Source organism: Martes martes (genome assembly GCF_963455335.1).
Source record: "Martes martes genome assembly, chromosome: 1".
In the NCBI taxonomy this organism is placed as follows: Eukaryota; Metazoa; Chordata; class Mammalia; order Carnivora; family Mustelidae; genus Martes; species Martes martes.
Window position 1 is genome coordinate 163,268,110 of NC_137888.1, and position 286,567 is coordinate 163,554,676.

At 44.8% G+C, this 286,567-nt stretch overlaps 6 protein-coding genes and 2 pseudogenes across 22 annotated transcripts in view; 3 read left to right on the forward strand and 5 right to left on the reverse strand.

The window, feature by feature from the left end:
- The window catches only part of FGD5 (FYVE, RhoGEF and PH domain containing 5), a 120,669-nt gene extending 43,096 nt beyond the window's left edge, over positions 1–77,573 (forward strand). The window contains exons 3-21 of the mRNA XM_080815599.1: positions 6,068–6,200; positions 23,230–23,288; positions 23,401–23,431; positions 42,429–42,589; positions 42,863–43,019; positions 43,649–43,736; positions 45,481–45,531; positions 46,131–46,189; positions 51,753–51,824; positions 52,883–52,951; positions 57,345–57,428; positions 58,520–58,599; positions 60,712–60,811; positions 61,150–61,287; positions 61,744–61,873; positions 62,676–62,806; positions 69,614–69,742; positions 74,474–74,628; positions 75,020–77,573. Coding sequence (XP_080671725.1) covers positions 6,068–6,200; positions 23,230–23,288; positions 23,401–23,431; positions 42,429–42,589; positions 42,863–43,019; positions 43,649–43,736; positions 45,481–45,531; positions 46,131–46,189; positions 51,753–51,824; positions 52,883–52,951; positions 57,345–57,428; positions 58,520–58,599; positions 60,712–60,811; positions 61,150–61,287; positions 61,744–61,873; positions 62,676–62,806; positions 69,614–69,742; positions 74,474–74,628; positions 75,020–75,056 — 1,864 coding nt within the window. The 3' untranslated portion in view covers positions 75,057–77,573. The remainder of the gene's footprint in view (positions 1–6,067; positions 6,201–23,229; positions 23,289–23,400; positions 23,432–42,428; positions 42,590–42,862; positions 43,020–43,648; positions 43,737–45,480; positions 45,532–46,130; positions 46,190–51,752; positions 51,825–52,882; positions 52,952–57,344; positions 57,429–58,519; positions 58,600–60,711; positions 60,812–61,149; positions 61,288–61,743; positions 61,874–62,675; positions 62,807–69,613; positions 69,743–74,473; positions 74,629–75,019) is intronic.
- LOC308350397 (large ribosomal subunit protein eL42-like) lies at positions 25,090–26,283 on the forward strand (annotated as a pseudogene). The gene has a single exon. The product of its transcript is annotated as a large ribosomal subunit protein eL42-like (transcript).
- A 26,126-nt stretch (positions 77,574–103,699) lies between the features above and the next one.
- On the forward strand, positions 103,700–178,501 carry NR2C2 (nuclear receptor subfamily 2 group C member 2; the record flags this gene model as incomplete). 2 transcript variants are annotated; one of them, XM_080797516.1, is made up of 14 exons in its annotated part: positions 103,700–103,759; positions 133,028–133,138; positions 154,707–154,907; positions 156,847–156,949; positions 159,369–159,548; positions 160,473–160,620; positions 161,366–161,459; positions 164,780–164,913; positions 165,904–166,081; positions 167,234–167,355; positions 168,194–168,333; positions 172,164–172,301; positions 173,459–173,564; positions 176,305–177,838. In XM_080797516.1, 14 exons carry the CDS (start codon positions 103,700–103,702, stop codon positions 176,477–176,479), a joined length of 1,890 nt encoding a protein of 629 aa, XP_080653642.1. In that variant the 3' UTR covers positions 176,480–177,838. The 2 variants fall into 2 exon arrangements, 1 of the variants encoding a protein (XP_080653642.1); XR_013966458.1 differs by lacking the exons at positions 103,700–103,759; positions 133,028–133,138; positions 154,707–154,907 and adding an exon at positions 177,914–178,501 and having other exon boundaries at positions 156,853–156,949; positions 176,305–176,561.
- On the reverse strand, positions 114,882–120,339 carry LOC308351299 (cytochrome c oxidase subunit 7C, mitochondrial-like; annotated as a pseudogene). Its single transcript has 2 exons — positions 120,322–120,339; positions 114,882–115,060 (listed from the first exon to the last, which is right to left on the reverse strand). The product of its transcript is annotated as a cytochrome c oxidase subunit 7C, mitochondrial-like (transcript).
- Positions 176,015–184,750, reverse strand: LOC308339116 (uncharacterized protein). 12 transcript variants are annotated; one of them, XR_013966461.1, is made up of 5 exons: positions 183,037–183,358; positions 182,442–182,500; positions 181,102–181,217; positions 179,885–180,036; positions 176,015–178,900 (listed from the first exon to the last, which is right to left on the reverse strand). XR_013966461.1 is itself a non-coding variant. In XM_080797541.1 (3 exons), exons 1-3 carry the CDS (start codon positions 184,608–184,610, stop codon positions 178,835–178,837), a joined length of 354 nt encoding a protein of 117 aa, XP_080653667.1. In that variant the 5' UTR covers positions 184,611–184,750; the 3' UTR covers positions 178,424–178,834. The 12 variants fall into 12 exon arrangements, 1 of the variants encoding a protein (XP_080653667.1); XR_013966463.1 differs by lacking the exon at positions 183,037–183,358 and adding an exon at positions 179,098–179,188 and having other exon boundaries at positions 178,424–178,900; positions 182,442–182,544; XR_013966464.1 differs by lacking the exons at positions 182,442–182,500; positions 183,037–183,358 and adding an exon at positions 179,098–179,188 and having other exon boundaries at positions 178,424–178,900; positions 179,885–180,000; positions 181,102–181,841.
- Positions 184,751–184,979: 229 nt separating this feature from the next.
- On the reverse strand, positions 184,980–198,082 carry MRPS25 (mitochondrial ribosomal protein S25). Its single transcript, XM_080797527.1, has 4 exons — positions 197,809–198,082; positions 192,642–192,748; positions 186,039–186,126; positions 184,980–185,338 (listed from the first exon to the last, which is right to left on the reverse strand). The coding sequence occupies exons 1-4, from the start codon at positions 197,940–197,942 to the stop codon at positions 185,146–185,148; spliced, it is 522 nt and encodes a 173-aa protein (XP_080653653.1). The 5' UTR covers positions 197,943–198,082; the 3' UTR covers positions 184,980–185,145.
- Positions 198,083–203,661: 5,579 nt separating this feature from the next.
- Positions 203,662–231,942, reverse strand: RBSN (rabenosyn, RAB effector). Of its 3 annotated transcripts, XM_080797601.1 has the most exons (13): positions 231,760–231,879; positions 229,285–229,605; positions 226,188–226,289; positions 225,168–225,308; positions 220,319–220,419; positions 219,335–219,380; positions 219,059–219,220; positions 216,964–217,205; positions 214,607–214,677; positions 210,775–210,861; positions 209,554–209,656; positions 208,215–208,319; positions 203,662–207,560 (listed from the first exon to the last, which is right to left on the reverse strand). In XM_080797601.1, exons 4-13 carry the CDS (start codon positions 225,187–225,189, stop codon positions 206,418–206,420), a joined length of 2,082 nt encoding a protein of 693 aa, XP_080653727.1. In that variant the 5' UTR covers positions 225,190–225,308; positions 226,188–226,289; positions 229,285–229,605; positions 231,760–231,879; the 3' UTR covers positions 203,662–206,417. The 3 variants fall into 3 exon arrangements, with proteins under 3 accessions (XP_080653727.1, XP_080653725.1, XP_080653726.1); XM_080797599.1 differs by lacking the exon at positions 226,188–226,289 and having other exon boundaries at positions 231,760–231,942; XM_080797600.1 differs by lacking the exons at positions 226,188–226,289; positions 229,285–229,605 and having other exon boundaries at positions 231,760–231,881.
- A 40,602-nt stretch (positions 231,943–272,544) lies between these two features.
- TRH (thyrotropin releasing hormone) lies at positions 272,545–275,708 on the reverse strand. The gene is made up of 3 exons (XM_080810537.1): positions 275,595–275,708; positions 274,386–274,607; positions 272,545–273,717 (listed from the first exon to the last, which is right to left on the reverse strand). The coding sequence occupies exons 2-3, from the start codon at positions 274,597–274,599 to the stop codon at positions 273,197–273,199; spliced, it is 735 nt and encodes a 244-aa protein (XP_080666663.1). The 5' UTR covers positions 274,600–274,607; positions 275,595–275,708; the 3' UTR covers positions 272,545–273,196.
- Between the last annotated feature and the right edge of the window lie 10,859 nt (positions 275,709–286,567).

Below are 286,567 nucleotides of genomic sequence, written 5' to 3' on the forward strand. Positions count from 1 at the left end.
AATGATGGTTGCACAATTCTGTGGATACACTAAAAAGCACTGAATTGTACACTTTAAAAGGGCAAAATTTTAGGATGTGTGAATTATATCTCAATAGAGCTATTATTACAAGAAAATAAATTCTTACAAAACCACTGATGCTGTATTTCAAGAAGAGGGGTGGAGATGTCATAGGATAGAGAGCAAGGATGTACTTCTGTTTTTACTTAGCAAAAAATGGAAATTAAATTTTAAAAAAGCCTCTCCTTCAATCATGTTTCTGGGAACCATTACAAGCGCTATCCCTTGGCTGACCCTGGGTGCAGGATGCATTCCCTCCAAGAGGGAACAAAGCAGAGATTCACTCCAGTGGTGTGGAGACAGACAGGCAGCTGCTTTTAGGCTGCGGGATGCATGCTATCTGGTTTCAGTACATGGTTTCACATGCCTGGGGGTCTTGTTCTCCACCTGCATTTTACAGGTGTGGAAACTGAGGCCCATCTTGACAATCCTGTAGCCCAGATAGTGCATTGGGTTAGTGGTGAATTCAGGACTCCCAGGTCTCTGACCCCCATCTTAAGCAATTTCCACTGTATTAGATGGAAGGTTCCCAGTTACAGTGCAGATGATGGGTATATCTGTGAAAGTCTTAATGTCCCTTTGAGGAAGGGGAACATGGGAGGGGTCAATTCTGAGTGACAAGGAAGTCTCAGAGCAGAAAGTGCAACCTGGGGAAGGTCTGGAGGGATCAAGTGAACTGTGAAGGTGCCTGGGGGTGAGGGAGTGGGGGGGAAGTAGGCAGGGACAGGACTGAATGTCTGGGGGTTTGGAAATCCCTGGTTGTGCAGCCAGCCCTTCCCTCTGTCCACTTTTAAGCTCTTCCAGCTGTTCTGCTAATTAGGGTAGTCATCTTGTCTCCATCTCCAACTTTCCAGCTCCCAGAGAGCAGTCCTGAAGCCCCCTGCCCCTCCTGGCTGAGCTGGCAAACTTCAGAAAGGTCCCAGCCTATGTCAGAGGAGCCAAAGGATGTTACATCTGCATTCTGGCCTCCTTCGCACATATCATTGTACCAGCAAGGATGGAGTCTGGGGCCAGAGTGCCCGCCGACAGATTGTCGGTGAGGCAAGCGTTCCTTTTTCATGAGTTGTTAAGCCATTTTGGCTGTGCTTAGGGTTATGGCTCCCAGTGAGTGTTACTAGGATGGGATTTAATGGGCAGAGCTGGACAGCCCTGGGCCGGGTTAGAAACTATTCGTCCCCCCACGTGGATGCACATGTCCTTTTACGACTCTAGGCTGCTGGAGAGGACTGTGCTCATTTGGAGGGTCATTTAAGGTAATGAGCTCTGGGCAGCTCTAATTTATGTTCCTTTTAAAACACAGATCAACTCAGAGGGAGGATACAGCTCTGTGGAGACTAGTCTAGGGGTTTAGAACTTGGCCCTTTTGTGGTCTGGCCAGAAAGGACCTACTGCGTGCCAGCCAGTGACCACTTTCCCCATTATGTTCTCATTTAATCCCTCAGTGAATCTACATAGTCATCCCCACTTTACAGATGGGAAACAGAGAAATTGGGTGACTTGCCTAAAGTCACACAGTGACTCTCCTCTGACCTGATGCCAGATTTCCAGGCCACTTGGTCTCTAAACTTACAGTCCTAACTGCCTAACCCTTTTGCTGATTTTTCCTGGCATGTGTCATTGCCCTTGATTTATAGATTTAAAAACAAACACACAAAAAAATGAAAGCATGGGAAGGTTAAGAACTTGCTTGAAGTGACAGAGTTGGGATTCAAACCAATACAGCTTGATTTCTGAGCCCACCCTCTTAACCAGTACTTTGCACTGTACTTTCTTGGAGACAAGATGACTACCCTACTACACTGTACTTTCTACGAATCAGAGAGAGTACTTTAGTCATCTTTAACTTCTCCATGTTTGAGCTCCTTGATGTACATGCTAATCCCTGTTTGTTGAATAAGTAAGTGAGGGATAGAAGGATGGCAGGGTGGGCAGGTGGATGGATGGCTAAGTGGATAGGTGATTGGAGAGATGAATGGGTGGGTGGATGAAAGAATATGTAGTTGGGTAAGTGGGTGGGTTAGAAGGCTTTTTCATATGTAATATATCGTTATGGTCAAATAAGCTATCTGGAGACAGCATCTCAGTTGTTATTCCAATGGGCATTATCCATAATGTCTATTTGTTCACCCATGGCCTACCAGCACCTGTAGTGCAGAATCTAAAACACAAAGGATTCCTAATAGGCATTTTTTTTGAATGACTGAAAAACAAAACAGACAGGAACCATGGCTAAAAATACAGAGCATGGAAGCCCTTGCAAAGGACCCGTCTGGGAGATTCATGTTGACAGACTGGTGAGATGGATGGGATATGTCACGGTTCCGGGTCTGACTCCCCAAGGGAAGGAGTGGTTACACAGGACACAAGTTCTACTAGAGCCTGTTGGAGCATTTGGGTGGAAGTTGTCAAAAACATTTCTCAGAGTTGTTTTCTTCCCTGTCTTTGACGATCAGCCTGGTAGCAAATATGAAGGCTCGGTAGGGGCAGCTGTGTTGACACTTGTGGTCTTAGAATATTTTCTTTGCTTATTAAATGAATGACTTCTATACAAAATCAGGTCTGTTGCTACAACTTCCATTGAATCTGCAAAGGCATTGGATTATACTTACTCTTTTATATTGTGAAAGCATATTTTTAATGGCAGTTTATCTCCATTTGTTGTGTTCACAGTCCCTAAATAGGACAGTGAAATAAATGAATCAGAAATATAATCATAAGACCCAAACCTTTGTCTCCTGACTTCCATTCTAGATCTTTCTTGAAAACTGAAGTCAGAGGAGGAAGTAGAATGAAAGATCATGAGCCAGTTCCTGGCCATGGCTGAGCTTGGTTGCGGGTGGATGGTCGGTGGTTCAGAGTTAACTGTGTTTGCGTCTGTGAGGCCTGTGGGTCTCTGATGGTGAGCAACATAATGTTAGTCAAACTGTTATAGATTAATAATTATGTGAAGTCACACACTGTGACTTCATGGGTGTTATCACTTGGGATGACGTCATAGTGTTCGCACATGTTAAAAATGGGTTGACTTAAAGACAATAGTAGGTAAATAGTAGAACAGCTGTATGCAGCTAAAGCTGAGCTGCTAATGAGAGAGCTCCCAGTTAGTGAGTTAGGCATTAGACATGGCTCTAAGTGTTTTACATTATGTAACTCATTGAATCCTCCCAATACCTCAGTGAATTAGGCACCCCTGAGGCTTGGTGAAGTTAAACATGGCTGGTACTGGGCTGAGAAGAATTTGAATGCAGGCAGTCTGACTCGAGAGTGTGAGCTCTAATCTCTGCACATTACCACCTCTCAAACAGAAAATAAAATAATAGCACAGATGATAAAAAATGAACCACCTTTTGCCTGGCAACCTGAGACCCAGCTCCACACACTGGGAGAGGTGGTAATGCTGAGATTTCCAGCTTGTTGTCTGGGATGATGCTGATACCTTCACTTGTGGGACGCTTGGATGGGAATCCTGTGCTCCTTCACAGGGCATTTTAGAAAGGCCTGGCATCTATCTTCTTTCCCTTGATATGGAGGGAGAACCGTCCAAGGGCACAGTTAACTGCTTCATCCCTCACCACTACTGGCTGTCCTCCACAGAGCATAATGGGCTCCTGCTGGGGCCTAATGTGGCCATCCCTCTTGCAGGGGAGAAGGGCTCCACTCACTGTCTGAGGACACACACAGTGCAAATTGATGTAGGAAGCTCCACAGGGAAGGGATCTAGGGCTCCTCCCTAAGACTGGTCCACACAGTCACTTTCTTGAAGGAGGTTCTGAGCTCTCTAAAGCAAGTGTGGTGTTCCTCTGACCTCCAGTGGCCCCTGGGGGTGTAGTGAAGGGGCAGTGAAGGAAATGTAGGGTGGTCCTAGGAGGGGAGGTGCTTACATGCCTTTTTATACCACAATGGTATAGGGCTTGCTGCAGAATCCACTGTTTGCTCTCCTAGTTTGAAAGAAAAGGACAACAAAGTCAATTCTGACAAAGAAGCAAGAGGTCTGGTCAGAAGGGTAGCCAGTTAGATGGCAGAGTGAATTATGGCTCACCCCGGGTCAGCACTTAGTTTGTATATCTGCACACAAGAGCAGAACTAGTTGCTACCACACACACATTTTGTCCACAGAAGCCCAGGCAAAAATAGGCCACCTTGTCCCTGATCTGCCTGACCTCATGGCCTCAATGTGGACCAGGAGATGCCTCTTCTGCTCTTGACTCAGCTCCTTGCTTCTTGGGTTCCAGGTGTTCTGGAGATAGGTATCCTTGGTTCTGGCTGCTGCAGTAGTTGAAAAAGAGCTCCAAGGTGGCCCCTAGTGCCACTGTAGGCTAAGGCTCAGTTTTTCTGGTCCTGATGTCTCCCACCCTGGCCATGCTTCTCTGCCTGGCCCAGGGCCGGAGGTAAGAACAGTGTCCTTGCCCACATGAGGCCTGGGCTAGCATTGGCCCAGCCATTTCAGCAAGTGAATGCTCCCTCCTCTCCTTCAGTCTGTCCATCCATCTGTCCATCCATCCATCCATTATTCTAGTGCCACATTGTGGCATTCCCAGAGGGCAGAAATAAGTATTTGATTAGAATTTAATAAGACCAGGAGTGTCTGGGTGGCCAGTTGGTTGAATATCTGACTTGGTTTCAGCTCAGGTCATGATCTTGGGGTCCTGAGACTGAGCCCCGCATCAGGTTCCATGCTGAGCATGGAGTCTGCTTGAGATTCTCTCTTCCTCTCCCTCTGTTCCTCTTGCTCGTGCTTGCTCTCTCTCTCAAATAAATAAATAGATTTTTTAAAAAGACTTTAATAAGACCAAATTTTGTGAGAAGTTGTCTGGAACCACATTGCCCATGGCAGGAGAGAGCTACTGTAAGTTTCCAAATAGGAGGGGGACATGGCCTGATCCCTGTTGTAGACAACCACTCTGCTGGGTGGAGAGAGAGGCCCAGAGCAGGGAGCAGAGCAAGGCGGTGGTTGTAATGGCGTTAGAGCCTCTTCTGTGGGGATAGTTGTGAATTCAGAGAAAAGGAGGATTCTTCTACTACAGGTTGGTTTGTTTTATGCTGCTTCTCCTGGAAGTTTGCTCATGCTATCACAGAGCTCCTGCTCCTGCTCACAGCCTCAGAGCAGCCTTCCCTGACCTGTCCAAACAGTTCCCCCTTGTTATTCCCTATGAAAGCACTTTTTTCTTCTCCTTCACTTATCATAATTTACGGTCATATATTCATGGTTCCTCTTTTGAAACAAGGACCATATCTGCTTTATTTGCCACTGTGTTACCCTCTGCCTAGCTCCGTGCCTGGCATAAAGCAGGCAATCAATAAACATTTATTGATTGAATGAATGAATGAATAAATAAATAAATAAATAAATATGGGCAATGCCTATGTCATAGTCATAGTCATATGAGTTTGTTATCTCACCTGTGCAAGCATTGATCATCACAGCGCCAGCAAGAAAATAAAACAGAAATCATTATCCACCTAGGTGGAAACTGATACTCCGAGTGGTGTCTTGTCCATGATCTAGCTGATGATAAGGCAGGCACCAAGGTCCAGAATGCACATCCTGAACCGTCCTGCATCACTGCATCCCTCATTCAGGCCCAGAGGAACATGGCCACCTTGGGAACAGATCCTGCTGCCTGACCAGGCCAGTCCAGACTGTCGGACCAATCAGACTGAACATCTCTTGCCCTCACAGTAATTATTTGTACCCTCCAGGATCACAGTCTGACTTATATCTAACAGAGAGACAAGTCTGTCTTAGCATGTACAAGGGCGCTTAGGCAGCAAAGAGCATGGCAATTTCAGGGAACTACCGGGAGGCCAAGATGGCTGGAGTGGGAGCACACAGGGACTTTTGGGCTTGTGTCTTATCTAGTTCTAGGTCCCCATGTAGGGCAGGCATGGAGCTTTGCACACAGAATGCTCGTTAATGGCTTATGACATTAATAGGCCTCCTGGTGTATTCACTTTGCCTTTGCTGGACAGGGAGTCTAACCCTCTCTTTCCTCTGCTCTGACCCCAGCGCCTACACAGAACCCTATAAGGTCTGTCCCATCTCGGCGGCCACCCCTAAAGAGGACCTGTCATCAGATGAAGAGCAGGGAAGCTCGGAGGAGGAGGACAGTGCTCCAAGAGACCCCAGCCTCACCCACAAGGTAGGATGCCCCACCCTGGGCAAGGGGTCAGTGGGTTGTGGGAAGTCAGAGATGTAAAGGCCGAGAAAAGACGGTGAAAAGATCCACTGTACTGGACCCCTTCTTAGTGAGGAGGGAGCTGTTTGCAAGTAGCTGGCCCCAAGTTGGATACAGAGGCTGAGTCACTGTACAGTTGGGACTGCAGCGTTTAGACACATGAGGAGACACAGGGTCCTGCATTGATGATACCGGGGTGACTGCTCCTGCTGACTTCTTGGGTCTGAGGCAGTTTGGGTCTTCCCAGAGCCCTTGTGGCTGAAGAGAAGTAGAGCTGCGTGATTTGAATCAAGACAGACCTGGATTCTAATGACCTTAGGCCTGTGGGCCTCAGTTTCCTCATCTGTAAAGTGGGAATCATGAGGATAAGTTAAGGGAAGTGTGTGAGCTTCATTAACTGAAGACAGTTTTGGAATGAGAGTTGGTTTCCCATACCCTGCAGCATTGCTTAGATGGGGTATGGCTGAGAGGAGAGCTGTCACTTGTTTGGAGGCAGACAGTGGGTCCCTGTCTGATGTAGGGACCAAGTGGTGGCCCAGACCTCTCAGTGGGCATCGGGACATGGTGGTGATTACATGTGCTCGCTCAGGTGCACGGAAGCCCGTGTTCACCTCCACTCGCTGGCTGATTGTAGTCCTTCCACACACTGCTTCTTGGAGCTCAGGTATGTCTCGAAACAGAGAAGTGAAGAACTCGCCCAGAATCACTCGGCTGTTTATTCCACGTCAACCAGCAAACACCATGAGGGGCCAGGGGCCACAAATTTAGGCCAAGAGGGACACCCCCACTGCAGGAAGACAGGCTAGGAAGGTTGAGACCAGCTTGACATTTCTCCCACCCCATCTCCTGGGCTTGTCTACAGAGGAGTAGCTGGGGAGGCCAAGGAGCATCATCTCCTTCCAACTAGCCTCCTTCAGGCACCTCATCTGGTGTCTGTCCCCCACTCTTTGTCATCCTGTCCTTCCACGGCTGGGGTAGGCCTATCCTGTTCATTAACGGCTACTCCTGTGGAAGCATTCAGCAGAAGTGCCTGGCCCTTACCAAGCTTTGTATAGATGGTCATGTCTTTCATTTTGTTTTCATATCCTTGATATCAGTTCATTTATCTCTCTGCTCAGGGTCTTCATAAATTTGCCTCCCCAGGGCTGTGGGAATGCAGGGGCGGGGGGGTCGTTTTTCCACCTGGCTCCTCTTCAGTCCTTCCCCTGGTGGCTCCTGACCCTTGCTCTCCCTCTCTGAATAGAGTGTGTTGTCTTCCACAATCCATGCCCCTTTACTCCTTACAACAAGTTCAAGGTCAGTACCACCACCCCTGTGGTATAGTGGAGGACACAGAAATTAAGTGACTTGCTCAAGGCCAATCTGCTAGTGATTGAAGGGGTTGGACTCAAAATGAGGTCTGGCTGGCTCCAAGGCCAGTGTTTGTTTGTTTTCCCCCCAAAGCCCTGGAAGCCTTCTCTTACCTCTCCACTTCTTCCCCTCTTCCCAGAAAGAACTGTTGCATCCTTGAGGGCAGGGAGAGGAGCTTTGAGTTAGTGGTGCCAGTTAGAGTTAGAAATGGTTGTGGCTTTTCTGGGCATCCCCCGGGGTTGTGGAGCTTGGGAGCAGATAGTTGTTATTTGGGATTTGGTCCCCACTCTGAAGCTGGGAGTTGGATCTGGTTACCAGGCCAAGAAGAGTTGAAGGGCTGACAGAGCAGTGGGGCATCCCCTGTGCAACTTTCTGTACCTCAGGGTCCCCCACCTAGTGATGGTTCCCCACCATAGCACTGGGTTCTCTGTCAAACTTTCCTCTGGGACCACTTGTGTCTCCTCTTCCAGCTGTGTTACTGTGGGCCAGTCATTCCCCATTGCAGGATCTCAGCTTCCCCATCTGTAAAATGAGAACATTAATAGTAACTGGGCTGTGGGAGGGTTGAATGAGAGCACAGATGTAAAAGTGCTAGCCACGTAGTAGGGGCATAATAACTATCTGGAAGGCAGAAGGGGAGACAGAGAAGGGAGGGTCCTTTTTGCTCAGGACCACTGTAGAGACATGAAGTCCCAGGGTCCTGGACATGGTGGTCATCTGGGTCAGCTCCCCAGCCTTGTGGCCTCCAGACCACTGCATGGACACCCCTAGGAGCTTGCAAGAGGTGGGGTAGCATAAGGAACGAGGGGTTCAAACTCAACTTTGACACTTGCTAGCTGAGTCACTAGGAAATGGGTGATTTCTTAACCATTCTGTTCCTCTGTGTCCTCTTCTGTAAAACGGGAAAAACGATAATGGTGCCTACTTCACAGTAGTCTTGAGAGTAAATCTGAGGAGACAAGTGTCTGGCGCACAGTAAAAGAACACATGGCGGTCAGAGTGGGTGGGACCGTGGGTAGGACAGGGAAGCAACCTACGCAAGGTCCATTTGAGCTCAGTGACAATGGCAGGGTGGCAGAACTGAAGCAGCTCCTACCTGGGACAGGGACCTTTCCTGTGTCCTGGAGCCAGAGCCATGTAGAACCAATGACCAGCCAAAGGCAGGGCCCACCCTCATCCTGGCATTCTGAGAGCGCAGAGAGAGAAGGGTGCGTCTAGACTCCTTGCAGCAGGTCGGTTCACCCTCAGGAGCCCGGCCTTCTCACCTACCAACTGTGCTGAGCATTGCTCCCCTTCTGCCCTCGAGGCTTTCATAATGCACCACAGTGGCAATCGCCTTTAAAATCAGGTTTTCATTGCATGAAGTGTGCTCTACTGGATTCTCCTCATAAAGTATGAAGTCATTACGGGTGGGGTTAGATGCCCTGGGGTACTCATTCCTAGTCCCTGTGTCCCCATGGAGGTAGCTGTGGTGTGCAGTTTGGTGTGTATCTTTCCAGAACCTTTTCCCTGTATTCACCTATGTGTATCATTCATTATATTTGGTAAATAGGTTATATTGTTTGTGGAATTGTTGTTTTCATATATTAAATCTTATCAAACTCTAAGAAACCTGGCATAACTTGGTTGCGTTCACTCATTGGTATCTTATAGAGACTTCTGCACATTGGTACATAGCGTCCTAAATTTTTTTCTTACTGCTGTATGGTATTCCAATTTATGGATATGCTGTCCTTTGTTTTGCTCTCCCCCTGCTGAGGGACCTTTACAGTGTTTCTAATTTTTATGCTCCCAACAGTATTGCAGTGCACTTGTTCCCACACCTCCTTATGCACTAGCTTTTTTCCAGGGTAGATCTCAGAAGGGGATTGGTGGGTCAGAGAGGTGCATTTTCAGTCTGTGTACCTGCCACCACAGTGACCCCCCCCAAGAGGTCATGACTGTGCACTCCACCCCCCAGCAGCCATCAGTGTGGGAGGGTTTTCCAACTGTTGGACGTGTGCAGCTGTGAAGGGAGATTTCTGGAGGGAGCTATCTTTCTTGGCTCCTTCTTGCTGTAGAAGTTTTGGTGGTCTAGTAGCATTTACTCCTCATTCTTTCATCTTCCACCATCTCTGAAACTTCTCCTTCCCCAAAAGGCAAAGACCTCTCCCCTCTGTGCCTCCGTCACATTGAGGGTGCGGGAGGATCCGGATTTCCCATCTCCAGCCACCTCCAAGGAGCAGACCTAGGGAAAGTGTGACTGATAGTGGAATTGCTTTTCTGGGGCCTCAGGAGGCATGTTTGGGGTGAGCCCCACCCTTCCTAGAGTTGGACGTAAAAACAACTGTAAGGTGGTGGGCTCGGGCTCCACTCTTCCAGATCTTTTGAGGTGGCCACATTGGAAGGAGAGAGACTTGGAGCAGGACAGGAAGCTGAGCCCAGCTGTCCACCCTCCTGCCTGTCTGACTTCTCCCTCTCTTTCACTCAGAGATATTTGGGGGTGTGGGTTGGAGGAAAGGGGGCAAAAAAAGAAAAAGAAAGAAGGACATAAAAATAGATCCAGCTGTGAAAGGAGACAAAGGCTGCCTGGCATGTCACTCTTCCCTGAGAGCAAGCCCAGTGTTCAGACTAACTGAGACCTTTCAAGCTAAATACCAGCTCTCTGGAGACTAATCCGGGAGTTGGTGGCCTCTCCAAGTGACCTCCTCCCTCCACCTCCTCCTCTCTTTGTCTGAGTCCTGGTGTCACCACGTTTCCCTAACAGGTCCACCCTAGAGCCTGGGCAGAATTTTGCTCTGTCCTCTGGAACAGGCCTGTCTTGCGGTGATGCCCTCCCTGGCCCTGCCCAGACAGGTCATCTTTTCCCTGGCTGCACCCGTGGTCCAGGTGGCCTGGTCTGGGCCTTATTGCCAGCCTCATGCCCCTGGCCTTGCACCTACCACCTTGCTCTAACCACCTGCTTGAACCCCGGTTATTTCTACTAGGCCAGTCCCCACCTGGCTAAAATTCCTGCAAGTGCTTTCTCCATGCCAGTCTTCCCAACCCATAGTGCAGCCCTGAACATTGGCTCTATGGCACGTGCTCACTCCTCCTAGCCCCTGGGAGGCCCTTTTACACCTGCAGAGGCTTCCTCGGGCTGCAGCCTGTTCTCCTTCCCAGAAAACAGCCTGGTCCCTTGGTGAACATGAACTCCCTCCCATCTGCATCTTCTCTCTGTATCCTCACCCAGTTTCTCCCCGTCCCTCCTCTTCAGCAGAAATTTATTTACAAGTACTCAACGGAGCACCTACTATGTGCCAGGCACCCTTCCAAGGGCTTAAGACACAGCAGCCACAGACAGACCAGGTGCCTCCCTGCCCTGGTGGAGTTTCTACTCCAGTGAAGGAGATGAACCATCAGTTAGAAGGCTCCTAGGGTGGGTTTAGGCAGTGAAAGTGGTGTAACATCAAACACAGAACAGACCTTGGTGGTGGGAGCAGGGCGCCAGGGGTGGGGCAAGGGGGGAAATTTAGGCAGAGAGGCTAGAGAAGGCTTTTTTTCCAATTAAAAAAAATGTGTTAAAATATATGTAGCATAAAAAATCCACCATCTTAACTATTTTTAAGTGTGCAGTTGAGTGGCATTAAGTACAGTCACCCTGTCGTACAACAACCTCCACCATCCATCCACGGGACTCTTCATTTCCCCAAACTGAAACTTTGTCCCCATGAAACACTAACTGCCCACCTCCTTCCCCAGCCCCAGGCAGCCACTGTGCTATTCTCTGCTTCTACGGTTTTGACTGCTCTGAGGACATCATGGAAGTGAGATGGGGTCACGTGGAATTTGTCCTTCTGTGACTAGTTTATTTCACTGAGCATAATGTCCTTGAGGCACATCCATGCTGTAGCCTGTGTCAGAGTTTTCTTCCTTTTTAAGGCTGAAGAATATTCTACTTGTATGTACACATCGCATTTTGTTTGTCATTCATCTGTCAATGGGGGCTTGGGTTGCTTCCACTTTTTGGCTATTGTGAGTAATACTGCTATGAACATGGTACACAGATGTCTCTTCAGGACATTGCTTTCAGTTCTTTTGTGTCCCCAGAAGTGGAGTTGCTAAATCATATAATTCTATTTTTAATTTTTTGAGGAACCGCCATACCATTTTCCGCAGTGGCTGCCCCCTTTTACATTCGGACCAGCAGTGGGGAAGGGTTCCAGTTTCTTAGAGAAGACCTTTATGATGGGGAGGAAACCTTTCAGCAGGGACCTGAATAGTGTGAGCCAGCAAGAACTGGCAGGGTCTGGAGACAGAGCATTCTGGGCAGGGGACAGCAGCACAGAGTCAGGAAGGCGGGAATGGTCCTTGAGAGCTAGACCAGGTCAGTAGAGGAGAGGGAGGTGGGCCTCAGAGATTCTTTAGGACTTCCCTCAGTCCACGGACATATTCAAGTCTTCCCCACTCCCCCACCTCCCTTACTGACAGTCTTCCCTGACCTCCATGAGCCAGGGTCTCCATGCTGTCCACCAAGACCCTGACCCTCAGCTCTGGTGGTCTCTTGCCCTGGGAGCTCCCTCTTCCCCTGGTTTTCACTGGCTGCCTTCTGTCCTGGTTCTCTTCCCACCTCTCTGACTGTCCAACTCTGTGCCTCCCCACCAGGCACTTATTTCCCAAGCCTGAGCTCTCCCATCCCCATCCATCTGTCATCCTGTGTTCTGCTCAGGCAGCCTATTCCAGGCCAGCAGCCAGCCCTACTCAGGTCGTATTCCTAGAGCTGACTTCCTGGTCTGACCCCTCTCTGCATCCCACACTCCAGCCTCCAGCTAACCTTTTGGTCCCTTCTTGGAAGCCCCACAGATACCGTCATCCCTCCTTATTCACAGTTTTGCTTTCTGTAGTTTCAGTTACCCATGATGACCTTGATCTAGAAGCAAGTGATGCTCCTTCTGACATATATTCAGAAGGCCTGTGGTTACCTAACACCATGTCACAGCGCCCACATCATTTGTATCACTTTATATCATCATGTGGGCATTTTATCATCTTACATTATCACAAGAACCAGGGTGTGTACAGTACAGTAATGTACTGTATAACTTATTTTTAGAGAGACCACATTCACATAACTTTTATTGTAATCTATTATTATAATTGTCCTATTTTATTACTAGTTACTGTTGGTCTCTTACTGTGCCTACTTAATTTTTTTAAAAGATTTTATTTATTTATTTATTTATTTATTTATTTGAGAGAGAGTGGGTGCCCATGCATGGGCAGGGGGAGAGGCAGAGGGAGAAGCAGACTCCCCGCCGAGCAGGAAACCCAATACGGGCTCGATCCCAGGACCCCGGGATCATGACCTGAGCTGAAGGCAGACACTTAACCCACTAAGCCACGCGGGTGTCCCCTGTACCTACTTTATAAACTGAACTTTATCATAGACGTATGTGTAGGAGAAAACATACTATCTCTAGGCATACCGCGTTTTATTGCACTCCACTGTGTTGTACTTCACAGATACTGCATTCTTCACAAATTGAAGGTTTGTGACAACCCTGCACCAAGCAAGTCTGTTGGCACCATTTTTCCAGCAGTATTTACTCACTTCATGTCTTTGTGTCTCATTTTGGTAATTCTCACAGTGTTTCAAACTTTTCATCATTATTATATTTGTTGAGGTGATCTGTGGTCAGTGATTACAACTCAGCATTTTGTAGCAAAGTATTTTTCATTATGGCACATACATTGTTTTTTAGAGTAATGCTATTCATACTTAATATAGTATGGTGTAAACATAATTTTTAAGCATAAATTTTATGCAAAAAATTTACTTGAATTGCTTTACTGCGATATTTGCTGTATTTTAATGGTCTGGAAAGACCCACAATATCTCCAGGGTCATGTGGGGTTTGACACAATCCGTGGTTTCAGATATCCACTGGGAGTCTTTAGACATACTCCCTGAAAGGTAAGGAGGGTCTGCTGTACCTCTGACTCAGTGCGTCCCAGACCGAACTCAGCATCTTCCCACCCCGTCGGCCTGCTTCTCCTCTAGTGTCTGCCTTTCTGGGTGTTGGCACCGGATTCTAAAGATTCGAAATCCCTGGCATTTCATCTTCTATTGTCATGTGTTAATGACAGATCAAATGAAATTTAACAAACTCCAAGGCCTTTGGCCAGGCATCATGAAGGATTCAAAAACAAGTTCTGTCCACTCTTCAAACCCACCTCAGGGTCTTTTCACTTGCAGTAACCTCCCCCTGAAGCACTCATCTCACCCTTTGCACAGCTGGCTAAGGGTTTCACATTAAATGTCACCTCAAAGAGGTCTCCCCTGCTCATTCTGCAGTGCTGGCTTGCAGCATTCCTGTCTACTTCCTTCCTCATATTTATCTCAAGCTGTGATTATGTCTTTCTTTTTCTGCTTACTTGCATACCATTTGCCTTTCCCTGTAAGAATAGCTCCAAGAGGGCAGGACCACATTTCTTTTCTCCTTTTTTTTTTTTTTTAAGATTTTATTTATTTATTTGAGAGAGAGCGAGCACGCGCACAGGCTTACACTCACGAGTAGTGGGGGTAGGGGCAGAGGGAGAGGGAAAAGCAGACTCCCCACTTAGCAGGAGCTCAATTCAGGACTTGATCTCAGGACCCCGACCGAGATCATGACCTGAGCCAAAGGCAGATGCTTCACCAGCTGAGCCACCCAGGCGCCCCTAGTGCCATACTTCTTTTTACATTTGAGTCCTTACTGCCTGGCACACAAAATAGTACTCAGTAAATATTCTTGAAAAAACTAATAAATAAATGAATACATTAGACTCAGTTCCTGCAGTCAAGTAAGGGAAACAAACTTAGATGCATGACAGTTTAATAAAATGAAAACCCTTGTTTGGTCCTGTATAATTTACTTTGCACAGTGAGGGGCAGAGCTGGGAGCCAGCCTGGCTTCTCACCAGCTCCCCAGTAACGATGCAGAGGGTGTGACGGTTCAGCAGAGTAAACAATGAACCTCTCAAGGCAGGGTGAGCAGAGGAGGGTGAGGGATACAGACTCTCAGAGACCAGAGGCTCAGGTCTGGAGGCAGCCAGGACACCGGGTTGTCCCACACCCCTTGTTCAGAGTCCTGGAGGGCTTGGGGGCTGTCTGGAGCCAACAGGCTGGGTGTGGAGACAGTTAGGATGCCCTGACCCTCAGAGAGCTTGTTCTGTGGCTGATAATCCTCTCCGCTATGTCTAGATGTGCCCATGGCCCCAGCGTGGTATTGGGGCCACCATTACATTTGCCCTCCCTTTCTCCTTCCTTGCTTCATGGCAGCTACTCTGTATACCTAGTCTACAGCCCTGCTGCCCCGAGTTGGCCGTGGAGACCTGCAGTACCCCAGGCAACCCCCAGACTCAACGCATCAGGATCCCCAGCAGCATGTGTCTGCTCCCTGAAGTTGAACTCCAGCCTGTGTACGTCAGCTGGCCAGTCTGTATGGAGCCCCCACAGGGCCCTCAGCCCTCTGACATGCCAGGAAAGAAGCCAGTGGGGCGCCTAACCATGGAGTGAAAAAGCTGTTGACACATAGTCTCTATACCTTACATTTATGTTTTATCCTCTTCTCTGAATGTCATATCTCATGAGTTAAAAACAACAGTTGCCTATGAGATAGAACAGTTATGCGGCAGCCCCAGCATCCTCTGCTGTGTGAGCTAAGCTCTGAACAGGGCAAGGGGCTGAAGTCTTAAGAGTCAGGGCAATCAGGGAGGCTTCCAGGAGGAGGTGAGGCCTTAGTGTTCCACAAAGGAGAGTAGGATGTAGTTAGATGGAAAGGACAAGGAGGGTACATAGAAGGCACAAACAGACAGCGTGGAATCTAGCCATTGACTGAGTTCTTGAGGTCATGGCTGGTCCTTTCTCGGCCTGAAGGGAGATGGTGAGGACAGGAAGACCAAACATCTTATGAGCCATGTACTGGCCTTGTCAAATAGTGAGAACTTGCCAATCATGTTACGACTACTCTCTTAGGATTCGAGAAGCTAAGAGAGCTGACAGGGGCATTTTGATATCACTTTGTTTTGTTTTGCTTTTTATTGTGGTAAGAACACTTCACATGAAATCTACCCTCTTACTGTCCATTGATGGACGAATGGGTAAACAAAGTGTGGTCTGTTCATACAATGGAATATTATTCGGCCTTAAAAAGAAAGGAAATCCCGTCACATGATACAGCATGGATGAACCTCGAGGACATTGTGCTAATTGAAGTAAGCCAGTCACAGAGGACCAATGCTGCATGATTCCATTTTCATGAGGAACCTAAAACGTTGAAGCAGAGAGTAGAATGATGGTTGCCAGGGGCCGAGTTGAGAGTTGCTATTCAGGGATATAGTGTCCCAGTTATGCAGGAGATTGTTTTGTCTTACAGAAGGAAAACTAAAGCTCATTGAGAAGTCGTCGCCTGCTATGGGTTATCAGCAGGTTCGAGGTGAAGTCCACAGTAAAAATCAGGTTTCCTGATCTCTCATTCTGGGCCTTCCCAGATAACATGCTGCTTCTGTGAATGTATTACAAACTGCCTCCAGAACCAAAGATTCCTTCCAAAACTAAAAGTTATTTAAAGCATCCAGGCCAAAGCCAGACTCACAGCAGCCTGGCTTCAGGAGTTAGAATAAGACAGGTGTCAGCGTGAACTGGAGGCAGCCACTGGGTCTTAGGGGCGCCAGGGAACTTCTGTATGGTCCCACCTTCTCCCCGCCCTCCTCCTGGCTGGTGTTGCTCTCTTTCACCATCTTTATCCCTTCTCTGCCTCCTGTGGAAGTACAGCTGACAGCTAGGTTAAAAATGAGCCATGTCTCCCTGAGCTCCTCTCTCTGAATTTCCCAGTGGCCACTAAAGGCTGTGCTGGAAACCCCAACCTGAATTCCCAGGGGAAAGACAATGTCTGTGATGGTAGTGCCTAGAGGAACTTCAGAGAGAGTGCTGTCCAAGAGTCTGGTGCCACTTGTGGGTCCTGAGCACTCTCCCTTCTCTAGATAGGACCTCAGAACACTCCAGCAAGCCCCCTCACTGGGACCCTTGCAGGATTTCCCCAGGACTTGAAACAGCCTTAGAAGGCAGCCCCTCCTCACTTCTGCGTGGATTTTTCTTTCAATGGGCTGTGTGGCTGAGGAGGCTGGCAAGTCTGGAGCAGCAGGATGCCTGCCTTGGTGCTCTGCACTCCCCTCAGGTTTAGTGTGTGATGGAGAGACACCTATGGAGATTATAAGGAAGTTTGGGCGCAGGGACCTTCAGGAACTGAAAAGGCCCAGAGGTAGAGAAAAACAAGGTGTAAAATTGAGTTCCATGGTGCATGGAGGAATGCAGGAGAGGTATCCGGAAATGGTCTCTAGGCTGAGTCACAGGCAAAGGGTAGGACTTAACCTTAAGGCAAGTCCTTAACTGAGGACTTTGCCTCAGTTTCCTCATCTGCAAAATGGAAGTAGTAAGAATATTACCTTGCTCATAGGTTGTTGCAAGGATTCAGGGAGAATACATGTAAAAAGCTAGAGCCATTCTTCGCACATACTAAGTGTTCAATGAATGCTAACTTTTCTCTTATTAAGTAGTAGTAGTAGTTGTTATTGTTGTTACTGCTGTGTTACAGGTGAGGCTCAGAGAAGAGAAATCACTTGTATAAGGACATATGTGTAGGAAGGGGTGGAGCCTGGGATTTGAACCCAGGTCTTCTGACACCAGAGCATAGTCTTTCAGCATCATTCAGGATGATGAGTTCTTTCTGCAAGTGCTAGGGAACCACAGGAGCCACTTGGAGTTGTAAGTGACAACAGAAGGTGGCCACCATGACCTAGGATGGATTGGAGTAAGTGAAAGACTGGAGCTCCCCAAGGGCTAAGAGACAAGTTGAGTTGAGGGTGGAGGGATGCTAGGAGCTCTGGTCCAAGATGGGGACCAGAAAGCTCATCACTTCTGAGGTAGGGCAGTTCTGAGTATGGATAAGGTCCAGGCTAGGTGGAGTGGATGTACATGTGGCCAGAGTCTTCAGAGAAGAAGGTGTCGAGGAGCTGAGAGGCAGAGGGTCCTGGTGTGGAGAGTGGTGTGCCCCGGCAACCACAGATAGGGAGAAGTGAGCCAAGACCCAAGACCTAGGACATGGGGCTTGGCTAGGGGTTGGCAGAGACAAGCATGGAAAAAAACAGGTGGCTGTTTAAAGGCAGAGCAGATGTGAACCCAGGAGCCCTGTAAGTTGGGAAGGTAGTGAGAAACCAGGAGCTTGGAGGATGGTTTCTTCCTCTTCTGCAAAGCAGGACATTGTGGAGAAGGCCCGTGTGGCTCCTGGGCCTACTTGGGACCATCCTGAGGGCCAGGCCATAAAGCCAGGGGTTTGTTAGCCTGCTTTTCATAACAATAATAATTATTACTGTGATTGTTGCACAGTGATAACGATGCCTCCCTCTGTGGCTCTTCACTGAGAAGAGATTTTCTACTTACAATCCTGTATGTGCTTTGCAACAGCCTCTAAAACAATAGTTGTCAAAACCTTTTGGTCTCACACCTCTCTCTCCTCTTAAAAATGACTGAGGACCCCAAAGAGTTTTAGTTTCTATGAGTTTTATCAGTCAGTATTTGCCACATGAAAAGGTAACACTGAGAAAAATTTTAAACATCTTTTCATTCATTTAAGAATAACAGTAATAGGTCTACCACATGTTAACATAAATGGCATTTTTTATGAAGAATAACTTTTCAAAAAAACTTAGTGAGGAGCATAACATTGGTTTTTCATTTTTGCAAATATTCATGTCTAACTTCCTAGAAGATAGCTGGATTCTCCCGGCTGCCTCTGTGCTCAGTCTGTTGGAATTGTTGTTTGGACCAACTTCACAGATAAGTAATCAGAAAAGGGAGACAGAACCCCAGAGGTTCTCAGGCCATGGTTGGAACACTGCTCTTCTAGAAAGAGGCTAAACAGCCACAAGTAATAGCTGGAGAAACTGAGGCATGACAGAGGACTAGGACTCCTAGCTGTTTCTGGGACTGCTACCAAGAGGGTCCCTAAAGGAAGACTAGTCCTCCCAACCTGGTCCCAGAAGAGCCAGGGTTGACCGGCTGGTTTGCCTGGGGCCTGGGGAGGAAATGCAGGACTGGGCGGCCCTGGGGAACTGGGAAGATAAGCGGCCTTGGCCTTGGGCAGAGGGGCGGGCAGTGGTCTGATAGAACACCCACAGCGTCAGCCTGAGAAACGCGATAGCACGGGCCCTGGCGCCCCCAGCCCCCACACTCCTGGGAGGAACCCTGTTCCCAGAAGTCTGTCCCTGGACACTGCCGTCAACCTCGGAGTTCATTTCCTGGTTAAACAAACATCTATATTAAATGGCCCAGTTGGGCAACGCCCAGTAGCAGCTTCTGAGGAGAGCCTCGGGCATATGGCCTGCTAGGCCCCCTTCTTGTCCGGCTGGTGAAGACACATCCATCATCAGCAGAGTCACTAAGGCAGCACGGCCCCGTGCGTCCCACCCAGAGTCTGCCCGTCTGGCAGGAGGGGTTGGGAAGGACGTGCAGAGTGGCCCGTGCCCCAGCCCTACCAGAAGTCTGCCCCCGACAGCTTTGAGATTGAAACAATGGTCATGGTGACAACTCTGAAAGTTGGGGTGGGCCTGAGCACTCCCAGCCATCATCTCTTCATCTCGTCCTGGCAGGGTGGGAGTGCTGACCCCGTCTTCAGGATGAGGACAGAGAGGCATCTGTGGAGGACTTGCCCTCACTGCTCAGCCACTCGTGGCCTGGCTGGGATGTGGGTCCAGTAATCCTGACTTCCAGCATAGTTCTCTTTCCTGTGTAGCATGGTAGGCACTGCTCCAAGGGTCAGAGATCAGAGAGAACCGACTAAGAGAACTAACCTGGGCTTCTGCTAGAGTGCCAGACTCCTACCACCTTTCCAGCACAGGTAAAGAATAGGTGTTTCCCAATTTGAAAAACCCTGCCATCTGTAATGAGCAGAGATGCCATTTACTACCGAGTGCTTACTGTGTGCCAGACACACTGCTAAGTGCTTAGTTGTTAAAGCCAGACTGCCTGGTTTTGAATTTTGGTTCTGCCACTTATTAGCACCGACTTTGGGTAAAGGTTAGAACTTATTTGTGCCTCAGTTTCCTCATCTGCAAAATGGAGGTAATAAGAATAGTACCTTACTCATAGGTTGTTGGGAGGATTCAGTGAGAATACACGTAAAAAGCTTAGAGCCATTCTTAGCACATACTAAGTGTTCGGTGAATGCTAGCTGTTCTGTTATTAAGTAGGTATTATTAATAATAATATTATTATTACCACCACTGTGTTACAGGTGGGGCTAAGAGAAGAGAAATGACCTATTCAGGGGCATAGGTGTAGGAAGGGGTGGAGCGCAGAATTTGATCCCAGGTCTTCTGACATCAGAACATGAGTTCTCAGGCATCATGCTGGATGACAAGTGAGAATTGAGTCACAGGCCCCTGGGAGATAGGAAGTCATCTTGTCTTCATTTTATAGGGGAAGAACCTAAGCTTGAGATCTCCTGACCCCTGTCCTTTCTCTACAAAGTCATTCTCTTGATGGAAGCTTGACCACAGGGTTTCCTAGCTGTTAAGACTTGTCCTGGCAGAATATATTTTCCATTACAAGAGTTTTGTTTACAAAGCCTATTTACATGTGGGACTCTGCAGGAGCCCCTGCTGGGGAGGAGTGAGCTACACTTGTCCACAGAGCCCTACACTAGCCCTGCAGATGCGGAAGGCAGACAGTGAGTCACTGATTCGGTGCCTGAGGGAAGGCAGGAGGCCAGGTGAGACTGGAGGCCTCTGCAGGCCTCGCTGTTTCCCCTCCTGCTCCACAGATGGTATGACAGCCCACCAAGAGTCAGCAGTGAGATGCAGAGGGGAGACTGACCAAGGGCCCAAGTTCTGCCCTATTCAGGGGACCTTGGAGAAAATGAAATCTCCAAAAATACTGTGCTGCTTAGCCAAGCAACATTGAGGGATGGAATAGCTAGAGAAGGGAACTCATTTATTGGATGCCTACTGTGTACCAGGCACTGTATCTCGTTTCATTCATTTATTCAATTGTTGACTGAACATCTCCTGTGTGCAAGGATAGTATCAGGTAGTGTGGCTGCTGGTATAAAGAAGAGCATAGCAAGATGAAAGCTTCTAACAAGTGGCTCTCACCCAGGGGTGAGATTTTGCCCCCACCCCAGGACATTTGGCAATGTCTAGAAACGTTTTTGGTTGTCACAACTTGGGGTGGGGGCTGCTTCTGTCATCCAGTGGGTAGAAGCCACGGATGCTCCTAATGATCCTACGGTACATAGGCCTTCCTTTGCAACCAAAGCTGCCTGGCCTAAAATGTTGGTAGTGCCAAAGCTGAGAAACCCTGGGGTGGAGAATGATTTGGGGTGATCTTTAGGTCAGGTAGTCATGGATGGCCACACTGAGGATGACTTACCCTGAAAAAGTCAGAGAATAAGAATGAGATCTGGGAAAGTCTATCACATGCAGAGAGAACAGCAAGTATAAAGGCCTTGAGTCAGGAATCTATCATCAAGAAGACCAGTGCACGAGGGGCGCCTGGGTGACTCAGTGTTGAGTGTCTGCTCAGGTCATGATCCCAGGGTCTTGGGATTGAGCCCTGTATCAGGGTCCCTGCTCAGCGAGGAACCTGCTTCTACCTCTCCCCCGCCCCTGTTTGTGCTCTCTCTCACTATCTCTACCTCTCTCAAATAAATAAATAAAATCTTAAAAAAAAAAAAAAACACAAAAAAACAGACCAGTGCACAAGATCAGGCTGATTACTCTTCACCATATTTCAGATGAAAAAACTGAGTCTCAGAGGAAATAGTTTGCCAGCTGCCATACAATTACACAACACAGGAGCTGGGATTTGAACTTGGATATGCTTCATTCCAGAGTCCCTTTGCTCTCCACAGCCTCAACTGCTACCCTCAGAGGAGCAGCAATCAGCCTTCGTTGTGTAGTTCAGACCGCTCCCCTACCTGACCCTGTCAATTATTTTTTTCTTAGTCCATCCCTGAGCACTTGGTACCATCCCTGGTTTCCACCTCAATAACAAAAACCACAAAGATAATGATAGCCATTGTTTCTGCTGTGCTGCCCATGCACCAGGCATTAGTCCACGTGAGAGAAGCCTATATAGATACAGACACAGAGATAGAGAGATACCTGTCTGTATATACACTCATTCAGTCTGCACAATATGCAGGTGTTAGGTACCCTTATTCTGTTGTGCCCATTTTACAGATAGGAAAATTGAGGTATAGAGAAAGGCTAAATGACTTTTTCAACTAGAAGGCAGAAGTAGGATTTGAGCTCAAACTACCTAGTTTCAGAGTCTCTGCTCTTAACCAAAACACTGTTGCTCCCTCAACAGGTCATGAGCGTCTGGTCGTAGATCATTCACTCAACCAGTAGTAGCTCCTCGAGTTTAGGTACATGTAAGTTCAGCATAGAAGGGAATTTAGAGGTCAGTTCATTCACACATGGGAAGACTGAGGCCCAGCCTCAGAAAGTGACATGTGCACGTTGTACCAGGAGGCAATGGTAGAGCTGGAACCAGAAGCCAGGTGTCTAATCCGAATGCCCTCTGATCTGCTGTGGGCCATCCCACCCCAGCCTTGCCTGCACATTGCTGGCAGCTGCCGTCTGTTCAGGCTGCCCCATAGTGTCTTTGTCCTTCTGGATCCCAGCCAGCAGTGTCTGATATCTGTCAGGTTCGGGGCCACAGAGGAGGCGTCTGCTTGTGGCTGAAGGCCCAGGCATCTGTCTCAGCCCCCGCCCATCCTTCCTGTTTATAGACATAATCTCAGTTAATCCCAAATCCTCCAGATGCAGAAGTTGGGCCTCAGTGGGTTAAATGGCTCCCCTCCTGAGGTCAACCAGGGTAGTTAGTGCTTCCCAGGTGGGATGAACATTTACATTTATTCATCCTTTCATTCACTCATTAATTTCTTTCAGTCAACAAAAGCAAGCCTACTGTATGTGAGGCACTGGTCGTGCAGGGGTGAAATTTAGGTTCCTGCCTTCTAGAAGAGACATAATTTGTATTCTGAGAGGAGGATGCCCCAGAAAGGATATCTGATCCAGCTGGTTCAGGCAGGGGATCAAAAAAGGCCCCTTGGAGGAGGTGATGGATACCATGGCTAAGTCTTAAAGGATAACTGGGAATTAACTGGGCAGAGAAGGGGAAAATGATACCAAGAGGACAAAGCACATGCAAACGCAAGAAGTAAGAGCCCTCTCTGTGTGCAGAGAAATGCAGGTGGTTCAAGGTTGGTAGACCTGTGGGTGGATGCCAAGATCACATAGTCATGGTAGCGGCTACCTGGTGAGCACTTACTGTGTGTTGGGCAGAGTGGTGAGCATTAGCTTGACAACCTTCCAAGTTAGAGGCCTTCAATATCCACATTTGTAGATAAGTAAACAAGTTAGAGGCCTTCAATATCCACATTTGCAGATAAGGAAACTGAGGTACGTGAGGTGTGAGATCATAGGTCGTGAGTGTCAAGGAACGGGCTGAGAAGTACATGGAGTTTGCCTCCAGCAGTTTGCAGGTCCTTCTGTAAACCCAAGGCTTGTGGAGGTGGGGTCTCCCTTCCCTTCTCTGAATTGGTGCTCTCCCTCCTGATCACTCTGTTCCCTCTTACAGATGGAAGGACAGTCTAGAGCCCATGTCATCGCACAGGAACTGCTGTCTTCGGAGAAAGCGTGAGTCCCCAGTCAGCTGCCGGTGGCCTTGAGCTTGTTAACAGAACATCACCCCTCCCTGGCTTAAACAGGATGGGAATTAATGCAAACTCAACCCTCTTTCCCTCTGCAGATATGTGGAGATGCTCCAGCACTTACATCTGGTGAGTTAATCATTTCTGTTGTCCAAAACTTGTTGCCCTTTTACAAGGCTATGATATAAGAGGCAGAAAAGCAGCAAGGAGACAGGGGTGATTTCGATGAACAGAGGCTTGGCAGCAGACAGATATCCACCAAGGCTTTTTGTGGATGTCTGTCTCCTGGTTCATGTACTTCAGGGGGTGAATAGCACTGTGCTTTCCATGGGTATGTCTCTCTGCCTGGACTGGGGGTCTATTAGGGGCTGTGCTAAGGTTTCTGGAAGGATGTTTGCAGTTTCCTCAGCCCTCTTGTTGAGGAAGGTGGGAGGAGGACAGATGTAGTTCAGGGTCATTGCTATGTGTGCGAGTTTAGGTGAGTGTGTGATTATACATGTGTGGGTGCATGCATGTATGTGGGGGTATATATATGTGTATGTATGTTTAGATCTGTCTGGAGAAGGTATGTTCGCACAATGACAGAAACAGCTGGGGTATAGAGAGGCTTTCTCAGTCATCTCAGCACTGAGGCAGTTAACACCTGAGCCATTGGAGAGGAAATCCTGTGGACTTTCTGAGGAAAGGAGGCCAGACGTGGAGACTGCCTGGGTATCAGGCACTGCCACCCCTTCCAACCCGCAAAACTGCCTGGAAGGTCTCCCTTTGCAGTCAATTCAGTTCACTTCAACAAACATTTTTTTATGAATTCTGAGCTCTCGTGTGGTAAGAGCTGGGAAACAGAAAGTCAGATCAGACAGGTCCTTTCCCAGGAGCTCTCCGGCCAGCAAAGAAGACAGATTAGTAAATGAGAAATTATCTGGAACACAGGGGGGAAGGACTGACAACCTGCAGGAGTCATTCCCTGAGGTGGTGACTTTTGGGATGAGTCATAAGGAGGAATGAGAGAAGAGGGTACAACAGAGATATGGGAAGTGAGGGAGCATCAAGAGCACTTGCTCCCTGAGGTCTCTAAGCCATTTGCAGTCCCCTAGTAGTTTAGCATCTGATGCCACACTGTTCTGCATTGTTCACCACGTCTATCCAAGAACATCAGAGCTAGGAATGTCCACCCTGGACATATTGTCTGTGGTGACATAGAGGCCCAGAGAGAGTGACTGAGCCAGGGTGAACACCTATACTCCCAGTGCACTGTCATGTGTTAATCCTGCATCTCCCAACTGCCTTCAGAGCTCTCTGTGGCAAGGACCTCTCTGGATGCAGCAGAGCCCCAGCACCAATCCAGGCCTCCTGCAGAATCCAACTGAGGTCCCTGTCAGTGACATCACCCTAGTGTCGCATTGCTATGTGAGCAGGGGCCCCCAGATCCCCAGAAGCAGGACAGAGCACTACTCTGGTCTGTGCACCCAGCCCCTCCTTTTTGCCCTTTAGGATGAAAGGTTTGTGTTCATTATTAAACCCAAAAGCCCTCAGGTGTGAAGTGTACCACCCTCTTAACACCTAGAAGATCTCTTTAGGAAGGGCAGGAAGAGTCACTCTCCTGTTTTTGTTTTTGTTTTTTTCCTCTCTCACTTGCCTCTGAGCTGGCAGCATGGGAGAGAGGCTGGGCTTTTTGTTTTCTGACTTTGTTAAGAGGGTTTTAACTGGGAAACTTCCATCTGTGTTTGCACTGCTTCCTGCCGGTTGGAAAGATGCTGAAACCACTGGTAATCCATAATAATATCCTGAGGAGGAAAAGAAAAAGAACCCATAAAAGTCACAGCTCTTAAGCTAGTTTCGGGAAATTGTGGTCCAGAGCTCCTTTTATGACGTCAGTGTGTATGGGGACAGAAGTGGAAGAAAAGCCCCAGTGTTACTCCTAGTCCTAGCCAGGGACATGAGTCCAAAGGAGACCCGTAAACTTCGAGACATTCTCCACCACTCCCAGGCTGGATCCATCTCTGAGTGCTAAGATTGTCAGGTTTTCTCTCAGAATTCCTCCTTATAGATTTGATGGTATTGAAATCCCAACGCTGCCCAGAGATGAGAAGGGCTGATCATGCATTCTGAAACTCCCCAGCTAGAAGGTCCCTGGCTCCATTATGCTGTTTTGAGGGGGAATGGGGTGGCCTGTGGCCTTCTATGTTTGTGATTCAACCCTGTACTTGTGAACTGGTAAACAGAACTAACTCAGGGATTACTAAAAGTTCTGGTCATCAGGAATTGAATCCTAATAGGCTAGATCCCATTTTTGCATAGCCTATTAACTAAAATGGATTTTATATATTAATTTATTTATTTAAGATTTTATTTATTTATTTAGGGAGGCTGAGTGGGAGAGGGAAAAGCAGACTCCCTGCTGAGCAGGGAGCCTGACTCAAGGGGCTCCATCCCAGAACTCCGAGATCATGACCTAAGCTGAGGTTAGCCACTCAACCAGATGAGCCACCTAGGCACCCCTATGTGTTTTAAATGTTTGTGAAAAAAGGCAAAGAAGTTGCATCAACTGTACTTCAAAAAAAAAAAAAGATGTAAGAGTTTTCCATATATTATAGATACTAGACCCTTGTCAAATATATAATTTGAAAAAAAAAAAAAAAAGAGGTGAGCTTTCCGTGGTGATAGCACTCTCAGGAACATGGTGAATGTTCCTAAACGGACTTTCTGCAAGAAGTGTGGCAAGCACCAACCCCACAAAATGACATGGTACAAGAAAGGCAAAGACTCTCTTTATGCCCAGGCAAAGCGACAGGCAAAGTGGCTATGGTGGGCAGACTAAGCCGATTTTCCAGAAAAAGTCTAAAACTACAAAGAAGATTGTGCTGAGGCTTGAATGTGTTGAGCGCAATTGCAGATCTAAGAGAATGCCAGCTATTAAGAGATGCAAGCATTTTGAACTGGGAGGAGGTAAGAAGAGAAAGGGCCAAGTGAGTCAGTTCTAAGCTTCATATTTTGTTATATTATGAGGATAATAAAATCTTGAGGTTATGTTCACTTCATTTGGTTGCTGTTGGTCTTTTAAGAGGGAAATAAACTAGGGCCATCAATAAAATTCTTCTCGTGGGGCAGTTTATGCTTGAAAAAAGAAAAAAGAGGTGAAGAATATATGACTGAGACTGTATGTGATCCACAAGCCTTAAATATTTATGGTGTGGCCCTTTACAGAAAGGCTTTGCTGACTTCTGGTTTAAAGACTTCTTTCTGTCCTTCCAGGAACCCAGTCATAAATGTATTCATCCCCCGCCCATCTATTTGTATAATCAGATTCTCGCCCAATCATGTAACCAGCTTTTCAACCACTCATCTGTCCTTTAATCTATCTATGCCCCCTTATGCCACATCTGTGTTCCCGTTCATACCCTCCTTCAGTTCTTCCACTATTCAGAGGTCTACCCATCCTTCCAGCCATCCACCCATCCTCCCGTCCACCCATCTACTCACCTATCCATCCAGCCATCCATCCACCTGGCTTATTCCTCTTGAATCAGACATCACAGGATTTTTACAGTGCCTGTGGCACTGAGATGGGCTTTCGAGCCCCAAAGATAAATAAGGCCTAGAATCTGCCCTTGAATAGGTGTCTCTTATTTGTGGGGGAAAGGGTGGAGTGGGGAGGAGAAATAGGTGGACAGTTATGCTACTCTACAGTAAGTATAATTTGCACAATTAGAGTTTTGTGCAAAATCTGCAGGAGCATGGGGAAGGGAGAGACTTATTCCCCTTTGGGGTATCTAAGAAGACTGGCAAAAGCAGTGCCCCTAAGATAGACTTTGAAGGAACCTGATGGAGGAGGGCACGTAAGGCAGGTGGTCAGCATGGAAATCCTCACAGACCTGAAGGTACATGATATGTCTGGAGAATGGTGCATCGTCACACATGGTTAGAACATGGATAAGTTTGGAAAGGCAGATTGGAGGTGGAATTGGGGGTTGAATGGTCCAAAAACCAAGTACCTGAAATGCCAGGCCATGGGGTTTATGCTATTTCTTGTATGTAGTGAGTCATTATAGACCTTGAACAGTTACGTCCTGTGGATATCGTCAGTGCTGTGTTTTCTTATATTAAAAAAAAAAAAATCCCTCCCTAGCAAGAGCTGAAAATTCCTACCATGGGTTCCTCCTTTGGCCTAAGGCATTGAAGCCCTTTTCAGAAGCCAGTCTGCCAACAGGGAGAGGTAATCCTGGGAGTTATCACCATCTGATTCCCCAAGAGAGGCCCCCTCCCCTAAGAGGCCCATCAGACATGATCTGATCCCTCCCCACCTACCTCTCTGGCACTGCCTCCTACCACTTTTATTGGCTTCAGCAACCCCTGAGCCTTCCCACTCTTCTTCACATACTACAGATGCATTTCCATTGCATGACTTTTCACGTGCTTTTCTGCCGCTGGAATGTCCTACCCCTGATCTTCTCATAACCAGTTCCTCCTTCTCATTCTGCTGTCAGCTCAAAGAAGTGGTGCCCATAACTTCGTGGCAGAACAACCATGTTATTATGCTTGCAAATTCTCTGGGCCAGAAGTTTGGACCAGGCAAGGTTGGGAGAGTGTGTCTCTGCTCCCCAGTGTCTGGGGAGGACTTCAAGACCAAGGCCAGAGGTTAGAATCACCCCAAGTGTCATCTTTCATGGCTGGTGGTTAGTGCTGGCTATTGTCTGGGACCTCATTTGGGCTGTTGACCAGAACACTTACTTGTGGCCTCTCCATTGTAGTCTCTGTGCTTGGGCAAGTTTGGGCTTCCTCATAGCATGGTGGCTGCATTCCAAGACTTGTTGTCCCAAGAGAGAGCCAGGAGGAAGTGCATGGCATTTTTATGTTCCAGGCTTAAGTCATGTAGCACCACTTATATCATACTCTATTAGTGGAGACCGTCACATATGTCTACCCAAGTTCAAGGGGAGGGGATAGTTTCCAGTATCAATGGGAGAAATACCAAGCTTACATTGCATAATGACCATGTGAGATAGGAGATATTGTTATGAGCCATTTGGGGAAAATATAGTCTGGGTCAACTGGAAATCAGTTGGTCAAAGCTCGGTTCAACTCAGTGACTGTGCTTCTTATATGTTCATTCTGGGACCCAGGCTAAAGGGACAGCAGGCAACCAGGGAAGGCCCTTCCCATGGTGATGGCAGGGAACAAGCAGAAACACCAGAGGGCTTCTGAAATTCAGTCTCATGACTGGGCTATCATCACTTCTGCCCACATCCCATTGGCCAAAGGAAATGCCATGCCCTTGCCCAAAGATGGGGGATAGTGATCTGCTCTCCCTATGAAGAGGCCATGGCAAGGGTGTGGATGCTGGGGGAGGGTAAGGAACCACAGCTGTGCTTCCTCTTCTGCACCATCTCATACTTCATTTTATTTTCTTCACGGAACCTTTCATATCTAAAATCATCTAATTTATGTATTTGTTTACTTATGTCGTATTTTCATTTTTGTTCAGGTCCAAATACTTTTTAATTCCCCTTGTGATTTCTTCTTTGACCCATGAGTTATTTAAAATTATGTTGTTCCATTTCCAACTATTTGTGAATTTCCCAAATTTTCTCTTACTGCTGATTTTTAATTCTGTCCTGGTTGGAGAATATGCTTTGTGTGGTTTTAAATTTATTGAGATTTGTTTTTGGCCTGCCATATAGTATATCCTGGAGAATGTTCCATGTGTGCTTGAAAAATGTGTGTTTTCTGCTCTAGCTGGTGGGTGTCCTATAGATGTCACTTAGGTCAGGCTGATCGATGGTGCTGTTTGAGTCCTCTATACCCTTGCTGGCTTTCTGTCTCATCCTTCTGTCCCTTACTGGGAGTGGGGTATTGATTACTGAGTTGTCTCTCTCTCGCTTCCATTCTGTCCACTTTGCTTCATTTATTTTGGGGCTGTTCTCAGGGGCTTATTTACTGTCTTATCTCCCTCACTAAACTCAGAGCTCGTTGAGGGCAAAGAGGTTGACTAGTCCCATTGCCAGTGTCTTGTGAGGGCTGGTACACCATCAGGGCTCAGTAAATATCTGATGAATGAGTGATGGTGGGGTTAATCCTTCCAGCAGTCTTACCACTTTTTCAGTCAGAAATCTTTCCCAAGCACCTCTAATGTGCTGGGTACTGGGTCCTTGCCCTTCAGGAACTGACAGTCAAGGAAGGAGACAAGCACAAAAGGGACAATATTAGTACAATGATAGGGGTGTACTGAGCCTGAGAAGTTCAGAGGAGGCCCCTGTCCGAGTCTTCTGGAGGCTGGAGAAGGATTCCCAGAGGAAACATGTGTAAGCTGAGACCTGAAGGAGCAGTTGGCCAGGTGAGGAAGCTTGTACCTGGCAAGAGGATTTGCATGTGCAAAGGTCTGGAATCCAGTTAGAAACTGGAATCTTTGGGAGCTGAAAGAAGTGTTGCATGGCTGTGGTGTGTGCATGAGTGACAGAGTGGTGAGACGTGAGGGGCAGAGTGGGCAGGGCCCCATGAGTTGTGTTGGGGGTTGGGTTTGATCCACTGAATGTCTGTGGGGAGGCCATTGGGTGATTCCAGCAGAAGGTGACACTGGACTGGAGTACTGTGGGCAGATTGGAGGGTGATGTGCTTGGTGATTGCTGGCTGTAGGGGGCAGGAGAGGCAGAGAGGGGTCCAGGCTGACCTCAGATATCTGACTTGCTAACTCACCAGAGCAGCAAATGTTGGAAGGGGTCAGTCTAGACACAGGGGTAATGAGGAGTTTAGTGTGGGTTCTGTGAAGCGTGAGGGGTGGGGGAAGGACATCCCAGTGATCTGCTGGGCACAGGATGTGCACCAGAAGTGATTAAGTGTGGAGATATCAACTGAAGGCCCGGAAGTGGCCTGGAATTCCCTGAGGGAATGTGTGGGATGGGGAGGGGGCTTTCAAGCACCGGGGGGCCGGGCAGGTTTTTGGTTTTAGGGTTTTTTTTGTTTGTTTTTTGTTTTTAATTTATTTGAGAGAGAAAGAGAGCGTGCAAGAATGGGTGGAGGGGCAGAGGGAGAGGAACAAGCAGGCTCCCCACTGAGCAAGGAGCCCAAGGACAGAGGGAGGATGATGATGACAACAAGGCAGGGCTCAATCCCAGGCCCTGCGCTCCATCCCAAGATGCTGAGATCATGACCTGTGCTGAAGTCAAACGCTTAACAAACCAGCCACCCAGGTGACCCGCCTGGCAGGTTTTTGTGAAAGGGTCAGATGGACTAAGGGAGGAGTATTAGGAGAACACAGTGCAGAAAGGCAGATGAGAAGCTTCTCAGATCCTCCCTGAATCTCTCCCCTGATAGCACCTCCCGCACCCACCTTGCTCTGTGGTGGTAGCCACCTGAAAGGGCATCAGGAGTGCCCAGGACAGAGCCAGATTTCTCAGACTGCTTGGAGGAACAGGACAGCCCTCCCTTAGCACTACATGCATGTTTAATTCAACCGTGGCCTTGGCACTGACAGAACAGAGGCAAGTGCAGGATCTAGAGGGACTCAGTGTCAAATTTATGAGTTTATCTGAATTGGTGCTATTAGTTTGCCTCAGATTGCTGTCCACTCTTTCCTCTCCAAGACAGCTCTGGCTTCTCAGCACAGCCAGTGTCCAGTGTACCTGTCCAGTGTACCTGGACACTGGTGCCATAGAGGAGGGCAACATGGGCATCTGTTGACCTTCTGTTGTATGCTTGACAGTTCACATACGTTATGTCATTTAACTACACACACTCTGTACTCAGTAAAGAGTTCTCAGATGGTTGAATGAGTCCAAAACTGAGTCTCAGAGAAAATGAGTGACTTGCCCAAGGTCACACAGGCCAGTAAGAAGTAGGGCCAGGGCCATATGACTCCAGAGCCCTGAGAAGGGGAGGAAACAAACAGAAGTAGAACAGTCTGTTTAGGTGTAGGGAGCATTAGGAGGGGGGAATCAGTGTGAACAGAAGGAAGGAAGTCAGGGAAGGCTTCCTGGAAGAGAGGATGTTGAGATGGCATTGATGGACAGGAAGTAGGAACAGGCCTTCCGGGGGATAGGAGCAGCAGGAACAAGTGGACAGAGTGGAGGGTTTGGGGGTGTGGGGTTTACAGGAAGTGTGACTGGAGAGCTGGTCTTCAGGGAAAGCCTGAATATCATGCCCCAGGGCCTTTCAAAAGGGAGGTAGAAGAATTTGGGAGCCCTGAGGACTTGAGCTGGGCAGATGCAGTGAAGGAGTTTGGGGGAAGGTTGGTCTGGTGGGTTGGATGGGAGGGGGTGATGCTGGGGGACCAAGAGGTTAACCCAGGCCAAACTCCTAGGTGGCCTCAAGCTGGGGAAGTTGTGTGGCTCTAGGAAGATTGTGTGTCTGTCTCTTACTTTTATCTTTGCGCCCGTGTCCACAGACAACATTAAGAAGTAAGTTTTAATTGAGTGGGGAGGGCCCTGTTTCTGAGTTCTTGTGGGCTCTCCCAGGACACAATGAACTCATTGATCTTTGTGGACCCAGAGAGAGATGGATTTCGGTTCAGTGTGAGAAGATGTGCTTTCTTTCCATCTGAACTGCCAGGGAGGGGGGTGAGCTCTCCGTACTGGGAAGTGTGAATGTAGTAGCTATTGGGGAGTTCTCAGGAAAAGGGTTCCTACCCCAGGTGTGTGGGGTTCAAGAAATTCAGTTCAAGAAAAGGAATTGCTGTGTAGCCCTGGAAAGTCTCTCTTCCTTTTAATCCTTCACCCTGAGGTGGCCAGTGGGACTCAGACATTTTTAGCCGTGGAAGCTTGTCTTCAAATGGAATTTTACCTGGAACCCCGATATGAAGACTAGCTAAAAGGAGAGATGCTTTGGTTCAAAGGTGGGTGGAGGCCAGAGTTTGGGCCCTGCCTCTACCTCCCTTAAGGTACCTCTGCCTGCCTCCCTCCTGGGGCTCCATGGAGCACAGTGTAAGAAATAGTCGACCAAGAAAGTGGTTTTCCCAATGTAGTCCCCGAACCCGTGGCACCAGCATTACCAGGGAACTTAAAAGAAATGCATATTCTTGAGCCCCACCCCACAGCTGTGAGATCAGAAACTCTGGGGGTAGGGCCTGGCCATCTGTGTTTTAATGAACCCTCCAAGTGATGCTGATGGGCAGTACCATTTGAGGGCCACAAACAGATGATCCTGTAAGGTCCCTTCAGCACGAGTTCTTTGTAATTCCCTGCCCCTCCAAGACAAGCATCCTCTAGAACACTGGTCCCCAACCCTGGTTGTGCAGATAGCCAGAAGCTTTAAAATAGATGGTTTAAAAACATTCATTCAGCACAGTTATGAACAAAGCTCTGTTGATCTAAGGGTGAAACTTAAGTGAATGAGACAGTCTGCTCTCCGCGTAATTAGAGAGAAGATAACAAACATACAGAGTAAGTACATAGCCTGACAATGCAATTTTGCAAAGCCATTGCTTTTCAGGCTGGGATACACATAACCCTGCCTGAGGAATGTAGTAGGTGTCCAACAGGACACATTTTCTAAGAGATTCTGCTTTGCTTTAGATATATATTTTTAAGTAAATTAAATCACACATGGATATATTTTAGAGAATAATGTAAAACATGCCTTAATTCTTAAGCTAAAATATGAGACTTCAGAGACTTTCTGAGATCAGGGTGGTTCCCTTCAGACTGTGACCCCAGAGTTCTGGAGGCTGTAGACTGACTGCTGAAGTAGCCCAGGAGAGCTTCATGATAGAGGTGGCATTTGAAGCAGCTTTAAATGATGAACAAGATATGGATTAGATTTCAGAAGCACAGAACAAAGACACAGAGGCTGGAAAAGAGGATTCCTGTAAAGCAATGGTGCTCAAAGTGTGATCCCATGACCAGCAGCAGCAGCATTACCTGGGACCATGGGAGTAATAAAAATTATCCAGCCCCATCCCCAGCCTCCCAAATGGAAGCTCTGGAGGCAGGCCCAGCAATGGGGGTTTGAGTAAGTCCCACAGATGATTGTGAAGCATGCTTATCTTGGAGATGTCCTGGTATGCAGAGTGAGCAGGTGTGGAGGTAGGTTGGACCATGAACTTCAGGCCCAAGAGTTTAACTTTAAATGAAGGGCTTGGAAGAGACACGAGGCAGTGGGGGAAAGCAGCCCTTGTCTTCCCTCACCCAGGACCTCAGAGAGCAGCTTTCTTTTTTAAAAAATGTTTTGTAACTTACATACAGTTACATGCACAGATCTTAAGGGCAGGGCTTAAATTTTTCGTGTGTGTGTGTATGCATGTGCATGTACTTGTAACTACTACTCAGAATATTTTCATCATCCCAGAAGATGCCTCTGTGCCCCTCTCCAGTCCATGTCACCCACCAGAGGTTACCACTATTTTGCTCTCCACCACATTTGATTGGTTTAGCCTGTTGTTGGACCTCATACGAATGGAATCGTGAATTATGTATTCTTTTGTGTCTGGCTTCCTTAGCACAACGCAGTACATGAGATTCATCCAAGTATTCTTCTGTGTGGATATACCACCGTTGGTGTATCCATCCCCTTAATGTTAATGATCATTCAGCTCGTTTCCAGCTCGGGCTATTATAAAGCTGCTGTGAATGTTCTCACACATATCTTGAGGGAACATGAGCAATCATTTCTCCTCAGAATCTACCTAGAATGGAATTATTGGTCATAGAGTAAGCACAGATCCAGCTTTTATTAGGAACTGCCAAATAGGTTTTCAAAGTGGTTGAAGCAATACATACTTCCACCCCCAACATCTGGGAGTAATGTTCCTCATGCTGCGAGTACACTGGTATTGTCAGTCTTCTTATTGGTGGCCGCTCGTGGTGGTTTCTCATTGTGGGTTTAGCTTGCATTTCCCTGATGGTTGATGAAATTGAGTATCTTTTCTGTTTATTAGCCATTTGGAAATCCACATTTGAAGTCTTTTGCTTATTTTTTAATTGGGCTGTCTGTCTTTTTCTTACAGATCTGTAGGGAATTCCTTAAATATTCTGGACACAAGTCTATTTTCAGATATGCACACTGTGAATATTCTCCCAATCTGTGGCTTCCGTATTTCCATTTTGTTTCGTATTTCCATTTTTTAATAGTTTAGTTGAGATATAAATCTCATTCCGTACAATTCAACCATTTGAAGTGTAAAATGCAATGGTTTTTAGCATGTTTGGAGCTGTGTAATCATCACGACAGTCAATTTTGGCACATTCTCATCACCTCAGAAAGAAAGTGCAGTCGCACAAGCTGTCGCTCCCCATCAGCCCACCTCAGCCCTAGGCACCCAGCTGCCTAGTTCTGTCTTTGTAGATTTTCCTGTTCTTGATATTTCACATAAACTGTACCCTTTTGTCATCGGTGTCTTTTACTAGTATAATGTATTCGAGGTCATCCACATTGTCGTATGTCTCAGTACTTCATCCCTTTCTGTGGCTAACATTCCATTGTGTGGATAGACCACATTTTGTCCACCCATTCATCAGCTGATAGACATTTGAGTGCTTCCCACTTTTTGACTATTCTGAAAATGCTTCTGTGAACATTCATGGACAAATTCTTGTAATGAACATATGTTTTCCATTCTCTTGGGAATATACCTTTAAGTGCAATTGCTGGATCATACGGTAACTTTTTAACCTTTTGAGGAACCGCCAGCTGTTTTCCAAAGTAGCTGCACCATTTTAGTGTGTGAGTGTTCCAATTTCCAATTTCTCCCACCTCCTTGCAGGACTTGTTTTTATCTGTCTTTTTTGTTATAGCCATCCTTGTGGGTACAAAGTAGGATCTCATTGTGGTTTTGACTTTGCATTTCCCTAATGACTAATGATGTCAGACATCTTTTCATGTGCTTCTTGGTCATCTCTATATTTTCTTTGGAGAAATGCCTTCAAAACCATTGCCCATTTTTTAATGGGTTATCTTTCCATTGTAATTCTGCATACAAGTCCCTTATCAGATCTGTGATTTGCAAATATTTCCTCTCATTCTGTGGGTTGTCTTTTCACTCTCTCAAGAGTATCCTTTGAAGCATAGAAGTTTTTAATTTTGGTGTAATCTAATTTGTTTTCTTTTGTTGCTTGTGCTTTTGGTGTCACATCTAAGAAAGCTTTTCTAGTCCCAAATCACAAAGATATACTCCCATATTTTCTTTAAAGAGTTTTATAGTTTTAGGTCTTACATGTAAGTATTTGATTCTGGGTTAATTTTTATAGATGGTATAAAGAAGGAGTCCAGATTCATCCTTTTGAATATGGATATCCAAATATCTCAGCATCATTTGTTGAAAAGGCTTTTTTCCCACTGAATTTGCTTAGCACCCTTGTTAAAAATCACCATAAACATTTCTGGATTTATTTCTGGGTTCTTAATTCTATTCCATTGATCTTTATCTCTGTCCTATGCCAATAGCACGTAGTCTTTTTTTTTTTTTTAAGATTTATTTATTTATTTATTTATTTGAGCTAGAGAGAGAGCGAGCCGGGGTGGGGGGGGGGGTCCAGAGGGAGAGAATCTTCAAGCTGACTCCCCACTGAGCAGGGAGCCCAACATGTGGCTCAGTCTCATGACCCATGAGATCCTGACCTGAGCTGAAACCAAGAGCCAGACAGTTAATCAACAGCTACCCAGGCACCCTGATACCATACAACCTTGATTCCTGTAACCCTCTAGTAAGTTTTGAAATAAGGAAATGTGAGTCTTCCCACTTTGTTCCTCTTTTTTTTTTCAAGATAGTTTTGGCTGTTCTGGGTCCCTTGTATCTCCATGTGAATTTTAGAATCAGCTTATCAGTTTATCCTTAAAAAAAAAAAAAAAAAAGGCAACTGAGATTTTGATGGGGGTTAAGATGAATCTGTATATCACCTTGGAAAATATTGCCCTATTAACAGTATTAAGTTGTGAATATGAGACATCTTTCCATTTATATAGGTTTTCTTTAATTCATTTTTTTTAGAGAGGGGGTAGGGGCAGAGGGAGAGAGAATCTTAAATAGGCAGCACGCACTGCGAAGCCCTATGTGGGGCTGGATCTCACAAGCCTGAGATCATGACCTGAGCAAAAATCAAGAGTCAGGTGCTTAACTGACTGGGCCACCCATTCTTTAATGTCTTTAATTTCTTTCAGTGATGTTCAGTGATGCCCATTCTTTAATTTCTTTCAGTGATGTTTTGTTGTTTCCAGAGTACAGGTTGTATGCTTTTGTTAAATTTATTCCTAAGCATTTTATTATTTTTCATCTTACTTTTTCAATGATTTTAAACTTCTATCTATCTATATATCTATCTATTTTTAAGATTTATTTATTTTAGTGAGAGAGTGAGCACAAGTAGGAGGAGCAGAGGGAGAAGGAGAGAGAATTTCAAGCAGACCCCACACTGAGTGTGGAGCACGGAGCCCAGCACAGGGCTCAATCTCACCACCCTGAGATCATGATTTGAAATTCGGTCCCTCAACTGTGCACCCAGGTGCCCCTGAACTTCTGTTTAAAAATAAATTCAATTTTGGGGCACCTGGGTGGCTCAGTGGGTTAAGCCTCTGCCTTCGGCTCAGGTCATGATCTCAGGGTCCTGGGATCGAGCCCCACATCGAGCTCTCTGCTCAGCAGGGAGTCTGCTTCCTCCTCTCTTTGCCTGCCTCTCTGCCTACTTGTGATCTCTGTCTGTCAAGTAAATGAATAAAATCTTTTAAAAAGTAAAAAAAAATAAATTCAATTTTACAGTAAAGTGATAAGAATAGTAGTAGTACATAGAACAACCAAAGTCCCTTTTTCCATATTCAATCTGTTAACATGAAGTCCAATTTATTTCTTTTTCTGTATGGCTCATACTTTTTATATACAGTTTAAGAAGTCTAGGGACCCCTAGGTAGCTCAGGTGTTTAAGCTTCCAACTCTTGATTTCAACTCAGGTCATGATCTTGTGGTCATGAGATTGAGCACCACATTGGGCTCTGAGCTGGGCGTGGAGCCTGCTTAAGATTTTCTCTCCCTCCCCTTCTGCCCCCTCTTCCTCTTCCTCCCTCTCTTAAGGAAAAAAAAAAAAAGTCTTTGTGTGCTCCCACACAGAATTGTTTTCAGGGTTCCAAAGTACCCTCCAGTGACTGACCAGGCCAGGTGAAGCCATGTTTCCTGGATAGCTCATGGCCTGCCAGTGCATGTTTGTGATACATGTGGGTCTTGGTTGAGTTTGATATGTGTTTGGCCAGATGGGATCCCAGTGAGTGCACTTGACTTTTAGCAGCAACATCAGTGGTTTGACATTCTGTCTACCCACCAATTGTTTAATCCAGAGAATGGAGATGCTCTGCTGCCCAGAAAACTCAGTAGTAGGTTTGGAAAAGAGAAAAAGGGGCCAAGGAACTAAGCCTTGCATAGGAGGTCCCTACTTCCACCACCCCACCCACAAGCCCAGGACAGGGTTCTGAGAACCTGTGAACTCCAGGAAACTTGTCTGGGCTCCAGAGGCAGAGAGTCAGTCCTCACACTCAGGTCTCTCCACCAGGCTGTCCTATGGTCTCTACGGTTGGATAGGAGCCCTGGCCATCACTCTGGAGAACTGGGTTCTCCACCTCCTTGACCTGAGCAAGTCACTTCCCTGTCTGGGCCCATCTGTAAATGTGGAATTGGCATGGAACAAGGGAAAGAGCTGAGACTTTGGAATCAGGTTGACTTTGGCTTGAATCTTGCCATCTTAGTGGCTTTGGGCAATTTATTTAACCCCTCTGGACATGATTATTTTATTGGCAAATGGAAATAATACTGCCAAAGTGAAAGGGTTGTTCTGAGGACTAGATGGGAAAGTGACTGTACAGTATTGAGCTCAGATGGCGTGAATGTTCAGTATGTTGGCTGTTGTGTTGCTCACTTTCCCTGGCCTGGGTGCTGGGGTTACAGCACCTCAATCTAGGGGAGAAGGAAAGCATAAAAACGAATCATCCTAAAACATAACAGAAGACAATGTGCACAAACTCTGTGAAGAAGGTATTTGTATCCCCATTTAGCAAAGGAGGAAATTGAGGTCCATAGAGATGAAGGGACTTGCCCAAGGTCACACATATGCAACTGTCCAGGTAGACAAGGACTCATTTGTGTTCTCTAGGTGTTGTCTTGGAGCCTAGAATCTCTAAGGCTGGAACAGGAGCTCCACAGGGATCTGGGAAGTGAACATGGTGAGAAGGTGGACTAGATGAGGAAATCCTTGAGCCCAGAGTGGGTTTGGACTGGACCCTGCAGGCACTGGGCCATTCAGTTCTTCTTCCTTAGTATCTCTCATCCGTCCCCTCTCTCCATCCCCATGGCCACCATTGGGTCTGGGCCTCTCTCCTGGATGACTAGGACAGCCTTCTCACTTGTCTTGCCCTCATTCTGGCCACCTCCAGTTTGTTCTCCCAACAAAGTAAATTTTCTAAGATAAAAATTTGATCCAGTAGTTCCCGGTCACCCCAGAATGAAACCCAAGTGCCTTTAAAAGCCTGCAGAGCCCTGTGGGATGGGTTCTCTGTCTGATCCTCCAGTGCCATCATATTCTAATCCTGTACATTTCCTGCAAGGTGCACACACATACTGTACCCAAGACATACTCAAGTTACTTCCTTCTCCACCTCAGGGCCTTTGCACATGCTGTCCCTCTGCCTGAAACACTCCCCTCTTATCTCAGTGGAGGTGTTGCCTTTCTGGCATGCTTTCTGAGAGGTAAGCCGGGTCTCCCTTTTGGCCAGCTGTGGCTCCTATGCTTTTCTCCATCACAGCACTTACACCTCTGAGTAGAAATTGTGGTTTTACTCCTCTTCTTCTCTAGACTGCAAACTCTTTGAGGGCAGAATAGCATTTCCTGCTTTCACTCTTTCCTCAGGGCTTCGTGCAGAACAGGCAGTCAGAATATATGTTGAATGGATAAGGGGATAAATGCCGGGTATCTCCTACCTCCTTTCTTCTTCCATCTGAGAGACCCTGGGTGCAGTAATGGCCAGAACTATTGAGTCAGCAGAAACCTTTCAGGGAGTGATGGATGGTGTGGCTGGCACTTGGCACTGCCAGCCGATGCATGAGTTTTAAGAACGGATGTTTGTGGCAAGTCCAATTATGCTCTGGTTTTTGAAATGAGTCATGTTGATGATGGCCATACTGCCTGTTGGGACTGAGTCAATTTAGTGAGAATTAATTACAGATGAGAAACTAGCTTGCAGAGCAGTTAATATTTCAGTTCCCTGGGGTCCAATGCACATGCTGCCATCAGTCTTGTCTTTGCTTGTCCTTCCTTCTCTCCCTCGCCTTCACCCTCTTTCCCTTTATGTGCTGGTCTGGGCGGCAGAGTGACCGAATTATGATCTTGGCTTCCCTGTGGCTCACTCTCCTTTTCCGTTAATTAAGTTCTTTCAGTCAGTCAGTAGTCAGTGAGTACTATAATACTCCTCTGTGTCACATGCTCTGTTGGACTTTAGAAACACAGCAGGAAACAAAACAGATGTGACCCTGCTCTGAAGATGTCATAACTACAATATAATCACAACTGCCATGGGGACAGCACTTCACAGTTTACAAAGCAGTTTTAAACGTCAGGATGAGCCTCTCAGCAGCCTCGTGCTGTACTTAGTGGTACTGTTATCCCCATTTTACAGGTGAGGAAACGGAGGCTCATATAGGTGACAGCTTATCCACAGTCATCAACTGCTCTTCTGGTATATCTGAGCTTGAACCTGGCGCAGAGCCAATAACAATGTGTTGACAAAGTCCCCTGTCAACCAGATGCCCAATCAAGAGGGATTACTGTCTACATCAGGATGTTTTCTTTCTTTCTCTGGGATGCCAAGGCTGAGAAGACCCTGCAGGGCTGGAGGCTGGGTCCTAACCAGGCAGACTATAAGGAAGAGTGGGAGGGTCCTCCTGCCCTGTGTCAGCAGAGAAACCCCCACTCCAGGTTCAGAACAATCCCAGTGTCCCAGAGCCAGCTGTGGGCAGAAATAAGAACTAAACACCACCTCCCCCTACTTGCCTCTCACTTGCAGATGACACTTTCTCCACCCTCTGAAACATGCTTTCAGGAAAGGCTCTGATAGCTTAGGTGCAATGGGATTTGGTTTCTAAGTATAGCTCTAGTATGTGGCATCCACTTAAGGACACACGTACCTTTAGCCAGAGAGTCTCTTCATTAGTTCAAGACTCAGCCCCAAGTTTCTGACCTCAGTGATGGGACTAGAGGTGTCCTGAGACCTTCAAATTGCACTTGACTGGGGCTGATGAGGGCCGGCCTCAGGAAAAGCCAGCTCATCCTCCCTCCTTGGGACCACAGGCCAGGGTGAGCCGCCTTCTCCTAATCCTTCCCCCCAATTCCCGGCAGAGCAGGTTGCAGCAGCAGGAGGTCAGCTCCAGACAGGATGAGGTGTTCAGGAAGTAGAGACCTTTGTAACCCCCACATCTGCTGTCCTCTGACAGCAGCCTCATTACAGATACTGGAGGAGGGGAGGGCTCAGGAGAATGTGCTGCCTCTCCCATTCTGTGTCCTGCTCTCTCCGTCAGTCCCTCCTTCCCTCCTCCCCTCCATCTCTCCCCTCCATCGTTCTCTCTCTCTCTCTCTGCTTTCTCATTTTTCTTTCTCTCTTCCCTTGTCCCTCTCTCTGACCCTGACCTACCTCCCCGCCTTTTTTTTCCTAGCCCTCCCCTTCTCCTGCATTCCTTTACTGTGAGAAAACATCAGAAGGACTTCCTGGAGGAGGGGCTGCTCATCCTCTCTGGCATTTTCCCCTTTCAGATCTCAATGTAAAGAGACCATTCTAGCAATGAAAACTGTTCAGCAGTGGAATTAACTGTCTTGCTCAGCAGTGAGTTCTCCATCAGGGAGGCAATCAAACAAGGCAGTGTGGTCAGCTTTCCTAAATATTATAAAGATGATTTGACCTTTATTTGGACTGGACCACATGACCTCTGATGCTAAAGTTTTTCCTGATGTGCACTGCTCCACAATTTGAGGTGATTTCAGTATATTCCATATATTTAAAACTACAGAGCTCTGGTTCATGCAAGAACAGGTATATTTGAAGATAAAAAATTTTCTTTGTGAGAAAAATGTTTTGCATTTGTTATCATTTTTTTAAAGATTTTTTAAAAATTTATTTGACAGACCACAAACAGGCAGAGAGGCAGGCAGAGAGAGAGGAGGAAGCAGGCTCCCTGCTGAGCAGAGAGCCCAATGCGGCCTGATCCCAGGACCCTGAGATCATGACCTGAGCCAAAGGCAGAGGCTTAACCCACTGAGCCACCCAGGCACCCCCATTTGTTATCATTTTAATGTTCATTCAATTTAGTTGAATTTTTAAGTAATTAATCATAATACAGAAATTTTAGAAAACAGAGAAGAAAAAAATCATTCCTAATCTTAGAGCCCTGATACAACTACTATTTATATTTTGATTCATTTCCTTTTAGCTTTTTCCTTTGTTTCTGTTTTACAGGACTGTGTTAAGGTAGAAAGACAACTTTGTATCCCTTCTTGATTCCTGGCTCTAGGACATGAATATCTGTACATAGTCACCATCTGTATCATTTTCAGTGACTCCTTAACACACCATGGAGGGGTTGCCTGTGATTTCTTTAGCCTTTGTTTTACTTTTATTTATTTATTTTTAAGATTTTTATTTATTTATTTGACAGAGATCACAAGTAGGCAGAGAGACAGGCAGAGAGAGAGGAAGGGAAGCAGGCTCCCTGCTGAGCAGAGAGTCCGATGTGGGGCTCGATCCCAGGACCCTGGGATCATGACCTGAGAGGAAGGCAGAGGCTTTTAACCCACTGAGCCACCTGGGCGTCCCTAGCCTTTGTTTTAAAGCAATACAGTGCATGAACCTTTTCAAAGATGGATAATGGTAGAGTACTTTATATTACTTCAAAGGGCAGATTACCCAAAGAGCATGACCCAAGTTCAGGAATGAACATGCTTAACACCCTCCACTGTAACAGGAGTTGTACTGGGTGCTTTTGGGGCACCAGTTATCTGTGATCACCAGGTGTATGTTATCACCCCTGTTTTACAGGTGAGAATGCTGGGGTCTGAAATGCTGGCCAAAAGTCCTATACTATCTGTGTAGGTCAAGGCTTCAAAGCCGTGAGGGGAGCTCCCAGGGAGGACTTGTGCTCAGTCCTGTGAGCTGTGGTAACAGGCATTTGGTGTTTCAGGATTTCCACGGAGCTGTCATGAGGGCCTTGGATGAAATAGACCAGGAGGGCAAAGACACATTGGCCAGGGAGGAGCTGAGGCGCGGCCTGAGTGAACTCCCAGCCATCCGAGACCTTCATCAGGGGATCCTGGAGGAGCTGGGGGAGAGGCTGTTGCACTGGTGAGCTGTCCATAGACTCCTGCCCCTACTTCCTTCCATTGCACTGGGCAGGGGAAGGGGGTGCTTTTAAAACCCAGCATGTGAAATGGCATCTCCATTTGACCGATGCAGAAGCCGAGACACAGGTGTTCAGTCACTTGCCTAAAGTAAAACAAGCACAAGAGGGTCAAGCTGGGGTTGCCACCCAGTAATGTGACTCCACCGCTCACCAGTGAACACTGTGCTGGTCAAAAGGCTGAGTTCTCACTGTCCCGTCCCCCTCCCCGGCTGCAGGGAGGGCCAGCAGAAGGTGGCTGACGTCTTCCTGGCCCGGGAGCAGGATTTTGACCACCATGCCACTCACATCCTGCAGTTCGACAGGTATCTGAGCCTGCTCAGTGAGAACTGCCTGCATTCTCCCCGGCTGGCAGCTGCTGTCCGTGAGTTCGAGGTGGGTCCCTTGGTCCTCTAAGAACCTGCCCTAAGGATATGGGGTGGGGTGGGCATGGAAGGCCTTATTGTAAATCAGTTGGGCTTCTTGGTAGGTCTGAGGCCAGAGGGGAAGACCTGGCTGGGGGAGGAGAGGATGACCCAGTAGGAGGGAAGACCTAGAATCAAGAACATTCCCTCATGGATGATTGATGGCAACTCTATGAGCCCCCACGATGGTGAGGGTTTTAGTGACCATTCTCCTGTCCCAGTAGAAAAGCATAAAGCAAGGTAGGGCCCCAGCCATTGGAGTGACCAACAATGGACCAACAAACTGGGTATCCAGTTACTAGACAGAAAAATGGGGCTTTTCCCCTTTTACTAACATTAGATGCAAAGCAGGGACTAGTACATCCATGTTACTGAATGTAGCACTGACTGTGAGCCTGAAGGAAGGAACTGTCACAGCAGGGTGGTGCTAATCTGGGAGGCCTTCCTGGAGGAGGGGATCCTAGTTTTATAGATTGGGGAGAAGCTCAGTATGACATGGAAAATGTGTGGATGGAACAGTGTATGAAGGATGCCGTGAGCCTGGTGCCTTGAGACAGAGGTCTCTGATGGAGTTTTGTTCTTCTTGTCTCTTGGGAGCAGCAGAGTCAGCAAGGAGGTGGCCAGAATGTGAAGCACCGGCTGCTGCGGGTGGTTCAGCGCCTCTTCCAGTACCAAGTGCTCCTCACAGGTGGGCCCCACAGGAGGTCAGGGTGCACTGAGGTGATGTTGGGGGGGAGGCACCCGAGGAGGGGTGCTGGTGATGGCGGCCAACTGTGTGATGACAATCTCCCCTCCTACCGTGGTGGGAATGGGTAGGGGGAGGACTACTCTCAGTTCCTGGCACCTGCTTCTCCAGACATGCTAGACTCTGCCCTCACCTTCCCTCCAGCTGAGCTTTGGACCCCCTGCTGCCAACATGGAAACCTCACTTCAGTGGCCACCTTCTGTGTCTTACTTCAGCCTCCCCCATCCTAAAACACAGAAACTCGTCCATTCCCCCATTCTGCATTTCTTTGGTGGGTATCTTATTTCCCTAAAGCTGTTCTTATCACCAAGCCCTTCTTATGGCCAAATCAGTGGACATTTTCCACTTTGAACCTGCTGTGGCCATCTCTGTGGCTTAACCACTGACCACTTTCTACTTTTCAGCCCTCTCATTCTGAGGCTTCTGTGATATACTTACTCTTTCCCCCTGCCTCCCTGAGACCTCTCTACTACCCTTCTCCATCTGTGTGACAACCTCCCTATGTCCACTCTCATCTATATCAGTGTTTCTTGGGGCTCAGTGCTAGGTCCTCTTTCCTTCCTTCCTGTATTACAAACTCTCCACAGGGAGTCATCCCCTCCCTCCCTCCACCTGCCAGAAACACCACACCTCTCTCCTGAGCTCCAGCCTCATTTACGCAGCTGACTCCCAATTGGACAAAGACACCACTCCTGGGGAACTGCTGTCCCAGTAAGGGAGATGGACACCCACACATAGAGATAAGCGTGTAATTCCAGGTGGTGACCAAGGCCATAAGGAAAGTATATTAGGGCCAACGGACATGGAATTTGTTCATCTAATTCAGCGAATGTTTATTGAGCGTCTACTGTGTACAAGGTCCTGTGCTAGATGCTAGAGATACAGCAGTGAATTAAACAGCCAAAACTCTGTGACACTGTGGAATTTAACAAACTAACAAGGAAATAAAGATATGTCAGTGATAAGAGCTCTGAAGAAAATAAAGTGGGCTGAGGGGATGGGGGTAATAGGGCTCTGAATTAGATACAGCACGCAGGAAGGACCTCTCTGAGGAGGTAACACTCCATAGAGATCTCAGCCAAGTGAGGACACAAACCCTATGAAGATCTGGAGAAAGAGAGTACCGGTAGAGGGAGAAGTGAGTGCAAGGGCCTGGGGGTATTAACAGGCTTGGCGTGTTCAAGCAATAGTAAGAGTGCCGGGATTGCCAGAATGAGCGAGTGACATGGAGAGGTCACTGGAGAGAGGCCAGCCCAATGTAGGGCTTGTGGGTATAAATGTGTTAAATGTTTAATATATCACACTCCACTGTGTTGATGATCACATCTGTTCCCCCAGTAGACAGTGTGCTTCTCAAGAAGCAGGGATTCACCTTGTCTGTGTCCATATGCCAAAGGCATAGCACTGTGCCCGGCACACAGCAAGCACTCAATGGAGACTTGTTGAATGAGTGAATGACTAGCAGTGCTGGCAGTGATGCTGGTGATGGTTCAGGAGGCTGTTTTGTTCTAGTGTGGTGGTATGGCGGGCTAACAGGGGTGAGAAGGTGGATACCCCATTCTTCTGGCACTTTTCCTCCAAGTCTGGAAGGGGGGCTCCTGCTGTGGACAGGAGGGACTGGCCTCCTAGGGGCAAACTGACCCTGGCTCTTGTTCTCCTTGCAGACTATTTTTTTTTCCCCTTGCAGACTATTTAAACAACCTTTGTCCGGACTCAGCTGAATACGATAACACACAAGGTAAGTGCAGCATGAATCTGGAGGATGAGGACATGTTCCTCTTTAGGTCCCTGTTCTCCCAGCTCTGGTGCAGGATATAGCCCCCTCCCTGGCAGCTGGATATGCAGTGGGCAGGAAACCTCTGGGGCTTCTGAGATGATTCCCCCTCACCTCAGGCACAGGCATCCCTGGGATGGGCTGTCATCCAATCAAAGAAGAGGGTAGTAATCGGAATTTGGTGCTAGGAGGTGGTGTCAGGTCTCAAAAAGTCACCATAGTGTCCCTATTTCCTCCCAGTTCTATGTGACTGTCCATGCATATGAACTACCAGGGCAGTCCCTATTTTAACATACTCAGTTTACAGCCAAGGGAACTAAGGCATAAAGTGGTCAGATCACTGTCAAGGACACTTAGGCAGTAGTAGCACAACAAGGGTTGGGCCTGTAACCTGATCCAGCTGTGGGAAAACTTGGTGCCATCCACAGACAAGCCCCTGCAACTGCGGTGATCTTGGGGAGTGGGTGGGAGAGAGGGGAGGACAGAAAAGAGGCGAGGATGGTGGCTCCTGGACTGGCCCTCCTCTACAGAAGGACTTCTATCTTCTCTGCTTCCCCCCACAGGTGCACTGACTCTCATCTCCAAAGTCACAGACCGTGCCAACGACAGCATGGAGCAGGGGGTAAGTCTGTTTCCTGGGCTCCTTCTCTGGGATTCAGGTCTAGGACTCCCTCTAGCCTACCCAGGTCTGCCTCGTGATACTCCGCTGCTGGGGGTGCTACACACAACCATCTGCTGGGACCTGGCAAAGAGTTCTTGGCCCTCGGGTTCTGGCCCTGACACTTGCTGTGTGACCTCAGGTACTGTGTATTCCTGTCTGGGTCTCTGGTTCACCATTATGGTAGTGAGGGGGCTACAGACTTGTACAGATCTGGTGAGTAATGTCCTGATTGTGGTCTGAGACCATCTGCTTCAGCACCTGGAGTGCCTTGTAAGTTACAGATTCCTAGGCACCCCTTAGAATATCTGGGGGGCAGGTCCAGGGATATACATTTTTAACAAATACCCCAGGTAGATATTTTGCTCACAGAAGTTTGAAAACCACTTGTCCACAAGAAAATGTGAGCTCTAAGTGCATGCCTGGTTCTGCCAGAGTGTAGTTGGTATTTAGTAAATAGTTTTCTGCCAAGGATGGCCAACTTTATCCCACGTCCCAACTCTATTCGAGTGGTACGTTGATTACTTGTGTCCCATATTTTCTGCTCCACTAAGATGAGACTAGAGCTTTGTGTTGAGAAGTATTCTGAGGCTGAGTCCTAGCTCAGGGGGAAGGAGTTTGGTGGTCAATTAGTGATATGTTCCACGGGCAGAGGTGGGAGCTGTGCCTGCCGAGTACTTGCTCAGCTCCGCTATGGCAAATACACAGAGCGTCATTTTAGTGAGTCATCCACAGGTAGAAGAAGAGGAGGAGAGTCACATCTATGGGACACCTACTCCATGTCCGTCTTGTGTTGGGGACTGGAGATACAGAGTTAAGACATGAATCCCAGCACAGAGGATATCACAGTGTATGGAGGAGTAAACATGTGGACATGATAAGCATCATAAGGGAGAGAGAAAATGCTACATGGTTCAGAGAAGGAAGCCATCCCTCCCAGCCGGGGCTGTGAGAAGAGTTGATGTGGGAGGTGCCCCCATAGGGAGGACACATGCCTCAAAAGCAGAGAGAGGAAAGGTGTGCCAGGAAAGGGGGCTAGCCTGGGCAGAGGCATGGAGAGTGAGAAGCATAGGTCACATCAGAGATCAGAGAGCAACCCAGCATAGGTGGAAGATAGGAGCAGGGTAGGTGAGGTTAGGACAAGGGTCTGAAGAGATGGTATGCTGAGTGTGGAGGCGAAAGCCAGCTGGACGTGAAAATCGGTACATCAGACATGTCGTCATCATCGGGTCGTCTGCCCTCCAGCTCTGGGGTCCATGAGCTCCTTGGTGCGTGTTGTTTTGGCATCCTGTACATACAGTAAGATTTCCTTCAGTGTAGCCACAGACGGGAATGCTTTGGCGTCCCTTGCCCCGTTGTGACGTAGCAGCAGATGGGCCAAAAAGGAAGACTGGGCCAGAAAGGGCCTTGTCTTCCCTCCTGCAGGTGGCGCCCTCCTGCAGAAGGAACTGGAGGAGCTGCAGCCAGAGCCCCAGAGTGCCTTCCCCCAGCTTTCTTGAAGACTGGGGTTAGGTGCTGTGCCTGGCACAGGCTGGCTTCTGTCTCTCCAGCTGCCTGGGGATACTACTCTGGGCCTGCTCTGGATTAGTAGCCCCTACTGCACACTTCCTGGGATCAGGCTAGGACTTTGCCTGGGCCATGGACAGGTGGGTCCTGCCCAATGCCAGGGCAGAGCTCAGTGGCTTGAGAGGCTAAAGGATAGGCTGGGGCTCTGCCTCTCCCTCCCCATGGCCACTACCCACCTCAGGTCTCATCACCTCCCAACCCTGCCATTCCATTCAGAATGATCCTGTTAAAATATGTCTGATGGTGCCATTGCCCATTTTATAAAGCCTTCTGCGTCTCCACATTGCCTTTAGTAGTATCTGGGAAGTACTTATTGGTTGTGAGAATCAGAGAAGGTTTCCTGGAGGCAGTAGCATTCACGTGGGTTTTATGGTCACATCAAACCATTGCTGTAACTCCCCACAAAGGTAGCTAAGTTGGAGATATGTTTTCTAGGACAAGCCACATCCCACCACCCTAAAATGGGGCCCACGTACCCACCTGACACCAGGTCTGAAATGCCACTAATAAGCTCACTAGGATAGAGTACTGACAGCCAAGCCAAACTATAAATCCATTTAGCAGCCTGTTAACAGAAAACTGTTAGGTGATGGGAGAGGCTTTGGGAAGTGTGACTCTAAGAGCAGTGGCCCAGGTGACGCCTCCCCTGCTGCGATCCTCATATTGTGATGGAGGACAAGGGAACAGTGGGAGCAGTGAGGAAGACGGGATGGGGCAGTCTTAGAAGGGGGAGAAGTCATTCTCTCCAGCTTTTCAGGAAAGGCTGGGGCAGATTCCTGTGTAGCATCCTTCTCCTGGTGACCACAGCTGCCTCTGTTGAGCAGGGGATCGTGCCCTATGTTCTCTAAGCCTCAGGGGAACTATTATCAGCCCAGTGTCATAAGCAAGGAAACTGAGGCCTGGAGAGACAGGTTGCTTCACCCACGGTCCCTCAGGTCTCAGCGTGGGAGCTAGGTTTGAACGGGAGCCTTTCTTAGCCACCAGCCCGACATGCCTGCATACGTCACTTACAGGTTCAGACCTGCAGCCTCACACATATTCTTGCATGAAAACATATCCACCTGTCCATGCACATGGCCCTGCTCCTCTCCCACTGACACACAGAGATGTACACAAGGACTGTTCCTCTCTTTCCCACATCGGGTCTGTCTTTTCTTCACCCAGCCCTGAGGAATGTCATGAAATGTAGGCCTGGAGGTTTAGGAGTTGGCACCAGGTTTGTGAGCACTGGGAACTCCTTCAGGAACTGGTCACAGGTTGCATCAGAGAGTGGAGGCACCTTGCTTCTAACTGCAGTCACTCAGACCAAGCCTCAGATTCCCAGAAGGAAAATCCCACATCTGCTTGCAAGGTCAGGCTTTTGAGGTTTTAGATCAAATTAGCCATTGACTGTCCTCTTCCCCATAGCATGAAAGTAAACTGTCTCCCTCTAGAACAGAGTGAGGGGACAGGTGTATGTCTGGGCTCTCTGATTTTGAGTGTCATTTTTTTAAGTAGACTTTTAAAAAATTTTGTATTGAAGTACAATACACGTAACATAAAATGGACCATCTTAGCCATTTCTTTTTTTTTTTTAAGATTTTATTTATTTATTTGACAGATAGAGACCACAAGTAGGCAGAGAGGCAGGCAGAGAGAGGAGGAAGCAGGCTTCTTGCTGAGCAGAGACCCCAATGCGGGGCTCGATCCCAGGACCCTGGGATCATGACCCGAGCCGAAGGCAGAGGCTTTAACCCACTGAGCCACCCAGGCGCCCCATAAAATGGACTGACTTAGCCATTTCTAAGTGCACTGTTCATCAGCATGAAGCACATTGACATTGTTGTGTGACCACCACCACCATCTGCCTTTAGAACTTCTGCACCGTCTCCAACTGAAACTGTCCCGACTAAACACTGAGTCCCAGCCCCTGGCAACCACTATCCTACTCTCTGAACAGATTTTATTTCTTAGAACAATCGCCATTACTCTTAAGTCCCTGTCTGATGGTTCTAACATTTGTGTCACCTTTCCTTCTTGTTTTGTTGAATGCTTTATTTCTTGAAAACGAGTTGGGGTTCATTCTTGCTTTTTGTGTTTCTCACAATGTTTGATCGAATGCCGACATTATGTGTTGGAAGAATTGTGGACTGGGGGAGTATCTACCCCAGCAGTGGGAGTGCCTGTGTTTTGATCATGCCATTCACGTAAGGGGTGGGAGTTGGGTTTGGGTTCTGTTACTGCTCTGTCACCTTCAGAGCCCCACAGACGTCACACTCATCCAGAGGGGGCTGCTATTACCTGGCACTATTTGTGGGGTCTGAGATGCCAGAGAGCTTTTCTTACTTTTCTTCTCCACCTGTAGCTTTTAGCAACCCCTGTACCACAGAAGGGGCCTCTCTCCATGCTCTTGCCCCTTCTCAGAGGGAGACTGCTGTTTCCTGTTATGCGGCACTGCGCTCCCAAGTCTCTGCTCTCTGGGACAAGCCTCGGTCTTAGGCAGGGCCTGCTAGCCAGGCTTTCTCTGCCGTGCTGCCCCTCCTCTGCATGGTAGCCAAACATGGCTATGGCTGTGGCAGGGCTTGGATGGGTTTCTGCTTTGTATTCGTGCACAATCCTGGGCCCAAGGGGGTACCTCCCTTCTCCTCAGGGAAGATGGCTGTTACTTCTGCCCTTTCCCCAGGAGCCGTGAGTGCCACTTGACCTGTCCTCTGGGAGTGGATTTCTTGGGCTCTCCCAGGGGCTGAGGGTTTTGTACAAAAGAGGGGGCTGGGATTTTGTGCCAGTCCCCCCGTGGCAGCCTGCATGCCTTCACCACCAAGGGGGCTTCTTTCTGGCCCCCTGCCCTGCCCCTAGTCTTCCTTGTGAGCACCTGGCGGGAACTGCTAGAAAAGAGCTCACAAGTGACTGCAGATGTGCCTGGGGCTCTCTGTTATTCTAAACTGTCCCACCAGCCCACACCTGACCTTTCAGAATCCATTAACATTTTAGCTGCTTTCTTCTCATCCTCCTTTATGCTGGCCGCCTCTTCCTCCTGTGTGTTGGCAACAGTGCATGTGTCTCACGTCGCTGTGAAGGGGCTTGTCAATCTTCGAGATTCAGGTCCGTTGGTGGCCTTGGGACTTCAGCTCTCTAGCAGATGTAAGATGATCCAGGGCTGTGTAGATTAGCCTTTTCTTATTATCAGGCTAGGGACACTGTTCTCTTGCAGCATTCTACATCACGAGTGGAACAACTGCTACACATTTCTAATGTGCAGAATTTTGTGCCCAAAACTATGGGCAGGGTAAAAGGCTCTTCAAGGCAATTTTCCTACATACAATTTTCACCTTGTTAATTGACATGCAGCCTGACCCTGCATAAGGCTCAGGGGGCACCCACCCCATGGGTTAGACACTTGTTATTTCTAGTATAATGGGGTGCTGTACAGAGGGAAGGGAGGCATGTCCCTGCATATTGTGGGTAACCCAGTGAGGGCCAGCAGTTCCCAGACACACTTATTTTTCTCCAAGGACCACAGATGTGTTTCTTTCCCTGGTGGAACGTTTTCTTGATTACTCTCCCTCAGAGGCCCCACCCTAGGCTGTAAGCCCAGAGAGACAGTCTGGTCTGGAGTCTGGATGCTCCAGGCCTTATGGGGCATGCAGATGTAGAGTAGGAGCCATGGCCTGGATATACATATCGGTATCAGATAGCACAGCAAGGGCAAGGGACTTTTTGCCCATGGCCTGCAGAAGATGGCAACATCAGATCCAGGCCCAGAGGGGCTAGCCTGAGGATAGGCAGGCCACGTGCCGGGCATCCTGCAGACCCACGCCCAGTTCCTGAACCTGCCACTGATAGGAGGTCAGATTTTGGGCAAGGCCCTTCTGGGTTCCATTTTCCTCCTCTGAAGTAGAAGCAATGCCACTCCCAACAGAGGGAATAAGACCCCTTGAAGGGGTCCTGACCATTGTCTCCCTTGCTCTCCTCCCACCCATAGGAAAACCTGCAGAAGTTGGTCCACATTGAGCACAGTGTTCGGGGCCAAGGGGATCTCCTCCAGCCAGGAAGGGTGAGTGCCACCGCCGCCATGGGCAGGGACAGAGGGCGGCCTGGTAGGCAGGCCAGCGGGTGAGGCTCTGATAAGACCCATTGTTCAACTGGGCTGGTCCCAGACAGGCCTGGCTGCAGGTGCTGTTTACCCGGAGGGAGGGAGGGAGGGAGGGCAGGTTCGGGGCTCTGCTGGGCTCACAAGGCCCATGGGCTGCCTCCCACCCCCACCCCCACCCCCCGGGGTTTTCCACTTTCAGGACCTTTAAAGAAACAGTGCCATTTGGGTTCAGTGTCCCCTGTGGTTCTTTTCACCTCTGAGAAGAAGAGACACAGAGTATTTTTAGTTTAGCCCAGCATTGCTGGGAAATCAGGAAAACCATCTCTCAAGAGCCCCAACAAAGCATCTTAAAATAATAACATTTTTCAAGAGACAAGTTTACCCACTTCTAAGCTTCCAAATTGAAAACATAAAACTCAGCTCAAAAATAATAAAAAGTGTGTTGGTTACCTGCTATGGTCCATGAAGGACAAGAGAAAGAAATGGGAGGCTGTGCTCAGGATAATTTGCTCAGAATTAGCAGGCATAACACTGGTCTGAGATTGTGTAAAATCACATTTGGTGTTTTGGCCCTGGGTCATCAGGTTAGTAAGTATTTGTTAAACATCTATTTTATTTATTTTTAAGTAACACCCTCCAGAATCACGGAGCCTGTAGCAACTGTTCACAGGTCCTCAGCTGTTTTAGCAAACCTTGAGAGGCTCCATTCTGAAGGTCTCCTTGTGGCAGCAAATCAGGGAGAGTCCCTGTCTGGATCACTTGGAAGCCAGCACAGTGTCTGGGGCTTGGGATAAGTCAAGGTGGGGTGCTCCTAAGAAGCAGAGCTGCCTGTCTGTCTCCAGTGCTGTTGGGGCAAACACGGGCATCTCCCTAATGCTGGGAATTCACTCAGGAGCCATTCTGTGGCACTTTGGGAAGTATCGCAACTTGGGTTTCCCACTCAGGGCCTTTCCCCCACCCTTCCTTAGGATGGCAGCAGGCATTAGCCTGACTCCCCAGGTCTGCTTCTCTCCCCACAGGAGTTTCTGAAGGAGGGGACCCTGATGAAAGTAACGGGGAAAAGCAGACGCCCTCGGCACCTGTTCCTGGTAAGTACCTGGCCCCCAGCCCAGCCCCCCCGACTGTCCAATTCTGTGACGCTTTCTAGGGTCCTTACTCAGAGACCACTGGAAGGGTGGGGTGGATGCTAGAACAGAGCCGAATACTGAGGGTGAGGAGCGTTCTACAGAGGTGAGCTTTCCAGGGAGCTGAGGGCTTAACTCCTCCCAAGCATAACCCTTTGAGTGATTTTAAATGGAATTTTGCCGAAACTGAATTACCTGTGTCCCCGTCTGACACATCCTACCACTGGGAAGTTCTTACCCTGGAAATAACTGTTTAGCTGCCTTCTCTAACGCTTGAGAAAACTGAGATCCAGAAGGGGAGTTTCCTTGGCTGTGTCTCCCAGTAGGTTGGTGGCAGAGGCCCAGAAGGGAACCAGGGTTGTGACCCCAGTCTAGCATCCCCACTGTGCACGAGACAGAGTACAGTGTAACATTTCTGATACTCTACAGCCACATTCTAGAGTACCAGGGAATGTCCAGGCCTGTCGCTTGGTAACATCAGCCTCTGTGGCTGTGGAGCTACAAGCAGGAATTTGCCCCAGGCCTACGCCTCCAAGTTGTTTCGCCTTTTAAGTTCTTCTACCTGCTGTGTATAATTTTCTCTCTGTTTATCACTATTTTAGCTTTCATTTTTTAAAAAATTACTGTCAGTCATGGCTGCCCCAACAGTCTCCTTACACTTTGTTAGAATTGTGTGCAAAGTAACAGTAAACAGGCTCCAAGTGTCTAAGAACCTGTTTTAGATATTTAGTGAGCACCTCTGGTGTGCTGTACCCTGGAAACAAAGAGATAAAAGCCTCATGCTGTACCCTCAACCTTCAGTGTCTAATGTAGATTCGAGTTATGAGAAGAGTGTGGACGGAATCTCAGGGCCCCAGGAGCAAAGAGGAAGAGCAAAGAGAGTCAGGGGGAAGCTGTCCTTTGTTCCATAGTCTAAAAATTTGTCTAAAATTTTGAAAACTCGAGGCGCCTGGGTGGTTCAGTGGGTTAAGCCTCTGCCTTCAGCTCAGGTCATGATCTCAGGGTCCTGGGATTGAGCCCCGCATCAGGCTCTCTGCTCAGCAGGGAGCCTGCTTTCCCCTCTCTCCCTCTGCCTGCCTCTCTGCCTACTTGTGATCTCTGTCTGTCAAGTAAATAAATAAAATCTTAAAAAAATAAATAAATAAAAATTTGAAAACTCTCTTCTATTGACAAGAACTCATACCCTTGAATTTACCTATATCTATGTGGTCATGAGCCAGTGAGCAGGTTAGATCCTAACCCAATTCTTAGCCCCTCTGTCACCCTTAGACAAGTCACAGACGTGTCTGAGCCTCTGGTTTCCCAGGAGGAAACAGAAATACTGGGATCTTTGGAGAGTTAAATGAGGCACAAAGAAGCAGCTTATCTGGTAACAGTGTCCTCCCTTCCCTCTGACAATTGCCCCATGGGACACAGGTCTTCCATCTGCACCAGCACAGCCCTGGGGGCAGATGGAGCCCATGACTGTGTCCTTTGAGGATGGAAAAACGGAGGTCTGGGATGGTGACAAAGGAGCGTGAGCTTTGCAGTCAGATAGACTGGATTCACATCCCAGTTCTAACACTGGCTCTGAGGCCCATGGCACGTCTGTCATTGCCCTTCTCTTTACAGTGGGGTACTAGTCCCTCCTGCCAATGAGGGAAGGGAATGAAGCAGCAGCTGGAATAGAGGGAGCTCCATGCCGGTCCCCTAGCCATTCCCCATGGGCCACCTCTGCCCAGGCTCTGCTTGTGCCTGTGCCTCTCACAGGGACCCTGACTGTCAGCGTCCTGATCTTACTGAGTCTGTCTTCCTCCCCAACCCACCCTTCCCCTTGCTCTGTCCTTCTCTCCTCCTCCCCTCCTTCACCTGCCCTCCAGCATCCGACTGGCCTTTCTTCATAGCCTCTCCCTCATGCATCTCGCATGCTTCTCGATGGTAGGCCTGGGTCTCTCTTATTCCCTTGTTATTATTAGGCCATAGCTCCCTGCAGGCTGAACCTGGGTCCCATTCTTTGCTCTGTCTTAGCACAGGACCTTCATAAATATCTCTGGAGAGAGAGATGGGAGGAAGGTTCTTGAGCCAGGAAGAGCCACGATGAACACACTTAAGAATTTTTCTTCCCTGTAAGGTGCCAGTGTCATAAAATACTTGTAACCGTAGAACAAAGGGCATCTGCCCACCAGCACAGGGGTTGTGGTAATGTTACAGAGAGGTTCCCACCATGGCCTGGTGGTCAGTGGGGCTTCCCACTGGTGGCTCATTATTGTGAGAGATTCCCCTTCTCTCCTCCACGAAGAATTCCTCCATCTTCCTCCAAATCAGGCTGTAAGACACCCACTTGGAAGAGGCTAGAACTCTGGGCCAGGGGAGGCAGCCTGATCGTGACCACTCATAAAACCGCAGGGTACTAATGGCAGTTGCCATGGCAGCAGGTGCTTGAGGGGCAGCCACACAAAGGCTGGAACTGCTCTAATGAGTGACAAGCCAGCTCCCCACGGTGGGCGGGCTTATGAGCCAGGCTCTGTGCCCATGTTTGGTCACTGTTCCCAGATGGGGCCAGGACTCACCGTGTGGCCACCTCCAACACACCACACCTGAACATGCTGGAGGTGCATTCATTTACGTATGATCCTGCCTCTGCCACTTACAGGCATTTTAACTTTGGGCAGGGTGTCAGTGCTCTCTGTGCCTCAGTTTCTCCCTCTGGGAAATGAGGATGATAATGGTAGAGCCAGCCTGGGGGACTGTTGGGGGCTGAATTGAGGTCAGGGTGCTTGGCTCAGCACCTGGCACAAGAGTGAGTCTTGTCATTATTAGAAGGGCAGAGCTGGAAGGGGCTTTGAAGGTTCCTCTAACCTGGGGGTCATCCTGCCACCTGTTCTTGTTAATAAAGTTCTGTTGGAACAGTCTCATGCATTTGTTCATGGATGGTATGAGTGCTTTTGGACTGCAGTGACTGAGTTGAATAGTTGTGACAGAGACTCTCTGACCCACAAAGACTTAAGTACTTACTATCTAGGCCTTTAAAGTTCTCTGGTTCCTGTTCTACTCCAACTCTGGTTAGAGACAGTGAGGTCCAGAGAGAGGAAGGTTTTGCCTGAGCTCACCCAGCAGCTCTGTGTCCAGGCCAGTTCTCCTACACTGCTCTGGCTGCAATGTTGGGATCCTAAGAGCTGGTGGCAGGAAGCCTCATCTGTCTGTTCCCTCAGGAGACTCTCTGTAGGGGGAGGAAGTGCTAATCCTGAGTTCTTGCTCTGTTTCAGCCCCTTAGAGGCCTTGTCCTGTTCAGTCCTCACAACACCCCTAGTTTATGCTGGCTCCCATGTATGGTGGGTTCACTGGGGGCCATTCTTTCTCAGCATCCATAATGAGGTGGGTATGGCAGTGCCTCCCTGCTTTGTAGGGAGGAAGCTGAGGCGCAGAGAGGGAGCCAGCTTGCCCACGGTCACATAGCTGCTACAGAACAGGGTGAGAATTGATGTCTTTTCAGACTATAAACCTTTTAGCTAAACAGAAACACGCTCCCCTATGGAGGTGAGGCGACTTCCACAGTTTTTCCTCTCTGCCCTGGATGGGGACAAGGAGCTTCAATTGTTCGTTCAGCAAATATTGAGATACACCAGTGACCAGGACCCACCAGCTCGCTCTCCTCAAGGAGCTTCCCCCTCCCCTCTTCTCTCCCTTAACTGTACTTTATGACAGCTTCATTTGTAGAGTAAAACATATCAGTCTTAAGGGTACGTACCTGCCTATTGACTAATATGTGCCATTGTGTAACTACCACCTGGGTCAAGATATAGCATATTTCTAGACACCCCCCAAAAAGTTGCCCTGTGCCCCTTAGCACTCACTTCCCCCATCCCCTTCCCCAAGCAGCCACTGGCCTAATTTCCATCACTACAGATTAGTGTTGCCCGGTCTGGATCTTTACAGAAATGTTATGAAGCAGTGTGTACCCCCTGTGTCTGACTTGTTTCACTTAACATGTTTTTGAGATTCATCATGCTACAAGGAGCTACACAGCTCCTTTTGGTTGCTGTGTAGTTCTCTGCGGTATGGATGTACCGTAGTTCATTTATCCATTTACCTGTTGATTAGACATTTGGGGTGTTTCCACTGTTTGACTGTTACAAATAAAGCCTCTGTGAACATTCCTATACTTGACTTTTTGTGGACAACTGCATTTTTTCCTCTTAACTCTTCACGTAGGAGTGGAATTTAAGGAAAGGGACTCATATGTTTGCTGTGGGTGGTTTTGCTCTCCTGTGAGGGTCACTGGCGAAGGCAGGATGCCTCTGCTCTCCAGAGTTCAGTGATCTGCCAGGGCAGACACCCTACACAGCCTTCATGTCTGATTGGGTTCCCTTCTTTCCAGATGAGTGATGTGCTCCTGTACACGTATCCACAGAAGGATGGGAAATACCGACTAAAGAACACATTGTCAGTGGCCAGTATGAAGGTAAATGCCTGGTGCTAGGGACCCTGGGGTGGGTGAGGAAAGGAGACCTCAGGGGAAGAAAGACAGCATCCCTGCTTCTAGGAGCATATCGACCAGCAGGAGGAGGCAGCCCCAAGGAAACAGCATTACATTGTGGGTTATAGCAGGATTGTGCTGTAGGTAGTCCAGAGAGAGGAGAGAGGGAAGGAGGACTTCCTGGAGGAGGGGAGCTGCATCCTTTAGGGTAGATAATATTTGGACAGATGGGGAAGTAGAAAGGGATGAACATCCTAAAAAGAGGAAAACACATAAACATTTGGAGGGAGGGAACAAGTGGGTATTCAGTAAAGTTTTTTAAACTGGTAAAATATACATAACATAAATTTACCATGTTAACCATTTCTAAGTATACAGTTCAGCAACATTAAGTATATTCACACTGTTGTGCAACCATCACCACCATTCATTTCTAGAACTTTTATCATCTCCAGATGAAACTCCAGCCTCATTCCTAACCTCCCCATTCCTCCAGCCCCCAACCCGTGGCATCCACCATCCTACTTTTTGCCTCTAGGAATTTGCTCTCGATAATTCATGTAAATAGAATCATCTAGTATTTGTCTTTTTGTGACTAGCCTTTTTCAGTTAGCAGGATGTCCTCAAGGGGTATCCATGTTGCAACCTGTGTCAGAATGTCCTCCCTTTTTATGGCTTAATGATATTCCATTGTACATATAGACCATATTTTATTTTTCCATTTGTTCTTGGATAGACATTAAGCTCCTTTCACCTTTTGGCTACTGTGAATAATGCTGCTATGAACAGGTATACAGATACCTGTACAGAGCCTGCTTTCAGTCCTTTAGGGTACATGCCCACCTTCCTAGGGGTAACCACAGAGTTGGAGCCGGCACTCCCCCCAGCACACACACACACACACACAGAGACTCACACACACACAGACACACACAGCATCTACCACCAATTGAAGGTTCACCCTTTGCGGATAAGGAAACTCAGGCTCAGAGAGGGATGGTGGCAGGACCAGAAGAGTCGAGTCTGTGATTGCCCCTTCCTGCCCCCACCCTGACATTCTGCTGTTGGTTTTCCAGGTCAGTCGCCCTGTGATGGAGAAAGTGCCATATGCTCTAAAGATCGAGACTTCCCAGTCCTGCCTGACTCTATCTGCGAGGTATGGGGTGGTGGGTAGAGGGAGGGTCTGGGGGAGAGAGGGGCAGGATGTTACAGGTGTGGTTAAAGGTTGGATTAACAAATTGGATGTGTCATTTCTATTTTAGTATTATAATATAAGTCAAGGGACTTATTTTCTAGAGCCTATCATTTAACTGTAACAATAATATCTCATGTTTTAAAAGTTTACAGATTATTGGGTCTTTACAGCAATGCAAGAAGTTAAGGCGAGTAAGAAATGCATTGTACACTTCAGTTCATGAAGTGGTCTGCTTTTAGGCTTTCTTATCCGAAGAGTGAGAGAAAAACATAATGAATGAGCATTCAAGGTTTGCCTTTCCCTGGTTTGGGGGTGTGGCCTTTCCATCAGCAGTGTCTGTGTTTTCTCCAGGCCTTCGTCTACCCAGGGATCCTGCCTCACTCACTCGAGGCAGCAAAAGAGCTTCCCCCTCTCCCTCTTTCAGGGCAGGGCCAACTCGAGTCTCTGGGCTCAGAAACCAGGCAGATGTGGCCCCTACTGGGGCCACTGTGGGGGCTGAGACACAGTGTCCAAGGCAAGGGTGTCTCCCCTCTCAGCCAGGGCATGACCCTGGGGGTGGCTGCAGTGCCCTTTGGGTGGGGTAGTGATTCCAGGATGCACGCACACTGATACGTTCTCATGCATTGCATTTACTCCTTCAGCATTTAGTAGCCACTCCTCAGTGCCAGGTCCTGTGCTGAGGACACAAGAGTTCAACCGAGCTTGCTTGGGGGAGGCCTGCATGAAGGGCAGGAGAGTTATGTACAGGTCATGATAGAGAGCATAACTGCTGTAATAGTTAAAAGTGTCGATGACAAGAGTAACATGCATTGGGCACCTGCTGGGTCTCAGGCCCCTCCTCTGACCCCACTGCCACTCTCAGCTGTGGGGCTTGAGCCTTCTCCCATGCATAGGGAATTAGGGCATTGAGAGGGATCACATGGCCATGTGAGGGGGAACTGGGGCTCAAATGCAGGACTGTGTGACCCAGATCTCTTATCCACTACTGTCTACTGCCCGAGTGGGTAGAAGAAACCTTGAAAATTCAAAGGAGTAACCACCCATCTGGGGAAGTGAGGGAAGGCTTCCTGGAGGAGGTGATGCCTAGATGGGGTTCCATGGCATCTTTTCTCCTCATCTCTAGGTAAAGTTAGGGGCCTGAGAAGGCCAGAGTATGGTTTCTATTTGTTCAGCTGTGAGGTGTGGGTGGGGACAGGCCACAATCAGCCCTTCAGGTGAGGCTGCCCATCTCTGTTAGGCAGGGGCACTGCCCCTTGGCCAGTGGCCTCCAGGAGCCACTGTCACTGACCAACTGGTCACCTTCCTGCATGCCCAGGTACTTCATGCTGAAGCTTCCAGGAGACAGGCAGACCCATACATGTTCCTTCAGGGACATGGCATCTGGTTGTCCATTCCTCCCACCTCCCTTCCAGACCAACCTGGTCCTGGCTCCTGGCTTTCCTGGGGCAGGCCACACTCTTACTCAGGGTGGGAGTGCCACCTAGTGGGCTCTGGGAGAATTTTTGCCCTGCTGCCTTCTAGGACAACGCTCACCATTCAGAAAATCCTGAATGGGTTTTGGGAATTGTGAAGTTGGGTGAGGGTGTGTCTGGGAAGCTATGTGGGAAAATGAGGAGGATGATGGGGTGACAGGGATGTTAAACTTTTCCATTTTTGCCTACCCCTCCTTCTCTCGTGTACACAGCCCTCTGCACCCTGCTCCCATCCCTCCTAAGGGTCGTACCTACTGTGCCTCCCTCGTGCCCTTTGCTTCTGCTCAGTGCTTTGCCATTAACAAGCCCACATGTCATTTCTTCCCCACAGCAGCTCTGGGAGTTAGGGATAGTGGTGACAGTCCTGAGTTGCAGGGAAACAAGCATGCCCAGAGAATAGCTTCCTTGCCCTGGCTGCCCTGCTCGTAGAGGTACCCAGATACAATCTAGGCCGGTCTGGCAGACGGCCCGTGCTTGGCAGGACCTCAGGCACCGAGAGGCATGGCCAAGGGAAAGGTGGGGGGACTTGATCTACACCAAGAAGCAAGGCCGAGCCACTGTGCATGCTGCATGCCCTGCTCACGCCGCTTTGTGCCCACAGCTCCTGCGCAGAACGGGACGAGTGGCACAGCTGTCTGAGCAGAGCCCTCCCTGAGGATTATAAGGCCCAGGCTCTGGCTGCCTTTCACCACAGTGTGGAGGTGAGTGGGGGTCCAGAGACCCACCTGACACCAGCCTTACAGCCCTGAGTTTCGGGGGCTGCCCCCACACCCAGAAGGACTGTCAGCTCCTTCCATTGGGCTCCTCCTCCCACCCCTTGCACCAACTCCACCATGGTCAGGCAGTCACTGTGCAGGCCAGGTGCAGCACCTCCAGCTGGCTGTTTCTCACCCAAGGTTAGCATGCTGGAGGATGCAGTGGGGTGGGGTGAGGGGTTGTAGAATTAGAATCCTCCCACACATACACACCCTGTACAGGCGAAAGGGCACCCATCTAACCATCTCCTGACCACGCCGCTCACCCCATTCCATTGTTGCAGATACGGGAGAGGCTGGGGGTCAGCCTGGGGGAGAGGCCCCCCACTCTGGTGCCTGTCACACATGTTATGATGTGCATGAACTGTGGCTGCGACTTCTCCCTCACCCTGAGGCGTCATCATTGCCATGCCTGTGGCAAGGTGAGTCCCCTTATCTGGGTGTGTGTGAGCATAGGGTCATGTGGGGTGGGTACTCAGGGGCACCCAGCAGTACTGCTGGGCCAAGAGCAGGGTGTTTTCACACTAACCCTTTGAGGTAGCGATTGTGAAGCCCCATTTGACTGATAGCCTCAAACCAGGGCTCCAAATCCCATTTCATTACACCACTCCATTCCCAAAAGAAAGTCATGGCACATACAGTTACTGTCTTTGGAGGAAAAGTATCATGTCCTGGCTAAGGGCTCATCAGAAAAGCTGATAGACCCTTGCACAGAAACTCTGAGTCTCCACGATGGGAGAGCAGGGGGACCTGGCATGGTCCTGTGCTCAGAACAGTCCCTGGAGAGACAGGGAGTGAGTCAGCAGAGGGGAGAGGATGCTGGTCCTGTGCACATGCACACGCACTATTCCAATGTGTGTCCCCACCCGGGCTCGCAGATTGTATGCCGGAACTGTTCAAGAAACAAGTACCCTCTGAAGTACCTCAAGGACCGGATGGCCAAGGTCTGTGACGGCTGCTATGGGGAGCTGAAGAAGAGGGGCGGGGATGTCCCAGGCCTGCTGAGAGGTAACCTGGGGACCACTGTTCTTCCGGGTGGCTTCTCACTGGCCATGGTTGGCGCCTGAAACCACTCTTCCTGGGGACGCTCAAAACAAAACCAGCCCTGGAGGAGGAAATGGGTTTAAACCCACACCCGCAGCACTGTTTCCCGAAATGCTGGCTCCATGGGATATCAATAGGCATGCCCAGAAGAAGGGTCTCTGGGCAGCTAAGCCTGGGAAATGCTGGGCCGGTGCCTCTCTGTGAAGGGGACGGCAGGTGTGGTTCTTTGGGTTTCCTTTGCCATGGTGATCCTCTGTTCAAGAATGTTCTATAGGCATGTGTTCTGTGGGAACTTTCCAGGATAAGGATTTTGAGACAGCCAAGGAGTTGCGGATCGGGGAAGGGCTTGAGGGCTCCTTGAGTGATAGAGAAGGCTGACGAAGCCAAGCTAGCCCCTGAGAGGCTGTGCTCAGGGTACAGGCTTTGCCCAGGCAGGGTTGGGCCAGAGGGACAGCAAGTGTATACTGCGCCTGAAACCAAAGACTTCCCTCTGGGGCCACCGGAGGCTATAACAGAGAACAGCCCAGGTGAAGAAGGTATAGCCAGCACCCAGATAAAGCTTTCCCTCTTGGCCTTCATGCCCTTTGTGTCAGCAGAGGGAGTGTGCCTGCCTTTCTGGTCACACCTAAATCCCATAATGAGGCCGATTCCCGTCTCAGGAGGGACCCAGAGCTCTAATTTTATGGGAACTGGCGTTCCAAAGCAAGCTGCATCCCTGTCTATATGGACACTCACCTCCCTTCCCTGTGTCTTGTCTTGGTTTCAGAGCGGCCCGTGAGCATGAGCTTCCCCCTGTCCTCCCCCCGCTTCTCGAGCAGTGCCTTCTCGTCCGTCTTCCACAGCATCAACCCCTCGACCTTCAAGAAGCAGAAGAAGGTCCCTTCGGCCCTGACCGAGGTAAGGCAGGTGGACTGCCTGTGTGGGAGGCAAGGGATTTAGAAGACTCATGGTCCTCCTCAGTGGACAGGGTCAGACCTCCCTGCACAACTCCCCCGCCCCCAACCCTGGCTTAGCTCTTCAGGACAAAGAGAATTCCCAATGGGAGACACTAGTGACAGGCCCAGCTCACCACTAACATGCCCTGCCTCCTGGGCGTGACTGAGAACATGCCTGCTTGGTGCCAGAAGGCAGGACCCTAACTATCGATGGTGCTAGAAGTCTTTCCCATACCTCTCTCCCCTCCGAGTCTTTCTTTTCTTCTCCTTACTTTCTCTCCTGTCCCATGGCTTAGACTTGGTCCCCAAGGGTAGTGTAAAGATCACTGGGGTTCTTCTAACTAAAACAGCCATAGTCCTGGTTTAGCACCCCCTAGCAGGCCCTCGGAGCTGTGCTGTCCGCTTAGCCTCCAGGTCCCAAAAGGCCTCAGGTGCTGAGGCTCCTGGACAGTGTGGGACTGCCTGCAGGAAGTCTCAGAATTGCTTAAACTCTAGTCCATCCTGTAAGGAGGGCCAGATTATATGTCTATATTCTGGTCACAATCAGAAACAAATGTGTGCGCGTGAAGATACAAGTTGTCAAAAGAAGTGTGATCAGCTGTTTCCAAGTTTTTGCATTAATATTCATTATTGAGTAGCAGGTGGCAAGGGTTTAAAAAAGTGTTAGAGTATGGAAAATTTAAAGGGGTACAGTTCTACTCATTCACCTAGTTCCTTTGCATATTAAAAATCTTGGGAATGAACACGTACATGGTAAAAAAAATTTTTTTCAAAACAACACAAAAGAATACCTGCTGAAACATGAGTTTCTCTCCCTCTCTGAACTCCTCCACTCCCACCTACCCCCAGAGGTAACCACCAGCAAGCTTCTTATGGATCCTCCCAGAAATTGTAATGCATATACATAATAAAGATGTATATTCATTGGTCCTCTTTTTTAACTGGAAAGATAACAAATTATACTGAATCTTCTATACACCCTTCACACTTAATTTCTCTTAGCTATCATTCCACATTTGCTCACACCTATAAATCTCATACTGTTTACATTGTAGGTTGTAGCTTCATTTATTTAACTAATAACCCTTTCCACCAACTGAGAAAAGATCACCTTTTCATTCCTGCTGGGGTAGTGGCTTACAGAACCCGAGTGTTCCGTGAGCACAGAGTTTGAGAACCATTGCTCTTAGCCTTCTAGAGTCCAGCTGCTTTGATGCTGGTGTCCTAGCTAGCCCTTTGGTAACTTTTGCTCAAAGTAACAACCTTTTTATTATCCAGCAAAGACTGCGCTTAGTAGGATTTGCAGCAGCCCCAGAAGAAATGTGTCCCACCCTGTTACCTGCTGCCCTGTCCCCTTTCCCCCGGAGCTCCACCTTTGCAATAAGTCCTGCTCCCCATGAGAAAACCTGTGAAAATACTGCCTCCCCAAGCACCTGCCAGAAAGAGAGGTCAGAATTGCTTTCCACTAACATACTCTGCCCACTCTGCCTTTCTCCCTTGCAGGGTAAGTGCAGGGAGAGAAAGCCAGTGTCTGGTGCTGGGAGTCCTGGAACCTGTGGCAGACACAGGCTCCTTTCCTGGTACTTCTTTTTTTTTTTTTTTTTAAGATTTTTATTTATTTATTTGACAGAGAGAGATCACAAGTAGACAGAGAGGCAGGCAGAGAGAGGGAGGGAAGCAGGCTCCCCGCTGAGCAGAGAGCCCGATGCGGGACTCGATCCCAGGACCCTGAGATCATGACCTGAGCCGAAGGCAGCAGCTTAACCCACTGAGCCACCCAGGTGCCCCTCCTGGTACTTCTTAAAACAGTCCAGGCTGGGTATCTGGGGTGGCTTAGTCAGTTGAGTGTCTGCCTTCAGCTCAGGTCATGATCTTGGGGTATTGAGATCAAGTCCCGAGTCAGGCTCCCTGCTAAGCAGGGAATCTACTGCTCCCCTCTGTCTGCCCCTCTCCCCACTCATTGTCTCTCTCCCTCCCTCTCTCTCTCTTTCTCTCATTCATGAATAAGTAAAATCTTAAAAAAAAAAATCCCAGGCTGGTGGTGGCCTCCTTTTCCTGCAGTGAAGCTCACTGACCTTCAGAGTATTTGCCAAGAGATCCAAGTTCTTACCCTCTCTTCAACTAATTAGGGACTTGACCATTCCTCTAGGCCTGTTTCCCCATCTGTAAAATGGGACAGTCAGATGAGATTATTTCCAAACCTGGCCTTCTTGCTCCAATAGTAAGATTAGTATTTATGAGCAGTTCCATGGGTCAGACACCTGTCAGGTACCTGTCTTATGTCATTTAATTCCAGTTTTGCTAGTAGGGAAACTAGACTTAGAAGTAGTAAATTGCTCACATTGCCCATCAAATAACTGGGAGAACCTGGGCTGGAACCCCATACTGGTATTGCTCTAAACCTGTGTTATATTCTGAACCCCACAAAAAGACGGTACAGCAGACAAATACTACTTCTACTAATAACAACAGGAATTAAAACTCCCCATTAGGAAGATTATAAGATCTTTTAAGTAAACATCATAAAGAAGATCCATCCTTAAATATAAGAGATGAGCTTAAAAGTGTAAGAATCAAGGGCGCCTGGGTGGCTCAGTGGGTTGAGCCTCTACCTTTGGCTCAGGTCATGGTCTCAAGGTCCTGGGATCAAGCCCCGCATCGGGCTCTCTGCTCAGTGGGGAGCCTGCTTCCTCCTCTCTCTCTGCCTGCCTCTCTGCCTACTTGTGATCTCTTTCTCTGTCAAATAATAAATAAAATCTTTAGAAAAAAAAAAAAGAATCAGGGGTGCCTAGGTAGCTCAGTCAGCTGAGCATCTGACTCGGTTTCGGCTCAGGTCACCATCTCAGGATTGTGAAATCGAGCCCCATGTTGAGCCCACATTGGGCTCCACACTCAGCACAGAGTCTGCTTGAGATTCTTTCCCTCTGCCCCTCCCCCCAGCTGTGTTCATGCATGCTGTCTCTCTAAAATAAATAAATAAAATCTTTTTTAAAAATTTCAAGTGTAAAAATCAAATTTATTTTTTTGAGCATGTATGTGTGGGGTGTTTTTTTTCAAGTTTTTATTTAAATTTCAGTTAGTTAACATATAGTATTTATTAGTTGCAGGTGTGCAATATAGTGATTCAACATTTCCATACAACCCGTGGTGCTCATCACAAGTATCCTTCTTTATCCCCATCACCTAGTTTACCCATCCCCCATCCTCCCCTCTGCTAACCATCAGTGCGTTCTCTATTTTTTTTTTAAGATTTTTATTTATTTATTTGACAGAGAGAGACACAGCAAGACAGAGGGCACAAGCAGGGGGAGTGGGAGAGGGAGAAGCAGTTTTCCTGCTGATCAGGGAGCCTGATGTGGGACTTGAACCCTGGACTCTGGGATCATGACCTGAGCCGAAGGCAGACGCTTAATGACTGAACCACCCAGGCACCCCATCAGTGTGTTCTCTAGAGTTAAGAGTCTGTTTCTTGGTTTACTCTCTTTTTTTTTCCTTTGCTCATTTGTTTTGTTTCTTAAATCCCACATATGAGTAAAATCATATGGTATTTGTTGTTCTTTGTGTGACTTATTTCACTTAGCATAATACTCTCTAGTTCTATCCCTGTCATTGCAAATGGCAAGATTTCATTCTTTTTCATGGCTGAGTAATATTCCAGTGTATGTATTTACTACATCTTCTTTATCCAGTCATCAATTTGTGGACACCTGGGCTGCTTCTGTATCTTGGGAATTGCCAATAATGCTGCTGTAAACATTGCATGCATGTATCCCTGTGAATTAGTGTTTCAGTATTTTGGGGGTAAATACCCAGTAGTGTGATTGCTAGATCTAGATGGTAGAATGGTTATTTTAACTTTTTGAGGAGACTCCATATTATTTTTCACACTGGTTTTACCAGTTTGCATTTCCACCAACAGTACAAAAGGGTTCCCCTTTCTCCACATCCTCACCAACACCTGTTGTTTCTTGTGTTGTTGATTTTAGCCATTCTGACAGGTGTGAAGTGGTAATTCATTGTAGTTTTGATTGGCATTTCCCTGATGGTAAGTGATGACAAATGTATTTTCATGTATCTGTTGGCCATCTTTATTCTTCTTTGGGAAAAAAAAAAAAAAAAACCTGTTCAGTTTTCTGCCCACTTTTTAATGGATTATTTGTTTTTTGGGTATTGAGTTTTATAAGTACTTTATGTATTTTTTTAAAGATTTATTTATTTATTTGACAGACAGAGAGAGAGATTACAAGTAGGCAGAGGCAGGCAGAGAGAGAGATGGGGAAACAGGCTCCCTGCTGAGCAGAGAGCCCGATGTGGTGCTCGATCCCAGGACCCTGGGATCATGACCTGAGCCGAAGGCAGAAGCTTTAACCCACTGAGCCACTCAGGTGCCCCAGGTTTATGTATTTTATATACTAACCCCTCATCAGATATGTCATTGGTAATTACCTTCTCCTATTCCAAAGGTTGCCGTTTAGCTTTGTTGATTATTTCCTTTGCTGTGCAGAAGGTTTTTATTTTGATTAAGTCCCAATAGTTTATTTTTGCATTTGTTTCTCTCAGGAGACATATTTAGAAAAAAGTTGTTACAGCTGGTGTCAAAGAAGTTACTATCTGTTCTCTTCTGGGATTTTTATGGTTTCAGGTCTCAATCCATTTTTAATTTATTTTTGTGTAGCATTTAAGAAAGTGGTCTCGTTTCATTCTTCTGCATGTTGCTTTCCAGTTCTCCCAACACCATTTGTTGAAGAGACAATCTTTTCCTATTGGAAATTCTTTCCTGCTTTGTCCAGATTAATTGACGATATAGTTGCAGATCCAGTTCTGGGTTTTCTATTCTGTTCCATTGATCTCTGTATCTGGTTTTGTGCCAGTACCATACTGTTTTAATGACTGCAGCTTTGTAATATAACTTGAAGTCCAGAACTGTGATACCTCCAGCTTTGCTTTTTCCTTTTCCGGCTTGCTTTGGCTATTTGGGGACTTCGGTGATTCCACACAAATTTTAGGATTGTTTCTTTCTAGCTCTGTGAAAAATGCTAGTGATATTTTGATAGGGACTGCATTCAATATGTAGGTTGCTTTAGGTAGCGCAGCTATTTTAACAATATTTGTTTTTCCAGTCCATGAGCATGGAATATTTTTCCATCTGTTAGTGCCATCTTCAGTTTCTTTCATCAGTGTTTTATAGTTTTCATAGTTCAGCAGAGTATAACCTCTTTGGTTAGGTTTATTCCTAGGTATCTTACTGTTTTTGGTGCAGTTGTAAATGGGATCGATTCCTTAATTTCTCCTGCTGCTTCATTATTGGTGTATAGAAATACAACAGATTTCTGTACATTGATTTCGTATCCTGTGAATATACTGAATTTGTTTATTAGTTCTAGCAGTTTTTTGGTGGTCTTTGGGTTTTCTGTATATAGTATCAGGTCATTTTCAAATAGTGAAAATTTTACTTCTTCCTTCCCATTGGAGATGTCTTTTTTTTTTTTTTTTTTTAAAGTAATGTCTGGGGCGCCTGGGTGTCTCAGTGGGTTAAGCCTCTGCCTTCGGCTCAGGTCATGATCTCAGGGTCCTGGGATCGAGCCCTGCGTCTGGCTCTCTGCTCAGCAGGGAGCCTGCTTCCCTCTCTCTCTGCCTGCTTCTCTGCCTACTTGTGATCTCTCTCTCTGTGAAATAAATAAATAAAACCTTTAAAAAAAAAATAAAGTAATGTCTGCACCCAACATGGGGCTCAAACTCATGACCAAGAGATCAAGAGTCACATGCCCCACCGACTAAGCCAGCCAGGCATCCCCGATTTGGATGCCTCTTATTTCTTTTTGTTGTCTGATTGCTGTTGCTAGAACTTCCCATGTTATGTTGAATAAAAGTGATGAGAGTGAACATCCCCGTCTTATTCCTGACTATAGAGGAAAATCTCTCAGTTTTTCTGCATTTAGGACAATATTAGCTGTCCATTTTTTAATATATGGCCTTTATTATGTTGAGGTGTGTTCCCTATAAACCTACTTTATTGAATGGAAACCTACTTTCATGAATGGATGTTGGACTTCATCAAATGCTTTTTTTACATTTTTGCAATGACCATATGGTTCTTATCCTTGCTTTTGTTAATGTTATGTATCACATTGATTGATTTGCAAATATTGAACCACCCTTGCATCCCAGGAATAAATCCCATTTGATAGTGGTGAATTATTTTTTTAATGTATTGTTGGATTCAGTTTGCTAGTATTTTGTTGAGGATTTTTGCATCTATGTTCATCAGAGATATTTAGCTTGTGGTTCTCTTTTTTGGTGGCTCCTTTATCTGGTTTTGGTATCAAGGTAATGCTGGCCTCATAGAATGAATTTGGAAGGTTCCTTCCTTTTCTATTTTTTTTTAAACAGTTTGATAAGAACAGGTATTAACTCTGGTAGGAATCAGTTTTAGAAGGAAGAGCCTTTCCCCCAGATATCTGCAGCTTCATATTATGAGTCCTTGGGGGTTGGGGAGTGGGAGCCAAGAATCTGAAACCCCACTCAGGGCAGCACTCCTGAAGGTGGTTTTTGACTCTTGTGTCTCCTGGGTCCACTCAGTAAGTACTATCTTAATCCCTGGTACTGTTTTGCTGCTTTTGAGGTGCTGGACATATCCTAAGACCTCATCCACATCTCAGATTTCAAAGCAGGATAAACGCTCTGCCAGCTGGTTTGCAGTGTCATTTTCGCTCTGTCTGAACCGTGCTCACCACCTGGTGCCCTGACTGCTCTGCTTCTCTTCTGTTAGGTGGCTGCCTCTGGAGAGGGCTCCGCCATCAGTGGCTATCTCAGCCGGTGCAAGAAAGGCAAGAGGCACTGGAAGAAGCTCTGGTTTGTCATCAAAGGCAAAGTGCTCTACACCTACATGGCCAGTGAGGTAGTGGCGGCTCGTGCTTTCTCTCTTCTCACCTCCGAAGGCCCTTTGGTTAAGCTCCTGCGTCAGAATGTCCTTCTGGGCATGCACAACACCCCGTCCCCTGTAGGGCGGTGTCAGACTGGATCCGGTTTCTAGTTCCACGCCCCTCCAGTCTGTGTTGCACAGTACCCTGTGCTGAGTGTTGCTGTGGATACACAACCATGTATAGGTTTCAAGTTGTCAGAATTTACCATTTCTCTGTGGAGATGAGGTGGGACGGCATGCTGGCCTGTGCACCCAAGTGTTTGCAGGTCACAGGCCCAGCATCCAGCACAAGCCAGGCTCTCCATGAGAGCAGGCTGCTTTCTGCTCTCCACCTCCGCTGTTTGGGACAGACAGAATTCAATGGCTTGGAGGAAGCTACCACGCTTTCTTACTCTGTGCATTTCTTTTATCAGGGAACTACATTGTCTCATGGTAATGTTTTTACTAAATAAAGCTTAAGTTGATACTTTTTACAGAGCATCTTACTTTACATTAACATTTAGGAGGGCCTTGGGGCACCTGGGTGTCTCAGTCAGTTAAACGTCTGCCTTCCGCTCAGGTCATGATCCCAGAGTCCTGGGATCAAGTCCCGCATTGGGCTCCCTGCTCCGCAGGGAGTCTGCTTCTCCCTCTGCCTGCCTCCCCAACTCATGCCCTCTCTCTCAAATAAATAAATAAAATCTTAAAAAAAAAAAAAAAAGTAGGAGGGCCTTGGAAATCAAGCCTGCTTCCGGAGTAGCCAGGTGTGGGCTATGGTTATACAGCAGGGTGCTGTCTGGTCCTGCCCCAGGCTGGACCTGGAGGATAGTTTGAAAGATTTCCATGTCTAGGTCCCACCATCTGGTGGCTTCCACGGGCTAAACCCACTTTGAAAATGGGACTTCAGTGCCCAGCCGCAGAGGGTGTGTGCTTTACCCCAGGAGGATATTCACATCAGCACAGGGCTGACCCTTCTACCCTGACCCCAGATGCTGGCAAAGGTGCAAAAGACAATTTCTTTTGGGGGCATAAAGCTTAACAAAAGACCTGCAGCTGTGATGGTAGCAGCCTGCCCCTCCCTCAGGGAATCCCAGAGGCCAGCAGGGACACAGAGAGGGACTGGCAGTGGACCTGACTGACTCCAGTGCTGTGTGAGCCGAGCCCTCGCTGATATGCCCACAGAGGAGCTGAGGAGAATTTCGATCTTGCCAGAACAAACTGAAATGTGACGTTGCCCACCTGCAGCCCAGGGCAGCATCTTCCAAAGTAGGTATTATACAGGATGCTCACAGGGTTTCTCTAAATGCTGGGTTCTGAGGGGACCCTGAGTAAGCAGTTAGTGGGAGTATTTCTCAGAATCTGTAATGTACCCAGGTGTGTTGTGGATCTCTGACATGAGATTTCCCAAGCTGGCCCAACCACAGGCCCTTGTGGAGTGTCTCATGAACTATCCCATTCCATGGACCACTCTTTGGGAAGAAATTCTGGCTTAGACAGGTGAATGAAGGTTAGTGATAATTAAATAACCACCAAAGATATGAATCCTGTCTGAGAATGGAAAACCCATTCTCAGTGTCCGTTTTCTTGGCACTGAGCAACGGTTGTCATTGGAAGTGACACCCTAAACTGATTAAAAAGGTGGGTTTTAAGTACACTTCCAAAGTAGAACTAATACAATTTCTTATTAAGACCATGCCAGTGATAGGACTAAACTGTCAAATTCCATCAAAGGAAAAAGGTTTGATAAAATGGATAGCCAGTTTTGATGTGTGTACTACCGTGAACCCCTGTCACTTACCTGTGTATCCCCACCTTATTCCATTGTCTCCAGAGGCAGCACACCATTCTGAATTTTTTCTACCACAGATTAGTTTTACCTCTTTTAGAATCTTCATGTAAATAGAACCACATATAAATGTGACTTCTTCCACTCAGCAGGAGGCATTTTAGACTCATCCGTGGTTTTGAAAACAGCAGTAGGTCATTACATTTTATGGCTGAGTCGTTTTCCATGTTGTGAATGTACCACCATGGGTTTATCCCATTTATCAGTTGAAGGACATTTGGGTTGTTTCTAGGTTTTGCTGATTATGAATAAAGCCACTTTAAACTTTTGTATACAGGTTTTTATATGAAAATGGGTTTTTGTTTCACTTGGGTAGACACCTAGGATTGGAATTTCTAGATCACAGGAGGGTATATATTTGGTTTATCAGAAATTACAGACCTTTTACAAAGTGGTCTACCATTTTATATTCCCCTCAACAATGTATGTAAGAGTGAGAGTTATGGTTGCTCCACATCTTAGTTAACATTTGGCATTGTCAGTCATTAATTTACTAGTATCTTAGTGTGGTTTTAATTAATTTACTTATTTATTTTCAAGATTTTATTTATTCTTTTGACAAGAGAGCTAGAGAGAGCACAAGTAGACAGAGTGGCAGGCAGAGGGAGAGGGAGTAGGCTCTCCCCGCTGAGCAGGGAGCATGACAACGCACAGCTCAATCGCAGGACCCTGGGGTCATGACCCGAGCTGAAGGCAGACGCTTAATGACTGACCCACCCAGGCATTCCAAGTGTGGTTTTAATTTCGATTTCCATAGTGACTAATGATGTTTTTGATGTGCTTATTGGCTATTTCTGTATTTCCCCTTGAGAAGTGTCTGTTCAGACACTTCTCATGTCTTGCACATTTTTAAAAATAAGTTGTCTTATTGAGTTACAGGAATTCTTTACATATCTTGGATACTAGTCTTTTGTCAGATAAATGTTTTGTGAATATTCTCTCCCTGTCTGTGGCTTGTCTGTGCGTTTTCTTAATGAATTTGTTCTGGTCCTTTGGTGAACAGAAGTTTTTCTTAAATGAAACCTAATTTATTAGTGTTTTCCTTTATGGCTACTTCTTTTCATATCATAAGAAACTTTGTCTACTGTAAGTCACAAAGTTGTTCCCCTGTATTTGCTTCTGAACACTTGAATGTTTTACCTTTTACATTCAGATCTATCTGAAATTAATTTTGAGTATGGTGTGAGACAGGGGTTGGGGCTCATTTTTTCCCACATAGATATTGTTATTCCACCACCACTTGTTTAAAAACAAGAGTTTCCTTTCCCTATAGAATTATTTTGGTGCCTTCATTAAGTAGCAAATGACTCATGAGATCATGACCTGAGCCAAAGTCACCGGTCTGATGCTTAACTGACTGAATGACCCAGGCGCCCCTCCAACATTGTTCTTTTTAAAGATTGTATGGGGTATTCTAGGTCTTTTGTGTTTCCATATACACTTGTCAATTTCTACCCCAAAGCCTGAGATTATGGCAGGGATTGTTGAATCAATTCAGGGAGAGTTGTCATCTTAACAATACTGAATCTTAAGATCTATGAAGATGGTACAAATCTTCATTTATTTAGTTCTTTAGTTTTTCTTTTAATGATTTGTATAGAGATCTCATACTTCTTGCATTTCTGTTAACTTTATTCCTATTTTATTTTTTGCATGCTATTTTGAATGGAGTTTATTTTCTAGTTGTTTGCTGTAAACAGATAATTAAAAAATTGGTTATCCCGTGACCTTGCTAAATTGATTATTGGTTCTAGTAGTTATTTTGTAATTAAAAAAAAAAGTCCTTTGCAAGCACAGATAGTTTAATTTCTTCTTTTGCTGAACTTTTTCTTCTTCTTGCCTTATTGCAATGGCTAGGACTGCCAGTACAATTTTGAGTTTAACTGGTGGGAGTGAGCACCCTCTTGCTGTGTTCCCAATCTTACAGGAAAAGCATTCAGTATTTCACTATTAAGTAGGATGTTAGCTGTTGGTATTTTACAGATGCCCTCAGCTTAAGGATGTTCCCTTCTAGTTTGCTGAGGGTTTTTTTTAATCATGAATTAATACTGAGTTTTGTCAGATGCTTTTCCTGATCCAGCAGTCTTTGAAAATTGTGTTTATACACAACCTCAACTCCTCCTCCTCCCACAGCCTTCTTAACTACTTATATCTTAACTAATTCCTTAACTAATTATATCTTTGTCTATGTGTGGTTTCATAAAGTTGTATTTTATGAGTATGTATTTTCACATAAATATATGTGTAAATATATCCTTTATATACAAAAATCCTTTCCAGTGAATATTGTGATTTTAAGATCCATTTATGTTCTCTGTGTACGTCTCATCACATTATTAGCAACTTTATAGCACAGATGCCCTAAGTGCCTCCATATTGAGACGTTGTGGATGAGGGCATGGGGGAATAAGTATAGGGTATGTTATCTGGAGTAATTCTGGAAAGTAGAGTCTCTGACTAATCAGGTCAGTAGAAAGAATGCAGTGTTAAAAGGTGGTCGTGAGTCCAAGTTCTGGCTCTGCCCCTTACTCAACTGTGCGATCTTAGGGAGTTATTTACCTTCTCCATCTCTGAGCCTCAGTGACTTCTTAGAACAAGAGTGACACCTTCTATGATTGTTGTAAAGATTCAACAAGGTAATATAAAGATGAAAATGCCTCGACCCTAATAGGCTGTGACAGAATGTTAAGTTTCTCTCCTCATGACTGGTCCTGGTGGGAAGAGGGGGTGAAGAGTATGTGTGTGGTTATTACTCCACTGTTGCCAAAGCATGCCTCACATAGAAGGGCTTGTCACACATCTGAAATCGGAGGGAACAGTAAATGCTGAGCAGTTGACTGTAGTGCCATGTTTAATATCGTTTTCCCTTTTGCCCTCTGTAGGACACAGTGGCCATGGAGAGCATGCCCCTGCTCGGTTTCACCATCGCCCCAGAGAAGGAAGAGGGCAGCAGTGAAGTAGGACCAATTTTTCACCTCTACCACAAGAAAACCCTATTTTATAGTTTTAAAGCAGAGGATAACAATTCAGCTCAAAGGTACCCAAATAACTAGGCCTGTATCTCCTTGCCTCTCCCTCTAGAAGGAAACAAGTTGCTACCCAGGGCTTTGGCATCTCTCTGCTCCAGCCATCCTGTGCCATCAAATCCCTTTGGGCTACAGCGGCCCAAAGAACAGTGGAACTACCTGTTCCTGGTTGTGAGATTTTTTAAAGATTATCATGATTCGTTCATATAGGCATGCTTTGATTCAACAAACCTTTGCTCTGTGTTCCAGACCTTTTGCTAAATGCTAGGGAAACAAATATGAATATGACATGGTCCTCGACATCAGACTAATAGTCACCAAGTCCGCCTGGTCACTTGTAGGTTCTCTGACCAGAGTCTCAGAGCTGTGACTCTTAACTGTCTCCTCTCTCCTGTTTTACAGGTGGATTGAGGCCATGGAAGACGCAAGTGTGTTATAGCAGTTACCAAGCGTGTGGACTCAGAATAAAGTCTTCGGTTGAATGTGGACCCTTCCAGAAGCCAATCTGTGTCTCCACTCATCGGGACTGACATCTGGATTCGGCATGGGGCCTCATCCTTTTTGCCGTAACCCCCTCTCTAACCGTCACACGTGGAACCCTTAAGGAATATTTATGAACCGCTCCTTTTCTGTTCTCGTGTTTTCCCCCTGCCCAACCCCAAGCCACCCCAGCATAAACTATTTCCTTACCCAGTAGTGAGATCATGTTTAGTAGCGTAAAGATGTGGAAACAACAAGAAAAAAGTACATTTTAGAAATGCAGCCTTTTTAGTGGAAACAAGCTTTTACAATTTTTACTAGTGGTAAACATTATCACCTTTCATAGCATTGATATCAGTGCCTCAGGTGAAACAAGAAACAACTGATAAATAACAGCTACCCTCATCGAAAGCACTTTATTGATTTACTGAGCTACAACCTCCAGTTCTATGTTTTCCAAGTGATTTACTTAAGTAAGGAGCAGACAGAGTCTTGTGGACTAATTTGCCGCCAGTTCTCAATAAGGGTGTACGTACAAATGATTTGTGCAAACATAACTGGGCCTTGCCAAGTGGCCAAGTGAGTGGCGCTCAGAGGGGAGGGTCTTCCTTGCGGAGGGCGCACTGCACTGGATAAGAAGGCAAGGATTTTCTCCTCCACTGATCATGAGACCTGCACACTGACCTGACTTAATGAAGGAAGGACGCCCCCTTCCTGGGGTGGTCCTCACACTACCCCAGTGCTGGATGCTCGGCTGCTGGCAGACCCAGCCCCACCCTGGAGGTCACTGCCAACACTCTGAAGAGACAGGGCGTGCTTTAATTTATTGTGTGCCTTCCTGTGTTTACCCAACATGAGCTGACAAGTGTTATGTGAAAAAGAACCTGGGCTTGTTTTCAACATGGTTATCCTTCGGCTGTATTACCAAAGCCTCAAAAGAGATGCGAAGAGAGAAAAGATACAATCAAAAGGTGAATTAGGGGTCTTGGCCAAGGGCTGTGGACACAGTGAGGGAGCACAGAAGTAGTGACTTGAAGATATTCTCTGGGCACCTGGGGCCCAGCCGCCTCCCTTTGATGACCGCTGCTCATCATGCTGGACAAATTTCTACACAGAGAAGAATGGGGGTAGGGCAGGTGGGATTCCTTGTTACTCTCATTGAAATAGAAAACAATCACATCATTTCCTGATGTCCTGTCCCCTAAACAAAATGGCATTTGCTGACAAACCTTTTGTAAAAATCACCATCTCAAGGAGTAATTTACATTAAATATTTTCAGGGGAATTTTTTTTTCTAGTTTGCAATTTCTTTTAAAATGTTTGCATTAAACATTTAATTAATGATTCAAACTAAGTGATCAGAAAGATCTTTTTATTAATTTTTGAGGGATCAATTCCAATGCAACCACTTCATCATTAGACATGTTTAAGTGGGACGTCTAGAGCCTCCGAGTCTTTAAAAGCACAGCAAGACTTCGGTACCAGGTAGTGGGATTTTCCCCAATCTGCTGTGTGCCACTGGTCATTGTCAGTTTCTGGGCTCCAGGTGGAATTACACATCTGGAAGTCATCTGAAGGCCTCTTGTACCATATAACATTCTATTTCTGATACTCCGAAAAGAGGTAATGGGGCTTTTATTTTTCAGTGAGTACGTGCCTCATAAAAACCACCTGGGTTATAGATGAAACCTACTGGATCAGTTTTATAAATGGAAGTGGCATGGGCCACTAAGATCCTCCACAGCTCCTATGTGACTGGGCAGGGACCCATCTGTAACTCATTCTTACCTGTCCTTCCCATGGTTCTTCAATTTCAGCCAGTTTCTAGCTGATTTTGCTGTTCCTTCCCAGACCTTCTCTTCGTCCAGCCCATTTTACAGGTTCATGGGGCCTGCTTGGAATAACTCAGGTGAAGATAACCTACTTGGCGTAAGGGTGCTCCTTTCCACTGCACCCTGAGAAATGGCAGCTTTGATGCCACAACCACGCTTCCTGAGGCCCCCGTGGTATCTGCTTTGCCCACCTGCTCCCTGGTCACAGAGCAGCCCCTCTGCTGTGTGCCTTCCACAAAGGCTGTGTTTCTAGGGAGGAAGCAGTTCTGTGCCAAGCTGTAGCCCAGAAATGAGAGTACACAGGTCCTGGGCAAAGTCACTCACTTCATTAGCTCAAGCCCGAGTGTTTTCACCAATCACATGGAGGCCATTTCAGCTTCCCAAAGAGTTCAGGGGTAAAGCACAAACTGAACATTCAAGAAAGTAGACTGGAAACCATAATACCATGGTGACGGGCTTGCATTGTACAAAGGGAAAATAAGTAATGGGCCCTGCTCTATGACAATAGAAGATGAAGACAATATGCAAAGAAGACCTTCTTTCTTATGCATGGAAATGGCAAGAAAGAAACCAGGCCCAAAGAGGGCCCGGCAGGGGCAGACTGAGCTCCTCTGGTCATCAGGTCTTTCCCCCCAGTTTTGAATGACCTCTTCTTGAGCTCTTCACACGTAGTTCAAGAAAACACAGACTTCTGCAGGTTTGGCCTCTGCCTGCTTCTCAGAATCTGTAAAATTTAATTAAACTGGAGTTGCACTGAAAGCAAGAACGCACTTTCTAGTGGCTTCACACCTTCCCTGCAATGTATTTCCAGCCTGGATTGGTCTTAGTACATAGGAAGAATTCCACTCATGATTACTAATATAAAGCACACTAGAAACAAAGTATCTGGGGATATCGGTCGAGTTCCTGGCTCCCGGTAATTCTTGCACATACCAGAAATAGGCTTTGAGTTGTGGTCAGGCCGACAGACAAGCTGACCACATATTCTCCCTTGGATGCAGCCTGGTCCCATGTGTGGGTGTGGACTGAGGCTGGATCATTGGGTATATGTCATGCGGACCGGTGCCCAGGTCACCAACAGCCCTGCTACCACCACTGAAGGGTAATGAGGTCAGAGTCTTTTCTTCATCCAGCCCAACCTTTCGTTTGGCTGACAGTATAAATATCATCGCTGAACACTGAAGCTCTAAATGGGGACTGAGGTCACCTGGGCTAGGAGTGGTAGGACTAAGTTAGAGTCTGAGTTCTGCTACAGTCAGAATCAGCAACTAGAATAGTCTGTTAACTGATTCAACCGTGTTTTGTGGCTTCTGTAATCGTGGGAGTTTTTGTGCTTCCACACACACGGTAGGTTGAAAGGAAAGAGGTGTCCAGGCTAAGAAGTCTGCTTTCAATAGCAAGTAAGAGGAAACTAACATCAAATTGGTTTAAACAAGAGATTAGCTTTACAAGAGGAGGTCCAAAAACAGGGCAGTTTCAGACTTGGACAGCACCTCTAAGAACCAAGGTTTCTCTCATTTGCTGTCCAGTGTCAGTTTGATTCCAGGGCTGGTTCTCCAGAGACTGATGAGTGACTGCCACTGGTGGCTGGGCTGCAAGCTTCCCTGGTCACAGGCACCAGGGAGGGGGAACTTATCCTCCTGTTTAGCTTTTCCTTAGAAGCACCCAGCAGGCCTTCCATGATGCTCTAGGGCCACACTTACTTATGCCTGCCCTTTCTTAAGCTACTTACAGGCTGAGGGGAGGAGAGCTGCTGAGGATCCACCCCCAGAGTCTACTCTTAGGATCACATCTTTTGGAAAGAGGACTACGGTTTGGATTTGCATAATGCAGGGCTATGAGGGCCATGGAGGAAGTTCCCTAGGTGACCTCAGTTTCTTCCTTGCACAGATAATCTGGTGCTGCTGTACAGGAAGGGGCATCCTGTGTTGACAGAACAGATCGCCAACAGGCTGAATTTGCTTGATAGTCCTTCACAGGTACTGTTGTAATAGAGCAAGTATAGAAAGGCAGCACGTCTACAAGAGTGAAAGAGAGGCTTATACAAAGTAAAATCCATGTTAAGAAAGCAGAGAGAGAGAGAACAGAGAAAGAAACAAAAGACACCGTGAATAAGGTTTTTAGCCTTGTTTTTTAAACTCTAGGACTGAGATGCAGTGGGTCACAACCAGCTGCAGCCCCCAGCCCCACCCTACCCACTTGCTGTGGACAGCCCAGCAGAACCCAGCAGGGTGGACCTCGCCTCCTCACAGACTATTTTATGACCTTTTTGGTTTCAATCGTGTGTGTGCGTATACATGATATTACTGCTTGTAAAATATATTTATACTTCTAGATTATGGTCAAAACTTTTCTTTTTTTAAAAAAGATTTTATTTATTTATTTGACAGAGATCAAAAGTAGGCAGAGAGGCAGGCAGAGAGAGAGGAAGGGAAGCAGGCTCCCCAGTGAGCAGCCCAATGTGGGGCTCGATCCCAGGACCCTGGGATCATGACCTGAGCCGAAGGCAGAGGCTTTAACCCACGGAGCCACCCAGGTGTCCCCAAAACTTATTTTCAAAAAAATTTTAAGCCACTAGTTTAAGAGTGTCAGGTAAGAAAAAAATGAGCACAAAGTTGCAGTTAGACATATAGTAAGCCAAAACAAAAGACTTTACTAAAGACATATATTCAAATGTAAGGACATTGCCAGTTTCATTTTTTGAATGCTTCAAACATATAACAAGGACAGAAAAGGTATAAAATTCATGGTAAAGCTACAGATATAGTTTCGATCAGGAAATAGATACAGTAGCAATTAAGGTACCAGATTCCTATAAGCAAAGTAACAAACACCTGTTACTGGTATATGTAAATTATAAATCATAACAATTACCCAGGAGCTAAGACTTGCAAATATGATAGAACTTTAGAATAACAACATGTTTTATGCCAGGGGCTTCCAAAGCTTATTTTCAACAGTGACCATTACTCTGGTTTATTATATAAAGACTTCCCCACTCAAGGAACAACTGCCCTAAATGACCTCAAGTTCTCTTCAAAATTAGGATTTCACCTTCAAAAGTGCAGTTCACATTCTCTCCAAAGGTAGACTCAGAGGGAAAAGAAGGAAGGATCTGGCTCAGTGTCTAATGTGTTCACCAACAAGCTGTATCCAGAAGTCTGTCTTGTGGTCAGGTATAGGCAATAAGTCTGTATGTTCCTAAGAACTCCTTTTAAAGTAACAAATACAAGAAGCAGATGAAGATTTAAAAGAATTGCCATCTCCAGTAAATCTGTGGCCCATCAAATCCAGTGGCCTGTATTTAACAACTCCTAACAATACCACACTAGAATCCATGAATGTGTAATGGAGCTGCCCTGCTGTGAGCAACGTACATGAGAAAATAAATTACTTCTTGATCGCTACAGTAATTGGCTATACCCCAAAGCATGAGACTTGATTATTCCAACATGTATAATTATGGAAGTTATTATAGGCATAAAATTAGACAGCTCTTTTAAAAATACAGCTATAACACCACTCAGTGTGACCCTGAATCTTATTTTATGGGGCAGGGTGGAAAATGACCATTAGCTTTCACTGTGCCAATTTGACTAATTTCTCTTAAATCTCAACCTTTCACCCAACAAAGATCTTCCATTTTTACAATTATGAAGATATCACTGGCTCATCCTATGAGTCCATCCCTTGGTATACAGGATCAGAAACATCCCCTCCTAGGGGCGCCTGGGTGGCTCAGTGGGTTAAGCCTCTGCCTTCAGCTCAGTTCATGATCCCACCGTCCTGGGATTGAACCCCGCATCGGGCTCTCTGCTTAGCCAGGAGCCTGCTTCTCTCCCCCATGCCTACTTGTGATCTCTGTCAAATAAATAAATTTTTAAAAATCTTAAAAAAAAAAAAAAAAAGAAAGAAACATCCCCTCCTAACAAAAAGATGTGAAAAAATGGCCTTAAAAAAAAATTTATTTGAGAGAACATACGTTTGAGCAGGAGGAGGGGCAGAGGGAGAGGAAGACAGATTCTCAAGAAGAGTCCCAGCTAAGCATGGAGCCTGACTCAGGGGCCATCCTATGACCCTGAGACCATAACCTGAGCTGAAATCAGGAGTCAGACACTCAACCAACTAAGCCAGCCAGGCACCCCAAAAATGGCCCTTTAAATAGTATTTTTCCTTGCCTCTTTTTTTTTTTTTTTTAAGATTTTATTTATTTATTTGACAGAGATAGAGCACAGGTAGGCAGAGGGGCAGGCAGAGGGAGAGGGAGAAGCAGGCTCTCCATCAAGCAGGGAGCGTGATGTGGGGCTCGATCCCATATGACCTTAGGATCATGACCTGAGCCGAAGGCAGCCACCTAACTGGATGAGCCACCCAGGCTCCCCTTAAATCACATTTCTTAGAAAGCTTTGCTTTTCTGCTCAATAATGTCTCTTGACATTTCTTTGTGAAAATTTTTAAGGGAACAGTCTCTTTCTTCTTCGTTTAAGAAAGCTATAGGGATAAAACTTTTAATGCAACATAGTGTTCCTTGACAAGTCCTCTCTTTGGGGAAGAAAATAACAATAAATACAACATTTGCTAAATACCACATCTCAAAATTTTAAATAAATTTAACAAAGTCCATTCAACATTCAAAGTTTCTTGTCTACATAATTTAGGGGTTTTAGTTCAGGGCTTCCGTCAAGAGTTTTGAGCCTTGCAGTCAAGAGTTTTGAACTTTGAGGTTCAGCAGCCTTCATGAATGCCTCAATTTACCACTTGAAAGAGTGCTTCCACATTCTTCCTTCCACACTCCCCCCATCCTCTGTAGGTGGTGGGGCCTCACCTGACCTAGGAGCCAACAGACTCACAGAGTTGGATCTCCTCTAAAGCCCCACAATCCTTTAATGGCAAATCTGAAATATGCTGAGACATCCAGGGTACTCTGTACCCTGCCACCACCATCATCCTCAGCTGAAAGATGATTAATTTTCAGTTTTTCTGAAAACTGACTCTGCTGATTGAAATTCTGATACACAGTTGACTAATAAATATTGACTCCTAATACAGAGAAATGTTGATTACCTAAGTCATAAATGAACATCTATGAACAAATCAAATTTGTTCAACAAACCTCGAGCCTCAAGAATACATGATATTTCCTTCCAGGATTAATTAGCTGGAAAGAAAGGTTAATATGATCGGAGTTGTGCTTCCTGGTGCTAGAAATTTTCAGTTGACTGCTGGAAGAAGAGGGAGAGGAAGGGCTGAATGTTGTGCACCTAAGCCTAGGAGAATGCTAAGGGACTCTGGAACACTGCAATACTCAGGTGCTATTTTAACAGTGACAGCAGACTTAGCACAGTACTGAGCACTAAAGACATGGTTCTTAACTTGCAGGAGTTCACTCCCTGAGAAGTCAGGTACAAACACTCTCTACCGTAGAGGATGAGAAGAGGCTTTGGGAGAACCGGTAACGGTGAATGGATTGTGCCTGAGGCAGATTAGGAAATCTCTGGGTGGAGGTATCACTTGACCTCTGAAGAGGGTTTGCCTTAAGGAGAAAAGGGGTTGGATAAGTCCCTGGATGTAGAGAGCAGGAGGAGTAAGGCGTGAGAATGAGTAGGATACCATGTGACATATTCAGGAAATGGGGTAGTTCAGAGTCATCAAAGTACAGGGAAGAAGACACAAAAACAGATGAGACAAGAAAGGCCAGGTCATTCAGAGCCACTGCCCTTATCCCATAGTTTCTAGGGGATGTGGGGCAATGAGATGGGGGGGGGTCCTCCAGATGCCTTAAAATAGGAGAGAAAACATCTGTTTTAGAAAGACCACTCTGGTCTTCCATTTAAAGACAAAAACACATGTGAGATGGAGTCTATTCTATCAGCGATGGCTGCCCTAACAGATGTGCTCCTGCACATTCTCCCTACAGTTGGACTTAGATACTCTTCCCATCAAGTGGTGGAGTATGCATCCCCTCGCCTTGAACCTGGACAGACCTATGTGATGGCTCAAGGAGTAGCAGAGGAAGTGACTTAGGTAAAAATGCCACTTTGCTTTCTTGTGTCCTCCTGGAATGTGTCCAAGATGCTATGAGGAAGCCCAGGCCACATGGAGAGGTCACATGGCATGATTCATACTGCCAACCAGCATCAGTTACTAGACAGACTAGGAAGCCTTTCAGATGACTCTAGCTCCAGCCACTTTCTAACTGCAACCACAAGAGATCTCCAGAGACAGTCTCCTATCTGAGCCCCCTAGAACTACAAGATGATAATTTTAAAAAGTGTTTTTTAAGCCAGAGAGTTTGGATGTAATTAGTTTTGCAGTGATAACCAGGAAACACACATTTCTCGGCTTCTTTCCCAAAACCTACTACAAAAGGCAGTAAATGAATAAAAAGATATAACCTAAAGGACAAAGAAAATGCAAGAAAAGGCATAAGGTATCAAAATGGTCAATTCATATTTGGAGGATATACGTACAGACAGTGGCAGCTGACTTAGCAGAGAAAACTAACCAAATTGCCTGTAGGAAGGGATTCCAGTGAGAACAAGGACCAGCCCTTGCTCTCAAAAGGCTTGGAGATTTGGAGGCACAGGTGTCTGGAAAGACTAACAAGAGGATCAGTCGAGAGTCACTGTAAGTAGTCATGAGACCCTCAGATCCCCTGACCCCACTCTATAGAGACAAGTGACTGCCCTTCCCCACCCTGGCAGGAGACAGTAAATTTATGCTCCGGAAAAATGAGAACTACAAGAGGAACTTGCTGCCACCCACAACGCACGCACGCACACACACACATACACAGACTGCATACAACCTATAGGCATGGGCTCCTGTCTCCTGCCTGCCAAGTTCCCTTTACATGACAGGTCAACATGTATGTTCAATAGAAGGAATCAAAATTCCGAGTTCAAGTGTTTTTACTGTAATACTACCATTAAATGATGCTCTAATCTGACAGGGTCTGGAAAGACCCACTGTGAAGGACTTTCAGTGGCTGTGGCTCAGTTTAGATTTCATCTGATTGGTCAAAGATCCCAAACTAGTTGAGACCCAGGACCATGTTTAAGAAATGATGCTTGTCCTGCACAGTTAAAAAGCCACTTATAAATTGCCAACATTTCAAAGTCAAGAGAGTTCATTTACAAATCTGGATTTCTGGCTTCTCTTGAAAAATCCATTTCTGGCTGCATTCCAGGTGACTGAAGGGCTGCTCCTTTAAGTCTAGTGAGCTCTCCAGGTGTCACTATGACCGTTTAACACACTAATAGTGTTCATCTCAGCTTACTGACCTCCTTTAGAATACCTGCCAGACCCCCCCCCCCCCGTCCCCACTTCAGGCATATTTTTCACTTCAGTCCTAAGCAGTACAGAGCCATTAAAGAACTTTATTAATAGAAGGAGCTCGTAAAGGCTGTTTCAGAACACTCAGGCAGTGGGAGGGGAAAGGGAGAGGGTGGTGGGTGGGGAGGGGACAACTGGTAGGGACTGGTTTGGAAGGTTAGGAAACCATGACAATTGGCCAGAGAGAACCTAAACTAGAGAAGAGTGTGGGAGGGGCCAAACTGGAGGGCAGAACCAAGAGATTTATTGTGTAGACACAGTATGACAGCGTAACCAGAGCCTCCCCAAGGCCAGAAGCTTCAGGACAGCATCCTAGCTCTCCCCAAGATGAAGTACGGGATCCAAACAAAGCACAGAAAAGAAAGCCTTTCCCAAGAGACTTTTGGCTTCGAGGTGCATTTCCTGGCCTGTAGTGAACAGGCTGTGGGGCTGAAATAATCTCTTTAAGAAACGCAGGGAGTGCCACTATCTATATTTCGAGAGTAAAAGGCCAGCAGGCCTCAGTGATTAACTCTTGTGGTGGCACTGGGCTAATAAAGAACTCCAACCTCAAGATTGAGAGTTCCTAATTAGGCGAACTGCATTCTAAAACAAGGGACCAAGAGCAGGTACATTTTTCTGAGAAGATAATCTGATTTTCCACATGCTCCAAGATACTTGAGCCAAATACAACTTTGAATTAATATCTTTTTGAGGCCCAGGAAGCCTCAGGTCAGGAACTCCCAGCAAAAGCCATCCTGGAGGGGACTCAGAAACTCACTCTCACAGTGTCCCTGCATTGTGCATTCCCACCAGGCTACCACAGGCTCAGTCTCTTTTCTCTTCCTGGGAAAAGCAAGGACCAAGTATATAGAATCTGAAACCTCTCCAAGTAGCCTTCTATTGTGACAGAGCTTGACTTCGACAGAATCATGGAGGTGGGAAGACGGTTTTCTTTTCAAAGTCCTCGAGGACAGAAGAGGAGAAATAAGCAGAAATAACTATGAATAAATGTTCCACCTGCCAGCCATGTGACTTTGGAGAAGTTATGCTCCCGTTTAAGGCCTCAGCCACTTCAGCTATAAAAACAAGATAATACCATCCACTTCACAAAGTTATTGTGAAGATTTAACAGGATAATGTGAGTATAAGGAACATGCAATCTGGTCTCATTGATTACATCTGTGTAGATTCCACGTTCTTAAAAATTAAGGCTAAAAAGAATTATAGGAGGTTTAACAGTTTATTTTATAAACAGTCAATTATATAAATGATACAAACAAGTTTCATAAATTACTATACATAACAATGAAGCATAAGCTACTACAGAAAAGTTGCTACAGAGATATACATAAAAACTTAAAGGTAATTATTAAGCCTCCCCAGTCTACAAAATTAAGGAAAATCATCATTTCTGCTACCACAAAAGCAGTATCTTTACAAGTTTAAAAAAAAAAAAAATCTTTGCTTAATAATAGTAATTTGAAAATTTTAGCACAACTGCAACTATTTGACCAAAATTTGGTCTTCATGGACGTTTATTATTTAAATAACCCTGGATGGCAAAAAACATGTTTACTCTGTGCTATGCACAAAACGAAACTATACATTGTTCCTGCTCTTAAGGAGCTCACAGACATGTTAATCACTGACTGAAGTTAGTTAGTGTTAACTAGTTAGACTAGTTAAGTGTTGTGATAAAAAAGGACCTGCCCAGAGAACAAAGGGGGAAGAGAAAGGAACTCCTGGGTCTCAGAACACCTGGGTCACATCCACAGAGCACTGGGCAAGGAGTGAACAGCCCCAGGCTCACATCCTGGCTCAAGGAAGCCACCAAACTTTGCTTTCACTGAATTCATCTTAAAAGGGGGATGATGGGGCACCTGGGTGGCTCAGTGGGTTAAAGCCTCTGTCTTCAGCTCAGGTCATGATCCCAGGGTCCTGGGATGGAGCCCCACGCCAGGCTCTCTGCTCGGCGGTGAGCCTGCTTCCCCCTCTCTCTCTGCCTACTTGTGATCTCTGTCAAATAAATAAATAAAATCTTAAAAAAAATTTTTTAAAGGGTGGGGATGATAATTTGAATATTATTTACCATATACTATTGCTGGGGAAAGCACTGTTTCAGTAAATACCCATCTTTACTAGGTACTGTGGTAAGGGCTGAAATAGAGAGGGACAAGGCATTTTGAGACAGAGCTCACAGTCTGGGTAGGTGCCAAGAAGATGTACACACAACAGCTGGACACTGCCAGATAGATCATCACTCCTATCAAGACCCCATCCCTGTGAATGAATAATCTTCAGTAGTGGTCAGTTTGAAAAAACAGCAATTGCATTTCAAAAACCAAAACAAAGTTTTGTCTTATTTTTCTTTTGCCACACATTTTTGGAATTAGATCAGCGGTTCAGGCCAGTAGTGTACATCAGAATTCCCTGTGATGCTCAGAAGTGCTGATGGAAGGCCCCACCCAAAGCCTATTGCTCCACAACCACTGGGGCCTGGCAGTTCTTTACTCTACTATCCTCCCAGTCAAGAACCCTTTCATTTAAAGGCAGATAAAACAATGTTAAAAGCACTATTGATACAAATGTGGATACTTACTAACAGACAGCTTAAAAAAAAAAAAGCATAGCTAGTATACTACAACTTGAATATTTTTTGTGATTAAAGCCACTAAAACACTGTCACTAAAAAGACTTATAGTGAGGGGCGCCTGGGTGACTCTTGATTTCTGACTCTTTATCAGGTCATGACCTGAGGGTCGTGGACTGAGCCCCAATACAGGCTTCACACAGAGAGTGGAAGTCTGCTTACGATTCTCTCTCTGACCCCTGCACCTCATATGCACACTCTCTTGCTAAAATAAATAATTTCTTAAAAAGATGTCTAGAAAAAACACAACGAAGCAAAAAAATGGCACCATGGCAGCACTGATCTCAGCTTGCAAAGGGCTGTTACCTGCTGATATTGTTTACAATCTGTCTCTGTACCTGTGCATCTGTTTTCAAGGGAAGAAAAGCTGCTCAAGATTATGAACCTTTCTACACTACTTTTCTTTTTTTTTTTTTTAACTGAATTTATTTGAGAGAGATCAGAGAGCCCAAGCGGGGCAGGGCGGGGGGGGGGTGTGGGAAGGGGAAGGACGCTGAGCAGGAAGCCTATGCAGGACTCAATCCCAGGATTCTGGGATTCTGACTTGAGCTGAAGGCACATACTTAACCCACTGAGCGCCCAGGCAGCTCTCTACATTACTTTTAACATTAAACAACTAACCTTTAAGTGAACATCTACTGATTGCTATTACCAGCAGGCCACTGATAACAGCGTGGTTTTATAGCATAAACCTTGAGGTCAAAAGGACTAGGTCACTGGGTTCCCTTATTGCACCTGTAACATTATGCCGGTTGCTTACTTTACCCAGGCCTCAGATCCTACACCTCAGTAAAATGAAATAACTGTGCCTTGTTCACAGTGCTAATGATAAGCCATCAGAGAAACATTAATGACTGTTTAGTATTTACTTCAAAATTTGTGTAATTGTACTGTTTAAAAAAAGAAAAACCTAAAACTCATTGATGCATGAATTTTTACATTGTATCTGGAAGCATTATTTAACATTAAAAAGTAACTTCTGAATAAGAGTACAATTGTAAAAACAGTCCATGTTTACAAGGATTTACCATCAAAATATTGTCTAACCATAGGCACACATCACTTGACCTTTCTTGTTCTCACCCACCTCTCCTGTAAAATCTCCCTGCCAGAAGAGGACTGGACCATATCATTTTTTGAGTCCCCTTCCAGGTACAGGATCTGTGTGGTTCACCAAGACATTACAAATTTAAGTCTCTTCCCCACTTACTTCTTTTCGAGGTGAGAACATGGGAAAAGAAAAAAATGGTATGTTTAAAGCATTTAAAGCATTTCCTATCAGATAGAATTATAATATATAGAACAAAATACTCAAAGTTGGGGTCAGCCTGATCAAAGGACAACTGTTTAAGAAAAAAGGTTAACCCATCCATCTTGGGATCAGTATTTATCCATAACAAACAAGAAAAATGCAAGAAAAAAAAATCAATTAGCAAAGAATCTTCCTTCTACAAAGCATGATGATCACGAAGAGTCTAGCAGAAACATTTCAGGGCATCTAAGATAAGTAAGTGATCCACACCTCCCAAGCAAGTCAAAACCAAGACTTAAAAAAAGAAATATCTAAAGAAAACCTACAGCCCCAAATTCCTAAGACCGAGAGAAACGATTTTCTTTATGTATTTAAGCAATTTTGAAGAGTCGTTTCACACACACTTATTTCCTGTTCCAAATAACGGGGAAAGAAGGACTTAAGATTTGGGTCACGTGTTCACTAGAAGCCCATAAATAACAGATTTTGGACGATTTCAATACTTTACCTAATACTGCCGGAACCTGACGGCCTTTAAAACCTAATTTTAAAACATCCGTAAAGAGTAGGGCACAAACAATTCAATACCCACCAATAAACCACCCACTCAACCTACAGGCTGTCTGCTCTGAGACTGCTTCTTCAATCAACAAACACAGAGGCTTCAGCTCAGCGGGAGGCCGGGATGGAGGCTATCACCGGGAGAACACAGTAACCTCCTAGCCTGGAGAAGCTCGCAGGCTTGCACCCGAATAACGGTGCCCCGCGTTCCCAAAATTTTAAGACGACCAACCGGCCCTTTGCCCTGAAAACAGACGCGTCCGCGGCACTGAAATTTCATTTTCGCCCGGCGTCTGCGCGGGCTACGCCAGCCCAGTCCGGGGCGGAGGCTCCCCGGGCCGCAGCGCCGACACAAGCTCCCGCCCGCTCGCCGCCGGGCCCGCGGGCCGCCGAGGGGCCGGATGGACCAGCGCCGGCCGCGGCGTTCCGGTGCGCGCGCGCGCCTCAGCCAATCGCGTGCTCGCCCGCCCCCCGCGGCCGCGGCGAGGCTGGCGCTGGGAAGAGGAAGAAGAACATTCGCCCTCCTCCTACCAGCGCGCGGGCGGCGGCGGCGGCGGCACCGGGGTCACGAACTCTGACCTTTCACTGACAAAAACAATAACAAACCCCCCTTCCCCGCGACCCCGGCGGCGCCCCCGGGCCCGCCCCCGCCGCCCCCGCTCCCACCTCGGCGTCTAGTCTCTCGCCTGCTGCCCCGCGAGCCCGCGGCCCCGGGGCTCCCGCCATCCGCCAACGCCGGGAGCCCGGCCTCCCCGCGCCCTGCCCTCCGCGTCGGGGGCCGCCCGCCGCAGACACGGGACCTGCTTCGAGGCCGCTTTGGCGCCAAATCCTGAGGTAAAATTGAAAAGGGGCCGGGGCGGGCTCGGGCCGGCGGCGGAGGGGGCGGGCCTGGCGCGCGGACATGGAGCCGCCGCGACGGCGGCTGAACCCGACCCTTTTACCTTTGCCACGGGGCGGCGGCGGCGGCGGCGGCGCCGGACGCTTTGCATAGTGGGCCGGGCCGCTCCCCTCCCCTCCCCGCCCGCGGCCGGGCGAAGCGAGCGGGCTCCCCCTGACCGGCCCGGCCGCCGCGAGGGTGGGGGCGGAGGGGGAATGGCCGCGGCCCCGCCTCACAGTTGGCCCTCCGCCAGCGCCGCCATTTTGTTCTCGATGGAGATGGCTCCGGCTGGGCTGGGCTCCCCTCCTCCTCCCTTTCATCCTCCTCCTCCCTGCAGTCCCTCCTTCCCTAGTTCCCCGGCTCCTCGCCCCTTCGCTTCCCGCCCGCCGTTGGAGACCGCCGCGGCCCAACCGCCGTTTTTTCCTGAAGGGAGGGTGGAGGAAAAGGAGGGAGGCGGGTGCGGGGCGCGACTTCGTGAGCGACGGCTGGCGCGACCAATTGGTGCCCAGATAGGAGGGCGGGTGCCTCTGGCTCCACCCCCTGAGGCTCTATTGATTGGCTCGAGCCGGAGGGGGCGGTCCCCGCGGGGCGCGGGAGCCCTGGCAGGGCGGGAGCAGAGGCCGCGGTGCGGCGTGAGGCCGGGGCGATGGGGGCGGGGCCGGGGGCGGGGCGCGCGGGGGCGCGGCCTGGGTTAAGAGTCTGGGGCGCGCGGGGACGCGGCAAGGGGCCTGGCGGCTTCCCTCTGCCTGGAGCGCGTCCAGAATGAGTACGGTAGAACAATAGTAATAAAGGTGATGAAGCATCTTGAATCCACGGCGCTGGCTCGTGGGAAGGGCGTTTCGGAACCTGGACACCCTTCGGGCTCCTGCGGGTGTTTTCGGCGTGGCCGCGGGCGAATCCCTTCCGAGGCTCAATTTCCTGGACTGTAAAATGGGGAGAGAGGTGGTTCTTGCCATGCTGGACCTCCCTTCTCAAGATGGTTTTAGGGGCTCTGCTCAGAAAATGGAGTCCAGGCTACTTTATGAATCTCAATGTAGAAATGGTGTTCCTGTAGAAAATGGGGTGTAGAGCCACCAGGAGTGGAAAGCTTAAGGATATTGAGGGCTTGACAAAACCGAGGTAAATCTGAGGTAATTCTCATTCGTTGATTAAATGTATATTTACCTAGTTTGGGGCACTGGAGGATACATCCAGGGAACCACCTAGACAAAGCCCTTGCCCTTCCCTTCTAGGGAAGTGGGAGTTGGGGTGAATAGATATTAAAGAGATGATTAAAGATTAAAGATGATTTTCATTTTCATGAAAGAAAGGAAATGAAACTAAGTGATGTGTTAAAGAAGGCCTGAGGAGACTAATTTAGATTGGATGTTCCGGGAAGGTCTCCATGAGGTGGTGACGTTTGAACGCAGGAACCCAAGGAAGGAATAGTGTTCTGGAAAGAGAAAACAGCAAGTGTAAAGGCCCAGGAGGGAAAGTGTCTGGAGTGATTGAGAACAGGCCAGTTGTGGCTGGAGAGTGGTTGGAACTAGTTCATTGTCCTTTTTCCATAATCCCACTCTATCTCCAGGCTAAAGTCTGTGAAGTATGACAAAGGTAGTGGAGAATAAATCTTCAAATTTAACAAAAAAGTAGACAAGGAAAATACAGCCATCAAATGAGTTGCTGATGGGTACATGAGGTACATGGGTACATGAGGGAAAGCCTCAGAAAATCAGTTTACTTCTAGATTCAAGTCTTTTGTTAGTCCCTTATATCCATCTTTAGTTCATAAAGTATTTGCCAAACCCCACTACTACCCCAGGCACTGGGTGACTAAGACACTGATCCGTGTCCTCAATACTGTGAATGTGGTTTTTTTATACAGGTGAGTTTTGTTCTCTGACCACCCCCGTATGTACAGACACACACGTAAAATATTTTAAGCTGCAGCTGAGTGGTGTTGTGGTTAACAGTGTCAACATTTACCAGCTATATGACTTGAAATAATTTTCTTGACTTTTTTGAGCCCTGTGTTTTCATCTGGACAGTAATAGAGCCTTTTTTCTAGAATTGAGCATTAAATGAGTTAATGTAAATAAAGAGCTTAGAAAATTGCCTGACACATACTCATAATTGGAGTTGTCATTATGAAGCACTAGCTGTCTGGTAAAGACATTGGACTAGTTAACTGATATGAACACTGACATTTTTAGGCAGTGTGATATAGGGGCAAAACACTGGATTAGAACACTAAGGTTCTAGTTTTAGCTCTTCTGCTTTTGGCTTGTCACTTGGCATCCAGGCCAGAAGTTTATTTAGAAGACAAAGTAGTGGAAGTGAATACTACTAATGGAAGTAAAGGTGCTTTACAGTATACGAAGTTCCTTTACAGGCATTATATTGTTCAACCCCTACTAGAATCCCTGTAATAGTAGAGGCCATTTGCCTGCTTCCTATTTTAAGACCTTTCTAAAACTACCATTTTCTTATCCTTGTACTCCTAGTTCCCTGTGCTCTAAACACAGTGGTACCCTTACCCCAGGCCCTTTCATGTGCTCTTTACCTCAAATCTCATATGCCTGCCCACATATTTCTCCAACAACCCCCACCCCCGGCCACCCCACTCCAGTCCTGGAGCTCTCTCAGCTCAAGCATCACTTCCTCAGGGAAGCCCTTTCTGATGCCCACGGTTTGTCTAGATAAGATTCTTTTACTTTACATTGTGTTCTTTTTCCTTGTAAGCTTTATTTCACTTTTAAAAAAAAATTATAATTGCTTTATTTATTTATTTATTTGACAGGGAGAGAGAGAGAGAGAGAGATCACAAATAGGCAGAGAGGCAGTCAGAGAGAGGAGGGAAAGCAGGCTCCCCGCTGAGCAGAGAGCCAGATGCAGGGCTTGATCCCAGGACCCTGAGATCATGACCAGAGCCGAAGGCAGAGGCTTAACCCACTGAGCCACCCAGGTGCCCCTTTATTTCATTTTTTAATTACACTCCATTATATGGTTGATTGATATCTGTTCCTCTTACCATAGTGTAAGCTTTGTGAGCAGGAATCATTTAACTCACCATTGTATTTCCAGCACTTCGCAGAGTGTCTGGTACTGTTTGTTGAGTGAATAACTTTTGATATCACTGATAACTAAGTTGCTGCTCTTTAATGGTTCCTTTTTATGTGGGCTTGCTTGGCAATTCAGATAGCACTTCCACCAATAAAATGTCTGTTCCAGTATTTGGATGAATTTGGGAATTGGTCCCTCACAGATGTGGCTCTGCCTGCAGAGGTAAATAGGAATAAAAGAACCCAGATTAATCACTTTTTAGCCATTTATATGTTGATTTATGGGTTTTTTAATACAAGAAATAGATAATTTAATAGTTGGTTGAATTGTAAGTTAAATCTAGTTCATATGGAACTCATTAATAAATAGCCCAAATATTATCACATCATTTCTTTTAAGTGAGGAAACAAAGCATCCGTGTGATTTTCTTGAAATTAAAAATGATAGTCTTTGTTTCTCTATCACAGAGGATCAAAGAACAAAAAAGAAGACTGGTGGGTTTGCAGAGAGTTGGGAGTTGAAAGTCTCAGTAGCCATTAATTTCAAATATTTATCTTCTCAACAATAATTTGATTCATGCAGTGGAGTTACTGGAAATCACCTTTTAATTGCTTTACCAAGGTTAAGCAGATTTTTGCGAACTATGTGTCAAGTTTCTACTGGAAAGTCTGGTAAATAGGACACTCTAGTAACATTTTTATTTAGTTCTTTATTTTTGGGTGTTCCTTTTCTATCCCGTTCAAGGATTTTTTGGTATCACTTATTCAATTCAACACTTTTGATTCCTTGAACTAATTACTCAGGGTAGCCAGAGAGCTGATAGTTTAATGAAAAAGCTATATGTTGTTTTAATCATTAAATTACTTATTTATTGCCTTCAACAGTTGTATTAATGGTGATCTTGAAGTTTTGTTGGAACATGCCTTTATAGGAAGAAGAAAAACCCTGTGTAATAACCTTACTTTACAAGGACTTGTGGGAAGTTTTAAGATTTGTTTCCAAGGAGTCAAGAGACAGTACAGCATCTGTGTCTGGAACCTTGAGTGGGTAGCCTGTTAGAGTCTTACACATTCCCGACTTGTCATGAAGGGAGGGCTGAGCCAACACTGAGATCAGGGCCAGGAGTAGAGGCCAGTTGTCCAAATGACTTAGAGAACAAGGTAGGTGGGCCTTTGTAGAGTAGCACCCCCTCAGTCATAGCACTGAACCACTGGCCTCATGTATTTAGCTGTTTGAGTGTAACCTATTGAGGGCTCTCATTTGGAATTTATATCTTTGAGTTATCTTACCTATGTGCCAAATGCTCCTTTAGTCCCAAAGCACTTCCTAACGCAGATACTGGTCCCCTTTAATCAGTACCACTTAGGAAGACTGAAGAAGTTCATCTTAAAACTCATCAAGTCCAGGGGCACCTGGGTGGCTCAGTGGGTTAAAGCCTCTGCCTTCAGCTCAGGTCATGATCCTAGGGTCCTGGGATCGAGCCCCACATCGGGTTCTCTGCTTAGCAGGGAGCCTGCTTCCTCCATTCTCTCTCTCTCTCTGCCTACCTCTCTGCCTACTTGTGATCTCTGTCTGTCAAATAAATAAATAAAATCTTTAAAAAAAAAAAAAAAAAAAACTCATCAAGTCCAGCCTCACATCTGATGCAGAGCTCCCTAGCCAGAGTTAGTTCATCTCTTTTTACTTAATTGCTGGTTGTGAGGAGCTTAAATAGTGTTGACTTTTTCTCTCCACATATGATTACCACCTTTAACCTGATACACACATTTGTGCTTCTATCACACACAGTTTAAAAAAAAAGAAAGTTCTTCCTTATATATTGGAGTTTGACTTGCCTCCAACCTGACACACCTAGAGGCTGAGATTCATTTTATAATTCCCTTCCGTCCTGCCATTCCTTCCCCATGTCACTTGTCAGACTGCTGCCACCTCCTTCCCATGCTCTCTCCAGTGCCCTGAGTGCTAGAGAGTTAAACAGCTCTGTGCCAAAAGGCAGGACCGCCTGGGAACAGCGATTCAGCTGCATAGCTTATAGTGATGATGAGGGGGACTGAACAGAGAAGGTGAAAGTCCATATCAAGGCACTAGCGTGGGGCATTTTTAGGATAACAGTATGAGCAGATTCATGCCCCTGGCATCTGGAAATCTTAGAGTAGAAGGATGGGAGGTGAATTGTTTAAGATGGGAAAGGAATAGGCTAGCTCAGACACCCAACTGTCCTTTCTGATTCACCCCTAGGTGATGAAAGGCAACCTCAGGTGTGCAGTGTGATGTTTAGAGACAACAACAAAAAAAATTCTCCACTATAATAAGAGGCCTGAAGTCTTAATAGGTTAAACCTTTCAGTCCTTAACTGTTGACAGTAACCCCAAAGATTCTGATTCCTGGAAATGTTAATATTGTTGCAGAGAAAAGTTCCATGCATAAGCAAGGATATCACTCTCTCCTGTTTGGATAAGTAGTAGGAGATATGAGAGGTATTGGGGCCTAGAAAATTAGAGTGGGAGAAGTGAGAGGCTTGTGAGAGCGGACTCAAACTTGGAAGGTTTCATGGATTTACTAGAGTCATCTTATTTGCCTTTTTTTTTTTTAAGATTTTATTTATTTATCTGAGAGAGAGAGCGTGCGCACCAGCAGTGGGAAGGGACAGAGGGCGAGAGAGAAGCAGACTCCCCTCTAAGCAGGCAGCCCGATGTGGGACTCGATCCCAGGACCCTGGGATCATGACCTGGGCTGAAGGTAGATGCTTACCTGACTGAGCCACCCAAGCACCCTGTTATTTTTTTTTTTCAATATTTTATTTATTTATTTTAGAGAGACTGCACATGTGCACAGGCATGAGCGACCTAAGGGAAGAGGGAGGAACAGAGGAAGAGGGACAAGCAGACTCTGTGCTGAGCACAGAGCTGTGCATGGGGCTCCATCTTAGGACCCTGAGATCATGACCTGAGCCAAAACCAAGAGTCGCATACTCAACTGAGCCACACAGGCACCCTACCTTTTTTGCCTTTATTGTTCATGTGTTGATAGAAGCTAGGCAAAAAAATAAAGAAAGAAAGAAAAAATAATTAATAGTTTCTTACCTGGCTCTTCACACTGGCTGCTCACACATGCAACCTCAAGAACTCTGATAACGGCCTGCCTTCGTGTGGCAAGCAGGTCTTGGCTGAGAAAGACACACACAAGAGATTGGATGGCTCTTGAGAAGTCACACAATGCCAGCAGATTTCATGATGCATTTGCCCTGGTAGTGTTTATTGAACTTGAATCTAATTATTGTATTATTTGTGAAACATTTCAGAAATGCCATTTGTATTGTCCTCATTCTTTTTCTTTCCTGCTCCATTGCTTCTATAATAATGCATCTTTTTATTAGGTTGATTAGGTGAATAGCCTGGGATTATTGAAAAATCACTTTTCACCAAAGTTAAAAGCAGCACATATTGCAAAGTATATGCCAGCCCTTGGCTGAAAAGACTGGTAATTAGAATACCTTTGTTGGGATGCCTGGGTAGCTCAGTCAGTTAAGCATCTGACTCTTGGTCTCACCTCAGGTCTTGATCTTAGGATTGTGAGTTCAAGCCCCATATTGAGCTCCACTCTGGGCATGAAGCCTGCTTTAAAAAGAAAAAAAAAAAGGGTAGAATATATATGTTGACTTATTTAGTACAATACAGATTCTTGAAATTTTAAATTTATAATACATTTCTTTTCTGAAGAAGGAAAAGACAGTCAATTTTTTAAAATAGGAAAATTTTCAAATGAAGAAAAGATAGTATTGCATTAAAAGTCATGTACAAGAATGTTCATAGGAACACTAGTTGTAAGAACTCCAAACTAGAAACAATCTGAATGTTCATCAGCTATAGAATGGATACATAAATTATGGCATAGTCATATATTGGAATACTGTACAACAGTGAAAACAGATTAACTGTTGATGTTTATCACAAAAATAATGAGCAAAAGAAGACAGACACAAAAAATGTATTATAGCTCAAAAACAAGCAAAACTAATCCATGATAATAGAAGTCAGGAGAGAGAAGGGAACTAAGTAACGATGCAGGGGTACAAAGGAAACTTTTGGGGGTGCTAGTAATGTTTTCTGATCTGAGTGGTGCGTACATGTGTATTAACTTGATGAAAATTCACTGAGTGGTTTATGAATTGTGCACTTTTTATTTGTATATTGTACTTTAGTAAAAATTTTTACTTTACAAAAATATGGTAAAATTATCCTCATTATTTTAATCAATGTGATTATTAGATGGTGACATTTTAAGGGAAAGGTGTGTTCAAGTTCCAAAAGAACTGTCATGTTACTTACTATCTGAGTGGACTAGGTCAGAAATTTCTGTGAGCAATACTGAACGTAAATCACATATTTTGGAATTAGTGGTATAAATGAGTTAAGGGATCTAGCTTACTGATGTACGCAGTTTGCTCACTTAGATAATTAACTGTCCCCTATCACTTTTTAAAATTCTCTCCTCTTCTGTTTTCTGGGAAACTATTTTGAAGGGCACTGTGGTATAGAGCGAATGTTGTAATTTTAGAGGCAAAGAGGCCTTAGATTCCTAAGTCATCTCTTACTAAATGGATGACTTGAAACAAGTTGAAATTCTGAGCTGTTTCTTCTATGTTTGTGGAGCTAATAATACTTAGAAGGAGGTATTTTAAGGATTAAATGATGCCTAGTTTGACGTAAGGCACATAGTAGATGCTCAGGAAATGTGTCCTGCTTTCCTTCCATCCTTCTATCCATGGTTCATACTAATAGAAACAGAGAGTGCATATAACCTTTACACTTGGGCCCTTGGTAAGGGAGGAAATTACCCACGGTGTACATGATTTCTTAGGGGCAGTCTCATACAGAAAATTGTAGTGCTGCTCCCATAGAATAGGAACTCCATGTAGATGAGAGTCACTTCTCTTCCCCACTATTCATTCACTCCTTACCCTACCTCCTCTCCCCATCACACAAGAAAAAGGTTTCCTATGGGTGGCAGGAAACTAATCTTTGAGTATAAATAACGCTGGGATTTCTGATAAAAGGATATATATACCTGGGGGCTTCTGGGTGGCACAGTGATTAGGCATCCGATTCTTGGTTTCAACTCAGGTCCTGATCTCTCGGTTGTGAAATCCAGCCAGGGTTGGGTTCCCTGAGGAGTCTTCTTAAGACTCTCTCCCTCTACCTCTGCCCTCCTCCCTCCCCACACGCACTCACTCTCTTGCTCTCAAATAAATAAATCTTTTTTAAAAATGCATATCTGAACTTGAGGCATCCCAGTAAGCATGTTTTCTATTGATGAACACTTTTGTTCAGTATGCCACCTGAGTTCTATTTCCTGATTTCAAGTCTTGATCTAGGATTTCAAGTCTTCACCTGTGTATTTTTTATTTTTTAATTCTCAGGCAATCCAGATTCTTCAATTTTTATTTTCCCATGAGTACAAAAAGCCTTCTGACAATCACAGCATAATAAAACTTAAGCCAGATACTTTGTACCTATCAAGAAGGTCTATACCCAGTAGTATTTTACAAATAGTCATTACCTTATTTTTAAGTATTTGTGAGGTTTATCCTAATTCAGGCCTTTTATTTTTGCCAAGGTGAATAATATAACAATGAATTGCAAACGCTGTGTGAGCATATTCACATTTCATGTGGTTCTTATGTCAGAATGAGAGATCTATTTCTAGTTATAATATACCTTACAGAGTTCGAATTTTTGCTTTCAAATTTCTTTGAGAAAGTAAAAGTGTCATGATATCCTTATACCAATAGTATAAACCAATACCATTTATTGCATGTTTGCTATGTGCCAGACACAGTGTTAGGCTCTTGACATACATATTTAAGATCTGATCTTCAGCCTTCACAGTAACCTCATGCAATATGGTGTCAGATCAGCTTAGTGTCAGAGCCTCAAAAAACCAGTATATTTGTTTAAATGGGAAAATATCAAGACTAGATAGCTTTAATGTTACATAATCACGGGCCATGCACTCCATAAATATGGATGATGTGAATCCGTTATTGTGAAGGGCAAGGCAAGCTCACTCATTCCTCTCAGTGAAGACAGAGTTTCCTTGTCCCAGGACTTATTTGTTGTTATTTGAGACACTGGCTCCCAAACCTGCCCCTGTGGAGAGCATAGCTGGTCTTTCCTGGCGACTGACCTGGGGATTCAGGTGTTCCCAGTCAGATCCCAGTTTTCACTACAGTGGGGTCTGTAGCCCTGCCTGACTAAAAAACCCTGGTTGCAAAATTTGGTCAGCTGTATACTTTGGTGAGTCCAGAAGAGTTGATTCAGAGTCACCATTGTGTTCTTTGTTTTTTTGTTGTTAAAGAGTGATAACTGTTCTACTTATATTTGAAAGGATTTATATTATAAAACCTACCACCACATAAGGCTGAGCAATAATAGTTTTACTTTCCATTGTTCTGTGGTCTGTATCAGTTTTATATGCTGTGCTCTGTTCTCATTGTGTGCTGTTCAGGAATAACTCACTTTTCATGTTAAGTTTAAGACTGCCTTCATTGCTCGTCTTTCTAGCCACCACTTTCTAACTGCCTTCCCACATACAGGCTCTTCTTTTCCATCTGTCAACACTGTTTCCCAAGGGGCTTTTTTTTTTTTTTTTTTGAAGATCCAGATGTGATCGCTTCATTTCTCTGACAAACCTCTGGTAGTTCTCTCTTGTCAACAGTGTCAGCCTCTCTCTTCCCCTGACCTCTCTAGCAGTTTCCCACCTGATTGTCTGCTGTTCTATTTTCCTTCATACCTGCCAATTTGTTGAGGTGTCCCTTCTGACTGGAACTCTCTCCCTGTCATCCCATTCTTTGCTTGCTAAATTTCCATTCTTCCTTCAAGACCTAGTTAAAATAGCTCCTCTCCTATGAAACCGTCATTGGCTCCCACAGGCAGAGAGAGGAACTTTTTCCTTTGGATACTCATTATAGCATTTACATTGCGTAGCTATTACAGGTTCTTTCTTAAGTTCTTCAGGGACAAGAACTTTCTCTTCATTCTCTTCCTTCTTCCTCCTCCTTTCTTCTTCTTCTTCTCAGTTAATTGACTGCCTAGTTCACAGCAGTTGCTTTCAAAGGTTTGGTGGTCTTCAATTTGATTAGTTTAAAACCACCATAGGAAAATACTCTGTAGTAGCTTTTTTTTTTTTTACTTAAGGTACTTGGTCTTACAGCTCTTTTGGCAACTAATGAGGCTCTTTTTCAGAAGCATTATTGTGCATGTGGGCAATCTTCAAGGGTTAAGGAGCTGAGTGGGTAAAGTCCCAGCCTTTGACGACCTCAGGTTTCTGTACCAAGAGCTACTTTAGTGTTTTGTCCACAGTGATTACTACAGTGCCTGGAGTGTAGTAACCACTCAGTAAGTGTTAGTTACTATCAGTATTACACTTACTGTTGACTCTACCAGCCGAGAATCGTTAATGCTTTGTCTAATTTGTACTATCAAAACAATAGATTGTTCTCTTTTTCAGATCAAATGCAAAATAATATTGTGCTAGTGAATATGGTTTTTAGAACTACATGTAGACACAACCGACTATCTCCTGGAGCTTCTCATTCTAGGGAAACACCCCCTAATTGACAACTATTGCCCGCTACCCTTTCCAAAACTTTCTTCCCTTCCTTCTCACTGTGATCTTATTGTCTCTAGGACTGCCTGTGGCTGCAGTAGCAGTAAGAGAAGCTCTCAGGTGAGAGTCTTACCCCGACATTATCTTTTTTTTTTTCTGGGGTGCACTTGAGTTAAATGTTTTCCCTCACTTCTTAACATTGCCTGAGGATTTCGTCTTCTTATATTTTGATACTCTAGAAGAAGCCTCTGTTTTATTTGTTTGTGAAGATAGGATATGGTTTGTGACAATATATTTTAAAAAATGATGAAATGGAAAATAATATTCTGAAATAATCCTCTCACCTGCTCTTGCTTGATTTAAATCTTTATTGAAAGCACTTACTTTTCATAGTTTCTCTTTCATCTCTCTCCCACTCTTATTCTCACTCTTTGTCTCTGCTTGTTTTTCCAGAAGGTGCACATTCCTCCTTGTTCATTTTTAAGCAGCTTCGAAAGTTGCTGTTGATGATGCCTCATGCTTTGGAGGGAGAAAACCAACAGTGAGATCAAGAATTGTAAGAATTGAAATCTGTAAAGAAAGGTTGCTGTTCTGGTTTTGGGTGCTTGAGATGGTCTAGGAAGTTGGTGTGTGGAGAAGAGAGCAAGGTGCTGGGGGGGCAGGAGGGCACTTCCCCTACTAGAGAGCACCACTTCTTATAGAGCTGCAGTAATAAGATAATGGTAGTGGTGTAGAGAAAGGTAAGTAGAACAGTAGTGGAACGGAATAGAGAACTTAGAATTATAGCAGCACATACAGGGAAGCCTGAAATAGGACAGAAGTGGCATTACAGATTAGTAGGGACAAGGATAGATTGTTCATTAATGGTGCTGAAAAATTGACTATCCACACAGAAAGAAAATTAACTAGATTCTTACTCCTTATCAAACTCAAGAATCAATATGCACATAGATTGAGGCCTTAAATGTGAAGGACAGGGACAAAAGCTCATAAACATTTATAAGAAATATGTAAAATTATACTTATGACCCTGGAGTAGGACAGAATTTTCATAAATAAAATGAAGTACAACCTGTAAAATAAATGTTGATAAATTCAGCCTTATTAAATTTAAGAACTTCCATTCATCAAAAGACACCATAAAGAAGGTGAACAAATGAACCACAGGGTAGGAGAAGATATTTAGCTTAATATTTAGAATATCTAGAATATTTAGCTTTTTTAAGCTGTTAACTTCTCTTTGACCTAGTATCTATAATCACTGATCATTAGCAGTATCTTGGGACAGTCCTCCCCTCAGCCTTACCTGAGGCTGCTTGGTCCTGCAAATTTAATGTTAAAGGAGCCATTACAGAAAGTTTTCTGAGTTACAAAGTCTCTATCAGGCAGTCATCTGTATAATCTGCTTCAGCTCAAAACTGAAGGAATCAAACTGCCTGTTTAGGGAAACTCAATAGAAAGATAAACTTTTCTAACATTTTTTTATTTCTCTACTACTCAATAATGTTTCCCTAAGAATATTTCTATAATATTAAAATTCATGCATTTCTTGCAGCAAACTACAGTTCATAACAGCAACAGAAATACTAACAGGACCTAAAAGTGGTAAAATTAATAGTTGCAGCTGCATGTTTGGATTTTATTTCTTTTTTTTTTTTTTAAGATTTTATTTATTTATTTGACAGACAAAGATCACAGGCAGGCAGAGAGAGGAGGAAGCAGGCTCCCTGCAGAGCAGAGAACCCGATACGGGGCTCGATCCCAGGATCCTGGGATCATGACCTGAGCTGAAGGCAGAGGCTTTAACCCACTGAGCCACCCAGGAGCCCCTGGATTTTATTTCTTAATATAAAATACCTACTAGCTATCTACCCATTTGATTTCTTAGAGACTTCTTATTTACTATTTTGAGGAAAAAGATTAGAACTCTAGACTTTAAACATGCAGTAATTATGTTTTTAACAACTGTCAGTAGACTTTTCTGGTACCTGTGAAATGATGCTTTTTTCTTTTATTTCTGTTAGTTGGAACCAAACTAACTGGGAATAAAGACCAGAGTGTTTTTCTGAATCACTGACACTGGTGACCTGGTTTCATTGTAGCAGGTGGTAAGGTACCTGTTCTTACAAGATTTTGACTCTTGGAGGTAGGGGCCAGTTCTTTTATATTTGTCAGTCATAGTTTTCATGTCCCCATTTCTCTCTCATTGCTATTTTGGCAATAAAATAATCTGAAGGGGAATTATGTTAATAGATAAGGCTATTTAATAGTAGATAGAATCATTGGAAAGTTACCAGAGAGTAAAAGAGTTTCATAGAGACCAGTACTTACAAGTATAATACTTGAGGTAAAAACTCCAGGAAGGTGTTCTGTGAAATTACATAGTCTAGTTTATGGTCGAGGGAGCGCCAAGCAAATGAACTGTGTATGCATTTGTGTAGTAGTGTATAGTTTTTATATGTATTGCTAGAAAGAAATTATACCAGAGCTATTTTTCTTGTATTCACATGGGACCAGTGCCGTCACTAATGAAGTCTTTCTGATTTGTCCAGGAATCAGGCCCAAAGTGGAATCTCTTTATCCTGGATTCTTTGTGGAAGAGATTGGAAGGGGGTTAGAGTCTATTCAGTGGAGCTGTGTCTTTAGACCTGAAGAGACAAGGGGTCTGTTGCATTAACAATGCTTGCATTCAGGGGCTCCTCCCCAGGAGACTAGCACAATTCCTGGTTTTTGGATGATTTTTCATAATTTTTACAGATGGTGGCACTATTTTTTCTTGTGAACAGAAAGCTGAATTATCTGGTTTTCTAATTTTATGAGGACTTTAAAATATAAATTAACTTATGGGTACCACTATTATAGCCCACATTTTAGCACTTTAGTAATTGAGTCTTCTTACTTCTTTTCTTGTTTAGTCCTGGTGTTTGCCTTTCAACCTCTGAGTGAGGTATGTTAGCACCTGGACAGGGTTTTGCTTCTCACATTGCCACTTTACGGTAACAGAAGTATAGTTGTCGATAGCAATCTAGTGCTCTGAATCTAACTTTGATCTCACACCTTTCTCAGATAGCCACCTTCTTTTTCGGCATGCTGTGACAGAGAGCTATCCAAAAAAATATGATTCCCACCTCCCTGAGGGGTGATCCAAGCTGTTACAACCCAAGAGACCTGATAATTAATGTTCCGAATTCATTTTTGTCTGTGTTTACCAGGAGAAGTCTTGTTTCCAAATTGAAATGTTTCTGCTAATTAATTTTGGTACCTGTAATTGAAGAAGCTGGTGCAGCATATCCAGATATGCTTAGCCTTGTAGCTGTGTCTTCTATAGAGGGCAGAATCTGCACAAGATAGTACCAAAGATGAATTTTGATTTCTGATTTTTTTTCAAGTAGCCTGGTTTCTCCCCACCTGATAGAAGTTGCTGCATCTTTCCAAACAGGTTCTCTAATGATCTTGCTTCACCATGGCTACAAATATGGAGGGGCTGGTTCAGCACAGAGTGGGGACCCAGCAGGTGGCTGAGGTGAGTGACAGGGGCTAGCACAATAGCTGGCACCCTTGCTTTTGAAAGGAAAAGTACATCAGTGTGCTCTGTTGTTTGAAAATAGTCCCAATAAAGTCAGCATGTGATCCAAATCCAAAGTAGGATGCTGCCAGGGAAGAAAAAATAAAAAATGACAAGAACATTTACTCCTAGTGTTTCTTTACATGAGTAGGGTGGCCTAGCTGCATACAGTAAGGTGACTTTTTAAAAAAATCTCACCTTAAACCTGAAACTAAAAGAATCCAATGCCTGTCAAACCTGTGATTATAGTTTTAACTCCAAGGCTCTTGGTTTCTTGCACATTTGATACTTTGTTTATACTGTGGTATAGAGGATTTGGGCAGGTACTGAGAAATCTAGAGGTAAATGAGCCATTGGACCTCCTTTTGCGGCCTCAGAGGCTGGTTAAGGAGTAATTATAAATCAAGATGAGAAGTTTAACTCCATGTGAGGAACACGATTATCCTGGAGAGGGTTTTGAATAACAAGTAATCATTTGTCAGACCCAAAGAAGTGGGGTAAGGAACTCTACAGCTGATGATGCTGGCAGGGACACCCTAAGTTGGAAACCTATGTAAGGTCAGGACAGAGGCGTGAAATAGCTGGTATGTTCAGGCATCTTTGGGTGTAAAGAAGGGAAGTAGGGCCAGATCTTTTCACTCTGTACCAGGCCTATGCAAGGGCTTTAGTCCTCACAACATCCATTTAAAGTTGGTATGATCATTATTACAGTTTTATAGGTGAGGAAACCAAGGGGCAAAGAAGTAATTGGCCAAGGGTACACTGACCTAGTTCTGTTCCACTTCTTCCAAAGTTCCTCCAGTATCCTGCATCCTACTGTAACCAGGAACCATTAGAAGGATTCACATTTGCACTTTTGAACCAATACTTATATTTCTAAGGCAAAGATGCAAATTTACCAAGAAAGAAAAATGAGCATTTAAAGAAAAAATTTCAAAAGATAAAGTAAGAACACACATGCCAATTTAAACCAATAAAAATGGTGAGCAGATTTTCCAAATTTTGGATCAACCATTAACTTTAAGGCAATAGTTTAATCACCTCCTTCCCCCAGCAAATAGTGATTAATATTAACTGAAGATGAAAGGTAGATTTCATAAATTTTTTAATATTGCATTTTTGAAAGGGTTATCAGAGCTGTGAAAGTATTAAGTTCAAAGTGCTTGTGTTTATTTGTTGCTTTAGTTTGTGGTAGGAATAATTATCTTGGAAATCATTGTTGGTTTTTCAGAGTTAAGGTTGTGCATTTGATACAGTTTATGGCTGAAGCTGACTTGGAGACTGGTGTTGGATCACTGCTTAAAGAAGTCGTTAATTCTTTAGGGGAAGAGATTAGTATAGGAACTTAAAGTAGTAACCTATAGCAACTTATAGGCTAATCTAAGTTTTGTGTATGTAGACAGAAAATTTGCTAGCTAAAATGTTCTGCCAAATATCTTATTTCCTTCAGGAAATGGAATTTCATATATTAACTTCGTGTAACTACTGTTTCCCATGATTTAAAAAAAAGTGCATTTTTAGGAGACTTCTTAAATAATAGAAGGCATTCTTAGTTGGGAGTACAAAAGCAATCTTATTTAAAGTATTCCCTAGATTTCCTTGCTTTTAGTTCAAGGGATAAGTGTGTATGTGTGTGTTCTTTGAAATTCTTTGTTTTTTGAAATTTTGAGTTTAATAACTTTAAAGTACATATAATAACTATATAATATTAGATGAGCTAAAAGAGTAAGAGAAGGGCACCTGGGTGGCTCAGTGGGTTTAGCCTCTGCCTTCAGCACAGGTCACGATCTCAGGATCCTGGGATCGAGCCCCACATCAGGCTCTCTGCTCAGCAGGGAGCCTGCTTCCCCTACCCCCCCACCCCCCGCCGCCCCGCTCCACCTGCCTCTCTGCCTACTTGTGATCTCTCTCTCTCTCTGTCAAATAAATAAAATCTTTTAAAATAAATAAATAAAAGAGTAAGAGAACCTACAGTTCATCATTTCAATGCTGTATAGTAATTGAGTGGGAATGAAGTATCTAAATTGAGGAGTTATCCGTAATCACTTTCGGATAGTTGTTTGTTCAGTCAGCAGACAGTGAGGAAGCACACCCCTTCTCTGCCTTCCGGCCAGCAAGGGCATACAGGTAAATAATAGGTCAGGGTGTCTGCTTACCAAGAGCTATCTATCAAAGGTGGTTCAGTCATGATACTGGCCATGCTAGAGAAGTGAATAGAAAAGGAAAGGCTTTCCATAGTAGAAAAGAAGATTGGCAGGGACCAGACAGATTGGGATTTAAATTCAGGCCCTGCCATTTGCTATCTGGGTGACCACCTTGCTCCTCAGTTTCCTCATCTAGAAAATGAGAGTAGTAATAGTACCTATCTCATGGCATTGGTGTGAGAAGTCATTGAAATAAAAATTATGAAGAGGTTTAATAGGTGCCATGCTTTTGCTCCATGAATGAGATACAGCAACATTGTCAATCATGTAAATTATTTTCTCTCAGGTCCCCAGATCAACCTTTTTCTATCTAGACCAGATAAGTCGTAAATACCAAGGTAAACTACAGAAGTTGGGTAATACAAAGTAACAACCTGATGGCTTACAATGTTCTCAAATTTATTCAGTTATTCAGAGAGATAGTTAAATATAGTGGTCAAGACTGTAGACTGTAGAGTCCGATGGCCTAGATTTGAATCCTGGCGCTGCATCTGAAAACTGTGTGACCTCTCTGTTTTTTGAAATTGTTTATGACGAATTAGTGTTAATTCTTTTTTAAATGTCTGGTAGAGTTAAGCAGTGAAACCATCTGGGGTTGGGGGTTTTTTTGCAGGTAGCTTTTTGGTTACTAATTCAGTCTTTTTCATTTGTTGTAGGTCTGTTCATATTGTTTCTTCTCAAGTCAGTTTCAGTAGTTTGCTTTTTTGAGAATTTTATCCATTTTATCTAACTTATCTAATATGTTGGCATATCATTGTTTACAGTATTCCTTTATAATCCTTTTTATTTCTCTAAATTCAGTAGCAATTTCTTTTCATTCATTTGTGATTCTAGTAACTTTAAATCTTTCTCTTTCTTGATCAGTCTAGCTTAAGGTAGGTCAATTTGTTGATCTTTTCAAAGAACTACCTTTTGGTTTCATTGTTTTTTTTCAATTGTTTTTGTATTGTCCATTCGCTAATTTCCACTCTAAGTAAACGCTAATGCGATACCATTTTGCATCCACTAGAATGACTAGAAATAAAAGGTCAGGTAACAAGTGCTGGTGAAGAGGTGGAAAAATTGGAAACTTCTGCATTCCTGATGGGAATGTGAAATGGTGTAGCCACTTTGGAAAACAGTCTGGCAGTTCCTCAAAAAGTTAAACTTAGAGTTACCACATGACCCATCAGTTCCATTCTTAGGTATACTGTTGACCTTTGAACAGCACCAGGGTTGGGGTGCCAGCCACTGAACAACCAAAAATCTATGTATAAGTTTGACTCGCTGGAACTTAACTACTACTAATAGCCTACTGTTGACCAGAAGGAAGCCTTACCAACAACACAGTCAATTAACATATTTTTATGTTACATGTATAACATACCATATATTTACAATAGTACCTGACTTTTTCTTTTTTTCGGTATTTCTAGACTATTCATTTCATCTGCGAGTTTTTTTCAAATTGTCACAGATCTCCAAAAAATTTGCCAAAGTATGGGAAAAAATCTGTGCATTAGTGAACCATGCAGTTCGAACCTGTGTTGTTCAAGGGTCAGCTGTATACACAAGAGAAACAAGAACATGTCCACACAAAAACTTGTACACAAGTATTTATAGCAGCATTATTAAAAATAGCCAAAAGGCGGTGCCTGGGTGGCTCAGTGGGTTGGGCCTCTGCCTTCAGCTCAGGTCATGGTCTCAGGGTCCTGGGATAGAGCCCTACTTCGTGCTCTCTGCTTGGCAGGGAGTCTGCTTCCCTCTCTCTCTGCCTGCCTCTCTGCCTCCTTGTGATCTCTCTCAAATAAATAAAATCTTAAAAAAAAAATAGTACGTAAGCAGCCAGATGCCACTGCCAAAATTAAAAAGTATTTTCCAAGATAAAAGAATTAAAAGAGGGGCACCTGGGTGGCACAGTCAGTTAAGCATCTGCCTTTGGCTCAGGTCATGATCCCAGGGTCCTGGGATCGAGCCCCACATCGGGCTCTCTGCTCGGTAGGGAGCCTGCTTCCCCCTCTCTCTCTCTGCCTGTTTCTCTGTCTACTTGTGATCTCTCTCTGTCAAATAAATAAAATCTTTAAAAAAAAAAAAAGAATTAAAAGAAATGGGGGACAGAAACCTAAGAGGATTTCTGACAACTTTGACTTATTAATTAGAATTACATACTTCTCAAAATATTAAAAGATGATTAACATGTACAATAAACTGTGCATTAAAAAACAACCATATATACAGGTGGATTCCAGTTTTAAGTGTTTATACCGAATATTTATAGCTGTATACCATCTAGTATGTAATACAGTGTGCCAGGTATTATGCTAAGCTTATCATCTCATTTAATACTTCCATTACTCTACAAAGAAAATATTACTTTCCCCACTTTAAATAAGAGGAAACTGAGAGGTAAAGAAATGAGATTACTTTGCCAGGTTTCAGACTCTTACGGGAGTTGACATCAGAATCCAGACCTTTAATCACTATCCAGTAAGTTCAGTTTTTAAAATATCCTAAATACTAACAGTGTTTTTAGTTTTCCAGGTTATGGACGATTGTCTTTATACAGACTTCATTTTCCAAGTTTTAATTGTAACACAGTTATTTAAACAATTCAACAAATTATTGATTCTTTCCATGGTCAGAGTGTCAGAAGCATGACGAAATTCAAGCTTCTGCAAAATCTTTGTGCTATGAAGTTGACTGTGAAACTTGATAAAGGATAATATGGTTAATTTTTTTTAAGATTTATTTACTTATTTTAGAGATCAAGTGCAAGTGGAGGGGATGAGCAGAGGAAGAGGGACAAGCAGACTCCATGCTGAGCACAGAGCCCAATTTGGGGGCCTGATCCCATAACCCTGGGATTATGACCTGAGCTGAAATCAAGAGTCAAACACTTAACCAAGTCATCCAGATGCCCCCAATATGGTTAATTTTTAAAAAAGGGTTAGTTGAGAATTTGTAACTGTAGCCGTGGAAGATTGAATCATACCTAATAGTAGCATTAGTTTTGCTTTACATTTGTGAAATAAACGGATTTTTGAAAGGGCTTCACTATTTTTTAAGCTTTTATTTCCCTCTCTAGCTGGAAGTAATAAAACACACAAACACCCAGACTTAGTGTTTCTTCATATTGCCTACATGAAATAAAGACACTTTTTAACTCAATGTTTTGAGTCAGAGAAATTTAGGAGTTAACTCATTGGAACTTTCTGAGTTAGTTACTGGTTGGCAGAAAGAGACTATTCATGCACCCAAACTGTAAGTTAAGTGTATATTTACACAGTGGGAGGGAGGTGGCGTCACACGTCTTGGCAAAGCCTTTTCCTGGGCCCTGGGCTAAGGGGCTCTTAGCCATCAGATGTTCTTTGAATAGGAAGGTCCAATCACCACAGAAAAAATAGCCAAATTCTTACGACCCCATTATTCTTTTTATCAGCAGGGCTTGCATCACCATTGGAGAAAACAACTCTTCCATGTAAGGGAATGTTTAAAAACATACGGCTCTCCCGGTTCTTGAACAAAAACTCTGTATTGGCAAAGCTACATCCTCAAGTGGGAAAAAGCAAAGTCATTGCTCAGGTTTCAGGTTTCCAGTGTCCTCAGAAGACTAGCTCGTTACATTAAATTCTGTTATTCTTCCCTCATACAAACTGTCAAAATCATTGACATATACACAAGAATTTATTTCTGGCTTCTCTGGTTTTTTTAATTATGGTAAAAACCATATAACAAAATTTATCATCTTAACCATTTTTTAAGTATACATAGTAGTTTTAAGTATATTCACATTGTTGTGCAGTGGATCTCCACAACTTTTTTATTTTGTAAAACTTAAGCTCTATGTCCACTAAACAACTACGCATTTTCCCTTCGTCCCAGCGCCTGGCAACCATCATTCTTTCTGTGAATCTGACTACTTTTTATACTTCACATGAGTGGAAGCATAACTTATCTTTTTGTGACTGGCTTAGTTTTAGCATAATATCCTCAAGGTTCTGAACTCTCTATTTTATTACATTAGTGTGTATGTTTGTTTTTATCCCACTGCCATACAGATTTGGTTATGTAGCTTTGCACTAAGTTTTGAAATCAGGAAGTGTGAGACATCAATCTTTATTATAATTTTTTGAGATTGTTTTAGCTATTTGGGTCCCTTGACATTTCATGTGAAAGTTAGGGTGGGTTTTTCGATTTCCATAAAAAAACATTGCTGGGATTTGAATCCCTAGGGATTACATTGAATCTGTAGATGGCTTTGGGTAGTATTGTCATCTTAAAAATATTAAATCTTCCAATACATGAACATAGTATGTCTTCCATTTGTTATGTCTTAATTTCTTTCAGCTGTATTTTGTAGTTTTCAGTGTTTAAGTCATTTACTTCCTTTGGGTAAGTTTTTTTTGCGGGGGGGGTAAGTTTATTTTTAAGCATTTTATTCTTTTTGTGCTATTGTCAATAGAATTGTTTTCTTAAGTTGCTTTTATCATGTTCACTATCAGTGTATAGAAATGCAGCTGATTTTTATGTGTTGATTTGTATCCTGTAACTTTAATGAATTGTTTATTCTAACTCTGTGTGTAATCTTTAGGATTTTCTGTACGGAAGATCATACTATCTGTGAATAGAGATAATTTTACTTATTTTTTTCCAATATGAGTGCCTTGTATTTATTTTTCTTGCCTAACTGCTCTGGCCAGAACTTCCAATATAATTTAGTAGAAGTGAGGGGAGGGCATGCTTGTCTTCTTGACCTTAGAGGAAAATTTTTCAGTGTTTCATCACAGAATATTATATTAGCTGTGGGGTTTTTTTGCCCTTTACATTTGACCTTTATTATGTTAAGATGGTTTCCTTCTATTCCTGCTTTGCTGAATGTTTTATGAACATTCGGGTGCACGTGCCCCTTCGGATCACTACATTTGTATCTTTAGGGTAAATACCCAGTAGTGCAATTGCTGGGTCATAGGGTAGCTCTATTTTCAACTTTTTGAGGAACCTCCATGCTGTCAATTTGTACACAATTCTTGATACATGTACTGAACATCTAAAAAGCTGGGTAGTTGTGATTCTTTTCTGAGTAGTTATCCCAGCTTAAAATTTGAACGTAAATTTTCCTTAGAAGTTTTATTTACCAGTATCTTGAAATGTTGGTAAGATGTTATATCATAAGTCCCACTAATTCACAATTTAATGTAATATACATACATTTTCAATCTTTCACAGCTCATTAACAAAGTTACTAGGAAAACTGGACTAGCACTACCCAAAGATGTTTCAGAGTGGAATCAGTTCTGATAGGGACAGCCAAGATCAAGGAATGTTGTTTAGTAAACAATTCCACTAAAAACAACATGGCAATGGAAGTAAGTTAAAATGTTCAAGGCATAGTAAATGTATAAGTGTGACTCCAAACTGCCATTTAATGTGTTTTGTATAATAGGATATTAAAAACTGCCTTCCATCTGTGGAGTGTTAAGCTGACACTTAAGACAAAGCATTGCACATTCAATATCTCACTGTTTTCTGGCTGTACCAAAAAAGATAAACCACCACCAAATGATTTTAGCTAAAAAATAAAAAAGTCATTTACACTTTAAAAATGGGATGAGGTGGGATTGCTTTCTTAAAAGCCTTACTAAAGCTACTGAAAGCACTTGTGTCTACAAAATAGTTGATAAAAATATTACTCTGGGCTGTGTAAGAAGAGAGATGGACCCCTGATAAGATGGGTTGTATGATACTAATCAAACTTGGCTTCTTTCTCTCCTGCTTCATCAGAGTCTGGACCATCCTCATTCTAAGTTTCTCTTTTTTCTGCGGAAAACTCTCTTTAGTTTCCTGGTAAGCTACTCCCTTTGTTCCCCTTTTCCCCTTTGTGCACTTTTTCATCTGAAGATTTATACCTTCTTGCCCTTTTGGCTTTGTTTCCACCGTAGGTTTAGCTGACAACCTCCGGAATCCCCTGGGCTCCCCAGACTCCACCCCTTCGGAGCTGACCTTCCTTCAGGCTCCCTGGCAGGCAGGAGCAAGCCAGGCAAGCCAGACAGAGTCTTTGTGAGGGTGGGCCACCAGAGTGGCTATAACCCACCGGGGGTGGGGGTGGGGGGGTTGATAGAACCAGATGGAACTGTATGGCAGCTTTTTATTGTCTCATGGATGCTATAACTTGTCCTATTTCTGTAAGGGTGTTGTTAATTGCAGGTTTTTGCTCTTTTTTGTTTTCCTTTGCTTCTTACATAGTTGCTGTTTTACCCAAGTTTTTTGTTTTCTTAGTTTCTTTCTTTTCATATGGAAGCTTTCCTGAAATGGTTAACGATCCTTATTTTGGGTTCACGTTTTAGAATGAAGCACTTAACTGAAAACAAAAAAGTGTTTTGTGTGTAAGGCTTATCAGTTCGTTTGGTTTGAATTTTACTTTGGGGTGATTGGATAGTCACCCACACATTTTGTTTGGAGGGTGCCCCAGATGTCACTATTTATAGGTTTCTTTTCTGAGGCCATTCATTTTTTTCTTGTCAAGAATTCTTCAGTCTTGGGGCGCCTGGGTGGCTCAGTGGGTTAAAGCCTCTGCCTTCGGCTCAGGTCATGATCCCAGGGTCCTGGGATGGAGCCCCACATTGGGCTCTCTGCTCGGCGGGGAGCCTGCTTCTCCCTCTCTCTTTGCCTGCCTCTCTGCCTACTCGTGATCTCTGTCTGTGAAATAAATAAATAAAATCTTAAAAAAAAAAAAAGAATTCTTCAGTCTTGGGACGCCTGGGTGGCTCAGTCAGTTAAGCGTCTGCATTCAGCTCAGGTCATGATCTCAGTGTCCTGGGTTGGAGTCCCACATTGGGCTCCTTACTCAGCGGGAAGCCTGCTTCTCCCTCTGCCTGCCACTTCCCTTGTTTGTGCTCCCTCTCTCTCTGTGACAAATAAATAAAATATTAAGGAAAAAACTAAAAGAGGGCTGCCTAGGTGGCTCAGTGGGTTAAGCTAACTGCCTTTGGCTTAGGTTGTGATCCCAGCATCCTGGGATCAGAACCCCCACCCCCGCCCCCCAACAAGAGCTCCCAGTAGGGAGCCTGCTTCTTCCTCTGACTGCCATTCCCCCACTTGTGCTCTTAAGCACACGCGCTCTCTCTCGCTCTCTCTCTCTGACAAATAAATAAAAATCTTTAAAAAATAATAAAAATAAAAAAGAATTCTTCAGTTTTTTGTCAGAGGGATATACGCCTATTGCCAATATTTGGTGGTGGTGGTGGTTTAAAGCTGTGGCACAAGGAAGGGGGTTTTGGAGGTTTACCTTTCAGTACTTTCATTTAACCTTTGAAAACAGAGGATAGGGCTTCTTCCTTTGCTGTGAAAATGGCCCTGGGTCTGGGGCCTCTTTGGTTCAACTGTATTTCTTTCTTCTGCAGTGAATGAGGAGGTGGTCGTTATGGTGAGTTCCTGGCTACACTATAGACAACCAGTCCCCTAGATTTTAGCCTGTTTTCTCAGCCCAGCTTTCAAATGGGGGACCTAGAGTTCTAGAACTGAGCCTTTCCAGGGTCCTGGGGTGGGAATTAGTTTGTTTCTAGTCTCTCAGTAGTCCCTGGAATTCAGCTTTGGTCATTCTGCTGAGTCAGTTTCTCCCTTTTCTTTCTTTCTTTCTTCCTTTCTTTCTTAAAGCTGGGCAAAGTCATAAAGATTTAACTGTACCCATATTTAAGTAGTTATTACATGGTTATTGAAGACTGTAAAGATAGGCCCCGTCACATAAACTGAGAGAAAAAAAGGTTTTTTTAAGATTCTAGCAAATCAGTGGTTTAACATTAGGGGTACATAGGAAGTCTAATGTTACGGTGAGAACGAATTTAGGCAGCTGTTGTTTTGTTGCATGAAGGGATGTAGAACCACCCAGAGCAATTTTTCAAGATTCCATAAATAGAGACTTGCTTATGACTATTCTAGTTGTTAAGTATTGGTTTAAAAACTACAGCACCCCCAATCATCCAAAAGTCTAGCACTTAAGTGGTCTAGCACCCTTTTACAACCTCTGCTTTAGAGCATTCTTCTAACACCCGTGGTATTCCAAAAGTGACCAGCATAGGATTAAAACATTCAGCAACTACCTTTTTTCTGCCCCAGTACAAAGCCCTAGGGACTAGGTCATTACATTTTAAGTAGGTAGCAGCATTTCACTATCCATAATATAAATTTGATTCATTGGTACAGTTATTAATCAGAGTGCCATGTTATAGTCTGTTTCTACTAAAGTTCCAGAATAAACTTGGAATAATTCCTATATTCTATCTTAGATGCTATTACATTCTTACATGCTATTACATTTCGTTTCAAATGTTCTGCTTTCATTCAGTCTAAACTAGTATTGGTCAATAGCAAATTTATCAAGGCAAAAATTTTAGTTTTAGATTATAGGTCTGGAGGGGGGAAAAAAACCCTTGGACTTCACTCTGTATACACAATTGGTTTTCCTCACGATAAACTAATTATCACTCATGAAGAAGATAACAGTTTTACTGCTTCAAATAAAGAAGACTAAAAACACCTTCCTTTTTTTCAATTAAAAAAAATTACTATGGGACAAAAGTCAGGTTTGCATTTTTTATAGTATAAATTACCAACAAGGTCCAAACCTAGTAATCAAAAATTAAATAAAATCTCAAAATTTAAAACCAAGAAACAAGCTAAATTGCACACAGTTTTCTACCAAATATTGGAATATTTCCCAAATAAAAATGTAGGCACAATTATTATATTCCATGTTTCAAAGAAAAGGCATTTAACGATTCATGCTAAAAGTTTATTTATAAACATACTGAGTATTTTGAATTCAAGAGTTTGATCCATTTTTCAAGGAGATTTTGAAATGCTCCTTTTCACATCTGTTTAATGGATTAATTAAAACATCCTTATTTCTTAAGTAGTTGGTGTCTTACTATAAAAAAAAAGATGCAACAAATCCAGATCCAAAGTACACAGTCATTATAACTAGTAACCACATGTTTCCCACTGAAAATGGAAAACGCTTCTCAGGGTCCTCCTCACAGCAGCTCCTGCAGACCACAGAATTTGTGAACCTCCAGATGCTCTATCCCAACATAGTGCTATTGGAAGTTCTATGAAAGGCTCAGAGACCCAAGATGGAAGAAATGACAGCACCACACCAAGTCTTCCTCCTCTCACTGAGTTGGTTTCCATTCCACCTTCTACTTTCCATCTTCCTGAAGTTTGTTAGTATTTGTGATCCACTGTCACCTTCCTGACTATCCTCTTTGTCCTTGTGGGTCTGTACGTTTTTTTTTAATCCCTTACTTATAACTTAAAAGTGATTTGGTAAAGAAATAGAGATGATAAATGCATGTGAGTATTTGCTGTATTTAACTGGATGTCAGGGAAAGTACTACTAGTAAAGTAAATTGTAATTGTTCATTGATGGGCTTCTGGGTGCTCCAAAAATATTCATTTATCCATTCAACAAGTAGTTAAGGAGTGCTTACAGTGTGCTGTGCTAGGTTTTTGAGACAAGCATTCTGCTCACATGAAGCTTCTCTTGGAAGCAGTAAATGAACATCTAAACAAAAGTAAAATATCAAGAGAGCAGTTAAGTGCTATAAAGAAAAGTAAAGAGATAGAAAGTGACAGGAGTTACTGTCTAAGCACATTCAGGGAAGACTCTTCCAGGAAGAGTGAAGGTGATGTTTAAAGGGAGACCCAAATGAAGTAAGAGTGATCCTTGTGAGTATCTGGGTGTGGGATGCACTCCAGGCAAGGAAGAGGGGGCGCATGCTTGGCACCAGTGACACTCAGAGTTGTTTAAAGTGGAAAAAGGAGATTTGATGGAAGGGTACTCACAGAATTGAATCTCAGGATGTATGACCAGGCTACATGGGAACTGGAAAGCTGTCAGGTAACATCTCTCCAACTCCTTCTGGGGCCACATGATCACTCCTCTTTGCTTTGTTCTGAGAGTCTAGTCATTTTTTACCAGCTCTCCAAGGACTAGCTTTTTCTGTGTTCCCCAACAATATGGGCTTACACATGGCATCAGATCAACCCCTGACCCCGTATGATCTTATAACTTAACCTTGGATTACTCTTTTACTTCCATGAAGATGGCAGATCTTTCCATTTACTTATTTTCTTTATTTTTTCTCAAAGATACAGCATATTTTTATTTGATTTCCTTCCCTAATACTTTATGTTCTATAATGCTATTTGCAGGTATATTAAAATTTTTATTTTCCAACCTTTTTTTAAAAGATTTTATGTATTTATTTGACAGAGAGAGAGATCATACCTAGGCAGAGAAGCAGGTGGGGGTCGGGGGAGGAAAGCAGGCTCCCACTGAGCAGAGAGCCCGATGTGGGGCTCAGTCCCGGGACCCTGAGACCATGACCTGAGCCGAAGGCAGAGGCCCAACCCACTGAGCACCCACACGCCCCTTATTTTCCAACTCTTGCTGGTATATAGAAATGCAAGTGATTTTGTTTATAATTTTTTTGATTGAGCAGTTTTTCTCTTATTCTGATAATTTCTCTATATGCTCATTTAGATTTTGTTTTTTCTTTCTAATCCTTATGTTTTTAGTCTTGCCTTACTATCCTGGCTAAGATCTCCAATACAGTGTTGAATAGCAGTAACAGGTGGCATTGCCTTGTTCCTCATCTTAAAAGGAATGCTTTCAACAATTCATTATTAGATATGATGTTTGTATGAACCTTTATTCTTTATCAGTTAAAGGCATTCTCTCCTTTCCCAGTTGGAGAAAATGGAGGAAATCCCAGTTGGATTTTATCGCCTTTCCGGGGGGAGGGGAGCACCTGCTAAGATGATCATATGATTTCTTTTGATCAATTACTATGGTGAATTAGATTGATTTGTAATGTTAAGCCCATCTTAATTCTGAGGTTAATGTCAGACATGATTTACACACACACATTGTAGACTCAATTTCCTAATTTTCTGTTTAGGAATTTTCCAACTGTGTTCATGAGTAGGATTGACTTTTAATTTGTCTTACAGTTTGGTATCAAGGTTAGCATAGCCTCATAAAGGGAATTGGGAGTAAGTCCCTTCCTTTTCTACTTTTTGTGATAATTTATATAAAATTGAAATTTTTTGGTTCTTGAATATCTGTAGAATGTGTGAGTAAAACTATTAGGGCATATTTAATTTATTTAATATTTAATTTATTAATTATATTTATATTTATTTTATATTATGTATAAATATATAAACATATATTCCTATATTATATTATTTAATTATATTAATTTAATATTTAATTCTTGAATATTTGATTTCCTTAATAATAAAAGGACTATTCAGAATTGTTACTTGTAATTGACTCGGTTTTAATAAGTTATATCTTTTTTCTAAGAATTTGTTTTTAAGTTTCCAAGTTTATTGGCATACCATTGTACAAAATAACTTTGTTTTATATTTTAATATTTGAGACAACTCTAGTTATAACCCTTTTCATTCCTAGTATTAACATTATTTGTGTCATCTCTTTCTTTCTTCCTTATTGGTTTCACGAGGGAATTCTTTTATCTCTAATTAATTTAGTATTTATTTTAGTATTTATTTTCTTTTCCTTATGATTTTTGGCACTTTATTTTCTAAATCCTTAGGGTGGATCTTAGCTTACTGATTTCTCAGTCATCTTTTCTAATATAAGCATTAAGTTGTCTACTGTCTTCTGAGTAGAGCTCTACCCATATCTACTTCTAGGCAGCCAGTGATTATCTTCCTGTTGTTTTAGATTGATTTGCACTCTGTAGAATTTTCTATGAAAGAAATCATACAGTATGTACCCCTTATTGTCTGGCTTCTTTCATTTTGCATAATTATTTTCAGACTCATCCATGTCTTATATGTATCAATAGTTCATTTTTTTTTTATGGTGTATCCATTGTATGGAAATACTGCTAGGTGATTTTTTTTATCCTGAATGGATAAACATTTTTTTAAAGATTTATTAATTTATTTGAAAAAGAGTGTGTGTGTACACACAGATGTGTGCAGAAGTGAGGGGGTGGACAGAGGGAGAAGAAGAGGGAGAGAATCTCAAGCAGACTTCCCGCTGAGTGTGAAGCCTGGCATGGGGCTCAGTCTCAAAACCCTGATATCGTGCTTGAGCCAAAATCAAAAGGTGGACGCTTAACTGACTGAGCCACCCAGGGACCTCAATAAACACTTTTATCCTAAATGGATAGACATTTGAGCTGTTTACTTTTTTTGACTACTGCTAGTAAAGATGTCATGAACGTTTCTGTACAAATGTTCATGAGAATGTATGCTTTCATTTCTCTTGGATTGATAGCTAGGAGTGTACTTGCTGGGTCATATATGGTAATTTTTAAGAAACTGCCAAAGTGATTTCCAAAGTAGTTGTACCATTTTATATTCCTACCAGCTGTATATGAGTTCTAGTTGCTCTACAACTTTGCCAGTATTTGGTATGGTCAGTCTTGTTAATATTGGGCATTCTGATGTCTACTAGCTCCTCATTGTGGTTTTGCTTTGCCTTTCTCTAATGACTAATGTTGAGTATCTTTCATGCGCATATTTGCCATCCGCATATCATTTTTCTTTTTTTTTTTAAGATTTTGTTTATTTATTTACTTATTTATTTGACAGAGAGAAATCACAAGTAGGCAGAGAGGCAGGCAGGTGGAGGGGGAACAGGCTCCCTGCTGAGCAGAGAGCCCCATGCAGGGCTCCATCCCAGGACCCTGAGATTATGACCTGAGCTGAAGGCAGAGGCTTAACCCACTGAGCCACCCAGGCACCCCCACATCATTTTTCATCTGTTGACATCTTTTGCCAATTTTTTTGAGTTGTTTACTTTCTTAAATAAATTTTGAGAATTCTTTATGTATTCTGGGTGTATGTCCTCTTCAGATACATGGTTTCCAAATATTTTCTTATAATCTGTTGATCTTTTCATTCTCTAAACAGTGTCTTTTGAAGAACACAGATTTTTTATTTGGATGAAGTCTAATTTATCAATTTTTTTATTTTATGAATTATGGTCTTGATGTCATAGCAAAATCTTTACCTAACTCAGGATCACAGATTTTTCTCCTTTTTCTCCTGGCCATTTTATGGTTTATTTTTTTTTTTTTTTAAAGATTTTATTTATTTATTTGACATACAGAGATCGCAGGTAGGTGTAGAAAGAGGGGGAAGCAGACTTCCCGCTGAGCAGAGAGCCCGATGCGGGCTCGATCCCAGGACCCTGGGATCATGACCTGAGCCAAAGGCAGAGGCTTTAACCCACTGAGCCACCCAGGTGCCCTGAGTTTTATTTTTATAATTAAGTTTTTGTAATTTTTTAAAAAAGATTCTGTTTTTTCACTTGAGAGAGAGAGAGCAAGCAAGCACAATTTGGGGGAGAGCCAAAAGGAGAGGGAGAAGCAGACTCCCTGCTGAGTAGGCACCACCCCCCCCCGCAACATGTGGCTTGATCCCAGGACCCAGAGATCATGACCAGAGCTTAACTATCTGAGCCACCTAGGCACCTCTATAATTTTTTTTTAACTCAATATAATCAGAAAACCTGGTTGTATGATAGCAGTTCTTGAAATTTGTTTTAGCTTGAGACTTGGTGTGTTACCTTCCAGGCTTTTTTTCCTGAGTATTTATGTCCGTGTATATATAACTACAGAGATACATTTGATCCTTAAACAACATGGGTGCCTCACCAACCTCCACACAGTTGAAAGTCTGTATAATTTTTGACTCCCCCAAAACAACTACTAATAGCCTACTGTTGACTGGATGCCTTATCAATAACATAAAATAGTTGATTCATACATACTTTGTGTTGTATGTATGATATATCATGTTCTTACAAGAAAATAATTTAGAGAAAAGAAAATGGTATTAAGAAAATCATAAGGAGGGGTGCCTGGGTGGCTGAGTTGGTTAAGTATCTGCCTTCAGCTCAGGTCATGATCCTAGAGTTCCAGGGTCAAGCCCTGTACCAGGTTTCCTGCTCAGCAGGGAGTCGTCTTCTCCCTCTGCCCCTCACCCCCTGCACTTGTGCTCTCACTCTCTCTCTCAAATAAATAAATAAATAAAGTCTTTTTAAAAGATAATCATAAGGAAGGGGTGCCCGAGTGGCTGGGGTGCCTGGGTGGCTCAGCCAATTGAACATCCAGCTTTTGTTTTCTACTCAGGTCATAATCTCAGGGTCTTGGGAACACTCCATATTGGGTTTTGTGCTTATTGGGGAGTTCTGCTTCAGTTTCCCTTCCTCTGATCCTTCCCTGCTTGTGCTTTCTCTCTAGTAAATAAATAAATCTTCTTTTAAAAAGAAAGAGAGGCTTTCAGTGGATTTACCAAAGCAGCTTTCTGCATCTTGGGCCCCAGGATCATCTCAGATGCCCAGTGAAGAGAATTCCCAGGAAGGCTCAGCTGCCTCTCGAACTGTCTCGAAAGTATAATAAAGAGCTTTAGTAAATTGACTCTGAACCCTAGTATCAAACTCCTTCCCCTATATCAGAATATCCACCCCAACTGCAAGTCAGAGAGAAGCCACAGGAACTCCTTGACCTCATCCTCAGCAGCAGGACTAAAGGTAGAGTAAGGACTTTGCTAACTGCTTGGAAAGAAAGGATGGAAAGGATGATATGATTGGTTAAGTACCAGCAGTACCAACCAGCAACCCATGCTTCAAAAAGATCTACAGCAGAAGGAAATTGAGGGTGGATCAAGAGTAGAAAGATTATTGCCTGTCATTATTGTCTATCATAAAGGTCTTTCGGAGGATACCAGCATGGAGAATAATTATGACATATAGCCAGTATAAACATAAACTTTATTCTTGTACTGTTTCTTCTTGCTAGTAATTTTAGGATCATTATGCAGCAGTTTGGGAAAGCTGCTCTATATTAGGACAAACTGTACAATATTTTGATATTCTATGATACAAGCTGTCTTTTTTGTATCTTTTCTGCCTTGATACCAGTAATTTGTGAGGAATCCTGTAGTTTGCATTTGAATGACTTCAGTATACTTCCACTTTTTTATTTGACCTAAGGAAACACTAACAGGTTTTGAGTGTTGGCATGTGTGTTTGAGAAACCTGAAGCCATGAAGATGAAACCTAACATCAAACTGGAAGCCAAGTAACTTGTGCAGAAGGAATACACAGAAGACTTTGGGTGGTTTGGTTAGAGCATAATTAGGGCAGCATGCATGTGCTAGATTTTCTGGTTTTCAAAAATTGTAATAAAATTTTTTGATTTGGTATTTAAATTTTCAGTAGCAAATGTATGTAGAGGATCTTATTAAAACTGAGACTTATTTGGGGAAAATGACAATCATAAGGAAAAGAAAATACATTTACAGTACCACACTGCATTTATTGAAAAAAATTCATATGTAAATATACTCACGCAGTTCAAAACCATATTTTGCAAGGGTCAGCTGTATATAGGTTTTTAAATTTAATGTAAATGGAATCACACTAGATAAGATGTTCTGCAAGTTGCTTTTTTTCACTTTGTCTCAAATACAGTGATTGATTTCCAAAGTAGTTACACCATTTTATATTCCTACCAGCAGTATACAAGAGTCCTGCTGCTCAAATCTATATAATTCTTTTTGCTGTCATAAGTATTACATAAATTAGAGCTCTTTAGCCGCTCCACTGTAGAAGCACGTTTTTTTAAAAGATTTTATTTATTTATTTGAGATAGAGACAGTGAGAGAGAGCAAGGGAGAAGATCAGAGGGAGGAGCAGACTCCCCGTGGAGCTGGGAGCCTGATGTAGGACTTGATCCAGGGACTCCAGGATCATGACCTGAGCCAAAGGCAGTTTGCTTAACCACCTAAGCCACCCAGGCGCCCTAGAAGCATATTTCTGAGTTGTTTCCAAATTTTCTCAGACGTAAATAGTGCTGCCACAAACATCTTTGTGTATGATGTCTCCTTGAGCTCACATGTGGGTGTATTTCTGTAGACTAGAAGTAGAATCACTGGCAAAATCTTTCTGGGCAGAATGTTATCTTCTATGGTGTATTTTTGTTTTTGACAGCTATTACATAACCTTATGTATAAGAAATAGCTGGGCCACTGATAAACTCAGTTGTTAATTCAGCAAGTACTCATTGAGTGCATACTTTTGTGACCTTTCCTTTTGGGGATTTTCAGTTCCTTCAGACAATGTACCCCCTTTTTATTGCAGTATTTCTAAATGACCCTTTTACTACACCAAAGTGATATTCATATTAAATACACCCATTCATACAGAAATAACTTTAAAAAACCAGTATACAATAACTATTTTCAAGAGAAGTAAAAGAAGCAATTTATTGTAAGGTAATATGTATTTCATGTAAATGCTCAGTCACAGCCCTCATAGAAGGTGTATTGGAGAATTCAGATAGTTTCACATACTTACAAGTTATGGCTTAAGAGTAGTAAGAAGATGAAGCTGTTTTGTAAATAAAATACAGACCGTGGACTTAGAATAAAATTAGTGTTGGAGTGCCAGGGTGGCTCAGTCGTTAAACGTCTGCCTTCGGCTTAGGTCGTGATCCTAGGGTCCTGGGATCAAGCCCCGAGCCTCCAGCAGGCGGGCTCCTTGCACATCGGGAAGCCTGCTTCTCCCTCTCCCACTCCCCTGTTTGTGTTCCTCTCTTTAAAAATAAAATAAAATAAAATTAGCATTGTAATAAGACTAGACTTACTTTTAGTATGGTAAGAGAAAGTTGACAAGTGGAGTTGTCAAAAAGGAGAAAATGAAGTATGATGTCCTTGTAAGTATGATGTACCTTACGTGGAAGTAATGTGTCAAAGTAATTTCCTGTGGTATGTATGTCTTGGGACAGAATAGTAGCATTCTATCTTAGAAAACATCTCCTTTCTTAAAATCTCACTTCATGAGGCGCCTGGGTGGCTCAGTGGGTTAAGTCTCTGCCTTCGGCTCAGGTCATGATCTCAGGGTCCTGGCATCAAGCCCCACATCGGGCTCTCTGCTCAGCAGGGATACTGCTTCCCCCCTCTCTCTGGCTGCCTCTCTGCCTACTTGTGATCTCTCTCTCCCTCTCTCTGTTAAATAAAAAAATAAAATCTTTTTAAAAAAATCTCACTTCATTTGAGGTGTGTACCTTTAGTGTTTGACACTTTAAAAAGACTTGGGAGATTGTATCCTTTTATTGGTCACAGGAAATGGGGGATTAGAAATGAAACCATTTTGTCTATATACAGTGAACATCTGCTATAGGAGGAGATAACATCTTAGGGTGATAGGGTGATAGGTTTAGCTCTATGCATTTAATTTCCTCCAAAATTATAATAGGAACGCTCTGTGTTTATATAATGTATTGTACTTTATTGCCTCATTTTAATCCTCCCATTATCCTGTGAAGTAAGAGGCATCAGTGTCAATTTCACAAATGAGTAAACAAAGGCTTAGAACAATTACAGGACTTGTCCAAAGCCATCCAGACAGGAGCTAGACTTCAAAGTGTAATGAGTTTCCCTGTAACTAGCTGCGTACCAGGATGATTCAGTTTAGATTTGTGATTACAGAAAAATAGCCTGGTTTTAAAGTATCTTCGGTAGGCAAGGAGAATTCCTTCTCAGAGTAAAATGTTTCATATCATCTTATGAAAAAAAATTTTCTTGAATGGGTAGAAAAGGAGTTTTTCTTTTTAAAATGAAGAACACTCATTTTGGACTTGGGGTGGAAAATAAGATCATTCATAATACCAAATTCTAACAATATTTGCTGGTTTTAAAAGGTAACTTTTGGAAATAGGGTTTTTTTAATTGATTTTTATAAAAGTGTTAAAACGTCTGGAAAATTTGAAAAGGAAAGAAGAAAGGCATGTTTCTACAATTTTACACATCTCTCACTATCATTTTATCACTTTAACCCTTCCTTGTATAACCATTCTACCTCTATCACTCTTTATCCTTCTTACTGTTACTTTTCTCCAAAGTGCTCATCATTATCTGACAAACATATATACTTCTTTGTCACAATAGGATGTAAAGTGCAAGAAGGCAGGAACTTTGTTTCATTCGCTGTTTTCTTCCCAGTGTTTAAAAACTTGCCAGTGTGTAGAACACAGTTAAGTACTCAATATTAAGATTTCATTATTGAGCACCTGGGTGACTCAGTCAGTTAAGTATCTGTCTCTGAATTTTGTCTCAGGCCATAATCTCGGGGGTCATGAGATTGAGCCCTGTGTCAGGTTCCACGCTCAGCAGGGAGTCTGCTTGGGATTCGCTCTCTTCCCCTTTGCCCCTCCCCAGGCATGCATGCACGAGCTCTGTCTCAAATAAATCTTTTTAAAATTTTATTTTTGGTCTTTTTTTCACATGCATGTCATCCAGTTGTAATCACAGCATGCACACAACTTAGTAGTGTGATTTCACAGAATGTTATTTTACAGAATAAATGTAAATATCCTTTCCACGGGTTGCTACATAGGCTGGATAACCAACATTTTTCATAACTACATAGTATTGTATTAAGGGAGCATAACATAACCCATCTCCTAGTTTGAGACATTTCAGTTGCTTCTGACCTTTAGGTTAAACATATCCATTCTTTACCAGTCAAGGGGCCCAAAGTGAATAACAAAAACCAGCTGTTGCTGAGGTGCCTGAGGTTGGGTGCTGGGATCAGGCCCTGGGTCAGGCTCCCTGCATGGTGGGAGGCCTGCTTCTCCTTCTCCCTCTGCCTTGTGCTCTCTCACTTGCTCTTATCAAATAGATTAAAAAACAAAACAAAACTATTGCTGATTTAAACAAAAATGGGCTTCATGAAAAACATTGAGTTAAAATATGTGTGAGGAAGGATGGATTGGATTGGATTAACTTGACAAAGTTACCAGGAAGGCTAGAAAAGTAGCTTTGCAGCTAGGAACTACACACAAATCTCACTAAAAGAGCCAGTTCGGTGAAGCTGTGACTGTACACCACAGCACTGCCTAGGCTGGACATGGGGCTCCTATTACCAATGTAAAGTCTTGGCTTAAACATCTGATTGACCCCTCTGCCCTCCAAGGGAGGCGAGGCCTCCAAGTATCTGCCATTTTGTGCTTCTGCAGTTAAAGGTGGGCGCTACTTCATCCGGACCTTTGAGAGAGGGAATTTCTGTATTCCCTAGAAAAACAGTTTAGTAGCACACACTGATAAAGCCATTTCTATATATAGAATAGTTTGGATTTCCGTGTTTAGGATAAGATGAATTCCCAGAAGTAGAATCACCAGGTCAGAGGGCATGAACAGATCTTTATGATGAGAAGAGCAGACCTGTTTGCTTAAACAGTTGGGCCTTGGAGCTTTTTTTTCCTGATAATAATCTTTCCTTTTACACATCATCTATTGGCTTTACTGAATGTTATCTTTCTTAGAGCTTTCAATAGTTCTTGAGGTACAGGGACTTTTAGTCTCCCTTTTTGTAAAGGAAAATCCTTTTTTTCTCCCCTGGATTAATTTTTCCCTTTTGGGTTGGAGCACCTAGGTTTATGCTAGAATCTGGGGAAAAAAAAAAAAGGCATATTAAATTATTTTAAGTTCATGTATGAACTTGTGGAGTAGAAATTCATCATTTATAACACTGAACTTATTTTTAAAAATTTCATTCTTCTCAGTTCCCTCCCCCCCTCCCGCCCCCATCCTATATAAAGGTAAATATCCATAAAGCCTTTTTCTTCTTACCACCATACCCCTCAGGCTTTCATTTGTTTTGGTTTTGGTGATTGGCCAGCATTCACTTCAAATTAGTTCTTTGTCCAGATATTAAAACAGGTAGTGGGTCCCATGTCAAATAGAAGGCTACAGTTTGGCTTAGAGACCGGTGCTGAGTATTAGTTATAGCCCCACCTCAACTGTGACCTCAGGAGCTCCCTTTCCTCTGTGGCTTTGGGGGAGGGCTGAGATTGAGACTTGAAGCCATTGAGTGGCGGGTTACTGCGCCCTCATTTGCAAGGACTGCATGAGCTCACCTTCCTGCCAGAATGGGAGGCTGCAGAGGCAAGAACTCTGACCTGAATTCACATGCCTGGCATATGTTGGGTGGGTGTAGTAAAATATTTGTTGAAGGAGCCCGGTGCTGTTATTCTTATGGTTGTTTTGTATGTAATACAGATTATGTTGTCTTCCCTTTGAATAGAATAGCAACTTGCAAAGACCCTGTATCTTCAAAAATGTTGTCTTGATGTACTGTGAAGTTCAAAATGCTATATGCAGAATATGGTGTTTCTGAATTCTTCACATCTTCCCTCCACTCTTTATAGTTTTCAAATTGTTTTGAGTTGGTTGGATTCCATGGTAACCTGCTCAGGAGTTCTCAATTCAGGAAGGGTGGTCTTTAAGGGGAAACCGGTGAAGATAGTGGGGAGGAGGATGGCTCATTTAGCAAAGGCAACAATCTAGGTGAAGGGAGAACTTTGTAAAGCAAAGTACACCTTCCTTAGAAGCAATTAATCATATTATTAGACAAACTGCTTCAGCAGCTGGGGAAACGGCAGGAACATGTCAATTTTGCTTCCTTGGTTACAGGGAGTGATAGTGTACTTGACCTTCAGCAAGCAGGGTCAGAGAGAGGGCATCTTTAAAACAGCTCTGTCTGGTTTTGGTGAATGGAATTTACTGGCAGTTTGAAAGCAAATGCCTGAGTTTCCCCCAGCCAACCCTTGGCCCTTTTGGTTGGACTCTCTGGCCTGGGAGGTTGCTGAGGAAAAATGTAAATAAAGCTGCAGGGAGCCATTGGCATGGTAAGTGTTAAGTGTCCTAAAAAAACAAGACTGCAATTTTGTTCTCATTCTGTTTCTGGGGAAAGCCTCCTTGTAATGCAGTGTATTTCATAGGTACTTGTTTTTAGAGCAGTTGGTAAAATAGCAGTGGATTTAGACTCCTATTTTGTATTTTGAAGGAATTTAATTTAGTGTGTGTTGCTACGCTTAGCACCTAGCAAATTATGTCTTCATAGGAACCTGTATTTGAGTATGCTGGGGTTAATTCAGGTGGGGCAAAAACTGCTTGCTTGTTTGTTGTTTTCAACAATTTAACCTGCTTATGAATAGGGAGTTGCTCTTAAACACCTCATTGTTTTTACATAATGTGGTTAGTGATTGTTGACTGTTTGGATATTTGTTTTCATGCCAAGAAATATAGGACTGTGATTTTATATTTTTAAGCATATTATCAGCTGGAAAATTTAAAAACTGTTTAATCAGTTCTGATATAAATGAGGCTGACTTTGCAATGTTCCGATTTGAATCCTTTATTGACTCCAGTATAAAAAAGAGCCTAACTTACCAGTCATCAGGAGAATTTATTTTTTAGGAACACAACACCCTGGCATTGTAAGGCCCTAATCCTTTGTGTGAGGGTAGAGATGAGCCCTTTCAAGGCCGGCAGCCTCCTGTGGATTCTTCTCTCTATGCTGCAAGTTCCTGCACAAAGAGGGTTTAACTCTTTGCCCATTGACCCTTCACTACACTTATTACTTAATGGTCCTTTGAAATAAAAATAAAAGGAGGATGTGGTACATTTCAGTTCAGGCTGAAGGTATCCCTTGGCTGAAACCTTTTACCCTACTTAGGTATTTATATTATTCATTGTTTCACTGGGAATGTTTAGAAGTCTGAAGTTTGTGGTTGAGATTTGTAACATATTAGGTCTGCATGATCTTTTTTTTCCCCCACAGGGTGTGAACTTGGTTCCCCTATTAATAACCCATGGGAATGTTGCAGCCAGAACTTGGTACAAATTACAGATTTAGAAACTTAATATTTGCTTCTCAATGCTGTGGGCTTTCTCTTCAACCTAGATGTCCATCTTTCAGCATGTAAACCACAGAAATTTTTCCAGGAATTTTTTTCCTTTAAAAAATGTGCCAAAGCAATGTCGTCTTAGGATGTAATAGAGAAGGTTCTCACTCCAGGGTGAAAATGTATGAACTTTCCTAGCAGCCTCATAAACCCAGGTATGTCAGTGAAAGCCTGTACTCCTTGGGTTTGTGTAATAAACTGCCAAAGCAAGTGTTGTACAGTACCTGTAGGATGTCTAATTAGCAGACAGTTAGGAGAGTGGAATAAAAGAAGAAAAGGTCTAGGCAGAGTCCCAGGATCAAGGACTATAAAACAGAATTCTTACTCATTCCTGAAGTTAATAAATGTTCATTCACTAAGCAATCATTGTGGCCCTAAGATGAACCTGGCCTGGGGAGTAAAAGGAGAAACAGGACATGTTTCATACTGCCCTTAGTATGGCTAAGGCTGGCTTAACCAAGCAGTTATGGTAGGTGCCTTGTGGAGAGTGCTAAGATGCAGGAGCTGGGAGCACCCAGAACAGGACCTGTATATCAACTTGAGGGATCAGGAAGGGCTGGCCTGAGGAGAAGGGCTTTTATTAAACTCTTTAGACAGTAAACATTTGTGTGTTGGGCAAGCATGATTAACTTTTTTTTTTAAGATTTTATTTATTTATTTGACAGAAAGAGAGCAGCCATGTGCACAAGCAAGGGGAGTGGCAGGCAGAGGAGGAGGAAGAAGCAGACTCCCTGCTGAGCAGGAAACCCAATGCAGGACTCTATCCCAGGACTCTGGCATGACTTGAGCTGAAGGCAGACAGCGCAGTTTACTTCAGAAAAGAAGCAAAACAGGACAGATGATTTTACCCTTTAAGTGTGAGTCTGAGACCATGCCCGGGAAGGTGTGTTTCCAAACATACTTTCACATCCTGCTTGCTCATGGTTTAATTGAGTCCTTTGGACTAGCCATTTTCCTGCTAAAATGCAGGTGTTCTGGCCAGCATGTAAGGCACACCTGGGAACGAATGATCCTGTCCTTTGCAACTTGACTGGACTGAAGGAGTAGTAGGCTAAGGCAAAGGGCCAAGACTAACATCAGGTACTGAAAAGGTAGGCAGGAAAGGATGGAAAGGAAATGCTCCTGCTAGCTAATTTGCATCAATATTTTTGTGTCCTATTACCAAATTGGCTTTTTATTACTGTGCTAAATGATACTCAGCAATAAACTTCTGGAAAGAAAAAAGTGGATTCCTCACCTGGATATGTACTTATAATATCAGCCTCTGAATCCATATAGCTTCAAGAATTTCCGAGCAGTCCTGTCGTGGCATCACTTTGCCTTCAAGCCAGATCATATCAAACTGCCCCTGGTGCCACTAGAACACACCTTCTCCCTAAAGGTCACAAGGGTGCAGGGGATCCTAAATGTTCTCCCATTAACCTGTCACCTCCAGAGTTAAGCATTCCTCTGCTAAATTCAAGGGATATTTTGGGCTGTTCATCTTACCTAAATTTGTTACTGAGCTACTGGGAGCCTATTGCCAACGTGACCCATACTCCTCTCAGGCAAATTCATAGAGGCCCTTGGGCTTCTCATACAAAAGGAGTCATAAAATTTACAAGCATATCCTTTAACAGGTGACGGAACCAGAGTCTGGAGAGTTTAACTGTGGCCCACACAGAAGTTGGCAGAAAGCAGTCTTCGCACCCAGTCTGTGCTGCGTCCATTATAGCTTTCTTCCCCCAATAGATGCTCTAAGACAGAACCACTTTTGATTGTTCTGCACACCCAACATGCAGCAAGCTCTAGGGTAGCACAGGGTTGATACATAGCACGTTCAAGTGAAGCATGGACAACAGTCTGTTTCACCTTATTCACATAGAAAGCTTCTTTGAAACCCTAATACATACTTCTGAATACTGTTATTCTTTTAAATAAACTTTAGTGTACATAAGTTTACAATTCATAAGTGTGTGACACAATGAATTATCATACAGAGATCATGTCCATGTAAACACTACTCAGGTTACAAGCAGAATAGAGGGGTGCCTGGCTGGCTCATGAGTTTGAGCCTCACCTTGGGCATGGAGATTATTTTTCTTAAAAAAGGTAGAATAAATTTCCTTCCTCCTTCCAATTACTGCTCCTACCCCTCTCCCTAAAGGTGACCTTTATTCTGACTCCTTAAATAATTTTCTATTTGTTTATTTTATTCATCTAAAAAAATTTAGGAACTCTATTAAGATATAATTCACGTATCATACAAGCATAATTCTGTGGCTTTTATTAATTCATAAGGTTGTGTAGCCATCACCACTATCTTGTTACAGAATATTTTTCGTTAACACAAAAAGAAACTCTCACACCGTTTAGGTGTCACCCACTTACCCATTTCCTTATTCCCCAGCCATAGGCAACCACTATTTACTTTCTGGGTTCTTTGGGGTTTGTTTAACTTGCTTATTCTGGACATTTCATATCAATGAGACCAAGCAATTTGTAGCCTTTTATGTCTGGTCTCTCAGTATGTTTTCAAGGTTCATCCACAATGTAGCTTGAGTCAGTACTTCATTTTTTTTTCCCCTTAAGACTTTATTTATTTGGGGTGCCGGGGTGGTTCAGTCGTTAACCGTCTGCCTTTGGCTCAGGTCATGATCCTGGGGTTCTGGGATCGAGGCCCGCATTGGGCTCCCCACTCAGTGGGAAGCCTGCTTCTTCCTCTTCCACTCCTCCGCTTGTGTTTCTTCTCTCACTGTCTCTCTCTCTGTCAAATAAATAAATAAAATCTTAAAAAATTTATTTATTTATTTATTTGCTGGGGGGAGAGGGTAGAGAGTGAGAGAGCACAAGCAGAGGGAGTGGCACGCAGAAAGAGAAGCAGGCTCCCTGATGAGCAAGGAGCCCGATGTGGGACTCAAATCCATGACCCTTGGGGTAAGGACCTGAGCTGAAGGCAGCTGCTTAACCAACTGAGCCTCCCAGGTGTCCTTATAGTATATATTTTTTATATGCCTCTGAATTCAGTTTGCTAGTTTCTTATTGAGGATTGTTACATCTATATGGATAAGGAATATTGGTTTATAGTTTTCTTGTGATGTCTTTGCCTAGTTTTGGTTATATGTAACCAAAAGAATGAATTGAGAAGTGTTCCCTCGTTTTTTGTAAGGGTTTATAAAGCATTGGTTCTTGATATACCTCTTTTTTTTTTTTAAGATTTTTATTTATTTGACAGACAGAGATCACAACTAGGCAGAGAGGCAGACAGAGAGAGAGAGGAGGGATCATGACCCAAGCTGAAGGCAGAGGCTTTAACCCACTGAGCCACCCAGGCGCCCCAACCTTTTTTTTTTTTTTTTTTTAATGAGAGCAAGCTTGTGCGAATGGAGGGGGGGAGAATCTTAAGAATCTTTTTTTTTTTTAAGATTTTATTTATTTGAGACAGAGAGAGTGACAGAGCATGTGTGGGGAGGAGAGGGAGAAGCAGGCTCCCCACTGAGCACCTGTGATCTGATCAAGGAGCCCTCCATGGGGCTTGATCCCAAGACCCTGGAATCATGATCTGGGCAGAAGGCAGACACTTAAATGGCTAAGCCACCCAGGCTCCTCTTAAGAGAGAATCTTAATTAAGCAATCTCCATGCACAGTGTGGAGCCAACGTGGGGCTTGATCTCCTAATCCTGAGATCATGACCTGAGCAGAAATGAAGAGTCAGTCACTTAACTGATTGAGTCAAACAGGCACCCCATGATATGCTTTTATTCAAGGAGCAGTAATAACTGCCCACTTCAGGTGCCCAGATGACCACTCAGAACCTTGAACCTTGCCTTTGGTGGGTATTAACTAAATTACAGACCTTTGTATAATTGATGGCCTTTTCCCAGCACCATCCCAGTGGGACTGGGGGATTACCAGGACTCTTGGACAAGTAGTTTTTCATTGTAGTGCTGGTTCTTTTTGCCATCCTCTATGGTGCTATGAGAGCCTTTCTTCAGGAAACTGTCATCTTAAAGGAATGTTTTAGAACTGGTTTTGGAGAGAGTGAAAACATTCAAAGATCATTTCTAAAAAGTTGCTTTATAGCTATTTATTAAAGTTGTATAGAGCAGATTTGAAATTCCTGTGTTTTTTCTGGGAATTTTTTTGTTTTGTGGGGTATTTGTTTTTGTATTTTCAACATTAGAAATAGCTCTTTTAAGATTGTATTTTCTTAAGACAGCCATCCTGTGGCAATATCTCATTAATTTTTCATTCTGAGTCCAAACACCAGAACTACTCAAGTTTATTACTCAAAGCCACAATGAAAGCGAGAAGCATGGTCCCTAGCCACCACTGGGCATTTTTCTTTTTTTTTTTTTATTAACATATAATGTATTATTTGCTTCAGGAATACAGGCCTGTAAATCATCTAACACAATTCACAGCACTCACCATAGCACATACCCTCCCCAGTGTCCATCACCTAGCCACCCTATCCCTTCCTCCCCACCCCCCAGCAACCCTCAGTTTATTTCTGGAGATTAAGAGACTCTTATGGTTTGTCTCCCTCCCCGGTCCCATCTTGTTTTATTTTTTTCCCCTCCCTACACCCCATGACCCCCAAATTCCTCATAGCAGAGAGATTGTATGATAATTGTTTTTCTCTGATTGACTTACTTCAATCAGCATAATACCCTCTAGTTCCATCAGCATCGTTGCAAATGGCAAGATTTCATTTCTTTGGATAGCTGCATAGTATTCCATTGTGTGTGGGTGTGTGTAACAACATCTTCTTTATCCATTCATCTGTTGATGGACATCTAGGTTCTTTCCATAGTTTTGGCTATTATGGACATTGCTGCTATAAACATTTGGGTGCACGTGCCCCTTTGGATCACTACATTTTATCTTTAGGGTAAATACCGAGTAGTGCGATTACTGAGTTGTAGGGTAGCTCTATTTTCAACTTTTTGAGGAACCTTCGTACTATTTTTCCAGGGTGGCTGCACCAGCTTGCATTCCCACCAACAGTATAGGAAGGTTCCCCTTTCTCCACACCCTGGCCAACATGTCGTTTCCTGACTTGTTAATTTTAGCCATTCTGGCTGGTGTGAGGTGGTATCTCACTGTGGTTTTGATTTGTATTTCTTTGATGCTGAGTGATGTTGAGCACTTTTTCATGTGTCTGTTGGCCATGTCTTCTTTGCAGAAATGTCTGTTCATGTCTTCTGACTACTGGGCATTTTTCTGAGCTACCTTGTGATCCAGTCCACTTCCCGCCCCCCCAATAGGTACCACGGACACAGACCTCTCGGCCGGAATCTCCAGGGATGACCAGCCCCTCCCCGCGCATCCAGATAATCTCCACCGACTCTGCGGTAGCTTCACCTCAGCGAATTCAGGTACCTGCACCAATCCCACTTGGTTCCAGCCACCTGCCCAAAGGTAGTCCTGCATTCTGAATCCTTTCCAGACAAACCTGCCACGGGATTTCACTGAAGAGTTGTGCCTCTTGGGCATCAAGTACAATACAACCTCATTTATTCTTTAAAAACTAAAACAGAGAAAGTCTACATTGATTGAACTAACTTACTTTAAATGCAAAAGTCTAAACTGTTGCTTGAAACTATTGGGATCAATGTGCCAATTAATTACTTACATGCTTCCATTTTGAGAGGCAGTATGTCCTAGTAGTTAAGTGTATGGGTCGCCACTTGAAGTCAAATTCGGTGCCCAACTTTTTAGCTATTTTGATCTTGAAAATTAACTTTTCCATGCCTTACTTTTTTTCATTTAGAAAATGTATTTAAACCTCACAAAGTTATTGTGAGGAATCAATGGGATATTGCTTATAAAGTGCTTAGAACAGTGATTGGCACATACTAATGTTCAGTATGTACCAATTATCTATGCAATAATTATTGCTAGTATTATTGTTACTAACTATTTAGTATTCACTTATGATAGGTTTAGTCTTCCCCAGGTTCTGAACCTGCCTCTGGCCCATTGAAGAAGGAGAGATATGTGTATTGAAATCATGATCAAGAAGTTGGGAGGAAGGGATAACATGTTGATGACACACATTTTTTTTTTAAGATTTTATTTATTTGACAGAGATTACAAGTAGGCAGAGAGGCAGGCAGAGAGAGAGCGGGGGGAAGCAGGATCCCCGCTGAGCAGAGAGCCCGATGCGGGGCTCGATCCCAGGACCCTGAGATCATGACCTGAGCCAAAGGCAGAGGCTTAACCCACTGAGCCACCCAGGCAGATTAAAGATTCAAAGTTACCTCAACAAGCTGAATCAAAAGGCCAAACCAAAAAAAAAAAAGAAGATAAATGGCAGAAAAAATATTAGTTACATAATGAATTTGAGAGACTACCAGGGTGGACAGTAATTTGAGTGAATAAATAAAAGGATTGCTTCATTCACAGTTTATTCCAAGCTTGGTATACTTGAACAGGATGATATCGTAACTAGATAATTTCTATAATGTTAACCCACTCTTAAAAGTGATTTTGTGATTTTTTTTTTTGGACTACCTATTATAAACTGAACATAGAAGAGCTCTAATAAGTAAAATGAAAGAAGTTAAAGATTATATTCCCTGGGGGCACCTGGGTGGCTCAGTGGGTTAAAGCCTCTGCCTTTGGCTCAGGTCATGATCCCAGGGTGCTGGGATGGAGCCCTGCATCGGGCTCTCTGCTCAGCAGGGAGCCTGCTTCCCCCTCTCTGCCTGCCTCTCTGCCTGCTGGTGATCTGTCTGTCAAATAAATAAATAAAATCTTAAAAAAAAAAAAAGATTATATTCCCATTATGTCTGTACTGCATAATATTTTATCATAAATACTGATGCTCATATAAGTCATTTTAACTTCACACCAGTAGGAAACATGTATCTGAGTGTTTGGAAATTCAAAAGTAATGGGCTCTCAGAATTACGAACTCTGTAGCTAAACTATTTTTTTCTCTTTTATTTTGTTCTTGTTTGCTCATTGTGACTTGAAAATGGGTCCTTTATCGTTTTGTGGGGTATGTGTTAGAATTCTGCCTACATAACCCTCCCAATTCTGGGAAAGGACCTACTGCATTTAATCATAGCCTATATACATCTTGGGCTCACAACCATCTGAGAGCAAATGAGAACATAGAAAGTCCCCCTGGAGACCGTCAGTAGCTAATGTATGTATCAAGAAAGTACACCTTTCCCCCCATATTGGTATGAAAAGAATCTCTCTTTTCCTAAGGCCCATTCTAGCACCCCATTCCTTACAGTGGGCTATCCCCAGGTCATGGTGCTTGGCCCATGGTGACACTGCTGTCCCAGCTTGAATGCAATGCAATAAGGTCCCTTGAACAGAAGTCTTCTAGATTAGATGCTTGGTGTCGAGCTTTTAGTCTCTCTGGGGAAGATAACCCTTTGGCATGAATTTATATACAGTGAATGTAGTTAAAATCTTTTCATTGTGAACTGTCAGTAAAATTGGACATAACCCTAAGTGCAGCTGAATTGACTATATTACAAGGTTTGTTTTTTGTTTGTTTGTTTTATTTTGTTAAGGAAAATAAAGGTTATAGGATGATTTTTTTTGGTTCTTGATGTTGGTGTTGATGGCTTCAATGAAGTATTTCATTCCTAGCCCTGACTTCAGTGATGCATCTCCAACACCCTGAGGCCTGGGAAGAGAATAAGTGCTATGATGTTTTCATGAGTAACAATGCTTAGAACCCAAATGGTGGCTTCTGTGATAAAGTTGGGAAGGAAAGATTATATAATAAGGTGGTTAGGGCTGGGTGACATTGAAGAGCTTTGGCTCTGAATGGAACAACCTTAGGATCAAATCTTGTCTCCACTCAGCTATGTGACTCTGGAGAAAGTTTCTGTAACCTCTATAGCTATAAAATGACAACAGTAATGGTACCTATTTAATAGGATTTTAAAAGGATTAAGCGCTTGCAATCTTACAGGAAACATACGGATGTTAGCAACTGAGTTATAATTTTTTTAAGTTTTATTTTTATATAATTTCAAACTTACATGGAAATCCTGTATATCTACCCAGATTCACCATTTGTTTGCTGTTAACATTCTAAGTGAATGTACATACATTTTTTGGAATCATTTGAGAATAGAGATATCATACCTCTTTGCCCTAAATATTTCAGTTTGTATTTTCTAAGAACAGTGACATTTTCTTACATAATCACAATACAGTTCTCAGAATCAGGGAATTTATTATTGAAACATGCCATTATCTAATCCATACTTCATATTCTAAAATGTCATTGGTTGTCATGGTTTAAGTCCTTTATAGCTATTTTCTCCCATTCCAGGATTTGTTACTGTTTTCAATAACAATAATGTGACAGTCAACACAAGATCAGCATATCTAGTTATGTAGGCCAGCAGAGAGTGATCTGGAACATAGACTTTTATCTGTCAGTATCTTTTCATCCTAATGACTGCAAAGGGCTTTGGGGCCAAGTGGTAAGGCTGGGGGAAGTAACCTTGAGGCTGGAGTTCAGAGCCATTGTTTTGGGGATACAGAGGTCTAGGGTGGGGATTGTGGAAGGAGATAGGGAGATAAGAAGAGCCATAGGAGAGCACCCAGTTGTCTGAGAATGAGGCTTAATCAAACCCATCCAATCACAAGGTAGCCTCTCAATAAATCTTGTAAGTTTTCATCATAATGCAATGTTTCCAGGCCAGCAGTTTGTAAATTTTGTCTTCATTGCTTCCCACATAATAAAAACATGAGGTTCAAAAAAAATTTTTTAATCCAGCTTTTTAATCAGTCAAGATAGATTAAAAGAAAAACACACTTGAACATGTCCTATACCAAATTTGACATGCTGGAGATCACTGGTGTGCTCACATGTACTGCCATGTTCATTGTTTGGGGCAGACTTTGGTGTAAAGCTTCTCTTGCCATTTCTTTGTGTTTTAAGGTTTTCCTGAGATACTCCTCTGTAATCCCCATTTCAAATTTATGTTTTGAGAGTATCATTGTATTCAGTGTTTGACCTAAGGAAATGTTTGAATTTGATCTTATAAAATATGTGATAAAATACTTGTTTTATCTACTTCATATATTGAAGTTTCACATTTTACTAGGAAAGACTTCTGCTATTCTATATTTTTTAAGAGTTTGACATCTTTTTTTAAAGATTTTATTTATTTATTTATTTGACAGGCAGAGATCACAAGTAGCCAGAGAGGCAGGCAGAGAGAGAGAGAGGGAAGCAGGCTCCCCACTGAGCAGAGAACCTGATGTGGGACTCGATCCCAGGACCCCGAGATCATGACCTGAGCCAAAGGCAGCAGCTAAACCCGCTGAGCCACCCAGGCGCCCAAGAGTTTGAAATCTTAACTTGGACTCTTAAAGCACCTCCTTCCCTCTTTCTCTTCTACTACTCTTTCTTCCTGCACATCCCTTCTTAAATTCCAGTACTTGTTTTTTGTCCTCTCCATGTCCTCAGCCATCTGACGTTTCTTTTCTCACTCTGATGTCTCCTGGCCCCCCTCAGGTACTCACTGCTGTAACAAAATCACCACACCAAACAGGGTACAGAGAAAATGATGCATCTCCCTTCCTCCTCTTCCCCAAGTCACCCAGGTCTCTCCCAGGAGGTAGCCACTATTATCATATTGCTTATTTGTTTTTTCAGAGACAGGCTGTACATATAGACCAAAAGCACACTTGTAAATATGTACAGCATATTATTCATGCATGTAGATATTTTTCTAGACTGTTCTACACCTTACTCTTTTGTCTTCACATTTCTTAGAGGTAGTTCCTGTGTGGTAGAAAGAGCTCCTTCTTTCTCTTGAATGGCAGTTTTGATATCCCGTGGATGCTGTAGTGAATACCTTTTACCTGTTTAATTTAGCACATCTGTAGAATCAGTTCCTCAAACTAGGATTGCTAGGAGAAAAGATGTATCCATATGTAATTTTTTATTGAGGTGTAATTGACCTATCACATCATATTAGCTTCAGGTATACAACATAATGATTTTTTTTTAAGATTTTATTTATTTATTTGACAGAGAAATCACAAGTAAGCAGAGAGTGAGGGAGAAGCAGGCTCCCTGCTGAGCAGAGAGCTCGATGCAGGGCTCGAACCTGAGGACCCTGAGATCATGACCTGAGCGGAAGGCAGAGGCCTTAACCCACTGAGCCACCCAGGCACCCCTACAACATAATGATTTTTTTAAAATATTTTATTTATTTGAGAGAGAGTGTGCACAAGAGAAACCATGAGCCAGGGGAGAAGGGCAAAGGGAGAGGGACAAGAAGATTCTCCACTGAGCAGGGGGCCCAATGCAAGACTTGATCCCAGGACCCTGGGATCATGACCTGAGCAGAAGGCAGACACCCAGTCAACTGAGCCACCCAGGCACCCCAGTGTAATGGTTTGATATTTGTATATATTGTGAAATGATCACCACAGTAAGTCAGGTTACCATCCATCACCATACGTGGTGAGACCTTTTTTTTCTCCATACTAAAAACTTTTTTAAGATTTACTCTCTTAGGGACGCCTGGGTGGCTCAGTTGGTTAAGCGGCTGCCTTCGGCTCAGGTCATGATCCCGGGGTCCTGGGATCAAGTCCCACATCGGGCTCCTTGCTCGGCGGGGAGCCTGCTTCTCCCTCTGCCTCTGCCTGCCTCTCTGTCTGCCTGTGCTCACTCTCTCTGACAAATAAATAAAATCTTTAAAAGAAAAAAAAAAAAGATTTACTCTCTTAGCAACTTTCAGGTTTACAACACAGTATTAACTGTAGTCACGGTGCTGTATGTTGCATCCCCGTGACATTTATTTTATTACTGGAAATATGTACCTTTTGACCTCTTTTGCACATTCTGACCCCCTTCCAAACCTCCCCACTTCAGGGAGCCACCAATCTGTGCTGTGTATCTCTGAGCTCTTTTTTTTTTTTTTTAAAGACGCCGCATGTAAATGAGATCATATAGTCTTTGTCTTTCTTTGCCTGACTGACTTCACTTAGCATACTGCTCTCAAGGTCTCTCCATGTTGTTGCAGATGGCAAAATTATGTTCTTTTTTATGGCTGTACAGTACTCAGTTGCATATAAATAAACACACACATAACATACATACTACATTTTCTTTATCCACTCATCCATCTATAGACACATAACGTTGTTTCCATATGTTGGCAATTATAAATAATGCTGTGATGAACATTGAGGTGCATATATCTTTTTGAGCTAGTGTTTTTGTTTTCCTTGGATAAATACCTAGAAGTGGAATTGCTGGATTATATATGATAGTTCTATTTTTAATTTTTTTTAAAGATTTTATTTATTTATTTGACAGAGATCACAAGTAGGGAAAGAGGCAGGCAGAGAGAGAGGAGGAAGCAGGCTCCCCGCTGAGCAGACAGCCCGAAGCAGGGCTCGATCCCAGGACCCTGGGATCATGACCTGAGCCAAAGGCAGAGGCCCAACCCACTGAGCCACCCAGGCACCCCTCTATTTTTAATTTTTAAAAAAATTAAAGCCACTGTTTTTCATAGTGGCCACACCAATTTTATATTCTTACCAACTGTGCATGAGGGCTCCTTTTTCTCCACATCCTTGCCAACACTTGGTATTACTTTTTATTATTATTATTATTATTATTATTTGCTACTAGCCATTCTGATAGGTGTGAAGTGATAGTGCGTTGTGGTTTTGGTTTGCGTTTCCCTGGTAATTAGTGATGTTGAGCATCTTTTCAGTACCTGTTGGCCAACTTTCTGTCTTCTTTTGGAAAATATCTGTTCACATCCTCTGCCCATTTTTTTTTTTAAGATTTTATTTATTTATTTGACAGACAGATCACAAGTAGGCAGAGAGGCAGGCAGAGAGAGAAGGGAGGAAGCAGGCTCCCTGCTGAGCAGAGAGCCCGATGTGGGGCTCGATCGCAGGTCGCTGGGACCATGACCTGAGCCGAAGGCAGCGGCTTTAACCCACTGAGCCACCCAGGCGCCCCCCTCTGCCCATTTTTTAATCAGTTTGATTTTTGCTGTTGAGGTGTTTGAGTTTTTATATAATTTGCATATTAACCCCTTAACAGATATATAATTTACAGATATTTTCTCCCATTCAGTAGATTGTCTTTTCATTTTGTTTATGGTTTCCTTTGCTGTGCGGAAGCTTTTTAGTTTCATATAGTTTCACTTGTTTATTTTTGCTTTGGTGTCAGATCACCAAAACTGATGTCAAGTTTACCGTCTTTTTATGTTTTCTTCTAGGAGCTTTATGGTTTCAGGTTCTAAAATCAAATCTTCCCTTGGTTTTTTTGTTTTGTTTTGTTTTTTAAGACTTTCTTTGAGAGCGAGAGAATGCGAGTGGGGGGTGGGCTCAGAGGGAGAGGGAGAGAGAATGCCATGCAGACTCTGTGCTGAACCCGACATGGGGCTCAGTTTCATGACCCAGAGATCATGACCTGAGTCAAAACCAAGAGACAGGCACTTAACTGACTGAGCACCCAGGCGCCCCAAGTCTTCCTTTGATTTTTGAGTTGATCTTATATGGTGTAAAATAGTCATCCCATTTCATTCTTCTGTACATGGCTGTCCAGTTTTCCCAATATCATTCACTTATTGAAGAGGCTGTCCTTTCCCCATGGTATATTCTTGGCTCCTTTGTCATAAGTTATTAACCATATTTGTGTGGATTTATTTCTGGGCTCTTCTTTGCCATTTATGTGCATTTCTTTTTTTATGCCAATAACCATACTGTCTTGATTATATAGCTTTTTTTTTTTTTAAGATTTTATTTATTTGACAGAGATCACAAGTAGGCAGAGAAGCAGGCAGGGGGGCGGGGGAAGCAGGCTCCCTGCTGAGCAGAGAGCCCGATACGGCCCTCGATCCCAGGACCCCGAGACCATGACCTGAGCCGAAGGCGGAGGCTTAATCCTCTGAGCCACCCGGCTGCCCCCATATAGCTTTATAATACAGTTTGAAATCAGGAAGTGTGATACCTCCAGTTTTGTTCTTTTATTCTCAAGGTTGCTTTAGCTATTTGTCTTTTGTGGTTCCATACAAATTTTAGGATTGCTTTGTTCTATTTCTGTGAAAAAATGCCATTGGAATTTTGGTAGGAATTTCATTGAATCTGTAGATTGCTTTGGGTAGTATAGACATTTTGACAGTATTAACTTTTCAGCTTATGAGCACAGAATATTTTTCTATTTTTGTTTTCAGTTTCTTATATTAATGTCTTAATAGTTTTCAGTGTGTAGGTCTTTTCCTTCTTGGTTAAATTTATTCCTAGGTGTTTTATTCTTTTTTATTTAATTGTAAATAAGATTGTTTTCTTAATTTCTCTTTGTGATAGTTTTTTATTAGTGTCTTATAGAAACAACAGATTTTATGTAATTTTTATTTTTTTAAAGATTTTATCCATTTATTTGACAGAGAGAGCACAAACAGGGGGAGCAGCAGGCAGAGGGAGAGGAGAAGCAGGCTCCCTACTGAGCAAGGAGCCCAATGCCAGCGGGGCTTGATCCCAGGACTCTGGGATCCTGACTTGAGCAGAAGGCAGACACACAACCAGCTGAGCCACCCAGGCGTCCCTGCACAACAGATTTTTGTATATTGACTTTGTATCCTGCAACTTTGCCAGATTTGCCTATTAGCTCTAACAGTTTTTTGGTGAAGTCTCTAGGATTTTCTTTCTTTCCGTCTTCCTGTCTTCCTCCTTCCTTCCCTCCCTCCCTTCTTTCCTTCTTGTAGGCTCAGTGCTGGGCTTGAACTCACAACCCTGAGATCAAGACCTGAGCTGAGATCAAATGTCAGACACTTAACTGACTGAGCCACCCAGGCACCCCTTGTCTTTATGATTTTCTATGCATAATATCATGGCATTTGCAAATATTGACAGTTTCATCTCTTCCTTTTCAATTTGGATGCCTTTTACTTATTTTCCTTGCCTAATAGCACTGTCTAGGATTTCCAGTACTATGTAGGATACAAGCAGCAACAGTACACATCTTTGTCTTATTCCTGATATTGGAGGAAAAGCTTTCAGCTTTTCACCTTTGAATATGAAGTTAGCGGAGTTATCCATGTGTAATTTTGACAGTCACTAACAGATTGCCTTTCAAAGAGGTTTTGCCAACTTGTATTCCCACCAGCCCAATAGGAGGGTGCCCATTTCCCTATACACTTAACTATATATTATGCTCTATATACTGTTTAATATTTTTTAGTTCTCTAGGTGAAATATCACTGCTGTACAAGTTTTGCATTTCTGTTACTTATTCATCCATAAATACATAATAAACAAAAATTACTCTGTTTTTGAGTATCCAAGCTGATACTTAAATTTTATATAATCATAAATAAGAAAGTATTCTTTTCCCATCTTTCATCATAACTCTACCTCCTTTACTTTTTCATCCAATAGGCTTTTTGAAAATTATGTCTAATTTTATTATGATTATCTTTTACATTAAATGTACTTTATGATCCAAGTGTAGATACATATATTAAAATTTTAGGCTTTTCTAGAACCACTGCTCTGAAATGTCCAAGATCAGTCAGCCAGCAAAGTATCTGTTCAATAAGAGGAATAATATTTGGAAAGCTTACAGGAAATAATTTATAAAAATAGGAAATAATTCTAGACTAACTTTTATAGTATTGGCTGTCGTTCTTTGCTGCACCTTCTCAGCCAGACTGCTAAATGTTGAAATCCCTCAGGGCTCTATTCTAGGCTCACTCTCTCCTCTCTGTACTTTCTCTGAGCCCATGGCTTAAATGTTATTTTATGCTAGTGATTTCCAAATAGATATCTATGGCCGGGACCTCTGCTGTGAACTCCATTTGGTTCAAAACATTTTAAATTTTTCTTGAGACTTCTTCTTTGACCCATGTGTTATTCAGAAGTGTGTTGTTTAATTTCTAAATATGTGGGGATTTTTAAAAACTATTTTTCTCTTTAATTTCTTGTTTAATTCCTTTGTGGTCTAAGAATGGATTCCTGTTTTATCTTAAGGTCTATTTTATGGCTCAGGATGTGATCTTATTGAATGTTCCATACAAGCTTGAGAAGAATGTGTACCCTGCTGTTGTTAGATCTATTATTTTATACATGTCAGTTATATCAGGTTGATTCATAGTGTTGTCCAAGTCAGTTATATCCTTATTGATTTTCTGCCTGCTTCATCTGCCATGCTGACAGGTCAACAATGACATCTGCAACTATAGTTGTTAATTTCTCTATTTCTCATTGGCAGTTTTGTCATTTTTTGCCGCATGTATTTTGAAGCTTGGTTGTTAGGTGCATACATGTTTAGGATTATTATGTATTTTGGGGAATCGACCCATTTATCATCATGTAATGTCCCTCTTTATGCCTGATATTTTCCTTGTTCTGAAGTCTGTTTGTCTCTAAATTCAATTCAGTTACTCCAAGTGTCTTTCGATTAATGATAACATGATGTCTTACTCCATGCTTTTGCTTTTGATCTGCCTGTGTCTGGGGTTTCCTGTTGACAACTTACAGTAGGGTCTTCTTTTTTTAACCAAACGAGTCTTCCAGACCATCCATATTTAAAGAGGATATGGATATATTTGGATTAACATCAACCATGTGTGTAACTATTTTCTTTGTTGCCAGAGGCTTTTCTGCCATATCTGGTTTTGGTTGAGCAATTTGTGTGATCCCTTTTATCTCTTAATGTATCAAATACACATCTTTATAGATGTTTACAGTTGTTTACAAGAAATTTACAGTTGTTTACTAGAATTTTACAGTAATCATTTTATAAGCCTACCTTCAAATGATACTATTGTTTCACATGTAATATAGGTTCCTTATAACAGTGTTCCGAATTCCTCCCATCCCTTGTGACATTGCTGTCATTCATTTCACTTAATCCACATGCTGTAATCCCCCTGTGTATTGTTACTATTATTGACTTGAACAGTTATTTTTTAGATCAATTAGGAATAAGAAAATAAGATTTATCTTATTTTCACTTACTCCTATAGTGCTCTTCCATTCTTTATGTACATCCAAGTTCTAACCTGTACCTTTTGTTTTTTTTTCTAAGATTTTATTTATTTATTTGACAGAGATCACAAGTAGGCAGAGAGGCAGGCAGAGAGAGTGGAGGAAGCAGGCTCCCCACCAAGCAGAGAGCCCGATGTGGGGCTCGATCCCAGGACCCTGAGATCATGCCCTGAGCTGAGGGCAGAGGCTTTAACCCACTGAGCCATCCAGGCACCCCTCTAACCTGTACCTTTAATAACTGAAGAAAAGCTTTTAACATTTCTTACAGGGCAGGATTGCTGGTGATGACTTCTCTTAGTTTTTGTTTGAGAAAGTATTTCTCCTTGACTTTTTTGTTTTTGTTGTTTTTAAATTATTTTAAGCGAAATTAATAGGACATAAAATTAACTATTTCAGGGATGCCTGGGTGGCCCAGTTGGTTAAGTGTCTGCCTTTGGCTCAGATCATGATCCCAGAGTCCTGGGATCATGCTCCACATCAGGTTCTGCTTATCCCTCTCCCTCTGCTCCTCCCTGCTACTCATGCTCTCTCACTCTCTTGCCCCCTCTCTCAAATAAAGAAATGAAATCTTAAAAAAAAAAAAAAATTAACCATTTTAAAATGAACATTAGTGGGATTTAGTACATTCACAGTGTTGTACAATCACCACCTTTGTCTAGTTCCAAAACGTTTCCATCAGTCCAGAATAAAACCCCTTATCTTAAGCAGTTTCTCTGTGTTCCTTCTCCCTGTTCCTCCTTCCCTCTAGCTCCTGGCAACCAGCAGTCTACATTCTATCTCTGTGGATTTACCAATTTTGGACATTTCATATACATATATGTGACATTTGTGTCTAGCTTCTTTCAGTAAGCATAATGTTCATTTATCTATGATGTCAAATCAATCAGTACTTCATTCCTTTTCATGGCTGAGTAATACCCCATTGTATGGATATACCACAGTTTGTTTATCCAGTCTTCATCCACTGATGGACTCTCCTCCAATTTTGAGGGATATTTTTGTCAAATACAGAATTCTACTTTGGAGGTTTCTTTCAACATTTGAACTCTTTCATTTTGCTATCTTCTGGCTTATTGTGGTTTCTGATAAGAAATCTGCAATGAATCTTACCCTTGTGTCTCTATAGGTGAGGTGTTTATCTTTCCCCCACCTTCACCCCCGCCTTCTTTCAATATTTCTCTTTGTCTTTGGTTTTCTCTGGTTTGAATATGTTAAGGAAATACAACTAAACAAAATCTCTCCCAACCGAGAAAACCTCTCCGTAAAGGTAGAAGAGACCAAAAAAACCAGGTTTTTTTCTTTGCTTCTTTCATTTTTTTTTTAAGATTTTATTTATTTGACAGAGAGAGACACAGCGAGAGAGGGAATACAAGCAGGGGGAGTGGGAGAGGGAGAAGCAGGCTTCCCACCGAGCGAGCAGAGAGCCTGATATGGGGCTCGATCCCAGGATGCTAGGATCATGACCTGAGCCAAAAGCAGAGGCTTAACCCACTGAGCCACCCAGGTGCCCCTTTGCTTTGCTTCTTTATAAGATTTACTTTTTAAGTAATCTCTACACCTAATGTGAGGCTTAAACTCACAACCTCAAGATCAAGAGTTACGTACTTCATTGACTGAGACAGCCAAGTGCTTTCTTCTTTTCTTTTTTTAATAAGCATTAAATCAGAATGTGATATGCCTTACAGGCAGTCTTCTAAGAAATTGCAAAGACAGAAAGGAATTTCACTTGTTTGTATAGCCATGCAGGTAGAACCCATACATCATGCATATTTTCAAGATCCTAATTTTACTGTGGAAATTGTGGAGACCCACCTGTGCTAGTTATTTGGCTTTATTGGGGATGGAGGTGGGGGAAATTTTCTTAAATCCTTATGATGGGAGGTAGTTGCATATAGGAGTAAGGTACCCACCAAATTACGCCCTTCCTGTTCCAGAAGCCTAAGAGGTAAGGGAGCTATCTCTTGAAGTTTACATTTCAAAATAATGGCTCCAGATCCTAGAGAAAATATTCCTGAGTTGTGAGACTGGCAAGAGGCTTATGTAACCATTATAAAGATTGAGATACAAATGAAGAAGGCAGAGAAAGAGTTCTAAAAAGAAAGGGAGAAGGGAAAGAAGTTTCTTCCTTTATTTTCACCAGGGAGAATTAAGCCTCTTATCTTTAATTTGTACTTGGTCTTACAAGTAGGATATGTCTAGATGTAGTATTTTAGTATTTAATCTGCTTGATGTTTTCTGAGCTTCATAGATTAGTGCTTTGGTGTTTGTCATTAATTTTTTAAAGTTCTCAGCCACTGTTATTTCAAATATTTCTTCATTTTCCTTCTGGTATTCCAGTTATGCATATGTTATATCTTGAAATTGTCCCATAGGTCTTGGATATTCTGGTTTGGGTTTTTTGTTCATTTGTTTTGTTTACCCTCATTACTTTTTCCCTTTGGATTTCAGTTAGGGATGTTTCTGTTGACCTGTCTTTAAGCTTACAGATTCTTTCCTTGGTTGTATCCAGTGTACTGACCAGTCCATCAAGGCATTCTTCATTTCTGTTACTGTATTTTTTATTTCCAACATTTCCTTCTTCCTGAGAATTTCCATCTTTTTACATTTCTCATCTGTTCTTGCATGTTGTACTTTTTCCTCTAGAGACCTTAACATATTGATCTTTCTATTTTAAGTTTCTTATTTGGTCATTCCAAGATTTTTGTCCTTTTGGAGTCTGATTATGATGCTTGTTTTGTCTCTTCTGATTGTGTTTTTCTTGCCTTTTGATATCTCTTGCACATATTCTTTTTAGAACCAGACAGTATCTGCTGTTAGATAATAAGAACTTAAGTATATAAGCTTCTGCTATGAGGATTTATGTTAATCTGGCTAGGGTTGAACTGTGTGACGTTTGCTGTGGCTGTAGGTCCAGAGGCTTCAGGTTCCTCTGGTGTCTTTGTCTCCGTCTCTCCTCCTGACTTTGGGCTTCTTGGATATTCCTCCTCAGAGAGTGTGTGTCTTGAAGCTCTTGGAGCTGTAATCCACTATTACACTGGAGCCCTGTTGGTGGGGTGGTAAAGTGTCATGGAGGGGAAGCATTCAATCACCGTATGATGAAGTCTCAGTATTTAGTGGACCTGTGTCTCTGGGCTACCTATAAGAGTTCCAGGACCCAGTTCCAATTTGGGGGTGGGGTTGGAGGGGGTCCCACGTATACAACACCAAGCAATTCTGACACTGTCATCATGGAGATAGCATCAGATTCTACAGACTAGTAATTCAGCCCTGTAAGACTGACCTCTACTCTCACCTCAGACACCAGTCACAAGTCCCAGGTTATTAGCTGAGCTTCTGACCAACCAGTGACAGATTGGAGGTTCCGTTGACCTTCTTAGGGCTATAGCAACTCACAGAACTTAGGGAAGCACTTACTCATGTTTACCAGTTTGTTAAAGGATACAGATCACCAACCAGATGAAAATACCTTTGGCAAGATGCCAAACAAGGGAGCTTCTGTCCTCATGAAACTTGGGGCCAGCTTGGTGACACATGGAAGCGTTCTGGTTCCCCAAGCATGGAAGCCCTCTGTAAAGGGCCAAAAAGCTGGTCTCTTAGGTTTTTATGGAGGCTTTATTACAGAAGCATGGTTGATTAACGGACAATTGGCTGATTCAACCTCCAGCCCCTCCCCCATACCCCTGCCCCTGGGAGAGGGGGGATATTGAAAGTTCCAACCTTTTAATCACATGGTTGATCCTTCTGGCAACTAGCCCTTGCCCTTGGGAGGGGTCCCAAAAGTCACCTTCATTAATAACAAGACATTTGTTTCACTTTTTTGGCTTTAAAGCATTTTTAGGAACTGTAGGTGAAGACCAAATACATCTGGAAAAATATGTTTTTGTCATCTGAATGACCAATTATATATTTTTTATAAATCATATTGCAGGCTCTCACCTTCACAAGTGTGTATTGATTTCCCTTACTGCCCACCCCCTTCTCTAAGGTAGAAAGGTCCAAGGGGCCTGGAGTTGAAGAAATGCCCTTTCCCCAGGTGGGTTAAGACTCAAGTAAAGTGTTTTCCTCTGCAGAATAGGCCTGTGTATATTTTACAGAAGAAACCCTTGAGTTCCTTTTACAGAAATTCTTCCCCTTCCCCTACCAAAGCCACCAGGGAATCTTTCTCATTTCTTCACCTTGAGAACCAAGTGGGATTCCTAGCTCTAAAGTTCCTGACCCTCCTAAGACTGTGGCCCCCAACAGTTTCTTCTAATCTGTGCTAAGTCTCCAGCAGTTCTTTGTAATTACCTTTTAAATGTTCCTCCAGGTTGACTTCTGCTCCACCCAAGCAGATCTCACACTTTGTGAACCCACCTCTCCAGATTTGGGGATGGATTTGCCCTGCACACTCAAGTTCTCTGATAAGTCCAAGGGAAGTCAATGATTTTCCATTTATCTTGCCTTTTTTTTTTTTTAAGATTTTATTTATTTATTTGACAGAGACACACAGTGAGAGAGGGAACACAAGCTCAGGGAGTGGGAGAGGGGGAAGCAGGCTTCCCGCTGAGCAGGGAGCCAGATGCGGGGCTCAATCCCAGAACCCTGGGATCATGACCTGAGCCAGAGGCAGACGCTTAATGAATGAGCCACCAAGGCACCTTGGTCTTGCTTTTTCTTGTTGAAGATGAAATGGTAACTTCTAAGCTCTTTACATTGAAGTTGAAACCAGAAATATACTTTGAGCTCCACATTCATCTATCTGGTATTTTACTTGACATATCTACTTACGCATCTCATATTTGCCTGGCCAAAAACAGACCTCTGAGTTCCTGTCAACCCTTGCACCATCCACCATGCCATTCATTGTTCAGGTTAGAAAACCAGTAGTCATTCCTGGCTCTTCATTCCTCACTCCTCACTTCTGTACCCACCTGCATGTGCTGTCGCTTCTCCCTCCGGTATGCATCCTGCAGTGGTCCTCTGCTCTCCAGACCCACAGCCCCCATCTTCAGCTCCACCTGGCTCCTCCAGGAACATCCAAACAGTCTCTCAGCTTCCACTTTTTTTGTTCTATATTTTTTCCATCCAGCATCCAGGAATATCTGTTTAAAATGCAAAGTCCATCATTCCCTCACTTCAAGTCCTAAATGTATTTAGAAAACACTGTTTTGTATTATTCGGAGAGGAAAGCTTTGTCAAATATTTTATCTACATAAACCTTCTAGGGTTGAGTTAGTGAGGCTGAATGGAGAATATATTTGTTTGATCTTTGCCTGTGAGCAGCAGTAACTATTCATGAACTGAAATTTGTATTTGAGTAAAAGATTCATATACCTTTTTGCATAGGTCAAAAAAATTTTTAACAGATTTTCTTTGCCTTTACTTTTAATTATCTCTTCTATTGTCCTTTCTTATGCTTTAATATACACTGACTGGAACAGTGTGACAAATTTTATATGTATTTATATATTTTAAAATGTATGTGTTTGTATAGAATAGTATATAAGATAGATATAAAATAGCATAAGAGGGGTGCCTGGGTGGCTCAGTGGGTTAAAGCTGCTGCCTTCGGCTCAGGTCATGATCCCAGTGTCCTGGGATCGAGCCCGGCATCGGGCTCTCTGCTCAGCAGGGAGCCTGCTTCCTCCCTTCTCTTTCTGCCTGCCTCTCTGCCTACTTGTGATCTGTCTGTCAAATAAATAAATAAAAAATCTTAAAAAAAAAATAGCATAAGAAACCTGAAGACCCTTATTTAGGAGGGCAAAACCCCTGAGTAGCTCCCGTTGTACTTGGAAGAAATCCTGACTCCCACCAGGGCCAGCCCACCTCCCTCCCTAGGCCCCTGGGCCACCCTTCATTGTCCATAGGCCTGGTGTCAGTTCTAAGAGTTCCTTCCTCTTAGGACTTTCCATATCCTAGAACATTTCCCATTACTTGGAACACACTTTTCCCTAAACCTTTTTCTAACTCCCTTCTTAGCCTTGAATCCTGTGTTAAATGCCGCCTTTACACAGAAGCCTTCCTTGGTCTCTCTGTCTAAAAAGTTAAGTGCTTGTGTTACTCTCTTCTACTCTAGCCAGATCTTTTCCCTTATAACACTTATCACAAATTGTTCACTGGCTGTTCTGTTTACTTGTTTTTTGCCACTTTTCCACTAAAATAGAAGCTTCATGAGAGCAGGAGCCATCTCCATAATGCCTGTAATCTAGCAAAGTGGCCATCATAGAGTAGATCCTTTGTAAGCATTTGAGGAATGAATGAGTGAGTGAGTGAGCCCAAGTCAGAGGGAGAGATTCGATGAGATGAAAGTGGTAAGACAAGGCTTCCCAGTGAGGAGAGAAGTATGTGAGAGCTTAGAGCAGGAAATATTTTTATCGAGGTCCTCTTATGTTCTGAGTCTTGTACCAACTGCCTTCAAACATATCGTTTCACTTTCCTAGTAATCCTTTTTTTATAGATATGAAAATAGTCTCAGAAAGCTCATATATCTGTTCCATGGTGACCCAGTTGGGAAGCAGTAGAATGAGCATTCCATTCATAGCTCTAGCTGCAAAGCCCTATTTCAGGATCACAGACCTGTGTTTACAGGACCAGGTGGCAGTAGAGAAGGTGGGCAGGGTGGGAATTAGGGCCAAACAGAGAGCCTGTGCCCCATCCAAAGGGACAGCCACAAACAGCCAGTTGATAACCACAGGGGAACTTGGGGCCAGGGTGGGGACAGCTTCCAGCTTGTCACAAGAACTATAAATCTGATTTTTATGGTAAATACTCTATCCTCAGGTATTGGCAACCAGTTTTTTAAATTTTAAACTCTGGGAGGTCAAGCGAAGTTATACAGTGACTGTTTTTTGCCTTCAGGCTGTCCATTTGCAGACTCTCCTTTACAACACGAATGATGAGCCCAGCTTGGCTGGAACAGAGAGTGGGTAACATGGAGGAGAATGGCAGTAAGTCAGGTCACATTAAGATGTTTTGGGGGTGGAAGTAGGGAGGGCCTTAGGCCGGTAGAGTATGTAGTCAGCTCTGCTATAATGTGATACACCTGTTCCTAAAAATTCCCATACTGTGCAAAATTCTGCAGTGGAAACTACAGGGCTTATGGGGACATATGGGGTTGGTGGCATAACACTGAAAAATTGTTGGTGACACATTAAAAAGCAAGTATGAATTTAATTTGATTTAAATTGCAGTTTTACATACATTAAATGGTTAAGAAATACATAATAATGACAATAAATATGGCACTTTCCCTTGAAAGAGACCTGAAGCTTGCTTGTGGAGGGAATGTGAGAGGATTGTAGCTCCGGAGTTGTGGTGAGTGAGTGATCTGAAATCAGGGAAAGCTGCAACACCACGTGCACTGAGCTGCCTATTCCCATATTGCTCACCTGGGGGTCATTTTCTGTGTGTCTGCTATTTCTCAGGAGAAATCCTGCATAAACACAAGATTTATATTATGCACAGAATATTCCATAATATATCAGTCACATTGGAACAAATAATACCTTTTCAAAACAAGTTGTAGGAGTACTATGTGCCGGCAGGCTTGGAAGGCCTTAAGAGTCACAGAGGGGCACCTGGGTTGCTCAGTGAAACGTCCCAATTCTTAGCTCAGGTCATGGTCTCAGGGGTCACGGATCAAGCCCTGTGTCAGGCTCCATGCTAAACATGGAGCCTACTTAAGATTCTCTCTCTCCCTCTTCTTCTGTGTCTCCTCCCTGCTCACTCTCTCTTTAAAAAAAAGAAAAAAAAAAAGTCACAGAGAAAACAAGGCATGCAAGCAGAAAGTATGAACATTTGTCCCAAGTGAAGAGATTAAATAAAGTTTGCCTCTTAACGTTCATTTCCTAGGGCTGCCATAACAAATTACCACAAACTTGGGGCCTTAAAACAACAGAAATTTATTTTCTTGTAGTTCTGGAGCCCAGAAGCCCAAAATCCAGGTATTTGCTTGGGGCATGCTCTCTGTAAGGTTCTAGGGAAGCATCCCTCTATGCCTTCCTTCCTAGCTTTTGGTAGTGACCAAATGTCCTCAGTGTTCTTTGCCTGCAGCCGCAACACTCCTCTCTGCCTCTGTCATCACAGGCCTGCTAGTAAGGACACCAGTCACGGGATTTGGGACCCACCCTCATCCAGTATGGACTCATCTTAACTTGATCACACTGCAAAGTCCTATTCCCAAATAAGGTCACGGTTTGCAGGCCCTAGGGGTTAGATGTAACCATCTTTTTTGAGGGGACATGATTCTACCAACAACACCTCTTCTCCACCCCTCCATGGGAGATTTAATAAGTCTGGATACATCCTCAATTTGATGTTTCCTTGGTCTCATTAAACAGGTATCTGTCTGCTGATACTTGTCAGCAAGGCCTTTGTTTGCCTAAGGGTCACCCTTGGCTTCTGTGAGCCTGAGTCTTTAAGGGAAAAAAGAAAAAAATAATCTGAGCCACACTCAGATTGTTACATATAGCCCCACTAGTCCCTGTCTAGACCCAGTCACTCCTACCTCCCACCCCTATCCCAGCCCCATACCTGCAGTACCTCGACCAAGAGGCCTGGGGAATATCATCAAAGGTGGTGACATGCCAGTGACTGTGTGTACTCAGGTGCAGAGTGTGTCACCTCTGAACACGTGAAGGACTTCTACTAGCCTTGCCTTGGTTATAGCTGGTGACTGAAGACCCTCTCAAATCACATGACCATTTCATTATTTAACAGGGAAGGTAATTTAGGAAGGAGGTAAGTTTTGATAGACATGAAAAGGAAGTCAGACATTTTACCCCCAGATCTCAATGAGGTTGTAAGGGCCTTTCAAAGGCCTGCTTGTTCTCTTTTAACAAAGGAAGGAGTGCCTTCTGTGGCAGCTGAGGGAAGTGTGTGTGTTAGCCAGCCTGTCTGCAGTCTTTCAGTTCAGCAGTGGGTGGGAAAGTTTTAAAAGAGAATTCTTATAAAGTTTTCTGTCTCGTGGGTTTGGGGTTGTTGTTTTTTTTTTTGAGATTTTATTTATTTGACAGAGATCACAAGTAGGCAGAGAGAAAGGGGGGAGCAGGCTTCCTGCTGAGCAGAAAGCCTGATGTGGGGCTCGATCCCAAGACCCTGAGATCATGACCTGAGCCGAAGGCAGAGGCCCAACCCACTGAACCACCCAGGTGCCCCTCTGTCCCATGTTTTACTTTTCCAGGGGAAGCTGGGTATGTATGCCACAGGTTGTAACAATGAAAGGTACTTCCTTTAATTCGCTAAATCTGTTCTTCTTCAGCCTTCAAGATTTTTCGACCTTTCAGTAGCAAATGATGGTATGCTGGGATTCATGCCCCACTATCAGCTAAGGATTTGTTCGTGTATCTTCTGTCCCCAGTCTGCTCTTCTTTCTGGTCTTGAACTTGCTGTGCCCTCAGCCTGTAACATACTTTGCCACATATTTGCATGGCTTCCTCTCTTGCTTCGTCCAGGTCTTTGCTTAACATCACCCCCATGAGAGAGCTCTTTCTTTCTAAACCAGCCCTTCTTCCTCCTTCCCCTTGACATGCTTTGTCTCTTTACTCTGCTTTTTAGTTTTCTTTATGATACCTACCATGACTGATATTCTGCAATATCAGTGTTCATGGTCTGTTTCCCCCTATATGAGGTTAACTCCACGAGGTAGGAGCTCTGTTGTGTTCATGTCCCTCTCTCCCTAGTACAAAGAACAGAGCTTGACATATAGTGGATACTCTAAATAAACATAATTAAGTGATTGGATCTTTGTCATTTTCTTTTGAACCAACCAGCATTGTCTGGTTTTCCATATTGGATAGTTGGCAAAGCTGTTGTGCTAGAGTCTTTGTGAGTTTGCTTTCTGAACTTTGGAATGCTATGTCACAAGTCAGCATCTATCAAGATATAGCACGGATACCAGACCTGCCCGTAAATATTGTAGAGGAAAGGGAGTTCCAGCCAGAGATGTACTACCTCTCCCCCTGTCCAAGGCCCACCCACAGCAGCCCCCCAAATCCTATTTGCTGTGAGGGCCTGCTGGTGCCCCAGGAAGAAGGTGGGCAGTGCTCCAAAGCTGGGCACTCAGCCTCGAGGAAGGAAGGACAGGGAGTAGAACAGCTTCAGAGAGTTTCTTGAGCAGGAATGACAAGTCCCTCTTGCTATAGCGACTATTTCGATAGTAACTGGTGCAGTTAGGCAGGGACTCTGGAAAGAGGCAGACTCTGACAGCTGGCCCCCTGAACAGTGAATGGTGGGAGCCTCTGGAGGATTCAGGGTCACGACTTCTCTGGACTTTATTATGCCTGGGACAAGGCTTTTTCTTTGTTTCTTTCTTTTTTTTTTAAAGTTAAACTTATCTACTATTATTATCTCCATTTCATAAAAGAAGGGCTTTGCTTTTTCCAGTTTTACTGAGATATAGTTGACACACAACACTGTATAAGTTCAAGATGTACAGCCTAATGACATACCTATATTATGAAATGATGGCCACTGTAAGTTTAGTTAACATCCATCATCTCATATAGATTAAAAAAAAAAAAAGAAAAAATGGCTTATTCCTTGTGATGAGAACTCCCAAGATCTCCCTTCTTCACAACTTTCAGATGCACCACACAGCAGAGTTCACTACAGTCTCCATGCTATACATCACATCCCAGTACCCTTTTTTATCTTAAAACTGAAAGTTTGTATCTTTTGACCACCTTCATCTAGGACCCCACCACTGCCCCTAAGGACATTTTAATTAAAAATAGTAGGAACGATATCATCCTAAAATAAAATTAGCTCCATGAAAATTGGTTCCTGAAAAGCTCATGATTGTGTTTCATTTTTCTCATTTCACCATGCATTGGTGAAACTACGTCTTGGACCAGCATTGACTCCAGGATGGCGTTGGGCAGTCACCACTCTGAGCAGCACCTGCAAGTACACGAGTCACATGATACTCCGTGAGAGCAGCCTCCATGTTGTGTCTTGTAGATTGTGACAGACCAGCAGACAGGACAGAAGATCCAGATAGTCACCGCAGTGGACGCCTCCGGATCCCCCAAGCAGCAGTTCATCCTGACCAGCCCAGATGGAGCTGGAACTGGGAAGGTGATCCTGGCTTCCCCGGAGACATCCAGTGCCAAGCAGCTCATATTCACCACCTCGGACAACCTCGTCCCTGGCAGGATCCAGGTAAGGCTGTTGACAGGCATTTGTTTCAGCACTTCTGCTGCCAAACTTGTTTCTGACTCCTCCTCTGCCTTGAAGGCCACGTCCATCTCTAGAAGGTCCTTCGAGGACCTACAAGTGTGTCAGGTTGCTGCTTTGGCTAAAGTAAAAAACCAGCAAGTGAGTGGCAAGGCCCAGGAGGCAGCCAGCTGCAGTGCTCAGATGGGGTGGAAGTTGAGCCAGGACAGTCCGTGGCCCACAGGAGACTGGCCTGAGCAAGCTGGTACTAAGGCCACTGGAGAATGCTCTAACTCACCTAAGGCTGGACGGTGGCAGTTCTTGGCCCCTGATATTTTAGGGGCCCCACCTAGGGCTGGCCATAGCCAGATGGGGACTGACTTGTTCCTAAATCTCACTTCATCTTTTCCAGATTGTAAAGCATGGACCTAGCTCTTCATTCTGTCCTTACTTGCTCCTATGAACTCTGGGTCTCTCCTCCCCCAGCCCTGGCAGCCATCATCCTACTTTCTGTCTTCATGACTTCGGTTATTCTAGGGACCTCACATAAGTGGAGTCCTACAATATTTTTTCTTTTGCAGTTGGTTTATTTCACTGAGCATAATGTCCTCAGGGTTCATCCATCTTGTAGCCTATGTCAGAATTTCCTTCTTTTTTAAAGCTAAATAATACTCCATTGTATGTATAGACCACACTTTATTTATGTAGTCATCTGTTCTTGGATGTTTGAGGTGCTTCTACCTTTTGGCTCTTGTGAATAATGCCGCTAAGAATCCATGTGTTTTGAGTGGGGAGGGACTTTCTACTATGGAGAAAAATAAGGGAAGGATTTTTTTTTTTCTTCTGATAGAACTGGGTTCAGAACACAAGTGATGTTCAGCTTTCAGAACTGCACTTCTGGGGTGCCTGGGTGGCTCAGTGGATTAAAGCCTCTGCCTTCGGCTCAGGTCGTGATCCCAGGGTCCTGGGATCGAGCCCCGCATCAGGCTTTCTGCTCAGCGGGGAGCCTGCTTCCTCCTCTCTCTCTCTGCCTGCCTCTGCCTACTTGTGATCTCTTTCTGTCAAATAAATAAATAAAATCTTAAAAAAAAAAAAAAGAACTGCACTTCTGAGACTCTTCATAATGTAGTTAGTAAATACTGCCTCCTTTCCCAGAGTACATTCTGATCAACTGAAATTAAAGTTGCTCCCTGCTTTTTTAGACTTCTCCTTGTTCATGAGAAGGTGGCTGTTGATTTTGTTGCATGTTTTGTAAGAGATCATTTTACATAGTAATTTCTATATATATTCCCATCACACAGCAATAACCATGAGGGTTCTGTTGGTACATTATTTAAACAGCAATTTTTCACTTTCTTATATTTGTGGCAGTTACAGTATTCCTCCAGGTGAGTAACACTGTCACCTAGAAAGTCACCTGCAAGTGAAGGAGAAATAACAGGTTTCAGAGGTCGCCTGTTTCTAGTCTTTCTACTCCCAGCTACCTCAAGGAGAGACCTAGTATATTAATTAATAAAGCTTGATTATTTCTCTGCCAAATATACCTCTTTGCATGCATTCCAAGCTGTTTCATGGGAATAGAGAAGGAGCCAGAAAGACCTGCGGCGGTACATTCATGTCAGAGCACTGCATGTGATTCTCCACGTGGCCCCCCATCCTGGACATCCGGGTTATGCTAGCCAGATGGGAGAGTATGTGAGTGAAAACCAGTGCCTAACCTTGGACACATACGCCCCCCCCCCAACTATCATCACCACAGAAGGGGTGCAGTCTAGGGGAGCAACAGGGCCATTCTTAATGTCACTAAGTTGTCAAGTGGGATTTTCCCAGTTCCACCCAGGGTTTTCCTGCTTAGAAACTCAAGATTAGGAATTTATAGTTAAACGTTAGTTTTTTTTATGATTTGGTTTTTAATAGCACTTTGCTTGTTTCGGATTCTTCTTAGATCGTCACGGACTCTGCTTCTGTGGAGCGCTTGCTGGGTAAGGCCGACGTCCAGCGGCCGCAGGTAGTAGAATACTGTGTGGTCTGTGGCGACAAAGCCTCTGGTAAGTAACCCTAGGTTTTGCTAGGCACACATCATGGTCCAACATCATGAACCAAATAGAGGTTGGAGGATTATTAGAGAGAGAACATTTTCTGTAGGTTTGTAGATTTTAAAACATGAACTCCACTTTTCTGAGCAGGATAGTGATACAAATAAGCAAACCTGTTTGTCAGATTATTAGAATCAAAAGGAGGAGTCAAGACACTGTTTCTGTGACTTATAAATCTGGGCTATGTGTCAAATATTTACGTACTACCAAGAAAGCAGTCATTTCTTTGGGGATAGTATTAGCACAGTGCTTTGCTATTTCACAACATGTGTTATCTCTCTCTTCATCCTGACTTTCTCTATCATCCGCTCACTATAACCCAGTGTGGTAACTACTGTAACAAAGGAGGTGAGAGCATGAGATTTTGGCTGGAGCCTCAGCGTCAGGCAAGGTCCCCCAGCGGCAGTCACATTCTGTGAGGCTTGGAGGTTGGATATGTTGGTAAAGCAGAAGGGCGTTCCGGCTAGTGGAGCCAGGGCCTGGTGAATTTACTGTCCACACCCATGGTGTGTCTTTGGGGAAGAGCTCCTGGACTTCTGTGATTAGGATGTGAGTGAAAGGAGACTGGAGAAGATGTTTGTCCCAGAAGTTCAGACTTCAGCCTGCTAATGCCAGGGAGCTATAGAAGGTGAGACGGGCAGGAAGGATGGAGAAGTATTTAGTGTATGTGCTACTGAAGTGAGCACAGGGTGGAGAAGGATTTAATAAGGTGCTCTTCCAGCTGTGCTGTGGGAACAGGCCTGAGTTTTGTGATTAGTTCAACTTTATTCTGTAGTCACAGAATTCCCAGGAACTTTGGACACTTTGTGGTCCTGGCTAAAACAAGCAAACAGAAGGTTGGACCAAGCATCTTAGGAGGACAGCCCAGACAAACATCCACAGAAGTCAGAAGCTCCAGTCCCCTACTAGCTCATGGTACCATTTGCTGTGCCATAGTGCCCTGCCTCTGTTCCCACTCCTATCCTGAACAAGGCAAAACCCAGCCCATCCCACCCCTCTCTGAAGCCAGTGCTGCCTGTGTCCTTGTCGTCCTTTGTGTAGATGGCTCTGGCATTTGTTACATTCTCTTATAATTGATTGTTACAGGCCCGAGTTCCACACCAGAATGGGCCCTTTTTGTTAGAGCAAGAACATGCCTGACCCCTCCATCTCTATATCCTAGCTTCTTGCTCAGCCAGGACTGGCACTCTGCACACTTTTAAACGAATGAAGCATAGACATAAGAACGAGGCCACAGAATCTGCTTGGCTTCCCCATTTGTCAGTTCCCTTCTGGGCTTAAAGGAATGGCCTAGTCATAGGCTTATAGTGCCACAGTCTCCAGATATTAGATGTCCCTCTAAGGTCTAGAGAGGCTAAGGAAATACACTGCAAGGAAGGAAAAATGATGTCTACGCAGCAATTTTAGTACTACTCTTCAGGACACAAACTTGAGACCCTCCAAGTACATACTTGGGGAATGACTCTGCATGCTAGAGTTCAGGACAGTGGGACGCTCAGTAGCTGCCATCAGTGATGATCCAGTGAAATGTTTCTTAGCAATGTAGCTATGATACTGGGTTACAGAAGATCAAACCAGGAGAAGCTTATCCATGTTTCTGTGCCAGCTGGGAACAAAGGAGGGGTGATGCATGTGGAAGCACTTGGTGTATTTGGGAGGGTGCTCTGAGGTAGGGGGCTCTTTTTAATGTCATTGGTCATTAGAAGTTAGAGACACCAAAGTACAGATTAGAAAAAAAGAACTGTATATAATAAATGTATTTCTAGAACTGTGTTTCCAAAAGAGTCTGAATACCTAACTAAAGTGAGCCACACGGCGTGTACCCTTCCCTTACCTTGGGCCTACATAACCACAGCCCCTATGCCTGCCCCAGGGTAGCTCTAGGGCGCAGGACCTGACTCACACCGAGAGAGTAAAGGGAGGAGTCGGACCCTGGGTGCTTGAACAGCACACGCATGCTTCTGCTACATGCCACTGTTGGCGGGACAGGAGCACTGGGAGGCTTCAGGAGCCTGGCTCTGTGGGGCCAGGACCAGGTGTGCATGGCAGGCAGTACGGCTCAGCCATCCTCCGGGAGCTCCTGCTGCATGTTAGGTCCTTTGTGTACTGAAAGCATTAAGGTCATGCCGTTTACCAGCTGTCATGTAACCTATCAGAGCTTCTGTTTTTCTATCATGATGTCACAGGGCTACTTTAAAGATTAGGGGAAGACCTAAGTGCCGTGCTTCATGCTCAGGCTCGTGGTTGTCCCATGGCTGCCCACACCGGATACCATGCCCTGGTCACTTTGATGGCCTTCCCTTAGAAACGGGCCTTTGATGGACCACCTCTTCTCTTGGTGATCTGTTTCACACACTCTTTCTCCTTTTAGGCCGTCACTATGGGGCTGTTAGTTGTGAAGGTTGCAAAGGTTTCTTCAAAAGGAGTGTAAGGAAAAATCTGACCTATAGCTGCCGGAGCAACCAAGACTGTATCATAAACAAACACCACCGGAACCGCTGTCAGTTTTGCCGGCTGAAAAAATGCTTAGAGATGGGCATGAAGATGGAATGTGAGTAACTCTGTGAGCAAGCCACTTGAGTTAGCTAGTTGGAGAAAGCGAGATTTCTATACCTGGCTTTAAAATACTCTAAGAGGAAAATACCCACTGAGGCTTCCTATTGTTTCCCTTCTCGGTCAGCTAGGTGGTCCAGCACCCATGCTGCTGCGATTGGCCATTCCCCATGATGTGTGTGGAAGCCTCCCCCAGATAACTCGGCGTGCAGCTCAGCGCAGTGGGGTGAACACAGGCTTTGGAGTATCAAACCCCAGCTCTGCCACTTCGGAGCTGTGAGGCGTGGGGAAGACATGGCACCTCTCTCAGCCACAGCATCTTTGTCTAAATAGGACCCCTTAGCTTTCTTACATATTGGATCTGGGGTTCACACTTTCTTTCTTTTAAAAAAGATCTTTATTTCCTTTAGTTGTTTCTGGCCCATATAGCTCTCTCAGACCAGATTGCTGGAGGGAGAGACTGCTAGCATTACAGAAAGCTGACACCCCATTAAACAATTTGCAGAAACCATGCAGGCTTGAATTGGACATTAGAATGGTTCTCTATGACACATGGCCCTGGACAAGCTCTCTGTTAAGGGCCCACTTAAAGATGGGTAAAGATTTCCCTTCCTGGAAAGTGCCTTTTGTGAGCAGCAAAAAGTGAAAACCCGGAGGGCTCTGTGTGGACCCCCAACAAGGCCATGCTGAAGTTTTTTAGCAGGCATTGAGCTTGCACTCTTTAGACTTAGAGTGGCCTTGTTTGGCTTTGAGCTTTTCTTCCCTTTGGCTAAAAAGTCCTCTGAAAATTGAGCTGGATGTGTCTAGCACCAGAGCTTATCATCCCTATAGTAGCAGACGTACTAAGGAAGACTTTACTATGAAGGATGTAATTTGTAATGACTTCTTCATCTAAACATGAATATTTATGTTGTGATTTAAGCTGTGCAGAGTGAACGGAAGCCCTTTGATGTACAACGGGAGAAACCAAGCAATTGTGCTGCTTCAACTGAGAAAATCTATATCCGGAAGGACCTGAGAAGTCCTCTGATAGCCACTCCCACGTTTGTGGCAGATAAAGATGGAGCAAGGTCAGTCTCTGTTTTGACAAAGGGCAACACTGCCATCAGCCTTTGAGCTGATCAGAGGAGGCCTGGATGTTCCTTGGAAGGAGCTTATGTGGCTCCCTCCCCACTGTCCCATCCTTCAGCGTTGTCTTGCTTCATCCCATCCTTTTCGGAGCTGCTCCAGTCACACCTGTGGACGGACCTGAAGATGGGGTTTTTCTCCTTCCTGGGGGGCTTAGGTTATGTCCTGTAGTTATTAATATGTTGCTCTGCCATTCAAGATGGGATTTTTCTGCAGTATAGACAAAAGGCCCAAGTCCCAGGGTAGTCCCAAATAATGTAAAGAGTTAACACAAGTTGATGTCTATGTCTTTTTTTTTCCCATGTAATCTATTGAACTGCATTACAGAAAGGGAAAACAAGAAATCCAAACTGTATCCTAGCGAGAACTAGAGTTGAGAATTCTTGGTGATATTCTGAAGATCACATTGGCTTTATTTAACAAAGCGGCTACAGGCTGTGGTCAGCGTGGAAGCCAAGGGGATGTGTATCTGTGTGGCATCCTGTCTCAGGCTGTAGGCCCAGCTTTGTGCTCATCTCATCCTAGAGAGAAGGGGTGATGGTTCAGTCACTCGATAACCGAGTCGAATTAGAGCTCTTCTGTTATTCAGGCAGCTTTGCGGCTGTAGAAGGGACGGGGCAATGCAGTGTGATCATACTGTGTGTTAAATGTTGGAAGCTACTCTGGGTTTCTTTATGTCTTAAATAGACAAACAGGTCTTCTTGATCCAGGAATGCTTGTGAACATCCAGCAGCCTCTGATACGTGAGGATGGTACAGTTCTCCTGGCCACGGATTCCAAGGTGATGTTCTCTACTTACTCTCTCCTCCACCTCTGTGTTGCAGTGCAGACTGCTTCTCTGAATGTGTGCCCCTCCGTTCTTCTTGGCTTCTGAGACTACCTTGCAAGCTTGGCCTTTTGCATCTCTGTTTATTTCTTCTTATATAGCCATTCTATGGTTTGTTTTAGGAATGTTGACAGCTTTTCAGAAACTCAGGGCTAGCTGGTTATAGTCATTATTACATGTCAGGGTCTAGAGTTCAGTTTGGTGAAAGCTCAGTGGCTCTCGTCTTGATAACCACCACCACCCCACCCCAGGACACATATTAGCAAACTACGGGTGTGCTGGGGAAATGGCTGCTTATCCTCAGATGGCCTTTTGCAAAAGCCCCTAGTTCCTCTTTTTTTTTTTTAATTGACGTGTGGTTGACACACAGTGTTACATTATCCACCCCCGCCCCATTCTTTTTAATTAGTTGATCTGCAGGAGGAAGTTCAAGCAGGATTCTGACAATTGCAAAACTAAGAACAAATCAGCCATAGGGAATTTAACATGTTGTGAACAGAGGTGTTTGTCAATCCAGGAGAGTGATAGCTGGCTAATCCCCATGAAGATAACGAAGGACAGGGGTTTTATCCGGGCAAGAAAATGGATTATATTTCTCATCTCATTCCTGATGTGACCCAATAATGTGACCCAATAATGAAGAAGTAGCAGCAAGCCATGGCTGAGTTCCAGTATTCCTTCTGTGAAAGGAGGGACTTGGTAACAGTGCTGGCGGACCTGCTCACTGCCCTGAGAGCCAGAGCGGCCCTGCCTGCAGGCTTCCTTCCAGTCCATTCATGTGCACGTCGCTGTGCCCACTCAGTACGGGAGGAACAGCCTATCTTGGGAAAGAAGGGCATCAGGGAGGGCCCTCCATCCTGTGGTCCTGAGGCTGGGCCTTGAGCTTCCTGTCTTTGGGCCCTGGTGCTGCATGCGACATGGCCATCACACCTGGTTTGCTGCTGTCAAGTTGACACTCAGGACAGTGATGGATGCCTAGTGGGGTAGAGGGAAACCAGAAGCCTGAAAGGAAGGCCCAAAAAACCTTAAGACCTGATTACCAAAGGATTTCACAGCAGCTCTTCTGCTGTGCCATCCATGCAGAGACTGAGACTAAGAACCGAGAGACTCCGGAGTCGGCTGGTCCTGGGTCCAGAGCCCAGCGCCGCTCTTGGTAGCCATGAGCCCTCTTTCCTCCATCTCTCCTTCCCTTGGTACTGCCACACGGGGGCGCAGGGGAACTGGAGTAAGTTACTTTTCTAAGGTTGGCAGCATGCAGGGAGCTCTCCTTAAGTGAGGAGTTAGTTGTGATCACTGGATGGAAGAGAAGGAACAGACACCGTGTGCTACGTAAGTAGTAGTGAAGAGAAAGCTGCTGCAGAGTCAGACACGTGCTCCACCCCGTTCCTGCCTCTGTGCTGTGGAAGTGACTATACCCACCCCAGGAGGTTGTTACGAATGATAGGATAGAGACAGAGCACCTAAAGATAGCTCTTTTCAGAAGCTGTGTTTCAGCCATCGATGTTGAAATCATTACAATTCAAAACAGTGTGCTTGGACTAAATACAGAGTCTCACAGAGATCCCATGCCACCCTTCTGTGGGCGCCCCCGGCCATTTATGCAGCAGGCCTGCCGCACAGCGCAACACCCAGGATGCGACATCCTCACAGTGCGGGCCACTTGGTCTTTGTCTTTTCTCACTTCACTCCCATTCCTGCCATGTGTCCTTCTGTCGTGATGGCCCACATCTTTTAGCAGCTGCACCGTGTTCTGTTCCATGGTGGTTCTGGGGTTTATGAAACAGTGCTGTGCTTAGGGTCTCTTCCACTGTTCTAGTTTTTCACTTTCATGATCTAGACAGAACAGACACTTGTGTCTATATGTCTTTGGCTTTCCTCTTTTTTTATTGAGATACAATTCATTTACCAGAAAACTCACACTTTCCGTGCACAGTTCAGTGGTTTTAGTATATTCACAAGGCTGTACAACCATCACCACTGCCTGATTCTAGAACATTTTCATCACCCCAAAAAGAAACCCTGTACCAATTAAGCTTTCACTTCCCCCTCCCCCTACTCCAGCCCCCGCCAGCTGCTACTCTCCTTTCTGACTATGGTTTTGCCAATTCTGGACATTTCATATAAAGGGAATCTTACAATATATGGCTTTTGGTGACTAACTTCTTTCTCTTGATACAATGTTTTCGAGGTTCATCCATGTTGTGGCATGTGTCAGCATTTTATTCCTTCTTATTGCCAGATAGTAAGCCATTGAACGGCTCAACCGTATTTTATTTATCCATTCATCAGCTGATGAACATTTGGGTTGTTTCTACTTTTTGTCTATTATGAATAGTGCTGCTACAAACATTTGGACACAAGTTTTTTGTGAAGGTACATTTCGATTTCCCTTATGTATGTACCTAGGAGTGGAATGGCTGGTCATACAGTAACTCTGTGTTTAAACTGTTTGAGGAGCTGCCAGACCGTTTTCCATAGCAGCTGCACCATTTCACATTCCCTCCAGCAGTGTGTGAGGGTCCACTTTTTCCACATCCTCCCAACACCTGTTATTATTGCCTTCTTGGTTATAACCATCCTGTTGGGTGTGAGATGGTATCTCATTGTGGTTTTGATTTGCATTTCCAGTGATGTTGAACATCCTTTCATGTACTTACTGGCCAGTTGTATATCCTTTTTGAAGAAATGCCTGTTTAAATCCTTGGCCCATTTTTTTAAAACTCATTTGTCTTTTTATTATTGATCTGTAAGAGTCTGGTTACTAAACCATTATTAAGATGTATGATTTGCAAGCAAATACCTCCTATTCTGTGGGTTGTCTTTTGTGTGTGGAAAGGGGGGGTTGTCTTTTTACTTTCTTAATAGCTTTTTTTTTTTTTAAGATTTTATATTTAAGCCATCTCTCCACCCAACGTGGGGCTCTAACTCACAACCCCAAAATCAAGAGTCTGCACATTCCACTGACTGAGCCAGGCAGGCGTCCCGTTTAACCTTCTTAATATCTTTTAAAGCACAAAAGTTTAAATTTTGGTGGCATCCAGTTTGTCTGTTTTTGTTGCATTACCTTATTATGTGTACATTTGTGTAACTACCACCACAATCAACACACATAACTCTTCCATCACCAAAAAGTTTTCCCCCCTCCTGGCCTGTTAAGGTCACACCCCATAGAAGCTGTTTTTAAACTAACATTATACCTTCATTGGCCTGAGAGCCTTTTGTGTGTGTGTGTGTGTGTGTGTTCATTTTTAATGTTCTTACTTTGTGTTTAATAGGCTGAAACAAGCCAGGGAGCTCTGGGCACACTGGCAAATGTAGTAACCTCCCTTGCCAACTTAAGTGAATCCCTGAACAATGGTGATGCTTCGGAAATGCAGCCGGAGGACCAGTCTGCGAGTGAAATTACCCGGTATGATGCCGTGAGTGTGGAGGCTCCCCGGTGACCCCCACACTCTGTTGCTGCCTGAGGGCGGGTGGCAGCAGTCTGACCCCCACCCTGTATTGAATCAGGGATTGTAAAATCATCACAGTGTTTCTGCATGTCTGTCTTCTTTCTAACATTGTTAACTATGGGAACATGGACCCATTTATATTATGTGATATGAAACAATCAAAACTGTTTTTCATTCCAAACAATGAAAAAGGAAATGGAGTGACTCAGTGGAAGCAGGGAAAACCCTCAGTAGACAGGTGTGACTTGTATCAGTCTTTATTTTGACTAAACATTAATAGTTCATCCCCTTTCCCACTTCTGTTTTAGCCTGTTTTTCTCATGTATATTTTTTTCCAAATAGTCTAGAGCTTTAGTCCTTCAGGGTGTTACTGACAAATGGCATTAGCTGGTCTCAGACACGAGTAACTGGCCGCAGACAGCATTTATTCCCCACCGCCCAGCTCTTGTGTTTGCCCCTTTCCCTGCGGGACTGGCCACTCTTTCCTGTCTTGCCAGGCTGGGCAGATGCACAGCTGGAGGCCACAGGAACACCCTGGTCCTCATATTCTCTTGAGGTCTGATAGCAAAATTAAGATCTAGATCCAATGGAAAGAGAATGGGATTTGAGTTAGGTAGAGTTCTGGTTCCACTGTTCACTGGATGGTTGGTCTTGGAAAAGTTATTTAACATCTCTACGCCTCAGCTTTCACATCTGTAAAATGCAGAGGGTTCTACCTTGGAGAGTAGTTGTGAAAAACAGAAATTATGTGTGAAAATAAATAATATATCGCTTAGTACCCGTGATGATGTGTAGAGGGTCCTCAGAAGCTCTCGTTATCGTGTCCCCCAACAGGTAGACTTGAATGATGTTTCTCTAGATCTAGGTAATTCTAGATCAGCTAGAATTCTTCTGTTCCTCCTAAAACTGTGGATTCACAATACTGCCTGCTTCATTTTTGCTCACAGGGCGTTTGATACCTTAGCTAAAGCACTTAATACCACAGACAGCTCCTCACCTCCAAGCCTAGCAGATGGGATAGACGCCAGTGGAGGAGGAGGCATCCACGTGATCAGCAGAGACCAGTCCACACCCATCATTGAGGTCGAAGGGCCCCTCCTTTCAGACACTCATGTCACATTTAAGGTGAGTAGTTTCAGCCAACCACATGCCTCAGCCTCCCCAGCCTGCAGTTTGAAGCTAAAATCTTGCAGTGAGCTCATTTTCATATTGTTGGCTTTTGTTTGGATCCAGACCTTGTGTGCCAGAACACTATTCTCATTAGAAAGAATTGTCACTTGTGTTTTGCTCATAGTGTTTTGGCTCTGAAGGTAACGCCCTGAAGCAGGTGTGGCCTGTCCTTGCCAGGAGGGGCCGACATGGTGCTGCCCATCAAGGGCTTTTAGTGGACTGCTCTGCCTCCTCTGCTTTCCGAGATGGCTGGGCTCCAGCATAGGCTCAGACAGGCACGTGTCTGCTCCAGCATGCAGGCAGCCAGCCCTCGTCCCTGACTGCTGGTCCTGACTACTTGCTGTCTCGAGCCACAGAAAACAGATCTCCTATCTCCTTAAAGAAGGATGTTAGTCTTCCCCACATGCTCCTTCACTGGCCTCACTTCAGAAAGACACTCCCACGTTCCCCAAAGACCTCTCAATTTCTAGGGCTACAGACTGTTCTCTCAGTGTTCTTTACTACAGAGGCCTGACCAGTCACTTAAGACTGGGTCCCTGCTCATAGTTGCCCACCAGTGCCAAGAATATTGGTCATCAGTGGGATTCCAGCATCAAAGGCATTAATTCCCCTTCTGGACAGTGGAGCTCTAGAGCTCAGTCCTGAACATTCTGGTGGTGGGATCTCATCCTCCCACCGCATAGACTTCTGCTCAGCTCCTGCCACCTGCCAGATGCCTACTAGCTGTGAAGTTGACCCCTGTCCCTGATTTAATTTAGATTTTAACTTATGGCTCAAAATAGAATTGCCTTAGAAGAAATACTGATTTAGCTGAAGCAAGAATTGAAAAGTATGTCTTTATGTGAGTGACCTGGGAGATCACCATCATTGACCACATTGCAAGGGCCATGAGAGCCTAGTCCACTGGGCCAGGGAGCACGGGGCATCAGTGCCAGCCCCCCGCTGCAGAGGATGCAGGCTTCATCAGGGGATCTGCCCAGATCTTCAGCATCAGAGGTCACCACAATTTAGGCTCTCTGTTGAGACATGACAGCAGTTCACATTGACAGACAAAGCCATGCCCTGTCTCTCTGTCACCTCCTGTGCTGTGTGCCTCCTCTTCTCCAGCTCACGATGCCTAGCCCGATGCCAGAGTACCTCAATGTGCACTACATCTGCGAGTCAGCATCCCGCCTGCTTTTCCTCTCCATGCACTGGGCCAGGTCAATCCCAGCCTTTCAGGCACTTGGGTAAGTGGCCTTTTTTAGCAAAAGCCTTCCCTTTGTTAGGAATGCCCTGGAAGGTATCTAAGGACCCTTCTAGTTTGTACCTATGATCTTGCTCCAGTGATGCTGATTTTCGTATTAAATACAGTCCATGAACTGGGAGCAGAGGACCATGGCTGCCAGTGCTTCAGTGTTCCTCAGACTTTTCTTAGACCTTCTCCATATGCTGAGGACTTGGTGCTAAGAGCCAGGGATCGAATGGAACAGAAGGCAGGAGTCATCTGAAATCTTGAGACAAGTAGAGTGAAGCTGCATCTGGGGGCTTCTCAGATAAGGTCATACCGTTCACAGTGCACCAACCAGGCCATCCTGGATGTAGATCCTCCAAAGCAGAGCTGAAAGCTGACATGGCTGGCCCCTTCCTCTGTGCTCCAGTGCCAGCTCCTCCCCTGCAGTGTTTGCAGGCCCTCTGTTCTCGAACATGGGTGCAGGGTGTGTCTCCCAGCCCCCTTCAAAGACCACGCTCGGCTCCTAGCCTTTGGATTGCTGCAGCGTCTCCTGACAGCCACACCAGGGCTACTGTGGGTTTAGAAGGCTATAGGCGATGACACTTTAGTCATACCCATTTCGATTTCTCATTACTGAATTTAAAGTGTCTAAAGTGTCTTTGTTAAGAAAATAGTTTATCCTCAGAGGGACTTTAGTTAAGAGATTCACAGACAGTGGTGTTTTTGGAGAATGATCCAAAAATGACATACCATAGACTTTCAAGAAATATTTGTTGAATCTACTTGTTTGGGGCAAGCTGGGACCAGGAGAATACCAGCATGTACCCACACCCACCCCAACCTTATGTCCCCAGGCAGGACTGCAACACCAGCCTGGTGCGGGCCTGCTGGAACGAGCTCTTCACTCTTGGCCTGGCCCAGTGTGCCCAGGTCATGAGTCTCTCCACTATCCTGGCAGCCATTGTCAACCACCTGCAGAACAGCATCCAGGAAGGTAGGGCTGGGGCTGTGGGGGATTGTGTCTCGGTTCAGGCCAGCCCCTTGCAAACTAGCCAGCTGCGGCATCCCACAGCTTCCACATGCTGAGCATAGCTTAACTTTGAAGTCCTGGGGTCTTCACCAGTGAGAACATTTAAATTTCCACCTAACTGTCTTCATATAAGGAATATGAAAGGGGAAAAAAAGATAATTGGAAAAATTGCCAGCTTCCTGATACATAGGCATTTAGTGATGTGCTCAGAGTAATCACAGCTTATACTTTGATCTTGATTGATGGTTATAAATGGAAGAAGTTGTAGTTTTTCATTTGTGTGGGTGAAAGAAAAATACAGTTCTAACCTACTGTGTTTCTCTTCCCTGTGTGTCTTCTTTACTAGTCACACAGAACACTTCTGACACATGTGGTCACCAGTGTGGTGGGTGTTTTCCCCATAACAGGCACTTCTCTGAGATACCAGCTGGGTATCCAATAATTTAACTCAATTCTGTCACTGTCAGACATAGTGTCAGTGTCAGATCCCACAGGTTAAGGGCTCAGTCCCACAAGATCCTCCACCACACACACACACACACACACACACACACACACACACACACACACACACACACACACACGTGTCCAGGCCATCACTTGTGCTTCTGACTAACCCGCTATATAGACTGGAGGTTGTAGCAGCCCTTGGGTTGGATTAATTCACTAGCACAGCTCACAGAACTCAAGGATAGAGGATACAGATGAAGAGCTCTATGGGGTGAGGTCTAAGAGAGTCTCAAGCACAGGAGCTTTTGTCCCTGTGGACTTGAGGTGCTTCACCCTTGCAGTGTGTGTGTGTTCACCAACCCGGAAGCTCTCTGAACTCCATCATTCATTCCATTTCTAGCCCCTCTCCCCTCTCTGGATGATGAGGGATGGAGCTGGAAATGCCAAGCTTCTGAGCGTTCCTTTTCTCCCCTGGGGCCATTAGGGGTCCCACCCAGAGATACCTCAGTGGAACAAAAGATGCTCCTAGTCTTCTTAACACATAAAAATTTACAAGGGTTGGAGGAGCTCTTTGTCAGTGATAAGGTCAAAAACAAATATTAGATCAACAGATGCTGCTAATGCTCTTATCACTTAGAAATTACAAGGGCTTCGAGAGCTCTGTGTCAGGAACGGCGGGGGGTGGGGGATGCAGAGACCAATATACATATTTTCTGTTCTCACAATGGGTTACCCTTTCCTCTGTAACAAATTCTCAGAGCCCTAGAGGGATTGTGTGCAGTTAGGTCCCTGATTTGCCCCAAGTGAAACAGCAAGTGGAAGAGCTGGGCACAAACTTGGGCCACACAGACCCCTAGTCCAGAACACAGTTGCCTCACCCACTTGCTCTTGTGAATGAACAAGTGACTATCTTCTGGAAAGATCTGTGGCAACCATCTAATGTCTGGTGGCCTAGTCCCAACTGCATCTGGACCAGGAGATAGCCAGTGCAGTCTATCCACGTCCTCTGAGTCTAGAGTGAACCAAAGACATGGTCTCAAGGCAGCATGCCCAGGATTCAGGACAAATACTTGATGCTGAATTGCAGCTGAGCTACACTTTTAACTAGGCATTCGAGATGTTTGATTATCTAGGAATCAAGTGAATAGTTATAACTTCGTCTAGTTACTTTTTTGGAATAGTAATATAAAAGTGATTTTTTTATTTACACTTTTTTTAAGATTTTATTTATTTGTCAGAGTCCAAGCAGGGGGAGCGGCAGGCAGAGGGAGAGAGAGAAGCAGGCTCCCCACTGAGCAGGGAGCCCGATGTGGGACTGGATCCCAGGAGTCTGGGATGATGACCTGAGCCGAAGGCAGATGCTCAACGGACTGAGCCACCCAGGGATCCCTAAAAGTGATTTTTTTAAAACCTGTAACATTTTGTTATATATGTTAGATTTTTGTTATATATAAGTTAGATTTGTTCACATATGAGAATTATTTATTTATTTATTTATTTAGGGAGAGAGTTGGGGAGGAGGGGCAGAGAGAGAATCTTTCTTTTTTCTTTTTTCTTTTTTTTTCCCCCTGAGAATTTTAAGCAGACTCCACACCCAGCGAGGAGCCCAACACGGCTTGATCTCACCACCCTGAGATCATGACCTGAGCCAAAATCAAGAGTCAGGCGCTTAACCGACTGAGCCACCCAGGCACCCCTTAATTATCCTTTATCTTTTTTTTTTTTTTTCAGCATAACAGAATTCATTGTTTATGCACCACACCCAGTGCTCCATGCCATATGTGCCCTCCTTAATACCCACCACCTGGTTCCCCCAGCCTCCCACCCCCCCGCCCCTTCAAAACCCTCAGATTGTTTTTCAGAGTCCATAGTCTCTCATGGTTCACCTTCCCTTCCAATTTCCCTCAACTCCCTTCTCCTCTCCATCTCCCTATGTCCTCCATATTATTTGTTATGCTCCACAAATAAGTGAAACCGTATGATAATTGACTCTCTCTGCTTGACTTATTTCACTCAGCATAATCTCTTCCAATCCCGTCCATGTTGCTACAAAAGTTGGGTATTCATCCTTTCTGATGGAGGCATAATACTCCATAGTGTATATGGACCACATCTTATCCATTCGTCTCTTGAAGGGCATCTTTGTTCTTTCTACAGTTTGGCGACCGTGGCCATTGCTGCTATAAACATTGGGGTACAGATGGCCCTTCTTTTCACTACATCTGTATCTTTGGGGTAAATACCCAGTAGTGCAATTGCAGGGTCATAGGGAAGCTCTATTTTTAATTTCTTGAGGAATCTCCACACTGTTCTCCAAAGTGGCTGCACCAACTTGCATTACCACCAACAGTGTAAGAGGCTTCCCCTTTCTCCACATCCTCTCCAATACATGTTGTTTCCTGTCTTGCTAATTTTGGCCCTTCTAACTGGTGTAAGGTGGTATCTCAATGTGGTTTTAATGTGAGTCTCCCTGATGGCTAGTGATGATGAACATTTTTTCATGTGTCTGATAGCCATTTGTATGTCTTCATTAGAGAAGTGTCTGTTCATGTCTTCTGCCCATTTTTTGACATGATTATCTGTTTCGTGTGTGTTGAGTTTGAGAAGTTCTTTATAGATCCTGGATTATCCTTTATCTTTTAATTGCATGTGATAATACCAATACCTTCAGGAAATGTCAGGAAGATTAAAACATATAACATATAAAATTGTTTCTACAGCTAAAAAAATGTCAGCATTTAAAGATCAGGTCCATAAACCTTTATTAAATGCCTGCATAGACTTAGCCTGACAATGCTAAGAATTGATTTACCAGTCTTAAGCACAGAATAAAAGGGATTATCAACAGGGTGCCTGGGTGGCTCAGTGACTTAAAGCCTCTGCCTTTGGCTCAGGTCATGATTCCAGGGTCCTGGGATCGAGCCCCGCATCGGGCTCTCTGCTCAGCAGGGAGCCTGCTTCCCCCTCTCTCTCTGCCTGCCTCTCTGCCTACTTGTGATCTCTCTCTCTCTCTCTCTGTCAAATAAATAAATAAATAAATAAAATCTTTTTAAAAAGGGGGGATTATCAGTTTGTACCTACAGGCTCTGCCAAAGGTAGGGCCAGGGAGAATCAATGGTCTAGGGGTTTGTTGCTGAAACAGAATGTATGGCAGAGTGGCATTTGGGTATACCTGTTGTCACTTCACCTTCACCTGGAAAATGAGGCTCTTAACCATCTTAAGGTAACTGGTTTTCCATTAAAAAGGAAAATAATTTTCTCTTTCAATCTTTGGCTCCTCAAAGAAGCTCATGTTATTGTTCTTACCAGCCTTTCTCAGGGGGTTCTGTGATGTTCATTTCTAGATAAACTTTCTGGAGACCGGATAAAGCAAGTCATGGAGCACATCTGGAAGCTTCAGGAGTTCTGTAACAGTATGGCGAAGCTGGATATAGATGGCTATGAGTATGCATACCTTAAAGCTATAGTTCTCTTTAGTCCCGGTAAGATATGTGGCGGGGACTCACAAGTTTTCCACCTGTCTGCTGGTATTTCTGAACATGAACCTGTTGTCAAGTCGTCAGCCAGATTGTGACCAAATGTTCTCCTAATAGGTCTGCTTTGCTAGCCAACATAAACACATACGTTCTTTTAAATTGTTGCCTTTATAGTCCCAAAAACATATGCCATGGTGCCTGGTGACTTCATATGTTGAATAGATTTATTCTGTATCCTAATTTAAACCATTGGCCAAATAAGACTTTGGCATACCAAACAGAGTATACTACCATCCAGTGTCCGTTTTTCTTTTTTCATTATAGACAGCATGAGTAGGGGAGAAAGGCAGAGGGGGGGAGAGGAAGGCAGGCTCTCTGCTGAGCAGGGAACCCGACATGGGTCTCAATCCCAGGACCCAAAGGTCATGACCTAAGCCAAAGGCAGATGTCCAGCCATCTGAGCCACCCAGGCACCCTCTCGGTGTCCTTTTTTTATTTTGTTTTGATTTCTTTTGCTTTCCTTTTTGCCAGTTTTCAGGCTGTTAGCGTATGTCCTCCAGTAGAGACTCAAAGTGCCCAAGTTCAGCTGTCCCTGTAGGTTAGCACCTGAAGAAGAGGAGCAGGACTGTCCAGCTGGCCTCACTGCCCTCTCTCATCTGTTCTCGCTAAACTTCCAGAGGTCACTAAGGCTGGTTCTTGTCCTGACTGCTATCCTTGATAGCGGGGTTTGGACACAGCTTAACCCTCCCTTCCTCCCCAGCCATCCACTCGTGAACAAATAGCTAATATAAATGGGGGAAATTCTGTGATTAAATATGTAGGAGGTAAACGATCATTTGTAATCTTGGGGGATAGTTCTAAAACTCTGTTTTCTCAAGTGGTAGGAAGCCAGGTGTCCAGAAGCAAGCCAGGTGGGGCTGCTGAGGCTGGTGTGACCACTGAGGAGCCCAGCCCCCTCCTTGTAACCTTCAGGCCTTGGCCAAATACAAAGCAAAAGCCAGTGTTTTAGCAGTAATATCCAAACCAGACCCCCCTTCAGGGTTCAGTCTATATTGTACTTGAGAAATTTGTCAAAGGTCTAACTAAAAATAAGTACTAAGAAGTCTGCCAAGTGAGACTTTGCAAATACATGGGGCTATCTGGGGGCACTTTTCTTTTTTCAGATCACCCAGGTTTGACCAGCACAAGCCAGATTGAAAAATTCCAAGAAAAGGCACAGATGGAATTACAGGACTATGTTCAGAAAACCTACTCGGAAGATACCTACCGGTGAGGCACACAGATACACACTCTCGCTGTGGGGCAGGAAGGAGCGCAACTGCAGCCTAGCCGCAAATATAAATTGGCAGCCTTCCCACCCCTGGCAGGCTGGGAGAGCCTCCTTTTGATCACATTTTAATTCCTGCATTTCATGGGTGGTAACTCTGGAAAGTGCTAGGTGGGAGGGTCAGGAATCCTGGGCCATTCCAGTGTTGCTGGTAAACAGTGGGCAAGACCTTGGGCTGCTCTTCTGTAACACCATGAGGGGTTGGAGTCATTCCTGTGTGATTTCCTCGGGGGCTGACAGGGACGCCCTTGCCCGGAAGAGCAGCCCCGCCCCTCTGGCCTGCATCTGCTGAAGAGGTAGAGCCAGCATCCTTCAGAGAAGAGTTTGCATTGACAGAAGCCAAACCTGACCTCTACAGATGAGTGAGTGGGCTATAGAAAATAGTAATTTTGCCCTCAGGTAATTGATTTTCTTAAGTCCCTTTATTTGGGCAAAAAGTTAATTTGTAATATTTGTAATGGTTGGGCAACAAATATATGTGTACATATACATATATATATGTATGTATACACACACACACACACACACAAACGAGATTTTCTCATGCAAATCTCAATAGGAAAGTTGTTCTCAATTAAAGTAGAAGGCCTGGCAGGCTTCTCAGCCAAGGAGTGGAGGAGCTCTTTGATCATGACCACTTCCAACCCACTAGAAGCTACATGAGTTACTGAGCTCACATCAGGCAAACTAATATTTCCTTGCCGGCCCTGTTCCTTCAAAGTAAACCCTTGATCAGAACTGACCAGGAAGATACATGGCCCCACCTTCTTCATTTGTGTTGCCTTCACTGACCTCAGTCCATAGGTACCCCGTGGAATGAAAATGCCCCAGGCCCTAGGAAGACCATTTCTGTGGTGTGACTAGGGGGGGCCTGTGGCTGGCCCTGATGGCAGAGAACGTCCTCTGCCTTAGACACAATTCCATGACCCAGACACACCTTTTGCCAAAGCAGGATCCATTTTCTCCTGGAATCACTGAAAACCTCACCATGACTCTTGTAATTTCAGCCTCAGAACATAGGGGATTGGGACTGCCAGGTAACGCACCCACACCAGGTTCATACATCCAGCCAGGTATGTGGGCAAGCTGTCGCCTGAGAAGCCATGGGCCTACTCCCACACCATGCCCATGGTCAGAAGAGCATAGAAATGCCCCTCTGGGGGCTGCTGGCAGGGCCACAGCACACTAGAGTCATTGTGACAACAGCAGCTCTCTGGTCTTTGAAAGTAGGTGTTTCTAAAAAAAAAAAAAAATCTAGTCAGGGACCCAGGGATAGAGGTGGCGGCCAGCCAAGTGATTTGGGACCAAAAATGAAAGAAGGGAGCCTTTCTCACAGGGCTCAGAGTTCCCAAAAAAGGGCCCTAGGATGGTTGACATCTGTTTCTGCATTCATTATTTCACTTTTTCCCATCTTTATGCCTTTCTCGTACTATTTGCTCCTCCTGAAATACCCTCCCATTCTTCCCCACTGTTTACATCTCTGCTGAGAGAAACCTCAGCCAGTCTCTAACGCCCAGCTTTAGAAGGCTGTGCTGGTGTCCCCTTATACCTTTGTGTGTCCTACAAGACCACAGTGGCTGGACAAATGGAGGATGGTGCTGGAATGCTGCTTGCATAAGAGATGTATTCTCTTTTAAAAAACAATGTTTACTGTAGAAAAAAATTACAACATTCTGGAAAGTAAAATGAAGATGTCCATACAAATACCACCATTCATAGATACCTGTTAATGTTTTATGCATTTCCTTCCAGAAGTTTTTTTATATTTATGTAATTAGAATCATAAAATACAAAGTAAGGTTTTGTAACCCTTTGTTCATTTAATGTTCAGCTGAGCATACTTCATCTTTTGTGGCTAAGGAAATGCTGTAATTTCTTTAACACTTTCCCATTGATGAAAATGAAGGTTATTTCCAGGCCAGCCCTGCGGTGAACATCCTTGCACACGTGGTTCTGTGCAGTGGCTGTGGAACACAGTCACATGCTTCAGATACAGTGTCTGTGGCCCACCACGACAGGGTCACCATGTGCCCTACCACACAGGGTGTTTATAAACTGAAGATAATCTAATGCTTTATTTTTAATTATAATGCTATACGAACAGTGGGAATTAGGGGAATACGGAAGAGAAGAAGTTTTAATAAGGCACTCCCAAGTCCCCAAACCCAGAGGCCAACCATTCACATTTTAGTGAACATCCTTCTGAATACTTTTGTATGCATGTCACACAAACCTGTACAGTGAGACTGCGCTGTGCTTGCTGCTTCCTAATCTGCTTTTATTCAACCTGTACATCATGGACTTCTTTCCTTACCAGTGATACACATCTTCTTTATACTTCTTAGTGGGTCTATAGTGATCTTTTATATGGAGACACACCGTACTTTATTTTAACCTATCCTTTATTGATTTCCAAATTTTTCTTTTTTGGTGGGAGAGGGGAAAAGTGTTAAAAATGAGGGACACATTTGTACAGACATCTTTGTACTTAGTTTTGATTTTTTTTCTCTCATAATAAATTCCTATAAAAGGAGCTGTTGAAATTTTAAATACAAGGGGTAGATCAAAGTTCGGTTTGTTTGGTTTAATTCCAAGCAGTGCAGACAGGGTCCCAGGAGCCTGTCCAGGGAGAAGTCTGAAGGGCAAAGAATCCCCTTTCTCTAAGGACCCTCCCTTTTACAGATTGGCCCGGATTCTTGTTCGCCTGCCAGCACTCAGGCTGATGAGCTCCAACATAACAGAAGAACTTTTTTTTACTGGTCTCATTGGCAATGTGTCAATAGACAGCATAATCCCCTACATCCTCAAGATGGAGACAGCAGAGTATAATGGCCAGATCACCGGAGCCAGCCTATAGTGAGCACCACACGCCTGCCGAGAAGCAAAAGGATCCTTCCAGGACTGCTCAGAGACCGAGAAAATAAAGTAATGGTATTTTGGTATGTGCAAATATTTCCAGTATGTTAGCCATTTCCTACCTGGTTTCTTCTTATCTGTTAATCACAGACAATAGCAACTAAAAGACTAGTAGGATCCTTTCCTGCCATAAGAAATGTTTTAATGCCTTTTGATGAAGCAGATTTTGGAACAATCTTTTAACCCAATTTGTATTTAGAAATTCTCAAAGGGCAAAAAACAGAGTTTTATAATGTCAGATACTAGTATTAAACAAAACTAAAAGAACCTAAGAGAACAGTATGTGTGTATATATATTAAAAATGTCCTTGGAATTAATAGCTACTAATTACCAGGGTAATAATATTAGCACTTTCTAAGCACTTCTTATCAATGCGTAATGTTAGCAACATCTTGCCCTTGGGCAGGACAAATGGAAAACTGTATATGTCTTTTGCCGAAATGCTAATAATTTCTGTGAAAACGCACTAGGGTACAGGAGACAATCATTTATGTTTAAGAAGAGATGGCATCATTCCTAATTGTATGCACACATTGGTGGTGTTGAACTAAATTCCTGTGAATGAATGAAAATGTGGCTCATCTGTATCATGCAGTAAGTGGGAGTGTGGAGGCACAGTTGGTGGTGACCCGAACTGGAAGCTTCCTCAGCTGTTGAGTTGATGACGCTTGTCAGCTTCCCTGACCTCTGGTTCTGGTCTGACAGGCATCTACAGGCTCCTCCAAACCCGGGGCTCCTTCTAATGACTGGTTCTCAGAATTGGATTACAACCAGTCAGACATTAACTGCCAGTTCCTGCAGCAACTGAAAACATCCCCACATCACCTCCACCACTCACGGCAGACAGAGCCTTCTGACCAAAAAGTGCAGGGTGGGCATTTTGAACCCAACAGTAATTCCTGAATGCAGTCTGGGGCAGTTGCTCGTTGTTCAGATGGAGGAGTACAAAGGCTCCCTTCTCACGGGGTTTCCATTCCAGACGTCCCCTTGAGAAGGGCTGTATTTCTGCAGCTCACTCGGAGCTGTGAGGGGATTCGGGGCCAGGGGGTGGAGGACGGTGCAGGATTTTGCTGCCTGGCCAGGGTGGTGGTGGTGGTGGTGGTGGTGCAGCTGAATGGAAGGTTTCTCAGTTGACCTTAAATATCAGGGTTTTCCAGAGTGTCTCCAGACTCAGCACTTCTGTTGGCAATTCTCTGAATGGTACTGGTACACCGTGCACTTTGATTCCCCCAGGTGTGTGCCAGCAAAGAACCCTGGAGCATTTTAGGTGATGGATGCAGAAGCAAGCTACCTGCTCTTAAAAAACAAAACAACAACAAAAAAAACAACAGAAAAAAAAACCTTAACTCCCAAAGTTATCTTCTTTCTCTTAAGTTATAGCAACCATCGTTTACAAGAACAGAATGCAGTTATAAGGAAGCTCTCTCTAGAGAAGAGACCCATAAATTCCCATGGATGCGAGCAGCGGGCATTTCCTGCTTGGGAAAAGTGCCATGTCCAAGACCCGGTCAGGTATTCTTCATTTCCTTTCTGTATAGCCCAGATTAAGAAAACAGCTAAAGTGAAATTTGCGTCTCCCAGATCTTTTGATCACATGGTATCCAGAAAGATCCCAGTGCACTTCCCCCTGCCTCTCAGGCACTCTTGGCATGGCTCAGGCCATCGAGGTGGGGCCTCAAATGCTGTGTGGGTGCCCGGCCGGGCGCTGCCTTAAGACAAACAGAATGCTCTATGCTGAAGCATTAGCAGCACTTTGTGAAAGTCTAGTGGGAATTAACGTGGGGACAGTATCTCCAGCTTCTAAATTCCTATTTGTTTTTAAGTGTATTATTTGTAGTTCATGTCTTGGAAGCAACTTTTGGAAACAGTAAGGGTGCCCATTATAAAATGATGGAAAGAATTTTAATTTTGCCAGCTTAAATTTTTGGTTTTCTCACTTTGATTTAAATTTCAAAATTAAGGAAAAAAGAAAAAGAAAAAAAAAACTAGCCAGGACAGTGGAGTTAGGGCAGGTCTGTTTCATTTCTGCTCAGGAAGGATTTTAGCAGAGGCTATTTTCAGCCGTGTTTATGCATCTTACAAGCAAGTTGCCTCTTTTCTGTTCTTTTCATTTTTTAATGTAAGCGTGTCTGTTGATCACATAGCAGTTTTCTGGGATTACATGCTGTTTCACATCTCCCAGATCTGATTCTCGGTGTTGGGGAAAAGGCCCACCCCTTCTTCCTGGGGGTGGCCCTGGGAGTCCTATGTCCATTCAGCTTATAGACTCAGGTTGCCATCAGATACTGGGACAGCTTAACCAAGACCTCGACAGGTCCTGACCACGCCACTGCTGAAGGATTTTGGAGTAGAGGTGACAATCTGCAGAAAAATGAACATGTGGGTGAGTGAGTGCTGGACCCTGGCAGGACAGCCCTGGAGAAAAATCAGTTTGGCTTAGAGGGTGGTTGATTCTGACCCGGTCCTGCCCCTTGAGTCCCTTCACTGATGGTGGCGGATTGCAGTGGACCATTTTGGCCTTGAACACTCATTAGTTTCCCAGATCCTCTTGGCCTTACTTTGAAGTAGCCTTTCCCTGAAGATCATGTTCACACAAGCTGATTTCTTTCTGCCCCAAATCATTTCACACTTTTTGATAGCAGGTCCGTCCTGTTTTGTCAGATTGGTTAAGAGAAGCCCAAAGTCAAGAACTTAATTTAAAGGGATCCCTAGCAAATACTGAGGTTCAGCTTTCACAAGGCTTTTACCCCTCCTTTGTGAGTCTAGATTTAGTTAAGGAAGGCCAGCCCTCTACCGAGAGTCTCTGAGTGAAATAAGCCAACAACAGATTCTTCAGCACACAGCCTGCCCACATGTCCCTTCTGCTGGCCTGGCCCTTCCTCCCTTGTGAGGAGGGGCCACTAGTGAAAGGAGGTGGCAGTACGCATCAGTGCTTCTTGATGAAATGGGGCCTTTTCCAGTGGTATCTCAGATAAATGCTAGACAGTTGTATGTTGAAACTCTGGAGGTCATTACATAGAATCATAAAACAGGACAGGAAGAGACTTAGAAATAAATCCAAATTACCCTAACAAATGATACTTTCCAAGTTATTCCACGCTTCTGATTTGCAATTTGTATGTGTATCTGTTGGGGGTAACCATTATTTATCTAACTTTTGCTGTGAGGCTGTGATTGGGGTTCTTTAGGGTTTGGGTTTTTATATTTAATTACAGGCGTAGTCACTTGTTGTAAGAGGTTATGTAAATGCCCTCAAGAGGGACTGTCTTCTAGCTTGTCAGTATTAAATGTGAACTCTGCTCTGAGGCAGTTGCCCACCAGCCACAGTGAGAGCGATGGACATACCTACTCCTGGGCTCCCTGAGGCGGTGGCCACACGCTGGCTAGAGGACATGGTTGCAGCCATAGCACAGACTCACTTAGCGCTTTTTTCCGGTGTCGGGGACAGCCACGGCAGGAAGCTAAAAATCGGAAGGGCTATACCTAATACTTTTATTCTGGGGGAAAAAAAAAAAAAAACACATCCTAATCCTTTGGGGGAATTTCCAATAGAGCAGTCTTGTCCCCAGCCTGCCCTCTGCCTGTCCTCAGCCAGCCCTTGGCTATGGATCCTAGTTCTAGGACCTGATCAGATCAGAGTCCAGAAGCTTGTCACCCACTTGCTGGTAGAAAGGGCCTCATGTACAGTGGGGCTGTAGATGACATTTCAACTCTTCTCTAAATCTAGGCCACGAAAAGTCATCTTCTTACCTTCACTTTCATCCTGGCATTGGCGGGGAGGGGGGGTGCATAGTGCCCTTGAGATCCTGGAAAGGTTGGAGCAGGCCGGGCAGATGCCCATATGCTTCCTTTGTCCCACTTCCAGTCTAGATTGTACAGCTCTTTGAAATGTCTTAACTTTGATGTAAATTTGTAAAGCCAAGCCCTCGAGACAGACTGGGTTTGGGTCTTTTGTACACAGGGTTCTGGACATCCTCATGTGTGCCTCCTGCCGGCACACACTTGTGCATGTCTAGCCCTGGGGTCCCTTCAGCGGCATTGTGCGTGTACAGATTTATAGGCTTGTATGACTGAATGAATGTACATGTGTTTATATCTTCTATATATGTACAGTGTATATAGTGTGTGTATGTGTACATAGATGTATATTATGTATACAGACATGTAGCCATGTATCCAAAGTTCCCTTATGTTTTAAAGAGATCTATGATAGAGTTGCTAAAGTACACTGATGTGGGTGTTCCAAGGTCCCTCAGCAGGATGGATTTGCTGATATTTTAACTCCATTTTCCTTTGGGTGAGCCTGGCTGGGAAAGGCCATGAAGGCAGAATCTCCATCCTATACCAGGGAAAACTCCAGACAAAAGGTCCTGACAGAAGGACATTGCTATGTATTATATATATTCTCTAGATTCACACAGAGGCCAGGAAGCTAGAAAACCATTTATCCTAAAGTCAAGAAAACCAGGTGGGGAATCTTTGACCTGGCTGCCGCATGCCTGTTTATGGCCTGACTAGAAGGAATTTGGTGGCTGGAGCTGTCGGCTTTCCCAGGTACTCACTCTGTTATGTGGTCCAGAGATCAGCCTCATGGTCACAGATTCAGAACGGTCCATGTGCTAGGGCCTGCTTCCCAGGTCTATGCTTGCTCTGGACTTAGCCATCAGCGGGCACTGCCCTGTGACTCAAGAGATTCCCATCTCTAATGCCAGTTGAAAAAAATCTACCAAATAGTCTTTTAAAATAAGCATGAATAAGATAACTAACTTACGGCATAGAAGTTACAAATTTTAAATCACTTCTCTAACTGTAGCATGTGAATAAAATCCACTGACATAAATCCTTTCTATAAGTCAATTTAAAATTCTGTCCCCAGAATTAAATTAAATTCTGATTAAATCTGATTAAATCCCCCCCCCCAATTGGGCTTTAAACTGAGACACAGCACTCGGGAGCCAGGGCCCAGCCCAGCAGAGTTGCTTACAGACCTGGGACACAGGGCCTGCCTGGCCAAGGGCTGCAAGCTGGCCTGCTGAAGGGAGTCCCCAGGGAACTGCAAAAACTCATATAATCCACAGGTTTTCTGTTTTTGTTTTTTTTTTGTTAGTGATGGTTTATTGTTTGTTTGTTTTTTTAAATAAGCTACTGAAATAGTTTGAAAATACTTCATTGAGACCATAGTACTCAGTGCCTTTTGTGAGACCGCGGGTCATTTAGCCTTCAGCTTCCCCTCTACTGGATGTTAAAAACAAACAAAAAGCTCCTGCTGCTTCACTGGCCTCATCCAACACTGCTTATTTGACCCTTGCCCCTGCCCTTGCCTGTTGTGACAATCACGCTATGGAAGGTGGCTTTCCAGTTAAAATACAAGAGGAAGCTTGACAGTCTCTTAATGAATCTTCAGAATAAACATTTTCATTTGGGGAGGGTATATTTTAACAGCAATCTAAGAATAATTAAACTTTGAACTTAAGAAGAGTATCTTGTGGGTGGGGAATTCCTGAGATACTTTTAAAGCCCAGCTAGGCTTTCAGTTCTGAAGCCAATAATCTGGTGTCTCAATATTTATACATACAGCATAGAAAGAAATGCTGTAAATACTGGGAAAAAATGTTCGGCAACATTTATCAACTGACAGACTGTGATAAGCTTCATATTTGGATAACATTTGGAAGTAGTAAGACTTTTAGGTTACAAATGGCTTATCTTAGGAACATATACTCACTCACCATTTTAACAACCAGAGCATCCCTGGACTCAGATGCTGCTGCCACATACAACCCAAGTGCTGGAATATTTTTCTACAGTCTCTGTTCTCCCCATTCTCTTGTAAACCAGTGTTCAACTAGTTTTATAACTGAAAAGCTGCACATTTTTTCATAGTACAAACCATAGTTTTTACCTGTAGTTTGGACCTCTCTGTTAAAATGTAGCTGCATTACCAGCCCTTTTAAAAGACATCTGTTAAAGGAAAATTCTGGTGTTAGATTTCTTGGGACCGTTTCTGTAACTTCTGCCCTTCACAATATAGAAAATACTGTTTATGCCATTACATTTTAATTCCAGGTTTAAAACCTGTTGAAAGCTGTAGCTTGAAATCAGCTTTGTTTATGTGATGGCATTTAAAAAATAGCATGTTCTTTTTAAACTGAATTTTATATCTAATCAGTGTCTTCAGTCTTGAAGAAGAATTTGCATTGTTGTGTTTGTATATAGAGTATTGCAGTGCATGAATTAGCTTTATGCATTTTATTAAATGCTGTTTCAATGTGGCATTATTGTTGTGGCTTAATACTACTACCTAAATGAGGTTTATACTATTAAAAACGTGGATTAAAGACTAAATGTGCATCTTCTCATTTCTTCTAACAGTAAGAGCAGTAACGCCTGATCCCCTGGGGCACCGCACTCTCACCCAAGTAGGTGGTGGGGAAGCCCCCTGTGGTCAGAGCGCCACAGCTTTCCACTCACCTTAGCCTCAGCCGGAAGGGATTTACCTCTCAAGAGTCCATGTGCTGGCCCACTGGACTTGTAAACACCTTTAGCAGAAAAGGTGTGGCCTTTTCCGATGGAGAGGCCCTCAGTGTGTACTCCTTGGTGTGGAGGTCGAAAAGCCAGGCAGCCGGTTCCAGAGCGGAGCATCCTGGGCTGCCCAACGACACCAGCTATCAGCACAGATGCTCCAGAGCCAGGCCTCGCACCAGCACTGCATCCTGTAAGGGTAAGAACTCTCCAGAATAAAAGTATTTTCTTCCAGTTGTAGAAGTTGGAAAGAACTTGCTCAGTGTGTCATGTGACCTCTCACTTTACTAGTGAGGATTCTGAGGTCCAAAGTCAGATTCTTGGCAGAACCCACCAGGCAGCCAGATAACTTTAAAAGGCCCTACCAGGTTGTACTCGAAAATCAGTCACTTCAGAAGAACAAGGTCTAAAACCACGTGAACATCGTTTGTGCAAACAGATACCAACTCCTCAGAGCAGATTTTTTTCCTCCCATTTTTATAAATTTTAAACCCATCTTTTACCATTACTAAACCGAGACGTTAATAGAAGACAAAGGTTTAAAGAGATAACCGTGCTCCCTGGTCGTGCTTATTTCAAGTCTCTGTAAAGAGAAGGGTGGCACGGTCCCATCAAGCACTAGACCCTTCTCTCTGAAGAGGATCTTGTTTCCAGGTCAGCAACCTTTCTGGGCCCCTGTGGGCTATGGGTGGAAGGAGTACTCCCCTAATGCTGGCTCACTTGCTGTGCAGACAGACCAAAGGGAACAGACTCTTTCTGAAAAGCCCTAGCAGCTGAGACCACAGCTGTGGTTGGCTGGGCGCAGTCATTAGAAACAAGACAGAAGGATTACAGTGAAGGACAGATTTCTCTCTCTGCTCATCCTCCACAGTGGAAAAGGCGGGCCAGGTGCCCTGTGGTGCGGACCTGTGATTAGACACAATCCTGGTGAGCCTGCAGCCATCCCAGAACGCCTGCCCACCCGGCACACGCGCACATGCGCCCACCAGCCAAACCCCTGAATGCCAGTCTGATGCAAAGTGACCAAAGTCACTTTGATGCAAAGTGCATCAAAGTTACATTTGATGCAACCTGAGCATCAAATGTAAAAGAAGCCAAATCCCTCCCAATGGGCTGACCCCCAACATTTATATAAAACATTCTGGTTCCACATCATTTCCCATGGCCATCTACCTCCTGACCACCCTCGCAGGGCAGAGTCCCCATGTCCACCTCCACGGCTCCCCAGGCCAGCTGGTCCTTCACTTCGGACCAGCTAAACCTTAAGGTAACCAACCCCTGAGGGCTCTGGTGTTACCTGAGGGCTGAAGCCAGCATCACTCAGTGACCATAGCATCCGTTGTGTCCTGTGAGGAAAGAACTAGGCAGACGCTCCATAACAAAGGCTTGAGTGAGCAAGAGGGCAGATGGAGGCAGCCTCCAGCCCCAGCCCTCAGAGCAGGGGCCCAAAGTCTCAACCAGCCAGCCCCTTCGCCTTTCCCCTCTCATGGTCTACAAACCTACCTGTGAGTGGGCCCCGGGGCCGGGGAGAGGCGGCGTCTGGTCTCATCTGTGCCCCTCACAGGGCCTCCTGCGCCACTGGCAGCCAGGCCTCTTGGGAAGAAAGTGGGTTGGCTTCAGTTTAAAAGGTGAGTGCTGATGCAAGGCTCGCCCTGGGATTTCTGAAAAAGCCCAAAGAGCCTGAGTGGAGGGGACTTAAACTGCGAACCACCTGGCTCCAGCCAGATCCTACCAGATCCAACCCCAGCAGCTCCTGACTCTCCCAAGCAGGGCCTAGAAGAAGAATCGAAGCCAACAGGGACCAGGAGAGGGCAGCAGGACCAGCACAGGGATGTCAGCGGGCTGTGGCCTTAGACCTTCCCCACCCCCACGCAGGCCTTTCTCCCGTGCCCACTGGACCAGACACACACCACCGTGCTGGAGACCAGGAAGCCTTTTATTGACCTGATAGAGCAGAGATACTCCCCCGACCCTCCCATGTCCTTTCACACAGGTGTGTGAAGGGGATCGTCTTATGGCAAAGAGTTTTTCCAGAGTCCCTCCAGGGACAGAACCAGGGGCTTCCCTGGGTGTGGCCTGGGGCCTCAGTCCTGGGTGCTGGCCTTCAGCATTGCTTTGTACTTCCCTGTCAGCTCCTTGGGTAATGGCACCAGGCCCGGGCAGGGGACTTGCCCTTCCACCTCGCAGATACATTCCCGCAGGCAGTACTTTCTGGGCCCAAAGTGGGCTGGGTGAGAAAGCTGCTTTTTCTCCTGCTCCTCCTTCTCCAGGGTTTCCCTGCCAAAGAGCACAGACAGTAACTAGGTGTGGAACAGCGCTCTGAGCCTCTAGGCAATGTGGGACTTTTTGGCCAAGTGCACCCCATCAGCGGCCAGAGAGACCCGGATCTCCCGTGCCTCTCAACCTGCTCCTCAACCCCAAGGTCTATCACCCCTCCCGCCGGGCCTCCCAAGTCACTGGGCCCACACGACAGTGGTCAGCCTCCCTCCAGCCTAGAGACAGCCCCAGCTCTGAGTCAGCACAAGGTCAGGAGGAAGGGGCCTGCAAAGGCCTCTGTGTACTTCCTCCAAGACGTACTTTCTTGGCTTCCCTCCCTATCCTCTTTGTATCCATGTAAAGAGAAAGGACAGATCCTAACACATACCGGGGTTAGACACCCACCAGCTCTGAGGAGAGATACCAAAGGACAGGTGGCTGCAACCGCCCAGGCAGGTGTTTCCACACCACCTCAGCTTCCCATGGAGCCGAGGACGTAGGAAGGTCTCTGACCCAACACCTCACAGGGCAGGGAGGTAGGGCTCACATAGGCTCGGTGACTTGCAGCCACACAGCTGGGGATCTGGGGAGCGGCAGAGCCCGATGGAATGGCCTGTGCAGCCGGCACGCTCGGGCTGGTATGCGCCCTCCTGACGCCCGTTTCCTCCCTCCCTCCGTGCTGAGACATTTGCTCCCCTCCAGGTCAGCCCCAGCAACTTACTTGTTCTTCCCCAAGATTTTTTTGATGTGCTCCACGATCTCCTTATTGCTTTTGGTCTCCACATCCACAAGGACCTGCTCTCCAGAATCTGGAAATGGGAAGAAAAGGGGACAGAAAGTGCTAAGGACTAGGCAGCACACTCCTCAGCCTCAAGTCATGGTGACTGGTTTGCTTTTAGTGGTGAAGCATTTTCACAAGATAAATATGTTTGTCTATCTAACTCATAATGCTACCCTTTTCTCCATGTTTCTTTAAACATAAGCAAATCTGAGGCATGTGCAAAAGCACACTATTTTATTTATTTGAGAGAGAGAGAGCACGCACATGCATAAGCAGGCAGAGGGAGAGGGAGACGCAGGCAGGGAGCCTGAGGCAGGGCTCAATCCCAGGACTGAGATGATAACCTGAGCTGAAGGCAGACACTTAACCAACTGAGCCTCCCAGGCACCCCATAAAGCATACTATTTTAATGGAAAGCAATTTTCCATTTCCATGTTCACAGACAGAAGAGTCAGCATCATTAAGATGACAATTCTTCCCAAACTAGGCCATGGATTCAGTGCAATCTGTATAAAAATCCTAGCAGGTAGTTTTGTAGAAACTGGTAAGTCAAGTCTCAGATTCATGCAAAGGACCCAAAGTAGCCAGAACAATTTTGAAAAAAAAGAAGATGAGAGGATGTTCATGTTCCAATTTCAGATTTGCTATAAGCTACAGCAACAAGACAGTGTTGGTATTAGCCTAAGAACATAGTACAGAGCAATGGAACAAAACTGAGTCCAGAAATGAACTTGTATTTTTGGTGAACTGTCAGCAAAGATGCCAACACAATTCAACAAGGGAATGAATTTATACCTTTACTTTACAGCATTAAAAAAAAAAAAAAAAAAAAAAAACCTGAAAATGGATCGGAGACTTAAATGTATGAGTTAAAACTTCTATAGAACTTTTAGAAGAGAACACAGGAAGTCTTCATAGCCTTCTAGGCAAAGATATTTAGGTATGACATCAAAAACATGATCCATTAAGGAAGTAATTTGATAAATAAAAATTCAAAGTTCAAAACTTGTGTTTCATAAGATATTCAAAGCTGGGTCACCTGGTTGGCTCAGTCAGTGAAACGTGCGACTCTTGATCTCAGGGTTGTGCTTTTGAGCCCCACATTGGGTGTAGAGAGGACTTAAAAATAAACTTAAAAAAAAAAAAAAGATAACTAAAAGCCATGGACTAGGAAAAAATGTAATGCATACAACTGATAAAGGACTTGCACCCCAACTATATAAAGAACTCTCACAACTCCTTAAGACTTTCCAACTAGAAATACAAATTATTTAACAAAAATTACTAATCAGCACATAAAAAGATACCCTTCATCCATTATTAGTCATTAAGAACACGCAAATTAAAACCACAGGGAGAGGGGCACCTGGGTGGCTCAGTGGGTAAAGCCTCTGCCTTCAGCTCAGGTCATGGTCTCAGGGTCCTGAGATCGAGCCCCGCATCGGGCTCTCTGCTCAGCGGGGAGCCTGCTTCCCTTCCTCTCTCTCTGCCTGCCTCTCTGCCTACTTGTGATCTCTCTCTGTGAAATAAATAAATAATCTTTAAAACACACACACACACACACACACAGGGAGATATTGGAGTGGCTCAAAATTTTTTAAATGGGTAATATAAATGCCAGTAAGAATGCAGAGTAACGGGGCACCTGGGTGGCTCAGTGGGTACTCTGCCTTCGATTCAGGTCATGATCTCAGGGTCCTGGGATTGAGTCCCACATCAGGCTCTCTGCTCAGCGGGGACCCTGCTTCCACCTCTCTCTCTGCCTACTTGTGATCTCTGTCAAATAAATAAATAAAATCTTAAAAAAAAAAAAGTGCAGAGTAACTGGAACTTTCCTACCGGTAGAAATGCAAAATATTACAGCCACTTTAGCCAGGGAATACACAGAAAAAAGAAAGAAAAAGACTAGAAAGGAAATAGAACTGTATTTGCAGATGGAATGACGGTGTATACTGAAAATCCTAAGGAATTTAGAAAATAAAACCTACTAGAAATAAGTGAATTTATTAACAGGGCTGCAAAATACAAGGCCCACGCACAAAAATTAGCTGGGCTTCTGTAAAGTTGTAACCAAACAACTGGAAAATGAATTGTTTTTTTAAACACTTTTCACAGTAGTCACAAAACATATGCAACATTGTTAAAATGCCTGTTTCTCCTCAAAATGATCTATAATGTAACTCCAATCAAAATCCCAGCAAGCAGGGTGCCTGGCTAGCTCAGTCAGGAGACCCTCGATTGCAGGGTTCTGAGTTCAAACCCCACATTGGGCATGGAGCCTACTAAAAATAAAAAATTAAAAAATCCCAGCAACCTTTTTTCTAGAAACTGACAAGCAGATTTTTAAAGTTAATACATAAATGTGGGTGCCTAGGTGCCACAATCAGGTAAGTGTCCAATTCTTGATTTTACCTCAGGTCATGATCTCTGGGTTGTCGAGATCAAGCCCTTATTTGGGCTCTGTACTCAGAGCAGAGTCTTCCTGGGATTCTCTCTCTCCCTTGGCCCCTCCCGCCTGCTTACACACTCTCTCTCTCTAATAAATAAATAGATCTTTTTTAAAAAGTTAATATATAAATGCGAAGAACATACAATTGCCAAAGTAATTTTAGGGGGGAAAAAAAAAGTTAGATTTAGAACTACCTGATCCTAAAGACTTACTATAAAGCCACAAACCAAGACAGTATGGTATGAGCCCAAGGACAGACATACAGATCAGTGAGAGGATGGAGTCAGAAATATAAAGTGAAATTTTTGCATGATAAAATACACATAACAAAAATTACCATTTTAACCATTTTAAAATGTGTTACTCTGTAGTTTTTATTCCCTTCACAGTGTTGTGCAGCAATCACCATTATCTAGTTCTAGAACTTTCTCATCACCTCAAACAGAAACCCTACACCCATTAAGCCATCACTTCCTACTCCCACCACCCCAGCTCTAGCCCGACAACCACTTCCATCCCTATGGACTTGCCCATTCCAGACATTTCATATAAATGAAATGATATTATCTGTGGCCTTCTGTGTCTGCCTTCTCTCACCTGGCTGATGTTTTCAAGTTTCACCTGGGTTGTAGCATTTGCTGGAACTTTGTACCTCTTCATGGCTGGTAATATTCCACTGAATGGGGCTATATCAAGTTTTTTTTTTTGAAAAATAATATATGTGCCTTTATACAATGAAATACTCTACAGTCAAAATGAATATACCTGATGTGCCAGGAACAACAGAAAAAAATTTAAATGTAATGCGGAATATATCAAGCTAGTTTCAAAAGGATATACATAGTATGATGTCTTTTTTTTAATTTATTTATTTATTTTAATAAACATATAATGTATTTTTATCCCCAGGGGTACAGGTCTGTGAATTATATCAAGTTTTCCTTACCCATTCACAGTCGACTGAGTTTTGATAAAAATGCCAAGGAAACTAAATTAGGGAAAGGAAGGGTCGTTCACCACATGGTGCTAGAACACTCGAGTATCTCAAACCTAAAACCAAAAACAAGCCTCAGTCCCTAGCACACTTAATCCACAAAGAACTCAGCTTCTAGCAGAGACCCAAATGTGACAACTATAAAACTTCTAAAGGAAACAGAGGAGAAAATCTTTGCTTCCCCCTCAGAGTAGACGCAGACTCCTGGACAGACACAGAAAGCAGGAACCATTAAAAAAAAAAAAAAAAAAAAAAAAACAAAAACAAAAAAAAACTGACGAGCTAGAGTTCTTCCAGGTGAAACTCATGCTCTCCCAAAGACCAAGGCTAAGAGAAACAAGCCAAAGGCTAAGAGAAGAGTCACAGTGCACCTATCTGGCCAAATGACCTCACCCAGAATAAAGAACGAACTCAGTAAGAAAACACACAGCCCATTTTTTTTTTAATGGATAAAAGATTCAAACAGACTCTGAAAGAAATCTACAAATGGCCAATAAGCACATGAAAAGATATGAGAAAATGCAAATTAAAACTCTGATGAACCCTGAAAGGCTAAAATTTAAAATATTTATGAGGCGCCTGGGCAGCTCAGTCAGTTAAGGGTGGGTCTCTCAGTTTCGGCTCAAGTCATGATCTCAGGCTCCATGCTAGGCACGGAACCTGCTTAAGATTCTCTCTGTGCCTCCGCCTTCCCCCCACCCCAACCCTGCTCATGCTCTTTTAAAAAAATAATTAACATGGTAAAGAGAATGACCCCAAAATATGTCCCTGTCCTACTCCCCCAGAATGTGTGATGAGGTCACCTTAGTGGCAAAGGGAGCCGTGCAAACATGAGTCAAGTTAAGGCCTGACGTTGGGCCCATTCTCCTGGATCATCCTCCCAGATCATGGCCTAAATGAATCCCACAGAGAACTGATCCTGGCGGCAGTCCAAGCAAGGGGTGCATGACTATGGAAGACCGGCCAGACAGGCCATGTTGCTGTCCTTGAAGATGGAAGTAGGGGCCACAAGCCAAAGAATGGGGTGGCCTCTAGGAGCTAGAAAAGCCCTATGAACGAATTTGTCCCCGAGCCTCCAGAAAGGAAGGCTCTGCTGACACCTTGATTTTTGTCCATGTCGGCCCTCTACAGAAATGGAAGAAATGTGTGTCACTGTAAGCCACCAAGTCTGTGGTAATTTGTTACGCAGCTGCAGGGGACACGCAGGTAACCGTGGGCAAGGAAGGGGAGCCACAAGGGCTCCCAGGCCCTGCTGACTGCAGGGCAAGACACGCATTCGTTGGAGCAGCAGCTCAATGTCTAAGAATGTTACATACTGAACCGAGGGCCCCGCAGCCCTGCCCCAAGGGGAACAGAGTCCCTAGGTCCACAGGACAACTTGTATGGGAAGGTGATGAAGCACGCCATCTCTGAGGAGCCAGAAGCCAGAAGTGGCCCTCGACAGCCACGGAGGCCTTCCTGGAGGGAGCAGCCGGCCAACAGCCCTGAGGTCTGGGGCCTGGACGTTTAGGCCCAGCACGGAGTGGGAACATCCTGCAGGGGGTGGCCCAGCCTGGCTCAGGCCTGCGCCACCATGAGGCGCCTCCCGCCAGACTTCCCTCCTCCTCCCTCTCCGAGAGATGTCCGACCTGCTCTGCCACCCGAAGACTTGCCCTGCCCTTCCCTCCCCTCATCGCCAATAAATCCACTTCTAACTCTGCCGTGGCATCGAACAAAAACCCCAGTGTCAGCAACGGGGGAATGGGCAAATAAACTGGTCTCTTCCTACACCTCTTGGCACTAAAAATGAATCACCTACTTATACACGTAACATATGAGTCTCAAAAACCAGAGGAGTAAAGGCCAGATGCCGCAGAATATATACCAGGAAACTATTCACAGGAAGTTCAGAAACAAAACAGATCTAAAGAGAAGTCCGAACAGTGGCTGCCTCTGGCGGAAGGGGGAACTCTCTGGAAAGCCACACTCGGGGACTTTCTGGAGTCACAGAGATGCTCTGTATCATCACTTGGGAAGTGGGAACACAGCAATTGTCAACAATTGTCAGAATTCATCAATTTATGCACAGAAGACCCGTGTGTTTCATCACACCAATGAAATTGTGTAAAACGCAAACACAAAATACATAACGCAAAACTGCTACCACACCACCATCCTTTTCATCCCCCTGGCCTCGCTCTAGTTTTCCTTCACAGCACTTACGCCCTGGCATCCTGTCTGGGTAAGCTTCTTGTCCTCTCTGTCTCCTCCAGCTAGGATACCATCCCTACAGAGGGCAGAGACCTTTGTCTCCACGGCTCCCTGTCACCCCAGACACTGGCGTGGGCCCAGAGGCCACTCCATACATACGTGCCAAATACATTTAACAACAGCATCATTCTGCTTCCGGAAGCGATTCCCAAACTACACTTGAATTGGTTCTTGTAACCACATAAGGCAGATGTTGGGCCTTCCCCAGAGAAACAAAGCAATGGGAACATAACTCGCTCAGGATCACAATGACTGAGTAGAGAGCAGGGCCAAACATCCGGTCTGACCTCCACGCACTGAGCCCAACAGAACCGAACAAACATTCACCCTGTGCCTGGTGGGAGGAGAGCATCGTGTAAGTGTGCGCTCTGGAGAGGACACACGGATACAGGCACTGCTCAAGAGGACACGGCCAGCACTGAGTGGACAGCTGGGGGAGACAGAGAAGGGCCAATGGAAGGGGGTAGGGAGGGCTTCCTGGAAAAAGTGGTGCCCAAGTAGAGTCTCAGAAAGATTTTAGAAAAATCAATCAATAAGCAAACCAGCAAGGGGATTTCCAGCAGAGGGACCAGCATGAGCAAAGGCAGCAAAGCGAGGTGTGGCAAGGTTATTTGGAAAAACCAGCCCTACACCATGAGGCACGTAGAAAGACGTGGGGGCAACAGGAGATGGGGCTAGAGAAACAGGGCAAGAGTCCAGACCTCAGTGGCCACTGTGTGCCACGGTCCAAAGCCAGTGATGGAAGTAAGGGACATTTGCGAGAGCTCGGATCTCAGCTCCCCCAAGCGCTATAGTGGAAGGAAGGGATGGGAGGAAAGACCGTCCCAGCCTCAGCAGAGGCCACACTCACCCAGATAGAACCTCAGGAAGGGGGACGGCGTCATGTTCTTAAACATCATGATCTGGACCCAAGGATTTTTGTACTGGATCTGAGGTATGTTGAAAAACACAAACTTCCTGCAAAAGGGGGAAAATTAAGCCTGTGAAACAGAGTTAACTTGAAATATTGTGCACCTGTGTATGTTTTGAGGGAGATAAGCCAGAACTTTCATCCAATTCTCAGGGGACCCTGGCCCACGGAAGGTTGAGAAAAGCACCCATCAGGAATTTATTAGTATAGTCTCCTAACAGTGGGTGTCAGGACTTGTGGCTTGTCATTTGAGGGAAAAAACATCGGTATCCCTGCCTCACACTGCACACTAACTTAAAACTCACTGAGCAAAAGAATAAATGTAAACATAAAACTATGAAAGGTCTCAGGTCTTGGTTGCTGTTTAGACAGGTGTATTTCACTCCTAAGCAGAAGTTCATCAAGCTGTATACTTCATGTAAATTGTACTGTAATTTAAAAATAAATGAAAGCAAACATGGAGAATATTTTTGCAATCTAAGAGCAGGGAGACCTTTAAACTTAGGTTTAAAACACAGATAAAATAGGACCACGTTAAAACTTTTATATGGCAAAATTTACCAGAAACAAAATCAACATTTGCCAAGCCAGAAGAAAAATGTAACATAAGACAAAAAGGCTAGTTCCTTTGATAAAGTTTTACACATCATTAAGATTTACATCCAGGGGTGCCTGGGTGGCTCAATCGTTAACTGTGCAACTCATGATTTTGGCTCACATCATGATCTCAGGGTCATGGGATCGAGCCCCACATTGGGCTCCACCTCAGCACAGAGTCTGCTTGGGATTCTCTCCCTCCCCCTCTGCCCCCGAGCACTCACTCTAATGCACACACACTCTCTCTCTCTCTCAAATAAATAAATAAAATCTTTTAAAAAAATATTAAGTTTAAAAAAAAATATTAAGTTTTACCATTTAACCACGAAAGGCACAAATAGGCAGAAACCCAAATAGCCTATCATCTTATGAAGAGATTCTCAATTCCTTCCCAATAGTCGTGTAAGTTAAAATAGGATTCTTTTCCACCTGTTAGATTGCTAAAGATTGAAAAAAACAAAAAGAAGTTAAAAAGATCAGGAAATTCCTTAAGAACTGGTTTAACCTCCTCGGAGGTCAATTTGGAACTAGCAGAATATAGAAAGCATAGATCTTGACTTAATGATCTCACTGCTTTTAGACATTTTTACACTTGAATGCAAAGACATCCTTTGATAGAGGACTAATTAGGGCACAGCTACACCTCTGGATCCCTCTCCACCTGCTCTCCATCCTCAGTGCTAATCTACTTGGACTATGACGTGGGCTTCTTGACCTCTGACTCTATGTTCAGTTTGGCCAACAGTGAGTGCTGACAAGATTGAAAGGAGAGGGCAGAGTCAAAGTGTTCTTTCTGACTCATGTCCTGCTTGAGTTCCAGGCTCCTGTTAGGCAGCCCTCTCCCCTTCACTTCTGCGAGCCCAGACCTGAGGTCCTTCACGGTTCCTTATGGTTTCTTTTCCCCCATGCTTGCCCATATCTCTGTAGATAGTCCCTTAACTAAAGGCTCCCCAAATGATCTTAATTTAAATGTGCCCTCTGCTTCCTGCTGCCACCCTACCCTACATATCAGATGACAGATGGGTGTGAGTGATACATAGAACAGAAATACAGTCACCCAGCTTTACCACTTCTCAGCTGTCTGAGCCAGGACAAGTTACTGCTCTGTGCCTCAATGTTTATGCCAAGATGCTGGCCATGCAGGGCAACCAGCCCATAGTGGAGCTATGTATCAATTCATCTTCTTCTAAGAAGATGAACTGATACAATCAACAGAAGGCAACTGTGTGACCATTTACTTGGGGAGACTTCCATAACCCGTACAAAATCTGCAAGCAAAACAAAGCAAAAGCAAAGACAATTATTAACTCCAAGGAAAACAAAAAGCTTTGCAAAAACAAAAAGGAAAAAATAATCATAGTGCTCTAATTGGTCCAACTATGTATAGTGTTCACAAAGTCATATTAATTTAAACATCGAATATTGTTCTATCCAAAATTCTGAAATGACTATGCTGGGAGGATGAAGAGCTGAGTAATAGGCATGTGTTGGGCTGGGGAATGGCAATGGTGGGGAAAGAGCTAAATTCTCATCTTCCATGGTGGCAAGACAACAGACAAAGCCTGAAGCTAGAAAAGGAAGAAACAGCTCTCCAAGTATTTGGTATGGTATTTAACTATGGAAGGGAAACGCTAATGAAATGGTTGGAGTTGTAAAAGTTGTTGCCTCTAGGGGAGGTGATGGAGGTAAGGTCCTACTATATGCCTTGCATCATGACAGCCCACAAGGCTGGAGGCTCCAAAGCTGAATTTACCTTCCTGGGCTTATGACACCTCCACTCAATTCCCACCCCACAGCAGAGGATCTCAACATCATACAAAGAAACCAGGGCATATCCATGCCGGAACTGCTCACACCTAGAACTACTTGTGTTTTGTTTTTAAAGATTCATTTATTTACTTGAGAGAGAGAAAGCACACAGTCAGGAGGGGTAGAGGGACAGAGAATCTCGAGGAGACTCCCCGCTGATCATGAGGCCCAACGTGGGGCTTCATCTTTGACCTGAGCCAAAATCAGCAGTCGACACTCAACCAAATGAGCCACCCAGGTGCCCCTCAAGAGGAAGTTGTAAATGGTTCGTGAAACCTGGGAACAAAGTTGATAATGGCAGGTAACCTTTATTTATTTATTTGTTTTTAAGATTTTATTTATTTATTTGACAGAGATCACAAGCAGACAGGCAGGCAGAGAGAGAGGGGAAAGCAGGCTCCCCGCTGAGCAGGGAGCCTGATGCAGGGCTCTATCCCAGGACCCTGGGATCACTACCTGAGCCGAAGGCAGAGGCTTTAACCCACTGAGCTACCCAGGCGCCCTGGGCAGGTAACCTTTACTTGAGCACCTGCTGTACTTGCCAGACACCTTAGGCATTTTAATACTTGAATCCTCACAATGACCCTGCAATCCTCACAAAAACCCTTAGTTTTAAAACTAAGGAAACAGGTCAGAAAAGTTAAGTAAACTGCCCTAAGTCACAAAACCAGTAAATGAAAGAAGAGGGCTGTGTGTGGCTGGACTTCAGCCACTCTTTGGTCACCATCAAATTATCAAATTCACCTAGATCCTGAGGCCCAAGCTGGACACAGAATTCAATAAATGCTAGCAGCTGTTACTTTTCTTACTGCACCCAAAAGGCAAGAACATCTGGCAGAGATGAGCAGGGACCTAGCCCTCAGACACTAAGGCAGCTCCCCACACACCCAGCAGACACCCAAGACTATGGCTGGCTTGGGCTTGTATACTCGTGTACTTGGAATGGAGGTGATCCAGGAAGGGAGAGCTGACATACTAAGGGTACATGAACAAGCAAAGGCCGGTGGGGCTGGAAAGGTCAAGTCAGGCAGACTCAAACAAAAAGGCACAAAATCCTCAAGGGCATACACAGGTGGGACAGACAAGGCTTTACCATTCGGAACAATGAAGCACAAAATGGCTGTTTGGCTCTTATTTAGCTACAGCATATTAAAATACTTGAACTGCCAAGTATAAGGCCTGCAGCCTTATTCTCATCAACCGATCATTTTAAAAACCAAAGATTTATATAAAAATCTGAATTTCTGGTTTCTTGACAAGTCAGAAATTCTCCATGGGGCCCATGGCTAAGCCCTAGCCAAGCAGTGAATGGCCCCTTGTGGCGGCACGTTTTCCCAATCTGAGCGGGCCCATGGTACTGCCCCACCTCTGCTGACTCCTAGCATGGGAGGATGGGACACACAGTGATTTATGAAGGAGTATATGGGTGCCCATTCACCCCTAGAACCAAGTCTTGCAGAAGCCATCAACCCACCTGATCCCATGCAAGCAGGTACAAGTTTTTGGCTTCACCTGTGGACAACAGGTGGCTAGCAGGTAGCTGCCAGCTATCCTGAACAGCTGTGCAGCAAAGGCCCCTCACCATGGGGGACCATACCCTACAGGGAGGACTTCCCCTGTTGCATTTTGATCCACCCCATACACCCAGTCCCAAAGCTTCTGAAGGACAAGACTTTCTTCTTAGGCACTGCTGAATTCACAGCTCACAGCATGGGGCCAAGCATTCAGTAGGCACCCAGTAAATTTATACTTAATACCTGAAAAGCCCACATTACTCTGCTGCCTCAAGGTTCAATTCAAACTTTTCTAAGCTTCCATTTAAGGAGTTCTCACTCTGCTCCAGGCTGAAAAACCACCTCAAGGAGTTTAAGGTGGGGCGGGGGGGGGGGGGGGGCGGTGGTAATGGAGCCTGGGGGCTACACAGCTGACATAATCAATTACCAGGGGGATCAGTCCTGTAGCTGAGAAGCCGCTTCAGAGCTACCACTCACAACCACTCACTAGCCAGCATGGTACCTTAGACAAGCAAGTTACCTAACATCTCTGTTCGTTTCTTCACCCCTAGAATAGGAATAACCATGGGGCTTCTGTAAACATCAAATGAGACAATGCAGGACAAACATTCAGAACCACAATGCTCGGTAAGTTCTAGCAGCTGTTACTTCTTTCAGTACATCCCCATAGCGCCTCTGGACATAGGTATCATGCCAGTTTGGGACAATAAGAAGGACCAACTCGCCCAAAGCCAGCAGTTGTTAGACTTGGGACCTAAACAGGGTCTGTGGCCTCTGGGCCTGGTTCCCCTCAGAGCAGAACGTGCGCCGCTGCTTCCCACCACTCGCCTGCCAGGCACAGGTAGTTAAGGAGTCTCCGGCCTCCCCGGGTTAGCCTAGTCTTCCACCCGGGAGGTAGAGGGAGGTGTGGGGGGGCCCTTGTTCTCCGCTCCCCGACCTCAGGCACGACTGCAACTGGCACAGCGTGGCTCTGCTGTCCTCTTCTCGCTATGAAACCTGGAGCAAGCGGCTTGCTCCTCAGTCTCCTCGTCTGTAAAATGGGGCCAATGGCACCCAGCTCAGGAGGCCAGCCCCGGGATTAAGTAGCACCCAGAGCAGCTCCAGGTCTCAGCGTTACTAGCACATCCTAACAGTGAGCAGGGTACGTCCGCGTGGCCTGGGGACGGCCTCGAAGGGCTCAGACTGACCTGGCACCCTCGCCCAGCTCCCCGTGCGTGTTGTAGTTCACCGTCATGACCTTCACTGCGTCCTTGAACACCACGTCCCCCTGGCTCAAGTACTGGAGGGTGCGGCGAATCGGGAAGCGGCCCTTCATGGGCATAGCGGCGAAGGGGTCGGGCCGCGGGCTTAGCCGCAAAGAGAGACCCAAAGCAGCCGACGCTGCCTGCGCGCCAAACCCCCACGCCGCTTCACCTTTTCGGTGGTTTCCACTTCCCGCGCAGACGCACAGGAGACGCCTCCCGGCGGGCAGCGCGCACGCGCCGCGAAGCGGCTTGGAACTTGTAGTCCCGGCTAGCGTTGGCTAAGGGTTTGGGACCGAGATCCTGCTTATACATCTTCTGTTTGGAACACCCTCCCGGAACGTTTGCTTTTCACGCTTTGTAAATTAGCCTGTCACCACCCCCACCTCGCAAGGGAAAATATTTCTAATAGGCTTAAACTCCGTCAAACAACAGAATTACAGTTGGAAATATATCAGGAGAGCTGCGTTCAGATGCCAAGTGGACTACTAACCTGCTCTTCAACCTCAAACAAGTCAGCTTTTCTCTCTCAACTTCTCCGGATTCAAAATGAAGTGTTTCAAGTGAGCAACTTCTAACATTTACTACAAAAAGTGATTTGCAAAAGGGAAAAAAAAAGACAGGTTTGGAAACTACCCTTTTCTGGTTCACCCACTTAACAGCTCTGGACCACAATTTGTTCATAAGCAAAATGTGGATGAGATGCATTTCTGAAGTATGCTTACTGATCTAAGAAAGTATTTACTTCTCCTTCACTTTTGAAGGATAATTTTGCCAGATACAGAATTCTAGGTGAGTGGGGGTTTTCTCTCAACACTTTAAATATCCTTTTAAAAGAACTTATTCATTTATTAGACAGAGAGAGATCACAAGTAGGCAGAGAGGCAGGCAGAGAGAGAGGAGGAAGCAGGCTCCCTGCCCAGCAGAGAGCCGGATGCAGGGCTCAATCCCAGGACCCTGGGATCATGACCTGTGCCGGAGGCAGAGGCTTAACCCACTGAGTCACCCAGGTGCCCTAAACAATTTAAATATTTTTTGCATGTTCCTGAGGAGTAGTCAGCTATAATTCTTACCTTTGTTTTCTCTGTAAATTTTTTTTTCTTCTGGCTTCTTTCAAAATTTTCTCTGTCTTTGGTTTATACAGTTTGAATAAGATATACCTACATACAGATGGGCGCCTGAGTGGCAGGGAATGTTAAGCCTCAGCTTCTCGGTTTGGATTGAGGTCACCATCTCAGGGTCCAGAGATCCAGCCCTGAGTGGGGCTTGGTGCTCAGTGGGGAGTCTGCTTGAGATCCTCCCTCTTCCTGTGCCCTCCCCCATGCATATTTTCTCTCAAATAAATAAATCTTTAAAATATATATATATATGTGTGTGTGTGTGTTTATATATGTATATATTTTATATTTATCCTACTTTATATTGATCCTACTCTGAGCTTCCTGGGTCTGTCATTAATTTTGGAAGGTTCTCAGCCATTGTTACCTCAAATATTTCTTCTCTGGTCCCCTGGGTGGCTCAATCGGATAAGCGTCTGCCTTCTCAGGTCACGATTCCAGAGTCCTGGAATCGAGTCCCACACTGGGCTCCTTGCTTAGCAGGGAGTCTGCTTCTCCCTCTGCCTGCTGCTCCCCCAGCTTGTACTCTCTCTCTTTGACAAACAGATAAATAAAATCTTTAAAAAAATATATTTCTTTTCCTTTCATTTTTTTTCTTCTGGTGTTCCAGTTACACATCTTCTGAAATTGTCATATTGTTTTTGGATATTTTGTTCTGGGTTTGTTTTTCATTCTTTTTTTCTCTTGGCATTTCAGTTAGGGAAGTTTCTATTGACCTATCTTCAAGCTCACTGATTCTTTCTGCAGTTGTGTTCAGTCAGCTGATGAGCCCTTTAAAGATATTCTTCATTTGTTACAATGTTTTTTATTTGCTAACACTTCCTGTTGACTATTTCTAAGAGTTTTCTTTTCTCCACTTATGTTACCCATATGTTCTTGCATACTATTTATTTTTATCATTAGACCCCTTAACATATTGGTCAGTTATTTTATTTTTTTAAAGATTTTATTTATTTATTGGACAGAGAGAGAGATCACAAGTAGGCAGAGAGGCAGGCAGAGAGAGAGGGGGAAGCAGGCTCCCTGCAGAGCAGAGAGCCTAATGCGGAGCTCGATCCCAGGACCCTGAGATCATGACCTGAGCCGAAGGCAGAGGCTTAACCCACTGAGCCACCCAGGTGCCCCTGATCAGTTATTTTAAATGTCCTGTCTGAGAATTCCAACATCTGTGTCATAGAAATCTGATGCTTGCTGTGTCTCATCAAACTGTGTGTTTTTTTTTTTCCTTTTAGCATGCTTGTAATTTTTTGCTGAAGGCCAGACAATATTGGCTGTATCAAATAACTGGAACTTAGGCAAATGAGACTCTAGAATGAGGATTTATGTTAATCTGGCTAGAAGTTGTATTTAATGTTTGCTATTGCTGTAGGCCCAGAGGCTTCAAATTCCTCTAGTGTCTTTTTGCCTTGCCTCTTGACTTTGGTCTTCCCTAGAGGTTACTCCTCAGAGAGTGTCTGTCTTAAAGCTCTTCCAGCTATAATCCACTGCTACACTAGAGCTCTGTTGGTGTGGTGGTAAGGTGTGTGTGGGGGGGGCATCCTATAATCTTTTTTTTTTTAAGATTTTATTTATTTATTTGACAGAGATCACAAGTAGGTAGAGAGGCAGGCAGAGAGAGAGGAAGGGAAGGAGGCTCCCCACTTAGCAGAGAGCCTGAAGCAGGGCTCGATCCCAGGACCCTGGGATCATGACCTGAGCTGAAGGCAGAGGCTTTAACCCACTGAGCCACCCAGGCGCCCCGCATTCTATAATCTTCTGATGAAATCTCAGTATTTAGTGGGCCCATCTTTGGGCTGTGACCTTCACAAGTATTTAATCTCACTGCATGGCATTATAATTTATATATATATAGATAGATAGATATAGATATATATATGCCTTTGTTTCTGACTCCTGGCCAGGGCTCCTGAAACCCTTGTAATTTCCCTTATGATAATATAGGAGCATCTTTTTTTTAGGATTTTATCTTTAAGTAATCTCTATACCCAATGTGGGGCTGAAACTCACAACCCCAAGGTCAAGAGTCACATCCCCCATTGACTGAGCTATCCAGGTGTCCCCGGAGCATTTTTTTGTCATAATATCTGGGTTTTATCCCTGTTCCTGAAATAGCTCTGGAGAGGTAAAGATGAAAGGAGTATATTTTGTTATCATAATAAGCCCCTTTTAACCACACCAGTTAATGTAAATGAGGGAACTTTTGGAAACCCCATAAGGATGGGGGATTGGTTGCCACAGATGATTAGTTGGAATTTTCAGTCCCAGCCCCCTAACCTCTGGCCTCTGGGAAGGGGAAAGGAGCTGAAGGTTGAGTTAATCACTAATGGTCAATGATTTTAATAATGTCTATGTAATGAAGCCCCCATTAAAAAATAGCCTAACCAGGGGCACCTCGGTGGCTCAGTGGGTTAAAGCTTCTGTTTTCGGCTCAGGTCATGATCCCAGGGGCCTGGGATCGAGCCCCACGTCGGGCTCTCTTCTCAGCGGGGAGCCTGCTTCCCCCTCTCTCTCTGCCTGCCTCCCTGCCTACTTGTAATCTCTGTCAAATACATAAATAAAATCTTTTTAAAAAAATACCCTAACCAAAGGAGTTGGGAGAGCTTCTAGGTGGAGGAACACCTCAGTGATAGTTCAGGGAGAGTCGTGTGCCCACAGAGGGCATGGAAGCTCTATGCCCCTTATTCCATATCCCCTACACGTCTCTTCCATCTGGTTGTTCCTCAATTGTATTCTTTTATAACTAACCAGTAATCTAGCAAACCATTATAGCAAATTATCAAACTCAAGGAGAGGTTTGTGGGAACCCTGACTTACAGCCTGTCAGCTCGAAGTACCAGAGACTTAGACTTGTCATTAGCATCCGAAGTATAGGGGGCTGTCTTGTGGCGCGGAGCCCTTCATGTGAGGGATCAGATGCTAACTCCAGATAGTGTAGGAACAGAGTTGAATTTCTAGGACACCCAGATCGTGTCAAAGAATTGATGTGGGGAAAAAGATCCCAAACATTTAGTGCCAATATGTGTGAGTTGGGGTGTCTAGGTGGTGCAGTCAGTTAAGCGTCCCACTGTTGGTTTCAGCTCAGGTTGTGATCTCCGAGTCAGTCTCAGGGTGAGATTGAGCTCTGTATCAGGCTCCATGCAGAGTCTGCTTGAGACTCCCTCTCCCCTTCCCCACTCTAAAGTAAACAAATCTTTAAAAGAAAAAAAAGCTGAGTCGTGGAATATATAGCAAAACGATGAGATGGAAAGGCTAGAGGGAGTGGGAGTGGGAGAAACACCCTTCCCTGGGTAGGATTAGACTCTCGTAAAATCTTTTCCTTGAGGAATACTCAGAGTTTATTTTACAAAGATTACTCTTCCCCTTCCCCTGTCAGAGCCACCAGGGAATCTTTCTCATCAATTAGCTGTGAAAAAGATGGGGTTCCTGGAGGTAAAACCGTAAAGGTGTGTGGTGTCCCTTGGGCTGTGGCCCCCGAGAGTTCCTTACTCAGATGCTAATCCACACTCAGCCTCCCACATTCCATCAGTGTTCCTACCAGCTATGGCTCCAGTGGCTTCTGCTCCAGGGGACTCTCCAGATTTCAAGGCAGCAGTTTGCCCTGCACTCAAGCACTCTGATGCATTCAAGGACAGTCATTGATTTTGTTTGTCCAGCTTTCTCTTGATGTAAGGGCAGGAGTGACAACTTCAAAACTCCTTGCTGCCTGAGCTGAAACCAGAAGTCCTTTCAGAAGTGGGGTGTTTATTTCCCCCTTTCTGAAGTATTTTATTTTAAAGATTTTATTTATTTATTTGACAGAGAGAGAGAGTGAGAAATCACAAGCAGGCAGGCAGAGGGGGAAGCAGGGTCTGGCCGAGCAGAGAGCCTGAGGCAGGCTCGATCCCAGGACCCTGAAATCATGACCTGAGCCAAAGGCAGAGGCTTAACCTACTCTGAGCCACCTAGGCGCCCCACTTTCTGACGTATTTTTAAAACTGTGTTGAGCTCCTGAAGAGTTTCAGGCAAGAGAGAGTTTGATCTTAAAGTCCACAGAAGGCACTTCTGAAATGTCCCTTCCCACATTAGAAACATGAGTGTTCATATAAAACACAGGCCACACTGCTTGGGCACACCCACTGCCTGACCCAGGTGGAACCCTTCTTGCTACTTAGAGCAGAGAGTCGGGCAGCCCAGGCTTTAAATCCTTATTCTACCACTGACTGGCTGTGTGACCTCCGGCCAGGCTAACTTCTCTCAACCTGTTTATCTGCCAACTAAATACCTGAGTAACTACTGCACAGGCCTGCTGGTGAGCTAAAGGGGGAATATGTGAAAAGCTAGCACAGTGCCTGGCACAAATGGCAGCCATAAGATTCCTCAACCTCTCTGAGACTTAGTTTCTTCTAGCTTGAAATGAGGTTGATGAGATTGTAGAAGGTCTTGCACTATTCTTGTATGAAACAATTCATTTGATCAACACTGCAGGAATAATTAGGGATAAGGGCAGAACTGGAACCCTCATTTGCCACATTAAGAGCCTAGTGACCTTTTGTCCAGAGGCCTTAACCACACAGTTAACACAGGATCTGGGGCTATCTTCTGATATTCAGATGATGATCAAGAAAGAGGCAGGAAGAGAGATGTTATTTGGTAATTCTCACTTCCAACACACGTGCACATACACACACATACACCCAACCACTAACATCTGTTAGTTTATTTTTTTAAAAAGGTTCCAATACAAGGCCCCAGAGTAGTGCATGCAAACAATGACCCTCAAGCTGTCATTGTCAAATGACAATCTGACAATCTGCTACCATAGTCTGTGACCTGATAAAGAGACCAGCTTCTCTCTTTGAGTACCAAGGCCTAATTACACCAATGTATGTCCAACCTACCGCCTGGTACATGATGACTCAGAAGTACACTTTAATATCTGAACAGCAAAGACACATTGGACTGCAAGTACAATGAGTAAGTGTCCTTAGTGTATTAGACATGGAAAAATACAAACAAGGCATAAAAAAGAAAAGCCAACTTCATCTGATGCCTGAATTCCCAAAGTCTCTTCCAAACATTCCATACATGATCTTAGGTCTAGGGAGAGCTGCCAATGCCTCATCAAGAACTTGCTCATTTTCTCATGAGATGTAGCTGTTTGCCTCAAAGGACTGCAGGAAGAGTGAAACATTCACATGAGGTAAGCACTTGAAAGCTGTGGTTGCAATTCATAGGCCATCTTTATCTATGCTAATGATAACCCATCTCTGTAAATCCAACTTTGTGCTTGTGTGAATTCTGGGAAACATTAGGGATAGAGAATTCTAATTCCTGTCAGGTCTATGATTATAGGAGAATACAGCCATGGAAGAATTAAATGGAAGAATTCAATCACATCAGAAGGTTTTAGTTTGGTTTAGTATATTCAGTGGTTTTTTTTTTAAGTTTAAAAATAAAGTTTCTTATATGTGTGGTTCTTAATGCTCTTAGTTACTTATAGATTACTACCTGGGTTGATTTCAGGAAAAGGATATGTATGTTCAGTAAACTAGTCTGAATAGAAATCACTAGCTAATGAAGAGATATAGTCTCACAAGAAAAGTAATTATGATGGAAAGCAGCATTTAGCTTCCAGAACTACCTGCTTTTTGGTGCAGAGAGTGTCATCCTCTTTGATCAGAGAGCAATGACAGACTAGCAGCAGGAAGCATACCAGCCATCCATGAAACCCTCCATAATGACAGCAGGAAGGGCATGAGAAGGAAGAAAGATGCCTGCACCAGGCAAAACTTTAGATACCTGGTTGTCGAATTCCCAACCACAACAATCAGCAAGGCTGGGAACTTGGTTGACATTAGTAATCCACTCACATTCCTTTGTGAACAGAATCCCAACTCAAAGGGTCTTCCACACACCCTCCACCCATATCCCATTCCCGCACCCCTATGCAGGATCTTTCCATTCAGCCCAAAGATCCAACAAATGCCAAAGAAACGCAAATAGTGTCAACAAAAATACAGACTACCTTTACATCACAGTTCTAACATTCTCAAGACCAACAGGGGTCTTCCCGGAAGGTAACAAAATGAATCTCAGCCTTCACACCAGTAATCAAAGTATGACCCATAGTTAGTTAAGGGGTATAAAGTGACTAGTGGTCAGTTATTGTTCTTTAATCAAAAAGCATAATCGCAGGAACTCTACCTAGAGCTGAGCACGCTTCAGTATCATATCAGACATTAGTTAAGGATTATGTAAACCAAAGCACCAGAGCTAAATTAACAATTTCCCTTTCTGCCCTTAATTGGTGAAGAGTTCAAGTAGTGTGGTGCTACTGGAATGTTCCTGGGTTGTGCCTCTTCAAACACTCTGATTTCTTAATACTAAACATTGGTAGGAAAAACCTCACTGGTGCCCCAGGTCAGCACAGGGTGAACCAAAAGGGAAGAAGGCTGATCAACAAGCCCTGAAAATCATTTTAATTTATCTTCTGACTCAGGGAAGCTTCCACTCTCCTGGCAATGTTCCACAAAAGCTTCCTGATTACTAATCCTAAAGCACAGACTGGGCCCTCTGAAAAAGCCCAAGTCAGAGTAATTTCACCAAAGTTCTAGAGGAAGGTTTCTCCAGGGACAGACAATTGTTCCATCAGTCATTAAGAGAAACATCTGGGTAGACACTCTTCTCCCTAGTACTACTGCCTCCATCAACTGAAAAGTTCACCACTCCTATTTTCTAAACAGACCATGGTCAGACCCAGTGATACCCCTGGCACCGAAGTTTAACTTCCTGAAAGAGACAATCAAGGACTTTAACTGATAGGGAAATGCCCTGGTAGAACATCACCCCGTTGCCCCCTCTTAAAAAGAGGTGCTGGGCTCTCCTGGGTCTAAACAACTACCTTCATAGCAATACCCCCGCTTCTGCTGCACAGGTGGGATGTACCCAGCAGGGCAGAGGAAGTCCCAGGTGAAAGAACCCACAGTCTAAGGGGGACAGACTTCTGTCATACCAGAGCAAGGTTTAAAGGAATCCATCTTGTCTGTCTTGGCTAAAGAAAGTGCCCTGTAATACTGCATAAAGACCAAAGACTAGGCAGGAGCAAATGGGCCCACGAGGGCTGCCCGATATACTGCATTTAGTTACACTCGGTAATGAAAATTTTAAATCCCTTCTAAAGGGAAAACCCAATTCAAAAAAAAAAAAAAATAGAAGAAAACCCAGGAAATACAGCACATGAATGCTGATTCTTCCTGTTCTGGTTTCTACTTTATTATCCAACTATAGTGGAAAAAACCTCCAAATGCACAGCACGAAGCAGTAGATTCCCTGCCCTAACCTCTGTGCGTCCTAGGTGTCACCCTTCTTCCTCCCTCATCGGGCCCACCAGCCCCGTCCTGCTCCACAGGCTCCTGCCGGGCCCTGGGCCCAAAGACGCCCTGCCCACAGTCAGTGGGGTCAGTGGGTGCCCCCCTTCTGTTTGGCCAGGGTGCGCTTCAGCTCCCTCAGGTTCTCCGTCAGCACTTCCACCTCATCCAGGCGGCCACACTGCTTGGCATCAAAAATGTACGCCTTGATGTTATCAATCTGCTGGAGGAGGAGCTCCTCCTCTATGGGCTCCTCGCCCTCGGGCTCACTGTCACTGTCCATCTCAAAGGGGTTGGTACAGGTACCTTCCTCAAAGGGGTTACCAGGAACAGGAGGGCTTGAGGGCCTCTGGTGGGGATCCTCATCTTCCTCATCGAAGGGGTTGGGTGCTGGACCATCTGGGTTAGTGAAAGGATTCCCTGCTACACCCTCCTCTTCTTCCTCCTCAAAAGGATTGTATTCTTTGAGGATGTAGGCTGAAGGGCCAAAGGAAGGCTCTGTAGTAGGAGGGCTGGTAGTGCCCTCTGCTGTGGGGCTGGAGGGGTCTTCCTCATCGAAGGGGTTCAGGGAGGCCAGCTCATTTTGCTGTGACATGATGCTCTGGGGGAAGGATTCCTGCCCGATGGCTGGGGGCCCAGACCACACTCTGGCTGGCTCGAGAGCTGAGATGGGCAAAGGGGTCTCCACGGCTACACTGCTCTGAACTGAGGAAGAGCCTAGATCCAAAGCATAAGCAAGGTGGGTAGGAGGCTCCCTGCTAGGCTCCAGCTGAAAAGGCCTGATTTCTCGGAAGTCCAGGGACCGAGTCCGTGTATGTAGGGACGCGGCCCGGAACTGCTCCCTCTCTCGTTCCCACTCCCGTTCACAAAGCCTCTGCAGCTGTTCTCGCTGCAGGTCCTCCTCCTCCGCCTGCCTCCGGGACAGCTCAATGGCCTTCTCTGTCTGCTGCTGGTCATACTCATCCTGCAGCTGCCGCAGGTTCTCCTGCAGTGTTCGTACTTCGTCCGTCCTCCCGGCGGCCTTGGCCTGTCTAATAAATGATGTGATGTTGTGGATCTGCTGGAGAAGGGGGTCTGAGTCTTCACTCTGCCCCTGACTTCCTGACAGTGGGAGCCAGCCCTCAGCCTTTCTCAGGGGGGCAGATCCCCCTCGAAGGGACACCACCTCCCCATTGGCCGCACGAGACAGGTCACTCCGCCTTTCCTCAAACCGTCGCTGGGATTCCAGGTCAACCTGGGGAGACACCAAAGCCAAAGAGAAGAAACACAGTCACCAGGCCAATAGCAGCCACACCATCAGCCACACCATCAGCCACCCCTGCTGTCCCTGGTCTGGTGAGACTCCAAATGCCCACCTGTGGACTATGGTACTCAACTGCTAAGTCAAATCACGCTTTTTGTTTTTTAGAGGAGAGAAGGGACAGAGCCAGATTTTCAAAAATAAATTAGTGACAGTAAGTTAAGGGGTAAGATTTTCTCAATCTTAGATACACTGGCCATATGCTTGTCTTAAACCTCTGAGGTCTAATATCACTCACCTACACTAGAATCTCACACAATGTTAAATGTACACATTATTTTGCTTAGTGTTGCACATTCCAGAGCATTCTACAGAGAGCTCCCTGGTGTCTGGGTCCTCTACAACCTGTGCTACAGGAAGAACTGACAGCCCTCCATGGTATTCTGGATGAGAGAAAATCACCAGAATCTCTGAAAGGCAAATAGGTCTGACCTGGGAAGAAAAACAACTATTCTGAGTCTATAGAGGAAAGGCCAGAAAAGACCAGAAGAGAGATGCAAACCAGAGAGCGACTCACAGACGACCACTTGGGAGTCTGGAGCAGCTTCTGGGCTCAAGAGGCCGCAAGCATCCCTGCGTTTCACTTGCCTGTCTCTCCAGGATCTTCTTCTTCTCCATTTCCTGTTTCCTTTTCTTTTTCAGTTCCTCAAACTGTTCTCTGGTTGGCAGTGACATCAAACCCAGCAGCTTTTCCTGTAGGGAGTCACGGAGTTTTGTATTTAAATTCTTTTAGGAAGAAGATAAGCCTAATGAAGTCTGTTTATAAGATCCCATGCGAGCCCCACACCCCCGCTACCCTTTCCCTGCTCTATGTTTCTCCACAGCACTTTTCCCCATCTTATAAACTATATGTTGTAGTTGTTTCTTGTCTATCTCCTTCCAGAAAAAAAGCTTTCTGAGAACAGGAATGTCTTTTTGCTTGTGGCAGGACATGCAGCACCTATCACATTGCTGGTAGACAGCAGGTACTCACTGAGTGACTGCTGAATACACTAGTCAAAAGGAGAAGGGGCCTAATTCTCTGCAATACGGGGCTGGAAAACCAACCCAACAGGGCTTCGCTAGCTTGCTCTGTCATTAAGCCCCAGATATGGTTCACTGTGGCTCTCCCAAAGGGTGTTCCAGACAGAAGCAACTCAGCTCTAACCAGCCAGGGTTAGTCTGCCCATGAACAATCAGCTGTTTCCTCCCAAGGAATAGCCCAGGAAGAGTCCCTTAGGGGCTTATCCTGAGGAAGAAATGGCATGTATCAGTATGTCTGTCAGGCTATAGTCACACCAGAAAAAGCAGGAATCTATCCGATGACCAATGAAAGGGGAATAATTAAAGGATGGTGCATAGAAAGTCATATTCTATAGTCATTCAAGCAGTAACTGTTTATTTTGTTTTCAAAAATTATTTATTTATTTGACAGAGGGCAACAATGAGAGAGGGAACATGAGCGGGGGAGTGGGAAAGGGAGAAGCAGGCTTTCCGCTGAGCAGGGAGTCCGATATGGGGCTCGATCCCAGGACCCAGGGATCATGACCCGAGCCAAAGGCAGATGCTTAACAACTGAGCCACCCAGGCGCCCCAAACAGTAACTGTTTAAATGAAGACTATGTAAGAAGTGCTTATGATATAAACTTCAGTGTTAAAAAAGACATAAATTTGTAAACATGCACTAATCATAACTACTTTATATAACAAATACAAATGAAAAAAAGAGGAAAATATACCAGAATGATATGTAAGGACATAGGATTAAGAAGTTTTTACTTTTCTCTGTAATCCAGATTTTTCTCTAAATCTGGCATAATTATATTTACAATTTTAAAAAATAATAAAGGTACAAATAGAGAACAAACCATTGGCACGGTCTGCCTTCTGAGAGGCAGAAAAGCAGGGGAGGCAAATGAGCCGTTTCTGACACCACAAGATGCTTTACCTGCACAAAAAGTGTAGCTGAGTATCTGATCATCCTCTGCAGCCGCAAAGTGTTTGGATGTGGTGGAGGGTCCTGGTTCAAGCCCAAGGTTAAGATCTTCTTACTGAATCGGGACAAACACATCAATGTAACAGGCGCTGCCAGCCCCAGAAACAAGGGTAAAATCTCTGAGTTGCAGGGCTTTTGTGCCAGGACCATCCATGGAGGAAGTGGGTTAAAGACTCCCATGGAATGTCCTTGAAGGCAAAGTCCATTCCTTACCCTCTGGTTCTAGCTAAGGCCCCTGACACAGCATGGGGTATCTAACCATCACTCAGCCATTGAGGAACTTACCACACATGCAGTCAGTTCATGGTGAGTTCACCAACTTCATGGGTGAGTGACCTATGCCTGGTTTATATTCTGGTGTCACTATCTTAAAATTCTTTTTTTTTTTTTTTTTTGAGGGAGCAGGCTCTGGGGGGCCAGTGAGGGACTCCCTGGGCCCCTGGATTGGGTTGAGGTAGGGAAGGCAAGAAGCAACTGGCTTTGCCAGGCCAGTACACAAACTGAAACTGGGCCAGGGGCTTTGTAGACTGTGCTGGGGGCAACACTGGGCAGCAGGAGGCTGCAGGCATTTTGAGACCCGTATCTTAAAATTCTTAATAATCCTGACCAGGACTTGTGTTTTCACTTTGTACTAGGTCCCACAAATTATGTGTTCAGTCCTGTACAGATGGACGAACAAGGCTTCCTCATCTCGGTTCTCCCTCTGAATCACTATACTTTCTACACCTCAAAGGGCTGATTTAACCCCAACAGCCAGTCCATGGTTAAAAAGCAGCTCTTGACTTGAAGAAAGAATCTGGGTTTCTATCCTGGCTCCACGGCTTTGCCAGTTGTGATGCATCTTCTCAAATACAAAGTAAGGGTATTAATGCCTACCGCACCAGCTAACTTTGATTGAGTAAATGAGATGTGGATACAACCAATGGCTGGCATAAAGATGGTGTCAACAGTCAGTTCCTATTTCTCTAATAATAATGAACATCAGAAACCTAAACCAAGTTACTGAGATGTGTTGCGTGCCAGAGTGGGCACCTACCTCAGCCTGCTCCTCACACATAAGTCCTGTCACCAGGACTCTGGGTACACTCGGGCCTGCCAGCCACCCACCCTCTCACTGAAACAGCACTTCCTCCACTCAAGGCAGCAAGTCAGACATCACCTCACAGGTCTCACCTTAAAGCATCTATGAGTTCGTACACTTTCTGCACTTCCACTCGAAGGTCACCGGCATGTTCCAGATTGTAGGTTGTCTCCCCAGCACTAAAGAAAAATCATGGAAATGTTTCATTCAAGTTTTACCATGCTGACTGGAGAGTGGTGTGGAAAAGGGCTCTAAAGGTTTAGGGTCTTACAAAGGAACAGCTAATTCTCTCCAAGTGGTATTATTTCACACTCTTGTACATAATGCAGGGCTCATTCCTTTAAGTGCTAATCAACTGGAAGTTGTTTTTAATTTGCAGACGCCACAGGGACAGATTTGTGCCTAAGCCTTTAAGGACTAGCTCTTAATGCTCATCACCAAAATAAATGCAAATGAACCTACTTCAGCCTACTTTCCCTGAACAATTTCATCATACCTAGTAAGACATAAGAAGTGGCTTACTAAATAAGCAGGTTACCCTGCATCTGCGGAGAAAGCAGTGGGCTTTTCTCACTCAAAGACTATCCCCAGAACACAAACAACGAGAAAGCTGACCAAGGAATCCCCAACACCTAGCCATACCCAGCATGGCACTGTATCAATTGCCAACACTCCTGAGCCTCATGAACAATTGCTCCCCACATGAGAAAGGCACTTGGACACCAAATAAAGCAGGGAGGAAACAGGGGATAACTGCCAAGGGTGGAGCAGGGGACTACAGGGAAGGGCAAAGGTGGCTTCATTCCACTTAACTCAGAGGAACAATAGCAGTTTTGTTTTTTTTTTTTTAAAGATTTTATTTATTTATTTGACAGACAGAGATCACAAGCAGGCAGAGAGGCAGGCAGAGAGAGAGGAGGACGCAGGCTCCCTGCTGAGCAGAGAGCCAGATGCAGGGCTCGATCCCAGGACCCTGAGATCATGACCTGAGCAGAAGGCAGAGGCTTTAACCCACTGAGCCACCCAGGTGCCCCAACAATAGCAGTTATTATGTGATCCAAGAACTGTTTGTTTACAAAGGTGTCACTCTGTCAGGCCTGAAATTCAAGTGCAGTGATGATGGCTTATTTTTAGCCTTAGTGACTAGCACATGGCCAAGCTGTATCAGTGCTCACTGAAAAGAAAATGACTTCAGAAGATCTTGCAGCTGTTAATGCAGCCCCAGCAATGGCCACTCGGCTCCCATCCTGAGGCAGCAGCAATTTAAGTTAAATAAGCAGAAAGGGCTCCTGTGCTGACCTGGTTTACCATCCACAAGACAGCCCTAGCTGGAAAATTCTCGGTGTGTGCTATAATTGGAGGATCCAATAAGGTGGTTTCATCATCTCAAACTGCACAGTTTGCAAAAAGAACATCAGAGCAGAACTGGGAATACTTGCACTTTGTCTTGGTATCTCCAAGTCACATGGAAAATAACAAGGTTAGCTCAAATCTGAGAGCACCGCCCCCACCCCTACCCTCTCTCAGTCACATGGACAAAACATATTCCCCACAGGGCACCTATCACGTCTGGTTATCTTGCTCATGATTTGTTCACTCACTTATGGCTGTGCTCCCATGGTAATGAAGCTCCAGGGCAGCGGACATGGCCTTCACTGTTCATTGCTACAGCCCCTGTACCTAAAATAGTACTTGGCATACAACTAGCGTTCAGTAAATATCCACTGAATGAATGAGGGAGTAAAATGAGCTTAAAGCCCTTTAGAACCAGTCTTTGGAGAATGAGTAGGAGTTAGACATCTGGAAATGTGCTCAGCAATGGTAGTTTCCCAGCTGGATGGGGAGGCCCAGTGACCCACAGCTGTGTCTGAGGCACAAAGCAAGAAAAACAACAGACTCAGGGGAAGGAGCCCCCTGGGGAACGACATCATGAGGGAAAGTTGAGTGCCAGCTCAGACTGCCAAGAACACAGTTCTCCTTGCTGATATCCAGGAAGAAGATAGTCCTGTTCTAATTTCAAACCAGTGGGCACAGGTGGGAGGAGGGGTGTTGATTCCTGTAAGTTCCAGGTCGGAAAGGAGCATGAGATAGGTGCTCCAAGCCAAGGATCCTCCATTTAGGGGAGGCAGATATCAGAATCACTTGAGCTGCTTCTCCCAACCTACCCATAGGGAGGCTATATGCTTCACTAATCAAAATTACTGCTCAGTGAACTGCAGGTAGAAAAGAAAATGTGTCCTTTCCTCCTGTTCTTCAGAACCAGTGCTCTTGGAATGAAAAGAGGAAGAATGGGGCATAGAAGGTACAAATATAAGGGAAGAGAGGCCCTAGGACTGTGCTGGCTGGGAGGGCTGGAGAAAGAGGGTAATCCTCACATGGAGAGCACTGGATCCCATAAATGCTTTTCTGCAGGTTGGGAGAAGACTTGCTGCGACCTGATTCTAGTGGTAGCACTTCAAATTCTAGCTCACGTATCACTAACCTGCAGAAGAAGCAATGCTCTTAAGAGAGTGTCAGCATATTCTTTCTGAAAAGGACCAGATAATATATGTTTTTAGCTTTGCAGGCCAGATAGTGCCTGTCACAACTATTCAATTCTGCTGCCAAAGCTGCAGTCTGCAGTTACAGTCAAACAAATGGGCATGGCTATGCACCAATAAAATTTTATTCATTAAAAGAAAAAAGGGTGCCTGGGTGGCTCAGTTGGTTGGGTGACTGCCTTCGGCTCAGGTCATGATCCCAGAGTCCTGTGATCGTGTCCAGCATCAGGCTCCCTGCTCGGTGGGTAGCCTGCTTCTTCTTGCTCCTGTCCTCTCTCACTATCTCTGTCTCATTCTCTCCAATAAATAAGTTAAATCTTTTTTAAAAAAATGGCAATAACAAGCGTTGGCAAGGATATGGAGAAACTGAAAAGCACATGCATTGCTGGCAGAAATGTAAAGTGGTGCAGTCGTCTTGGGAAACAGTCTGGCAGGGCCTCAAGAAGTTTAAAACCTAGAATTGCCATATGACCCAGCGACTCTACACCTAGGTAGAAACCCAAATGAAATAGAATTATAAGTCCACAAAAAAACTTTTACAGGAATATTCACTGAAGTGGATAAATCCAATAGCCAGAAGTGGAAAAATCCAAACGTTCATCAACGGACTAACAGGTACACAAAATGTGGTGTATCCATACAATGCATTTGCATGAGTGGAATGGAACCCTAACACGTGAGGCCACAAGGGTGAATCTTGAAAACACTACACTATGTGAAAGAAGCCAGACAAGAAGGATTATGTATTCATACGAAATGTCCCAAAGAGGCAAGTCCATAGACAGAAAGCAGACCAGTGGTTGCCAGGGAGAGGGAAATATGCTGTGACTACTAACAGGGGTGGGCTTTCTCTGGATGATAAAAATGGTTTGGACAGTGATGATGGTTTTATGACTCTGTGAGGAACCACTGACCTGTACACATGAAAAGGGTGCATAAATTATTATTAATTTTTTGGTGTATAAATTAGATCTTAGTTAAAAAAAGAAACAGGTGGCAGGCTAGATTTGGCCCATGGGCCGAAGTGTGTCAACCGCTGCTCTAAAGGAAATGCCTGCTCTAAGCCCTGACGTCTGGTGCCAGCCCGAAGCAGTATTTCCCAGGGCAGCACACGAGGCGCACTGTCCCTGCTTACCTCCAGTGCCTACTATCTTGAGGCCCCTCCCCAGCCTGCTCCATCACAACTGGGGTCCCTTGAACATGGCTACCGAGGACTGTAACACGTGCCATACAGAAATACAAACATGACAAAGATGCCCCACAGTTGGTCACAGAAGGAAAGCAGAGCCAGAACTAAGATTGTAGTTTTCAGCTATTGAGGAACTACGCTAAAAGTACCCATAAACAGTCACCACTGAATTAGAAAAACAGAGGAATAGCTTACTTTAATGATGCTGCCATCCTGATGTATTCAGGAGCTTTTTGGTCAACTTTCTCCATGCAAAGTCGTAATTTCTAAGGACAAAACAAAAGAGGTGAGTGGTGCTCTCAAGGTACAAACAAGTTATGCTGCATCAATAGAGATGTATTTAAAATGTGCAATTTCCAGGGCGCCTGCTGGCTCAGAGCACGCAACTATTGGTCTCAGGATTCTGAGTTCAAGCTCCACATTGGGAGTGGAGTCTACTTTAAAAAAAATTTTTTTTTAGTGTAGTTGGAAATATGCAGTGTTTTCTTGTTCGTTTTTATTGTTACCAATTTCCTAATTTACAGACCTCCTTTACAAGCAGTAAATCTTGCAGGAAGGAAAGAAAGTGAGAGCAGAACTTTTGACAGGATGTTTTTGCAGGGAGCAAAGACTTCCAGGACAAAAGCCAATGAGTTTACCAAGGCAGAGGAAAGGAATTGGTGGCTACATTCTTTCCAGGTGATGAAAGATACTAGCAAAAGGCACTGCCAGGGCTCACTTCAAAAATGAAGGAAGGTGGGGCGCCTGGGTGGCTCAGTGGATTAAGCCTCTGCCTTCAGCTCAGGTCATGATCCCAGGGCCCTGGGATCAAGCCCCGCATCGGGCTCTTTGCTCAGCAGGGAGCCTGCTTCCCCCTCTCTCTCTGCCTGCCTCTCTGCCTACTTGTGATCTCTCTCTCTGTCAAATAAATAAATAAAATCTTTTAAAAAAAAAAAAATGAAGGAAGGAGGGTACGCCTGGGTGGCTCAGTTGGTTAAACGTCTGCCTTTGGCTCAGGTCATGATCCCAGGGTCCTGGGATCAAGGTCCGGATCGGACTCCCTACTCAGCAGAGAGCCTGCTTCTCTCTCTCCCACTCCCCTGTTTGTGCTCTTTGTCAAATAAATAAATAAAATCTTAAAAAAGTGAAGGAAGGAAAAAACAGGGTGGCTATTTATAAAAATGTGTTATCAGGTCATGAACTCCATACTTAGGATGGATAATGGCTACATCTGTAGCTCATGGCAGGGTTTCATTAACACCATTTCTAGTAATATAAGTATTTTTGGGGTGATTCCAGAAATGCAGCCATTATGACCCACAGATCTGCTAAGAGTGACCACTCAGTGATCAACAGACAAATATACAGATGGTCCCTGACTTAACAATGGTTAGACTTCATGATTTTTCAACTTCACAACGGTGCAAAAACGATGGGCGAATGTAGAAACCGTACTTGGAACTTTGAGTATGGCTCTTTACCCAGGCTGGCGACATGCAGTACACTTTCCCATGATGCTGGGCAGTGTCAGCGGCCACAGCTCCAGGCCACGTGATCACATGGTCAGCCATCAATACCCTTACAGCCATCCTGTACTCCTACAACTTTTTTTCACTTTCAGCACAGTAGCCAGTAAGTTACATGATATACTCGGCACTTTATGATCAAACAGATTTGTGTTAGAGGTTTCTGCCCAACCGCAGGCTGATGTCAAGTGTTCCCAACATGGTTAGTGTAGGCCAGGCTCCTACACTGGGGGGTTTAGTGTATTAAAGGTACTTTCGACTTCCGATGTTTTCAATTCAGGATGACTTTATCAGGATGTGGCCCCGCTGGAAGTGGAGGAAGGCCTGGGCGCTCTTCTGCTCAGGGTTCTACACGAGCTGCTACCTCCGCCAAGCTGATCTCCCCCTTCTCATCTCCAGTCATCTGCCTATGAAACCTCCAGCTGGCTAATCCTTCTCAGCCTGCAGGTCCCCCTGGCCACTGGGAGACTAAGGCAGACTCATGTCCTGTCTGACTCTCAATCCCGTTTTTGCATGGCACTATGTTCCTTCCTCTCTTTCAAAGTGTGCATCTACCGAATGTGTTTTGGGATTGCTGGTGGTAATGACAGCGGAGGCATCTGAATGGACTTAAAAGGGAAGCTCTCTGCCCATGGGCAGTCACTCAAACCTATAAAGCCTGAAGCTCCCAAGCGAGTTTCCCAGGATTCTTCTGGCCCACTGTTCATACCTGCTCCAGCTCCACTACCCCTCACCCACAAATCCTGTCCACATGGCATGGCAACCATCCTTCCTCCTCTTGCCCCTGGGTCACCAAAGCCTCCAACTTCCTGCTTTCAAGTGGGCAAGGAGGGGTGACGGAACAAGGTTGTGGCAACAAACACAGGATGACTCTGTGAATCACCCACGGCCCTGGCTAGGAAACCATACCAAGGCCCTTTAGCAGAAACTAAAAATGATTCAAAGGAATGACTTCCCAGAGCATTCTCCAAAATATGCAGGCGTGTACAAAATCAACAGGCAAATCTGCATCTCGAATCAGACCCAAGACCACGCACAGTGAGTCACCTCATAGAGCTTTACAATGTCAGGGGTGTGCTCCTTCTCATCAATCTGCTGCTCTCTCTTGAGCAGCGTGTCCTTGCAGTGTGTACAACAGCGGATCCGGTCGTCATCCTTCTCATCCAGGACGGAGCTTACACTGCTCACGCTGCTGATACTGCCCCGGCGGGAGCCATGGACACTGTTGGGTGACTGGCTGGGGCTGGTGTGGGTGCTCAGGGAATCTTTGCTGGCACTGGTGAGCTTGTCTGTAAAGCACAACACAAGACAGTTGGCAGTGAGCCCGCAGCCTCCAATCACCCCACCGCTCACAACAGAGGGGAGGCCACAGGCGCTGATCCAGACAACAGAGGGGAGGCCACAAGCACTGATCCAGGCTGTGTCTCTGGGCAAGAAGCACCACACCTTTGCCTTCCCAAGGTCAGGCTCTGGTGGGAGGGACTCCCACTGCCAGCCAGGAACAAGCCAGACAGCCAAGGAAGGTCTCTACTTGAGGTTCTGAGGCCCATTCCTAACCTGACCCAACACAATCCACTTTCTCCCCAGACTATCCCGACAGACTTCCCCACTCCCAAACATCTGACTCCTACCCCTTCCAAAGCTCAGCTCAAATGGTACAACCTTCCAGAAGCCCTACTCTATTCCTTGAGGCAAAAACAATATGCCCTTCCTATCAGGTCCTACCATGTCATCCCTCTTGGAGCACTTTCTGCTTTTCTCCCTATATAACAATTCTTTGTATACCCAGAGCTGCTCTATGAATCTGTGACTCTGGGAGGGTAGGAACTGTCTTATTCATAGTTGTACCCCAATATAACCAACAGGGCTATCCCACAGCAGCTGCCCAGTAAATGTTAATTAGCAAGATAAGAAAAGTGAATAGTGTTTCAAAAGCATTGCTTATGAAGTCTCAGGTGAGACAGAAAGTCAGTCTCAGGGAGAAAGGGAAGGTATCAAGGTAATGTGTGCCTGCTGGATGTCAGAACTAGACAGAGGAAGCATCTCCTTCTATCCCACGTTGTCCAGATGATCTGTAGCCAACAGCATAAACAGAGTCAGCAGAACTCCCCAGGGTTGCGAAACTACCCCAAATGTCCCAGAATTGGCCTAAAGCCCATAAGATCACCTTTAGCAACTTTTAACCAGCTGAGACTCAAAGTTCTAGACCCTCTGGTTCCACCTAACCTTGTAGCCACCATCCGCATAATTCTCAAACATGTCCTCTACACTCCCCCAACTATTCTAACCTGCTCATCTACTAACCTTCCCCCAGGGCCCTCCCACAGCTTCGCTCCTACTCTGCACTCTACCCAGGGTCTCTCCTGCCCTACCTCTTTGCAATCCTGGCTGTCTTTTAGGCTCTTCTCAAACATCACCTCTCAAACCTAAGCATCCACACTCTTGATTCCTTCAGCACTCAGTGTCTCTCATATTATGATGTTACAGTCTGTTCTATATGACAATAAACTGTGACTTTTATTTCAAAGGAAAGGACTAGCCTGCTGTTCATTTTCTAAGACTCTTTCTTATAGTCTCCTCTCAAAGCCTCAGCTGCCACTTCCAATGATTTGACAATGATTTGGTCGGCTCTCCTGGGTGTCTGATGCAACTTCTCTCAGAGTACTTATCTCTTTATAAAGCAATTATTTGTAAGTCTGTATTCTCTGCCAGATGCTACCTTTTGCGGGAATGGTAAATGCCTTATAAACCATAGGTGGGCAAACATGACCTGTAAACCAACTCCAGCCTGCTTTTGTATGGCCCTAGAACTAAATATGGTTTTTAAAAGGTTGTTTAAAACCTTTTTCAAAGGTTATTTTAAAAGGTTGTTTAAAAAAAGAAGAAGAAATGTCACAGAAACCATCTGTAGCCCACAAAGCTTAAAATATTTACTATCTGATCTTCTACAGATAAAGTTTGCCAGCCCTTGTTACCCACCACTACCTATAGCAGGCTTCATGGAATCAATAAATGAATGGATGAAGACCCCTTGGGACATTCACTTAAACAAAAACGTTAAAAAAAATCACCCATTAGTGATCAGCAAACAAACTAGTCACAAGAAGATCAGGGTCCAGGGCCCTGCATCCATGTTACTTACTTGCAAAAGGGAGGCTGATGAGCTCCATACACTTCTTGCACATAATAGACCCACAGAGGCGGCAGTGGTGGCGGCGGTTACGGATGCTGAACTTATTCCCACAGTCTGGACAGAAAGGGACGTCCTGGTCATTGACCCAAGGCACCACGGACTTTTCTATTGCTTTGGGAAGAACAAAACAAAAATCAAGCAAACAGAAAAGCTAGCCATTTGAAAAAGAGGTTTGGTCAGAGAGAAAGATAAATAGAATGAATGTGAGCAAAACTCTAGAGTTACCTCGTATCTTAGCAGACTCGGTATTCGTTCTATCAAATGCAGTGAGCTGACAGGGAGAAAACAGTGCCAAATGGAATTAAACAGGTGATGTCAAACTTTCCACAGGCAAGAAGCGTCAAGCAGGAATTCACATGTCTTCATTTTTTAAGTCTCATCTGTCATTCCCAACCCCACCAAGTCACAAAAGCAACTTCACATTGGACAGAGTATTAGCTTTGCATCTAGAAGGCAGCTCCCTTCCCCAGGACCTGATTCCCACTCCTTATTGTCAGTTCTCCATTTAAGCAAGAACCAGGGGTAGCAAGGATGTGGTAGGTGTGGCACCTGAAAGCAATGGGGAACTCCTGATTCTCCATGGTCCTCCCGGACCATGAAACTGGCAATTTATTTCTGCCCTACAAAGTACACATCAAGAATTATACCCGTGGTTGCTACCATACCCACCATACAATCCAGGTTATACACAACAAGCATTTCTAGGGTCAAAGTAGAATGGAGTGATTGTGGGTGTTGAAGACATACTCTGGTACCACAGAACAAGAAGGCCCAATCCAGATGTTCCCACACTGAATGCTGGCCCTGGATGAGTACTCTTCAAAGACCCTGTCACCACCTTCTGTTTGTTATCAAGTAAACACAGGCCCCACTGCATGACTATACTTTGGACACCCAAGAGAGGAAATAATTTGAAGGTAGAAAGGTTTTCCAGCAACCAAGTGGGCTTCACAGGAAGAAATAGGAAAGCTGGATGTATGGTAAGTCTGTCAACCTGGCCATCTCCTATAGTAAAACCAGCCCAGGCTACAACTGTCTACCATGTCTACCACTGTCTGCACCTCTCTAGATTGGCTCAAGGTGGGGCATTTCTCTGCCAGTATCAAATATATACAACACACGTGATACACACTGCAGAAATACAATTTTTTTTTCTCCCAGACAATTTATACTTGCAGGAAAAAAAAGTTTTAAAACAACAAAATTTACCTTCTCTAACCTGATTATTAATTTATTGACTTCAACAACATAGTGGTCAATTCTGGCAGCTCGGTGTTTTTTGAAGTCAGAAAGATGGCTTCTCACAGCACCTAGAAGGACAGGAAATGGGGAGATAAACAACATGTCGTTTCTCTGAGAGAGCCCCACTCCCTTGCTGCTTATCCTCAATGAACTTTATTTTATTTTTTTTTAAAGATTTTATTTATTTATTTGACAGACAGAGATCGCAAATAGGCAGAGAGGCAGGCAGAGAGAGAGGAGGAAGCAGGCTCCCTGCTGAGCAGAGAGCCCGACATGGGGCTTGACCCCAGGACCCTGGGACCACGACCTGAGCTGAAGGGAGAGGCTTTAACCCACTGAGCCACCCAGGCGGCCTTTATTTTATTTTTTAAAGATGACTTTGTATAGTTTTAAGATTGTATTTATTCATTTATTTAAGAAAGAGACAGAGAGTGCACGAGCTGGAGAGGAACAGAGGGAGAGGGAGACAGAATCCCAAGCAGACTCTGCACTGAGCACAGAGCCCAACATGGGGCTCAATCCCAGGACCCTGATATCATGACCTGAGCCGAAAACAAGAGTTGGACACTTAACCAACTGAGCCACCAAGGGCCCTTATACTCAATGAATTTTATTTATTTGTTTGATTATTTAAGATTTTATTTATTTGAGAGAGAGACAGATAGTGAGAGAGAGCACGAGCAGGGAGTAGAGGGAAAAGCAGGCTCCCCACCAAGCAGGGAGCCCAACAAGGGGCTCAATCCCAGGACCCTGAGATCAAGACCTGAGCCAAAGGCAGATGCCCAACCAACTGAGCCACAGGTGCCTCTTCAATGAATTTTAAACCCAAGTAGAAATTCAAGGAGTTTAGAGTCTTACTAAAAATTCAAAGACAAGCAAATGGAAACAAATTTGCTAAAATGTTAACCATGGTTACTTTGGAGGCCACAGAGCTCAATATCAGAGACCTCAGAGAATGGGGGAAGAAAGCCTGGACTGGAGCCTGCCTGTGCTCAAATTTCAATTTTGCCATATACTATGTGACCTTGAACAAGTTCTTTAATGTTTGTGTAACTTGGGAGTACTCATCTACAAAATGGGGATAACAGTAGTACCTACTCCACAAGGTTGTTAGGAGGATTAAAAAGTTAAAATTTATGAAGTCCTTAGAATACTGGCACGTGAATTTTTGGTAAAAAGGACAGTAACATTATGGGCGATTTTTTAAAATCTCTCATACTTTTCTGTGCTTTCCAAAGTTGGTATGCTATGGTTTTGCATCAGAATAAAAACAGTCCTTCTCAAAATAGCCCCCAAAAGGTAAATGCTAATGGATGTCACTGGAAGAGCTGGTTAAACCGATACCTTGATCAGCTCAGCAGCAAAGATCCAGGATAAAACTTTTTACACAAATGGAATCAAAAAGCTTGTTGTTTCAGCATCACTGAAATATCCCCTCTTCCAAAACACCAACCCACCCCAGCTGCCCCCACCCCAGCACCCAGTCCACTTTCTCTTCCCAAGCACGGCCTGTTCACCTATAAGTTGTGCCCCCCCCCCCCCGAGCTTCTCACATATTACACTCTGCACTATCCTTGCTCTTTTCTCCCCTAACCATACTCTCTAACATCTAAATTTTAGTTTCAAATTCTTAGGCGTGACCATAGATCTTTTTTTTTTAAGATTTTATTTATTTGACAGAGAGAGATGGAGCTCGAGTACACAAACAGGCAGAGGGGCAGGCATAGAGAGAAGTAGACTGCCCCTGAGCGGAGAGCCCGACCATGGGGCTCGATCCCAGGATGCCAGGATTAATACCAAAAGCAGGTGCTTAAAACCGACTGAGCCACCCAGGTGCCCCAGCATGACCACAGATCTTAACTTTTAAAATTTGCCATTCACTTGACCTTCCACAATTCTGACTTCCTCCAGTTACTAAAACTGGTGAGTTAATCAGAAAATTGCTCTGATAATTTAACACTGGCAATCATAAAGCAGGCTCTCAAAAAGCTAATAAGAATTCACATGCCTGAAATTTTTCCTTTATGTTTCAAATTGACTTTCAAATGTAACTCATTACTATGTGTACACTAGCACATGCTTTATTAATTTCAGGTGTACAACATACTCATTTGAAAATTTTGTCAATTTTTTGTTAATTTTAAGTAACTCGACACCCAAAAAAGTGCTCGAATTCACAATCCTGAGATCACAAGTCATACACTCATTCAACTGAACTAGCCAGGAGCCCTGATTTGAAAATTTCTTAAATTTTTATTTAATTTTACTATTTTTCTTACTAAAGTGTAATTAACAATGTTACATTATACCGTGTTATTTTTATTTTTTCTTTTTTTTTAAAGATAGATTTATTTATTTATTTATTTATTTGAGAGAAAGAGAGCACAGAAGGGAAAGGAGAAGAAGCAGCAGACTCCCCGCTGAGAAGAGAGCCCAATGCAGGGCTTGATCCCAGGACCCCGAGATGATGACCTGAGCCAATCATGACCTGAATCAAAGGCAGATGTTTAACCAACGAAGCCACCCAGGCACCCCATATACAGTAGTTTGTTTTTGTTTTTGTTTTTGTTTTAAGATTTTATTTATTTGTCAGAGAGGGGACTCAATGAGGGGCTCAATCCCAGGACCCTGGCATCATGACCAGAACTGAAGGCAGACACTTACCAACTAAGCCACCCAGGCATCCCTATAGTGTTATTTTTATTTTTTTTAAGATTTTATTTATTTATTTATTTGACAGAGAGAGAGAGAGAGAGATCACAAGTAGGCAGAGAGGCAGGCAGATAGAGAGGGGGAAGCAGGTTCCCTGCTGAGTGGAGAGCCTGATGTGGGGCTCGATCCCAGGACCCTGAGATCATGACCTGAGCCGAAGGCAGAGGCTTAACCCACTGAGCCACCCAGGTGCCCCCCTATAGTGTTATTTTTAAAGCCATTTTCTCCTGTTGTGATGAAAATGTTTCCACTCTTCAATATGGTAGCCACTAGCCACAGGTATAGATTGAGCACTTGAAATATGGCTAGTGTATGATTGAGGAAATTACTTTTAATTTTATTTAATTTTAATTTATTTAAATTTAAATAGCCACATATAGTTAGTGCCTATCTTTTTTGTTTTTTAAGATTTATTTATTTGACATACAGAGATCACGAGTAGGCAGAGGGGGCAGAGAGCAGGCTCCCTGCTGGGCAGAGAGCCCAATGCAGGACTCAATCCCAGGACCTTGGGATCATGACCTGACCTGAAAGCAGAGGCTTAACCCACTGAGCTACCCAGGTGCCCTAGTTGGTGCCTATCTTATCAGATAGTGCAGTTATAAGATTTTTCTCATCCAAAAAGACATATTCCATTGTGGCCCTATAAGAAGAATATGGTAGCTGACTCTGCACAAATATCAATTCTCCTTAGAGCCTGTTTCCTCATCTGTAAATGGGAACGAGCATCATGACCCATTCCACCTCATGAAGCTTTTGTGAAAGATGTAAAAGATAATGAATATGAAAGTATAATAAAGCCTTAGGAGGAAAACATTATTTATCCATGGCATGGACAGAAAATAAAATTAAGTTTTGTTATCATACAACAGTTAAAGGACATGTAAAATTAGCTAGCTCATCTTCATGTGGCATTTTTGGTAATAGCTCTACTGAGATATTATTCACAGACATACAATCCACCACTTAAAGCATACAAATTTCATGATTTTTAGCATATTCGGAGTTGTACAACCATCATCAAAGTAAATCTTAGAACATTTTCATTACCCCACAAAGATGATTAAAAAAAAAAAAGATTTTATTTATTTATTTGAGAGAAAGAGAAAGGGAAAGCACAGAGGGAAAGTGAGAGGGAGAAGCAGACTCCCTGCTGAGCAGAGAGCCCAATGTGGGGCTCTATTCCAGGACCCTAAAATCATGACCTGAGCCAAAGGCAGATGCTTGACTGAGCCATCCAGGCGCCCCATGATGATTATTCTGAAAGTTAGCAGTGGTATCATAATAATGTGTTTCAGAAAATTCTGTTGCACAAATAAATCAGTGAGTGCCTCCTGCTAGGCAGATAATATTCCATGTGAGAAGAGACAGCCTAGTCAATGGAGTCTCTGCCTGGGCTTATGTCAAACACCTAGATTCCCATCTCAGTTCTGTAGTTTCTTAGCGGTTTGACTCAGGGCAAGTCCCCATCCAGTGCTGTGAGGATTAAATGATTATCCATGTAAAGCAGTTAATGCACTGCCTAACACAAAGCAGATGCTTAGCTCATTCTGATCCATTTTTGCCCCCTTCTGGGACATAAGGTCCACGAGAAACTTAGACCATTCTGGTTACTGATGCCTAAGCTTTTTTTTAAAGATTTATTTATTTTAGAGCAACAGAGTGAGCATGTGATTAGGGGGAGGGGCAGAGGGAGAGGATCTTCAAGTAAACTCCCACTGAGTGCAGAGCCTGGACACAGGGCTCAATCGCATGACCTGTGTGAGACCATGACCTGAGCCGAAACCAAGAGTCGGACACTTAACTGACTAAGCCATCCAGGCACCCCAACTCCACTCTTTTTTTCTCAGCTAACTCTTAAAACATCACCAAGAATGAGGACACCTGGGTGGCTCAGTCGGTTAAGCATCTGCCTTCAGCTCAGGTCATGACCAAGTCCCCCATCAGGCTCCTGCTCTGCAGGGAGTTTACTCTCCCTCTGCTTACCACTCCCTCTGCTGGTGCTCTCTCTCTCTCTAACAATAAGTAAATCTTTAAAAAAATATATCACTGAGAACATATAGATGTGCAAACATTTGCTAAATGAATGAACAGAACTTCTTACCTAATTCCTGGGGTTCCCACATGTAAGGGTCAACCCCTCCATAACTGAAAGACTCATATCCTTGTGTCCCTGATTCTACTCGGTCATCTCCTTCTCGTTTCAACAGCCTGTTCTTCGCTTTCTTGGCCTTCTGGACAAGACCTTGAAAAATGAAACAAACACCATAAATGAATCCATAAACACCTAGTAAAAAGTCAGGGGAAATCTCAAAATACAAGAGCTGACGAAATGACTATACTTCATTTAAAAATTCTGGATCCCAAATAAATTGAAATAATGAGGCCACAGTACTACTAACACCACAGAGCATTCATTTACAAGTCAGTATTAGCAGTAAGTTGGTTTATGTAGCCTATATACAGCTAAATTATTACTCATTGCCAAATTTAAGAGCCCAATTAAAGTATAAAATCAAATTCAATGAGGGGACCAAGGCAATGGAAATTTTTTTTTTCTAGATCTTAACTGTGGAGGTGGTTACATGGGTATATACATTTTTCAAAACTCAACTGAATTGTACACATAAAAACTTATGTGTAAACTATATCTTACTTAAAGTTTTTTAAAAATTAAATTCTACAGTATTATTTACCCTATGGACTCATGAGTAAACACTTTTTGTTTACTTCCAGGATGGGATTCAACCAAACCAACATCCCTGGGCTAGTGTTCCCCATAATGCTTAGCTGTACATAGAGTTCTTCTTCCCCTCCCCTTTATTGAATGCATATGTGAGGATACTGACAAAAAGCTTCAAGAAACAGTTATAACACCTTCAACATAACACAAAGGGAACCAGACTTGATAAGAAGAGAAAATGAATGCTTCCTGAATTGATTCTTTGCATGTGCTGGGCACAAAACAAAGTGCTTTCAAAAACTCAGGCAAATGTGTGCTCACACTCGGAGGCAGGTGGTATCCCTACTTATAAATGAGGACATGAGGTAAAGAGGGGGAAAACTTGCTGCACCCTAGATCACAGAGCTTATAAGGCAACAGGGCTACAAGTGGAAACCTCACCTGTTTAAAATGAGAATCCCAGCTCCTCCCAGCCAGCGTAATTCAAAACTATGCCTCTGCAGAACAGGGCTTTTGCCACCTGTGCTGAGGTGAAAGGACCTGCTGTTTGTTAAAAAGGAACAGCAGTCAACTTGTGGGGAAAAAAATTCTTGATTCTATGTTGCTCTCATTAAGGTTCTTAAATCTTGGGTAATTATCCCTTTCTGTCCCTAGAATCTAGTAGAAAATATCAGATTTATTTTACTTATTTTTTTTAAGGATTTTATTTATTTATTTGACAGAGAGAGTACAAGGAGGGGGAGGAGCAGAGGGAGGGGGAGGAGCAGAGGGAGATGGAGAGGGAGAAGCAGGCTCCTTGCTGAGCAGAGAGCCCGATGCGGGGCTCAATCCCTGGACCCTGGGATCATGACCTGAGCCACAGACAGACACTAAACCAACTAAGCCACCCAGGTGCCCCAAAAACATCAGATTTAATACAAAATACAATTCTTTTAGATTTAATAGATCAATACTTCATGGCATTCCCACAATTTTGAAGTGCTCTGTCACCTCAATAACATTAAAACACTACCATAGCTTTTCAAAAACTTAGGGAATGCAGATATGGAGGGGCTGGCAGGCAGAGGGGGAAACTGCTAAGCTTACAGATAATATCTTTGTTAGACAGTCAAACTAATGGCTACTCTGAGATGCCTTTCTCCCACTGGAAAAAATAACATCCACCAGAACTAAAGGACACCATCTAAAATGCATTCAAGTAACTCTCTTAACAACATGGGAGAGAAAACTGCCTGATGTAAACAAAGGGTTAGCAAACAAGAAACTGGAGTTGGCATTCACTAATTCATTTTTGCAAACAAGACTAAACTGTGTCGGGTTAAACAGGCAATGCCATTTAACCACTTTATGAGGACAGAAGAACACTCTGGCAACCTTCCCAGGAGTAGCACTTCAAGAGGGGCCAATTAAGAACAATCCCATATGTTTTTAAAACCACAAAGCAGAAAAAAACAAATAACAACAAAAAACACAAAGCAAAAGCCAATTTTCAACCACCCTTTCTTATACTTACTGTGCAAGTGCTAAACTGAAGCCAAACCAGGGCTGCAGCCCAAACTCACTGACCACCTTCTACTAATGACAAATTTATACTTTTGTTCTTAAACTGCCTCCAAAACCTGATACCAAGGTTTGCTCTTTTGGCTTCAACATTTCACTTGACAAAATCAGCAATGTCTTAAAATTTCTAAAAACCAAAAGACAAATGAAGACATGACCTGCTTTTTAAAGGACTCTTCAAAAATCTTTGATGTCAATCTTTAAAACTTTCCTGATTCTGAAACAAAGAAAACTCCCACACAAGCAAGACTTCCTTCCTGACTAGACAAATGATCATTAGACTAAAGGAATGCTTAACTCAATTTCTTAGTTCTTCTGAGGCAGAGTGGGGGAAAAACAGAGGGAAAAACACAAGAAAATCCTTCCAAGTTTTTTTCACAACTCATAAAATTTATACTATTATTCTTTAAGTGGATTCCCACAGCTATTATTCCCTAAGTTACCTTAAACACTTTTCCTCTAGTAAACCGGGAACCACAGGAAGCTGAAGACATTGTCTAACCTGTGTACCCACTAGCATCAAAGTCTTAGTGACATCACAGTATATGACTCAGTTCAGCTCACACTCAGGCTGAACGAGCATTAAAAATCACAGAGGCCCTTCAGCTGTCCAAGGAAACCTAGATCATCAGGTTGTTCGCATTCTAGCTGTAGAATAAACTGTGACTGGAACACAGGGTCTGGTATCATCAGTGATGCCAAGTGGAAAGAGCAGCACTAGACTCAGAGGTGACAGAAGACCTGGGGTCAAGGCCTAGCTCTGCCAATTCTTATGTGACCTTGGATAAGTCACTCAACATTTCTGAGCTTCACTTTTTCTCTGCAGAATGAAACCAACCACCTTCTTGCAGAGTTGCTATAAGAATCTAAAGAAATAATATTTATGAAAAAACTCTGAAAACTATAAAATGCAAAACATTTTGGGAGGGGGGCCTTCTAATAGTTTGGGCTCTCTCCTCCAGCCTCTACAGACAGAAGCCACCTCATTTATCACAGCCCTCAGGATTTTGAAAATATTTGACTTTGTCATGTTTCTGGACAGAGGTCATAAATGTTAATGGTTTCACAATTTTTTCTGAACTGAAAAGTGAGACATGGAGTGGGACTATTTGATTACAGGGGGCATGTGACTCACATGTGTGGAGGCCAAATTCCACTTAGAAATACATGATCCTCCCTTCCTCTCTCACCCAACACAGAATTGTGAATACACATCCAGACCTTTTTAATCTCATTGCCTTCAGAAATGCTGCCAGCTGGGAGAAGCAGGTGAAAGTGAGTTCCAGAGAAGTGGCATCATATTTAAGAGTTAGAATCTGAAGTTTCAGAAATGACCACTATGTATGTTAAAATTGCTTTGAAAAAATCATTCCACTTCTCTCTCTGACCTGAGGCCTGGGAAGCTCAAAAACCAAGTTTAACTTTTTGGATTATTTCTCCTTACTTTTCAACTAGGACCTTCCTTTTTCTGGGCTGCAGAGGACAACGTATAGTGAAGAAGGAAGAATGGCAGAAGGCTTGAATTTGTGACAGGGAAATGGGTGTACAATGCGCCTCCACTTTCAGAGCAAAGGAAAGGAGTTCCACTTCAAATTCTTAGAGGCTGGCAATTAGATAATTCAGTGTAGCAAGAGACAGCAAAGCATAAGAATTACATTTACTAGGTTCAAAGTCAGACCCTGCCTCACTGTGTGACTTCAGACAACTTATCTAATTTCTCTGTGACTAGTACCCTCATAAGTAAAATATGTCTCACAGTCCAACAGTTATTGCGAGAATTAAATGAAGTTCATTCATGGGAAGGCTTCGAACAATGCCTGGCACATGGTAAACATAAGATACATGTTCATATATGTTCACTGTTATTATTATCAATTTTCTATTGGTTCTGGTGGCATCATGGAAGTTAATGAAACCATCCCATGAGTTAACGCTCCCACTGACAGAATAGGATAAGCAAAAAGTTCTAGCCTCTTACTTTTAATTTGCCCTTTGACATCACGGTCTTCCCCAGAGTGCTCTTCCTCATAATGTGACTGAAGCTGATAGAAAGATTGCAGGTTCTTCAGGCACAAAGGGCAAAGGAAGCCCTCCCTCACTTCCCCAGGGTCATCCAGAGAAGCCATAGCAGTGTCCCTTTCAACCCCTGCAAGGCAGGGGCCTCATGCCAAGAGTCAGCTTGATTCTTCCACAAGGGTCCAGGGCTCTCACAGCATTAGCTTAACCAAGCAGCACACAGATGATGGGGAAGTGGTATCATGGCCCTGGATGAGATTTCCTCTGTGGAGTAGGAGAAGCTCTGGAACAGGAAAGAAGAAGGGGAGAAGAAAAAAAAAAAAGCCAACTCAAGCAAATTAGCAGCAACTGAGAATTTTCTTTGTTCTTTTCACAGTTCAACAAGATTACTTAATGTTTGTTCACTACAAGTTTGAAAACACAAAACTGCTTTCTCAAATCCTTACACCAAAACACAAAACCTTTAAAGATCTGAGAACATCACTGGACAATGGCAACTCAATGAAGTACGGAACACAGATTCCTGAAGATAAGAAAATTGAACTTCAAAGCAAACAGTACCGAGGCAGTTCTCTAACATTCACTCCAATTGGTCCAACTTCATAATTTGTATGCTATTTTAGCCACTAGGGAAATGTCTGAAGTACTTACAAATACACAGAAATTTTTCACTCTTCACTTTGGTCATCTATTCAACCACATATACTGAGCTCTTACACCTATGTCAAAAATTCAAATAGAAAAAGAAATAGTGTCCGCCTTAAAAAACAAACAAAAGTAAAACCAAAACCAAACCGAACAAAAATCCCAACCTTAGTCTAAAGAGGAGCATTAGAAAGCCAGTGGTAAAAAGAAAAATCTACTGTTTTATATTTGTAGAGTACTTTCTCTGTAATGGATTTACTGGATTTTATAAGCCAATAAATGGCAGTTGGACAAGCCTAATGTTTCCACTGCTTCAAAACCAAAAGGATTTGGTGCTTAAACAATTCAGGGCTTAATAAGTTACATTTTTACTTTTACTGGGCCATGGCAAAGTCACTTCCAATGTCACCACAGAAAAACTCCAGTCACAGGGAGAATCCAGACAAAACAATTCCACAAAAGCAGAGAAATTTCTCCCCAAGATCCTGAGGTCACAAACCACAGGAGAGAGTAAGAGGAAATAAATGATCCTCAGCTTTGGATGGAGCTGATTAGAGGCATGTGAAGAGGGACTGCCTGATCCTCAAAGCTGAAGGGCAGCTGTGACCCAGAAAATAAACAAATGAAATACCAGGACCCTGTTTGGTTTTTTTTCCTCTAAGAAACTATATACACACAGATCTCAGTCCCTTTTCCAGTCACTGAAATAGTGGCTTCAGTTCCCACCCCAGCCAGTGGTTCCTCAGATGCCCTGACTCTGAAAGCCCCCTTCCTTCCCATGCATTCACCGTAACAACCACAGAACACACACACACACACAAACACACACACCCTTCACATCTCAAGCCAACCTTACTTCCTCAAGGAAATGCCTCTTACTTGAGGCATTCTACCTTGGGACAGCTCCTGAACTTCCTTCAGGGCACTTACATCAATTTATAATCACAAATACATAAAATAACTAAGTATATAAAACTCTAAGCTCTGTAAGGGAAGAGACTATGTGCGTTTTCCCCACTACCTTATCCCCAGGGTCCAGCACAGTCCCTGGCACCTACCACGAAGAAAGGCAATAAAGCCTCAAGAATGAATGAATGCGTCAGTGAACTCTAAAATCACATAACCAAACACAACACAAACCAAAGAAATGTACTACAAACCACCAGGCCAGACCCCACAACCATAACGTATGCAAGCCCCTCACTTCTTAAACCACGTAAAAAATAAACATAAAATCTACATATCCTGAAATTATACACCCAGCATGAATGCTACCCGGCTTCATGCCGCATACACTACACAGCCCACAATCGCACTCCTGACCGACTCCACCGCACACAACACCCGCCACATAATTCAATACCATTATGCACACGTCGCATAACCATACACAACATAAAAGACTCGACCCCACAGAGCAGGCATGACAACTTCACACATCCCACAGACGCCACACCAAACGCTATAAACAACTCCACACAAACTGGGACCCGAACGTCTCAACTTCACACAACCAGGGAACCAAACACAAGCACTAGGGAGGCAAACCGCCCACCCGCCCTCAGTCGCAGAACCAAACACAACTATGCACGCCCAGCCTAACCACACAACCAAATAGAGCCCAATCGTCGCAGGCACAAAAAAGCGAAATTCGTGCCCAAAAGCCACATCTCCCACCACGCACGTCACACCCACCACAACCACACACATCCCACACCCGCACGGCCCGCCCGTCTCTGTTCCTCAGGGGAGCCGCGCTCTCGTCCCTCAGGCCCTGCCCGGCCCTCTGTACCTGGCCGCGCTCCCACTGGCACGTAGGCCTGTCGGGTCCTCCGGCCCGGGCTCTGGGCCTTTGCGGTCCCTCACTCAGCACCGTCCGCCATCTCCATCTACCTCTCGACGCGCCGCAGGCGCGCCTGCGCGGCACCGAAACCGGAAGACAGGCTGGCAGATGCCTGTCGAGCGCCGAATCTCCGAGGGAGCTTAGGGGCCGAGGTGGGTTCCAACAGTGCAAGGCGGCCGGCGGCTTCTGCGCAGGCGCGGTAAAAACCGACGTGATGGGACTCGGTAATTTTGCAAGGTGTTCCGGTCCCAGCTGCTTTCGATCTACGCGTAAAGTCAGCCCCTCGCTCTCCACACCGTTGTAGGTATGGGAAAACTAAAGCCTGAGATTCTTTAGCTTTTGGCCGACGTGTGCGATGGGTGAGGGGGCGGAGGTGGGGGGATGTTCAACACTTTCTCCCCGGTCCCAGCTGCGATTCTAAATGAATTGGGGTTCAGTTAAAGTTCCGGAGAGCTAGAGATAAAAGGAATATTCAGGAGACTTTGAGGATGTGTAAAGAGCCAGAATAGAACCACATGAGACTGGGGACATGGACGGAAAGTATAGAGGGTGTAGAGCTTGGTCAAATCTGTGGGAAACCTGTGGCACTTTCAAATGCAAATCAAAACCACCATGAGCTATCACCTGACACCTGTTAGAATAGCCCTTATTGAAAACACAAGAAACGACTTGTTGAGGATGTAGAGAAAAGTGAACTCTTGTGCACTGTGGGTAGGAAAGTAAATTGATGGAGCCGCTATGAAAAAGAGTATGGAGCGTCCTCAAAAAATTAAAAATAGAACTAACCTACCATCCAGCAATTTCCATTTATGAATATTTCGCCAAATAAAGTGAAAACACTAACTTGAAAAGATGTATGCACCATCATCACCATTCCCACCATGTTCTTTGCAGTATTATTTACAATATCCAAGATATGGAAACCTCCTAAATGTCCATCGATGGATGAATAAAGGATATGTGGAATATTAGTCAGCCATTAAAAAAAGAATAAAAGTTTGCCATTTGCAAAAACATGGATAGACCTTGAAGGCATTATGCTAACTGCAATAAGTCAGAGAAAGACAAATACCATATGATCTCACTTATGTGTAGAATCTAAACACGCAAAAACAAAAACCAAGCTCATAGATAAAGAGAACAAATTGGTGGTTGCCAGAAGTATGTGGGGAGGGAGGGGGTGAAATGGGTGAAGGGAGTCGAAAGGTACAAACTTCCAGTCGTAAAATAAATGATGGTGACTATAGCTAATAATATTGTATTGCATATCTGAAAATTGCTAAAAAGAGTAGATCTTAACAGTTCTCATCACAAGAAAAAATATTTTATGACTATATAAGGGGACATTTGTTAATTAGACTTACTGTGATGATCATTTTATAATATATGCAAACTCAAATCATTTTATTGTACATGAAATGTATGTAATATATAATGTATACATAATGACATATATGTCAATTATACCTCAATTTTTAAAAAAATACAGGATGATCACTCAGCACCTACTCTGTGCCCTGCACTGTGCTGATTAACAGGGTTTATAGGCACAAAACTTCATCCCAGTCCTGGGAAGCAATTTGCTTAGTGCCCTGCACAAGGGCTGGCATCCAGCAATGTCCTGGACTCCAGAAGAAAAGCTGCAGAGCATCATAGGAGGATCCTGAGTTTTGGGGTCAGAAGGTGACCTCACTTCATGTTGCAGGAGTGTTGCTTGATTCCTTTGCCTCCTGGTCACACCATCTGTAAAATAGGATGAAAAATAATAGTTTTCCTGGGCACCTGGGTGGCTCAGTCAGTTAGGCATCTGCCTTCAGCTCAGGTCATGATCCCGGGGTCCTGGGATCAAGTCCTGTATCTGGCTCCCTGCTCCATGGGGAAACTGCTTCTCCCTTGCCCTCTGCCTGCCGTTCCCCCTGCTTGTGCTCTCTCTCTCTCTCAGTCAAATAAACAAATAAAATATTTTTTAAAAAGAAAATAATAGTTTCCACTTCATAGGGTTATGAATATTGAATGAGATATGTGTATGTGGCAGAGAGTGAGTGTGTGTGTGTGTGTGTGTGTGTGTGTGTACACCTTTAACACTACCTCTGGCTCTGGACAAGAGCACTGCTTCTGCACTGCTCTTCTCTTCTGCACTGCAGAAGCAGTGCTCTTGTCCAGAGCCAGAGCTAGTGTCATAAGCACTGGGCCTCCAGCACCTTGCATTTAAGGACACAAGGCTCCCACTAGGGAGAGCATTGAGTGGAAGGCAGTGCCCAGTGAAAGAGCAGGGAGCTAAGGGTCCAGAGGCCTGGGTTCTAGCCCTGGCCACACCTTACTTTGTGACTTTGAACAGTTCCCTTCTCCTTTCTTGGCCACAGTTTCTTCACCTGTACAGATAAAATGAGTTCCAAAGACTTGCAAAGCTCTGCTGCTTTTTTCAACCTGATGACTAATTTTTTTAACTTTACAGGATTGGCAGGAATGGACAGTGGTTTCCCTTTGTGCATTGGCACAGACAAGGAAGAGACCTTGCCAACCTCTCAGAAGCAAAACAGAAGACCAAGCTCTGCCTCTCTGTTTCTGGCCTCTATCTTGGGTCCTGATAGCCAGGCCTGAGAAGTGAAAACACCAGATTAAGGGTCTGGAACCACATAAGTCCGGAACAGGCCGCTCTTACAGGCAAGACAATGTTTTGGGGTCAGGTGATAGACCTCTTATTAAACCATTGTGATTTTGCCTGTCATTCTACCATTTACAAAAGCCAGTGTCATGTTCACCATTTCTTGCTCAAAAAAGGAGTGGCAATGTGGCCTGAAGCTTGTGAATTAATTCCAGAAGTCATGATGGATCAGCCACTACAGTTCTATTGCTATTTTTAAGGGTGATGATGGTAAAGAACTTCTTGTATGCTTTACAGTTTATCAAAACCATTTTCATTATTTAAATCCTTTGGGTAGGGGTGCCTGGGTGGCTCAGCTGGTTAATCATCTGCCTTAGGCTCAGGTCATGATCCTAAGGTCCTGGGATCGAGTCCTGCACTGGGCTCCTTGCTCAGCAAGGAGCCTGCTTTTCCCACTGCCTCCTTCTCAGTCTCTCTCTCTCTCTCTCTCTCTCTCTCTCTCTGATTAAATAAATAAATCCTTTGGGTAACTCTATTACTATTTCCATTTTGATAATAACAGTGGCTAATATTTACAGAGTGATTCACATGCACCAGTCATCGTCCAAGCGCTTAACATCTGCGGACTTGTTTAATTCTCATATGATTCCATGCGGTACCAACTAATATCCTTCCCATTTTTAAAGAAAGGAATCTGGCATGCCTGGGTGGCTCAGTCGGTTAAACATCTGCTTTTGGCTTCGGTCATGATCCCAGGGTCCTGGGATCAGAGCCCCATATCTGGCTCCCTGCTCAGCGGGGAGTCTGATTCTCTCTCTCCCTCTCCTGCTCCCCTTACTTGTACTCTCTCTCTCTCTGACAAATAAATAAATAAAATGTTTAAAAAAAGTAAAGTGAGGAATCTGAGGCACAGAGAGATTAGGTGACAACCTTCACTTTTTCTCTCTCTGCTAAGGCCTGGTCTCTGGGCCTTCCTGCCTCTCTTGGCATCTTCCAGGCACCAACCATCTACCAGGCATAGAGACAGAGGATGTGAGAAGAATAAGGCAGGATGGTCTCTCAGTCTTGAAGGAGCCCATAGCTGGCATAGGATACAAACACTCATACGGCAGTTAAAAAAAAAAAATATATATATATATATATGTATGTATACACACACATACATATATGTGTGTATATATACACATGTATACATACACACATATACATATATGCACATATACACAGATATATGTGTGTGTACATATATATATTTATTGTGTATATATATATTTATATATAGAGAGAGAATAGAGAGAGAGAGAAGTGTGCACATGTGCTCAGATGCTCTGGCATCAAAGGGGAGGCTGATGAAATTTCCCCATGGAAATTCAGGGAATTCACGGAGGGTTCCCAGAGGCAGCAACACATGCGCAGAGCCCCGAGGGAAAGATGATTATGAAGAGGCTTCCAGGCTAGGGGAACAGTGTATGCAAAGGCATGATCATGGGGAAGAGCATGTGTCCTTTGAGTGACTTAGGAAAGTTCGTTCATGCTTAAAACATTGTTCCCAGCACCACAGGGTGCTGCTTCTAAGGGTGGAATCTGGAAGTATTCACCTTTGCCTTCCACCTGAAGGTTCTTTCTCTGTCTCTCTCTTTCTGGCCCATTATCGAAGTCTGCCCACACAAGGCGTCTTGGCATCACATTGAAACCCCTGCGCAGGAAAGGGAAATCATGATGCTGTAAGCATACGTCAGGGCAAAGTGAGGAGCACGTCACATAACTTCCCAAAGATCTGGCCTCCCTCCAGGCTGGCGCAGGCCCCAGTTCCGCGGGCCTCTGCCAACTGCCACTGCAGCGGTGAGCAGGCAGGGCAGGGGAGGCGGGGGACGGGGGACACGCCTCGCCTGCTGGCACAGGAAGATGAGGGTAAGCAGGGAAGAAGTGACAGGGCTGTGGGAGGCAGGGCCTGGTCTGCAGAATTTGCAGAGTGTGTGAAGTTGGGCAAGTGTCCATGAGGAATCGGTGGCACCTGCTTGGGATCAGTAAGGGGAGCAGCAGAGAATGGAGGAATGAAAAGAGGGAAGGAAGAGGAAGGAAGAAAGGAAAGCAAGTAGGGAAAGAGGGAGAAAAGAAGGACAAGGAAGGACAAGGACAAGGAAAAAGTTAAGAGGTAGCAAAGCATAATACTTAGAAGCACAGATTCCAGGTTTTAATCCCAGCCCTGTAGCTATGTGATCCCAGGCAGGCCACTTAAATTCTCTGAGCTTCAGTTTCCTCATCAGTGAACTGGGATAATAGTACTCCCCTCCTGGGTTGGAGGGTTAAATGTGTTACTATTTGGAAAGTGCTAGAATGGTGCCTGGCACACAGGAAAGACTATGTAAATGTTTGTTAAATAAAGAAAAGGGAGAGGAGCTGTCATTCAGATGCCTGGGTACTTGTGATAAGCTGAGTCAGGCGGTATCCTAGGAGGTACAAGGATCCAATCTGGAGTCATGGAAACATCTCTGAGAGTCACAGCGCTGCCAGATGGGAATGCGGAAGAGATTCAAGTAGTCACTATGTTCATGGACCCGAGAGAAGTGGGGGATGGGCAGTGACACCCACACAGACTTGAAAAGTAGGATCCATGTGGATCTCTTGGCTTGAGGGCACGTGAGCGGCAAGGCCACTCAATCTATAGGTTGTGTGCTGGCATCTCCTTTGACAAAGTAGGGCCACCACCAGCCATAGGGGCATTTGGTAAATGGGAGAGAGCCCCCACCTTCAAAAGAGGAGCCCTGTGCCAGCACGCAAGCCCTGCACTTGGTGAGTGGGGCAGGGACTAGATTTGTGCTCCCGCTCAATCCCTCCCCTGTGCTGCCCACAACTCACACAGGCGTCCCAGGCCCAGGGAGGAGGGGGAAGGCTCAGCATGGTCCTTTGGTCAAGAGTAAAGTCACACTACTTATCTGCAGCTTCAGATCTCATCCTTCTGACCTCCATCTCCAGACATATGTGTGCTTGGCCAGTTGAGAAGTTATCCCCATTCCAACCAAGATTTGAAATATTCCATGTATATGTAGTATTTTTTTAAAATAGATTTTATGTATTTATTTGAAAGAGAGAGACACAGCGAGAGAAAGAACACAAGCAGGGGGAGTGGAAGGGAGAAGCAGGCTTCCTGATGAGCAAGGAGCCCGATGCAGGGCTTGACCCCAGGACCCTGAGATCATGACCTGAGCTGAAGGCAGACACTTAAACCTACTGAGCCACCCAGGCGCCCCTATATGTGGTATTTTAAGTATTGGGGGCATTTAAGAGAGTCTGGTGTGTAGAACATCTAGCACATTAGACTTGTAACTCTAGTTTAAAGTGTATAACTCAGCAGTTGGCTTACATTTGGAATTTTAAATTCATTCAACAAACTCTGTATTACACACCTGCCTACATGGAAGCCTGAGGAATAAACCAAACAGACAGTGATTCTTGTCTTCATGGAGTCGATATTCTAGTGGAGAGACACAGACACTACACAATAGATGTACTAAATAATTGCCTTATATAGTATGTTAGAAAGTAATAAGTACTATGGAAAAAGAAAGCATGGAGGGGCCCCTGGGTGGCTCAGGTGATAAAGCATCTGCCTTCAGCTCAGGTCATGGTCTCAGGGTCCTGGGATCGAGCCCGGAGTCGGGCTCCCTGCTCAATGGGGAGCCTGCTTCTCCCTCTGCCTGTCACTCCCCTACTTGTGTACATGCTCTCTCTCTCCATCAAATAGATGGGTAAAATCTTAAAAAAAAAAAAAAAAAGAAAAAAGAAAGCATAGAGTAGAGAGGGTGGGGAGTGCCGGGTCAAAGTATTTAGTAGGGTGATCAGAAGAGGTATCATGAAGAAGGCACCATTTGAACAAAGACCTGAGGTCAGTGCAGAATAAGCCGTGTGGATTTCTTAATGAAAAGCATTGCATGCAGAAGGAACAGCCAGTGCAAAGTCCTCAAGGCAGGGGTATGCCTGACACATGGAAGAAAAGGAAATAAGGCCAACATTCATGTTCATAGCAGCATTATTCACAACAGCCAAAAGGTGGGAACAACATGAGTGCCCATCAAAAGATGAACAGATACACAAAATGTGTTATATCCATACAATGGAATATTATTTGGCCATAAGAAGGAATGAAATTTTGGCATATGCTACAACAAGGATGGACATTTTCCATTATGCTTAGTGAAATGAGCAAGATGTAGAAGGACAAATATTGTATGGTTCCATTTACATGACATCCCTAGAATAAGCAAGTCTGTAGAGATGGAAAGTTGAACAGAGGTTACCAGCGGCTAGGGGGACAGAGGGGAAAGTTGCTGTTTCATGGGTGTGGAGTTCTTACTGGGGATGATGGAAAGGTTTGGGGTATAGATAGTGGTGCTAGTTACACTACTATTGTGAATATATTTAATATATATAAAAATATATAAATACAAATAAATATATTTATGATATAATATATAAATAAACATAATATATTTAAATTGTGAATGTATTTAATGCCACTGAATTGTACACTTATGAATGGTTAAAATGATAAATATTATTTGTGTTTTACCACAATTTAAAAAAAGTAATGAGACCAACACGGCTCTAACAGAGAACTCGAGGGAGATACTTAGAGGAATTAGTTCTGAGAGCTCAAAGGGAGAGGGCAGGTCATGACTATTGTAGGGCCTTGGCTCTGAGTGAGGTGGGGACCTGGGAAAGGTTTGGATGAAGGGAGGGACAGGATCTGACCTCTGGCTTCTGTACTGAGAAGAGACGCAGATGACAAAATGCCAAGTGTGCTTGGCACATACTGAACTCTTGAAAAGGATCAACTGCAAGCATGCATATCGAGTCTGAAAGGAAGCACAAATTCCAAGAGTCTCTGGGAAAGGGAGCTGGAAGTGGAGGGCTCTGCAGTAGGGTAAGCAGGGGGCTGGAGGAGCCGAGAGAGCCACCAGGGGGCGCCACAGGACCACGTGAGAGCCGTGCAGATCACGGGGGGGTCTCAGCACCTTTAAGCTCGTTCTGCTGGTTCCTGTTGGACGCCTTCCTGCAGTCCAGCAGAGGAAGGTGAGGACCCCAGCCCTGAGGCGTGAAAGACTCAATTCCCCCATCTAGCTCCTGCACTGCTGAATTTGAGACCCCTTTCTCTTGCAGGGGCTCTACTGAGCAGGTGCGGACAGTGTGGAGCTCAGATGACACCACGCACAGCCATGTTCTGGACTGGCCTTCTGCCTTCAACAGAGCTCCTCGGTTCTTTTCTCTCAGGGACTGCAGACCATACCTGCTCTTTCCACAGCCCTTTCATTACAGGAAACTGCGCCTCCATTCACCCAGGTGCCCTGGTGAAAAACCTTGAGGTCATCTTTGACCCCTCTCTTCCTCTCACACTGCTTCTAATCCATCAGCAAATCCTGTCAGTTTTTGCTCTGAGGTGGATGGAGAATATGCCCACTTCTACCCAGTTAGCCGCCACCTAAGCATCTCACCTGGATGACTGCTGTAGTCTCCTCCCTGATGCCGGTGCCTCTCTCTTGCCCCGCCCACCCTTACAGCCTCTGCTCCCTGTACAATCGGGTGTGTGTGTGGGGGGGGTTCTACTGGACCAAAGTCACGTCCCTTCTCTGTTCAGCACACTCCTGAGGTGCCCACCAAAGTCCCTAAAGTGGTCCACAGGGCCCTACATGACCTGGGCCCCAGTGCCCCTCAGACTTGCCACCCTCCCCTACCCCAGGTGTGCATTTGCGATGGCCACCTCGGGCTCCTGCTCTCAAGCAGACGATTCTCCACCTCTTGGCATCTGCCTTGCCGGTCCAGTGCCTCAAACACTCTTCTCCCAGATTCCTTAACAAGATTTTTTTTGAAAGATTTTATTTATTTGAGAGAGAGAAAGAGAGCACCAGTAAGGAGGAGGAGGAACAGAGGGGGAGGAAGAGAGAGAGAGAGGGAAAGAGAGAATCTGAATGAAGCATACTCCACGTGGAGTCCAACTCGGGCCTCGATCCCACTACCCTGAGATCATGACCTGAGCAGAAACCAAGAATCAGATGCTTAACAGACAGAGCCACCTAGGCGCCTCTCCCAGATTCTTAAATGCCTTTCTCCCTTGCCTCCGCACACATGTCACCTCTTCCCTGACCACACAATCAAAATAGCGTATCCCAGGCCAGAACCGAGAGCAGGAGAGGCAAGGCACTCAGGGTGCAGAATTTAAGGGGCACTCCTTCCTAGGACCATGCCGTTTTGCACTCTGGGTATCTCACTCGCCTCCCCCTGTTGCTGGCTGTTCACCAGCATCCTTATCCTTTACTCTCTGTGTCCCTATTCTGCATTAGTTTTCTCTCTCATTTAGGAACATGGGCCAGAGTTGACTGATTGCCTCCCTCCTGGGATGCTGGTGGCAGGAGGGTGGGAATTTTGTCTCATTTACTGCTGTATTCCCAGCCTCAAACCGTTCTGGCCCATACTAGGCCCTCGGTGAATGTTTGGGGAAGGACTCAGTGAACAAATGTGTATCTTGGGAAGGTTGCTGAGGTTCTCTCGGTTGCCCTTTCCGTGTCCGTAAAATGGAGATGTTAGGAGCCCTCCTGTCCCTGAGCTATGGTGAGGCCTGAGATTGTGCATCTAACACAAGTCCTGTGGTTTCTGATGTACAGTGGGCCATCAATAAAGGTCAGCAAGACCCAGTCACACGACCCCTCCCAGCTGTATGGAGGGCTGGGAACTGTGGGCCAGGCTGGGCAGCTACATTCCAGCAGCCGCACACCACGATAGAGAGGCACACATCTCTGGTGGACAGCTGGCCCTTTCTGCCTCAGAGAGTTTCTCAGACAAGGTCTGCACTCTCTGAAGTCTTCAGGCTTGAGCCTCTCCTGGGCTGTTAAGTCACCAACTTTGCCAGGCTGGTGTAAGAGACTACCCCAGGTATCAACTGTAGATACCCCAGCCCAGGGAGGTGATCCCCCAGATTGGAAAAGATAGCAGTGGAAATTAATGGCCTCAGCATCTCTCTCTGAATCACGAGGACACAACTTGTCCCAGCTGTCTTTAGGGCTAAGCTTCTAGCCAGCTCTCTTCTGTCCAACAGATCGGACAACCCAGCATGGCCAATCACAGTGAACTTGGGAGGAGCAGAAGACCCCAAATATATTAGGAAAAAATAGAGAAGAGTCTGGGAGAGGCCAGGGCTTCCCCTACATGTTCAGGGCTCTTTTCCCCCGACCCTGTGGGTAGGCAGATCTCCCCCACTCCTCGAACCTGTGTCTCCTCTCAACACCATCATCATTATTACTGTTGACAGGATACCTGTTCCCCTTTCCTGGCTGGCATGACCCCCTTCCTACTGGCAATATCTCCATTCCTTGGGGGAACAACCCTCCTCTGCCTCAATCTATGTGGTTCAGGTAGTTTCCTAAACCCTATGCTACAGAATTTGCTCTTGAATCCAGAATTTTCATTAAAGTGGGGTTTTTAAAAATTAACATTTAATACATTATTATATATTATAATATATAATATATATAATATAATATAATATATAATATAATATATTAATATATTATTTGTTTCAAGGGTACAGGTCTCTGAATCATCAGTCTTACACAATTCATAGCACTCACCATAGCACATACCCTCCCTGACGTCCATAACCCAAACACCCCATCCCTCTTACCCCCCTCCCCTCCAGCAACCCTCAGTTTGTTTCCTGAGATTAAGAGTCTCGTATGGTTTGTCTCCCTCTCTGGTTTCATCTTGTTTCATTTTTCCCTCCCTTCCCCTATGATCCTCCATCTTGTTTCTCAAATTCCTCATATCAGTAGGATCATAGTAATTGTCTTTCTCTGGTTGACTTATTCCACTTAGCATAATAACCTCTAGTTCCATCCATGTCATTGCAAATGGCAAGATTTCATTTTTCGATGGCTGCATTTTATTTATATATATATATATATATATATATATATATATAAATATACATATATATTACACATATGTATATATATATGGATGTGGGAGATATATGTGTATATATATGTGTGTGTGTATATATATGTGTGTGTGTGTGTATATATATATGTATATATATCTCCCACATCTTTTTTATCCATGAATCCAGAATTTCCACGTGAGATTTAAAATCCAGCTGGGCCCCACCCTGGAGCAGCCTCTCATACTCCCACTGGCCTCCTGCCTCAACAGAGTCTTCCTATCCTAAAGGCCCTGTGTTGACTCCTGAGCAACGCGTCAAAATCAGAGGTGCACAAGCATCTTCTGTAAAAAGAGAGGCTGCCTCTGGCCAGGCACTGGCCCACATGGACCAAGAACTGGGAGGCTGGTCTGGGGAGAGAGCACCTTGTTACAGAAGCTCTGGAGGTCAGCTAGTGCTGTGTAACAAACACTCCTGAACTCAGTGAAAGAAGCACTTATCCTCATTCATTAGTCCACATATCAGCTGGGCTGTTCTTCTGGTCTCGGTCAGGCCCTCTCGTACATCTGAGACAAGTCACTGCCCAGGTATGCAGCCCTGCTGATCTTAGCAGGGTTCTGTCACTTGTTTGGAAATTGGCTGGTCCAGAACAGCTTTGACTGAGAGGAATGAGTTCTGTTCCACGTGTACTCCCAGCTTCCAGCAGGCCAGGCCAGGCTGGTTCCAAACAAGATAACAAGCAGAGGCAGGCATGGTTTCCTGAAGCGTGAGCTCAGAACTGTTACTCTGTCACTTCTTTTTTTTTTTCCTCTATTCAAAAGCCCATTTATTTATTTTTTTATTTTAATAAACATATAATGTATTTTTATCCCCAGGGATACAGGTCTGTGAATCGCCAGGTTTACACATTTCACAGCACTCATCATAACACATACCCTCCCCAATGTCCATTTCCCCACCACCCTCTCCCGTCCCCCCTCCCCCCAGCAACCCTCAGTCTGTTTTTTGAGATTGAGTCTTTTATGGTTTGTCTCCCTCCCAATCCCATCTTTTCATTTTTTCTTTTCCTACCTCCCCCCAACCCCCCCGCATTGTATCTCCACTTCCTCATATCAAAGAGATCATATGATATTTGTCTTTCTCCGATTGACTTATTTCACTAAGCATGATACCCTCTAGTTCCATCCACGTTGTCCCAAATGGCAAGATTTCATGTCTTTTGATGGCTGCATAGTATTCCATTGTGTATATATACCACATCTTCTTTATCCACTCATTTGCTGATGGACATCTAGGCTCTTTCCACAGTTTGGCTATTGTGGACATTGCTGCTATAAACATTCGGGTGCACGTGCCCCTTCGGAGCACCACGTTTGTATCTTTAGGATATATACCCAGGAGTGCAATTGCTGGGTCATAGGGTAGCTCTATTTTCAGTTTTTTGAGGAACCTCCACACTGTTTTCCAGAGTGGTTGCACCAGCTTGCATTCCCACCAGCAGTGTAGGAGGGTTCCCCTCTCTCCGCATCCTCCCCAGCATCTGTCATTTCCTGACTTGTTAATTTTAGCCATTCTGACTGGTGTGAGGTGGTATCTCATTGTGGTTTTGATTTGTATTTCCCTGACGCCGAGTGATGTGGAGCATTTTTTCATGTGTCTGTTGGCCATCTGGATGTCTTCTTTGCAGAAATGTCTGTTCATGTCCTCTGCCCATTTCTTGACTGGATTATTTGTTCTCTGGGTATTGAGTTTGATAAGCTCTTTATATATTTTGGATACTAGCCCTTTATCTGCTATGTCGTTTGCAAATATCTTCTCCCATTCTGTCAGTTGTCTTTTGGTTTTGTTCACTGTTTCCTTTGCTATGCAAAAGCTTTTGATCTTGACGAAATCCCAATAGTTCATTTTTGCCCTTGCTTCTGTTGCCTTTGGCAATGTTCCTAGGAAGAAGTTGCTGCGGTTGAGGTCAAAGAGGTTGCTGCCTGCATTCTCCTCAAGGATTTTGATAGATTCCTTTCTCACATTGAGGTCCTTCATCCATTTTGAGTCTATTTTCGTGTGTGGTGTAAGGAAATAGTCCAATTTCATTTTTCTGCATGTGGCTGTCCAATTTTCCCAGCACCATTTGTTGAAGAGGCTGTCTTTTTTCCATTGGACATTCTTTCCTGCTTTGTCGAAGATTAGTTGACCATAGAGTTGAGGGTCTATTTCTGGGCTCTCTATTCTGTTCCATTGGTCTATATGTCTGTTTTTGTGCCAGTACCATACTGTCTTGATGATGACAGCTTTGTAATAGAGCTTGAAGTCTGAAATTGTGATGCCACCAACATTGGCTTTCTTTTTCAATATTCCTTTTGCTATTTGAGGTCTTTTCTGGTTCCATATAAATTTTAGGATTATTTGTTCTATTTCTTTAAAAAAAATGGATGGGATTTTTATAGGGATTGCATTAAACGTGTAGATTGCTTTAGGTAGAATAGACATTTTCACAATATTTGTTCTTCCAATCCATGAGCATGGAATATTTTTCCATTTCTTTGTGTCTTCCTCAATTTCTTTCATGAGTACTTTATAGTTTTCTGAGTATAGATTCTTTGCCTCTTTGGTTAGATTTATTCCTAGGTATCTTATGGTTTTGGGTGTGATTGTAAATGGGACTGACTCCTCAATTTCTCTTTCTTCTGTCTTGTTGTTAGTGTAAAGAAATGCGACTGATTTCTGTGCATTGACTTTATATCCTGACACTTTACTGAATTCCTGTATAAGTTCTAGCAGTTTTGGAGTGGAGCCTTTTGGGTTTTCCACATATAGTATCATATCATCTGCAAAGAGTGAGAGTTTGACTTCTTCTTTGCCAATTTGGATGCCTTTAATTTCTTTTTGTTGTCTGACTGCTGAGACTAGGACTTCTAGTACTATGTTGAACAGCAGTGGTGATAACGGACATCCCTGCCATGTTCCTGACCTTAGCGGAAAAGCTTTCAGTTTTTCTCCATTGAGAATGATATTTGCGGTGGGTTTTTCATAGATGGCTTTGATAATATTGAGGTATGTGCCTTCTATCCCTACACTTTGAAGAGTTTTAACCCGGAAGGGACGCTGCACTTTGTCAAATGCTTTTTCAGCATCTATTGAGAGTATCATATGGTTCTTACTCTTTCTTTTATTAACATATTGTATCACATTGATGGATTTGCAGATGTTGAACCAACCTTGCAGCCCTGGAATAAATCCCACTTGGTTGTGGTGAATAATCCTTTTAATGTACTGTTGGATCCTATCGGCCAGTATTTTGGCGAGAATTTTCGCATCTGTGTTCATCAAAGATATTGGTCTGTAATTCTCTTTTTTGGTGGGATCCTTGTCTGGTTTTGGGATCAAGGCGATGCTGGCCTCATAGAATGAGTTTGGAAGTTTTCCTTCCATTTCTATTTTTTGGAACAGTTTCAGGAGAATAGGAATTAATTCTTCTTTAAATGTTTGGTAGAATTCCCCTGGGAAGCCGTCTGGTCCTGGACTTTTGTTTGTTTGGAGATTTTTGATGACTGTTTCAATCTCCTTACTGGTTATGGGTCTGTTCAGGTTATCTATTTCTTCCTGGTTCAGTTGTGGTAGTTTATATGTCTCTAGAAATGTATCCATTTCTTCCAGATTGTCAAATTTGTTGGCGTAGAGTTGCTCATAGTATGTTCTTATAATTGTTTGTATTTCTTTGGTATTGGTTGTGATCTCTCCTCTTTCATTCATGATTTTATTTATTTGGGTCCTTTCTCTTTTTTTTTGATAAGTCTGGCCAGGGGTTTGTCAATCTTATTAATTCTTTCAAAGAACCAGCTCCTAGTTTTGTTGATTTGTTCTATTGTTTTTTTAGTTTCTATTTCATTGATTTTTGCTCTGATTTTTATGATTTCTCTTCTCCTGCTGGGTTTAGGCTTTCTTTGTTGTTCTCTCTCCAGCTCCTTTAGGTGTAGGGTTAGGTTGTGTATTTGAGACCTTTCTTGTTTCTTGAGAAAGGCTTGCACCGCTATATATTTTCCTCTCAGGACTGCCTTTGTTGTGTCCCACAGATTTTGAACCGTTGTGTTTTCATTATCATTTGTTTCCATGAATTTTTTCAATTCTTCTTTAATTTCCTGGTTGACCCATTCATTTTTTAGAAGGATGCTGTTTAGTCTCCATGTATTTGCATTCTTTCCAAATTTCCTCTTGTGATTGAGTTCTAGCTTCAGAGCATTGTGGTCTGAAAATATGCAGGGAATGATCTCAATCTTTTGGTACCGATTGAGACCTGATTTATGACCCAGGATGTGGTCTATTCTGGAGAATGTTCCATGTGCACTAGAGAAGAATGTATATTGTGTTGCTTTGGGATGGAATGTTCTGAATATATCTGTGATGTCCTGCTGGTCCAGTGTGTCATTTAAGGCCTTTACTTCCTTGTTGATCTTTTGCTTCGATGATCTGTCCATTTCAGTGAGGGGAGTGTTAAAGTCCCCTGCTATTATTGTATTACTGTCGATGTATTTCTTTGATTTTGTTATTAATTGGTTTCTATAGTTGGCGGCTCCCATGTTAGGGGCATAGATATTTAAGATTGTTAGGTCTTCTTGTTGGACAGACCCTTTGAGTATGATATAGTGTCCTTCCTCATCTCTTATTATAGTCTTTGGCTTAAAATCTAATTGATCTGATGTAAGGATTGCCACCCCAGCTTTCTTCTGATGTCCATTAGCATGGTACATTGTTTTCCACCCCCTCACTTGAAATCTGGAGGTGTCTTCGGGTCTAAAATGAGTTTCTTTTAGGCAGCATATTGATGGGTTTTGTTTTTTTATCCATTCTGATACCCTGTGTCTTTTGGTTGGGGCATTGAGCCCATTAACATTCAGGGTAACTATTGAGAGATATGAATTTAGTGCCATTGTACTGCCTGTAAGGTGACTGTTACTGTATATTGTCTCTGTTTCTTTCTGATCTACTACTTTTAGGGTCTCTCTTTGCTTAGAGCACCCCTTTCAATATTTCCTGTAGAGCTGGTTTGGTGTTTGCAAATTCTTTCAGCTTTTGTTTGTCCTGGAAGCTCTTTATCTCTCCTTCTATTTTCAATGATAGCCTAGCCAGATATAGTATTCTTGGCTGCATGTTTTTCTCGTTTAGTGCTCTGAATATATCATGCTAGTTCTTTCTGGCCTGCCAGGTCTCTGTGGATAGGTCCGCTGCCAATCTAATGTTTTTGCCCTTGTATGTTACAGACGTCTTTTCCCGGGCTGCTTTCAGGATTTTCTCTTTGTCGCTAAGACTTGTAAATTTTACTATCAGGTGACGAGGTGTGGACCTATTTTTATATCATGATTTTGAGGGGCGTTCTTAGCATCTCCTGGATTTTGATGTTTGTTCCCTTTGCCATATTAGGGAAATTCTCTCCAATAATTGTCTCCAATATACCTTCTGCTCCCCTCTCTCTTTCTTCTTCTTCTGGAATCCCAATTATTCTAATGTTGTGTCGTCTTATGGTGTCGCTTATCTTTCGAATTCTCTCCTCGTGGTCCAGTATTTGTTTGTCTCTCTTTTGCTCAGCTTCTTTGTTCTCTGTCATTTGGTCTTCTATGTCACTAATTCTTTCTTCTGCCTCATTTATCCTAGCAGTGAGAGCTTCCATTTTTGATTGCACATCATTAATAGCTTTTTTGATTTCAACTTGGTTAGATTTTAGTTCTTTTATTTCTCCAGAAAGGGCTTTTATCTCTCCGGAGAGGGTTTCTCTAATATCTTCTATGCCTTTTTCGAGCCCGGCTAGAACCTTGAGAATTGTCGTTCTGAACTCTAGATCTGTCATATTACCAATGTCCGTATTGATTAGGTCCCCAGCCTTCGGTACGGCCTCTTGTTCTTTTTTTTGAGGTGAGTTTTTCCGCCTTGTCATTTTGTCCAGATAAGTTTTGCTTTCTCCTGCTGTGGAATTCCGCTGTTCTTGGTGAGTGAAGTTGGTTTTGGATGGGTTTCTTGTTGATCTTCTGGGGGAGGGGCCTGTTGTAGTGATTCTCAAGTGTCTTTGCTGCAGGCGGAATTGCACCACCCTTGCCAGGGGCCGGGCTAAGTAATCTGCTCGGGTTTGCTTTCAGGAGCTTTTGTTCCCTGAGCGCTTTCCGTAGAGTTCCAGAGGATGGGAATGAAGATGGCAGCCTCCCAATCTCTCGGCCCAGAGGAGCCAAGAGCTTGGGGTTCCGCTCCTCGGTGCACCCTCAGAGAAAAGTGCCCAACCGCCCCGCCTCCCTGGCCTGCGGTCACGCCTTGAGGAAAGCAGTCAATTGCTGGAACCTGGAGAAAAGCGCCCGGTCGCTTCTGTCTCCGTGGCCTCTGGCCGCGCTCCGAGCCCACCCAGCCTGTGACTGGCACAAGGTAACCCCAGGCTGAGAGCTCACTCCTCGGCTTTGTCGCTGTAGCCGGCTTCCCCGCTCTAATACCTGCGAGCTCTGCGGCACTCAGCACCCCCGGTCCTTCTGTGACCCCACGGGACCTGGGGTTATGCGGACCCCGCCTGGGTTTCCCCCTGGTTTAGCCTCTGGAGCGATGTCTCCCAGTGGAGCAGACTTTTAAAAGTCCCGATTTTGTGCTCCGTTGCTCCGCCGCTTGCCGGGAGCCAGCCCCTCCCCCCGGGGTCTATCTTCCCATCGCTTTGGATTCACTTCTCCACAGGTCCTACCTTTCAGAAAGTGATCGATTTTCTGTTTCTAGAATTGTTGCTCTTCTTCTCTTCGATTTCCGTTGGATTTGTAGGTGTTCACAATGGTTAGATAAGCTGTCTAGCTGATCTCCTGCTACCCAATGTCGTCTCAGCCTGCTACTTCTCCACCATCTTGACTCCTCCAGCCCAAAAGCCTATTTATTAAATCAACCCCTCAACCTGAAAACAAAAGAAAGCTGACATGGACCCTACTAACATTCAGACCTGTGGACAAGGAGCAGACTCGTGTTGATTCAGTTAATCTTGAATGAAAACTTCAGTCCAGCAATACAGAATATCCTAGAATCCAGTCAGCCTGGGCAACCAGAAACCAGAATCCAGACTGAAATGGAGCACTTGCGGGAACGTGGAAGGCAGAAGCTTACCAAACGGGCCTCCACCACGAAGCTGGGCGAAAACGGAACCAAACCAGTCTGCTCCGAGATGGACCCCAGCGCTGACCCTTTGACAAGCTGTGTCCCACGTCATAACACTAAAAATCGCCCCCCACGGTGGAGATTTAACAAGCTAAGCGGGCCCATGAGACAGGGTCTCTCTCACTCTGTCACTTCTGCTGCCTTTCAGCCTTGTGTTGGCCAAAGCAAGTCACAAGACCAGCCTAGACCCGAGGGTGAAGTGATAGACCCACCTCTTCCCGGGAGGAGCCACAGAGGGGTAGGTGTCAGTTCATAGGCTCCCGTAACAAAGTACCATAGACCGGGTGACTTAAACAATAGAAATGTGTTTCCTCACAGTTCTGTAGGCTGGAATCCAAGATCAAGGTGCAGGCAGAATTGGTTTCTTCTGAGACTCCTCCGCCTTCTCTCTGTGTCTTCACGTGGTCTTCCTTCGGTGCATGCCTGTGTACAAATTTCCTCTTCTCATAAAAACACTGTATTGGATCGGGTTCACTATAATGACCCCATTTGAACATAATTACCTCCTTAAATACCCTATATCCCAAACAGTCACTATTCTGAAGGTACCGGATGCGTGATGGTGACCCTGTAAGATAGACGTTCGTCACCAATTCACTCACCAGGAAGCTGAGGCTCCCAGATGCTAAGTGGCTTACGGAGCCAGCATAGAAGTCTGGGTCCTCCCAACTGAAAGGCTCTTGTACATTCTCTTTTCCCCACTGTGGGTGCATTCTGGGGCAGAGCCCAAGCTGGGGACAGGTCATCTGAAAAACCAGGTCTTCTCTTGAATAAGCTGACATGAGAAACAGGCCAAAGGCCAACTGTGTGGTGCCTCCAGGGGCCCCTCCTCACTGGACCCCGTCTCATAACAGAGCAGACATGGAGAACACCCAGGTCTCCCTTTCCCTTTACCTGAAAGCACCCTGGTTGTGTCTTGAAACTGAGAACCTAGAATTTGGGACCTCAGCACACTTCCCAGCCTCCTGCAGGATGCCATTCCTGGTCTGTTCCATACACAGGTTTAAGGCAGTGAATAGTATCTTTCCCACATTCATATCAGACTGCTTTTTCCTTATGGCATAACTGTGCTGTTTTCCTGCTGCCTCTCCTTTGCACATGCCATTCCCTTGCCTGAAATGCCCTTCCCTTTTCTCCCACTGCTTCTAAGCCTAGCTAATTCCTAGTCAACCTTTAGAACCCATTTCAGGGCACCTGGGTGACTCAATCGGTTAAACATCTGCCTTCAGCTCAGGTTATGGTCACCTGGTCCTGGAATTGAATCCTGCATTGGGCTCCCTGCTCAGTGGGGAGCCTGCTTCTCCTTACCCTCCTCCTCTGCCCCTCCCCCTCCATGCTCATAAGTACGTGCACGCTCTCTCTCTGTCAAATAAGATGTTTTTTTAAAGATTTATTTATTATGTATTTATTTGAGATATATAGAGAGAGCACGAGCTTGGGTGGGGAGAGGAAGAGAGAGAAGCAGGCTCCCCACTAAGCAGGGAACCCCATGCAGGGCTCAATCCCGGGACCCTGGGACCATGGCCCCATACGAAGGCAGATGCTTAACCAACTGAGTCACCCAGGACCCCCAATAAATAAAATCTTAAAAAAGAAAAAAGAACCTGTTTCAAAGGTCTGTCCTCCCCTCCACCCTTCACCCTCCCCCACCCCACGCCTCACAGAGGTGGCACTTCATCTCCCGTAGTCTCCAGTCACAAGTTTCCCAGGCCTTCACTCCACTAGACTGTGAGCTTCTCGAAGGAAGGAGAGCTGTCTTACTCATGCACCAGCCACACACTATTGGTGAGAACTTGAGCAAGTTCTTCAACACCTCTGTGCATGCGTTTCTTCACCTGCAATTGCGTGAGGACCCAGTGAGTTCCTGTATGCCAAGTACGTAGAACAGTATCTAGCGCGAAGTTGGTATTCAATAAATGCAAGCTATTATTATTTGTGTTATTATCCCCCAGTGTCCTGAATAGGACCTGGCCCAGGAGTTATTTGCTGAATTAACGAATTATGAATGACCTTCAACTGCATGAGCAGAAGCGAGTGCGTAGGGATGAGAGAGAAATAAGAATATCACCAAGCGCCTTAAGCATTTTAATTAGAGCCTCCTCCACGCCCCCATGCTGTCTGGCCACTGCTCTCCGCTCCTATTTTTGTGTAGCCTGCGTGGCACTTTGAGGATCAGAATTTGGGGCATCGTCTTCTGCCTGCACCCTGAGCCCATGTGCCAGACCCAGTGGCCTCCCACATGCCTCCCAGCTGCCTGCTTTAAATAGCTTCCCCTTGCTAACTGTTAATATGGAGCGTGGAGCAGAGCTTATATAAGCTGACCAACGTCTCCCCGAACTTAGCTGAGACCCCGAGTCCTGTAAATCCCACCAGAGTGGGAGACTGCAGGCTTCTCCCACCAACAGGGGTCTTGCAACATTGTACTTCTTGGGAGAGAGGTAGCAGAGGCTGGTGCAGCCGGGAGCTCTAGGAACCACTCATCTGTCCCTGGTCCTGCTTAAAGAAGGCAGATGCTTGTCTTGCAACCTCCCATTGATCTGGAACACAGCATGGACATGGGGATCTTTAATACTCTCCACATGATTCTGATGGTCAGCAAGATTTTTTTTTTAAGATTTTATCTATTTATTTGAGAGAGAGAGAGTGCACACAGAGGGTTTCCCCACTGAGCAGGGAGGCCGATGAGGGACTCCAGGATGATGACCTGAGCTGAAGGCAGCGGATTAATCAGATTAACCGACTAAGCCACCCATGAGCCATCCATGAGCCACCCAGGTCCAACAAGATGGAGAATCACAGCCCCAGAGCCTCTGCCTTCCTTTACCAACCCCAGCAGGTGGGCTTTTTCCTGGCATGAAACAGGGATCTCACTTTCCTGACCCCCACCCCCTTTCTATAAGCGACAGCAACATTTCCAGGTTTCTGAGTAGTCGTGTGTTCCCCGAGCAATTTTGCCTTGTCTACAAACTGCCTGTTACTTTGACTACTACTCACTTTAAAATTTTAACCCCGTTCTAAGAAGATGTGAAGTAATGGATTGAATGTACAAGTCTGTTTCCTTTAATACACAATTAAATAAGAGCCAAACTATTAAAACTTAAACCCATATGCCACACAAAATCCTTTTGTGCAGAGCCAGGGAGGGAGGGAGCGGGGTAGAGTCACCTGAGGTTTCAAGGGTGCATGGGATCAGGAAATAGAGGCCACCTTCCAGAGCTACACATCAAGGAAGGCGAGGGGACAACTCCCAAGTCAAGGACAGCACAAGCACGCTGAAAATCCTTAGAATATCTCTAGGGGAACCTACAAGAAACTAGTAAGAGTAGCTACCTCTGGATCTTCTGGACTTTCTATTTTTTTATTTTGTATTTTTAGAAATATTTTATTTATTTATTTGAGAGAGAGAGAGTGCAAGAGAGCACAAGCAGTGGGGAGGGGCAGAGGGAGAGGGAGACGCAGGCTCCCCACCAATGCAGGGCTCCATCCCAGGACCCCGGGATCATGACCCAAGCCCAAGGCAGACACTCAACTGACTGAGCCACCCAGGCACCCCCATTTTTTTTTATAGAGAAAGAATGGGTTAACAGAAGGAAGTGTCCCAGATATAGATGCCAGTGCCAGACTCTAACTTTGGCTGAGAACGTCAGTGCTGTCCAGGCAGGAGAGGCACAGAGTTGGGGTGGGGGGCCCTGGCATTCTGGTCACTGGAGACCTGCTGCCCTCTGTGTAGGACACTTTGGATTCCTCAGGCTTCACCCAGGGCAAGCCCAAAAAACAAACTTTTTTCTGAGTTTTGGTGTAGCAGCTCTCTGAAGACATGTTGGTTCTCCATCCCATTCCTAGGTGCTGGACCATACAAGAGAGTTTGGGCTAGTGTGCCCAGGGCAAGTAGAAGGCCAAGAAGGCCTCAGACTCAATGAGCCGGAGGAAGCATCCTGAGGGGTCCCCTGCAGCAAGCTCACAGGGTCTGGGGGCCCAGAGGACAGAGCAATGACCCACAGGGGCATCAGGGAACAGTCACATAGTACCAGGTCTTAGTGAAAAGAGCAAACTCTTCTTCCCAGCAGAGTCGCTCGGGTTAGAAAAGTTGCTCTTGAGGGAGTGAGGTTCCCATCACTTGAGGTGTGCAAGCATAGTATGAAGAAACAGGTGTCAGGGAGGTTGGGGAGAATTTTCCTACCCTCCCTGACCTTTAAGGCTCCTTGAATGCTGACCTTCTGGAATCCCAACTCCCTGACATGAGCCCTGCTTCCTATTTTGTTGGCAGGCAAAATGTGAGAGAAGGTAGGAGATACCTCCTGCCTCCATGCATATCTCCTTGCCTTCCAAGAAAAACTTAGGTGGGTCAGGAGCACTGTGATAGGATGAGTGGGGAGATCCTCAGGGTCTTCCAGGATCAAAGGCCATTGTTTGGCATTGACGTAATAACTTGGGCCTTGGAAAAGGACCTTCAGAAACACAGAAGATGGTGGGAGCCCTAGCAACCTCCAAGCTAGTGCCTCTCAGAGCAAAGTGGGATCTCAGCAGGACGGTGGCCTCTGACTCAGGCCTTCTGCCCAATTTGACCTCCAAGATACAAAACTGCAATGAATTTAATTCAATTCAAAATAATTAAAAAAAATTTTTTTAGTTTTTTTGATAGGTTTTAAACAAGAGGCAAGGTCATGCAGTGAAAAGTGAATCTCCCTTTCATACTTGCTTTCTGGAGGAACCCCCAATCCTGATGTCTTCCAGAACGAGTCAAAAACATGCAAACCAATACACACACCTCTCATGAAATGTGTTTTGTTTTTGTTTCTGTTTTTTTAAATATTTTATTCTGCTAAGAGCAAATGTTTACTTCCTGGGGACCAGGCGCTGTTCTGCGATCTTTCTGGTTTTTTCTCTCATTTAATTCTCACCATGTATTAGTTGGGGTTCCTTGAGAAACAGGCACCCATATGACATTAGGCATGAAAGAGATTTTGGGGGGAAAACACCTGTGAAGGAAAACAGGGAAGGAATTAGAACAAGATCACCAGATTTAGTAGACAAAAATACAACACAGCTAGTTCAATTCAAATGTCAGATAAACATTGAACACTTTTCCAGTGTAAGTATTTCATAGGCAAGATATCTGATGCATATTTATATTTAAAAAGTATTCATTGCTTGCCAGATGGTGTAAATGTAATTGAACAACCAGGTCTGATCCCTGCTAGCTATTGTTAGGAAAAGGTCATTGATGATTGTCTAATAAAGCCTATTCATGAGGGGTGCCTGGGTGGCTCATTTGGTTAGGCGGCTGCCTTTGGTTCAGGGTCCTGGGATCGAGCCCCGCACTGGGCTCCCTGCTCAGTGGAGGGCCTCCTTCTCTCTCCCCCTCTGCCCACCACTCTTCTTACTTGTGCTTTCTCTCTCTGTCAAATAAATAAATAAAATCTTTAAAAAAAATAAAACCTTTAGATGGATCTCGGTATGTTATACATTTGGGGGATTATTATCAACATATATCTTGGTGGGGTAGAGATAAAGGAAGTTTCCAAAGGAATTTTTTTCTAAAGATTTCATTTATTTATTTTGGAGAGGGAAAGCAGGGAGGAGTAGAGGGGGAAGGAGAGAGCAGAAAGAATCTGAAGTTGACTTCAGGCTGAGCACAGAGTGCTGCGCAGAGCTCAATCTCACAACCCTGAGATCATGACCTGAGTCGAAATCAAGAGTCCAACACTTAACCAGCTGAGCCACCCAGGCGCCCCCGCCCCAAAGGAATTTTTCTATGTTAAAAAAGACTCAAGGATCCTGGAGGTCAGGACACTTTTAAACTAAGATTGCCTTTTGCCCTTAATAAAGTGTTAACATGCAGGCAACTGAGTTTCTGGAGGAAGGTCACTCTGCCTGTTTCAAGGATTTGTCAATGAGCTGTAAGTACAAAGGGGGCTGGGTACCACACAACTGGAGACAGCCCCCATGTCCCAGAGCCTGTCAACTGGAATTATTCAAACCAGATTCTAAACCGGCTTACCCTGCTTTCCCAGTTCCTCTTCACAGAAACCAGGGTAGTCTCCTGCTCACGTTTTCCTCCCACTCCTTCTCTCTCCCAACAGACTCAGGTGGGTTACCACACAGCCCTGACCGCACAGCCCTGTGTGGCTGTGGGTACCCCTTCCTCTTGGGAAAGCTGTGAGTAACAAACTACCTTTTCCTTTTCTTTTAAGTAGGTGCCACACCCAGGGGAGCCCAACGCGAGGCTTGAACTCACTACCCTGAGATCAAGACCTGAGCTGAAATCATGAGTCGGATGCTTAACTAACTGAGCCACCCAGGCGCCTCACAAACTGTCCTTCCAATGGCAGCCCTCTCTCCCTCTGTTGGCCTCACCATACCTGAATAATAATCCACTACATTTTAAAGCATTCCCTCACTTCCACGTGGGGAAACACCACCTCTCATGTATGGGATGTGGGAAACTGGAAGTCCAGCTTCCTCATCTGGCCCGGTCCATCCTGAGAGGTTCTGTGTGGAATGGATGTACCCCAGAGCAGCCCGCAAGGATTTTCCTGAAGCCGTGGCCACACTGCCATTAAGGCACCTTCTCATTACCTCTCCTGCATCCTGGGTGTCTCAGTCGGTTAGATGTCTGCCTTCAGCTCAAGTCATAATCCCTGGGGTCCTGCCTCAGGCTCCTTGCTCAGTGGGGAGTCTGCTCTCCCTCTGCCCTCCCACCACCCCACCCCTGCTTGTGCTTGCATATGCAGGCTCTCTCTCTCTCTCAAAAGTAAAATCTTCAAAGGGTTAACTTTAAAAAATACAATAAAATATTAAAAATGGTGATAGGCTTGGGTGGGGAGAGGCATGTTAAGTCAGCAACCGTGTGTGTTGGCAGGAAGGGGAGGCAAGTGCTGTCTCTTGCTGTCTTGTCATTAGTTTTGAAGCTTTGCTCTGAGAGAAGCCCGAGCCTGGTAGCAGGGAAGGGGGGCTCTTGCTCACAGACGTGTTGGCACCTGTTTTTGATGCCAGCGCCCGCCTCCAGTGCGCTTAGCTCCTGACACCTCCATCCACCTCCCCTCAGCGGTCTTCAGGAGCCTTTCATCAAAGGTCAAGTATGGGGCTCATTTATCTCTGCCCCGACCTGCCCCCACTCAGTCTGAATCTCCAGGGGCTAGATGTTTCTATGAGAGTCAGAGGCTCAGAAAAGCAGCACGCAAGGGACTGTCCAGGAAGCAAGTCCCCAGTCATACAATTAGCTCAAATACTGGCTTCACATACTGGTTCTGTCACGGAATTGCTATGTGATCTTAGGCAAATTGCTTAATCTCCTTGAGCCTTGATTTCCTCATATTTAAAACAGGAATAAAATTGTATCGATCTCATAAAGTTGTCTGGTGTTTGAATGTATCTGAGACTCTTAACATAATCCTCCAAGTAAATGTTCATTTTCAGTCATCAAATCTTGCCATTACTAATCTAGTCTCTTGTTTATTTTCTATACTAACATATATTGAGCGCCTACTGTATGCCTGGCCCTGCGCTAGTTTCCAGAGCTGTAAAACAGAGATAAAACACCTGTTCTTTAAACGTCGCAGGCTGGTTTAGAGCCAGAGACAACAAGAAAGAGTTGGGTTAGAGGGGTGCCTGGGTGGCTCAGTGAGTTAAAGCCTCTGCTTTCGGCTCAGGTCATGATCCCAGGGTCCTGGGATCGAGCCCCGCATCGGGCTCTCTGCTCCGCAGGGAGCCTACTTCCTCCTCTCTCTGCCTGCCTCTCTGCCTGCTTGTGATCTTTGTCTGTCAAATAAATAAATAAATATCTTTAAAAAAAAAAGAGAGAGAGTTGGGTTAGACACCAAGAAGAACTTCCCAGAATGAAAGATGACTGGATTTTAGAAGTAGAGGGAGGAGGATAATGGGAAACAACTTTTCTAATGGGAGGAGAAACTGATTCAGAAAACATTTGGACTCCTAAGACCTTCACGGCTTTCTGAACCACACTGGCAGAGTGTTGGCCAAGGGAAGAGAAAAAAAGAAGTATTTTTCCAGGCAACATTTGGTGTGTCTGCAAGGAGCCATATGAAATTTGCAATATATTCCTTGCAGAGGGAGATGACCAGTAGTTTGATCCTCAAACTCAGCAGGCCCCAGCCTGGCAGGACTGGATGGAAGAGAGGCTGATGAGAAGTAAATGAGACAAGTGCTGAGATTCCTTTTTTGCCAATAAGAGAAATGTAAAATCAGGCCAGTGTCTCCAGGAAGTGGGAGAAGGGGTTGTGATGGGGGAAATCTCATCTGTAACAACTCCATTATCGGGAGGCACCCTGGGGAGCCAGCCACTTGGCCTGGGCCTCTCCCTTCTGCAGTAGGTGCTGGACGTGGGGCCATGTAGCCACTAATAGGGCAACAGGGTGCTTCAAGGGCAGAAGTCTAGCATGGTGTCGGACGACTGGATTAGACTAGGGGTTTTCAAACGGGAGCATCAGCAATCCCTGGAGGGCTCTCTATGGCACAAAGTGCTGGGCCCCACTCCCAGAGTCTTTGATTTTGTAGTTCTGGAGGTGGAGCCTGAGAATTTACATTTCTCACGAGTTTCCAGGTGATGCTGGACCACGCTTTGAGATGCACTGCTCTGTAGAGCCCCAGGATTCTAAGGTCAGGACCATGCAGCTCTGGTGGGTGTGAGCCCCGAGGAGCGGCCTGACGCAGTGTGATTTTTTTTTTTCGAAGATTTTATTTATTTTTTTTGACAGACAGAGATCACAAGTAGGCAGAGAGGCAGGCAGAGAGAGGAGGAAGCAGGTTCCCTGCTGAGCAGAGAGCCCGATGCAGGGCTTGATCCCAGGACCCTGGGATCATGACCCGAGCTGAAGGCAGAGGCCCAACCCACTGAGCCACCCAGGCGCCCCTGACGCAATGTGGAAGGAAGTCACAGAAGGCTTCCTGGAGGAGCAAGTACTGAGTTGAGTTTGAAGCTGGGATTTTCCAAGTCAAAGGATAGGCAGGAAGAATTCCAGGCAAAGTACTATTGTGTGGATTAAGAAAAGAAAGTCCATACAGTGTGATTGGATGGGGGCAGGAGAAGGGAGCCAAGACAGGAGCAATGGGCCACTTCCAGATCACAAAGGGCCAAGGGAACATTGCTATGGGCTGTGAGCAAGAGAATGACCAAAGCTGAGCTGTGAAATGATTTCTCTGCAAGGTAAGGGAGAGTGGTGGTTCACCTATGATTATTTGCCTCCTCTTTATAGATGAGGAACCTGGGGTGCAGAGAGTAAAAACGATTGGATTGACACCTGGCTCGAAAGCTGGAGGTAGAGCCAGATTCCACCCCAGTTTGCCTGACACCAAATGGGCGCTTCTGCCTACCACCCTGCATGGGCTGGAAGCAGGGAGATGAGGGGAGGAGGGGGTGGCTAACCCTTGCTCTCCCCCCAGCTTGCTGGGACCTCCTGTTCGGATCCACCCTCTCTTGGCCACTAGGAGGAACACTGAGTAAAAACCGAGTTTATTGTAAATACAGCTTTAATGGTGGCACAATGTTGGCTACCGGAAAGGGCTGGTGTCTGGAGCTAGGAAATCATGAGCGTAGGTGGGAAGGTTGATGCCAGCCCACAGGGCTGAAGTCGCTGCTTTGCTCGCTGCTTTGTGCTGACAATGACATCCTCGGAAGTGCGATGTTCCTTGAGTCATCAGGCTCAGACACAAAGGGCCAGTAGCCCCTGCGCCACGCCCCCCCACCCCCCAGCTGCCACTTCCTTCTGCTCCAATGAAAAGCATTCTCTGCACCGCTGCCACCAGCCCGCTGACTGGCTCTGCTCTCAGCAGGCGCTAATGAGCCATTTGGAGAGCCCAGAGGTCACAGAGACCCAGGGCCTTGGGGGAGAGCTGGTAAAGGGGGAACTCAACCTGGCAAGATCAGGCAGCAGCCACCCTGACCCCACAGAAGAAGCAATTACACAGAGGAGATGTGAGCACTTATCATGATTTTCTCACCCCAGCTCCTTTTACTCCCAAACACTGGTTCTTGACCCTCCTGGATCACAGACCCCTTTGAGAATTTGATGAAAGCTGGAAACTCTTCCCCTAACAAAAATTAAATGCAAACTAATGAAGTGATCATCCCAAGAGCTGGCTGGCATTTATGAATAATTCACTGCGTGCCTTGCACTGAGTTAAATGGTTTACATGCTTTATCGCATTCAACCCCCATGATACCCTAGGTTTTGCCATCTCTACTTAGTAGGTGGAGGAATTAGGATACAGAGAGGCTGTTAGGTGCTGGAGGTCATACAGCTAAGTTAGTGGTTGAATTAAGACACAGACCCAGGTCTGTTTGACTTTTAACCAGCTCATTCTACCATACATATATACAAGGATAACTGAAGGCCGTTTTGGGACAAGGCAACCCCACAAAGGACGTGAGAAGCATCCTTTCTGAGTGCTAGGAACATAATTGCACTCACCTCAATGATCTCACAGTTCAATGGGGAACAGACATGCTCCGTGGTGATCGGTGGTATGAAGGGGGAGCTGGAAGCATAGAGGAAGGTCAGTCAACACAACCAGGGGTGTTAGGAAGGACATCCCAAAGGCAGTAATGTTGTTAAGTCACAGACTATTAAATGATAAGTGGGTAAGGGTATTCCTGGAAGACAAAAGCGCAGGTGCAAAGATGTAGAGGCAGGAATAATGTGGCATGTTTGGGGACAGTGAACACAAGGGAAGTGACAGCAAAGGGTGGGGAGCATGAGAGTTAGGAGGTGGCTGATGATGAGGCTGAAACGTTATGTCCTGTAGCAGTTAGAATGCTTTGGCCACAAGTAATGGAAACCCCAACCAGAAGTGGTTTAAACAATGAGTTAATTTTATTACACCCCATAGCAAGCTGTCCAGAGATAGGGTGGCTCCAGGGTTGGTTAATTTTGCATGGCTCGATGACATTGTCAAGGACTCAGATCTCTCTGCTTTGCCATCTCCTGTGGGTTTACTTCCATCTCAGGCTGTGCCCTCATGGTCACAAAATGGTTGCCAGAGTTCCAGATATCCCTTAGGACGATTATGACATTAAGTAGAAAAAGAAGGATTTTTTCCTCCCACAATGTCTCTGTTTATCAACAAGGAAACCTTTCCTCAAGACCCCCACCTTTCCCCCTTGACATTCCATACTTCACTAAGCAACACAGACACACCTAAACAGATCACTGACAAGAGACTGGCTTAGCTCCATCAAGATTCACCTCTTGGGAGATCCATGGCTGCGTGATACCTGAACACAACCAGGAAGAATAGAAGAAATGCCTGTTGAAAGGACAACTAACAGTGTCTGCCACAGATTCTGAACATGAAAAGCTTTTATTGTGAAGGAAATGAAGAGTCATCAGGGGTTTTAAGCAGGGAGATATAATGAAGTTCCTGTTTTTAAAAGATCACCCTGGTGGCCAAAAAGATGGATATTCAGAAGTCAGAAGAAGCAATGAGGAACCAGTAACAGCAATAGACTAAGAAAAGAGGAGAAAACCTGCCCTAGATTGAGGAAAATATGCATTTCTGAGATGTTTGGCAATCGTATTTTTAATTTCTAAGTTTTTTCCTTGTTCCCTGACTGTTCCATTTCTGTATCTTCTTATACCCGTTTTATGGATGCTGTATTTTATCTTATCTCTCTGAGGATACCAATTAGAGGGTCCTTTTCTTTTTCTCTCTCTCTTTTTTAAACACAATTTTTTAACATAACCAATAATTCTGTTTTCAGAATTATCTCTATTTTCTCTGGGGTCATTTTTTCTGTTTTGTTTTGTTTACCTTGGTCTCTTGTGCAGGTTGATGTTCTCCTGAAATATTTAGATCTTCCGTGATCATTTGGGAAGACAAGGAGCTAAACACATGTGACCAATCAACTATCTTCAACCAGAAATCTCCTGAGATATTTAAAATACAGAATTAACAGGAGTTACTGTGACAGAAGGAAGCAGATACCCAAGCTCTGAACAAAGAAGCATCCACGCTATCTTTCAAAATGAGCTTAGGAGTTAATACTGACTTTAGCCTGGTGCCTGTCCTTCCACACAAAGCCCCTTAGATAGGACCTCAAACTCACCACAAGGCTTCATGAGCCATATAAAGAGACAGCCCATTCTTGTTGACCGTACCTCTAGGAACTTCTCCCTCTGTGGTGACTCAAGAAACTGTGTCTCTACCGTGGGAGAATCTCCTAGAAGTTAAGCACATGGTGTTAGGAAGACAGGAGTCATAGCTCATCCATGGGCTGCTCACCTGACCTTGGACGAGTTACCTAATGCCCCTGAGCCTCAGTTTGCCCAAATGGAAAATGGGAGGACTGTAGTACCTATATTGCAAAGCTATTTGTGAGGATGAAATGAAGCAATGCATGTGATATGCTTAGTGTGGGCACTTGGCATTGAATGTGATCACTAAATGTAAGCTATTTCTATTATTGTCATTAATTCAAGCACTACCTCTCATTGAAAAGGCGTCAGGCCCTTTGTCTGGTTGTCACTTACAGCTGAGGCCATAAGAGGAGGGGAAGGGCAATGAGGAGGAGACCTGTCTCGTGCCAGAGGTTGCTCAGGGCTTGGGTTTGAGAGGCTCACACAGGCACGGGAGCTGGATCTGTCGGGGGGTGGTGGGAGCCGGGAGACGGCTGTGCTGAAAATCAGTGCCAGGTGAGAGTAGAGAAGGCTCCTGGGAGGGCAAAATGGAGGTAGAATGTGAATCTCAAATGGAAATTTGATCCTGGACTCTGTCAACACAACCTGTAGCATAGTGGTGAAAAGCCTGAGTTCTGAGGTCATACAGTACTTTTCATCTTTGTTTAGCAACTCACCAGCTATGTGATCTCTGGCAGGTGTCTTTGCTTCTCTGAATCTCAGTTTCCTCATCTGTAAAATGAGAATAATAGCAAAACGTCCCTGATGAAGTCATTGTGGGGATTCCATGTGACAACATGCAAAGTTCTGAGTTCCTTGAGCAGCACAGCAAAGGCACAGTAAATGCAGCTGCTGTAATAAAACGTTTTTTAAAACATAATAATTTTCCTTCGGTATCCATGGCCCCAGGAGGTTATTAAAGTCTCCCATGATTCTGTAAGCCAGATTGGCTTCTGTCTCCACTATGGTACTAATACTGTGACTCTTAGTAAGTCTGTGTCCATCAGGGCCCTGGCAGGAAAGAGCCACCCACGGCAAGAGAGAGAGAGATGAATGAGGGGACTTTCTATGGGGAGAGCAGGGTGAAGCACACACAGTAGTGGAACACCCCGAAGTGAGTGACAGTGGGGCATCGTTACCACCCTGCGGCCTGCAGGGGCAAGGGGAGAACAGTGTTTCCAGAACTCCCGGAGAGCAAGAGCAGTCAGGGTGGGCTGCCCCACAGGAGCTGTGGCCACAGGAGGAATCAAGCCAAAACCACAGCTGGGAAGGAGAGGAGCAGAGTTCCCCCAAACCTTCCTGTCTCCCTCCTTTGGGCCTCCTGAACCACACCAGAATCTGGAAGGAGAGGGAAGCCAAGTGGGGCAGTCTGCAGAGATCAGCCAGCTGGATGCAGGTAGGACAGACAATGGGGTAGGGAGAACAAACAGGTGATAACACAGAGGCCGACACAGTCGGTACCTGGAGTTCATCAGGCAACAGCCAGGGGTAGAAGAGGGCCCTGCTAGGCCTTAAGAAATGTTAGTTGGAAATGTTGACAAGAGTGGTTATGATTCTGAAGGAAGAGGGGACAGGGAAACTATACTACATGGGAACTGGAGCTGTGCCCAACATTCCTCTCTAACCTGGGCAGTGACCCAGGGAAGTAGTTGGCAGGAGGTAGGGTGGGAGAAAGGAAGGAGTATTCCCTACTCAAAAACATGTCTAAATAGTGCAACGTTACAGACTGTGTTAAAATGTGTTGTATTAGGAAGAAACACAAATGACTAGGAAAAAAATGGAATTTATCGGTTCACGACACTGAAAGGCCAAGGGTATAAGGTGTGGCTGGATTCAGGTGCCAGAGTCACCAGAAGTCTGTCTCTGTCTCTCCATCTCTCGCTGTCTTCTTGTGGGCTTCCTTCTCAACCAGGTTCTTTGTCTGCAGTGGCAAGATGGCCTCTAGCAGCTCCAGGCTAATGACCTACCAGTTTAGCAGTACGTGAGAGGAAAGAAAGAGCCTTCTGCCAGTAATTCGGGGAGAAGTTCTGGAGCTCTCATAAGCCTCCCTTGGCCTACTGCAGTGGAGTAGGGAGGGGCCGCGTCCCGCTCAGAGCTGGGAAGGAAGGAGGCCCCCTCCTGGCTGTGTGATCCAGGGGAGGCACTGCATCTCTCTGTGCAGAAATGTCCTTGTCACGGGGAACTTGGGCTGATGCCAACAAAACAGGTATGTCCTTTGCTCTGTGTAGGCGCTCCCCTGTACATAAGCAACGTTGCTTGGAGGTAAAGAGATCTCACTCTTCCTCTCTCTTTGCTCTCCTCCCTTGTCCCCACACTGGTGAGTGCTCATCACGCTTGCTCTCTCCCCCTCTTTAAAAAAAAAAAAAGTACTGAGGACCCTCAAAGAACTTTTGATTACATGGATTATATCTACTGATATTCCTATATTAGAAATTAAATTGAGAATTTTTAAATGCTTATTTGCTCATTTAAAAATACCTAATAAATCCATTACATGTTAATATGAATAAAATGTGTTTTTGGAAAATAGTTTTCTTTTCTTTTCTTTTCTTTTTAAAAAGACTGTATATTTTTTTAGATTTTTATTTATTTGACAGTCAGATCACAAGTAGGTAGAGAGGCAGGCAGAGAGAGAGGGGGAAGCAGGCTCCCTGCAGAGAAGAAAGCCCCAGGCGATGGGGCTTCATCCCAGGACCCTGAGATCATGACCTGAGCCAAAGGCGGAGGCTTTAACCCACTGAGCCACCCAGGTGCCCCTTCTTTTCTTTTTTTTTTTTTAAGATTTTATTTATTTATTTGACAGAGAGAGACAGTGAGAGAGGGAACACAAGCAGGGGGAGTGGAAGAGGGAGAAGCAGACTTCCCACTGAGCAGGGAGCCTGATGTGGGGCTCAATCCCAGGACCCTGGGATCATGACCCGAGATGAACGCAAACACTTATTCACTGAGCCACCCAGGTGCCCCGGAAATACAGTTTTCCAATAAAAAACAATTAACTGAGAAGAGTGGCATTGGTTTACATTTTTATGCATTTTTTAAAATGTCTGACATAATAGAAAACAACTGGATTCTCTTACCTGCTTCTGCGTTTAATCAATAGGTTAAATTTTGGTTGAAGTGTAAGAAGGTAACCTGGCCTCACACAGATATGTAGTTAGGAAATTGACAGCCTCGTAGAGCCCCTGCAAGCGTCTTAGGACCCTAGGGGTCTTCAGAGCTGCTGTAGATGACACATGAGAGTCAGCATCTCTATAGCTGTTCAACTTGGAAGCGGACCACCTGCATGTAAATCCCAGAGAAGTGGGCAAATCACCTGACCCCTGTGACTCGGTTTCCTCTTAGAGAGGGTTAAATAACTTGTTTCTTAGTGGAGTGGTTTGAGCAGTGCTTGGTACCTAGTAAGTACTAATGAGCGTTCACTGCTATTACTAGCTCAGGGCCTGGCACTAGGAGGGGATCCCCTTTTGGCCCAGGTTGGGCACCCCCTCCAAGATCATGTTCAACCTCCCAAGAATGGCCTGGACTTCTGTATTCTCCAGGACTACTCTGAGACCCTGTGCCCCTCCCACAGGAGACTGCGCCTAGCCCAGCACGTGCCTGGGCCATCTCTTTGGCCACAGGCTCAAAGAAGCCTCCCCGACGTGTGCCAGCCAGTCTCCGCCGTGTTGGACCAGTTGTACCTGCGTTGGTGCCGGGAGGCTCTCCTCCCCAGCAGCTGGCAATTAGGAAGTCTCTCTCCATAATGGACAAGATCTAATCAGCCTGCTGATAATTACCAGGCCCAGAACATGGCTGCAATTCAGGAAAGATGATCCCCAAAGACTAGAGCCACTTAAATCCTGGCATTGACCATGAGTCCCCTTGGTAACCTGTAACTCAGCACAGTTTAGCCACTGAGCTAATTGATGTTCTCCAAGGCAGTCAGCTCGCACTCGCGCGATCGAAATGGGCTCTAATTGCCAACATCCTTCAGGTAAAACGCTCCACATGTTCTCTTGCCACCCAAGAGGCCCGAGCAGGAACTGAGTCTCTCGGCAAACCAGTCCTCTGATTGCATCTAATTAATCAAAATAAGGTTCGAAGAAAGAATTAATTAAAGAACATATGAGAGGAAGTCATGATATTAAGATGTTTCCCAGCAAAACAGGACAGGCAGCTTCGCTGAATTCATGAGAGGCAACTCCTAGAAGAAACAGTCCCCAGCTTTTCAAATCTGTCCGAGCAAGCAACAGCCAGGAGAGAGGAAGGACTGTAGGATGTGCAGGTTTACAGAACCCTGGGTGAGCCTGGTCGCACCATCCATGTAAGTCGTGTGGCCCGGGCAAGTCGTTTTAACTCTGAGTCAGGAGTTTCTCATCCATCAAGTAGGGGCAGAAATGGTGGATGGAATGTGCCGTCCACAGGGCCCTGCACATAGTAGGATCTTGGTGACACAGCACAGAGGGCCCTTTTGTGTCCCTCAAAGTGTTTTAAAAGGTAGAGTAATTGGGTACTGGGTTACACTGGGTTACAACATAGGCTCTCAGCTCCATGGCCCCCTGGGGGCTGGGTTCCCTGGTTTGTGGCGACTGCACGACGTCCTACAACATTCGGGTTTGCCTCCCCACCTTCACCCTTGGGCTGGGGAATCAGGCAGACCTGGTCTCAAATCCCAGATCCACCTTTGCACATGTGGCCTTCATTCATATTCAATATTCAACAAATGTTTGCTGACCCCTCGCTCTGCACCAGGCACTGTCCTAGGTGCTGGGGATGCTGGAGTGATCCCCGCTTCATGGAGCACAGAGTTTGGTGAAGGAGGACCCTCTGATGAAAAAAGACTGCCGATGCTTCCAGTAGCTCACCTCATCCCCTCAGCTCTCACCTTTGCAGGACACATAACGGCATCCTGAGAGTCTAACACAATGACCTCCTTCTTGGGGTCAGCCCACAGGGCAAGCTAGAAGCACGGGGGAGTTAACATTCCCAGGAGCAGCCCTCAGCCCCTGATCAAAGGGAATAATCAACAAATCCCTACCTTCCTTACCCCATCCCATTGAGTGAGACAACTCTGAGACCTGGTCTACAATTTTTCAAGGAAAACCTGCTCACTAATTCATTCCACATGCACTTCCCTCCCTTTTCCCAAACACTCTCCAACTCCTGGACCACTTCCTGGGATCACCCTCCAAGGAAACTACTTGCACCCCTGGGACCACCTTCCAAGGAAACTACTTGGACTCAAGTCCTTGTCTAGGGTCTGGTCTTGGGGGCACCCAACTGAGACAGATGTAATTACGAACTGTGATAGCCTTAAGGCAGGGGAAGGAGGGATGCTGTGTCACATCCTGACAAAGTGTTGTCTGAAGTGACAGTTAAGGAGATGTAGGAGTTACCTAGTGTGAATCATCAGGATTCAGCTGAACAAACAGAAACCATTCTGGAAATGTTAAGTGGAGAGAATTCACACAGTAGGGCTGGCATTCAGCTCCTGGTTCTGCTGTGGCCTCACAGGTGTATCCGAATCCATCCATTGCAATTGGACATGTGTCCTAATTGGCTACTGTCTGTCTTGGACCAGTTGTTGACTATTATTTTTTAAGATTTTATTTATCCATTTGACACAGAGAGAGAGTGTGTGTGTGAGCACTAGCAAGGGGGAGAGGCAGGCAGAGGGAGAGGAAGAAGCAGGCTCCCTGCTCCACAGGGAGCCCCATGCAGGGCTTGATCCCAGGACCCTGGGATCATGACCTGAGTCAAAGGCAGATGCTTAACTGACTGAGCCACCCAGGCGCACCCCAGTTGTTGAATGTTTTGAGAATCACTTTTGGAGTTCGGTGTTTATGAAACTGTCAAGGGCTTAAGGAGCAGACTTGCAGAGTGATACCACAGGAACAACCCACCAGGGAAGCTGTTTTCCTCTGTTTCCAATCAGGAAGGTGGGAAATGAGGCCACCATTGGGATTACTGCATTTGGGAACTCACTACTTGAAGCACCAGCAGCAATAGAAAGGAACAACTACTAAGACATGCTGCATCCTGGATGAAATTTAGAAAGGTGTTAATGGGTAGAAGCCAGGCACAAGAAACCACATATTGTATGATTCCATATGTATAAATGCCTAGAAAAGGCAGATTGATGGAGAAAAAGTAGATAAGTGGTTGCTTGGGGCTGATGGTATAGAAAGAGATTAATAGTAAAAGGTATTATAATGGGGATCTGAAAATGGCCAAAAATTTACTAAAAATCATTGAATTGTTTGCCTGCAATAGGTAAATTCTGTGATGTGTAAAAAAGACACCTAATAGGGTTGTTTAAAGGAAGACAAACAAAAAAACAAAACCTATACTTGGGGCGCTTGGATGGATCAGTCAGTTAAGTGTCTGCCTTTGGCTCAGGTCATGGTCCCAGGGTCCTGGGATGGAGCCCCACATTGGGCTCCCTGCTGAGTGGGGAGTCTGCTTCTCCCTCTCCCTCTGCTCCTCCCCCTTGCTTGTTCTCTGTTTCTCTCTCTCTCTCTCTCTCTCTCTCTCTCTCTCTCTCTCAAATAAATAAGTAAATTCTTAAACAAAACAAAACAAAACCCCATACTGTTGGCCAGAAAGCTGCTATCAACGACTGACTCTATATACTTTCAAAGCTGGGGTTTGGACACTGGAAAGCTGTTGCAGAAATATCACACCTCACCAGAGGCCTGCTTTTCAGCAGGAATAGGCAAAGCAACCTTCCAAATCTCACATGAGAGCATCCATGTGGAAAATTTACTGCGCATCCAAGACTCTAGCTGCAAGGGAGTCTGGGAAATGTAGTCTTTGCTTTCCAACCTTCACAATGCAGGAAGACACACAGAAGGAAACACAGATAATATAAAGAGTAGGAGAAAAGAGGGCTCTACACAGACGGAATGCCCTGAACAAAGTCCCTGTGTTGTGTGCAGGTAACACAATAGAGGCCAATTGGGCAGGCCACGGTGGCTGTGGTAAGGAACTTGGATTTTACCCTGGGTGAAATGGAATCCACTGATAGGTCTTAAGCAAGGTGGTTTCCAAGATCAGATTTGCATGTTGAGAAGGCCCTTCTGGCTGTATGTAGAGAGTAGGTTTGGGGGACAGAGTGGAAGCCAAAGATTAGTGAGGAGGCCATTGAATTCTCCAGATGATGATGGCTTAGAATGATGGTGGCCAGGGTCAGAGCTGTGTCTCAGGAGCTAGAAGGAAGTGATGGATTTGAGAGGTGTCTAGGAGATAAAATCTAGAGAACATGGTAAAAATTCTATATGGGTCATAGGGGAGGGGAAGTATAAAGACAATCCCCAAGTTTCAGACTCATGAACTTGGAGAAGTCATCTTACTTCTCTCCTGATTTCCTTTCTCTCTAAACTGGGGTATGACTATGATGGATAATGCATTCATTCAACAGATATTTACAGTCACCTTTTTCCTAATGTCCGGCCCCCAAGGAAGTGCTCAGGAAAAAAAAAATTTTTTTTCTTTCATCCTTCAAAACTCTACTCAAGTGCCCTTTCCCCCATGAAGGCTTCCCTGATTCCACCCCAAACCACACCGCTTTCTCACACATCTAAGCCATGACAATCTGAGTCCCTGTGTGTGGACTGGACTGAACAAGGGCAGGGACAGTGGGAGGACTGGATAAGGCACAAGGCCTGGCTGAGGCACATGCCCTTCAGGGCTAGAGGATAGGGTGAGGGAGGAGTAGAAGGGTCCAAGATACCTCGGATTTCAAATATTACCAACTCTAAGAACACATTATTTCTTCCCACTAGGCCTTTGTTAATGTTCTTCTCTTTTGTCTGAAATGTCTTTTCTTTTATTCATCCATTGACTTAGCTTGGACGCTTCCCCTCCAGGAAGCCTGCTTCACCCAAGGACCCCTTGTCTGCACTCCCCTTGCATGCTTTCCTCACCAAAATCAACACTTCTCATACTAAGTGGTCATCATCTGTTTGCTTGTCTGTCTCCCCACTGGATAGGGAGTCCATTAAGGGCAGAGACCCCCAGGAATTCAGGCTGGGGAACAAAAATAGAAGTGACCTAATGCTTTCCACATCCACTCAATTAGTATTTATTGAGCACCTGCTTCATGCTGGGCCCTGATATGGACAGCTTTGATGGAGGCAGATATATATGAGAAGGGAAAGACGGGAAGGATTTCAGGAGAGACCCAGGCAGGAGGCATCTGTATTAGTCAGAATTGGCTAAGTTTGCTGCAGTAACAAATAAACCCTGAAATCTCAGTGACTTAATACAAGTATACTCATATTAATACACTCAATACTAGTGACTTAATACACATGAGAAGTCTGATGTGGGTGCACAAAGTCTAACTTGCGTCTGGTGACTCTGGGGCCCAGAAACCTTCCATCATACATTCTGCCATCTCAACATGTGGACTCCCAGGCTTCCAAGGCAGAAAGAAAAGGATAAGGGTGGTTCATGGGCTCTAACTGCCTCAGCTGGGGAGTGACACCTGTCTGCTCACAGCCCATTGGCCACGGCTAGTCATGTGACTCTCCCCAGGTGCGGGAGGGGGTGGAGTTGGGAAATTTAGGGAGGTGCATGGAGCACCTCTGCCACAGCATCTTAGGCTAAGCAAAAGGCAAGTGTGTGAGAGTGGGAAGGAAAGGGGGTATGTGGGGGAGTAGCACATAGACTATCCTAAAGATAAATCCCTAATTCCTGGCATGGACTCACAATAAAGCCCCAGTGACTACTTTTTGGGTTTTTTGGTTTTTGTGGGAATCCCTTCTGATCCTGGGGCACTAGAGCTCAAAATGCCATTTATCAAGGATCTACTTGGTGTTCATGCACTGTGCTAGGACTGTACACATATCATTCCATCCCATGTAATCATTAGAACAACTCTGAGGGAAGGGTAGGGATTGCTGGGCCCATATTACAGATGAGAAGACTGAGGCTCAAACTAGTTTAATCATCTGTCCAGGGCTGAAGCCAATGCCCAGATCCTTTCCGTCATGGTACATTGGTACAATCACACACAGGAACAGAAGGAAAAGCCTTAAATGGCTGAGAGGGTAGTTTTCTCACACTCTTCAAGTCTTCCCCTATCTGAGGAGGTAAAAACACCCTGCACATCAATCAAGTATGGAAGCAAGAGAAGGTGGAGTATATCCTTGGTCAAGTGCTTCACTTATCCACACTCAACTGCAACTCAAGTTTCTTCAACTGCAAGTGGACATGGTAGCCGGCCTGGGGTGATCATGTGATTCCCTGAGATAGAGTCTATAAGCACTGGGTACCAAGGAACGACTGCATAATTGATCCATATTGACTCTGTTAGAGCACTCACCATCAGAAGGGGACTGTGAGCAGAGGGAATGTTATTAGGGCTGCACCTGCCCAGATGGCAACAATGGGTGTTTTAAGGTGGCCATGTGGAGTGGAAAGTCAGGTGCAGGGGAATGCCAGCCCTACATGCTTCATGCACCTGGGGCGAGACCCTAGTCTCTGTTGGTTCTCTCATCCAAAAGTGAGAAAAGTCAGCAAATCCATCAAATGCTTAATATTTCAGAGGGCTTGGGGGAGTGATATTGAAAATATGGGTGTAAATGCATCTTACAAAGCCCAAGTCTTCCTCTACCCTGACCACACCTGAACCACAAGCACCCCAAGGAGAGGAGCTGGGGCTCAGACATCCTTCAAGTTCCCTCCTTCCACTGTCCAAGAAGGTGGCCAGGAGCAGTCTGCAGAAAACCCAAATAGCTCATCCATCCACCAAACAAATGGTGGCTTAATTCAGGGCCTGAGGAAATTTGGAAGTTCAGTCTAAATCAGAGATTGCAAACTGGCAGTGAGTGGGCCAAATTCAGCTACAGACAAGTTATTTAACCTTTCTGTACCTTGGTTTCCGTATTAGGAAAATGGGCATTATAATAGTAATACCTAGAAGGACTGTTGTGAGGATTAAAAGAATTAATATAGGGTTGGTGGAACTTGTGACTCTTGGTCTTGGAATTGTTAGTTTGAGCCCCATGTTGGGTGTAGAGATTACTTAGAAAAATAACATCTTAAAAAAATAATAAAAAGGTTATATGTAAAGTGTTCAGGACAGTGCCTGACACATAATAAGTGTTGTGTATGCATTGTTGTTAATATTATTTGATTCACACAATGGTGAAGTTTTTGGATTTAGGTGTTTTCACTTAGCTGGTTTCTTCATTTTGCCCCAGTCCCCACCACTCCCTCTTGTCCTACACCTGTCTTCCCTCCCTCCCCAGGCCCAGAAAATCCCCTGGTTTGAGTCCCCAACTATAGCCTGGTCCTTTGTTCTCATTGTGGCTGCTGGATGACACAGGTTGTTGATTCCTGCCATTGAACCACAAAGATTACAAATCCAGAGTCCCTGATGGCCTTTCTCAATAGAACTTGGGAGTTCTAATCCCGTCCCGCTTCTCAGTGTTAAAAAGAGAAACCCTAGGGGCCCTTGGGTGGCTCAATGGGTTAAGCCTCTGCCTTCAGCTCAGGTCATGATCTCAGGGTCCTGGGATTGAGCCCTGCATCGGGCTCTCTGCTCAGCGGGGAGCCTGCTTCCCCTTCTCTCTCTCTCTCTGCCTGCCTCTCTCTGCCTGCTTGTGATCTCTGTCAAGTGAATAAATAAAATCTTAAAAAAAAGAGAGAGAGAGAGAGAGAAACCCCAGGGATGCCTGGGTGGCTCAGTCAGTTAAGCAGTTGCCTTCGGCTCAGGTCATGATCCCAGTGTCCTGGAATCGAGGCCGCATTGGGCTCTCTGCTCAGCAGGGAGCATGCTTCTCCCTCTTCCTCTGCCTGCTGCTCTGCCTACTTTTCTCTCTCTGTGTCAAATAAATAAATAAAATCTTAAAAAAAAAAAAAGAGAGAGAGAGAGAGAGAAACCCACACCAGCTGAGACAAAACTGCAACCACAGAGTTACAAGGTTATATAGATACATGGTTTATTATCATTCAGATGACTATCATGGATAGGGGAAGACGCTAGAGGGTTATATACAAGTCACCTTTCGGGGTCGTTTCCATATGCCTGCACAGATTTATTCTCACACCCTCCACACAGCACCACACAGGATGCCCCTCACCGCAGTGCTTCACCCAAGCAGAGCACAGCCCTGGGGCAGGGCTCTGCCCACCCACAAAAGGATGCCCAAGAAGGTGAGGATAAAAACTGGATTTGGACATCACATCTTCAATCCCACCCTGACCTCACTGGCTACTAGATCCAGAGTCATCCTGGTTCTCTCTGGGGGTCCCTTGGAGGACACAAAAGGATCATTTTAGCCAGAGTTAAGGAAGGGGAGCAGCCAGAGGGAGTGCAAGGAGAGGGACTCTGGGATCTGACCCCTAGCCAACAGTGGAAAGTTGGGGTAAACTCAGAGGCTTGCTTTCTCATGTCCCTGAAGGGGGCAGGAGGACAAGGCCAGGGAGTTGGGTGTTGTATATGGGGTGGGGGGAGGCTGAGGTTTATGGTCAGGGATCTAAGGTGGGGAGGGAAAGAGGGGGTCACAAAGGGATAGGGCCACAAGGGCTTAGGACATTCTCAGACTCTAAACTTTATAGGAAACTGGGTTACTCCTCCAGTGGCTCCCTGGCCCAGGCTGCCCGCCGCCCAGGATGCTGCCGCTTCTCCTCAGCCCCCTGACCCCTGCTCAGGTCATCTAGGAGCCCCAGCAGGAGGCTGGCTTGACCACAGGCTTCCCCAGGCCCACAAGGACCTCCCAGAGCCCTCTTGCCGGGATGCTGGCGTTTCTCAGGGATGGGCTCGCCCTCCTCCTCCTCCTCTTCCTCCTCCTCTGCCTCCCAGCTCCTCTGGGCCTTGGAATCCACCAGCCGTCTGCCTGGGTGCTGCCTCTTGGTGAAAGTGTAACCCAGCCAGGAGGGGCGCCGGCCAGGATGCTGCCGCTTTGGCTGCGTGACAGTGACATCGGACCAGGCAGCCACATCCTCCCGCCGGCCAGGGTGCTGCCGTTTGTGGGGGCCCACAGCCCCACCTTCTTCCTCCTCTTCTTCAACCCCCTCTTCTGCCTCCCCCTCCCTTTTGCCTGGATGCTGACGCTTGGAGAGCCAGTCGGGTTGAATGATCTGAGACTCTGGGGAAGGAAAGAGACCAGTGAGGGACCCTCTGCCCCTGAGCGGCCCCCTTCCAGTCTCTCTCCTAGTTAAGGCAGATTCCCTGCAGCACTCATCCAGAGTCACAGCCTTGTACAGCCCCTCAGAAATTGCAGACACACAAACACACACACACACGCACATGCACAGATGATCAAAGGCACGGCCTCTGGCTCCAGTCCAAGCTCTGCCACTCCCTGGCTGTGTGACCATAAGCAACTCACTCAACTTCTCGGAGCCTCAGTTTTCTTCTGTGCAAAATGAGGGGTAATAACAGTATGGATCTAAGAGCTTGTTAGGAAGATCAAATAGTGTGATAAGGTGTTTGAACATCTGAGAACAGTGCCTGGCATATATGCACCTAGTAAGCGGTAATTAAAACTGTCACATACAGAGACTTTTTCTCTCTCTCCTGCACAGAATCTTCCCCACTAAAGTCGGCTCTCTGAAATATTCCAGGACCGACAGGGAAGAGAAATCTGATCTCAGGAAAGGGTCAACTCATGATCCTGCTAAGGTTATGGTCAACAGTTTCTAAGATCAGAAAGGCAAGAGTTTGGATGACCAAGTCCCTCCCCATATCTGCGTCGTGGTTTCCTCCAGCCCTCTTCAGGGTCTCTGATGGGAGGGACACACGCCTGGCCCTCACCAGCTTCGGGATCGCCCTGGTTTCCTCGCAGCCCCTGGACGTCTTCGCGGAGGAGTAAGAGGCGTTCTGCTTGGCGCAGGAGGTCGTCCAGACCCGCATGCTCGGCGGCCATCGCTGCCTCCTGCGGGGCCACCTCCAGCTGTGCGCGACCTCCCGGAAAACCAGCCACGGTCAGGGTCAGCGCCATGGCAAGCAGCAACCAAGCGCCGGGCATCGCGGCGTCTGGAATTGGGAGGACAGAGAGAAAGCATAAGCGCGCCTCACCCCTCTCCCAGTCCGCACCATCTTCCCACATTTCCTGTCCCAGGGGGTCCCCAACCTGGGTCACAAACCATTCATACATCCTCCCGCGGGCAAGGCCATCTGCCACCCTAAGGTGGCAGGTGGCGCTGCAGCATCGGGCTTTGTGTGTCCTTACCCATGGAGATGCTTGGAGTGACTGGCCGCGCGCCCAGTTCTGCTGCGCGAGCCTGGAAGCCGTAGGAACTCCATCGTCACCACCACTCCTCAGTGTCACTGAGCGCAGGGCTGGCTTGTCAGGCGTGTAACCACCTAGAGAGCCCCCGCCCGACGGCCACAATGCCGCGTCGCAGGCTTAAGACCCTTCCCTGCGCCACATTCTTGGTCCAGCGCTCCTTTCCAACGTTCTAATTCCAGTGTCAACGTTCCGTTTCCAAATTCCATTTCTAATGCATGATTCTATGGCCACGCTAGGACGCCAGTTCTAACTCTAAAATCCCCAGTTTCAACGATAAAAATGTTTCTAAGGTGAGACTGAAACTCGAAGGCTAAGATTCGAGCCCAACGCGAAAAATCTGCTTCTAACACCTGGATTCGGATTCTAACTCTCCGGCTCTGACGCCGGACGCCCTGACTGCCCAGTTCTACCCCCAACGTCCCGGCGCGGACCTACAGCGGCCAACCAGGCTGGGGTGGGATGGAGAACTTTCCATCCTCCTGACGCCCGGCGCCGAGCAGCTCCAGCCGCCGGGACGGGGGTGCGCAGGAGCGAACGCCACCAGTGTGCCCGGCCAAGTCCCCGGCCCGCGCCGTGGAAGCACCGGCGGTGCGGACGCCACGCTCCGGGAGGCGCTCGGGGGACAGAAGCCGTTGCTTCTCCCGGGGGCTCCCCCGGCAGCGGGCAGAGAGGGCCCCCTCCCAGTGCTCCCGGACGCCCTCTGCATGGGGAGAGGGGACGGAGGTGGTTACCTGCCGGGCGACAGCTCCGCGGGACGGGTCCGGGATGCTGGGGTTCCGAGTTCGGAGTTTCGGAGTCCAAAGTCGGCGGGGCAGGAGGCCGGGAGCGCTCGCAGGACCCGGGCGTCGGCTGCCCGCTTCTCCGCGGGGCCGCTGCTTATATCCGCGCGGGGCGGCGGCGCCGGTGAGGTCAGCGGGGAGGGGTCGCGGCCGCCGGGAAGGGGCGCTGACGGCAGCGGGCCCCGTGGGTACCCCGCCCGCCGCCTGCCAGCTCCACCGGAAATCTGGGGCGGGGGCGGCGAGAGCTGCGGGAGCGGCGGGGCGCTTGCCCGAGGCTGGAGGCTGGGGAGTGGGGGGCAGTGATGATGCCGGGTTGCCACTGCACCCAGCTCCGAAGGTTTGTTGTTGAGGAGGACGGTCCTGGAGGGGACAGAGAGAAGCACAGAGATACTGAGAGAATCACACAGTTGAAAAGAGACACACAGGAAAGAATAGGAGATAGAGACAAAGACCGAAAGAGGTACCCAGAAACAGAGCAGAGAAAGAGAGAGAAGGAGAAAGAGAAGGGGGAGAGGACAGAGGAAAAAAGTAGGGGACAAGTGGGACCTGGGTTCTCATCTTGACCATGTCACCTCCAGCAAATGCTTTCTGCTCCTGGGCCTCAATTTTCTCATCTGTACAGTGGGAGAGAGGGACGGTTTTCAGAATTCCCAAACTGGTAGCCTGGGGTCACCACTAAGTCACAGATGGTTTGACTCCCACAGGGATTTGGAAAACAAAAAACAAAAAAACCTGAATAACTTAACAGTTAAACGCCCAGGGAACTCAAGAAAAATTTGGTTGTATGGCTTCTCTTGAAAATCTCTTGAAAAAGAATGGATCCGCATTTCCTCCTGACAACAGCCAGCTGGAGCTGAGTGTGCTTACCCCAGTCACCAAGGTGGAACACTGGATTTTGTGGCCCTTGGACCAGAAGTCTATTGGGGCACCATCCAGGCAGAGGAGAGGAGATGCAGGGAGGAGAAAAGTAGGTGACAAGAGGCTTGTCCCGATTATCACTCTCCAGTATCACACCGGAGGAGAACATGGCCACATCTAGTCCTGAGCACAGCCTCCACCCTGAAACATTTAAGGGGCACCCATAGTGTGCCAGGCTCCTTGGTCAGTCCTAGAGACACAGAAGTTAGCCAGGCCCACTTCGAGGGAGCCTTAGGCAGAGGGAACGACATCAGTGAAGGCATCTCCTACCTCTGGATGATCTCAACATTAGCCGGCTTCCCCATGCAGTATTTCTTCAACCTCTCATTTTAGCTAAGCACCTGCTGAATACCCCAGGTCCTGCTAGTGTTCTAGCAAGGGATGCCAAAATTGTTTAATTATCACTCCTTTCTACCATATCACTGGATCTTCACATCACCTGGCAAGATAAACAAGGCAGAGACTATCAGTCCCACTTCATAGGGGCTTGGGGAGGCAGAAAGACTTTGAAAGTTAGAAGTAGAAGGGAACGTTCAGATCACCAACTAGAGCCCTCTCCTCACTCTTAGATGAGGAAGTAATAGAGATAGATAATGACCCGATAGAGTTGACCTGATCTGCTTCCTGACTTCCAGCCCCCCCACCCCAGGTGACAGGGAGGGGGGCAGAAAGTTGGCTGGGTAGATTGCAGACCTGAAACCCCAGGCTTGATCTCCCAGCTAGACTCCAGGATTTGAAGAATTGCTGTCCTAACTAGGCATTGAATCAGACAGACAGTCAGACCTGTTTTCTTTCCTATATAAAAAGAAGGTGTAAATTGATAGACTCTCTGGGGAGGGCAACCTAAAAATTTAACACGTGCATACCTTCTGCAAGACCTCCTGCAGACATGTACACACGGGGTATCTGGTGCTGCAGGGTTTGTAGAAGCCAGAATTGGAAACAGCCTGGTTGTCTGTCTGTCTGTCATGAGGCGTCTGCTTAAATCGATTAGGGACCACCCAAAATTGTGAGTACTGTTCTGACTTTGAAGCATGAGGCGATTCCCTATGTATGGATGTGGAGTAAGTTCCAGGATATACTGTTACTTGAAAGGAGCCGAGCAGAGAACGATCTGTGTATCATGCACACGCAGGAGGGATGGATGGTTTTAGTCTTCAGCAGATACCTCTCCAGAGGGATGTGGGAGGACAGTGCAGGCAGGGAACTGGGGAGCTCAGGAAGGGGAGGCCAGTGGAGGGTGGGGGGAGCTTGCTGTTCATTTTCAGCACTTAGTGCCATTTGAATGTTCTCGCTCTGCAGCATTACCCATCTACAAACCAGCAAACAGCCCCACGAAGTAACAATGAAATCTCCTCTGAGTCTGGGGCAGAAAGAGTGATGAGCGTGGAAGGATAGAAAAGCTACGGGGGTGGGGCAAGCTGGGGGGCTCAGTTGGTTAAGTATCTGCCTCCCGCTCAGGTCATGATCGTGGGGTCCTGGAATAGAGCCCCACAATGGGCTCCCTGCTCAGCAGGGTGTCTGCTACTGCCTCTCGCCCTGTTTACGCACTCTCTCTGTCAAATAAATAACATCTTAAAAAAAAGAAAAGAAAAGAAAGAAAGAAAAGAAAAGCTGCCTGGTGGGGTGAGATGGCTGGAACATCGCCCCCTGGTGACCCCATTGGATGCATTTCTGTAATCAGGGATTTGAGTTGCCTGTTCGCGAGGACAGTTCCTGGAGGTCTAGGGAGGGGAGAGGAGAGTTCTCACATTGCCCAAGGGACCAGTGAGGATGGTACAGGCATCTAAGACTCTCTCTCTCTCCCACCTTCCCTCTCTACCTTCCTTCCCTCGGCAAATATTCATGAGCCCCTAGAAAGTACCAGGACCTGTTCTAGACCTTGGACACTGTATTGCCTTGTGTTTCTAATGCTTTGACCCAGGGCGGAGGGGCAGGGGGTGGGGTGGTGGGTAGAGGGGTCTGGCTGACTCTGGAGAGGCTGCCTCTCCCAGGGTTAGCCAGTTCTTAGAGCTCATAAAGGACTCACCGTTCATATGCAAACTAACCAGTCCAGAGCCCACTTCCCCACAACACTCTGGGCTACTGTCCCCTTGCCCTTATCACCCAAAGCCAGGTACCAGACAGCTAGGGACAGTCCCTAAGCCCCAGAGCCACTGAAATTATTCAAATCAGCCAGTCCTAAACCTGCTTACCCTGCCTCCCCATTCCACTGTTCCCCTTCCTTCAGGCAGAAACCACAATAAAGGCACTGGCCTAGTATCACCCCCTGTTCCCTGTTTCTTCTGCCTCCTAGTCAATCCTGGTGCTTCCCTGTGCATCTTTGTCTGAAGTGGTTTGCCCTTCCTTTTAGGAACTGTAAGTAATAGCTAACTCTTCAATGCCAGCGGTCTCCTAATCTACGGGTCTCACCATACCTGAATAATAATAAAACCTACATTTTAAAACAGGGATCCGAGCAGAACAAGGCAGGATCCTGCTCTGGTCTCTCAAGGAGCTAAGTCATTGTGTCGCATTTATTTTCCTCTGATAATACAAATGTGCTTCCTTCTCAAGACTGTATTTGCTTATCAGATTAATATAGCTATGCTTTTGAAAATGAATAATGGGATAATTTAACAGGGAGTTTGTACACTAATTTGTAACTCCTGATGCCTGTCTGCCCATCCCCACCCCAAGACACACACACACACACACACACACACACACGCAACTTCCTGCAGGAAGTCTCAGGGTGGGTTCTAATTCTAATTCTAATAAAATACTCTGCCTTCCCTGATTTCCCCTGTCTTCTCTCTCAAAGTCTCTCTGCTCCATGTTCAGAGATGTCTCCAGGATATTTTAGGGTCTTTTTCAACTCTGAGCTGCAGAAGGGCCCGAGGTAGTCCCACTGAAATTATATTTTAATTTTTTTCACGGTGGTTTTTAAAATTAAACTCTTTATATCCAGGTAATTATAGATTCATATGTGGTTCTAAGAAATAATAGAAAGAGGTTGTGGGTACCCTTGACCCAGCTTCTCTTCATGGTTACATGTTGTAAACTATAGTGCAAGACCACAACCAGGATATTGACTTTGATACAAGCCACTGATCTTATTCAGATTTCCTGGTTTTACTTGTTGGCATTTGTGTGTGTGTGTGTGTGTGTGTGTGTGCGCGCGCGCGCGTGTGTGTGCACTTAGTTCTATGCAGTTTTATCAAATGTGTAGGTTTGAGAATCTATGATATGGTGGCTTTTTAATTACAGAAGATGGTACCTTTATATACTCAATTCTTTTTTTTTCTATTCTGCTTCTGTTGTCAAAATAGTGAAGGTCTTCTTTTCCCCAAGATCATAAAATTCCAGGAAGAAAAATCCATTTTGTATCTGCTTTTTCTCCGTAGAAACTCATCCCAGAAATCTTTCTGATCCAGATTTCCCCTTCCCCTTTCCATTGGAGATTTTTGATCCAATTGAGCAACAATTCCTTGATGATGAATCCACTGGAAATTTTTCAGTTCTCCTTTCTATCACCGATTTATTTCCTTATTCTACAAATTGTTCCAGTATATGCATAATTGTTAAGCATGGTTCTAGGCCCGGGACACACGATGGGTGCAGATAGGGATGGAAGATGTACAAGATAAGAAAAAGGTGGGAAACAGTGAGATCTCATGGGACTCTACTTGGCTGTGGAGAGTAAGGAGATTGGAATTTATTCTCAAGGCAGTGGGGAATACAAAGTTTAAAACAGGGGAGAGTTGTGACCTGATTTATTCTCTCACTACCGGTTTGGCTGCTTGTTGAGTTATGAGCATACAGAAGGGGGCGAGAAGGAAGCAGCCAAGCCAGTGAGGAACCTCCATGAAACTCTTGCTTCTTTGTGCAGCTCTCCTACCTCTCTCATCCTGTTTGTTCCCTCCTCCTTCCGGGGTCTCCTACTGCTCTCCTTGTCCCTGAAATGAGTGTGCTCTGTGGGGCGCTGGGTGTGTCTTCTATTACCCCATGCACCACCCCGTCCCTGGTCTCCCTCATCTCCTTCACTTCACGTGGCCACATGCTGGCACCTCCCAAATCAGCTTTCTCCAAGGGCATCAGAAAGAAGGAACCCCTCCTGGGTGATCCTCCTTACCAGCAACAAGCAAGAGAAAACACAACCCAAACTGGCTCAGGCAAAATAAAAGGGAGATATACTGGTGGATGTAACCAGGAACATAAAGACGTAGAACCAGCTTCAGTTATGCCAGAATCCAGAGGCTCAAATGATGTCACTAGGAATCTGTCTCTTTTTTCCATGTGTTATCTCCACTTTCCTCTAAATGGCTTCATTCTCAGGCTGTCGGTCCTCAAAGGTGGAGAAGTAGCCATAGGAATCCCTGGAATCACATTGTCCCAGCTGAGTTGCTCCAAAGCAGAAGGGCCCTTTTCATTCCCCGAAGTCCCAGGGTCAATTCTCATTGTCCCAGGCTGGGTCACATGCACATTCCTGAACAGATGACTATGACTCAGATTGGCCAACCTTGGGGCTAGGGGATGGGGTCAGCCCCATCTGAACAGCATGGAATGAGGGGGTCTTCCAAAGGCATATTTAGAGTTCACCTACTAAAGAAGGGAAGCTAAATGATGAGCAGGTTAAACATCAGAGGTCCCATACAACCTCATTGCACAGATGAGGAACCCAAGACTCAGAGAGGAGAAAGGGTTGCCTGAGTCCCTCACTGAATCAGCAACGACCTCAAGACCAGTGCCCTGCCCCCTCTCCTTCCTTCACACTGCCTGGGACAGGGTTTTCTCTAAAGAAACTGGAAGTGGCCAAACTCTGGATGGCACACTGTGTTCTGCCTTACACTCCATGTCCTATCCCCACCCCAGGAACTTGTTCTGGTCTTGTTGGCAGTAAATTGCCATCAGGAGGGTATCATCTTTTCTGGAAAGTCTAGGAAGGCTTACCACTAAATAACATCAAGCCCTTAATAAATGACTCCCTAATGCAGGGATTTCCAACACCATCATGGGAAGAGCACTATTTGGGTGCCAAGAGGACTCCAGGCAGCTGACTACTCTGATTCTATTTAGGCCACCCTTGGTTACTGCCCAGCTGTTGGCAAAGAAGTGCTAACTCAGTCCATTCCCCACAGGACCCTTCAATTCCATGTACATCTACTGAGTGCCAGCTCCATCTGGGCAATGTGATAGGTGCCAAGGAATACAGGGGAGGATAAACCTTGCAAGGGTCCCTGTTGCTCATAGGATCAAATCCTTAGCCTGGCGTTCGAGACCCTTTATAATGTGGGCACAATCTAGGCTCCTCTCCTGCCAGCTCTCCCTTGCTCCATGTCCTGCCCTACCCCAACATCAGCCAATGAAACCCATTTTACAAATATGTGTCTCATCTCACACCTCCATGTTTTTGCCTCTCTCCTTGCCACCTGCCACCTTTAAGCCACTTACTCATTCTTTTTTTTTTTAATTTATTTTTTATTAACATATAATGTATTATTTGCCCCAGGGGTACAGGTCTGTGAATCAACAGGCTTACACAATTCACAGCACTCACCATAGCACATCCCCTCCCCAATGTCCATAACCCAACCGCCCTATCCCCTACACCCCCACTGCCCAACAACCCTCAGTTTGTTTCATGAGATTAAGAGTCTTTTATGGTTTGTTTTCCCCCAAATCCCATCTTGTTTCATTTTTCCCCCCTTCCCTCCAGGACTCTCCGCCCTGCTCTCAAATCCCTCATATCAGAGAGATCATATGATAATTGTCTTTCTCTGATTGACTTATTTCACTTAGCAAGATACCCTCTAGTTCCATCCATGTCATTGCAAATGGTAAGATTTCGATTCTTTTGATGGCTGCGTAGTATTCCATTCTATATATATATATATATATATATATCACGCCTTTATCCATTCATCTGTGGATGGACATCTAGGTTCTTTCCATAGTTTATCTATCGTGGACATTGCTGCTATAAACATTTGAGTGCATGTGCCCCTTCGGATCACTACATTAGTATCTTTAGGGTAAATACACAGTAGTGCGATTGTTGGGTCATAGGGTAGCTCTATTTTCAACTTTTTGAGGAACCTCTATGCTGTTTTCCAGAGTGGCTGCACCAGCTTGCATTCCCACCAACAGTGTAGGAGGGTTCCCCTTTCTCCGCATCCTCGCCAGCATCTGTCATTTCCTGACTTGTTAATTTTAGCCATTCTGACTGGTGTGAGGTGGTATCTCATTGTGGTTTTGATTTGTATTTCCCTGATGCTGAGTGATGTTGAGGACTTTTTCATGTGTCTGTTGGTCATTTGGATGTCTTCTTTGCCAAAATGTCTGTTCGTGTCTTCTGTCCCTTTCTTGATTAGATTATTTGTACTTTGGGTGTTGAGCTTGATAAATTCTTTAAAGATTTTGGATACTAGCCCTTTATCTGATATGTCATTCGCAAATATCTTCTCCCATTCTGTCAGTTGTCTTTTGGTTTTGTTGACTGTTTCCTTTGCTGTGCAAAAGCTTTTAATCTTGATGAAGTCCCAGTAGTTCATTTTTGCCCTTGCTTCCCTTGTCTTGGTGATGTTTCTAGGAAGAAGTTGCTGTGGCCGAGGTCGAAGATGTTGCTGCCTGTGTTCTCCTCAAGGATTTTGATGGATTCCTTTCTCACATTGAGGTCTTTCATCCATTTTGAGTCTATCTTTGTTTTGTTTGTTTGTTTGTTTGTTTTAGAGATTTTATTTATTTATTTGACAGACAGAAATCACAAGTAGGCCAGGAGGCAGGCAGAGAGAGAGCGAGGAGGAAGCAGGCTCCCTGCTGAGCAGAGAGCTGGATGTGGAGCTCGATCCCAGGACCCTGGGATCACGACCCAAGCCGAAGGCAGAGGCTTTAACCCACTGAGCCACGCAGGTGCCCCTTGAGTCTATCTTTGTGTGTGGTGTAAGAAAATGGTCCAGTTTCATGCTTCTGCATGTGGCTGTCCAATTTTCCCAACACCATTTGTTGAAGAGACTCTTTTTTCCATTGGACATTTTTTCCTGCTTTGTTGAAGATTAGTTGATCATAGAGTTGAGGGTCTACTTCTGGGCTCTCTATTCTGTTCCACTGATCTATGTGTCTGTTTTTGTGCTATTACCATACTGTCTTGATGATGACAGCTTTGCGATAGAGCTTGAAGTCTGGAATTGTGACGCCACCAATTTTGGTTTTCTTTTTCAACATTCCTCTGGCTACTCAGGGTCTTTTTTGGTTCTATATACATTTTAGGATTATTTGTTCCATTTCTTTGAAAAAATTTGATGGTATTTTGATAGGGATTGGGTTAAATGTGTAGATTGCTTTAGGTAGCATAGACATTTTCACAGTATTTGTTCTTTCAATCCATGAGCATGGGACATTTTTCCATTTCTTTGTGTCTTCCTCAATTTCTTTCATGAGTACTTTATCGTTTTCTGAGTACAGATTCTTTGCCTCTTTGGTTAGGTTTATTCCTAGGTATCTTATGGTTTTGGGTGCAATTGTAAATGGGACTGACTCCTTAATTTCTCTTTCTTCTGTCTTTCTGTTGGTGTAGAGAAATGCAACTGATTCTGTTCATTGATTTCATATCCTGACACTTTACTGAATTCCTGCATGAGTTCTAGCAGTTTTGGAACGGACTCTTTTGGGTTTTCCACATAAAGTATCATATCATCTGCAAAGAGTGAGAGTTTGACTTCTTCTTTGCCTATTTGGGTGCATTTTATTTCTTTTTGTTGTCTGACTGCTGAGTCTAGGGCTTCTAGTACTATGTAGAATAACAGTGGTGGTAGTGGATATCCCTGCCGTATTCCTGACCTTAGGGGGAAAGTTCTCAGTTTTTCCCCATTGAGAATGATATTCACTGTGGGTTTTTCATAGATGGTTTTGATGATATTGAGGTATGTACTCTCTATCCCTACACTGTGAAGAGTTTTTTGATCAAGAAAGGATGCTGTACTTTGTCAAATGCTTTTTCAGCATCTACTGAGAGTATCACATGGTTCCTGTTCTTTCTTTTATTAGTGTATTATATCACATTGATTGATTTACGGATGTTGAACCAACCTTGCAGCCCAGGAATAAATCCCACTTGGTTGTGGGGAATAATCCTTTTAATGTACTGTTGGATACTACTGGCTAGTATTTTGGGAGAATTTTTGCATCTGTGTTCATCAAGTATATTGGTCTGTAATTCTCCTTTTTGATGGGATCTTTGTCTGCTTTACAACTGGGTTAGATTTTAGTTCTTTTATTTCTCCAGAATGGGATTATATTTCTCCAGAATGGGATTCTCTAATATCTTCCATGCTTTTTTTGAGCCCAGCTAGCACCTTCATAATGATCATTCTGAACTCTAGTTCTGACACATTACTAATGTCTCTATTGATTAGGTCCCTTGCTATTGGTACTGCCTCTTGTTCTTTGTGTGTGTGTGTGTGTGTGTGTGTGTGTGGTGAGTTTTTCTGCCTTGTCATTTTATCCAGATAAGAAAAGATGAATGAGAGAACAAAATACTAAAATGGTAGCAATGACTCCAGAAAAATATACACTAACCAAATGAGAAGAGACCCAAAACTGGGGGAAGAAGAAAGAGGGAAAAATATATTTATATATATTTATATATATATATTAGACTGGCGAATAGAACAGAGCCACACACTTGATTTGGGGTGTATTTTGGTCTGTTAGATGAAACTACCTCCCAAAATGTAATATATTTATACACAAAAATAAGAGTAAACACAATGAAGGGATGGAATATGACTGTAAAGATGAAAATTTAAAAAGATTCTAAAAAAGGAATTGATAAGATAAGAAGTTGGTTGAAAAAAGAAAAAAAAAAAGAGGAGAGAATATGATCAGGCTGGAGACTAGAACAAAGCCATGCTCTAGACTTAGGGTATATTTTAATCTATTGGAAGAAATTGTATCCCAAAATTTTAAAGAAAAAAAAAAACCTGGGGCACCTGGGTGGCTCAGTGGGTTAAAGCCTCTGCCTTCGGCTCAGGTTATGGTCCCGGGGTCCTGGGATCGAGCCCCGCATCAGGCTCCCTGCTCAGTGGGGAGCCTGCCTCCTCCTCTCTCTTTCTCTGCCTGCCTCTCTGCCTACTTGTAATCTGTCTGTCAAACAAATAAATAAAATTTAAAACAAACAAACAAACAAAAAACCCCTATAAGTATACAAAAAATAAGGTTAAATACAATGAAGGGATAAACTATGACTATAACAATGAAAATGAAAAAAGATTTTTAAAAAGGTATTGATAAGATAGAACAGTTTAAAAATGTTAAAATAGGAAGGAGGAAAAAAATTTTAAAAACAGAATAAGAAAAAAATAAAATTTAAAAAAAAATTAACTTTGAAAGACTAAAGGATCATGGGGAAAAAGCCATGAGTTCTATGTGTTGCTTTCCCCTAACTCTGGAGTTCCGCGGTTCTCATTGATTGATGAACTTAGTCTTGGTGGATGTTCTTACTGATCTTCTGGGGGAGGGGCCTGTTGCTGTGATTCTTTTTTTTTTTTTTAAGATTTTATTTATTTATTTGACAGACAGAGATCACAAGTAGGCAGAGAGGCAGAGAGAGAGAGGAAGAGAAGCAGGCCTCCTGCTGAGCAGAGAGCCCAATGCAGGGCTCGATCCCAGGACCCTGGGATCATGACCTGAGCCAAAAGCAGAGGCTTTAATCTACTGAGCCACCCAGGCACCCTGTTGCCGTGATTCTTTTTTTTTTTTTTTAAGATTTTATTTATTTATTTGAGAGAGAATGAGTGAGAGAGAACATGAGAGAGGAGAAGGTCAGAGAGAGAAGCAGACTCCCCAAGGAGCTGGGAGCCCGATGCGGGACTTGATCCTGGAAGTCCGGGATCATGACCTGAGCCGAAGGCAGTCGTTCAACCAACTGAGCCACCCAGGCGCCCCTCTTTTTTTTTTTTTTTCTTTTTTTAAAGATTCTATTTATTTGTTTGACAGAGAGAGAGACAGCGAGAGAGGGAACACAAGCA

Excerpts from the sequence above, each read along its gene's own strand:
- LOC308339116 (XM_080797541.1), bottom strand. The coding sequence starts at position 184,610 with ATGAGACCAGACGCCGCCTCTCCCCGGCCCCGGGGCCCACTCACAG. Across the intron at positions 183,253-184,564 it reads GCCCCGGGGCCCACTCACAG|GATGCAGTGCTGGTGCGAGG; the intron begins GTAGGTTTGTAG and ends TTACCCTTACAG. Across the intron at positions 178,901-183,010 it reads CCCTTCCGGCTGAGGCTAAG|ATTGTCACCTCTACTCCAAA; the intron begins GTGAGTGGAAAG and ends ATTTTTCTGCAG.
- MRPS25 (XM_080797527.1), bottom strand. The coding sequence starts at position 197,942 with ATGCCCATGAAGGGCCGCTTCCCGATTCGCCGCACCCTCCAGTACTTG. Across the intron at positions 186,127-192,641 it reads CTTCCTGAGGTTCTATCTGG|ATTCTGGAGAGCAGGTCCTT; the intron begins GTGAGTGTGGCC and ends TCCCATTTCCAG. Across the intron at positions 185,339-186,038 it reads AAAATCTTGGGGAAGAACAA|GGAAACCCTGGAGAAGGAGG; the intron begins GTAAGTTGCTGG and ends GCTCTTTGGCAG.
- TRH (XM_080810537.1), bottom strand. The coding sequence starts at position 274,599 with ATGCCCGGCGCTTGGTTGCTGCTTGCCATGGCGCTGACCCTGACCGTG. Across the intron at positions 273,718-274,385 it reads CCAGGGCGATCCCGAAGCTG|AGTCTCAGATCATTCAACCC; the intron begins GTGAGGGCCAGG and ends TTCCTTCCCCAG.
- RBSN (XM_080797599.1), bottom strand. The coding sequence starts at position 229,432 with ATGGCTTCTCTGGATGACCCTGGGGAAGTGAGGGAGGGCTTCCTTTGC. Across the intron at positions 209,657-210,774 it reads GAACTCATAGATGCTTTAAG|TAAGAAGATCTTAACCTTGG; the intron begins GTGAGACCTGTG and ends GTCCCGATTCAG. Across the intron at positions 207,561-208,214 it reads AGAAGATCCTGGAGAGACAG|GTTGACCTGGAATCCCAGCG; the intron begins GCAAGTGAAACG and ends GTGTCTCCCCAG.